The following is a 257,771-nucleotide window of genomic DNA, read 5'->3' as shown; positions in this document are numbered from 1 at the left end:
TTGATTTTAGTTGTGTTTAGTTTTTATCATTGAGGATATTGTGCAAATATACTCTTGTCCAACAAATTTTTCTGTAAGAAGCAACATGCAGAGGAAGGTAGTATTCATCTCTAAATAGATGGGGATATAAATTTCTTATTGCAGACTCATCTTGCATTTTTTGAATCACAATTTCCAAATATACATTCCATTGAACACTATTTCCATGAATCACTAAATGTTTGTGGGGGAAAGTCATATGGACAAAAAGCAAAACAAAACTGAACAACAAAAACCATAGGAAATAATAAAAAGTTTCTTCAATTGTTAAATCCTTTATTATGGACTAAGTAACTCTAAGATGGAGATACATTTTGCAACAACTCCCAGTTATTTGACTAGAAGAAATGTTTTTACAATATGTATGATGAAGCATTATATGTTGGGAAATGCTGTTTTAGGTTCTAAAGCAATGTATTATACTGTTGAGATTTTTATTACACTTTACATTATTGTGCAAAGAGGGTTCTCAAGCCACTTATCCATAGCATACTTAGATAAGTTAACAAAAACAAAAACTCTTTAATTTACTCTAAGAATTTTCTATTTGTTACATGTAGTCTATCATCATTTCAAACTACAATTTTCCTATCTTTGCTACCTTTGATTCTCATGGACAGTTCTCAACTTTCCCATAAATATTTGACAGAAATGTTATCTGTGACAAGTATATAGAATTAGATGCTACACAGAAATTACTTCAGCCCTGGATCATTTTCTGTTTTACAAGAGTTCAGAGGTCATTGGCGCTCAAGATACAGAAATGAAGAATCTGGAAACATAATTTAACAATATATAGAACCAACAGTGGTATAATTCCATAGTAGATAGTCCCTACTTATGTGGGTACATTCAGAGACCTCCAGTATATGCCTCAATACACAAACAGGGCTAAATGCTATATATGCTATACTGTTTTCTGTACCTACATACCTATTAATCCAATGACCTAAGAGCGAGCTAAGGCACATTTTCAACATATGTGAATGTGTTAGTATATATGTTCATAGGAAACTAAGGCAACTTATATGAGAAAAGGTTAAATACCTGTGTTATAATATGTACCCCAAATTAGAACCATATCATGGATTGATTTAAAGTTAAAGACATTCAAGTTCTTAAACATATGTTGGGCAGACATCACTTACTATTGCTACTGGAAATATTTCACTTGACAAAAATCAGACTGTGCATCTGATATTAAAAATTGTTTCCATGAGATTTAAAAATATGCAAATTTTTTTATCTTTGTGGAAATTATCCATTTAATACATAATCTTTAGTGCAGCTAAGTTCACCTTCTAGATATATAACAGTGTCTCTTTGGAGGAAAAATAACCTAAGTTTCTGGGGAAAAATGCCTTCTTTTTTTGTAGGTACTAACGTTACCTTCTTTTAGAACTCTCATTCAGTCTTCTCCCTTGGTCTTTCTTGCCAAATGATGTCCTAATTTTTGTGGTGGACTCAGTGGTAATTGAGTGTTTTGAAAATCACTACTTAAAATATCATTTAAGTTGCCATAATGATTGGTACTCAGGAAATGCATTTATTGAAAGTGAAAAGATGGTTTCTTCTTTTGCACTCATTTCTGCCCTGCTAATTGTTTCCACTGCATGGTTCACAGTTCTCCATGTTTGCAATTTCCCCTCCCTCATAGCTTACTGACCTTTATATCTGTATCACTGGATCCAAACACTAACATCCAGAAAAAAACAACCCAGCATTCTGCTTCTCTTTCACTTTAATACAATGTAGCTCTCATCAATAACATAAGTCAATCATAACATTGGTCAAGTGTGAAAACAGCATGATTTCCGGTAATTGTACACATTTAAGGCTGTTACCCACATAAGTCTTATACAGAACGTTATTGATTTAACCACACCCTACATAGCATCTCCTTAACCCCATAAATCCACACCAAGAAACACCCACGTACACATCAGAAAGCCATATTTACATTGTAAGGAAAAAAATACAAAATACAAAACATCCCTCTATTGGTGGCAGAAGCAGAGCTTTACAGAGGTCAACATTAATCCCCAATTGGAATAGTGTCTGGTGCCTATGCTATTCTTTCAGCATACTCACTAGCTTATATTTAAACACATATATAGCTCTCTCTCTCTCTCTCTCTCTCTCTCTCTCTCTCTCTCTCACACACACACACACACACACACACACACGCTCCACATACAAAGTTTTTCAAAAACTATTTCTATTTTTAATATCCAAGATTACATCATATCAACATACCTACTACTTTAAATGAAATGAATATAATAGCACAACTTGATCCTCATATATATAAATAATTCCAAAGTAATAGGATAGGTAGGGACAATCCAAATTCTTATCATATGGCATAGCAGTTTTGTTAGGTAGCATCAAGGACCATGTGAGAGGGGAAAGTATCCAATTATCTGCAACTTAGTTGTGATTTTTTTTGCTAGCAATATTCAGCAGCAGAATATTAGTATAGAAATGGCTGAGAGTTGGGTATATCTATGGGTGAAAGTGAGGAGGTCAAGCACCAGGAACAGACTGCATGTGGAGAACATTGAACTTTGATGGAATTCCTTGTCTCTTTCTGATTTTCTGAAAGGAGTTGGTTGAGGTCTGTATTCAATGCTGCATCTCAGAGCATCTTGAATGCAAGACAAGTCCTACAAAATGTAGTTACTTCTAGCTGTACCATCTGCAATCCTTGAATTTTCTGAGAGATGAAGCATGTGTGTGTGTGTGTGTGTGTGTGTGTGCGTGCGTGCGCGCGCGCGTGTGAGTGTGCGCTCCTGTGTGTTAAACATCACAGGGTTCTCTGGTTATGAATATGAAAGTGAGAGGATAAAGTATTATAGAAGCTGAGGGTGGAATCCAGAGTAGAATGGCTCTGCACAAAATAGTGTAGGTGAAAATTTAGCTTGTTCTATGTTTTATTTTTGTTTTCCTCATGAGAAATGAGGAAAGTAAGAAGGTGGGGAAATAAAAAGGCCAGTAGACATAAATGGAGTAACAAAGATTTTTCAGAAAATCGTTGTTCACATTGATTATTAAATAAACCTTGGCTACTTCTCCAATTTTATTAGGAAACTGGTAACAAAGCCCTTAGGGGAAAAGTCTCTTTCTTTATATTGTTTTTGTTTCTGCTTTCTTAAAAAATAATATACATATGTATATATTTACTTATATATACATATATAGTATACATGTATACACACATATCTACATGCTTTCTTAAAGATATATGTGTATGTATAACTACAGCTATACCTATAGATATGTATTTTACACATATATAGCCTGTCCCAACTTTTGGAGAAATTTCAGAAAGAGAAACATAAAACCCATTGAGTGTCAAGGAGCAGGTATTTGGGCCAGAAACATAAAGCAAGAGGTAATAACAAGATTAAAATTTCCTTGGTATATTTAAAATATCGAAGAAGGCATTGGACTTTGCTTACAATGAGGAAGAGAAAGTCTAAATCAACTTTCTGAGACAGTGGGACTTAGAGGAAATTTAGTCAAGGGAAATAGTCTTTTACTGTGGAGATAAACTATGAACAGAAGGAGACTGTGTGAGAAAATGTCGATATTACAGGTACTCACTGATCTTTTGTTATTGTTGTTGTTGTTAACCTGAAGAGTAAGATGAGCTAAGAATAAGGTAGCATTTAAGACAAACAGAATAAAAAACCAGGCACTACTTTACCAATTCCTATTGTCTGATAATGCCCATGGTATCATGTAAACATGATGTGTTTTTGTGTTTTTAGGAATTTGTCCTTTTTATCTAAGTCATACCAAATTTTAGTGTGCAATTGTCCATAATGCTCTTTTATAATCAGTTTTACTTGAGTGGAATTGATAATAGTTTCCCCAATTTCATTTCTAGTTTTAGTAATTTTTTAGTAATTTGAATCTCCTCCATTTTTCTTTCTTTCTTCTTCTTTTTTTGTTAGTCTATTTACTTAAAATATGTGGATTTTGATGATTTTTTAAATGTTAACTTCTTGTTTTGATATATTTTATTTTATTTTCTATATTTTATTTCATTTTACTTTTGTTCTAATATTATTTCTTTCCTTATGCTACCTTTAGGTTTATTTTTTCCTCTTTTTTTACCTAATTAAATTTGGACTGTTGATATGAGATCTTTCTTGTTTTCAACAAATGAATTCAGATCTATAAATTACCACCCTCAGTCCTACATTTGCTATATGCCATAAATATTAGTAGGCCGTGTTTTAATTTTTATTTATCTCTGTTTCCTAAGTTCCTTTTAGGTTTATTCTTTGGCAAATAGATGTGGAGAATGTGATGTTTATTTATTTATTTATATATAATAGCAGAATATATTACAACTCTTATTACATATATAGAGCACAATTTTTCATATCTCTGGCTGTGTACATGGTATATTCACACCAATTCTTGTCTTCATACCTGTACTTTAGATAATAATGATTATCACATTCCACCATCATTAATGTGATGTGTATTTATACAAATTTGTAAAATTTCCAGATTTTTTTCTGTTATTGATTTCTAACTTTATCATGTTGTGATCAGAGAAGACACTTTGTAGGAGGTTTAGTTGTTTAATCTGTAGGAATTTAATATATAGGCTAATATATGATCTTTCCTGGGAAATGTTCTATGAGTGCCCAAGAAAATTGTCTGTACTATTCTTATTTTACACAATATTCTACTGTATGGCATGTTTGGACAATAGAAAACTTCGATGCTATCCTTAATTTTTACACTCACTTTTGTGCATTTTAGCACTGCCAAAATATGATTTGCATGAATTATGCATACAATTGTTCAGGAAAATTTATATCTAAATTATATTATCTGCACTAACTGATCAAGACAAGTTTCTGAGTGAAACACAGTAAAACATCTTTGATGAATATGATTAAAGAATATTCTATACCAGAAAGCTGCTATAAGATCATTTCATGAGTGTATGATCTCTAGAAATTTTAGTTCTAAGACTTAAATAAGTGATATTTAATTGGCTTTAAAATCCCTTTTTACCCAAGTGCGTTATCCTCTTTCTAATCGTAAACTAAATGCTTCATAACTGAGATCCTATTGTTCAGGGAAAAGAAGGTTAACAGTTATTGCAAGGACAGCTTTGAATAAATACAGGAACAAAAGAACAGAGCAGTCCATAGCAAGGAAAATATTTATATGTTACACAATTCTCACAAAACAGAAGAGCAGAGTGCTTTATGACAAAAACAATATCTATTTTGCATGTACAGGGCTTCACAGAAAATTTTCTGTTTAGTTATCTACAGGAAAATTGTCGTTACTCTTTATCTTCATTAAATACAGAAGAATCATCAACACTCTCAGGAGAGATAATCGACCAGAAAACTTGTCACCCCTGTCCTCTTCATGTTAATGAAGCAATGCCAACAATGATACTAGTAATATTAATGATACTCAATTACTACTTCTTCTTTAATTCTACTACAAGTAGGTCATTTTAAAATCGTTTTCATAGAATATAAGCAGCAACCCTTCAAAATAGATAGTGTTTCTTCTATTTTACAGATAAAGAAAAATGAACTTTTGAGTACAGAGAACTATAAATACAACCTGGCTTTAATATTTAATCATTTTTCAATTTTATTTTTAAAAATCAGTTTTGAGACATAAACAGATTTTTGCAAAGAAGTCTAGAGATTAGTGCTAATAATATTGGCTTTTTCTAAATAAAAATTACTGCACTTTTACATTTGTACAAGGACTATGCATGATAATGGCCATTTATTATGTTTTCTGGCTCTTCAGCAGCTTTGAATACTCTTTCTACTTTGGAGATCTCCGTAACTTACAGTTCCTGGCGGTGACATAAATGTCATGGATCAAGCACACCCATGTAGATCTGCACTTTAAGAGAACTTCCATGAGTAATTCCATTTTTGGTCAAGTGCAATGAGGAACTCATCTTATGATAGGCTGTATCAACAATGCAACTCCAGGTGTCTCTGCCCAGGAGAAGTGAGGTTTTTATCCTGAAAAGCCGAGAGGTGACAAATATTCTTTAATAAATTCTATCATAAATTAAAGTGGATGATGATTTTGTTATTTGCTTGCTTCATTTTTGTTTTTAAATTTGGAGCCTTTATTAACTTAGTTTTTACTTAGAAACATTAAGAAATACAGGAATAGGTTAAAAAAAACTAATAAAATCTCCTAAAATTTGATCACCTAGAGATTTATACTGTTAATATTTGAATGGTCATATTTTTAAATATCTCTATATGCACAAAAATGTTACATATGCATCTCTGCGTGTAGACTCCTCATAATTGCCTATTAAACAAGACTGTTTCTGTCATTTAATAAATATGTGCTCAAGTCCCAAGGATGCTGAGAACATACACTAAGTACCTCCATATTTAGATAAAGGTGTTAAGTATATTGACATATGATTAATTAAAAGATAGCTGTACTGTATTTTATGGAGCTCTGCTCAGATACCTCCTCCAAGACCAAACACTAATTGCCCTAATTTCTGATTTTGGAAAGTGTCTCTCTACAGCCTTTACTTGAATAAAGAAAGCTGAAGCTTGCAAGGTCACACACCCTGCTCAGAGATAGTACATATTGAGTGACTATTTGATGGAGGATTTAAAATGCAGAGCCTTTTTGAGTCAAATTTCAGAATCTTCCACATGACCTGTTGAGGTCTTTGCTATAACCACATTGTGATTAAACCTCTCTATCAAATCCTGCTTCTTTCAGGATTGTCAAAAGCAATCTCAATAAACTTGCACACTATTCTTCATATCAGACCCTATTTTCAAGGGAATTCCATCTCCAGCAATAGCGTACTGTTCTGAAAACGAAAAGGAAGACTAAGTAATTGGGTCAGGTGGGAATGATTATAGAATTTCTCAGGTATAAACAATACTGCAGTGTTTCAGCTTTGCTTGTCATGGGAGAAGGTAAAATCATCATTCTCCTAATTTCCTTAAGCCAATCAAGAAGGGCCTGAGGGGCAAAACCACAGAGCTTGGTAAATTATGCCTTCTAGAAAAGCAAAGCTTCCCCCTTGGACAAAGATTATTAGAAGTTATTTTGAACTCATAATAATAATAATAATAATAATAATAATAATAAAAGAGTGGGAGTCAGCTGCATTTCTGTATTTCGTTGGGTCAAGGGTGCTTCAGTTATCATGACCCAGAAGGAGCCATCAGTAAAGGACATTAACCACAAAGGATTACTGCTAGAGCAAGAAGATACTAGAAGTAAGGCTTGATCTGCACTGTAGAGCTATTGAGATGTTGTGGACACTTTGGAAGGCTGGGACTAGTGGGAGGCCCTTGGTTCACTGAGGGTATACCCTTACTAGATAGTTCTTTTGGGACCCAGGGTAGTTGTGTGACTCCTTGAGTTCCCATGAGATGGTTCTCATGAAAGAAGCAAGTCTGGCCCTGTCAATTCTCTTTCTCTTTCACTTCCTGTTTGAGATGTGATTGCTTGCTCTAACATTTGTTCCTGCCACTATGTTCCACCATGTGGTCCTCACTGGAAATAAGCAAACGCAGGCACCATGTCCTTGAACTTCCAGAATATCAGTTCAATAACCTGTTTCTATTTATAAGTTAGCTCCTTCAATATTTCATTGTAGTAACATAAAATCAACTCATAAAATGCTACCATAACAGAAAAATATGGTCTTAGGGAACCTAAAAAGAAAAGAAATTTATTTCCCCTCAGTTGAAAACTGAGAAGATTAAAAGACCAGCATCTGACAAAGGCCGTGTTGACTGTGTTTTCACTTGGTGATGGACATCACATTGAAGAGCAAAGAGAGTAAGAAAAAAGAAGTTTGACTTGTTCTTTTATAGTGATGTTCATCCCACCTCTAAGGGCTGATCCTCCTGGTTGTACAATACTGTCACAAGGACAGCAACTAATTAATTACTATTAATTAATACTGTTGCAACGACAATTCATTTCAACATGAGTTTTTGAAGAGACAGATATTTAAACCATAGCAAAGTGTAAAATCATGACTCTATAAAATAAACAGGCACTCAAAGAATTCATTTCATCTACTAATGAGAGATTCAGTAAGAGGTTACAATTGGTTTACAGAAGAATCCAGTAAACAGACAAATATGTAAGCCCATCAGGAATGTTGCAATTAGTTTTCCTAATGCATGCAAAAGAGGCAAAAATCCACAGGGCAATAATCAATTGCATTTCACTGCTTGAAATTTGCATTTCTATGGACATGAATCATTTGCATTGCTATCTGTTTTCTACAATTTACAAAGCTAAAAAAATAGAAGGCAAGATAACTCAGTTAGGTGACTTACTCAGTCACTACTATCCTGATATTAACAAAGGACAGAAGCTGAGGAAATTTTCAAAACAGCTGCAGAAGAGTGCATGGTCTTCATCAAGGCATAATTCACCCCATAAAGTTCCCAAAATATCTCACTAAGAAGCACATTAATGGAAAATCATTTTGGATGCTTGTCAGGAAACAACACTGAGTAAGAAGTTCTATGTCCACCTAATGTCCAGTAATCTTCCCTATTCCTGGAGAAATGAGAGGCATACTAATAGGTAGAAAGAGGAAAAGGCTACTCCACAGGAAGTCCAATGAAGGCCTATGAGAGTAGAAAGGAAACATCTTTAAATTAAAAAGTGAAGTTCAAGTTTTTGTGTAGATCAGATGGATGTTTTAACTTAAACGTGAGATTACATCGAGAAAAGCTTCAAAAAAGATCAATTATACTGATTATTCTATATTTAAACATTCTTATCCATTTGGTTTTTCTCTTTTGTAACTCATTCCTTGACCATAATACTACCTAGAGCCCACAGCATTGCCCAGAATCTAATGTACTCTGCATCTGCTTCTGATTATATCCAACCAAATGGGACAGCAGCAAATCATCAGAAAGAGGGAAGAGAGGAACTTCAAGGTATTTTTTTTCACTTATGCATACCATGCTGGGTATAGATGGTTTTAATATGTATATATCTTACCCATGAAGACAATATTTGTGGAGTATGAAATTCAGTTTCTTGCTTCTAGGACTCAGGCAACAGTTCTCTAACCTAACCTCTGAAAACTTACAGCTTATTACCCACCATTGTTCTAAGACCCTGGGTACTTCTCTGTTTCTTTTTGGTCCCTTTGATCTTACTACTATCACTGTAAATACAATCTTATTAAACTTCTTTTTATTTCAATGTTCAGGATGCCATCTGCTTCCTAAAGTGACCCAGACGGATGCATATTGGATCTGTCAAAAATATCATCCAAAGCCACTAAAGTTCTGATGGAATGTGATTAAAGCACTGGTCTGAGAAAAGCAAAGCAGTGCTCTTCTTTAGTTTTACTAGGTCAAGTCTGTTTGATGAAAAAAAATATATATATATATTTTTTTTTTTCCTGTGTGTGTGTGTGTGTGTGTGTGTTTGACTATTACCAAGATACTCCATGAGACCAACTTAGAAAAGGAAAAGTTTATTTGGGGCTCATGTTTTCAGATTTCAGTTATTGGTCAGCCAACTCCAGAACTTTGGACCCGAGGTGAGGCAGAATGTCATGATAGAATTTTACAGCAAAGGAATTAGCTTCAGTCATGTCAGCCATGAAGCAGAGAGAGAAGGGAAGGGATCTCAGGAAGATGAAATCTTCCAAGGCATAAGCCCAGTGACCCATGATCTCCATCCATGCCCAACCCGCCTATAGTGACCACCCAGTTAGTTTATTCAAACTAGATTGACTGATTAGGATTCATCTGTCATAATCCATTCATTTCACCTCTGAATATTCTCACATTAACACAGGAGCTTTCAGAGGACACTTCATATCCAAACAATAACAAATATATTTACAAGTCATCTATTTAATAATTTGTTACTAACATTAACATATTTAAATTATCTATTAACATTAATATATTTAAATGCTTTTTAAGTATAATAGATTATATTATAAATTGCAAGTTACAGCCAAGCAGTATTCTTCAGTCAAAAATATATCAGGTAAATTTTTAATATATGATATCACTTATTATGTCTCATATTATTCCATTTCTCTAGATGTGCAATAATTCATTTAACCAAATTCTCTTATTATAACTATTTAAGTTCTTCACAATTTGGGGATAGGATAAACATTGGTTTGATGTAAGTTCTTAACACATTTAATTATGCATATAATTCTACCAATCCATTTTGCATTGCAGTCAGAAAATATTTTTTAAAACACAGATTATATCAATTTAAATCCTCAAGAACTTCAAATATGAATAATATTTACCATTAACTAAAATTTAATATACACTGTACATTGTATTTGAACATTATAGAACCATATTATTATTCTATCTTAATCTTTTCAATTCTTATTTTTGCAATCAGGTAGACAGAACATAACCATCTCAGCATTTATTTGTAATTGATAATTTTATAATAGCTTTCATTTGATTTATAAATATCTTCATATTAAAAAAAATATTGACTTGTATGGCATATTTTCTTTAGAAATATTTTTCACCTTTGCTTTGTTTGTATCTACTTTTATTTTGTGAATTAATACAGTTCTTTGATGTATGAATATAAAAGTTTTTTATGAATTCAAATCTAATCATATTTAATTATGATCTCTGTTACCTATGAAATTTAGTAAAGAATTCTGAACCCTAGAGATTATGAAAATATTCACTTACATTTTCTTCTTGCATCTTTATGATAGAAACTTCTCACTTAAATCTTTGATTCATTAGCAATTTATATATTTTTTTGCTGGCATGTGTAATTTTATTACCTGTGGCTTGACAGACATTTTATCACTATTGATGCAATTGCTCTAAAACAGAAATGATTACCACGTATATGTATATGATGTTTATTTTATATCAACTTAACATCATCATAAAACCTTCATGTGCTCAACTCAATTTTAATGAGAGTCTAGAAAGTAGAATTTGGTGTCTATCTTGAGACAATCACTTTTGGTAAATGTCTCTCCTAGGTATATTCCCAGAATCATTATATTCTCCAGTCAGAAAATGATTAAGGCTGAAAGACTATATAACAAGCCTAAGTCATAAACTTAGTTCTATTAAGTATGTCTATGTCAAAATTTAAAACTTCTACATAGGTTAAAAAAAGGACTCATTAAAAAAAGGAAAACATAAGACAAACTCTTGGCATATGCACAAGCACATTTTTATCTGCAAAGTGTCTTGAAATTGTTTATGTTATGTTAACAGCAATATTCCTTTCCACATTCCATCTAACATATCAAAAGAGACAATACACGACAATACAAATTTTGGAAAGAATGTGGGGAAACCCTACTAAGGAGAATGTAGTTGATACCAACCAGTTAAAATTTTTTGTTAATGCCAAGTGCAGTTGTAGATGTACATTCTCAATGAACAGGTGACTGTATTTCTGGGATCTTTCAGAGCCATCAAATTGTGCCCAGACTATGAGTATTTAGCTAGTGGTTAAGTAGGAGTTGGAGGTAGCTCATCTTTGGCTCTGTGCCCAAAGTCATGTACTTTGATGTGGGATTCCATTAAAACAATATAGACCCTATTTGATTCCACAAAAGTGCCTCAGGATATAGCTCCAGCCCTGTGTTTTGTAGTAGAACTACCTCATGTGTGCCCAAGAAAGTCAGAGACAACATAGCCATTGCAGTACTATCACTAATAAAGAAATATATAAACTACACAGTGTCCATCACTAGGGGAAAGAATGTCAAGCTAAGTTATACCTAGAGTTTTATACACACACACACACACAATGTGTATATATGTAAAAACAATCTAAATTAATGATGCATCCAAAATATAATGCAAAAATCAAAATGTGGCAGATTAAAATAGTGTTTGTCATATATAAACATAAAACATATATAAAAATAATAAGTTTGTCAGGATAGTGCATGTTTTAGATACTGTATTAGATATTAATACATATTGTAAAAAAGCACACATGGAGAATGCCTAACAGAGATACATATTAACTTAATGGGGCATGGAGGGGTAGGGAGGGAAAACTAAGGTTGAGGCTTTAGCTATATCAGTAATTACCATTACCATTTGCGAAAGAAGCCAAAACAAAGGACTTAAAAAGGGGAAGAGAAGAAACAGAGGGGATTGCAGGGGAAGGTGGAGAGAGAATGAGAAAGAAAGGAATAACTAAATGATGTTAGAAGGTTTTGAAATGACAAGTGAATGGAAGGGAGCTTCATTCCTTTCTTTTCAATGTTTGTAAACTATTCCAGCTAAAAACTAGAATATTATAATTTCTATTCCTTGTATGTATCTTTAAAATATTATCAGTCACCTTGTAATATGATTTATTTTCTTGTCTCTTCTTAAAATATAACAATACAAACTTACTTGGGGATAAATGTTAAATTGAATTTAACCCAAAGTTGCCTTTGTAAATAGTAAACTACATCTTAATTTAGTGTGTGTGTTTATACTAAATATATATGAATTTTATATATACAGACATATAAACTACAAGCTAATTTAAGATTGTCTTCTTCTAACAGATAGTTGAGTCTCAGCCAATCAAAGTAGCCAACTACCAACTGATCAGACCATGCCTCTATAAGGCAATGCCTCATCACACCATGACCAAATGGGGCAAAGGTCAGCCTGCAACCAGCAAATTCCTGTCTGTTTCTCATTTCCTTCTTCTGTCTAAAAAGCGTCCATCCTCATTGCTGAGTGGAGCTTTCTGCTCCTCTCCTAGTATGGAGTGTACATGATGCATGAACCATGCTTTGCTGAGATAAACTCTGCTAAACTTAATTTCTCTAAAATTATTCTTTTAACATGATTCTTGAGCAGAATGCCTTAATGTTGGCTTAATATTTTACTTCACAAATTACTTATAAATATGGGCCTAAGCAATTTTTTTGTGTATTAGAATTCATGGAATTAATGCAGCATCCATGTCTTCAATAATATTATATTTCTTTAATAGAAACTACTCTGGAATTTGTGATTTAAAAGTTGTTACTGTTGAGAGGCATCTAAAAGTAACAGACTCATGAAGAAAATTCACAGGTGTCTCCTAATAGCACAGTCAAATGAGATGGCTAGTCTACAGAGTATATTCATGGCTGATTTTCTACACTCCAGTCAGGAACAGCTGCCACTTGGAACAGATGTATTTTCTGTCTGTTTTCCGCTTCTACCAAGTTGACAAGCTCTTTCTGAGCAGCTGAACAGACAGTATGGTTTTTGGCACAGACTATCTGCTTAGCAAAGTGATACCTAAAACCATTTCAGGTATACCAAAATACATAAACCTATATACTTACAAATCCGATACTTGATATAAGTACCTTATTAAACTATTTGCTGTTATCTTCGAAATGGAAAAGTCCAGGGAAAAATCCTTGTATTCAATACCACTGTGAACTTATCTAAGGAAATAAATTCTAGCACCTATACTTTGTTTAAGCACTTAAAATGGGGGTTTAAGAACCACTTCCCAGAACTCTGTGTGCCAAATTGTCCTTCTTTTTAAAAAAGAAAAGGAGAGCTTGTATATGTTGTATTCTTAAAATACATCCAGATTTTATAAAGGAATGTTAAGGATGGGAAATTAAATTCAATGTCCTTATAGTCATATTTCTACCAAATATGTATATAAGTTAATATGTAACTTATACATAAATAATGTGGTTGTTTAAATATAGCTCTCACATATTAAAAAAATATATAAGAAACTTACTTTGCCAAAGTTCAGTGAAGGTTTCTGACATCTTTAGCTGTCAGACATAGAGAACAATCACTTTATTTTAAACAGAACTTCTCTATTTCCCTACAATCACTGTTTAGAAACTAAAACAGCTCCCGTTGGCCCATATTCCCCTGCCAACCTTTCCAAACAAATGTCTAGTTATGGTTTTTGTATGAATGCAATTCAAATTGCTCTTAGTGTCTTGAACACAAGCATTCACACAAATCATACAAATCAGTTCTGTTATCATCAGTTAATAATAGAACCATACATGATATAGAAAAACAGACATAAAATTGCATGATGTTTTTATACATGCATATGTTATTTCCAGAAACATAAACACATTTGTGTTAGTGTGAATATTCTTATAAGATATGAGACAGATGCACAATATTCACTTTAAAAATCAACAGTTTAAAAAAAGATATGTAAGGAAAGGAGAGATGATAAGAACTGATATGTTTTGAATCAGATAAAGGCAAAATTGATCCTTCTAAAGTAATATCCTTATAAAATAATCTAGCCGGCAAAAATTCAATTTCACAATTGAAATAAATCGTTACCATTATAGAAATTAAGAAAATGGATTAAAGAGATCTCCATCTGTTTCATCATTACTCCAGAACATGAAAAGGCCACAATGGAGACTCAGGCATACACTCTGCAGTCCAAAATAAACGAATTATCAAGTAGCAAACGGATATTTCTTCCTAGGATTAGTGTGTATTTTTGAGCGAAATAAATTGAATATAAAATCTGCAAATGGAGGATACAATCTCATACATAACATTTTAGTAGGCTTATAGGACATTTATGAATATCTGCCCTCACAAATAAATATACAACAAATTAGAAAAACTCTGATAGAAAGGTCACTGATGTGAATTGAAAGGTCAGAAGGCACATCCTGCGAAATACATTCCAGAAAATGAAAGAGAAATAGGGTATATTAATAAACAAAAATATTCTAAAACTCTTATTTGAGGCTTAAAAAGCAATTTTTAAAAAATGATACAGAGTTAAGTTGTCTTATGCATAAACAAAAAAATCTTATTGAGTTCAAAGGGCTTTTCATTATCATTTATCTCTAAAGAGATTTTAAAATTTACAAAAGAAATAAGAGAAAATATTTTTTCCCTAATTTTAATATTCTGTGAAGCACATCACTTTCTCCTAATTTTTCTTAAAGAAAACCAGGTAATGTTATCGTGGTACATATTGCCTGCTGGATTCAGTGCTATTTTCCTTATCTGCTATTTGTCTTTGTGTGATGACTCTGGTTCATTCTTGCCATATTCCCCTTCACTGAAACCACTGTCTGACCCACTTTCAACCACGGCAGACTGCTGTCATGGGAAGAACTTTCACGAGCTTTGTCTATGAGAACACCCCCTTTCCTTTAGAGTAAGATAGTGAAAAAAGGCTTCTTGCCAGTCTCTTGTTTCCGGGATCTTCCAGAACAATTTCAAATACATTTTTTTTTAACTGCCAAAACTTTCAATTATAAATTTTCGCAAAATTTCCAGGGGGAGTGGTACACGATCAGTTCCCTAATCTGATGCTTGTTTATATGTGAATCTCTTGTGATGGTTGTGATCTACTAATCCTCCAATCACATATGCCTTTGATTCATCTAATTCCTTTCTTATACTACCAAAGCTGATGTAAGATAAATCCAATCTTCTTTTCTTATGAGTTCATTATAGTGTTCCAGCTTGATGTGGATATCTTTCCAGACGATGCATCCTTTGCCATTTTCATCCATGTTCTTCTCCAGTCCACCTCCTCAGCTGGTGAAATAAAACTGCACAGAATGCAGTGCTTGTTAGTTATCTGCATAACATCTTCAGATCAAAGTAGTCTCTACCCTCCACCCTGTAACTCCCTGCTCTGCCCCTGGGAGTTGAAGTTTTCAAAGGAGAACTCACTGGAGGTATAGAGAACATACCAGAGAGGCTTTCTGAACCAAGTACCACTTTCCCCATCAACTCAGATTGAGATACCAAATAATGTCATCTGGAAGGTCACCAGCATTTACTGAGACTTTCAATGTTGAAAGGAAGCAAGACTTAAGTGAAGATCGGGAAAGAGAGAAACCAAGATTAGATGAAGGGATTGAGCCTCATCTAAACAACAATTGAAGAAGCTAATAAAATGGAAACAATGAGAAGAACAACAAGAACTTTGCAAACAAAAGTGGCAAGAAAAATGCAAGAGAAAGAAATTTGAGTGATGGTGTCAACTGGAATCAAACTCAGATGGAAATGACAGAAAACAGGTTTGAAGACATGTTGTTCATAGTACACTCTGCCTTATCCTTGACTATAATTTTGATGATTTGATGGTATTAAAGGACATTAAAAATGTCATAGGCAGATCCAAAAATGTTATGTAGGTATCACTTCTGAGAAGGCTTTCTGATCACAAAAGCCATGCCTGTTTTATGTTCCCATATCTCTATGATAGTAGTTTTCCTTTAATTATCCTACTTGTCTATTAAATTTTTGAGGTCTGAGCTGTCTCATGGTTTGGTATCCTTGATGCCTAATACAGCTTCATAAGGCATAGCAGTCACTCAATAAATAGCCTTGGAAGGGAGGAAGAAAGGAAGAAAGCAAGGAAGGAAGATGATGTCATGCAATTCCTTTAAAGCAATGAATATTATAGTGATTTTGAAAACTAAGATTTACATTTCATCTTATTTTACTAATATTTACAGCTACTGCTCTTTTTGAGTAGGAGTGAGTAGGTTTAAGATTGTTCCTCAGAGGCTAGAGTGGTGGCACCTGCTTATAGTCCCAAAAGCACAGGAGGCTGAAGCAGGAGGAATGCAAGTTTGAGGTCAGCCTCCTCAATTTAGCAAGGCTTTAAGCAATTTAGTGAGACCCTGTCACAAAATAAAAAATAAAAAACTCAATGGTAAAGCACTCCTGAGTCCTCAGTACAAAAACTGAAAATAAAAATTGTTTTTAGACACAAAATTAGTTTATATTAGTTTTGTTCATATGTGACATGTTACATTATAAAAAAGAAAAAGAAAAAGAAGAGAAAAATACCCCTAAGATAAGCTCCTTTTTTGCCATTATAAATGATATTATTTGTAAAGAAAATATGACTTTATCAAATGTCTGAAACAAAACATTATTTCTTAGCATTATATTTCACCCATTTTCAGACTGTGAAGTATTAATGACAACATGGTAGAAAGGGGGTGGTGACCAAGTGAAAGAAACTTGAGAAGACACATGAGAATCCCAATATGCTATCAACATATCAAAAGCACATAACTATTATAATTTATTCTCTTCAAATGTAGAAATCTTTAGCATAATTTATGTTTTTCAAACACCAGTACCCAAGTATTAAATTCTGCCAGAAAATGTATTATCTTTCATTCATATGATGAAAAGACATGTTTATGGTTCTATAAAATGAGGAACATGTTCCTGCTAAAAAAAGGATCATTAATGAGGTATGCAAATAGGACTCTCATTTACTTTTGGAATATTCATAAAAACAAGTTATTTATCTAGGGAAAATACAGCCACCATAAAGCATAACAAGCACATCTTCAATCTTCCCTACATTTTAGAAAATATGGGGATGTTAGAGAATGTCAATGAGAAATATTTTGGGTAATTTATGTTGTTGGTTCATTTTATTTTCCATAGATAAAAAGTTGCTCAATCGCAGATGGAAATCTTTCTGTAACAGTTGTTAATTACTGCGATTCAGAATTCAAGCTGAAATATCATAAGGTGTAAGCATTTCTGATTTAACCACTCCACTTGTTTAGTCATTTTATATTAATTTCACTCTGTGACCAAGTACATACTGCTTTGAACCGCTTCCTCAGGGCTGGGTATGCAATGTGACCCTGCAAAAGAAAAGAAGCTACTTATTCTTCTATTCGGTTATTTTATTTTAGAAGAGAGAAAAGATTCTCATTTCTAGGAGCCACCATTTCTCAGTTGGGTGCCTCTCACAACAGGAAACAGTACTTCCTCCCTAAAAATCCTCTGAGCAACCTTCCTTGAGCATAGAAGTGTCTCCTGGCACTTTGGTAAGGAATCCTCACAGGGTAGGTATTAATGGTGTCAGCGTTAGTCCTCAGGACAAGGCTGGAATCCACCTCCTGGGAAATTAGTTATGAATCATTGATGCACAGTGACTTCCCTTTTTCATGAAGACTAGATCAAAAGGAGATAAGATCAGGTTTCAGTGAGGATGAAATAGGATGGAATAAATAAGAAACAGGTAGAAAGGAGACACAAAGGAAGGACAAGAAAATAGGAATTTAATTCAGAAGTTCCCTATACTTGTGCAGGTCTGTCTCTCCATAAGCCTGTCTCCCTTCCAGGACTATTACTCCCTAATCCTGTCTCATTTCAAGGTGTATTACTCCAAAATTCCTGAAAAATCTATAAATCTACCAGTACTAGACTAAGCAAAGAGAGAAATGATCTCTTGAGAAACCTATAATTTGGGTGACTTTCCAGTGCTACTGATTGATGAGATAATGAAGACTGTGTTAGCCTGAGGATCCAAAGCTTGGCCAGACCACCAGAACCTGTCTTGAGATCACCAGACTTGTTTTATTCCTACGTAGATTTCCCATTTTTCTTCCAGAAAAGAACCAAGACCCCCAAAATACACATCTCTAATGCTCAAGATGGCTGGAATTCTCCTTTGAAGGCATACTCCTTGCTTTATCCCCAAAGGCATCTCTCTATTGAGATTGTACTCGGACTCCCTTGATTGTACATCTGCTTTCCCAAATAAACCTCTATCTATGTTTCTGACTCATTCATGCTGAAATTCTTTTCCATTTAATATTCCAAGAACATCACAGCTCCTGGTAAAGTTTCCTCTTTTCTCCAGGAACAACCCAAATCCCTCTCACTAGATACCTCTTCTTTCAATGACACGGGGACAGAAGTGAAAGGGATCATTAGCCATTTTAAGTAAAAGCTAGTTTATTTTGGCAAAGACTCTGATCCTTTCCAGTTGGGCAACTAAACATGGGAACCGCACCTAGTGGGCAGACTTATCTGATACTAGGTCTGTTTTAGTCAACTTTTTCACTGCTGCAACTAAAAGATCTGATCAGAACAAGTGTAGAGAAGGAAAAGCTTACTTTGGGGCTCATGGTTTCAGAAGCCTTAGTCCATAGAAAGCCAGTTCCATTCCTTGGGGCTTGAGGTGAGGCAGACCATCATGGCGGAAGAGTGTGGCAGAGGAAAGCAGCTCATATGATGATCAGAAGGCAGGGAGAAAACCACTTGCCAAATACAAATACATACCCCCAAGCCACACCCCAATTGCCATCTCCAACCACTTCAATTATCACTCAGTTAATCCCTATCAGGGGATTAACTCACTGATTGGGTTAAAACTCTCACAATCCAATCATTTCTCCTCTGAAACTTCTTTCCTTGCTTGTCATGTGAGCTTTTGGGGGACTACTCACATTTAAACCATAACAAGGTCATAAAGGTCAATAAAGCAAATATCTAAAAAAAGTACATTGGATCAGGTTCAAAGCTGGAGTGTGGGTGTGGCATCTAGTAGCAAACCTCTTCTTTCCTATGAACCCAGTTATCCAAGCTTGGAACTTAGCATAACATGGAATTGATCACAGTGACCTATGAAACTTAGAAGCTCATCATTAATAAGAGAAAAAATAAGTAAAAAAATAAAATAAAATAAACCAAAGTCTGAAAAGGGAAGGTTCACTCTCTTTTCCCTGCATCACTTTAAAGTAGATTTCTCTTCTTCCTGATTATGTTTTTTGCTTACATATTTACAAAGGTTCAAGGGGATTGCCAAGAGTTGAATTGCCACACAAAACCCAGTTGAAAATCTGAACATTTGTTTTATTTCAATAGATGACAATTATTTAGAACTTTCGATGGGCCTAGCAATTTATTCTTGGTAGTAACCTTATGGAATAGCTACCATTATTACAAGCTCTGTTGTAAATCCACAATGACCCATAGGTATAGATGATGAATAAACAGAAACTCAGTGAGCACCAGTGACTTGTCCAACACTATAGATTTTATAAATGGTAGTACCTGGACTCAGTTTATCCCTATTTGAATATAAAATCGCTACAGTTATCCACTTAGCAAACTGTAGTTTAGATTTTTATATTGCTCTAAAGCAGAAATGAGTATACTGGACTGTACATATTTAAAGCTAGGGAGCCAAGATAAAAGAAATGCAGATCATGATGTGTATTTGTCTAACAAGAAATAAACCAGTTTTCACAATTTATATTGATGACTTTAAAATGCAATCCTAATAATGGAGAAAAAATACATATATACACATACATATATGTGTGTATATGTATTTATATTTATATATTTGATGGTGGTTATATAGGTCTACTGGTAAGAACAATTGACATAATTTGTTGGGGGTCTAAAATTTCACTAAATTGAGGTTAACAATTAATGTTCTTTGTTATCAAATTTACTATAAACATTTATCTATAAAAATTTCTTTGTCATAAGTCTGAAATAGTTAACACCAGATTTGTCTTATGGGTAAAGGTGCGTTTGTTCAAGGAAACTACAAATCTCTTCATTTTTCAAATTTTAAGTGCACCAAGAAAGCTTTTCTAGTAGCTTCACATGGAGGCTAGACTTTTTCTTAGTAAAGTAGGAATATTTCTTACATATACACTTTCTTCGGCACCAACTCAGCACATGGAGAACTGCTCTTTGGAGATTAAATTGCAATTTTAGAGGATTTCCAGTAAGTTTTTGAACCTCTGTATTATTTATCATACAAAAATTTAAACATGTAAGCAAAAATTACACTACATACAAAGCAAAGTACTTTTTATTACCTTATAAAACTATGTGGAAAATTAAAGGAAATATAAGGAATTTTAACACATACAAACTACTGATTAAACATAATCCTCTTAAAGTGAGGGTAGCTCACATATTTGTTGAACTAGGGCAGCAAAAATCATCTGACTCAATAAGATTCTTAATCGAAAACTTTTAAATATGTTGTTCATTTTGAAGGTCCAGAACTTTTGACACCCATAAGTAATGCATGCTAAATAATAATATTGTAATCCTAAAGTTATGCACCTTATATTAATGTGTTTAAATCCCAGATATATTTTATGTTCAATTTATGGATGAAATTAATTATATTTCATTTGAAAATTATTCAAACCCAAGAGAGGTCTGTCATTCATTTTTTAAGATTTATTTTTTGTCAGGAAAATGTAATTCTCAGGTTTCTGATTCATTATCCTTAATGTATTCCAATTGTTTTAAAAGAGTGGTATGATATTGTCTGTGCAATTAGAGATTCTTAACAAGCCTTTTAACACTATTTTCTTAACCCCAGGATCTGGCTTTGATTTGCTTCTCATGTAGCACGCTGTTAGGGGTAATTTTTTAAAAGAATGTTTAATAATTTTGGGTTTGTGTGACAATAGCCAAGATAAAAATAAGCACACGAGTAAACTTGATGAATAAATACTCTTGTCATGCTGATATTTCTTAAATATCAAGAATTTGCCTTGTCTGAGCTTCTAAGATCTCAAGTGCATTTCTCATCTTCCAAAATGTATTGGAGTAGACAATGCACAGATAGAGTTTAGAAACTGTATTCTGCTTCTTTCTAAGCATCTGGATTATGCCCTAGGTCATAAATCTGGCTGTCAACTATTTAAAAGCTTATTGGGAAATCCAAGGATCAGGCACTAAGTCAATTGTATCAATTTAGCTTTCAAATTAAAAAAGAAAAAACGAAGAAAGGATGACATGACTAACATTATTTTTAAGACAACCATGAAATTAAGTTCTTGCCCTTGTGACTAGTCTCAGAAAGCCAGATCTAATGGAAATCTGTTAGCAGTCTAATAAAGTACTGGGTGATATCAATAATTGGTTTACAATGGGCAAAGGAGACATAAAACCTGGTCAAAGAGCTTCTGTAGAAGTCAGTGATGCTGAATTGTGCAGAGATGGACTGAAGAAAAGTTATAGAAGAAGTTACAGTTACTTGTCATGTATTTCTTTCTTCTAGCATTAAAACTGTCAAAAATCTTGTTCCCCTTGAAAAAGCATGTTACCATATATCACTTGGAAACTGTTGGGAGAATTCAGTGAGACAGTTGAAAAGTCCCTTTTGGTTGGTGAAATAGATCTTCTGGAAAGACTGCATCAGCATCAATTACCCCAGGTTTCTCTTGAATGGTAGGAAGGCAACTGAGTAGGGAATGATTTATAGAACTACTTAACACATGTCATGCTGGGTGGGTAGTATCTATGGGATATGTCCATGGAGGAGAAAATAAAATCCATTCTGTAATGAAATATTTGGCTGTAGATGGCAAAAGATAAATTCTAGAAATGGAGCTCCCCTGAAGAAATTCACTAAGAAGTAGGGAAAATTGTGTATTGTAGGCAATGGTGTCAGGGGAGGGGCACAATCTCTACTCGAATCTCTAGAAAGCTAGCTCAAAAGCTCAATTGTTCAAAGCTGAACAAAATAAAAATAAGAAACCAAAGCTACTGCTATTCTGAGCCTCTAAGACCTGAAACACCTTTTTATCTTTTCTTATTGTAACATAAAAATTCACTCTAAGTTCTTCTGATCAGTTTACTGCTGTGAGCAAATTATATAAATAAATTAATTCTCCAGTCAGTATGTTTTTCTGAGTGTGTGTGTTTGTATGTGTGTGTGCCCACATTTAGAGGCAACAATAGAGTTCATTTTTCATTTGAAATATATATTTCTTATTGCTCTTTTATGTACTCTAATTACATCCGAAAGACCCTTCCATTGATCCCAAATGGAAAACCATACTTAGCAGTTAACATTTTTGGTGAATTTACACTTCGCTAGTGTAAATTTGTTTTAGATAAGTTTGAAGGCTTTATTCTACATTATTTTCAAACTTCACGCAGAAAAGAAATTTGTTATTATAAGAAGTGCAGTTGTGGGATGGACTAATGAAAATAGTGAACAAGAAGTTCTGGAGGACCTTTAGTTAATTAAGTTAATTAAACTTTGAGAACAAAGCAGTCATGTTTCAGTAGCCAGAGGGACTTCAATATCATCACACTTGCAAGCAAGATTTAAAATTTTAGCTAAAAAATATATTCTTCATGTTTCTTCTGTCAATATTATTATTCCTTCTGTCATTTAAAAAAAATACTGTTCTGATTTAATCAAAATAATCTCTGAAGATATTTTCATTAACTTTTATTTATCACCAACTCTCCCTGTTTTCAAAATATATACAAATATTGCTTTTGAACACTTATTGTCAACCTATTGTAGTTGAAGGGTCTTGTTTCCCTTCGGGATCTTAAAGCTATTTATTAAAATTAAAGGGAGGGGAAATCGTGAAATTGCATAAAAGTAAAGCTGTGAAAACAGCTTTGTAAGGAATAAGGTATAAACGCTGACTAATTTCCTTTACTTCTACAGGCATACATGCAGATCTTAGGTGAATGATTCTAAAGTTTTTTTATGTTCTTGAAACAAGGACTTAGATTCTTCACTTTTGCCTGCAAATATCCCATGGGTGATTAATAGAAAGATTGAGGATATGACGGCTCTACCTTCATTTTGAGTTACCTTGGAGTTCAGGAATGAGATCTGATCCAATGAATCTCTTCTGATGCGTTGAAGCTACCAACCAAGCAATACCTTTTTTTTTTTTTTTTTTTTTTTTTTTCCTGGACAAGGCCCTGCCTGATCTATCCTGAGAAAATGATGGAGCAGAACAAACCTGATCAAGGTCTCCTGCTTTGGCTGCTATGAAAACTCTTCAGCTATGCAAAATTCCCAAATCTTTCTATAAAACCTCAAAGTCACTGTCAGTCCCTTGAAGACAGGGATAAGATCCCTTTGTTTTCCCAGTGTAGTGACACTGATTAAGGTTATTTCATGCTTTTCACAATTACCCTTTCTGTTTGGACTTTGAGTTGAGTGGCTAAACCCGATTGTTGGATACCTAGAGTCAGGCCTCTCTACCCTAGGATTCCAATAACATTCTTCTATCCACAAAAAAGGAATCAATCTCTAGCATTCCAACTAAGAATATATTCATATAATCCAAAAAGTTTGATTTTTTTAGTTACTGATAAGATTTACCTTTAAGTAGAGAAATCTGATATCCCTTACATCAACATTGTAAGTCAGGTTATAATATTTTATGATGAAAATATCTTTACTGAATAAAATTATGATATTCTAATCAAGATTTCTCTGCAAAATTGCCAAAAGAGTATATTAACCAGTTATTTCATATTATTTTAAATAAAGCTTATTTTATTTTCTTGAACAAAATAAAGGATTATTTTAAAAATCATTTACTAATTTAATAAGGTATAAAATACAGTAAACTAGCTATGTCTATATTTTCTGGTAAGAATCTCACTAAAAATTTTAGAGACTACAGAAATATAATCTGTAATATAAAAGAAGAAAATGAAAACTACCATGAATTTTCCTCCCAGAGAGTAAAAACTTCTAAGATTCTGGAATGCTATGTTGTTCTCTATTAATTTTTCTGCACATTTAACAAGTGAGTATGTTTAATCCTGGATAGAAATGGTATATGTGTAAAATTGATGACTGGGTGGTAGACACTATCATTATCTTGTTGTCTTAATCAAATAAAAAACAGAGTTCGATATACTCAATATATTTTATTATTCATTTTCTTTCCTAGGTAACTATATTTTGTCTCTTACGCTGGCTAAGTGTATCACTTTTCCCCTTCTTTTTTTCAAAATGAACAATATGAAATAATTGCTTATTTTTCTCCATGCACTTGTAATCATGCATAGATATAATAATACATTTACATCATTAAATATAAAGTTTTTTCTCTTTATTTTATAATTGTGGAATTCCACATACGTTTGCATTTTGTATTTATCATTCAACAATATTTTCTCAGAAAGCATTAGCCTTTTCTGTGTTGCTGCTGACATTCAATTTTTGCCCCAATTACTGCTCTCTTGTGTCTATTTTTTTGTGACATTTTATATGTAAAATTATACTGTATTGTTATTTGGATTTGAATTTCTCTATGCAGTGAACATCCTTTAATTTACTCTTCTGACAGTTGCCTCACATTTTTATACATTGTTTGACTTATCCCATTCTTATCAATTTGAGAATTTTTAGATATAGTCAATATTAATTCTCTACTTATGTACATTAAGTGTATCCCCAAATGCGGTTTGCTTATTGATTTTACTTTTGACATCTGGTAGCTATTCATCTCTAATTTTTTCCTAAGCTTGCATATGTCTGCATCCTTGGAAGGATGCTTCCCCCTGGAGTTCATTTCATAAGCCCCTTGTTGATTTTTTTTTTTTTAGTTATTGATGTTTAAATGACAGAAAATCATTTCCTTCCTACTATTTACTAAAATGCAGGCATGAGAATTGTCCTTGACCCCATTCTCCAGGCACTCGAGTCCTGATTGGCTGCTCTTCACAGTGGCAGTTTGCTCTGCGGGAATTCTGAAACACGCAAAGCCCTGCTGGCCTCACATGTAATTTCTACCCCAATATCATATTTTATAGTTTTCTATTCTTCAACCTCTAGTTGCTGAGAGCTACCTCAGTCACAACCAGAAGCCAGAGAACAAAACCGTAGAAAAGAGGGATGTCAGTTCTAAAACCTTAAAGAAAATTCCAGATGTCAACAACAGAATGAAATGAGAAGAGTTCTGCTGACATCTACAGTGCAGCTTTGCAACCCTGTGCAAAGGACCCAGCAAAGCCATGCCCAGACTCCTGACCAAGTACACTGCAAGAAAATGTGGTAATTTAAGCCACCAAGTTTGTGGTTATTTTTTTTTTTTATGTAGCAATACACAATGAATATGTTGATGCTTTTTAATCAATGAGCAAAAATCTGAAAAGCTGTTTAGCACAGATATGGGGGCAGAGGAGCTAGTTATTAAATAATTGCTCTTATATTCTTACTATATATCCCTTTTCCATGCAGTGTTCAATAAACATGAAAGAATACTCTTCAGTACCAGCAAGAAAAAATATATGATAATTTCTGAAGCAATTTGCCAGTGTTCACCACTGTCATGTGGTCTTTGTAATGTTGCCTGCATTGCTGTTATAAATGAAAAAAATGACCTCATTTTTCCAGCTCAGTACAAGAAGAAGGGACATGGTTATCAACAAGAGGGGGAAGTCTTCATGGTAATGCTCACTAATGACCATAAACTAATGAACTAGTTTTTTCTGGTTCCTCTATTTTCTGCTTTAATAAGTCAAGGACTTTGGTATTTTCTTCTATACTGTATTAGTTTTCTAGGACTGCAATAACTCATGACCACAAATGGGATGACTTAAAACAACAGAAATTTATTGTCTCCATAATTCAGATGTCAGAAAAGTTGGTTCCCTCTAGAAGCTCAAAGGTGGAAACCATCCCACCTCTTCTAGTGTCCTATAATTGCTGTTATTCTTTGAGGTTTAGATTCACCCCCTACTCTTGTAGAGTTCCTTTTGGGGACTCATAAGGATACACTCAATGGCTGCAAGGCTCACTCTAATCCAGTGTGAACTTCTCTTGATCTTTACCTTAATTTCATTTGTAAAGAGCTTTTCTACATAAATCTATAAGAATGACATTCAATTCACCACTTGTGGTAACATAACGCAAAACAAAGCACTCACTAAACATGTATTTGTTGCTTAATTAATATGCAAACAATTTTATGATTGAAATTACATGAGCAATGTATAATTGCTTAATAATAATCTGTCATGTAATTAAAGAAGTAAATAAAAGATGTGGAAAAGAAATTAAAGTTGTAAAAGATAGTGATGGGGAAGGGCACCATGTTAATTGTAAAGCAATCTTCATTTAAGTCCATCAGCATGTTTAAGATTTGTAGCAAATTTCTTAACTCTGGATTTCAGTTTTACCAATTATGAATCAAATGAATTATGCTCAATAATTTCAAAGATGCTTTCCAGTTCCAGTATTCTATGGTTTCATTAATCTTGGCTATCAACCATTCAATTATTTTGTGACAGTAAAAAACTACACAATCCAGTTAGGAGATATTAGCATCATCTAATCTTCCTGTTTATATTAAAGGAAGATAGAGAGCTTTTCCCAAGAAACAAACTGTATGAATTCATAAATGTTAAATTGAAGGAATCTTTCACAGCTAACACATTTATGTAAAGAAAAGGCTCATACAAGAAGGACTTGGGATTTGGATCAATGCCTAGAGATTAAAATTCCCTAGAATTTTACTCATTTGTGTATATATGCTATCAATAAAGAGTTAGAAATGAAAAGTAACTGGTTTAAATAAGTGTATGGTGCTCATGATTCTTTTGAGATATTTAGAAAGAATAAACAACCTAACCAAAATCATGATGTGATTATTTACCCTGAATTTTTTGAAATATGAATACGTATTAAGAAAATGGTATACGAACAAAACAACCTTGGCTAGAAGTATTTTCTCTCTTCTCTCTCCATCTCCTGCCAAAAATATAAAAAATAAAATAAAACAAAATTCTATTCTTGGTAAATATCACAGGATTCATTCACGATTGCCTAGCATTCCTGTTTTTCACTTTTCTTTGTAAGCCTTTAACAACTTCCTCTACTTCCTCAGTTATCTTTTTTCTATTTCAGGGAGGAAATAGAAATGATGAAAGGTAGCTCCAGGTATGTTCAGAAAACATCCCTGTAGCTGCACCCCTGGTTCTGCCAGCCCTCCTATCACCATGACCCTGTTACCTAAGCGCACCTGAGGCAGCCCTCCCCAGATCGTGGGTCTTAAAAAGTCCTCAAGGACACACCATCCATTCTCCCTTCTCCCTCCTGAATCATTCATTTGCTTTTCTCTTTATCAGTCAAACATGTTCTTTCTTCCATCTTCAAAAAAAAGAAAATTTCTAAATAACAAGTATCTTGACCCCCACAGCCTCCTCCAATGATGGCCCTGTTTCTCTGCTTCCCTCACCAGCAAAATTTGAAAGTTATTCCATTCCTCTTCTCTCATTCAATCTTGAACAAACTGCCATCACACTTTTCTTCCAAATCCTTCCCTGTAATATTTTTCAAGTCCCCTGTGATCTGAGTCTTGTTAAATCCAGCCATCAGTTTTCAGTTCTGGCTTGACCTCTCGGATCCTCTGAGATAGTGTCTCAGCCCCTTCTCAAAACTTTTTCTTCCGCATGGGCTTCCAGGTAAAGTACTTCCTTACTTTTCCACCATCTTCAGATGCTCATTCTACTTCCATTCCTGAATCCTTCCATATCCCCAACTTCTTAGGTCATTGTCTTTGTCTTCACCTTCCTGTTTATTATTTCTACGTCTTTCCCCCATCTGTCTCCTTTTTCTCTGTAGGGAAACTTGTTTAGCTTCCTAGCATAAATTTTTAAATGTCTATCTCCTCTGAAGCCCGGACTGAAATAACCGAGCCTCTTTTCAATCAGATGACTAGTGTGGTCCAGCAATTTAAAATATCCAAACCTGAACCGCTGATCTCCTCCTCTGCAGTCACTGAGAAGTGCCTTGCTCAGATGATTCCAGTAACTACCAACAAGTGTGTCTGTCTTCTCCAAATCTCAGGCTCTTCCACATAGCACCCCAAAGAGCCTTTTATACAGTGAGTCAGATCACCCCAAACTTTTGAGAATAAGAGGAAAGACAAAGTTCTATGCATCACAGCCTGACCCCAAATAGGCTGCATGTCCTATGTTATTCCCTGGTCACTTTCCTGCTCTTTGTACTGTGGCCGCTGACAGTTCCTTGACCATGGCTTGCTTTCCTCTGCTCCTAGACCTTTAAAATTCCAGTTCATTCTTCCAAAATGTTCTTACTTGATTCCCTTACTGTCTGCCCAATTGTTCCTTGATTCTGGAGGCCTTTCCTGAATACTCTAATAAACACCTGGACAAGTCTCCCAAGCCCCTCACTCTAGTTTTCCTTAACTTTGATATGTTCTTCACAGCACTTTCCCACTCTGATGTCCAGTTAATATATTTGTTGACTTGAAAATTAAATTGATTTCTCCACAATTGAACTGGAATTTCATGGTGACAGTTGTTTTGTCTCTTATCTTGCTGGTGCTTTGTAGGTGCTCAGTAAATTCTTGATAAATAGATTGCACAGGTACCATCCAATAAATGTTATAAACTCTGCAATCTGATCTCAAAATGTATCTGGGTTTATAATAAATATCACTCTAATTTGCATTTTATATTGCTTTGGCTAACTTAATATATGATGGTAGAGATGGAATTCCTTGTATTAGAGTGAAGAGATTTTATAGCCAAACAGAAACAACCTTTTCTTCATCCCAGTACTTGGAGGGTAAAGCAAGCAGTATCTTGTTAACTTCTGCCCAGTTAGTTTCTAAAATATACCTTCCAGATGAAACAGCCAGCAAAGACAAGAGATAAATACAATAGATTTAGCCAAATTTAGCAAAGTACCTTGAGAGAAAAGAATGATCAACAAACAAGCTAATACCTGTGGCCTGGATAATGCAGCTTGATATGCTGGAGGGAGAATTAGCTTTGATGACAGATCTGGATTCAAATCTCATCACTGCCACCTACTAACAAAAGGTGTTAAAACTATCCTTTAGTCTTTCTAAATCCCATTGTCTTCATTTGTAGGGATCTTTCCTGATATAAATGAGTTGGTTAAAACATGCTAGCTTGTCTGTGTGTTTTTAATAATATCTGGTGCCAGTCTTTCACTTAATCAAAAAAGGAAAATATGTCTGACCTCTAACTGCACTAGATGGCTCATTTCAATATCTGACCAGAATACAATGCTCTGGTGTGGAATTATTTTCTTTCAAGGGGTCTTTCAAAATCTCTATCTTTTAAAATGTAGATGACATTGTCCTACTCTGTATAATTCATGTAAATGTTATTTTAAAAACTAAAACTTGGTTAATTTTCAAGGGAATGTTTTAATTATAAATTATGAAACATAAGGTCATTTTAAAAATGTCTAGTTCTTTTTCATGGGTAATAAATATGTACCAATATATGTGTCAAGAAATGGAAATACCAAGACATTTATTATAATGAAATACTTTCCAGGATAACATACAGTAAGATAATAAATCACTAACGGCTTGGAGTTGTACTGAAATTGTTAATCTTCTTTAACGTTTCCTTCAGCAATATAGGCAGTCTTCATTTTGCAGAATATAGTACTAATAGAGCCTCAGATTTGCAGCTTACTTAGGTAGTTCTGATATGCAGAGAGACTGCCAGCATGGTTCTGTGTAAACAGTGGATTGCCTGCTATAGAGTGTAGTGGAGAAGAGCACAGAATCTGTGGCCAAACTGAGTCAGTTTCAGTACATCTTGTCATTACTTGCCACATGCCCCCGCACAACACAGACCCTTTCTCTCAGTTCATTCAATGTAAATTGAGAGTGATAATAATAGTATCTACTTCATATCAGTTGTAAAATTTAAAGGAATTAATAAAGTAAATCTATTAGAACAGAGTCTGGCATTCAGCAACAATAAATGTTAGTGATTTCTTTCAACTTTATTACTAGTGGCACCAATTCTCTGTTGAAAAGTCTGGATTGATATAAAGATTTAATACTAAAAAATAGTACCATGGTCTTTGCTTTAAAAAAATACCAGCATCTGTCTTCTTGTAATATAAGAAGTGAATAAAATAGAATATTTAGGTAGAAAACAAACTATCTTGATTTCAGTTCATTCAGGTTACCTCAACATCTACATAAAAACCTCTGGGCCCAAGGTGAGGAAGAACCATCATGGCGGAAGGACAGCACAGAGAGAGCTTTGCTCACCAAGGACAAAATATAAACCACAAAGTCATACCCCTAGTGACCTGCTCCTCAAGTCACACCCTACCTGTCTACAGTTACCATCCAGTTAATCCATCACAATGGATCAATTGATTGATTAAGTTACCTCCTCATCATCTAATCATTTCACCTTTGAAAATTCTTGCATTATCTCTCACATGGCCATTCGGGAACACCTCATAACTAAGCCATAATATATGCCTATGGTTAATTTTTCAAGGAATATTTTCACTATACATTGTGAAAGATAACGTCATTTTAAAGATATCTTTAAATACCACTGTATTGCTGATAAAAGCATGTTTGACATTGTAAGAAACTGCCAAACTGCTTCTTACTTTGGGGTATTTTTAATTTGGTGAAATACAGACTTATTTCACCTTTAATCTACGAATTTGATCATTGAGACAAAGCAAGCTGCTGAAAAGTTTTGGGTTTCATTATTATTAACAAAAATAGATCTCCCGACAAATTCCAAAAGAAAATTCTACATTAGTGATGCCATAAAGTCATTTTTTTCAAAATAAAAATTATTTTCCTTCCAAATTTCATACATTTAGAAAGAATCTTTTTCCATGCTTTTGAATTTTTCATGTTTTTCAGTAGATTATTTTTCCCACCTTATAGTGACATGGATGTAGAGATTACATTCAGTAATCAAAAAATACTTTCTGTGAATAGACAAATAACAGAATTTGTCTTTCACTTTTCCAGTTTGCTAACTCAGAATCTTGACATAAAGGGTACACATATGTTATTAAAGTTTTAGACAGAATAATTTTTTATGGAACTATGTCTCTAGTGAAGGTTTCTGCAGTATAGGGGGATACTGAGTTATTGTAAATCAGGAGCTCATTCTATACAAATGAATTATATTACAGAGGCTTAAATACGTTTATTCAAGCTGTCACATTCTCCAGTGTTGACTGGACCCTGCCCCACAACAGATGAGAAACCACTTTCAGAATTTCAGAACATAGAAAAAAAATAAGCCCATGTCATTAAATAAATGATCAAAACAGAAGCTAATTATTTTTTTCACAGAAGAATATACTTGGCATGGGCTTTTATAGCAGATGTTTTCTAGTTACACTATGTAACTATCATGTTTTTTTCGTCGAATTAATCATTGTAAGTCTTATATAGTCCCCTGAAGTAGCAGTGCCTAACAGGAGTAAATATATACATATCATTTCACAGTTGATAATTGATTGATATAAACAGAAATAATGATTACATTTATGTACCATTTTATTTAATTCTTATTCTTAAAATATGGACAGGTGCTAACTGTAAGTTACATGAGGCAAGCTAAGTACATGAGGTAAGCTCCATTATAGCATTGAGGGAGAATAATTTGTCAGGGAAATAGAGGGGTCCAATAACTCTCAATAACAGTTTAGGAAATTTGAGCTATATAAATTTGTTCTTATTGAAAATTTCTTTAGTTTTCTCCAATAATGGATCTTTCCATAAAATTTAAGTAAATAATTTATAACTAAATATAGTTCCAAAATTCCAATTTTTGCATATCTTACAATGATTTTTCAAATTTATAATTTACCTTGAAAAAGTCTTTATTCATTATTTTGTGCTAACATCATGAGTTGCTTTACAGAGGTGATATTTCACCATTTCCAAACCATAATTTTTTATGTAAATGTATTTTAGAATTCAGACCTTTTTCTTGTTTCTTAGACTTTAGAATAGTGTTGAATGCACACATAATACCTCTAACAGATTTTTTAGCAGAACCTGCAACAATCACATTAAAACACCTGCCAAAAATGTTTAAGTACTCCAAGTAGCATGAACAGAGACTATAAATAAATACATTTGCTTCATTTTCTTGCTAAATTATTTCTGATTAGGTATTGTCATATAAACTTTGGCAATGCTTTTGATTTTCAGAGCTTTTACAGCTTTGAAATTTCAGATAAGGAATTATGAATCTGCATTAACTTCTGTGATTGAAGTTTTCTTATTGAAATAGTTGCCCATGGGGATTGCAGGGGAGAGAACTACTAACTACCTTGTCATTATTTTTGCCTTGATACCCCTCAGTGTAAATCAGATGAATCACACATTAATCATGTAGTGCAAGAACCTGTCCCCATTCTCTCACCTCTTTCCCTAACTCCTATACTATCTTTCCATAGGAAGTAATAACTGACCTCAGTTATGGTTTTATTGAACAGTGACTGTAACCATACCATGCCCCTTTCAGTATAGTATAGTGGGGTGCAGTTTTGTATTTCACTGTGAATGTCCACTTACCTTCAGGGCTGTCCCAGCAATAGTAACATGCACAGAAACATATTATTAAATACTAGAAATAATAATATATTCAGTTAATATGTAAGATAATTAATAAATTATATAATATTTCAGGGAAGAGAAGCATTAATGTCCAGGGAAATTATTCCATAAGTTTTAGCTAAAGAAATAAAGCTTTCACATGGTTTTACTAACTATTCAGGAAAAGAAGCAGAGAGGACACCAAAGAAGTTAATGAACATGAAAGGAGGAAGAAAAGCAATATATTTTGAGAAATCATTCTTTTTTAAATTTTCGGTGGACACAACATCTTTATTTTATTTTTATGTGGTGCTGAGGATCGAACCCAACACCCCGTGCATGCCAGGCGAGCGCACTATCGCTTGAGCCACATCCCCAGCCCGAGAAATCATTCTTTATCAGGCAATATGTTGGATTTGTAAATGCGTTATCACTTTAGAAATGATTTATGTGTAATAGAAAGAGAAGGATAAAATATGTGCTGGTGAAAATTTACATGTTAGAATTGCTAGACAATGAAGTTCATAGAATGTACCAGAAGCTGGTCTAACATAATGAAGATGAAACTAGGGATGAGCCCTTCTGGTACTTCCAATTTTTATGTAAACGATTTAACATTAGTTTAAAACAAAATTCCTTGATGGGTTAAGTCAAGTGTAGACAGCTTTTAGCAAAATTCCAAAACAAAATAAAAGTTAAATATAGGCATGCCCCTGAAAACATCTATGCATGTGTTGAAACCTCCACTACCGAGATGTCCTAATTCTAAGACCTGTAGACATGTCATGCTGAATGGCAAAAGGAACTCAACAAATATATTTAAGGTTATACATCTTAAAATAAGTTAAAATATGTTGTTTTTTTTTTTCCCCACAAGTGGGTCCAATTGAATCAAAACAGCCTTTAAAATCAAAGGACTTTCTCCCACTAAAGTCAGAGATCCTTGGCAGAAAAACAAGTCAGAGAGAAGATCAGAGAAAGGAGGAAAAAAATTTGACTTGCTGTTCCTGGTTTTGAAGACTACAGAGATGGTGAAATAGGGAATATAGAAGGTCTCCAAAAAATTTTAACCAAAATTAGAAGGACATAGAAACCTCATTTCTTCTACTCCCAGGCTCTCAATTCTGCCACTACCAGAATGAGTAGATTTCCCCCATCTGATGGACAGAAATCTTGGTTTATATCTTCCAAATCTCAGAGTAGATTAATCAACCAAACCCCATCACACTGATGAGACAAGCATAGAAACTTACAGAATGCTGAGATGATAACTTTATGTTGTTTTGAACATTCCAGAGCATGATACTTTGTTATGGCAGCAGTAGAAAATTAACATAACACTGGAGTGAGCAAACAGACACATGAGCAGGTGTATGAATTCACTTACTTTAGTCACTTTTTTATATGCTGTGTGATGTTTTTCACATTTTGAAAATTGCCCACATCAAAACTCTTTTCCTACAGAAACGTATGTGATTTTCAGGTAAGGCAATTTTTTATCACCTTGACAAAAAAGTTTAAAATTCTGCCATAAAGTCAGTTAATTTTCTATTTCATGAATTAAAAAGTAAGAGACTTTCAAAGAACTCCATTCATTTTCAAAATCATGTTTTCCTTTTTCCTCTGAGACAAACAGTTATTTACTTTAATTAGAAAAATCTCCAGATTTTGACATTGGATGACACAATATATCACAAGCTTCTCATTGTGCTTAGAACACTTTTTCATTAAAGATCTAATAATGCTCCTACCTTCATTAACTCTAGTTAGCAACATTAGTCATTATGGATGTTAATCTCACATATTTTAATTTTTTGATGTCTTCTCATCAAACCATTAGGACTCATGGCTAAAATAAAATAAATATATAATAGAGATATATTTATTCAGCAAAATCTTGTTGCAAGTACCAAGTTCACAAGTGAAGGATCCATAGCTAATTCATCAGAATCCCCAGTGCCTGACAGTACATCCTCAGCATTAAATTGCATAGTGTAGAACATTTGCATTCAAAAATGTCTATAAAAAGTCTATTTTTTTAAAAAAAAAATATTCATAATGCAGCACTCTCCACTTATCTGCAGTTTTGCTTTCTATGGTTTCAGTTAACCATGGTCAATTATGGTCTGAAAATATTAGATGGAAAATTCCAGAAATAGTCTTATATTTTAAATTATGTTCTCACCATTCTACTCCATGCATCCCAGGGTATGAACTCAGGATGATTTATTACTTACTTTTCCTACTGGATCTTTAGTCAGTACCCTTGGGAATTATTAGACTGCCCTGATTGTGTTCAGGTAATCCTTACATTACCCAATATTGGCCCCAAAGCACAACAGTAATGTTGCTTGCAATTTGTATATGCCAAAGAGAAATTGCACAGTGTTTCCTTCCTAAAATATAGAAGTTCTTGACTTTATAATTTTTTTTTTGTTTTTTGTTGATGTCATAAAAATCTATGGTAAGATCAAATCTATCCATGGAATTATGAAGAAAGTAAAAGATAATTGTACTAGTTTTGCTCGTATACCTCAAAGTATGGAAATTTACAGTCAGAAGACATGATAAATACTTGGTTAAGATACAAAAAACATTAGAATATAGGGTTTAGTACACAATCACAGGCACCCACTGGCAGTCCAAGAACACATTTAGGCAAATGAGAGGAATTCAATATCAAAGGAGTTTGTTTAATATCTTCTTAATATCAATAAATTCCACATGGTTTTTAGCAGAGCCATAAAGAAAATGGTAGACTATTATTTGTCACTTTTTTTCTAAAAGTACTCAATATTACTCTATATAGAAAAAGGCTAAATGGCAGCTATGATAACATATTTGCATTCTAGAAGAAATTAAGGGATCTGATATTTAATTCTGACCAAACTAGCAAATGGTTGTGTTAGGGGACAGACAGATGTGAATGGTGGGAACATGAAGCTAAGAGAATATCTATAAAATGGGCCCACTGTGCTGACCCACACACGTTTTCTTTTCTAAGAAGCAATTTACCTGAAGTCCTGCCTGGCCTCAGTGGACAAGATATGTCACATTCCTTAGCAAACCACCTTTAAACTGCATGAAAAATTTAGGCCCAAGACAATGTCAATGAGAAGCACTCAGCGGACTTTTATGACCAGATCCTGAAACTCTGGGAGATAAGGATAGTTCCTCCTACCATTAAAATTTGTAAGAATGTGTGTTTAATTATCCAATTAGAGCCAGTTAGCATAGGTCAAGGTGACCTAGAGTTGCCATGACAGTGGGGACTTGAAAGTCTGATGTCACCCTGCTGTCAATCAAAAGTCAAGAGGTAAACCTGGGCAGAACTCTCTGGAAACTTCTCTGGGGTCCCCAATAAAACTGGAGTTCAGGAGAGGTACATTGTCCCTCTCCTCTCTAAGAGGACCCACTCTCTCCCTTAAGACTGTCCCCTTTTCCTTTTCCCTATCTCTTCAATAAACTCATTCCTGTTACTCTGAGGGACATGTCTGAAATCTTTCTGATGTGATAACAATTGGGGTTTGAAGAGGGGTCTTCATGTGGCCTCAGTTTCTTGTAAGGCCCCAGCTCCATAACAGTTGTACTGCACTAGGAAAGCCATAAAGTATTTCCAAGTAGCAATCTGTCCATCCTTGTCAATAAGAATGTACAGTAGGCTGGGCATGGTGGCACATGCCTATAATCCCAGAAGCTCAGGAGTCTGAGGCACGAGGATCAAGAGTTCAAGGCCAGCCTCAGCAAAAGCAAGGCACTAAGCCACACAGCAAGACTCTGCTCTAAATAAAATACAAAATAGGGCTGGGGATGTTGCTTAGTGGTAGAGTGTCCCTGGGTTCAACCCCCGGTACCCGCCGCCAAAAAAGAATGTACAATAGGTTGTCTCTTTGAGATCATTCATATTTAGGACTCGATATGAATAAAGTAGCATGTTAAAATAGTTTTAGGAATCAGGATTTTGTCTGTTAAATGTCTGTTCTAGATAAATGGGTAACTGACCTTGGGAAAAAAAAAAATGGTCCTATACAAATGCAAACATGTATTTAAGTGTTGTCTTTTACCATCCTTATCATTTTAGCATAATGTCCCAAGTGGAAGGGTTTGGATGTGGCCAACCTTGCAGCAAAAACTCTCCTAAAAAATAAACAAATTCATATGTGCAAAAATAGAATGGAATTTTTTTTACTTGACCTATTTTCTTATATAAATTGTATTGTGGAGTTTAGTCTGTCCTTAAAATAGTCAATTTAATAAAAAAAAATTATTAAATTGTTTATTTCCCTGAGATGATTTGAAGTAACATAAGGAATCAGTTCTTTCTTTATAATTCTATAAAAATCTTTTGAGACTTCTATATTTCAAATTTTTGTTTATCAATACTTCAAAACTAATTTGGATATGTTTTGACTTTTTAACCAATACTATTTTTTTTTACTTTTAACTAGCATTTTTAAATTGTCAAAATTTTAATTGAGTCCATTTTAAAACTGCTAATGAGAAGATGAAGATTTCTGGAAAACATTTTACATTTTCAAAAATATTTTTATTGAGACTGAATCTATACACTAAAGTGTGTATGTGTTTAAATTCTACAACTGATAAGAATTCACTTATCTATATATTGGTCACAATGATCAAGATAATGATCAAATCCCTTAAATCTCATTTTTTTCATGCTCCCTTATAAATCTATCCCTCCGAGCCTATTTTTCTGCATACCCCTATGCTTCTCTTCATCTACTGATATATGTTTATCTTCGGTCTCCATAGACTAAAATACAAAAATTTGCATTTTGTAGAATTTTATGTAGATAGAATCATACAGCATGTATTTCTCTTTTGCTGGTTTCCCTCCTTAGTATACTTATTTTAAGATTCAAATGTTATTTTGCAACTATTGTTAGCTTATTACCACTTTTAATCACTAGGTGTCACTTTATTTTATTATATTGTCCCTTTATCTGCTGATACATATTGGAACAATTTCTAGTTTTGTTGTATGCTATGGATTAAATTGTGTTCTCCTGAATTGATACACCAGAATCCTAAACCCCAGAACTTCAGAATGTGATCTTATTTGGAAATAGAGTCATTGTGGATGTAATTAATTAAGTTAAATGAAGTCATCCTGCAGTAGATGGTCCCTTGACCCAATATAATTGGTATTCTTATAAAAGGGGACATGTAAGGAGGGAAGACTGTGTGAAGATGAAGGAATAACTACTGGTCAAGGAATGCCACCTTTTCATTCTGTCCATAGATAAAGACTGTTTTCTTTCTTCCTGATCTGGATGCTATTTATCAGCTTGATCATCTATCTACCATTCATTATCTATTTCCACTGATCATCTATAAAACTATGTATTTGTTGTTGCCTTAATTTAACATGCTGGAATCTCTAAGTCAGAGTTTATTAAAAGTGCTAAGAATGGAAATTCTTGATTTGTTCCTGATCTTAAGGGGTGAATACTTTCAACATTAAGTGTGATTTTGCTAATAGTTGTTTTTATAGATCTTCTCGACCAAGTTGAGAAAGTCTGATAGTCCTAGATTTGCTGAAAATATTTTGTCAAAAGTGTATGTTAAACATTGTCAGTCAAAGTTTTAACTATGACTGTAGAGATGATTGTGTGCTTTCTCATTTTTTTTTTAATTTTTAAATATGGCGCATTTCATTGATTTATTTAAGAATGATAAATCAATTTTGCATTTTTGGGATAAATTCTCTTTAGTCATCATGTTAGCTTTTTATATATTAGTGGATTCAACTTATTCAAATGTTTAAGTATGTTTTTAATCTGTGTGCATGAAGAGCATATTAGTCTGTAATTTTCTTTTTTTAATTTTTTTTTAGATATACATGACAGTAGAGTGTATTTTGATATATACATATCTGTACTGTATCTTATTCTCCTTAGGATTCCATTCTTGTAGATGTATAAGAATTGGAGTTTCAGTGGTGGTGTATTCATATATGAACATGGGAAAGTTATGTCCAATTAATTCTACTGTCTTTCCTATTGTGATCCCTGCTTACTTCTTTTCATTCCCCCTTGTCTAATATACTGAATTACTCTCTTTTCTTGCATATCTATGATTTTGATATTAGAGTGATAATACTAATATTATCAAGTTGGAATATATTTCCTTCTATTTTGAAAGATATTATGTAGGATTGACTTTGTTTTCTCCTTAATGTTTTTTTTTATAGAGCTCTACTAAAAAACAATAAAAAAAAACCAAAGAGTTGAATTTTTTTGTGGAAAGAATTTAAAATCATATTTTAATTATTTTTATTAATAAAGGGATATCATTTAATCTGTTTCACCCTGGATAAGTTTTGGTAGTTTATATTTTTCAAGAAACTTGTTCTTTTTCTATAAGTGGTAAAATTATTTCTTCTAATGCTTTTCATATGACTTTATTATATTTTAAATATCTGTTTGATTTCCGGTGATATCAATGCTATCACTCGATGTTGGTAATTTTTATCTTTTGTCATTTCTTTTTTGATCTTTGCAACTAGAGGTTTATCAATTTCATTGATTTATTCAATTAGCTGTTGGCTTAATTGATTTACCCTATTTTTTCTGTGTTTTTTTAAATTTCTACTGTGATCTTTATAGTGTTTCTTTTAAATTGATCAGATTTTACTCCTTTTCTTTGTCTTGTTTCTTAAAGTTTAATTTTTTTTTAATCTGAAACTGTTCTTTTCTGATATAGGCTCCCTCATTGCACAATTTTTGACTCGTGGAGTTCCTTTCAATTAAAAAACCTAAGCTTCACTTACATTTCTTTGCACCTTGTACTGTTTAAAGGTGTTTAAATTCATTTCGAAATATTAAAGATGTTTCTGAATACCAACTTTGTTTGATTTTTAATTTAATTTAATTTAATTGTGTTCTCTAATCAAACAAGGTAGATAAATATTCTATTACAAAATATAGCTCTTCTGCAACTTAAATTTTTAATGTTACCTATTCTCTTGTTCTGCCAGAAGATCCTTAATAATTAAAAAGCTACAGGGAAATGTCTGAGGAAATGTTTAACATATAAAAAATTAGCATTTATTACATTCAGTGAACTCCATTTTTTTTAAATTTACATCTCTGTGTCAAAATCAACAAGCAAATTATTATTGAAACCAGTAGTGCTCAGCTGGGCAATTTTATCCCTGAGGCCACATTTGAAATGCCTGGCATATTTTTTGGTTGCTGTATTATGAACATTTATACCCATTCCTAACTCTATAACTAAGGTATTGTCTAGTGCCTAAAATCATTGTTTTGTATAGATGATTCCATGAATGAATTTATTTGTCCTCTGTTAAGACTTTTTTAAAAATCTGTATTTAGTAACCAGAAACATTTAAGTAAAAGAAAAATACTTAGATTGTTAGGAGCATGAAGTTAAGTGAATTGGATATGAAATGAGAAATCTAGGTTACACACTCATCACAAAAAAAATGGTTTCTACATTATTTTGTTTCATTAATGATTTCTGTCTGTTCAGTCAAAACATATATAATAGCACCCTCACCTCTAGATCATACACCAGAGTAGGCGCTTACACTTAATTTTTCTCTTTCCCTTGTCAAAATAATTATATAGAAAATTCTATGAGGTAGATTGATGAGATGGCAATAACTCTTGCCTCAAAAATCATAGTTTATTAATATCCAGTAAAACAAATACGTGAAACTATCTTAAATTATTAAACGTTTTTACTAGTGTGCTTTTTCTTCATGCACTTGTGTTAAACATGTAAGTAACACAACTGCATGTGATAATATTGGTAGCTATCAAAATCTCTGGTTTATACATATACTTATTTAAATAGTATTAATAATACCTCAACTAGCCAAGGTAAATTAAAGCATTAGAAATTTAAACAGATGGCAGTTCTAATCTGACCTCTGTAAAACTATTAATATAATAAGAAATAGGTAAGTAAAAAGATTGATTAAAAAGTAAAGATTGGGCTGAGGATGTGGGTCAAGCGGTAAAGTGCTCGCCTGGCATGCGCAGGGGGCTGGGTTCGATCCTCAGCACCACATCAAAATAAACATGTTGTGTCCACCAAAAACTGAAAAATAAATATTAAAAAAATTCTCTCTCTCTCTCTCTCTCCTCCCTCTCTGTCTGTCTAAAATAATAAATAAATAAATAAAGATATATAAACGTCTATTGTATATCCCCATATGTCCAGATATATCATTTATGCTGTTTGAGTTTATTCTGAAATATTGCATATTTCTTTATGATTGTGAAAAGACTTGTGTCTGCCTACTTAATTGAGATATCAGAAATCATCCATTATAAAATATGTAACCCTACTGTTGGAGTTTCTTTTATTTATAGGTATTCTTTCTATACCCTAAAAGCTATATACCATAAATGAAATTAGTAAAATATTCACTCCTATAAAATTTTTACTCTTTTAGAATATTATTGAGTTAAAATACAATCAAATGTACCTATTTGTAAAATTATTACAGGGTTAACACCCTTATAGTTTATTTACAACATTCTATTTTAAGTCCCTTGTCAGACCCAATCTATGAATTATGGTTCAGGAATTTCAGCTGTTTCTTAAATTAATTATGAACACAGAACAAATATTAAAATTATAATGAATATATTTCTTAACCTTTAGAATTTTGACAAGGATTTATTGCCTCAAGTCAATGTAATAAACCAAATTCATATATATATAATGGTTAATTCAGGAAACTTGAGAAATGAAATGGGAGATTAGAAAAAAATTAACAGACACACAACAAGAAATAAAGCTGGGAGCTGGTGGGCACCACACTCTGATGGAGTGCAATGAAGAAAATTCAGCTCAGCATGTTTATTATATAGGTTTCAACATCAAAGGATTCATTGTGAGAAAGTTACTTTAAAACAGAACTAAGGTCAAAAGTTTAAACAGCCCAATTACACTTACTAGCTTGTAAGCACAACCCCCCCCACCATGACCCCATACCGCTAGGCTGCTGGCCTTTGAACCTTAGGTCATAAACTGATAAACTGCATAATAACCATGGAATTTCCCATTGCATAGGGTGTCACCATACCACTGGGCAGTTTTCTCAATGCCTTTGCACTGATCCCAAGAGTGGCATCAGCTCTGTCTCTGGGCAGTTTGAAGACCACCATTCATTCACATATATATTATGTACATATAATACATATACATATATAATAAGTGTGTGTGTGTGTGTGTGTGTGTGTGTGTGTGTGTACTTCACGGTTAGGAAGATTTCATGATGCACACAGATCCTTTTACGCTTAATTTCTCAGTGTACATCTTCCATACTTGGAGCTCTTATCTGCATTTTTGACGCACGTGCGTGTGTGTGTGTGTGTGTGTGTGTGTGTGTGTGTGTATGTGTCTGGACTCAAAGGTCCTAGCAGGACAGTTGGGTAAGGGTGTGCAAGCCTTCCAGTGTTAACTCTCAGTCAATAAACACAATGTAGTTCCTTCATCTTTGTGTGGGATAACTCTTGGCTAGGAGCCACACTTTTCTCAGAATTTCCATGATACATTAAGCTTCAGTTTCCTCAGTGGAACCTTGTGACAACTAACCATTGAATTTCCTGTTTCTGTTTTAATACTGGGGAGATGCATATCTTTCTGTCCATTGTGCAAGGACACAGTTATTGTTTTAGAAAATGTTTATACTTAACGTAGATGATTATGTTTTGTGCATTTGGTTAAATCTCTAGAGTAAATTTTTTTTTATTTGACTTAGTTATGCCAAAAAATATCTGGAATTATATGGTCATTTTAAGAAATGTTTGCTATGAATAAATATTTTAATTGAAGAAAATTAAAAAAAGAAAAATGAAGAAGAGAAATAAATCCTAATTATGTAATTTCTTTGTTTTTCTTTTCAAGTCTATTCTGATCATCTCTTTGAATTTGCATGCCATATATTAATATAATTTGGGGATCTGATTATTATTTTTACAGGATGTTATCTTTCTGCTTTCTTCTATTCTTTCTGCTTCTTTATTTGTTGAAATAATATTTTAGAATTCCATCCTAATCATCTATTGAATTTTCAGCTAGTTACATTATTATTTTGTTGATTGGTCCAAAGATTATAATATATATTCTTAGCTTTATGTAGTCTAGTTATATAACCCATGAAATTATGATATTTAAAAAATTTTATTGAATAATATAATCTTTAATTTTAATCCAAATATTCACTATTTCTAACTTCATTACCTTTCTCCCCCCGCCTTTTTTTTTTTTTGGTACTGAGACTTAACTCAGAGGTACTTTACCACTGAACTACTTCCCTAGCTATTGTTATTTTCATTTTTGAGACAGGGCATCAGCAAGTTTCTTAGCATCTTATTAAGCTGCCCAGAGTGTCCTTGAACTTGTAATTCTCCTTCTTCAGGCTCTAGGATCTGGGTTTATGGGCATGCACCACCAGACCCGGGTCCTTTACACTTCCTTATATATTCACATTTTACTCTAATTTATTTCTCTTCAATATGAAGAAATTCTTTTATGACTTATAGTATGCCTAGGCAGGGAATAAACATTTTAATACTCTTCTATTTGATAATTTTCATCCCTAAATGATATTTTTATTGGAGACATAATTTTAGGTTAACACTTTTCCCATGTGAAACTACATCAACTGTTGTACACCTGGGATGTGCAGTTTATTCTGGTTACTTTTAAGAATGCCTTTAACCTCCAGTTTTTCATGGAGTTACTAGCATGTGCTGAGGCAGAGTTAGCTATCCAAGTTCCATGTTCTCTTAACATGTAGAATTTATGTTGTTCAGCAAGTTTGGAATGTTTTCAATCAGTGATCTTTTTTTTTTTTTCTCCTCTTTTTTTTATTTTTTATTTTATTTTTTTTTATTGGTCGTTCATAACATTACATAGTTCTTAATACATCATATTACACGGTTTGATTCAAGTGGATTATGAACTCCCGCTTTTACCCCGTATACAGATTGCTGTATCACATCAGTTTCCCTTCCATTGATTGACATATTGCCTTTCTAGATTCTGATGTATTCTGCTGTCTGTCCTATTCTCTACTATCCCCCCTCCCCTCCCCTCCCCTCCCCTTTTCTCTCTCTACCCCTTCTACTGTAAATCATTTCTTCCATTTGTATTAACTTGTCTTACCCCTCCTTTCCTCTTATATGACATTTTGTATAACCCTGAGGATCGCCTTCCATTTCCATGCAATTTCCCTTCTCACTCCCTTTCCCTCCCACCTCTCATCCCTGTTTAATGTAAATCTTCTTCTCAAGCTCTTCGTCCCTACCCTGTCCTTGTTTACTCCCCTTATATCAAAGGAGTCATTTGGTATTTGTTTTTTAAAGATTGACTAGCTTCACTTAGCATAATCTGCTCTAATGCCATCCATTTCCCTCCAAATTCTATGATTTTGTCATTTTTAATGCAGAATAATACTCCATAGTATATAAATGCCACATTTTTTTTTATCCATTCATCTATTGAAGGGCATCTAGGCTGGTTCCACAGTCTTGCTGTCTTGAATTGAGCTGCTATGAACATCGATGTAGCAGTGTCCCTGTAGCATGCTCTTGTTAGGGCTTTAGGGAATAGACCCAGAAGGGGAATAGCTGAGTCAAATGGTGGTTCCATTCCCAGGTTTCCGAGAAATCTCCATACTGCTTTCCAGATTGGCTGCACCAATTTGCAGTCCCACCAGCAATGAACAAGAGTGCCCTTTTCCCCGCATCCTCTCCAGCACTTATTGTTGTTTGACTTCCTAATGGCTGCCAGTCTTACTGGAGTGAGATGGTATCTTAGGGTAGTTTTGATTTGCATTTCTCTGACTGCTAGCGATGGTGAGCATTTTTTCATGTACTTGTTGATTGATTGTATGTCCTCCTCTGAGAAGTGTCTGTTCAGGTCCTTGGCCCATTTATTGATTGGGTTATTTGTTATCTTATTGTCTAATTTTTTGAGTTCTTTGTATATTCTGGTTATTAGGGCTCTATCTGAAGTGTGTGGAGTAAAGATTTGTTCCCAGGATGTAGGCTCCCTATTTATCTCTCTTATTGTTTCTTTTGCTGAGAAAAAACTTTTTAGTTTGAGTAAGTCCCATTTGTTGATTCTATTTGTTAATTCTAGCGCTATGGGTGTCCTATTGAGGAATTTGGAGCCCGATCCCACAGCGTGTAGATCATAACCAACTTTTTCTTCTATCAGATGCCATGTCTCTGATTTAATATCAAGCTCCTTGATCCATTTTGAGTTAACTTTTGTGCACGGCGAGAGATATGGATTCAGATTCATTTTGGTGCAAATGGATTTCCAGTTTTCCCAGCACCATTTGTTGAAGATGCTATCCTTCCTCCATTGCATGCTTTTAGCCCCTTTATCAAAAATAAGATAGTTGTAGTTTTGTGGATTGGTTACTGTGTCCTCTATTCTGTACCATTGGTCCACCCTCCTGTTTGGTACCAGTACCATGCTGTTTTTGTTACTATTGCTCTGTAGTATAGTTTGAAGTCTGGTATCGCTATACCACCTGATTCACACTTCCTGCTTAGTATTGTTTTTGCTATTCTGGGTCTTTTATTATTCCATATGAATTTCATGATTCTTTTATCAATTTCTACAAGATATGCTGTTGGGATTTTGATTGGCATTGCATTGAACTTATATAGGACTTTTGGTAATATCGCCATTTTGATGATGTTAGTTCTGCCTATCCATGAGCAGGGTATATTTTTCCATCTTCTAAGGTCTTCTTCTATGTCTTTCTTTAGGGTTCTGTAATTTTCATTGTATAAGTCTTTCACCTCTTTTGTTAGGTTGATTCCCAAGTATTTTATTTTTTGGGGGGATATTGTGAATGGAGTAGTTGTCCTCATTTCCGTTTCAGAGGATTTGTCGCTGATATACAGGAATGCCTTTGATTTATGCGAGTTGATCTTATATCCTGCCACTTTGCTGAATTCATTTATTAGCTCTAATAGCATCTTTGTAGACCCTCTTGGATCTGCTAGGTATAGAATCATATCATCTGCAAATAGTGATAATTTAAGTTCTTCTTTTCCTATTTTTATGCCTTTAATTTCTTTCGTCTGCCTAATTGCTCTGGCCAGTGTTTCGAGGACTATGTTGAACAGAAGTGGTGAGAGAGGGCATCCCTGTCTTGTACCAGATCTTAGAGGGAATGCCTTCAATTTTTCTCCATTCAGAATGATGCTGGCCTGTGGCTTATCATAGATTGCTTTTACAATGTTGAGGTATGATCCCGTTATCCCTAATTTTTCTAGAGTTTTGAACATAAAGGGATGCTGTACTTTGTCAAATGCTTTTTCTGCATCTATCGAGATGATCATATGGTTCTTATTTTTAAGTCTATTGATGTGGTGGATAACATTTATTGATTTCCGTATATTGAACCAACCTTGCATACCAGGGATGAATCCTACTTGATCATGGTGTATAATTTTTTTGATATGTATTTGAATCCGATTCGCCAGAATTTTATTGAGGATTTTTGCATCAAGGTTCATTAGAGATATTGGTCTGTAGTTTTCTTTCTTTGAGGTGTCTTTGTCTGGTTTCGGAATCAGGGTGATGTTGGCCTCGTAGAATGAATTTGGAAGTTATCCCTCTTTTTCTATTTCCTGAAATAGCTTGAAAAGTATTGGTGTTAGTTCCTCTTTAAAGGTTTTGTAAAACTCTGCTGTATACCCGTCAGGTCCTGGGCTTTTCTTAGTTGGTAATCTTTTGATGGTTTCTTCTATTTCCTCTATTGTTATTGGTCTGTTTAGGTTGTCTATATCCTCCTGACTCAATCTGGGCAGTTCATAAGACTTAAGGAATTTATCTATGCCTTCACTATCTTCTATTTTATTGGAGTATAAGGATTCAAAATAATTTCTGATTATCTTCTGTATTTCTGAAGTGTCTGTTGTGATATTGCCTTTTTCATCCCGTATGCTAGTAATTTGGGTACTCTCTCTTTTTCTCTTTGTTAGCATGGCCAAGGGTCTGTCAATTTTATTTATTTTTTCAAAGAACCAACTTTTAGTTTTGTCAATTTTTTCAATTGTTTCTTTTGTTTCAATTTCATTAATTTCAGCTCTGATTTTAATAATTTCTTGCCTTCTACTTCTTTTGCTGTTGTTTTGCTCTTCTTTTTCTAGGATTTTGAGTTGAAGTATGAGATCATTTATTTGTTGGTTTTTTTCTTTTTTTTTGAGGAATGAACTCCAAGCAATGAATTTTCCTCTTAGAACTGCTTTCAATGTGTCCCATAGGTTCCGATATGTTGTGTCTGTGTTTTCATTTAACTCTAGGAAGTTTTTAATTTCCTCCTTGATGTCTTCTAAAACCCATTGATCATTCAGCAACCTATTGTTCATTCTCCAAGTGATGCTTGATTTTTCCTTCCTACTTTTATCATTGAATTTCAGTTTCATTCCATTGTGATCAGATAAGATGCATGGTGTTATCTCTACCCCTTTGTATTGTCTAAGAGTTGCCCTGTGACATAGTATATGGTCTATTTTTGAGAAGGTTCCATGTGCTGCTGAGAAAAAAGTGTAACTACTTGATGTTGGGTGGTATAGTCTATATATGTCAATTAAGTCTAGATTGTTAATTGTGTTATTGAGTTCTATAGTTTCCTTATTTAACTTTTGTTTGGAAGATCTGTCCAGTGGTGAGAGAGGTGTGTTGAAGTCTCCCATGATTATTGTATGGTGGTCTATTAGACTCTTAAACTTGAGAAGAGTTTGCTTGATGAACACAGCTGCACCATTATTCGGGGCATATATATTTATGATTGTTATGTCTTGTTGGTGTATGGTTCCCTTGAGCAGTATGACGTGTCCTTCTTTATCCCTTTTGATTAACTTTGGTTTGAAATCTATTTTATTAGATATGAGTATGGCCACTCCTGCTTGTTTCCGCAGTCCATATAGGTGGTATGATTTTTCCCAACCTTTCACTTTCATTCTATGAATATCTTTTCCTATCAGATGCGTCTCCTGTAGGCAGCATATTGTTGGGTCTTGTTTTGTGATCCATTCTGCTAGCCTGTGTCTCTTGATTGGTGAGTTTAAGCCATTAACATTTAGGGTTATTATTGAGATATGGTTTGTTCTTCTAGCCATATTTATTTATTGATGTTACTAAACCTGATTTGTTATCCTCTTTGCCTACTTTCCCCCCTTTACTGTCCTACCTCCCAATGTTGGTTTTCAATGTTATTTTCCATTTCCTCTTCCTGTAATATTTTGCCAAGGATTTTTTGAAGAGATGGTTTTCTAGCTGCGAATTCTTTTAACTTTTGTTTATCGTGGAAGGTTTTAATTTCATCTTCTATCCTGAAGCTTAATTTCGCCGGATACACGATTCTTGGTTGGAACCCATTGTCTTTCAGTGTTTGAAATATGTTATTCCAGGATCTTCTAGCTTTCAGAGTCTGTGTTGAGAGATCAGCTGTTATCCTGATTGGTTTACCCCTAAATGTAATCTGCTTTCTTTCTCTTGCAGCTTTTAAAATTCTCTCCTTATTCTGTATGTTGGACATCTTCATTATAATGTGTCTAGGTGTGGATCTCTTATGATTTTGCATATTTGGCGTCCTGTAGGCTTCTAGGATTTGGGATTCTGTCTCATTCTTCAATTCTGGGAAGTTTTCTCATATTATTTCACTGAATAGACTGTTTATTCCTTTGGTTTGGAGCTCTGTGCCTTCTTGTATCCCAATGACTCTTAAATTTGGTCTTTTGATATTGTCCCATATTTCTTGGATGTTCTGCTCATGGTTTCTTAGCAGACTTGCTGAGCTGTCTATGTTCTTTTCCAGTTGAAATACTTTGTCTTCATTGTCTGATGTTCTCTCTTCTAAGTGATCTACTCTGCTGGTAGTATTCTCAATTGAGTTTTTAAGTTGGTTTATTGTTTCCTGCATTTCTAGGATTTCTATTTGTTTGTTTTTTATTACCTCTATCTCCCTGTGAAATTGATCTTTTACTTCCTGGATTTGTTTGTCAATGTGATCTTTCATTGTCTGATTTTGCTGTCTCATGTCTTCCTTGAGACTCCAGATAATCTGAAGCATGTATATCCTGAACTCTTTATCTGACATTCCATCAGTTGCAGCTATTACCTCTTCTAATGTTGAGTTGACCTGCATAGCTTGTAGTCCTTTCTTTCCTTGTCTTTTCATACTGCTCGCGTTTCTTTCTGCTTGGTGCAACTGTTGTGTTTTTGAAATTTACCCCCTGGCCTGTCTTTCCAGTGGGCCGCAGGTATCTTTGCTCCCCCCGCTCCGGCACCTTGTAGCTCCCCAGTGCGCACCACAGACTCCAGTCGCAGGGCGATTGCCTATCAGGCTATGCGCCCCTCCGTGCGGAGAAAAGGAGCTCCCGCAGTTGAACTTTGCACGATGGAAATCTGTCTGGAGCCCCTCGATTTCGCTGGAAATTGGCGGCGGCCTACTACGGGTTCGGGCGGGGCGGCCCAAGCCGCTCAGGGTGACCGCCGCTTGCAAAAGCGGTTGCTGGCTCCGGGACTTGACTTCTGCTCCCGCCGCGGTGCCACCTGTGGAGCCGGTTAGCTGTGGCCGCGTGGTTAGGGACCCGGAGGGAGAAGCAGCTGCTCCCAGAGCGAGCGCTATGCCTTCCGGGGAAGCCCGGATGGCGGAGGCCCACTGTGGGTTCGGGCGGGGCGGTCCAAGCCGCTCAGGGTAACCGCCGCTGCAAAAACGATTGCTGGCTCCATGTCTTGACTTCTGCACCCGCCGCGTTGCCACCTGTGGAGCCGGTTATCTGTGGCCGCGTGGTTAGGGACCGGGATGGAGAAACAGCTGCTCCCAGAGCGAGCGCTATGCCTTCCGGGGAAGCCCGGATGGCGGAGGACCACTGCGGGTTCGGGCGGGGCGGCCCAAGCCGCTCAGGGTAACCGCCGCTGCAAAAATGATTGCTGGCTCCGGGACTTGACTTCTGCACCCGCCGCGTTGCCACCTGTGGAGCCAGTTAGCTGTGGCCGCGTGGTTAGGGACCGGGATGGAGAAACAGCTGCTCCCAGAGCGAGCGCTATGCCTTCCGGGGAAGCCCGGATGGCGGAGGCCCACTGTGGGTTCGGGCGGGGCGGCCCAAGCCGCTCAGGGTAACCGCCGCTTTCAAAAGCGATTACTGGCTCCGGGACTCGACTTCAGCACCCGCCGCAGAGCCACCTGTGGAGCCGGTTATCTATGGCCGAGTGTTTAGGGACCCGGAGGGAGAAGCAGCTGCTCCCAGAGTGAGCGCTATGCCTTCCGGGAGAGCCCGGATGGCGGAGGCCCACTGCGGGTTCGGGCGGGGCGGCCCAAGCCGCTCAGGGTAACCGCCGCTGCAAAAACGATTGCTGGCTCCGTGACTTGACTTCTGCACCCGCCGCTTTGCCACCTGTGAAGCCGGTTATCTGTGGCCGCGTGGTTAGGAACCGGATAGGTGGGGTGGCTGCTTGCAAAGCGAGAGCTAGGCCTCCCGGGGGAGCCCCTTGCCGGAGTGGCTAATGTCTGCGGACTAGACCTCTGTGCCCGAGTGGCCGCCCAAGATCCACTTCTCTTGGACAAACTGTCACTTCCAATAAACCTACCAGATCACGGCTGCTCTCCTCTAAAGGGAATTATGCTAGGAGTTCCTCCGTATGTAGGCTGCAGCTGTCCATGTGGGTCTTTCTTATCCCGTTAAAGTGGAGATGTTGGAGTTGCTGCTTCCTCGCCGGCCGCCATCTTCTTCTGTCTCAATCAGTGATCTTTTACTGATCCATCATCCCTCTCTTCTTTCTTTCTAGGACTATAATTACCCTCCCTGTTTTGAAATTGTTCCAGAGATCCCTGGAGCTATCTTCATTTATTTTTTTTAAATCACTTTTCTCTACTTTAGACTAAATAATGCCTATTGATCCATCTCCAAGCTCACTGAATTTCTCTTCTGTCATATCTATTGCTTGGATATGTTTCTCAGTTCTAAGATCTCTATTTGATCCTTTATATATGTTGTCCTTTTCTTTTTTGGGTGAGAATTGTTTTTAAAATTATTTTGAACATGTGTTCATTATTTAATATAAAATATGTACCTTCAAGTCTTTGACCATTCAAACATCAGGAAGATTTTGTGGCTACACTCTGTTCATTGTCTTTCTATTCTTATTTTCTTATCTCTTAATATGTTAAACAATTGTAAATTGTATCCAGGACACTCTAAATCTGTGATGAAGAGGTGCAGGGTTCTGCCATTTTCTTTCAGAATGTGTTCTATTGTTTTAGCAGGCGATTCATCGGGTGAGACTCAGACTGGAAACTTGTCAGCCCTTGGCAGATGAAGTCTCTCTTCAGAAAGTTTTTGGCATAACCTGCCTGTGTGGCTCAGGGACCAACCAGTAATTTGGGTAGAGTTTATTCTAGACTTTGAACTCCATGCTCTGTCTCTCTTTTCTCATCTTTCATATCACTCTTGGTGGCTCTGGTTACTGTGACTCCTACACTAGTTCTTCTGGCATAAAAAAGTAAACTGCTTTTATATCGAAATTTTAGCTGACCAGTGGCATGCCATGTATGACTTCAGCTATCCCAGGAAATACAGAACTCATTGTGTTCTGATCTTTTTCTCCAAATTTTTGCTTTCTGGCAAAAAAAAAAAAATATCCATTGGCTCTTGTGTATTTTATAGAGCCTTTGGGAGGATATTTATTTATTGCTTATATTTTGTCAAAGGTTATTTCTACTTATCAACAGTGGATAGCTCAAGAAAATTTTTGATGTAAAATTTTAAGTTCAAACTACTTCTTTCTTATACCTATAAAATAAATGCTTTCATTTTAAAAAAGAATTGTGAATCCAAAAGATGTAAAGGTGAATCTCATTGTATTAGAAGTGTTCTCCTACTTTACTTTAGAAGTTTCTACATACTGAGGGATAGCCCAAAGCCAGAATAGAAGTTAGTCATGACTTTTGTTGAGTCTGACGAAAGATAAGTATGTCAAAAAGCAAAGGGATGCAAAATTATTGTCTACCATGGCTACCAGGCAAGTATTATAGTCATAGTTTTACATTTTATACTTTAGGGATCAGTTTTTAGAGGTTGCACTTGCTGGACATCAACACTGTTAACTTGGAAGGTAAATGATAAAGGAGCAAATATCTGAATTCCCAGCAAAGGAGCCAGTTGCTTGCCCTAGCACACCTTTCTCACTTCCCTAATATTAGCTACATGGAGCTGTCCCTGGCAAACAAGGCTTCTGAAGTTGATTTCTATAACAAGGTAGCAGCAGTGATTGCCCCAAGGAGGTACCATGTTCACGGATATCAAACTGTCCCTGTACTTCACATTCAGACAGCAAGAAACCTCAGATGTTCATTGTTATACTCGTATATTTTCTGCTGTCTGTTGTTTACCCTCTGCCACCCTCCAAAAACTGCAGTGGAAAAAACAACAGTGTTGAACTACATCTTCTTCTTCTTGCCACGGGCAACTTTTCCATCATTAAATGTTTATTTAAAAAAAAAAACACCTTTGCTTGCTTATTTTGATTTAATTCATTAAATATCTTCAACATACCACTTTACAATTCACTCTCTAAACAGTTGTTCCATGTAGCTATCTATTGATGTATACTTGTGTAGTGTCGTAATTGTGCTTTCAAGTCTAGGGTATTTTCATGTTTTTACTTATCCCATGAATAAAAAATTTATTCTGTTTATATTATGAAGTAAAATTTAAAGAGGAAGAGTAGATACTAAATTTAAAAAAAAATCACACTGCTACTAAATGCATTGTGATCTAAGTCCGGTTGTTTTAAAAGGTGCTAAAATTAAATCTACTTTTCTTAAGCTTTTAAGAACTATAAGAGTTTTAGTTCCTCACACAAAGTATTCATGAAAATTAAATTAGAAAATATCTCAACTACATCTATATGAATGCTTTTTTTTGTCCCCACAGATATAGGTTATTCAATGGGTTAGATTATTGCCCTGAGGTATTAGTCATTTATAATTATGTCTTGCTTATAGAATTAAAAAATGGAAAGTTGTTTTTTTAATAATCCAGTGATGCAGTAATCTTTTCTTTTTTAATTAAAAATTAATTTGCCTCCTAATGAAGACAAATAAAACATCAAATCTAATTAAGATTGTGCAAAAGGTGGTGTTAGCCTCGGTTAAGAACACTACAGACAACACACTTCATAAACACTGAAGCTGAAGCTCATCTTGTTCTTTCTCCTAGGCGGTCCTAAGGGTAAAAACAGCTGCAGAACATTATTCCTCCTTTTGTTTTAATTGCCTTTAATAGATGAGCTAGAAAAAGCGTTATACATAATGCATCATAATGCTTTGCATAAAGGTAAACAGAACAATATTCCAGGTGACGAGTTTATGACAGTATATTTAAATAATTTTTAATCATATCTTATTTCTCTCTATGTCACTCAGCTGGGAGAAAGGGCATTACAAAACTGACCCGGAAAAATGAACTGCAGAGAATTAAGAAGATACTAATAGTAATTAGGAAACAATAACAAAGAAAGCCAAGACATGTTCAAGGGAAGGCAGTCTAATTGTATTAAATATTACATGTGGCTGGGATTGCAAGTGTCGATACAGTAGGACCCCCTTATCCACAATTTTACTTTCTGTCATTTTTGTTACCCACAGTCAACTGTGGTGTGAAAATATTAAATGGAAAATTCTCCAAATTGGCATTCACAAATTTTAAATATGGCATAATTCTGAGTAGCATGAAGAAAACTTTCACCATCCCAGTGTCTTTCATCTGGAATGTGAATCGCTATTTGTCTACAGCATCCATGCCACATATATTACCTGCCCATCTGTTAATACCAATCATCAGGCCAACTGTCACAATATCAAGTAGCCTCATTTTACTTAATAATGGTCCCGAAGCACAAAAGTAGTGATGCATACGAAGTTCCAGGGCATAAAACTCACACAGCCAGGTTAACTCTGGTACTATAGGCAATGATGAGGTACACACAAAACCAAACCAAAGGAAACAAAAAACTGGAATCATATAGGATTCAATATTCTCCATGGTTTCAGGCCTTCCCTGGGGGTCGTAGAACACACCCTATAGAAAAGTGGGGACTACTCTGTTAGAAGATGTTATTTCTTCCTATTTTCATCAAAAGCACCCACTAAATTTCAGGCACTGTTTAGTTGGTATAAATGATTAATAATGGAGCCCTTCCCTTAAGAATGTTTAGTAGACAAAATAGAAATTTTGAACAATTACCTTCTCATTATCAAAATGTCATGGTATAAAATTGTTCCAAGTGATGTTGGAACCCAGAGGATATGTGGCTCATTCTGTCTTGGGCAATCAGAAAATGTTTTAACAACAAAAACAGAAGCAAGTTCCTGAAAAATAAGGATTTCAAGCAGAACAGATTAGGCAGAGTACACATATATGAAGATCCTGTGATGTTGTGTGATTATAGGAACAATATCCACAAGACAGTATGGTGTATGGTTGGATTTGAAGGCCATTTCTTTTATCAGATTTCAAAGAGACACCTATGCCATGAGGTTGCAACAATGTAACAATGGATAGCTTTTAACATTTTCAGAGCTATAACAGTTGATTAGATTAAATGGTTTTTAAAAAATTATGAAAACATAAAAATGTACACAAAATATCTTGACAAATGTATGTAATGGGGTTTTTTATTCTCCGAAGTTCTCTAAAATCCTCTCTGATTTTGTTATTTGACCTTACTTCAGAAGAAAGGTGTGGACTTTGCTTGTTACAAGAATAGATAATTTGTGTGGTGATAGCTGGTGTCTTGCACAGAAATAAAGTCACCATAATCATTAAGATTTTCACAAATTTTATGTGTATCATATAATTAAAACATTGTGAATTTTGAAACATTGCATCACATCAGAAAAAATATCATATTGAGATACCTAAAATATAAAATATATCTAAATCAACTTTTTTCCAGGTAAGAGTTTTACTTATGTATATATTTTTATTAGAACTTTGTAGTTATACATAGTAGTTGGGTTCATCTTGACAAACTTGTACATGCATGGAAATCAATTTCAGTATGAAATCCCAAGAGTGAGTGATTCATATCTCTATGATATCTTCACTGGTATAAAGATCACCACATAGCTAAGAAATTATAGTTGCCTTGGAAATAGGTTATAAAAATTAAACCAAATTCAAACAAACTTGATTCTTATATTTGTTATCATGCTTATTTGGGCATAACATAAGATTAAAGGTATGTGATTGAATCTGGCCAAATTTTAAAGAGCTTTGGAATTATGCATTGTGATAGAATAAATCAGAATGGAATATAGGTCTACTTTATCCATTTCTTCATGCTGATGTTCAACTGGCTTGTTGATGGTCTATTGGTTGTTAAAGTGTGGAAACACTCCTGTGCTAGCTAGATACCTTCCCTATTGAACCTCATGAGTTCCCTGTCCACACCATGCCAGCTACACTGGTCAGTCTCTCTGGACCTCTCAAACTTCTTTCCATTTCATCAACCAAGAGTCAATGTCTGACAACAAGAGGCCTCCAGCACCTGTCTTCATTGGTAGGTACAGATGCTATACCAGTTTATAAATGTCCAAATCTGCTTTATTCGACATATTCCAACATACATGCTATTACTCAGACTACCTTAGGCATTTGGTACAGGTCAAATTAGCAAAAAAGAAACAGAATTTAGTTTCGTGCATGGTGAGAGATAAGGGTTTAATTTCATTGTGTTGCATATGGATTTCCAGTTTTCTCAGCACCATTTGTTGAAGACACTATCTTTTCTCCAATGCATGTTCTTGGCACCTTTGTCTAATATAAGAATTGTGATTTTGTGGGTTAGTCTCTGTGTCCGCTATTCTGTATCATTGGTCTATCAGTCTGTTTTGGTGCCAATACCATGCTGTTTTTGTTACTAGTGCTCTGTAGTATAGTTTAAGTTATGGTATAGTGATGCCACCTGCTTCACTCTTCCTGCTAAGGATTGCTTTAGCTCTTCTGGGTCCCTTATTTTTCCAGATGTATTTCATGACTTATTTTTCTATTTCTATGAGGAACGCCGTTAGGATTTTGATCAGAATTGCATTAAATCTGTATAGTGCTTTTGGTAGTATGGTCATTTTGATAATATAAATTTTGCCTAACCAGAAGCAAGATATATCTTTCCATCTAAGAGACTCTGTGTCTAATAGAAGAAAAAGTAGGCCCTAATCATCATGTGGGATTAGGCCCCAACTTCCTTAATAAGACTCCTATAGCACAGAATTAAAACCAAGAATCAATAAATGGGATGGAATCAAACTAAAAAAGTTTCTTCTCAGAAAAAGAAACAATCTGTGAGGTGAATAGAGAGCCTACATTTTGGGAGCAAAGTTTTACCCCTCACACATCAGATAGAGCACCAATCTCTAGGGTATATAAAGAACTCACAAAGGTAAGCACCAACAAAACAAATAACCTAATCAACAAATGGGCCTAGGACCTGAACAGACACTTCTCAAAAGAGGTTATACAATCAATCAACAAATATATGAAAAAAGGATCATCATATCTAGCAATTAGAGAAAGTCAAATCAAAACTACTCTAAGATATCACCTCACTCCAGTCAGAATGGCATCCATTTGCCGCAGTCCGGCTGCAGCAAAATAATCGGGGGGTGACGAATAACTTCTGTAGATTGATGCAGCAGGAATGGGAGCCGCTTATTGTAGGGCAACAGAGCTATTTATACATTTTGCACAGCTTATCTTAATTAGCATAAACTAGATACATCAATCAACCAATAAGGAATCTCCACACTTAATGGCTCAATTTTGTTACTTCTCAAACCACTCCCTCTGACATTTTGCCAGGCACCATCCAGACTTGTTTACGAACTCTAACATTTCTCTGGCAAAATACCAGGTGTTATTTTTTACTTATTTGCAGACCTTAACATCCATTAAGAAGACAAACAACAATAAGTGTTGGCGAGGATGTGGGGAAAAAGGTACACTCATACATTGCTGGTGGGACTGCACATTGGTGTAGCCAATTTGAAAAGCAGTATGGAGATTCCTTGGAAATCTGGGAATGGAACCACCATTTCACCCAGCTATCCCTCCCCTCTGACTATACCCAAAGTATTTTAAAACAGCCTACTACAAGGACACAGCCACATCAATGTTTATGGCAACACAATTCACAATAGCTAAACTTTGGAGCCAACCTAGATGCCCTGCAGTGGATGAATGGATAAAAAAGTGTGGCATATATAAACAATAGAATTTTATTCAGCAATAAAAGAGAACAAAATCATGGCATTTGCAGGTAAACGGATGGCATTGGAGAAGATAATGTTAAGTGATATTAGACAATCCCCCCAAAAAAACAAATGCTGAATGTTTTCTCTGATATAAGGAGGCTGACTCATAGGGAGGGGGAGCATGGGAGGAACAGATGAACTCTAGATAGGGTAGAGGGGTGGGAGAGAAAGGGAGGGGGCAGGGGGTTAGCAAGGATGGTGAAATGTGATACACATCATTATCCAAAGTACATGTATGAAGACACAAATTGATGTCAACATACATTATATACAACCAGAGATATGAAAAATTGTGCTGTATATGTGTGATAAGAATTGTAATGCATTCCGCTGTCATTTATTTTTTGGAAATCAATAAAGCAAAAGAAAGAAAAGAAACAGAAATTGCCCCAGTCTCCATAAAAATCCAAGAGGAGGATCAAACACTAAGTCAGCCACCACACTAAAGTACACAATTAAGTCATGCCAACTACTAAAGAATAAAAGGGCAGGCTACTGTTTAAGAATAAACAGTGGTTGGATTTATGTTGAGAGGTGAGATAAGCCATCACTGTTGTGTGTGCTAAGACCTGAAAATCAAGAGGCTGCCAGCAAAGCAAATATGCTTGGGAAAGGCGAGCACAGTCCAAATTAGAGAGGCTTCTTCAGCTACTGAGTCAAGAATGGATAGGAGAGAAAAGCCAAATGAAAGAAAGTAGTGTTAAAATTAAAGTTGCCCTTTGAGGAATGAAAACGTCTTGACTTTGTAGACTGGATTCTTATCACTGAACTTAGTCATTCATGGATTCTCCTAGATCTCCGTTTCCTCCTCTGCAAATCTTATAGTATCTTCATCAAGGTAACTCCTATGTATTTCCTATTCATTGAACAAGCTTGGAACATAGTAGGTGGTTAACAAATGTTTGTCTTTGGAAGGATAAATCCATAAAGTAAGAAAGAAAATACTGAGAGTAATTTTCAGTGGTGATATGAAGTTCTTCATTGTGTATATGTGATTGTGTGTGTGTGTGTGTGTGTGTATCCACAAGCATGTATACCTAGCTTTGTAGATTACCTAACTCAAAGCAGATGCTATTAGTTATCACTTACCTCTACATGTCATTTTAAACATGTTTTCAAGGAGAGTTTATTGATTAACTCTTAAAAATATGAAGGAAGAACAAGTTGCCCATTTGATATCTTGAAAAACTTCCAAAATATAGCAAAATATACAAGTTTTTTTTTTTAAAACACAAAGACTAAGTAGAAGAAGAGGGCTGTTGAAAACGAGGGTGGCCTGGACAGTGTTAACACTAATTGTTGTACCAACGCATGGTAATTGTTGTACAAAAGCATGGTAATTATTGTACCATGTTTTGGTACAGCAATTACTTTATTCAATCCACAGCTTGGTTTTGGTAGCAACTAAAACCAGCTAAAGGGAACATGGATCAATAAAACAGAGTAAGCTAATTCTCCATTTTCTTTCTCATCATTTTCCTTTACTATGATAATTCTAAGAAATTAGAATTGCCTTGGGAAAAAAGTTGCAAATATCAACCCAAATTTAACTGGACAAGGTTGCATAGCTATGGATTCATTTTATCAGATTTTTTTTTCTTATTATTTTAAAGGTAAATGTGTCTAGGAGAAGATTCTGAATCAGGAGTATTTGTTATATTCTTCTGACATAATCAGCTATCTGGAGTATTGATCTGTTTCTCTAATCCAGTTTGATAAAAATCCAAACTAAGTTGCTGTCACAAAAAGACTCCAAAATACTGCAAATTACATTTCTTTTCTGTGAAGTCATTCAGTGTAAGAAGTCTTCAGTTGACTGGTTGGCTGTGCTGCAATGATCATTCATTGAGTTCATTGTTAACCCTGATTCTTCTTCTTTTTGCTATTTCTCTCTCCTCTTCCCACCCTCTTCTCCTTTCTTTCCCTTTCTCTCTCTTCTTCTCTGTGTCTCTTTCTCTCTTTTCCTCCCAGACCTAAAAATTAATTATACATCTATCATGAGACTCTCTTGAGTCTTAATCCATCTCTAGAATTCCATGAAGACTATTTTTTGTTCACTTCCAGATCTGCTTTCTTGCCTGTAAGAAGAGAACAGAAGTCAAAAAAACACACCCAAAAGTGAGGATTAATATCGTAAGTAGGAATCAGTAACTATATTCAAACAGATAAAAGGATTTTACATGTATACAAACAAATCTTCAGGATGTGATAGGCCTTAAAAACTTCATCACATAATCTATGGCCTGATTAACAAAAGAGACATCATTGAAAAAAGGAGCTAGGAAGTTAGAAAATCAACTTGAGGAACTTCTTCAGGATTCAGCATATGAGATCATGAAAATTATGAAAGAATATTAAAAGAGTTGGAAGATAGAGTTTTAAAATCCATCTAACAGGAGTTATAACAGGAAAATTAGGATGATGGAAAGACAATGTTTGGATACAATATTGAGGCAGAGACAAATAAAGCCAAATGTTCTTAAATGGAATACAGTTGAAAGAATTAATTAGGCAAATATGTGACATTTTTGTTAGTGCTTCACAAACAGTAACATTGCTATTATTGTCACTAAGCTGGGAGAAGTCACCATCAAATTGAAAGGCAGCACTCTGTAAATATATCAAGCTCAGGATTTTGAAATAATTATTTTCCTATGTTTGTGATTGGAAAAAAAAATCTATTAATTATATAACTGAGTTTGATTATAATTAATGATTTAATTTGACAAAAATCATGCTTATATGATTGTAATTATATTTTAACAATAAAAAACATATTTTGAAATGGATAATTGTTGGTCTCCTGTTGCTGATTCTTGGCTTGATTTATATGCTGACATTGCTAAATGACAACTATACTATAGCATGTGTCTCATATATTCACAAAGGTAATTATTGCTAAGATGACAGACTTTTTTGAGATGAATTTCTCCTTGAGTTAAATGAGCTTTTGGCCAGAGTAAGATTTGCACAATTAAAACCTTTATACAGAAAAAATATAAAATTGTCCTTGTACATAAGCAACTGTTCTGCTTTCTCATAACGTTTCAAAAATTTTCTTTTCAGTTCTTCTTTCCCCATGGGCTTTGTACTTGTAAAAGGAAAGTGAAGTTTGATATATTATTATTGTTGGTTTTATCATTAAAACAACCAATTTACATAGAAGATACTTTTCATTTAGTGTTGTTCCCACACTAAAAGAAAAAATAGAATACATCTGGGTAGGCAATGTGCAATTATAATAAACAAAAGGCTAGGGGAAGAACAATCTGGATTTTTGTCGCAGGTGTAAGCTTTATTCTGTCAAATACCATCTCTGGGTTTCCTTATTTGTACATATATTATAGGATCCTCATACCACAGACTATGTGTGCAAGTATGTGTTTTCGTATTTACACGTAAATATAGTGTATCATTTTTTATTCTACTTGCTTTATATTGCTTTAAAAGCTGTCCTCAAAACCCCAAAACACACCAATAAAAATAGTTATATGTGAATTATGTTATGTAGGCATTGTTTTTTTCTTTCTGGAAATATGATGTGCTTTCCATGTTTCTGTATATTGGCATTTAAAAAAAACATCCCTAGAAATAAAAATCTAAGCATCTATTTTATCTTCCAGCAGGCAAGTTGTTAATTTATCTGATTGACCTGTGAATTTCCATCATTTTCAGAAGCTTTTCTCTTGAAACATACATGAAATACAGTGTGTCTCTACTATTAAGCAAAATTTACTGACTGCTCATAGAACAACCTTTGTGCTTTTTATAACTAAACTTAAAAATAAATTTTAATTTTTGGTAGGTGGGGGAGATGATTTTGAGAAAAAATTTACAGGGAAAAGTTTACTAATGATTAGCCAAATTCAACAGACGTACCCCGTACCGTCTCATAAGTGAGGCAGATCTGTTGGTTCAAAGTTGCATAAACCAAATCACTTATGCTGCAGAATAGCCATGAGCTTGTTCAACTAATCTGCCTATTTGGAAAAGAAGACCCTAGAGGAGATAACTTCACAAAACTTTCTGGAGCTTCAAAGATCTAAGGGACACAGAACATTTTTCACTGTACTGCAGGAAGAAATCTTCTGATACTTGGACGTAATGTGGAGTGCTTTCAAATGTCACTTTGCTTCATCCACTCCAGAACAAAGTAAATGTTAGAACATAAATTCAACACTAAATGTATTGAAGAATCGTGGTTTTATTTGACATGAGCCTATCATTATATAGCAAAGTCAGCAACAAAAGCCCATTTTCTGTCATATACCTTTGTGAGTCAGAGATTTCAGCACTATATTGCCGTGGAAACTAAGAGTCAAAACTGGTTGGGTTTAAAAAAACAACTGACCAGTGTCATATCACAGATATTGATAAAATTTCAAAATTATCATTTTCAAGTCAAATATATAAATTTCAAGCCACATATTAATAATCTAATTTCTTTAGATTAGATTTAAAATGAACTGTTCTTTTATATTTGCTCAATTCAATGTGGGGTTTTTTTTGGTAAAAACAAATTTTACATTTAAAAACTCAGAAATTTACTTTATAAATGTATTGTATAAATACAAGATATAGATTTCCACTTCAGTCAAATATATTGCAAAAATACAATGCTTTAAATACACTATGTCATTTTCCATAAAGATTTTTCAGTTCTTATAGGCTCATTAGCATCCATAGTCCCAACATACTTAAAAATTATTTTAAGAAATATTTCAATGCATATATTTTCTAAACTTATTTACTATGAATATGCAAATATTTATTGAAATTTAAAATATTTATATTATATATATCCTCACATTTTTGTATATTAGCAGAGTGCAACTACCTAAAGTCCACATTTATTGGAAATAAGATCTATCAAAGTCTGTGTGGTCCTAATCTACCATGAATTTTTATGCCTTTTCCTAGCCCATTTTTTCTATTGAATAATTAAGTTCTTAATATCCCTGATTGATTATTTTGTTATAAAACCATAGACAATATCTAAAAAGAAAAGGAATGGGAAATGATGAAAAATAGAGTTTAAGTGAAGCTATTTAAATTCTGTAACTTGAGGAAAGATAAGATAGAATAGAAGAGAGAGACAAGTAAGAAAGGGGCAGAGAGATGGAATTAGAAAGTGTTTGGGTTGAAGAGTTAGATAATTTAACACACATAAGGCACTTAACTATCTGTGATAGAGTGAGCAACTCATAAACGTTCCTTCATTATGCTCTTTCTTATTATTTACACGTGCATGATCATGGTCATCATCATTGAGAATTGGGGTTTGAGATGTGAGAGACTCTAGGGAAGATGCAAGATGTCAGAGGATGAGAGAGAATGTTGTGGACAGGAGCATCTTAAAGCTACTTTCTGTAGTATATATTTTGGATCCCCTTTCACATTCTTTGAGACATTAAAATAAAGTGTAAATTTCCTCTAACTATTGACTGCAGGTCTTTGCATACTTTTCTGAGCAGGTGTCATGCCCTGGAAATTTCCCATTTGTTATTAGATTATATATTTGAAAGCAATTGAACTAGATTTGAGATATGAGCCTCAAAATGGAGGAGTTGCAGTGCACACTGAAGTCATTACCATGTCCTGAAGGCAAAATTGCAGGTTAGAGAAAAGTCACACGTAAGAACCATTATGATTCCCAGAAGTCTAGATTCAAGTTAAAGCAATATAATGGAGACAGAGTTTAGAAAGTTATATTTTTTTTCAGCAGTATAAAAGTTTACGAAAATTGGCTCATGAAATTACACACTGGAATTCAAGGTTTCTTCTTTCTTTCATGGAAATTTAGTTGCTAAAAATTTAGTATACTTTCCATATTCAGGAAGGTGTATTCATTTGGGCTCCTATAACAAAATGCTGAGACTGAGTCACTTGTGCAGGAATGTACTACTAACTCAATATTCTGGAGGCTGGAAGTTTAAAATAAAGGCATTGGCAGTTTTGGTGTTTGATGAAGACCAGTCTTTGCTTCCAAGATGGCATTTTATTGCTGCTTTCTCAGAAGGACAATAAAGAAATCCCTTCAAAATTGTATAAGCATTCATTAATCCCATTCATTTTACCTTCATGATATCTTCACCACCTGAAGGTCCCACCACTTACTCTTATCAGTTGTGTCAGTTTTCTAAGTATAAATTTTGGGGGACTCTTTTGTACCATAACAAAGGCAATATCATTTCTTTTTCTTTTTTATTAGTTCTAATCAATTATACATGACATTAGAAAATTCTTCAGTTGATTGTACTTTGAATGGAACCACCATTTTGACCCAGCTATCCCACTCCTTTGTTTATACCCAAAGAAAATGGGAGTTCATAACCCACTTGAATCTAATGTATGAAATATGATATGTCAAGAGCTTTGTAATGTTTTGAACAACCAATAAAAAAAAAGAAAAAAAACAGCATACTACGGTGACGCAGCCACTTCAATATTTACATAGCAGCACAATTCACAATTGCTAAACTGTGGAACCAATGAGGGCAATATCATTTCAGTACTCAAAGTCCATAGCTTTGGAGACTGCTAGAGTAGACTCTCACTTGAAATGCTTTATAACTACTGTGTGAAGCTATTCCCATTAAGAAATTAAACTGTCAAGTCAGGGACAACAGTAGAGAATTTTGAATTTTGGTGACTTCAGTGATACAAGAATGGAGCTTCACTATATGAAAAAAAAGAAGAAGCCAAGAATTACAGAATCCCTAAGCTACCAATATTTGGTTTCTATGAAAGAATATCTCCTTTCTCTAGATCCTGTACAGAACTCTGCAGATGTTTGGAAAATACACATCACATCCATAAGCCTGTGCCACCCAATGTGTATAGACGCTTAATGACTGTTGATTCTGAAAGAAAAGCAAGTCACCTGTTTAGATTGGAACATAAAAGATGGCGAGATGTATTTTTTTAATCCAAATGACTTAGAATGAAGGTTTAGTAAATATTAGAAAGATGATTTACTCAAGAATCTTCACTGATGAGATGGCTATCCTGAATACACACTTGAAAATTATAGACATGAGCAGTTGGAAGTGAGGAAAATGGAACTTTCCTTCTTGAAATCTGACCTGTTTGATGAGAATCTTTTGTTTGAGACAAAAATGTTGCCCACGTCTGACCTCTCTCCCCAGGGCAATCAGGGACTGAAGTTGGAGACCACAGCAACTGATTTCTTTGGTGGTCTGAGTTACAGGTAAAAATCAGCAAAAAGCAGTTGCCCATATATACCTAGAAGTTTATGTACTTCAGCTTAAATGGGACAGATTGTGTTTGCCCTCAGTCAGTCTAGTGTTTTGATGGTTGTGTCTTTTGTTTTAACAAGAGACAGGATGTAGTTGAACAGCTCTCATATAAGAAAGAATCTGCGGAGCACATAGAAATCCTTATTCAGCATTTTAACACTCCCAATAAATTATATACTGATTTCCCATCCAAGTTCTAAATCAGTTTAGAAATAAGAAAAAAATAAAAACATGTAGGAGCCGAAATATCACTTTAAATAATGGAAAAACAAATAGTAGATAAAAAAGCATATGTTCTCAGGAAGCTGGGCTTCCTAATACCAATAAAATGGCACCAGAGTCAGCTCAGCCTTCCAACAGCACAGCCCAACCTTGGAGAGTCTAGCTGCATGAATCTTCTAAGTGGACAGCTCACTCTTGTGACAAAGGGAAGAATTAAAGACTGATATGTAGGAAAGGGCTTTTCAAACCCAGCAGTCAGAATTTGCAATGGTTCCTCCCTAGAAAAGTAAAGAAGGAGAAATGAAAAGAGGGCAGTATAATTAACAGAACCAAATATACCATAATATTAGGTCACTCTCATGCCATGGGCATCCCTTCCCTCTCAGAGAAACGGGTCTTGAAAAGGGAGTGAAATAAAATGCAGAACATTTATTCCTTTTGCAGGAAATAATCCATTTACAAGATTCAAAGCCTTTGGAGATAGGCTATTGACAGGCATGACAGAGTTGAGCTTAGCTACAAAGATCTCTTGATTTCATCCCTTTGCAGGGGTGTGGACAATTGAACCATGAAGAGAATGTGACAGGAGTACGATACTTTAACATAGGAGCTGTCCAGCCCTCCCACCCGAAATGAAGTGCCGAGACAATTGACTTATTTTCCAGCCACTCACACCCAGTACACAGCAAGAAGAATATTAATATGCATATCTTTTGCTCACAATTATTTTTTCACTAAAATGATAGGTTTATCTATTTGATTTAATTGTTTATTTGACTTGCCAAATTTTTCTGAGACAGGCAGTATAGTAGCACAAGACATGTAGATACGTCATCACATATGTCTGATTCAAGAATTGATTTTGGATATGAGAAATGAAGAGCAAATTAAATACCATTTGCAGTGATGCTTTTTTCCTGAGACCAAGGGAAGAGAGTTCTTTGTACTAAAATGAGTGTTCTGGACTCCATATTAGATGAGGAATAGAAATAAGCCTGTCAAAATCTGAGATGTATGGTTCATACCTCCACTAGGGGATCAGAGAGCCTCACTTGGGTGGTGCCAATTCAATGTACCATCTGTCAAATGCACACAACTCCCAACTTCTTTTATTAAAAGATAATGATCTCTCCTTCACTCATTTAATATTCAACATTCACATAACAGCCAGGACAATTTTTCATATGTTTATTTGGGAAAACTCTGACAAAGGCCACTCCTTTCCTCCTTCCTTTATTGCTCTTGAAAGTCTAATTTCCCCTGATGAAAATCAGTTTTTCCAATGGCAGAAAAAAAAGTAATTAAATATGTTCAGTTCACAGCTAACTTATCTCATTGCTAGCCATCTAAATAGCTGAATAATTGTGTGAGTACAGCAGCAATAATATAGTGATATGAGTAACAGGAAATTAGGGGCATAGGATTTATCCTTCTGGACACAGCCTGGTATTGACATTTATGTGACTAGAATGGGTATAATGATTCATAATTATGGCCCTGGGAGGGCAGGGGTATTTCTTTTCCCTGTCACAAACTGATGCAAGAAGAGTTGAAATAATCCAAAGCATGTGAAAGCACCATGTCCATCTGTTTGAACTGAAAAACCACAGAGTCCAAAGCATTCAGCAAATATGGCCCTGCTGTGGTTGGGACAAGTGTCCCATGATGACCATGTGGTAAGGACCTTGGTCACCAGTCTATGTTGCTAGTGGGAAGTGGTAGAACCTTTAAGAGGTAGTCTAGAAGAATGAAGATAGGTCACTGAAGGTACTGCAGACACTGGGACCCCAGCCCATTCTCTCTCTGCTTCCCAACCACCCTGAGGTGAGGTGAGGAGATTTGTTTTATCATGTGTTCCCCACCCACCATGATGTACTGGACTAACACAGGCCCCAAAGCAGGTCAGCAGAATATGGACCAACCCTCCACAACTATGAGCCAAATTTAGCCTTTCCTCTATTTAAATTGATTTATCTCAGGTATCTGTTGCAGTAACAGAAAGCCAATATAGGACCTAACCACGATTTTTGTACTTTGCTTCCAAACTTTCATTTTTACTGAAATTTTTCCATGGAAGGTTTTTGTTTAAAATGAAATGAGTGTTTACTTGTAAAGTTTAATGAAAAGCTAAAGAAAAAAATGAGACTTCAAATCATTGTAAAGAAAATTGGCTAATTATACTCAGGTCTTTCAATCACTGGGTTTCATAATTGGATGGAGAACACTCAGAATTGGTAAATGGCTAAACAGATCCTATTATCTTGACTCTTCACCATGTAGATAACACAATAGTACTCTATCATCCAGCAATGACCTTCAAATAAGGTGGAGTGCTTGTACACACTGGTTTTCTTTCATATTTGGATCACTATCACTTGAAGAATCAGATAAAATGATGCATTCTCTCTTCTCATATTATCTGAGATCTCAACACCATACCATTTGCATGGAATTACATGTACTTTACCCTTCTTTGGGGGCTATATGAATTTTTCCTGCTGAGAAAAAGCAATATATCTGAATTTTTTTGTTACAAAGATGTCTCTTTAGTGTAATTATTGACAAATATTTGGAATTGTTGAATACCCCACAGGGGTCATGCAATCCCGATAAGCTTTTCTCAAGAAGTATGTTCTTAATTGGGATGACTTTTGTAATGGCTTCTTTTTTTTCTGGAAAGCATGTGAGAGTCAGTATAAGGAGAATAATTTGAAGTATGAGAGTGAACTATAATTTGTTTTTAAGCTTTTAAAAAGTATTAGCATATAAAATATAATCAGAAAGGATTCTTGGCTGCATATCTCACATCTCTTAAAACATAATGTATTAAGGCTATCAAGGATATCATTATCTTTTTTTCTGGGAAGCATTAGATATATTTTTTTCTCTCCTTTGGTAATTCTGCTTCAAAAAATATGTAAAACCTAATAGAATATTTCTACTCAATTTATTCAAGTTCACTCTTACTCCTCAGTTAAAAAATGACACTCCTGGGAATTCAAAAATTCATACCTCTAACTAATCCTCTTTATGAGTTTTTCTACCATTGTTAAGGCTAATCACAACAGATACATGGTAATGATGTATTCAGTTTAGATAAGGCAGAGAAACTGAGCTAGCAGTGGGGAGAAATTCATATCCAAACCAGGTCATGTTTCAGAGTGAATGGGTCACTATGCTAATTATACTGGGAGGTGTATTTGTGGCAGGAGGAATCCAGTGATGTCCTGGCCCCACTCTGTGACCTAGCTATTAGCGTTCTCAAAATCCAAGGTCTTTGGAGTTAATCTTCTATGAATGGCTTTATTAAGGTGTGCTCTCTCTCTCTCCTTCTCTCCCTTTGTTCTGCTATTTTATGGCTTGACTTCCTCCGTGGCTAGATTCATGGACTCACAGCCTGTGTTTGGGCTTTATCTTACATCTCTGGCAATCACCTCTGCTTGTTACTGCTTGGTTTCATTTCTCAGACAAAGTTACTACCAACATCAAATCTTCCAGCCTCACAAAGAAGAAAGACAACTTCTCTCTCCTTATGGCCCAATAGCAATCCCAGACAGGACTAATTGGCACTGCTTGGGTCACTTTCATCTGTCTGAATTGATCAAGGAGGTAGGGGTTGCGTTCCCTGCGTCATCACCATTATATCAGAAGGGTGGGATGCATGGCCAATTGTCACAGGAGGACCAAGGAGGAGGCAAGGGGGGGAGGGCAGGAGTGAAATCAGATATTCCCTTCTTAAATTGGCATTAGTAACTTCCATGGATGGGATTTAAACCCAGTTTCTGCCCATAAGAGCCTTGTACTTTTTAATATACCATGCTTCCTGTTCTACACATAAACATAATAAATGGTGACAAGTTTTAGGCAACATATTTTTTTTAATAGATTTCAATTTGTTCTGATTTTAGTGGCCTTATTTCTGTGCTTCTCCATATGCTGTCTGACAGTGATGTATTGGTTTATTAAAACACTTTTTTGTTCTTTTTTTCTCTTCTGTGTTAATAGCTGGACTGTTGTCAAATCACTGGCTGCAAAGGCTTTGGCAGCACTAAGCTCTTCAAGTGAAGTGTAGTCATTTCCAACTATGGACGATGAAACCGGAGTTTCTTCAGTCTTCTCAGTACTGGGTGGTAGTGGAGGCTATAAAAAGTAAACAAAATAAAAACCACTGTGCTGCAGTGACTGCTATGTGGTTCTTACTAACGTGAGATGGGGGTGATGACACATTAACACATTAAATGTTGAATCAGGGGAAAAAGTGAGAAGTCTAAAGTTCAGCAATAATAATAAGTATAACACCAGCTTGTTTGGGATTCTTAATCTAATGCAAAGATATGTGAAACACCCGAAGTACCAATATTATACTTAATTTTCTAAACTATACAATAGTTGCATTTTATACATGAGGAAGCAAAAGAAATTAAAACACATCCAGACTTACACAGCTGAAAGTGGCAGAGGCAATATGCAAACCCACAACTTTTGATTTAAGAGCCACAGAGTTTTAGCCTGAGTCCTACCTACACCAGAGCCCACTTGCTCCACAAAAGACCCAGACTATCCCATGTTATTATTAGCTGATTACCCTCATCGCTCTTTTTTTACTTTCTAATGGCAAGATTTGTGCCTTCATCTCTATATCCCCATTCCGCCCTATTACCTACAAATAAATGACCTACAGAATAAAAATTATTAAAATGTTCAAACATCCTGAATACTCACACATATATTACTTTGAATGAAGGATTGCATAGTACATACTTAACATGCCCTAAGATTAATTTGCAATAGCAGATATTGATCTGATATTTTATTAAAAAGGTACAGTTTAAGAATAATATTTAACTATGCATCTCATTAAATTTAAAATAGGAAACAACCCAGCATATAGATGTTTTTTATTAATCATTTTTGTTAATGGTCAGATCTGTCATGGAATTGTATCATAACTTTTCAAAATGATCATTATTTAAGTGTTCAGTAAATCGGTGGGTTCTCTTGAGTAAAACGAGAAGTTAATTAGAGAGTCTGGGAAAGGTGGTCCTTAATTTGAGAATCTGAACTAGAAGGCAATTCATTCAGTGCAAAGGATAAAAATAGATGCATGCCTTTTTTTTTTAATTGCTTAGATCTCCATTTCCTCTAAAGTAGACCCAGACCAGAGCAAGGGTGATAGTCTCCAACAAGGGTCAGCAAACATTTTCTGTAAAGATGCAAACATTCAATATCTTTGTTTCCATGAGTCACAGGATCTCCATCCCAAGTATTCACCTCTCCCGTTGGCGGTACAAAAGCACAATGTGTACATGCATTACTGTTGCTTCGTTGCAATAAAACTGAAATTACATGAAATCCATGGTGGAGTGCATTTGGTCTGCAGGCTATCATTAGCCAAAGTAGCAAAAGGGTAGATTGTTTTGGGGACTCTTTTGTCCCCCCTCCTACTTTTGGTACATAGAACTGCTTTCCCACATTCTAGAATCATCAAGCAGCCACAGAGCTGCTCAGCTTTCTTCTCACATCCCATACCAATTACTTCATCCTCAGCTAGATTTCTTTGCCTTATACACTGGTCTTTTCTGTTTCTCAGATCTCTGGACGTCATTATGTGCAAAAGTGACTCAGTAGAAATTGCCTTTCAAATTTTAAGTTTGGACCTTTTCTTGGATTATCAATATGCAGTACAATCCTCCATAATGATGGAGGCAGAAGCAGGAGCTGCATCCCCTAGTCGGTCCGGAGATCATGAGAGCAAATAACCAGCAGCCATCAGTGTACTGTGTTGCTGTGCCGTGACATTTGGAAGGTTAATTGCATTAAATGTATTTTCAACGTGTTGAGACATAACCCAATCATGAATCAAAAATACATCTGTCCTAACAGGAAAAGGCGATACTAATATAGAAGATGGTCTATGTCATTGTTTGAAATTTTCAAGTGGTTTTCCTTGCCTATCCTAATTTCTGCTCATATAAAGATAGCCATTAATTTCAAACATTAAAGTTTAGCACATTTCAAGTTCTTGGATGATTATTAATTTATCTATATGACATCAAACATACTGGACATGTACTACCTGTTCTCCACTTAATTGCTGTAATTACATCATTTAAATTTAACTATAGTTCATGGAGCTCTGAACACTATAATAAAAACTTCAACTTCCTCTGTGATTCTAATTTTTTTTTAATTTTCTTTTTAAATGTAGATTTAAGGTGGGAAAATCAACTGTTGTTTTCAAAGAGGAATTTAGACGTCACCCACTCCAACTTTTTCAAATGATCACAACATAAGTATAATTATGCCAGCTGGAAAGCAGGAGGCTTTCAGTACCCAGTTTCTATTTTTGGACTTCAGTCAATTCTAACTTTGCAAAATTCAATGTGGGCCCTTCTCGAGTATTCTCCAGAACTCTACTTAGACCTTTAATATGTAAGCATTTCTTTTCAGAATCATCAAACCTCTAGCTATCCCCTGAAAAGCCTGATTTACCTTTGTGCCGCAGTCTGGCTGGGCACAAATCACGAGCCACTGAAGCAGGAACAAACTTTATTTTTTTACTGCAAGAAAAAACTTCACACACGCTCCTGGGGAATCCTCCCGAAAGCCACGAGGCTCCTGCAGGAACCCTCAGCCGGAAATATCTCCCCGCGAAATCCCTCCTCCTGCACTTCGCCAACCAATGGGAACTCCCGGGGAATACCCGTGAGAACTAAAAATAGCGTGAGAACTCAAAAATAGCGCTAGAACTCAAAAGTAGCGGCAGAGGCAGATATTAACACCTTGCCTGTCAATCAATACTGTTGGCAAAATGCCAGGGGCCATACAGACTCGGCTGTGGCTCTCAGCATCTCCCCCCTTCTGTTTAATTAAACAACAAGTAATGTGGCTTAGGGACCGTGCCTGTTAGGTAGTCCAATTCAACATATGGTCCTTACCCGTCATCGGATGAACTGACCTCTAGGCGTCAGCCTCCTGTCTTAGGTTGGTACCACTGCAATCGGATCATACCCGTCACTGACTACCGGTCCAGCATACAGCCATACTTGTGGATAGGCCTTTGCACCAGTGGGGGGGTGAGGTTCTTTGCCTCACCTCTGTTGGCCCCCAAATTTGGCCTTGGTGCCAGTGGGGGGGTGAGGTTCTTTGCCTCACCTCTGTTGGCCCCCAAATTTTAGACCATCACTAGTAGAAGGGAGGAGGATGAAAAATGCCATGACACCAAGCCAATTGAGGGCTCCTTTGAAAAATTGTACCACCGGTGACACCATCAGCAAAGATGCAAGCATTACCACAATTCTCTGCACCAACAGATAGTTCACAATGCATACAAGTGATACATAGTCCAGGCAAGTTCTGCAAGCAGTTCAAAGTAGAGGAATCTGTCAATATGTCCATTTCCTCCCAAAGTAAATCATCTCCTTGATTGAGCATTACTTGTTGAGTTATTATTCACTGATGCATCAGTTTATACAGTTTGTTGTGATAGCTACCAAAGAAGCTGTAGTTTGGTTTTATCTTTGTCTTCACCGGCACTGGGATGAAGATAGGAATTCTGGCAATGATGCTAGGAAAAAAATTATGTAACATTCCAACAGGCATTAAGAAAACAATTTTTTGAACAATTTACATTATCCTGAACAGAATTATTAAATATAATGAAAAGGAAAAGTGAAAGTAAACAAACAGATCTGTTAATCACTTTTAAAAACAATAGTAAGCAAACAGATCTGTTAACCACCTTTGAAAACAATCATTAACAGCTGTTTACCTAATTTAGATTAAACCACTTAAATCACGTGAGTAAAAAAAATTCGGATCCATTTTTTCATGAGCGCTCCTCATATAAAAATATGGACATACACACATACAGACATACAACACAAAACAGTGCACACATAACATACAACATATAAGACAATAATAACGGCCTTGTAACTTTACCTAGGTAAATCTCCATTGCAATGTTTAAAAACTCAACAGTCAAAAAATAAAACACAGTCAAAAAACAAAACTGATCAGAAAAACATTAACCTAGGTTTGTATGAGCTCAAAAAATAAAACAGAACTTTATGATGTGGGAAAAATGCAATAATAAAATAGATATTGAAAAAAGGCACCGTGGTTAATCACTGTCACAGATGTAAGAATAGCCAAGCTGGAGCTCTGGATATCAGCTGTTATGGATTTCAGTCAAATCATCTTCTTTTTCTGTAGAAATTGTTTTGGTTAACCTCTCTGGAATCCAAATTGGCTGCTGTTCTCCCTGTGGGAACACACAAACGGAACCCCGACTCCAGACAATAACTGGGTAGGGACCTTTCCATTGTCCTGTTAGAATATCTTTCCAAAGTACCTTAGGCTTATGTACATTTTTCGGATACATATGTCTTTCCGCAGCACTAAGTCCTGATGAATCCAAATTTAGAAAGTTTAGAGTAAAAAGGGTTATTTTAAGTTTATCTTTGGGGGATATATACCCCTTTCCAATTCCCTCTTTTTGCTTTAATAAGTATGTTTTAATAGTTTGATGAGCTCTTTCAACTATGCCTTGTCCCTGTGGATTGTATGGGATTCCTGTTATATGAGTAATACCAAAAGATGAGCAAAATTGTTTAAAAGAGTTAGAAGTGTAACCAGGACCATTATCAGTTTTTAACTGTTTAGGAACACCCACAGTGGCAAAATTTTGTAAGCAATGAGCTATAACATCTTTAGTTTTTTCTCCAGCATGAAGAGAGCCCATCAAGAATCCGGAAGAAGTATCAACTGTAACATGTAAATATTTTAATTTTCCAAATTCTGGCAAGTGTGTGACATCCATCTGCCAAATATGGTTAGGTATCAGTCCTCTAGGATTGACTCCAAGATTAACTTGTGGTAAAAAGGTCACACAATTTTGACATTGTTTTATTATTTGTCTAGCTTGTTCCTTAGTTATTTTAAAACACATTTGTAAAGTATTAACATTGACATGGAACCTTTTATGAAAATGTGTAGCTTCTTCTAGTGTAGAGAAAATATGTATGTCATGTGTAGTTTTATCTGCTAAATCATTGCCCAAACTAAGGGCTCCAGGCAATCCTGTATGTGCTCTGATGTGTCCTATAAAGAATGAATCTTTTCTGTCCCAGATTAGACTTTGTATAGCAGAAAACAAAGAGAAAACAGTAGAGGAAGGGGAAATCCTACCAGCATCTTCAAGGGATACTATAGCATTAACTATATACTGACTATCAGAAAATAAATTAAATACAGAATCTTTAAACATCACAAAAGCTTGTAAAACTGCATTAAGCTCTACCTTTTGAGCTGATTGTTTGGGTACTAAAAATGTAAAAGTTTGATCAGGGGTAACTACTGCAGCTGGACCATTATTTGACCCATCAGTGAATATATTTGGAGCATTCATGATAGGGGTTTTTCTTGTCATTTTTGGAAAAACTACAGGATGCTTAGACCAAAAAGACAACAAAGGATTAGATGGTAAGTGATTATCAAATGAAACATTAGATTTACACATGATTATTGCCCAAGTATTTAACTCATTAGCTAACTCATCAATTTGATCCATAGTATATGGAGTAATAATTTTATTGGGAGAAATTCCAAACACTCCCTTTGCTGCTTTTATTCCTTTGAGTATTAATTGTCCTACAGCCTCAGGATACCTAGTAAGAATAGTGTTAGGACAATAAGATAAATGTATCCACAATAACGGACCATCTTGCCAAAATACTCCTGTAGGAATATTTTTTGTTGGTATTACAATAAATAATAAAGGCAAACTTATATCAATTCTATCCAAATGCATATTTTCCATATATGTTTCAATAATTTTTAATGCCTTTCTTGCTTCAGGAGTTAATATGCGGGGTGAATTTGGATCTGATGGACCTTTTAGGATATCAAATAAAGGTCCCAACTCTCCTGTTGGTATGCCTAGATAAGGCCTTATCCAATTTATGTCTCCTAATAACTTTTGAAAGTCATTAAGTGATCTGAGTTGATCTACTCGTATTTGAATTTTTGGTGGACGGACCATGGTTGAGGATAATAGAACTCCTAAATAATTAATTGGAAAATTTAATTGTACCTTATCTATTCCTATCTCTAGATTATAATTTTTTAACAAGTTTGTAAGTGTGGCATAACATTCCAGCAATGTGTTTTTATCTTTATCTGCTAATAATACATCATCCATATAGTGAAATATTTGTAGTTCAGGATTTTGATTTCTAAGTGGCTGGATTGCTTTATTAACATATATTTGACACATAGTCGGACTGTTAGCCATACCTTGAGGGAGTACTTTCCACTCATATCTCTCATCAGGACCTTCATGATTTAATGCAGGGATAGTAAATGCAAAACGTGGACTATCCTCGGGATGAATTGGAATCGAAAAAAAGCAATCTTTAATGTCTATAGCTAAAACATGCCACGTTTTTGGTAAAGCAGACAATTGAGGAATCCCTGATTGAGCAGGTCCCATAATAACCATCTCATTATTAATTGCTCTTAAATCTTGTAATAATCTCCATTTACCCGATTTCTTTTTAATGACAAAAATGGGAGTATTATAAGGAGATACAGAAGGTTGTATATGTCCCTCCGCTAATTGTTGTTTGACCAGGTCATGGGCTGCTTGTATCTTTTCTTTAGTCAGGGGCCACTGAGAAACCCATACCGGTCTATCTGATTTCCAAGTGATTTTTATTGCCTCAGTGACCCCTTCTGAAAACCCAGTCCATGTCTATTTATTCTTTGATCTATTTGTATTGGTGCTGCTATACCTTGTTCTTGTTTTTCTAATCTTTTTCCTTTCCTAAAACCTTGTCTAGCCATAATAGTGGGTGCATTTTGATTGATATTATTTGTTAATGTCAAACCTAATTGATCTAAGACATCTCGTCCCCATAAATTTACGGGAAGATGATCCAATACATATGGCTGTATAGTTCCTTCACATCCTTCAGGATCCTTCCAATCTAAGACCATTGCACTTCTATGGGGATTAGTTGCCACTCCTAGGCCTCGAAGCGTTTGAGTGGCTTGTTGTAATGGCCAATGTTTTGGCCATTCTTGACGAGATATGATGCTAAGGTCTGCACCTGTATCCAGTAGCCCATTAAATTCATGTCCTTGAATATTTAGTTTTAGCATTGGGCGAGAATCTAAATTCAAAGACAGCATAGCCCAATCTACACCTGTGGAGCCTAAACCCCTGGAACCTCTTTCCATAGTACTACTGGAAAATTTATCATGTAGGCTGGATATTATTAATAACTGTGCTATTCTATCTCCTGGTGAAATTACTGATATACCCTTTGGAGAACTAGCTATAATTTTTATTTCACCTTCATAATCGGGATCAATTACCCCGGGACTTAGCATAAGTCCTTTTAGCGTAGAAGAACTGCGTCCTAACAATAAGCCTACTGTTCCTTGGGGAAGAGGTCCTTTTACTCCTGTGGGAATGATTTGGACTCCCATCTCTGGAGTTAGTACTGCTCTGGCGGAGGCGCAGATGTCCAACCCTGCGCTCCCTCTGGTTCGTCTGATGAGAGATCTGATGGATAATGTGTCCTGGGTACTACCCTGATGGTGTTGCTGGGTTCCTCCATGGTGTTTCTGGGTTCCTCCAGTGCCCCGTAAATTTTGGTCGTGGGCCCCGGAGCATTGGGCCCCCCTGTCCGTTTTTTGGCAATGGAGCCCGATGCCTTTCTCTATGATATCATGGGTAACCACCTGGTCCTTGTCCATTTTTTGATAATGGAGTACCCTCTATGGTGGTTTGAGAATGGCATTCATTAGCCCAGTGTCTCCCTCTATGGCATCGTGGGCAAATATCAGGTGTTCTATTCCTTTGATACCTAACTTTGTTAAACCTTCCTCCTATGGGGCAACTCCTTTTAAAATGTCCTGTTTGTTCACAATTGTAGCATGTTTTTGGCCTGGCATCTAAAGCCTGTTGTACTGCTGCCAAGACTTGTCCTTGTTCATTAATGTCTCTACATAATTTAATATATGTGTTTAAATCTTCATGTCTCCATGGTCTAATGACCTCTCTGCAGCAACGATTTGATTGGTCATAAGCCAGTTGTTTTATAAATGGCATTGCTTGTTCTGTATCCCCAAAAATTCTGGAAGCTGCTTGAATAAGCCTATCTACAAATTCAGCATAAGGTTCATTAGTTCCTTGTATTACCTTAGATAATTGACCTTGTAAATCTCCATGCCCCTGTAAAGTTTTCCATGCCCTAACTGCATCTACAGCAATTTGTGCGTATACGCCAGGATCATATTCAATTTGTTGCTGTTGACCCTCATAAGGTCCTTTTCCTAACAACATACCTAGATTTCTTTGAGGGTAACCAGCTGCTGCATTTTGCCTAGCTGTCTCCCTGCAAAATTCCTCATTGGCAACCTTCCATAACAAATTAAATGGATGGTTTTGCTGGCTGCAAATTTGGACCAGCAAACTTCATTATCAAAATATGTCTTATATTGAATCAAATGCATCCTAGAGCAGGCACAGTGGCCCATGCATGTAATCCCAGTGGTTCATTAGGCTAAGGCAGGAGAATTGCATGTTCAAAGCCGACCTCAGCCAAAGCAAGGCACTAAGTAACTCTAAATAAAATACAAAATAGGGCTGGGGATGTGTCTTAGTGGTCAAGTGCCCTTGAGTTTAATCCCCAGTACCCCCCCCCCAAAAAAAAAGCATCCTTAGGTTGCTAGAAAATGTCTATAAAATAGAGTTTTAAAGATTTATGTATGCAAAATATTTTGTAAACTGTGAAGCATCTTATAAATATTATTAAATATTATAATTTAATGTTATTAAATATTATCTCTTGTGAAACTGGGAAACATTGTCACATAGATGTCATTTGAAATTTAAATACACACTTTTATGTATCTCATTTTTCTACTTCGAAATGGGATATTAAATAATATTTGATTTGTTAAACTTCATTCTATGAAAATGGAAACAAGAAAAAACTTAGGATCTGAAAATATTATCATTGGTCTGCTTTAGCAATGCTTTGAAATATGTTGAATGCAATCATCATTGAAATAATATTTTAGTAGTTTCCTAGGATGAGGCTCACACATTTTGTCATTGAGCTATCAAAAATACAAATACTTATCTAATGACCCAATATTCCGCTAGACATTGTAGAAGAGAAAGCAGAGTAGATGGCATGCTATCTGCACAAAGCCATACTCTTTGGGGGAGGACATGATGAATATAAAACAGCTTGCAAAGGACACATGGCAATAGATCACAAATCTTGTTATTTTTTCTAAAAATTGTTTGAGGTTATGTCATATGGACTTTCTAATCAGTTATGGTCCTTTTATCAAGAGAAGAAACTGTTTCCTGGATGCAGGTTATTTCGATCAGGGAAGAAGACACTCCCAGAAATTCATCTCTCCTGTGGCAAGGACTGCCATTTGGGGATGGTACTCATTTTAGAATTTTAACATTCTTTGACCCACAGCTCAAACTTAGCCAATAAGACCCTTTTCTAACGGGAGAGCCTTACTGAATAAATATCTTCATGCTAACTTGTGAAAATTCACCCTGTAAAACTACTTTAGTAGTTTGTAATTAGATTGCAGCAATGGTTGTTATTTTTTGTTAAGAGAGAGAGAGAGAGAATTTTTTAATACTTATTTTTTAGTGTTCGGTGGACACACATCTTTATTTTTTTTAATTTTTTATGTGGTGCTGAGGATCAAAGCCAGCGCCCTGCGCATGTCAGGCGAACATGCTACCACTTGAGCCACATCCCCAGCCCAATGGTTGTTATTAACACTACCCCAGAAAGCCCCCTATTTCTGGTAATTTAATCTTCATAATAAAATGTAGAAACTATGGGCCAGGCACAGCGTTGCATGCCAGTAATCCAAGCAGCTCAGAAGGCTGAGGCAGGAGGATCTCAAGTTCAAAACCAGCCTCAGCAACTTAGAGAGATCCTAAGCAATTTAAGAGACCCTATCTCTAAAAAAATATAAAAAGGGTTGGGGATGTGGCTCAGTGATTGAGTGTCTCTGGGTTCAATCGCTGGTTTAAAAAAATGTAGAAACTGTGATCTGAAGACATCTCAACTTTACAATTGTAAAAAACTACAATTTATTATTTAGAAGGTATCCTAATTTTATACTCTGTATTTTTCAACAAACTTCAAGTTTCTTGGTATTTTATTTTAAATATTAAAATGAGAATATTTTGAATTTAGCTGGCTTATTTTGAGTAAACTTTTATTTTAGATGATTTATTTCTGAAGTGGGGACAATTGAGTCGATAATGATTCAATATGGGAAATTCAGATAATTGATTTACCCTATCTGATATAACTGAACAATAAATACATACATGTATAGACCAGACAAAAAAAGAGAAAACAAATTATAAAAAATTAACTTTATTATAACATTGAAATAGTCTGTTTTTATTCTAACATTTTGAAATTTCTACAAAATTTTGAGAATCAACCATAACGCTTTTACTAAACACCCATTTGAATATACACATCTCAATTATGCTTGTTTCTGAGACCCTTCCAATGGATTATTTTTTAAAAATCCTAGTATTGCTACTTCTGTCATGCATATCAATTTTCACATTCAATATTAATTTTAGAGAAAATGATGATAAATATTAAACCACTATATATATATATATATATATATATATATATATATATATATATATATAAAGCTGTGCTTCTCAGGTCATTCCAACAATGGCAAAAATTTGAAAATTTGTGGTCCCATTTTTGTGCCTCTGCTATTAACACATGATGGCAGTAAAATACTCATTGCTCTCTTAAAATGGTCTCTTCCCCTGTCTATCTACTACAACATTCTCTTCTAGTTCATGCCCAGTTTTTTTTCTTATTTTGTTTTGTTTTTTTGTTTTTTGTTTTTAAAGGGTTTCCCCAAAAATCGTAAGTTGAGTATTATTCTTACACCTACCTCTTACCCCTTATACCCTGGATTTTCTTAGGGTTGTGTTCTTACACCACTGGTGTTTTCATTTTATATACTTTCCTAGGTAGTCTCATCTACCTACTCTCCTGATTTGTACTGTTCCATGACAATAAAATCCAACATTTTCTCCAAATAATTTCCTCATATTTCAATACAGGAAACACAGAGATGGCCATTGCATTTCTAAGTCACAAATTCCTACTCCAGGCAGGAAGTAGAAGGAAAAATGCACCTATATAATTTCTGCTCATGTTTTAAGACAGGAATTGCATCACATGACCTTTCCTTTGGCAAATGGGATGTGAACCCGTAGTTCTTGGCTGGGAAGGTATGACTTTGCAATCACACTAGCCAAAGGAAGGGGGAGCCACAATTTTGGTAATAGCAGCTTCTGCCATAATTACAGTGTACTCATTCTGAAGTTTTAAAGCCAGGAATTTGCATGCACCCAAATTTCTTATTTTCTGAGGAAACCCGATACCTAAAATTTTACTTAGTAAGACTAATTTTAAAACTCAGATTTGACTATGGGCTAGCTAAGCTTTCATAAAACATACCTTTAGTAAAAATCCCCTATAATGAATTTTGCCCAGATACCGTATTTTTTAAGTATGATCCATATTTCTTTCTTTTGGCCCCAGAAAATACAAATCCCCAATTTTTTTTCTGTATTTTATCCTATAAAAATGTTCTAGTTCTTACCCCATATTTCTTCTAACTCTAACACCTTAAGGCCATCATAAGGAAGTTGAAATATTCTTTTGTGCCTTTATGGGTCAATGCAGAGAATAGTTGGTCTGATTTTCAACTGTCAGCAATTCTCCTTACAGGTGGCCCAAGGCACTTGAAAGATGTTCCACAGAAGCTTGACAAAAAGAAAGACATTCTGCATTATTTCAAAGGTGTCACGGTCAACTTACAGGTCCTGATGAGAAAAGTATTTGAGTCTGTGACATTAGTGTGAAAATCAAGCTGGAGATCTGATCAGAATTACAGTACAGCCCAAACTCACTTCAGTTATGCAATGTGGATGGCATGGAGATTTGCATAATCCTGGAAAGTCTATGAATGCCTTTCATGACACTCTTTCAAACAAAATTAAAAGAAATAATTTTAAAATTGACTTTCACTCTTAAGAAAAACTATTGCACATTTTGCAAGTTATTATTTTTCATTAATTAATTGATTTATTTTAATTTAGGTATATGACAGCAGAATGCATTTTGATTCATTGTAGACAATTGCAGCACAAATTTTCATTTCTCTAGTTGTACACAATGTAGTATCGCACAATATGTACAGTCACACATACACCTAGGGTAATGATGTCCATCTCATTCCACCATCTTTCCTGCTCCCATGAAACCTCCCCACATTTCCCTCCCCTTTGCCAAATCAAAGTTTCACCATTTTCCCCATTCCCCAACCCCTGCCCCATTTTGGATTAGCATCCACTTATCAGACAGAATATTTGGACTTTGGTTTTGGGGGATTGGCTTACTTCACTTAACTTGATATTCTCCAACTCCATCCATTTATTTGCAATTGCCATAGTTTTATTCTCTTTTAATGCTGAGTAATATTCCATTGTGTATATGTACCACAGTTTCTTAATACATTGTTCCACTGAAGGGCATCTAGGTTGATTCCACAGTGTAGCTATTGTAAATTGAGCTGCTATGAATATTTATGTGGCTGCGTTACTATAGTATGCTGATTTTATATCTTTTGGGTATACCAAGGATTGGGATAGCTGGGTCAAATGATGGTTCCACTCCATGTTTTCTAAGGAATCTCCATACTGCTTTTCAGACTGGTTGCACAATTTTGCAGTTCTACCAGCAATGTATGAGTGTGCCTTTTCCCCAACTTCCTCACCAACATTTATTGTTGTCTGTATTCTTAATAACTGCCATTCTGACTGAAGTGAGATGAAATCATATAGTAATTTTGGTTTGCATTTCTCTAATTACTAGAGATGTTCAACATTTTTTCATATATTTGTTGATAGAATCTCCTGATAAATGTCTGTTCAGCTCCTTAGCCTGTTTGTTGATTTGATTGTTTTGGTTTTTGTTGTTGTTGTTGTTGTTGTTTGTTTTTTGTTTTTTTTTTTTTTGGTTGTTGTTTTTTGTTTTCTGTTTTTTTGTTTTGTTTTGTTTTGTTTTTTTGGTTTTAAGTTTTTTTGAGTTCTTTATATATCCTGGAGATTGGTGCTCTATCTGATGTGCGTTTGGCAAAAATTTTCTCCCAAAATGTACTTTCTCTTTTCACCTTATTGATTGTTTCTTTTGCTGATAAGAAGGTTTTTAGTTTGAGGTCATTTAATTTATTAATTCTTCATTTTATTTCTTGCACTTTAAGAGTCTGGTTAAGGAAGTAGGAGCCTAATTTGACATGATTGAGATTTGGGCCTACTTTTTCCTCTGTTAGGCACAGGGCCCCTGGACTAATTCCAAGGTCCTTGATCCACTTTGAGTTGAGTTTTGTGCATGGTGAGAGATAGGGGTTTATTTTTATTTTGCTGCATGTGGATTTTCATTTCTCCCAGCACCATTTGTTGAAGAGGCTATCTTTTCTCCACTGTATTTTTTTGGTGACTTTGTCTAGTATGAGATAACTGTATTTATGTGGGTTTGTTTATGTGTCTTCTATTCTGTACTATTGATCTACATGTCTATTTTGGTGCCAATACCATGCTGTTATTGTTACTGTAGCTTTTGTAGTATAGTTTAAGATTTGATATTGCGATGCCTCCTGCTTCACTCTTCTTGCTAAGAACTGATTTGGCTATTTGAGTCTTTTCCACAATGCTGGAAAGTCTCTGAGTGCCTTTCATAACACTCTTCCAAATAAAATGAAAATAAACTCATTTTAAAATTTACTTTCACTCTTAAGCAAAACTATTGCATATGTTGCAAGTTATTACTTAAAAAAGAATAATTGTTAGTTTCCCTTGTGAGTCTTTAGGTGAGAAATTATTTTCACACTCACTGAGGACAAGCTCTGTCTAAATCCTTTCATTTTTCAACCAAGTTCCTTGATAATATTGTACATTTATAATTTTATGCTATAAGTTTCTCAGCTGTTATCCTCAGAACTGACTTTTCATCAAAAGTTTAATTACAAAATGATTTCCCAGAGTTCCATCACAGATGGATTCCTCTCTTAACCAGATCCAATCTTTCTCACCTGCTTGTTTCTCCCAGTGGCCACATCCCTAGTTCTTTTTTATTTTATTTTGAGACAGGGTCTCACTCAGTTGCTTAGGGCCTCACTAAATTGCTAAGGCTGGGATCAAACTTGTGTCCACCTGACTGAGGCTCCCCAATCAATGGGATTACAGGAGTGCACCATCAGGCCTGGTTTTGAGTACTGATTTTTTTGATCACCCAAACTACTTCATCTCTTGGGCATACTCTTGGAATAAATTTCCTTCTTAATGGTGCAAATTTGAGGCTCAGGTGTCTTGTTAGAAAATTGGGACACAGTAACATAGGAAGAACTTTTTTCACTTTCTCACATAGGTAGTTGAGTACGTAAGTCTTCTGGTCTTGTGAAAGATGAAAGACAGGTAAACCGATTCTTACAGAATTTATCTCCTCTAGGAGTCATTTTTAATATAATGCCCACTTAACTGCACTTTTAATTCTGCACCTGTCTGTTCTTCTGCTTGGAATGTAAAAGTCCAATGTATGGAGTGATTCAGCCCCTTTATTACATATGCTGATGTCTAGTCATACTAATATTAAGTCCTTTCCTAATTTCTAGTCACATGCTCCCTTTTTGTGAGTTGCACTGTTGGAATGTGTTTTCATTGGTTATTCTCTGAACCAAATTTACAGTAATAATTATAGTGACATTAACTTACAAGGGCACTAATCTCTGGGAATAGTGTAACTACATTTTAGTCCCAATAGAGGTAGGTGAAATTATAAATAATCCCTAATTTAACATTCTATTATACTTAGTATCAAGTTTGGGAATCATTTGTCTATCTGAGTTGCAAATTATCATGACATACTAAGCTTATTTATAAGATAATGCTCTGTTTGAAGACAAATGTCAGTGTCTTATAAAATAAATTTTAAAAGTTTTAGATACAAGCTGTGCATGGTGGCACATGATGTCCATCCCAAAGGCTTGAGAACCTGAGGCAGGTAGATCACCATTTTAAACCCAATCTTAGAAGTTTACCAAGACTGAAGTTACTTGTCAAGACCCTGTGTCAAAATAAAAAATTAAAAAAAAATTAAAAAGGAGCTGGGAAAGTGGCTCAGTGGTTAAGCACCCCTGAGTTCAATCTCTGGTATCAAATTTTAAAAATAAATAAATAAAATTTAAATACAATGAAAAAAATTCCAATAAATATCTATGGATAGTTTGATAGATTTCTGAACTACAATTAGGATGTAGATTAGTAATATCATATAGAAAATAAAAATTTGACTGGCAATTCCTTAATAACAGATTTATTGACGATCACTAAGTTTAATGAACACCAAACTGAAATGAATTCTGAAACTTATGTTGACATTCTACCAACCTTTATTTTTCTCCAAAACCATGAAAAAAAAATATTTAATCTCCCTGAATTTGTCTCACTACTATTTCAATGTTCAATATTGATCTTTAACACATTTACAGCAATTCTAAACATTTGACAACACTCTTTGAATTTGTTATATGAAAGTGTAGAGGAAAAAGAATTATAGAGATACATTTAGTAGTAAGTTATACACTATGTGCTATTTGTCAAAAATCATGATATTAGGTTGTTTAATAAAGGAGAGCAATTTGGGCCTTTTAGGAAAATAATCATACAGTCCTTGTCAATCTGACTTTAGTCAAATTTTGCTGAAGAATTGTGGAAATAGAACAGAACATTTAAGATAAGACTGTTTTCTTTAAAAACACCTCTAGGGGAAACAACTGTGCCATAACCTTAAATAATGTATTTTTATAAGAAGCAGAAAGAGTAAGAGACCCGACTTGTAGTTTTCTTTCCAATTTTCTACAAGGTGCAAGGGAATATCATTCTCTCCAGAACACTCTGTGTGTTTGTGTGTGTGTTCTTGTGTGTGAGAGAGTGTGTGTGTTCTTGTGTGTGCACTAATTCAACACCGAGGAAGCAGCATATTGGATAGAACTTCTTCAAATTCTGAACCATATTATTTATCACATGTTGGGCGTTAATCTACTTAAACAGTACACTGCATTTATAGGCTGCTTCTTAATATGGTGCATTGTTATAAGAATCTTACATGGATGATAATGTATAATTAATAAGATAACCATACTCAGTATGAAGTACAGCAGCAGAAAGCAACTTTTGAAGATGCTCTTGAACATTGCTGATGTGAAGCACAATCTTTACTAATAAGAAGGCAGAATCATCTTGATGCTTCACTCTCCTGTAGTTCTATTCTATATTTTCAGATTGTTATCCAATTTATTCCTTTTTATTTCTCTCCCATTTCATATTGTCTTGTATATTCTATTCAAATCTCCTCATCTTTCATGAAAGCTTGTTGTATGTTGGGCAGAGGAAACAGGAAAGAACCCTTAGCCAGAACTCCTTTCCCTTGGGGTGGTAGCTGGTCCACCAGGTTGCACCTGGCACCTATTGCAGTTTCTGCACCTCTTGACTACATTGTTCCTTCTGATTCCTAAACAGAAATGACTCAAGTTCTTTCTTGATTCAGAATTATTTTGAAGACCTAATATTCCAGACAGAGAGATAGAACTCAGCAGGAATCTCACTTTGTTCTGTTTGCCTAGCTTCATAACATAGATCTTAAATTCATACCATCATCTTCTAGAATTTTTAAAAATGATAAGTCAACATATGACAAACTATCTATCTGCAAACCAATTATCACCATTGGTAGTAAGATAACATGCTTAGGTAGAGATGCTACAAATTTATCAATTCAATTATAGTAATAGGACAATATTATTGTTAGTTATACATGCCAACACACCAGGTATACTACATTTTGCTATCTTTATTCTATAGGAATAATTGTTCTCACAGAGAATTCTTTGAACAAAGGGATATAAGACCAAGTAGAAAAAGTTCTCCTTTTTTGGATGGCTTTCCACATACTTATAACACCAATCCAAGGATTGCAGGCAGGCATTGCAGTATAGCAAAGGAGTCACAGCATGGGTTAGAAGCATGTAGATTTGCAGGAATACTCAATGAAAGATCCCTTAGCAGGTTGGATCTTCTGCTGCAGATAAAAGTGTGGGTTCACTTTGAAATTTCTACAAAGTGCATATATTATCTATCCAAATAACTACCCTCCCATGTACCTGTGTAATGAACCAACTAAATACATGTAGCAATTAAATAATTAATAAAACCAGGTTAAGTGCATAAGTTGTAGAGCTGAATAAAATAAAAGCAAAAGGAAGGAAAGGGCACAGAAAGAGTTTATTTCATACATTCATCAAAACATAGCAAAAATAGAAAAATAAAATAGTAGATAACTTTGTGTAGGTTATGAAGTGGTTTAGAGCAAGAAATAATTACAAATAGAGCTATTATCCCCTAAATTCATATTTTGAGATCCTAAGGCCTAAGGTGATGGTATTCAGAAATGGGAGATGGGAAAATGTATAGCACCACCGACCTTGAATTTAGTGTGCTTATCTATGAACCAGAAAGTGAGCCTTACAAGGTGTCACAAGAACCAGTACTTGATCTTGGATATTCATGACTCAGAAAAATACATGTCTTTTTTTTTTTTAATCAACCCTGTTTGTGTTATTCTGTTATAGCTGTCCCAATGGACTAAAGCATAAAGAAATGTCTTGATGGGGCTGGGGATGTGGCTCAAGCGGTAGCGCGCTCACCTGGCATACATGCGGCCCGGGTTCGATCCTCAGCACCACATACAAACAAAGATGTTGTGTCCGCCGATAACTAAAAAATAAAATATATATATATATATATATATATATATATATATATATATATATATATGAAAAAGAAAAGAAATGTCTTGATGAAATCTGTGAAGGTCATGGTGCAAAGTCTAGTGTTGATCTCAACTATGGTGGACAGTAATTGATAGGCCAAGAATATTTTTGTAATATTTCAAGCATTTCAACTGTTGTGAGCAAAAAGAGGAGTTGAAAATCTTGAGGTTGGCACACTGGCCCCAAGATCTTCTTGTTTTGTACATACCAATTAATTGTCCATTTTTATTAATATTTTTCTCTTTTTTAATGTTCCCAAAGGAAATCCACTACTTTCCTATTAACATCTGAATATGCCCAGCATTGGAAATATTTCCAAGATCTAAGTCACAGTTCATTTCAATTCAAATGTTTGGACGACTCTTGTAAATACATGACATCCTATGCTCTTTTAATAAATTCTAATTCTCAAGGGGAAAATGTTATAACAATTTTGTTACATGAAGTATTTTTATTTAAAAATGTTGCTGATCAATAGCATAAATTAAAACGGTATTAATTCAACCTCATTTAGCTTCTGATAAGTATAAGAAGTTATTTATTTCTCAAGATGAACAATTTTGCATAAAACTCAAATAATTATGACAGGAGCACCATTTTTCAATGACACTGAACAAGTAGCTTCAGAAAATTACTGACTGAATTTACACAGAGTAATCATCTGCATAATTTTTGCATTTTTTTGGACAGTCACAAATAGAATTAAACTGACAAACTTTAAAGCATCAAATTTAAACAAAGTATTGACTTTTTATATTGCATGAGACATTTAGGAAAATTTTTCCCTGCTACTGAAGGTTGATGGACACTCTGACAATTATAATTGTCAAGAAAATGACGGTAGCATTTGTACCCAGAATTGTTACATCTTTGTTTATGATGATCATGGATATTGGCTGGTGCTCATATGAATAGAAACCCTTGAGTTTCTCCAGGAATAGAAGCCATTGAGCATTGTTGTAGCTTTTTAAAAGATTCTGAGCTGCCAAAGAAATTCCCTGTAGCTTGCTTCCTCCGCTGTCTGCCTTAGACCTCTAAACAAGAACATATAAAATGAAAGACCAGATAGCTGGGAGGAAGATAAGAAAATAATGACGAAGGGAATATCAACTAAAGTTTTGAGGGAAAAATTGTATTTAAGTGTATTAAAGGATACCAAGAAAATTTAGCCCTCATAACAAATACACATGCTAATGTGTATAAGTCATACCAGTTGTGCATTAATGATATCTACAGAGAGTGCAACTTTTTAAAGCCTATGAATTGTCATTTTAATCAGGGAAATTATGATCATGGATTTAAAAAATATTTTAATAATTATTGTTCTTTAGACATTAGCACTAGTGAAATTCCATACTGTATATCTATGCAAATGATTCTATATTATGCAAGAATAAGGTGCAGTTAGGAGTAATATGTTCCAGTGTAATATTGCACAAAAGGGTGGCTATAGTTAATAATTATATACTGCATATCCCAAAAAGCTAGAAGAAAGAATTTTTTTGTCCTAAAGTGATAAAAAAGGAGATATAAGCATCAAAACATCACATGGTGCCCCATTAATTTGTGCATCTTTTGTGGGTTTTCATGTATCTGTTTAAAAAAGTAAATAAGAGCAATAGAAAAGGAAATCTTAAAAAAGAATTGTTCTTTTAAAAAGAAGTTTGAATAATATAACAACACCTATAGTAAAAGAAAAATATGAAAAAGTTAAAATTAGTCCAATAAGGCATAAGTATCCCTTCATTTGGCATTAACTCTAAAATTACAGAGGCTTGGCAACATGTATACCTAAAAAAAGAATTCATGCCCTTGGAAGAAAGAATATAGAGAATATGACTGTCACATCAGGTTTGTCTTCTGCCACAAGTCTCTGGTAAACTGAGCATAACCAAAACAAAACAAAATTGTGTATTGTCTTCCTTATATAGGACTTCTCTATTGCCCTACTTAGGTGCCAATTTCACCTGCATAGTACTCACCGTGGGAACATACAATAAAAATAAATCACCCTTGTGCCCAATTCAAGAGTTTTCTGTTTTTCTTTGTTGTGTTGGGTTTTTGGAAATATGAAGTTCAATAATTTATTGCTATATTTTGAAACCATTGGTTAGACAGCTGCTACTCCCATTTTCCAATTACTTCTATTTTTCCAGAGTTTAAAAAGAAAACTGAACAGTTTTGCCTATTCCGGAATGTCCAACAGTTGTAATCACATAGTCATAGCCTTTCACACTGACTTCTTTTATTTAGTATTATGCATTTAGGTTTTCTTTATGTCTTTTCATGGCTCATTTCTTTTCAGCACTGAAGAATATTTTGCTTTGGATAGAATACAATTTGTTTATCCGTTTTCCCACTGAACGACATCTTGCTTGCTTCTGTTTTGGCAAGATGAAAGAAGCTGCTGTCTACATGCTTGTGCAGGTTTCTTTTTTGTGGACATGTTCTCAGCCCTTTTGGGTAGATACCAGGAGTGCGATGACTGGGCCATATGGTAAGAGAACGTTTAGTTTTTATAAGAATCCATAAAACTGTCTTTCAAGTGGGTTTTACTGTATCCCAATGGCAATAAATAAAAGGTGCTTCCATATCCACTGAGGATCTGATGTTTTCCGTGTTCTGGATTTTGGACATTCTTAGGTCCATAGCGGTATCAGTTGTTTTAATTTAAATGGATCTGATGGCATGTAATGTGGAGCATCTTCTTATATGTTTATTTGCCATCTGTACATCTTCTTTGGTGAAGTGTCTGTTAAGATATTTGGCTCATTTTTTATTCTTTTTTCTTTCCTAAGAGCTCTGAGTAGGAAAACTTGAGTGTGTATGTCTGTTGTAAATGCTTTCTCCCAGTCTCTAGCTTTTCTTTTTATTCTGTTGGCAATCTTTCACAGAGCAGACATTTCTCATTATAATGATGTCTGGCTTGTAAATTCTTTCATAGATGTCGTTGATGTTGTAGCTAAAAAGTCATCACCACACCAAATCCCAGATCATCTGGATATTGTATGTTATCTTCTAGTAAATTTATAGATTTGCATTTTATAGTTAGGTCTGTGGTGTATGTTGAATTTCTTCCTGTAAAGATTGTAAGCTGTATGTCTAGATTCATTTATGCATGTACATGTCCAGTGGTTCCAGCATTATTGGTTGAAAACAGAATGTCTTTGCTCCATTGTGATTTTCTTTACTCCTTTGTAAAAGGTTGACTCTATTTATGTGGGTCTATTTCTGAGCTCTCTCTTCGATTTTATTGATTTACTTTTGTATTCTTTTGCCAAGTCACACTGTCTCATGATTACTGTGCCTTTATTGTAAGCAACCAAGTCAGGTAGCATCAGCCCTCCAATGTTGTTCTTTCTAGTTACCCAGGACCTTTTGCCGCTTCATGTAACTTTCAGAATACATTTGTTGGTACATACAAAGTAACTTTCTGAGCTTTAGGTTAGGACCACATTGTCAAATCCAGGTTAGAAACACTATAGTTTGTTCCTTTTTCCTTCCTAATACTTCTCTTCGATCACTCACCTATATTACTGATTTATCTTTTCACAGCTGAATTCATTCTGTGCTATTTCAATATTATTTCCCTATCTCTACATCAACACATACTCAAATTCAACTCACTCCATCTCAGATAGTAGATTCAGCACTAGTTCACAGCACTGGTTTCCCATGCTAAACATTTTCATTTCCTGTATGATATACATTAAGTGCATACAGGCTTGTAAGAAAAAAATGTAGAATGTTCAGTGTATGAGAAAAGGTGGGTATTTAGGACAGTTGAGTAATTTATAATTTCAATGTCCAGAAAAATCATTACTCTTTTGTCATTTAATAGCATTTTAATTTTAATATTTATTAATGCATTATGGTTATTCCTAACTGTGGGGTTCATTTTGACATTCATGAATATATATATATATATATATATATATACACACACACACATATATGTATATATATATATTAGAGTTTATTTTTTATGACTTTCTATTTTTTTATTAATTTCAGTAGAAATTTTTCTAATTTGCAAACGATTTCTGTGGCAAGTAAATTGTAATTCACTAAGCTAACCTAGTGAATTCTTTATTAAAAATCTTGTCAGAGTAATTTTGACATCATTAGGAAACTCTACATAGTGTTTCTATTCTTGTGTCAAAACTCCACTCTGTTTTTGTTATTGTTTAGTTTGGGGTCTGAGTTTTTATTTTTAGTGTCTTGTAGAATTAGAAACATTAATTTATTTTAGAACTAATATTTTAGGATGTCGTAAGAATTGTCATTGTAAGAGTGCCTACTACATAGTAGTAACCCATCAGGAAATTCTGGAACTTATAAAGAAATATGCAAAAATTAGATGAAAGCAATTTTTTTGTACTTAATGATATTTTTTTCTGACACAAGAAAGACTAACTATTAAGAAAATGTTTTGATAGCACAATTTCAAAAGTTGGCAAAAGATGGCACAGCTTCAAAATTTTCAAAATTCCATTGTAAAATTAAAGTAAATTCAAAGGTATGCTGAAGAGAATGAATTCCTATGATTTCTTTCTTGTATGTATTTTTTAAGTTCTTAGGAAGGAAACAATGTCACTCAATTTGTTTGTATTTCATTTAATTTCACTGGAATAAAAATAAAATAAAATTTGTTCCCCAGTACAAAAATTTTAAAAATGTGCTCTTAATTTATAATGGTAATAAATTCTTTCCACTCTTCAAAGTAATTGTAAATTATCATGAATAATTTTATAATGAACTTAAATGTATTTTCTTCAAATTAAATCTGCAGTACAAACTTTATAAAACTTCTTTTACTATATCTAGTGTTTATAAAGTATATAACACCTATTCCATATTATATCTGTTTTGTGCTATATGAACACAATAAAATCTATCAAGTGTTGTAATACATCCGAATTTTAAAATGCTTAGTATAATTTTTCAATCAATAATAACTAATGACTATCCAAGAAAAATAGGAGACTGAAAGAAAGATCATCTCATGTTCTTTAGTTTTATATTGTCTTATGAAATTCATTGAAAAGCTGAATTTTCAACAAGTATAGTGAAATATAGTCCTACCAAAGCAATAAAGTTGTGCTTAATGAAAAAAATATTTTACACTGCTGAAGGTTTTGACTCTTTTTATTGGCATGATATATACATATAGTTTTATGTAATTTAACTAGTGACATAAGGACGTTTATATAACCAAACCACTGCAATAATGATACAGACAACTTATCACCACTATGTTGCCCCAAACTCTACCCCTCTACACTCTCACTCGCCTCCCCTGACCACCTCAATGCCTGGCAGTCACTAATTCATTTTCTATTTTTATAACTTCATCATTTCACAAATTTTATGTCAATGGAATTATGCCATAGGAGACATTTTGAGAATGGCTTTTTTTTTCATTCAAACTCACATCCTGGAGATTACATGCATCATTGATCTGTTTGTTTTCATTGGTTAGTAATAGTCCATGGCATGGATTCAAGATTCAACACAGTTCATTTGTGAAATTAGGGACATTTTGGCTGTTTTCAGTTTTTGCTTGTTACAAATAAACAGGCTGCACTGGTTTCCATGTGGTCATAATTTTTCCTTTCTTTTAAATAAATATTAAGAATGTAATTTCTGGGTTGTAGGGTAAATACGTATTTTGATTTTAAAGACACAATTATGTTATTATCCAGAGTTGTTGTGCCATCTTACATTGTCCCTCTGCAATGCATGAAATATTCAGTTTATCTGCACTTTGCTAGGAATTGATATTGCCACTTATCAGCTCTGGTAACTTTGCAATAGTAACATTACATATTTGGCTATTTGGTTGTTGGGTTTTTAAGTTTTATATAAATATATATATATATATATATATATATATATATTTGTGTCTACTCTGTAAATCCCTGTCTTTTACTTTACACATTTAGACCAATTTTAATTAATGTAATTATTGATATGTTATAATTTGTGTGCCATTTATTTTTTAAAATTTTATTTCTCTATATCTTTCCTATTTTCTCTAGATTATTTAGACTGTTTTTTGAATTCTAGTCTGATGAATTGTAATGTTTATAAGTATATCTCTTAGTATTTTTTATTATTGGTTGCTCTATTATTTTACCACTTTACCAGTTTGAGAGGAAAATTAGGAACCTCACCTCCCTTTCTTTTCCTTTCTTGTTTTATGACTATCTTAAATATTCTCTCTGCATACATTGAAACCATATTACAGGGTGTTCCAAATTTTGTTTCAATCATGAAATGTAATTTAGAAAACTCAAGATGAAAATAAAAATTTATTGTATCTATCAATATTATTATTCTTATTACTTTCTTTTATTATTTCCATATGTTCCAAGATTTCATTTTTGAGCATTTTCCCCCCTGTTTTAGGAACTCCTACTAGCTGGGCACAGTGGTATGTTCCTGTAATCCCATAACTCAGGAGACTGAGGGAAGAGGATTTCCAGTTCAAAACCAGGCTCAGCAACTTCATGAGACCCTGTCTCAACATAAGAAAATAAAAAGAGATGGGGATGTGGCTCAGTGGTTAAGCACCACCAGACTAAATCCCTGCTACCAAAAAAAAAACAAAAACAAAACAAAAAAAAAAACTCTATGAGCTATTCATTTAGAATAGGATTCATGGCACTAATTGCCTTATTTTTCTACTTGGGAATGTCATACATTTCCCTCATTGATGAGTTATTTTTCTATGGGGATATAGCATTCTGGATTGGCAGTTCTTTGCTGGCAGATGTGGAAGTAGGACCACCCCTTATTTGGCACATGTCTAGATGAGAGTGCTGATAGGCCAACATTTCCTCTTTCTAGGTTGCTGCCATTCCTGTTGTGTTTTTTCATTTTGTCAGAGCAAGAAGACTTTTTCAAGAGTCACTTTCTTGTTGCTCTTTTTTTTTTCTGCTTGTGTTTTTCTTTTTTTGTCGGTATTTGTTGGTGTTTAGGGTCTGGCTTCTCCAACATATGAAGCAAAGGAAAAGTGGAGTCTCTGTCTTCCTTGCTCCATCCATAACAGATTTCTTATGCTTTTTTGATTCATAAAGCCCAGGCTATTGAATTGTCCTTAGCAAGAGCAATATGAAAAAGTAGAGCGTGCTTTCCGAGAAATAGAAGTCTCTCATTGAGTTATGTTTGAAATTATAGAAATTATCTTTGTTTATCTTTATCATAATTGGGTACATCTGATTTAGTTATATTAGAGATGGACATGGCTTTTCACAATTTGACTTTCCTATTTGGTTAATTCCACATCATCTCTGATATATGTGTAGCAATTTTAAAAAGACTATTTATTTACTTGGGTCCTATCTTATTTTCTAATATTAATCTCTAAATTTATCTCTTTTTTCCCTTTATACTTATTTTTTACCTTCATTATTTTTATCAGTTTGTCTCTTAATTGTACCAACAGAAATAACTTCTCAGAATTATCTTCTCTTTCACCAATTTAGATAAAATATTGTGTACAGCGATTGTTTGAATCTACATATGGTGCTATATCTTAATCTTACTTGTAATTCTTCCTTATTTCATCTACCTCTTCATTTTCTCATATCTTATTGCTCTCATTCTTCTGTTTTCATTGAAATTGTTTTTGAAACATTCTGCTCAGAAATCTGTGGGTGTTAGTAACATTTTCTTCTAGTTGTGGTTGCACGCTCAGGTAAGGGGAACAGGCTAACTTTGGTGTGATTGATTGATTGATTGATTGGTTCTGGGATTTGAACCCAGGAGTGTTTAAACACTGGTTCTTCTCTAAAAAGAAGATGTCTTCTCTCACCCTCTCTCTGTCAACCTGCCATAACAAAATACCATATGAAGGGTTTAAACAACAGAGGTTTATTTTCTCACTGTTCGGGCACTGGACATCCATGTACGTGCCATCAGGGTTCACTTCTATTGAGGTTTCTCTTTCTGAATTGTGACAAGTGTGATAAGTGTGGTTTTTGTCACCTTCCAATTGTGTTCTCTTCTCCATGCACGGATGGAAAGGGAGAGTTCTCTAGGATCTCTTCCTATTTGTTGAAGGACATCAGTCTATCAGATTAGGGGTTCTCTCCTTATGACTGTACTTAACCTAATTACCGCCTTGAAGGTGCTATCACCAAATTCACCTAGGAGATTAGGGGTTCCATATATGAATTATGGAAGGGCACATTTCAGTCCATAACATTTTTTGAACCTGGTTTGTTGATACTCTCATTTTATAGATCACATGAAAATGAATCGTTCCTGACATAAACTGCTTTCAGGTTTCTTTTTAACATGTGAAGGGGTTAAAGTTGCTGTGAAGAAAAGAGCCCCTTCTATCCAACTCTGTACCCCACACCACACACATACCTGCACAGAGCTTCCTTCCTAAGTATTGGCTGGCAATTTTACAAAGATGGTGGGCGAGGGAAAAAAAAAAAAAAGATCCCTGTTTTGGTCAACTTGAAAACCAAATTACCCAGGTGAAAGCTTTCTAATGTTGTGTCAGTTTCTAAGGCAGAAGATAGAATAAGTCCCTTCCATTTTTACTTACTGTATTTTTTCTAGGAGTTTCTCTTTCAGGAGGAAGTTCTGGATGTCCTAAGAGAAAACTGTATCATTTTCCTTCAGCTGCATGCTGTTTCCCAAGTAATTATTTGAGCTTTCTCTCCCAATTGCTTCTTCAATTTTTCTTCTGTATTGTACTGTGTTTTCATCCTGGAAGTCTGGAGAGATTTTTTGTTAGGTGTACTTAGACATATGCCATTCAAAGAAAAAAAATGTTGGGAGAGAAAGAGAGGATTTTGACTACAGAATAATTAAACCATACACAACTTTCGAATTTCACTAGACCACCAAAATATTCACTCTATATTGCACCAAAATTTTGCTCTAGTAGACAGAAAATAAGACTGAATTTTCTTCCCTGAGTTTAAAAATCTTAGTTTAGAAATGAGATAGATAGGCAAGAAGCAATTAAGAAGTGGCCAATGCACAGGGAATAGCTGTGTCTTGTACATGATGCAAGGCTGAGGAGACAAATCAGAGTACATTCAGGCTTAATCTATGGAATCCTTTGGCAGAAGATGTGCCTGAAGCTATTTGGTTTTTCTCTGCACAGGCACAGTGTTTTTCCAGCCAGGTAGTAGCAATTTAATTGGGTTGGTTAAGAAAAAAAAAAAGGAGAAGAAAGAAAGAAAGAAGGAAGGAAAGGAAAAGAAAAAAAAGTTTCTGTCCTTCTTCAAACTCTAGCAGCAATTCTTTTCATTTCCAGAGGACTGAAGAAAATACTGCACAATGCGGGGCAGGCCTTCGCTGTACAACGACAGAAAACAGCTGAGCATGTCCTATTAGTTCCATATATTATCATTTTGTAGTCTCTTATATAAATGTCACAGGATATAGAAATTTTTGGCTGACACAAATAATTATGCTCAGTGACCAATCTGCCATACCCATGGTGACCTCAAAAAAAGAGTAATTCCTATTTCAAAATTATAAGAGAATATATTTTAAATGTTATCACTACTTAAAAAATGGTGAGCCTATGAGGTAATGTATATCTTAAATAGTTTGATATAATCTTTCTAATATATATATAAAGGGTGACTTTTTAAAGTCAAAGCCTCACAAGATTATCTAAATTGTCCTTGAAAATTCAAAATGATTGAAAACATTTTCTTTGTAGATTTCCTAACACAAATTATTTGAATTTAAGTCCACTGAGTCAGTAATATCAAGAATGTTTAAGGTGAGGGGGTAAATGTGAAAGTAGAAGGGTATAACTTCGAGCATACGTAATTTGACAATGTTATATGTCAGCATTGGAAAGAGGTAACCCACTTTCATATCCTTCAAGTATGATACTCCTTTGAAAGTTTAAAAGAATGAAGAGTATTCACAGATATTTATCTGCTGGTTATATTTGAATTTTTAATGAAGAATGTTGTTTTGATATCTTCCAATTAATAATGTAATACGACACATTATCCTTTAAGTTAATAAGGTATTTAAAATATTAAATAATCAAACAGTTCAAAGTTGGTACTGAGTTTAAAAATGTTAAATGTGGATAAATACACATAATTATCTTCATCTATTGAGTTAAACTTAAGTGATGTAACCACAAAACTTAGGTAAATGACTTCAAATAGCAGAAACTACTAAATTGTTTATTTAAAGTAGAGAAAATTATTTATTTAAAGTAGAGAAAATATATTGCTCCAAAATTAGAACAACTACTGACCTTGGGATTTTGAATAAAGCTTGAAGGGATTTGCCTACTTAAATAAAAAGAAGTTAAACATCAAGAACCAATGTTCTCAATGTTACTGATCTATGAGCTCTCCTTGGCATTCATAAACCATGATGGAAAATTCATTTCATGCTTGTCTACTCTGATAAAACTCAGGACTAAATTGTTTGAAAATGCTAAAAACAGGAAATGATTATGGGATTAACCCCAAAGTATAAGGCACACTGAAATAAATGTAGACCTCCAATCAACTATAATACTAGAGTACTTTCATATGTCAACCTGGAGAGAATATAGTGTAACTTGGAGATAGCACAGAGTTTGCCAACTGGAATTACTAACAAATTAGATAAGAAACATGAACGTTAAATTATTAATAAAATGCAGTGATAAAATATTTAGAAATACACACATGACAAATTACTTTTGAAAAAAAATATCCAATTTTAGACATCACTGATCCTAATTCACTCCTATGTGTTCCCAAATGACTGGTAATAGAATACTACATGATTCATGTTCCTATCTATGTATGATTTTAAGAATGAAAGAATGCTCCAGGTTATTCATATTCTTTGTGTGTGTGTGTGATATTTTTAAAAATTAATTTATTTATATATTCTAATTAGGTATATATGACAGAAGAATGCATGTTGATTCATTTTACACAATTGTAGCATGACTTTTCATTTCTCTGATTGTACTAGATGTAGCATTGCACCATATATGCAGACGTACATGTACCAAGTGTGGTAATGTCCATCTCATTCCACCATCTTTCCTGCCCCCATACTCCCTCCCCTCTCCTCCCTCCACTTTGCCAAACAAAGTTCCTCCATTTTTCCCATGTCCTGTCCCCCCATTATGGATCAGCACCCATTTATCAGAGAGAACATCTGCCTTTGTTTTTTGGGAATTGGCTTACTTTGCTTAGCATGCTATTCTCCAGTTCCATCCACTTACCTGAAAATGCCATAATTTTATTCTCTTTTCATACTGAGTAAGATTCCATTGTGTATATATGCCACTGTTTCTTAATCCATTCATGTGTTGAAGGACATCTAGGTTGGTTCCACAATTTAGCTATTGTGAATTGAGATGCAATGAACATTAATGTGGCTGTGTCACTGTAGTAGGTCGATTTTAAGTCCTTTGGGTATAGACTGAGTGTGGGCATGATTTTTGAGGATTATTGGTTTGAATCCTGAGGGAATTTGGGAATGCATTAATAACAAATAACCTATGGTTTAAAAAGTGGCAGGCTCTTCAGTAGACTGGTATTCATGCTATCACTCTGAATTTTTCCTTTATATTTCTCTAACCACTTTTTGACAAACCCTCTTGAACTCTTCTTCCTCTCATCCTATAAACATGAATATGCTTCATTGTTCTATTATTAAACTTTTATACTTCCTGTTTCCCATTTTTATCTTTATTTCAAGCTATGAACTGCCCACTCTGTCTTTTCTACATATGGCATATTTTTCTTCAATAAGTTACATGTTGCAAACTGGTTATTGAACATTCTCGCTCTTGACTCAGAAAGTTAAGCTCATTTATTTATTTTTTTATCCACAATCCAACTCCCTAGTTTATTTATTTCTTCTTTTTTTATTTTTATCCTTTGCATTCTTAATTATAATAGTTGTAAACATATCCTCATAATCTCATACAAACTAAAATAATTAGAAGTTTATATTTAAACAAACAAATACAATTTTTCTCCCTCATAGCTTTCATCAAATTAGATGAGAAGACTGTTCCTATACCCTATTAAAAATATTTGGATCATTTGACAATTTTTTCATTACCATTGCCTATATCTTAGTTAATAATTTCATTACAATAAATTTCTACAATCACATACCAACTGGTTTCCCCAATGTTAAGCATTGCCCTCCTCAACTCCATTCTTCAACTTGTACTTGAAATGGATTTTGCAAAATGAAATTAATTAATTAATTCCTTTGTTTAAAGAGATTAATTACTATTCCCCGGTTTCTTTAAAAATTAAGTCCAAATATATTAAGATAGTGTCTAATATCTTGCATTATCTAGTTCAAACCTTTCTTCCAAGCATCATCGCCAAAGCTTTGAGCCTCCCTTTCCTCCATCTTTGATGGTCTTCAAAATACCATTTACCTTCTCATATAGAACTATGGGCTCTTCTTTGGTTCCTTCTCCTTTATAAACCAAAATATGGCTGTTTCTACTGATTGCTATTTTGTATAGAGTACATAGTATTGAAAATTTACATTTTTATGTCTGTATTACGGAGATGAAAGTGTGTCTTCAGAGTGGTCAGATGCTTCCTTATCTCTGAATCTTTTAGCGTTACCTGGCACAGTGAAATTTTTAAATACTTGTCTGCCAAATCAATTAGTTAAAATGGTATAATATCCAGTGAGTTAGGCACTTGAGAAAAAATTTCTTCACTTACAGGGTTTGCCTTTGCTGCTATTTGGAGACCTCACAATTCGGAGATATTTGGCTCAGAATTGACTGACTCGATGTTGTGAGTCCCCTTTACGATCTGATATTGGTCAGACATTTCAGTGGTAATAGGCACTCCTGGTCACTTTAAGAATAAATGTGTGGCCTTGCAAATTATAGTGGAGAAAGCAACCTAAAAGGTCCTGGGGGGGTACATTCTTAGAAAAGATTTGAGGGTCAGACACTAAGTAGAAAAAAATAAAAATTAATATTATTAGCTACAATACTGTTTTTCTTGTAGGTATTAGAGTTTGAACCCAGGGCCTTGTGCACATGCTCTACTACTGATCTATATCCCTATACCCTACACTTATGTTTTCCTTACACATTCTACACTGTGGCTTCAGAATCAATTGTAGTTAATAATCTTTATTATGTTTTAGTTTCTTGGGAAAGGTCTTAATAAGAAAAAAGTTATGTTACAATTCTAGATGTTGAAAAAGCTAAAATGCTACTTGTAGAAATTCAATTGACACTTTGAGTAGCTTAGATCAATCGCCTATGAAAATGTTCACTGCTACTAACTTCTATTCATCCCAAGCTGGTAAATACACACAAGCATTCACATATATAACATTAACAAATTTTTCAAAAGTATACTTAATAATTTTATAGAATTATTTAAGAAAATACTGATGATTAACAATAAAATGGATTTCAGGAGCCATTGACGAAATGTAAATTGTAGCACATAAAGATAACCTTCTATAATCTGATTGATAATACTAAAGGCTAAATATTTATTTTCTCATCATTTTCCACATGAAAAGTAGGATGGCTTATGAAGCTCTGTTGAAATATGTACCATTCTGTTGCCAATTTTGTGTAATCAGAATGTTTTGTCCCAAGAACTAAGCTGTCTTTTGATGCTTCAGTTAGAGTCAGTCACTTTGGAGTAGGGAGCCAGTAATAGTGGCTGTATGGACACACAGCATTTTTTCCTTCCCAAGAGCAGGCCCATCTGTCTCCTGTCTAAAGAACCTTAGCATTTTGTCTGTGTATTTATTTCTTTGTTTCTGCCATAACCTCATCCATAAGCATGCTGCTACTAGGAAATATATAAACAAAGAAATTCTCAGCAATTCCATTTTTACCGCACATTTGTAGTTGTATATGCCACCTTATTTAGTATATGCTGTCCAGAGACAACTTCTGTTTTGATTAGGTATCTGTCTGATTAGGTCTCAACAAAAACTGAATTTCCAAAGACCACTTTTCAGGTCTATGTATTATTTCCCCTCCACTATTCACATACTTCTGGTGGTGCACACCTTCGAACACATTCAAGTTACAAAATAATCTATAATCCAAGCCATTTTTGTCACAATCCCAGTTGAGGTGGCAGAGTGGGAGGTAGAAGATACCCTGGTAGCCATTTCTACCCTGGAACAGCTATAAATAACTTAACTGTACATGGAAATGACTGAAGCACAACATCACCATGTCCCAGGCAAACCAAAGCAAACACATCTCCAATTAACCTCCTCCTACCTAGATATCAGAAAATGTCTGTGATTACTCCAAACGTCCTAGACAAAGGGGGGAGTTGCCTTTTATTAACAAGTTAATGCCTTTTGTTAACTGCAGTAAATTATTTTGATTTTGCCATTTTTTAGAATTCCATAACCTTAAAGACACATGGAAGGGCACTTCCAATACAGGAAGGAGAATACACATGTCAAGACCTCTGAAGCTCAAGGTTTCTTGTTTCATATAAAATGTGTCATTACAATGTATTAAAATAACAAAACAAGTTTTGTATGTGATTACTGATGCTAACACATAAGCACATAAGGAGTAACACATAAGGAGTAAGAAAATTTACATTTCCTCAAGTATCTACAGATTCATATTTATGTGGGCAGACTTGAACATGTTGCAAAGAACACACAAAGTTTACAAATCTTTATCATTTAATGCCCTTTATTAATTTGTCACCAAAATTATTTGCCCCCACAAAAGGTCATAACCTGCATCTACGTTAGAGCATGAAATACAATATCTGAAATAATGTTTAATTATTGATCACAAATTATTATTTACTATTAGAGAAAACATACCTTGCTATTAGCCTGTCTCCTATTCAAAAGAAACTTTTATTTTGTAAAGATTCTTATATTTAGAGAATGCTCCAGACAATTTTATATTCTAGGTCCTGTGAGGACATGAAGGATATAGAGGAAGAAAAATAATCAATAATCCCTGGATCACTACCAAACCCCTTTAGAGCAAAGTAAAGAGAGGTATGGCCATGTCATCTACCAAAGTCTTTTCTCTATCAAGCAAAAAGGCTTAACAGCTACCAGGAAATCTAAGGTCTTAGGTGAAATGAGGCACAGTATATTACAAAGTTTATGGGCAATGTCTGGAGCAATTTCGTTCTTTAGGAAACATCTTGAATCTTGGTGAACAACACTTTAAATTGTGAAATCAAAGCATGAACTGCAGCAAAAGTCTCAGTAAGAGGCTTTCCTAGGATCTCACCATGTAAACAGAACATATTGATTTGAGGTATTCATCAAATACTGTGTGATTTATTTATTTTAGCTTTATTTCCTCCAAGTAAATTAATATCATGGTTGATAACATGAATCATGAAGTCATAGAGCCTTTGGAATAAATATTGACTTCATTATCTATTGTGGAGAAAACTTCAGCAAAATTACTTCAGCCCATTTTTGAAAGGATGATATTAAAACTTACACGAAGACCACAGACATTGACCTAAAACAGCTACAGTTCCTGGCCCACAGTTAAAACATCATTACTGAAAACTTAGCTTACACAAAGGTAGAAATAAAACCGGGCACAGTCACTCACACCTGTAAACCTAGCAACTTGGGAGACTGAGGTAGGAGCATCAGAAGTTCAAAGCCAGCCTCAGCAAAAGCTAGGCACTAAGCAACTCAGTGAGACCCTGTCTCTAAATAAAATACAAAATAAAGCTGGGGATGTGGCTCAGTGGTTGAGTGCCCCCGAGTTCAATTCCTGGTATCCCCCCAAGAAAGCAAAGGCTTATAATTTTTTAAAAGCACTTGAGTTTGTTCCAAGGGGAGAAAAATGTCCTATTAATATTTCTTATGTAATCCGTAGCTATTCTGATTGTGACTTTTGGGAATTCAATAATTCCAAAAAACCCTATGAGACAGGTAAATCCAGAGGCCCAGAAATAACTGGATGAGTAGAATATGGTCAGGGAATTTCTCATTCAGGACTCTTTCTTAAACTTTATAATTAACCACCATAAAAGTATGCATTTGGGCATTCAAGAAGAAATTAAGGAGCTCTGCAGTGCACGGTGGAGTATGCATCCATCAGGATATATATGCAGCACAGTGACTACCTTGTTAGTCTACCAGCATGCTCTCTGGGGCATCACAATCCAGCGAAAGTGTCCTCTCATGACATTAGTGTCCTCTCATTTATTGCAAAGTTGAGATTTAAGAAAAAGCAAAGAACATCCATGAATCAGGCCAATGATTCAACAGCCAGGATGGAAATCTTGAATATGTTATATAATAAAATGCAATGACTAAGATTTAATAAATTTAAAGAAATGAAATATGTTTTGATTTTATTTACTTTCTACCTACCTAAAGAAAAGGGAAAAAAGGTATTTGGCTTATAAATGTTTCGATTCATGTATGTCTGAAAATTTCTTGCCATCAAACTTGAATGTAGATTGGCTTAGTTTAAATGAAAAATTAAAGCATATTCTCCCCAGTACTTTGTTTGACTGATACTTATTTCCCCATTGTATTTATCTGAGTTCTCCAGAGAACAGAGAATAAGAAATATAGAGAAGGACAGGAATATTTACTATAATAAACTGGCTCACATGGTAGTAGAGGCTGAGAAATCCCAGCTGAAGACTTGAAAACTCAATAGAATTACAGCCAGAGCCCAAGACCCCAAACATAAGAATATTAATGTCTCAGCTTAATGACAGGCAAAGAAAGTGTATCCCCATTTTAACTTTTGATGTGTTTATGCCTCCAGTGGATTAAATGAGGCCCCCCACACAGACTAAGATCAGCAAAGTGCTTTACACAGTTTCCACTGATTCAATATTATCTCATTCAGAAACTCCTCTCGCAGACACATACAGAGTAATGTTTAACCAAATAACTGGGTACTTCATAGCTTAATCAAGTTGGCATATAAAATGGACTGTCACAAATCCACCTCTTCTCAACCTGGCTTCCATATGCATTTCACTAAATCACACTTAGTCTCCAAACAAAAACAGGAACAGCTCACAATTCTATATAATATAATACAACTATCCTGCATACAATAAAAAATGTACAAACCCCTTCCACAGAAGAGGAGATAAATTCCTTGAATATTCCTTACTCTTCTCCTGGATATCCTGTAACTAGAATACTGTGATATAAAATGTATAATATTTAAGTAATGTTTTATAAAATAAACACATCTATACTGGAACAAGAAATAAAAAGACTATATATATACATATATATGTATATATACATACACACATACACACACACACACACACACACGTGTGTGTATTTTCATTCTTTCATATGCACAACACACACACATATCCATAACAAAATAAGGAGGATATACCCATAACAATCATATTCCTCATCTCTGTAACTGTTCAAAGCTGATATTTATAACTACCTATTCCACTATTCATTTCACATATCCTTTGTGCTCAGTTGAGTACCAAGGCTGATTGTGATGCTGTAACTTCTGAGGTAAACTAAACCTTCCTTTCTGATGGGTCTAGGCCATTAGTAAGCTTGCCTATATAGGACTGGCATAGTTTTCTGTTGACCTTCATCATAGGGCACATGATAGTACTAAGAGATGCCCTAGGGTTCTGCTTTTTTCCAAATATAGTCTTCCTTACATCCACTGTAGGTAGCAATCCAAAGTCCTCTTGGTAGCCAACATTAATCACTCTCGTTAGCATATTAACTCTCTTCTTTGTCAATTGATTCATAGGCACCAGGAGTCTAAAGTGGCCATATGGCATTCTTAATTTCCAGTTTAATAGAATCACTGATGTGTCTCCTGGTGGAAGCATTTCTTACTTTGATACTAAGACCTCTAGGCCAGCATAGCATAAGGTCATGGAAAAGGAAGCAAATATTTTCTAGTGAGTCAGGAGAGTTAATAGAAAGCAGTGCAGCTCCCATTTTAACCCTTTGACTCTTATACCCATGAATCGTGATTATGGGGAGAAATAGCACCATATTTTATATGCTGACTCAGAATATAAGAGCTGAATGTAAATCTTTGTCTCAAACTTACAATGTACTCCCATCCACCCATCATAGCAAATGATTCTTCAAAGGGTAGTTCTATCATTCTGTCAAGTCAACTACCTCAAGGTGGACAGAAACCTGGAAAATCCAGTATATTCTATGAGCATGGGACCATTGCCATACTTCTCTTTCAGTGAAATTAGCCTCTTGATTGGAAGCAACGCTAATATTATGGAACATTGCAATGGTGTATAATGCATTCTGTGACTTCATAGGTGATAATTTGGGCAGAAGTATTGTTTCAGGAAAAGTAAATTTGTATGCAGAGGAAGTGACACTTCCAGTAAGAACAAAACCCTACCCCCTCTGGGGTAGAAGCAGCCAGCATAATCAACCTACCAAGTAGCTGGCACCGATATCAGTCTCTGCTGCTGGCAGATGGGGCACTCAGCAATGACCAAAGCCAAAAGGAGTGTGGTAAGTGTAATGCCATGTTATTCAGCCCATGAATAACGCTCATCCCTGTCATGATGATCAGTGTTTTCATGACCTTATTGGATGAAGACAGGTGGGCTAGGAAAAGAGGACAATTGATATCCACCAAACAGGTAGATTATCTACTTTATTATTAAAATCCTCCATTGCTGAGAGAAGATTCAGGTGGAACACAAACATCTTTAGAAATTTTGCCAACATAATCTTATCCACATATTATTTTACTCAAATGTCCTTGTTGGTAATTTTCCAGAAATGTACCTTCCAAGTCTTTGACCACTTGCTATTCTTTGATGGATGTGTTTTCTCCAAAAAGTATGTGTTTTCAAAAGGATTGTATTAAAAACTGAGGCCTCCATCAACGATTAACCCACGAGGACTCCTTTTGTGAATGGGATTGGGTACTCCTATGAAAGGGTACTACAGAGAGAATTGATTTCCTTTCCCTTCTGCCTTCTGTCATGTGAGGAAAAAGTGTTTCTCCCCTCTTGAGGATGCAGCATTAAGGCACCATATTGGAAGCAGAGAGTAGTCCTTACCAGACAACAAAACCTGTGAGAGACTAGAGCTTGAACTTTCTAGACTTCAGAACTGTGAGGATAAACAAACAAAAGAACAAACAAACCTTATTTTCTTTATAAATTACCCAGTCTCAGGTATTCTGCTACAGCAGCTCAAAGGAACTAAGTCAGTATCAAACCAAATCATTGGCCATAGCCTGTATACAATCACACATATGATCACTCTTTCCAAATGAAGTGAACAACCAAGGGCACTGCTCAAAGTTCTGTCTTCAAGCAAAACTTTTTTCATCACTTTCCCTTAGAGATGTCTCAGAAAGAGTGATCAGTGCTGTATTTGTCCAGTTTTGGAGTGTTGCCTATTTAGCATGAAGGACTATATATAAACCAGGCCTGAGTCTTCCTCTTCCTTTGTCAGCTGATCATAGAGAATACTTCATGAGGTTATAGTACTGTAGCAGGAACAGTGACATTAGCATTTGATTCACTTCTTCATTTAACTTGTGCCTTCAGGGATTTCATAGTCTGTATCAAATATGTACCTCTTCTATATATGGAGTGTTGTACTGCTGTGTATGCCCAAAATTATGGCATGGTAAGTAAGCTTGTGATGGACAGCTGAGATCACATGATAACTTAATGCCCATGGTGAAGCTATTTACTCTATCCTAAGTCTCAGCAGCAAGCCAAAACATATTTCTCTAGAAGGGTAGGAGGACCTGAACAATGATTCACCTTATAGGAACCTGTCAGCATTTCCAAACAGCAACTACCTGCCATTCACACTTTGAGCACCCTTGGATCTGCTTACTCGAGTTACCCAAGCAACATGGCAGCTTGCATACCAGCCTGGACCTATTTGAAGAGTCTTACCTTATTCTTGGCTCTACTTGAACCTAGAAGTATTTTTGGTTCACTTGGTAAATAGGCCAGAGAAACACTTTCAAATGATAAATATGTTGCCCTCAAAATCCAAAGTGCCTACTAGGTGTAGGGCTTATTTTTGGTTGTAGGATGGATACAACATACCCTTAATCTCAGATAGGATATCTTAACATGTCCCACAGTGCACTTGTACCCTACAAATTTCACTGAGTCAAAGGAGCCAGAATTTTCACTGTATTTGTTTCCCACTTTTTAACATGCAAATGTTTTTCCAACAACTCTAGAGTAATTTCTATTTCTTACTTACTACATCCAGTTGGCATAATATCATCAATGTAATGGGCCAGTGTGATATCTTATGGAAGGGTAGAGAAAGAACCATGTGAACTAAATTATGACATAGAATTAGGCAGTTGCCATAACTCTGAGGCAAGACACTAAGAATATATTGCTGGTCTTTCCAGCTGAAAGAAAATTGCTTTTGGTGATCTTATAGGTATTGAGAAAAAAATTATTTGCCAAACAAATAGTTGCATATCAGGTGTAAGAGGATTTTTTCATTTGTTCAAGCAATGAAATCACATCTGGCACAGCAGCTGTAATTAAAGACACCAGCTGGTTGGGCTTACCATAGTATGTAGCCATCATCCAAGATCCATTTGTCTTTTGCATAGGCCAAGTAGGGGAGTTGAATGAGGATACTATATTTTTTCAAGTCCTACATGGTGAAATTAAACTCAGAAATCCCTCCAGGAGTGTGTTATCACTTTTGGTTTACTATTTTCTTAAGTACAAAGAGTTCTAATAGCTTTAACTTGGCCTTTTCTACCATAATGGCCCTCACCCCAGGTCAAGAAACCAATGTGAGGATTCTGCCATCTGATGAGTGTGTGTATTCCAAGTTTGCATTCTAGAACTAGGGAAGGGACCACAGGTTGTGTTTTGAGACACATTGGACCCACCCTGACATCTATAAGCTTGTACTTTGTTGGACCACAGTGAGGTTTTGAGTCTCCTAGAATCATGTCCATTCAGAGCCAGTGTCTAGTAGTCTGCAAAAGTACTTTACTTTTCCCCAATCTGCACATAATTATTCTTGTAAAAGACACATTGTGGAAGGTTGGGAGAAAGACTAATGTTGTAAATGTTTTATTGTGTACCACAAACCTGTGTGACGTTTACTCAGTTTCTCTGAACTCCAGATGATGAGGGGATTAGAAATTTTAAAAAATACAAGAAATAAAGACAAAGACTCAATTAATAAATTAATAGCAGGTCTCAGTAGGTGAATCAGCCCTGGTGGAGTCTGATCTCTAACAAAGAGTGAAGTTCCCCATGGTCTATTTTATATGCAAACACATCAAAGGGATTTGTTGGGAGAGAGAAACTTACTATAAAACAAACAAAAGTGAGACTGTGGGAAACACAGCATAACTGGGAGCATTCTTCCTCTCCAGGCAGCTGGTGCCTCAAGGATACTTGGACACACTGATATCTCTTCCACCCCTGGGCAGCTGCATTTGAACCTAGGATGGTTTGAAGCAAAAATTCCAAGAGAGAGAGAATTCTCTCTGCACCAGGTGTCAGCATAAACTGAGCAGTTTTGAATCATTGAGATAGCACCCAGAGTTCTCAGAAGAGCAATATCCCTGTCTTAAGGTGACTTGAACAAATCCATAATTCATTCACGGCTCCTAACTATGTGCACTGGGGTCTTTCCTCAAAGGTACCTGGCCTCTCTTCACTCAAAGGGTAGTGGGTCTATAAACTACCCCAAATTTGGGAACTGATGGAGGGGCTGTGGCTTTTTGTCTTTATGATTCAGATTAGACTTGTTTTTACTTAAGCTAGAGCTTTTCTCTTTATACAGATGAAGAAAGACCTTAATAGACTTTCTATTTTGTTTCTAGGAATACTGTTAGAGTCTGTAAACAAGTCAGGATGGCGCCTGGCATTTTGCCAGAGGGAGTGGTTTGTGAAGTAACTCCAGCAAGCCATTAAGTGTGGAGATTCCTTATTGGTTGACTGCTGTATCTAGTTTATGTTAATTAGATAAGCTGTGTGAAATGTATAAATACCTCTGTTGTCCTACAATAAATGGCTCCCACTCCTGCTGTATCAATCTACACAAGTTGTTCCTCACCCCCTGGTTATTTTGCTGCAGCCAGACTGCGGCAGATGGTGGCCCGTTTTGGGGAGCCCCGGGACAATTGGGGGTAAGTGACGAAAAAAAACTGCCCGTCCATAGATAGGATGGGAGCAAATCTGCTCGTCCCTAGGCAGATAAGGCGAGAGGAAAAAATGGCCATTTTGAGAAAATGGAGAAGATTGATGCAGTATGTTTGTGTCTTGTTTTGTCTTGAAATGTTGTATTGTCTTCGTGATGAAAAAATGGAAGGTGTGAGAAGTAAATTACTAAGAGAAGAAGGCACCCCAATGGAACCAAGAATAGTTAGGGCATGTGTTGATAAGAGCCCAGGAACTCTAGTCAGAAAGAAAAAGAAAGTTCATAAGAAGAAGGATTATCAGGAAAAAAGTTGCAGCAAAAGGCTGTTACTAAATACTTTTCCTTACTGGAGGGTGCATAAATTGGAGCAGCAGCTGCCACGTGCGCAAGCCAGTCATGGCACAGCAAGGGCTTTCCAAGCAGCGGCAGCTGGCTCTTCCCTGCCCCCCCCACCCAGGGAGTGGGATGCCACTTTGAGAGCCCAAATCCAAACCTGACCTGGAGGCACAGTCTGGCAGGCTCTTGCTCCCTGTGCCCGAAAGCAGTTTGAGTCCTGAACACTTCCTGGACTCTCCCCTGGGCCTTCTGGGGCTGCCTGGGACGCTGCAGGCCAAAGACAGTCTGTGTCCCTGAAGTTTGATCATTTCCAAGGCCAGGAACTACAATGGTTCTCCCACACCTGGAGGCTAATGAGTAATGAGCGCCAGTAAGGCCTATTTCAAATGAGATAATGTACTAAATTGTTCAGAAGGTTGTTTTCTTAGTGCCTGCTGGAATACGACAGGATTTTCTTTAGCCATCCGGAGTTCCTGCCTTAGTCCCAGTGGCGGTGAAGAATAAGGTGGAAGAATTTCCAGTGTTGCTGAGAACCAGATGAGACTTCAGATCAAGCTAGCTGCCTGCAGAAATTACCTAGACTGTGATTTACCTGGACTGTGAGTTAATCTATTGAGACACTGCTTTACCTGGACTGAGACAACAAACTGTAATCTACAACAAATTGTAACTCGGTATCTTTGCTAATGGTGTCATTGCTGTTATAATTTTTCCAAGGGCTTCTTGCATGGAGCCATCAATTGGCTTGGTATTGTGGCATTTTGTATCTTCCCCTTCTGCTTGTAGCAGGTTATTTATGGTGTTTGTGTAAAAACCACTATGATCGTTATTTAAATTAAACAAAAGGGGGAATTGTTAGAGTCTGTAAACAAGTCTGGATGGCGCCTGGCATTTTGCCAGAGGGAGTGGTTTGTGAAGTAACACCAGCGAGCCATTAAGTGTGGAGATTCCTTATTGGTTGACTGCTGTATCTAGTTTATGTTAATAAGATAAGCTGTGTGTAATGTATATATACCCCTCCTGTCCTACAATAAATGGCTCCCACTCCTGCTGTATCAATCTGCACAAGTTGTTCCTCACTCCCTGGTTATTTTGCTGAAGCTGGACTGCGGCAGAATACCATGATTGACTGGCTAGCATTATAGTTTTATATGAATCATAATATTCTGATTTGATCCATGATGGTAACCATGCCCATCCTATTGTTGGCAACTGAGTGGTGCTACTTGACCTCTATGGCTCTGAGTTCCAATTACTCTCATGGCACTTCACGTTTCCCAATGCAATGTCTTTAGCCACTATTACTGTAGTACTATGTGCTACTATACATAGCAGAGTGATTGCAGGATTCTTTAGGATTCTGGAGCTCCTCTCACATTTATTTCTCACAAAAGTGGTAATGGGCATATCTCCTAGACCCTTACCCATGAGGGTAAGGATGTCTCAAATAACAAATCCAATCTAATATTCTAATAGCCTGAAGTTTTTGAATCTTATTATCTGCATTAAATCCAAAAAAGTTCTGGAGTTTGTAATTTAGTCACTGTGAGATACCTTTTAAAACATGTTTCAGCCAGCCATGCAAATAAAAAATTGTGAGAGCCCTTCCTAATTCCTGCTGCAAAATTACTGAATGTAGAACTTCTACTTAGTGAGGCCATATCAATAAAAAAGGACTGGCTCAATTTTATGTTCCTTCCACTATCATCCCACTTTCCAAATATCCATTCCTACACATACTACCAAAATTTCCATTTGGGTAAATTAGAAAACTCAGGGTAGTTCATTTGGAGTACTGCATGCTTCCTAATGAATTATGTTTTGTAACCCATCTTTAGGGGCTTGCTACAACTTGTGTTCAGTTGTGAATCTAGAAGTAATAAAGAAGGATGGTGGCACTAAGTCCAGGGGAAAATTGTCATTTTCTTGCAAAACAAGTGCATGTGGGAAGGTCTAGGGACTTTGCTTAGGCAACATAGGAATATTCCCCTCAGATAGTGAGGGAGACATTACTTCTGAGGGCAAAAATCCACCTGCACTGGAAATGGGGAGGCCACTTTGATTGTAGGGAAACCTCCTCTATTGACAAAGAAGACATAAAATTTAGGAGTTTTATAGTCATTGCTTCATCAAGGTCTTCCCATATGTCCCATTCCAACTTACATGGTTCCCTTCTTCCAAACCAATATCCTAGTTTTAACAAGAGACCGCCCATGATTCCGGATGTTTAACTTTGTAGTTCAGCCAGTTGCAGGATGAGATTCCGAATTTGGTTTTCAGCACTTTCAGTCCTGCAGATAAAAGAGATAAGGATCTTCTTCAGAGTGTACATAGAAGCCTTTAGGTCCTTTACACGATATCTGAGCCAAGAATTCTGATTCGAATTCCTGTACACCACTTTTCTTTTTCCACAAATTTTTCCAAAAGACTTAGGACTGAAAAACTAATTTCAAAATATTTGTTAGTCTTCCAAAAATGTTTATAAGCATCATAAAAACAATTACCCCCAAATCTTTGCTTCTTATAATCCTTTGTTTCTCTATTATCTTATATCTACTGGAGATATTTTGCATATCTCTACTGCCATATCATACTATGGAATATCAGTGTTCCCTTTTGTACTCCAAAGAAATCTTTAGCGTCTTAAACCTAATCAAATTACAAATTGAATTATGGAAATTCTAGAAACAATTTAAAAAAAACTCATCTTTATAATTCTGTTCCTCTAGAACAAATCTCAGTGCCAAATTATTAGTCTAGGTTTTCCAAATAAACAGAATCAATAGTATATCTATAATATCAATATATTGATGTCTATATCTTTCTATATCTGTCTATATTGTAGACATATATAGACAGATATTTGTCTGCATCTATTTAGCTACGTGTATACATATGTAGATATAGATATATAAAGGGAGAGAGATTTAGTATAAAGAAATGGCCCAGGGAGTTATGGAGGCTAAGTCCTAGAAACCACAGTCAGCAAACTGCAGACCCAGGAGAGGCAACATATAATTCTAGTTCACGTCTAAAGGCTGCGAATCAGGAGAACTTGGTGGCGTAAGTTCTAGTCACTCTGAGTCTAAAGACAGGGGAAGATAAGCAGAGAGAGAATTCTATCTTACTAAGACATTTGTTCTGCTTAGGTTTAAAATGAAGTGGAGGAGGCCCAATGATCTTCAGGGAGATCATTCTGTATTTCTCAGTATACTGATTCAAATGTTGATCTTATTAAGAAACATTTTCTCATTCACACCCATAATATGAATGTTGCAGAACAAAAGCTTACCATGAGCTTATTTTTTTTTCTTAAGAGCTATCCTTTTTTTTTTTCATATTTTTTTCTGATGTTATCAGGCCACAGTAGTGCAGGTCTGTTTTCAGTGTTCTTCTAAGGCAGTTGGTGGGAGATTTCATGACTGTTGATTGAAGCCCTGCTTCAACTCTAGAAAATTTTATTCCTTGTGGTTTTCTTCTCTTCTTTCCTTGGAGCTCTTATTTTGAAACTCCTATTACAGGTAAAAGCTAGAGTTATGGTTCCCCACAATCTTATCACCATGTCTTTTTATTTCACGCCTGTTAATATCATCTTAGTTAATATCAATCCTTTATATAAGATTCCAAGAATTTTTCCAGCTAAATGGTTAGTGTATTTTCATATCATTCTGCTCTTCTGATTTTCTATTTCATACTATTTCTTTTCATTTCTTCATAAGTCATTTGCTCCTATTTCCATATTCATTCTTGGTTTGTATAATCTTGTCATTCCTCAGAGAATAATATTTACATTTATGTTAAGTTTTGAAATCTTTTTGTTTCCTCAGGATTTTTCAGTCTAGTGGTTCTTTTTCATGCTACTGGTTTTACTCAAATGTGCAGTGAATTTGTTTTTGGTTGCCTGCTTAATTTTCATGAAACAAAATCTTAAATTGTAAAATGTTTATAGTTGAAGTATTTCCTAAATAATCTGTTGTCTAACTATAAATAAATATTCTCAATGCAAGGCAGTGTCTGGGCTGATTGAACTGAAAGGGGAAGATAAGGATTAAGAACTGGGGTTTATGTAAGTAAACAGGCAGACTTGCTTTAAATAAGTAGGAAACATATTTTGTAAGGATGTGAATTTTTTTGCCTTTTGAATTAGCCATACAAAAAGTAGGCCCTCCTTTGCCTGATACAAATAACCGTTTTATGAATCCTTATGGAAAAATCTCATTTGTACTTAAGTTTTTTTATTGACTTAAAAATAAATAAATGACAGCATAATGCATTACAATTCTTAATACATGTATACAGCACAATTTTTTGTGTCTCTGGTTGTACATAAAGTATGTTGACACCAATTCATGTCTTTATACATGAACTTTGGATGATGATGTCTATCACATTGCTAACCCCCTGCCGTCTTCCTTTCCCTCCCACCCCTCTGCCCTATCTAGAATTCAGTTATTCCTCCCATGTTCTCCCTCCCTACCCCATATGAGTCAGCCTCTTTATATCAGAGAAAACATTCAGCATTTGTTTTTTTGGGTTTGGCTAACTTCACTTAGCATTATCTTCTCCAGTGCCATCCATTTTACTTTGTAAGTTTTTAATGTGCCTTTATCTTTAAGGAAAGTGCTAGACCTCACAGCTAAGATGCCAAGATAATGGCACAGTTTCTCTAGACAATAAATTATTTTGAAGACTGCCACTCTACCAGGAAAGCTATCTTATTTCCACATATCTTGTGTTCTCATTTGTGCACAATTTTGGAGGGAAAACTCATTTTGCGTAGTATTGTCTTTCCTATGTTATTGCTTTTTCTGCACTGTAAAGAGCATCTGTCATAGACATGCTGGGACATGCTGGGACTCACTATGTTGCTGGCCATAAGGAACAGCAGCCATGGAACTGCTCAGTCATGTCTGTTTGCAATTGATAATGAGCTGTAAGGGACACTAGCCATAGGCATGCTTAGCAATGAGTGGTTAGAACTGATAGGGAGCACAGGTCCATGGACATGTGCAAAGAACATGCCCAGTTGCAATTACATCACCTCACTGGGCATGACTAATGGACATTGACTTTCACTAGGTGTAACCACTCACCAACATACACCACCAACTTGGAACTGTATTTAAATTGCTTGTCCTGCCACATTGAAGAAGTTTGCTCCAAGGATATCAGTGCTGACCACCTTGATGTCTGTCCCTGGATTGACTCCACCATTCCCTGATGTCCAGCCATTGGTTGGAGAAAACCACCAGACAAGGACAATGTCTGCTCTTTGGCTAAGAGAAGGCACCTAACATCAGAGATATTTGGGGGCTTGTGGTTGTCCTAGGATTGTGTGACTTGCTTATAGTGTTTAATTAGTGTGCATTGAATGCTAGTTGGGGTGCTCCTGCATACTTAACACTTTTTGCATTAAGTGCTTATATTTGATGATAGTTGTGATCAAATATATGCTTTCATTTAAAGACAATCTGCCTGCTAGTAATTATTAATAGCCTGTTCATAACATGAATCAATTTGATTTTGTGATTTGCATCTCTATCTGCTACAGGATGCTTTATAGGTTCTTCATAGTACCTATACCTTGATATGTTTGTTATTCCTTCTCAATGTATATTCCTTGCAAAGACATTCATTCAAGTGTTCTTCTACCTAATATGAGGGTTTTTAGCTCTTCAGGGTATTTAAAAATAAAAATCTACCTCATTTTACTATTTATATTAATTATATTTCTTTTGCTATAACTGTTGTTACGTAAGATTTCTTCAGTGTTCCTCATATTGTTTTTCAAGTTTACATTGTAAATGGGACCTCTATTCCCACTGTATCTTCTAACTTGGTGCTATTTGTATTTATAAAGGATACTAACTTATGTATCTCCCACTGGCTTATTTTTCTATATCAATTTTTCATTTTATCTCCTGGGTTTTCAAAGTGTACAAACGAATATCTGTAAGTGGCAATAATTTTACATTACATTTTCCAATTTTTATATTATTATATTTTTCACTAAGTGCAACAGCTACTATATTTTGTAATTGAGATGTATAGTGCTAAATTTTGGATTATTTGTGAATTTTACAATTATATCTCTGTTATTTTAATTATTTTTATTGTTTTCAGAGTGTATATTTTGTATGATTTGTTATATGGTCAAAAATGTGAACTATCTTTGTGAATTTTCCATGTGTTCTGATAAATAATATATATTCCATATTTGTTGCATAGATTAATTCTGCATATTTTTGCAACAGAGATGAGTTGCATCAATTTTATTTTTCTATATCTATAAAAATAATCATGTTTTATTTTTCTCCTTATCTTTTAATGTGATCAGTTATATTATTTACTGAGTAAACATATCATTTAAATTCACACAGTATTTCTGGGATGAACCCTAATTGTAGGATCACACATAACAATAAATAAAAAGTCCCTTCATGTTGATTGAAAATAAGCAAGGTATTTATTTACTTAAGATCTAAGTAATCATTGAAACATCTATTTAACAGCACAAAAATCTAAGAAACATATTTCTCATTTGTGTTTGATGACAGCATATAATAATTCTAAATTTTAGTCTATAAAAACAAATACACATGCAAATAATTTTTAGTTCATTTCAGGCTAAAAAAAATTGTATTTGAATTTATGCTCCAGTTTTCAGAAAAAAAAACTATTACCTTTTTTTCTAAGTTTCAAAAGCTACTTGCAATAAAAATAAAATAAAATAAACATAAAAAAATAAAAAAATAAAAAGGGCTAGGGGTGTGACTCAATGGCAAAGCACCACCCCCTTCAATCCTTCAATCCCCAGCAAAATAAATAAATAAGCCAAAAAAAAAAAAAGCTACTTGCAATACCTTTTTGGCTTAGGGCTTAATTGCTTGGCATTTTCTATTTCATGAGTGGGGGTAATGTAGGTTTTTGTGAGCTATTTATGTGAAAATTTTGAGAAACAGAAACTTATATATGATGCCCTGCTTTTACAGTAGACTCAGTGATTAAGTAAACATATTTGCTGTCATCTGCTCCTAGAAATTCAACATTATGAATATACATATAGAATCACATTAGAATGGATGCCCAAAAAGGCAGCAAAGTTACCTTGACATTTTTCATTAAGTTTGCTATGGTTGAAGAGGTACTCAGTAAAATCGAGTTAATTCTACTGACTGCCAATTTATTTTTTTTTTTTTAAGATTAAGGAGTTCACTATGGAACCTGAGCTAAAATAACAAATATAGCTGTCAAATTATGCAATAGATTATTTGGACATAATACATACAGCTTTTTTTGTATGTTGCAAATTCTACATTTTAATATATTAAAAAGAGCATTAGATATTAGAGACATATCTATGTTCAAATCCTTCATCAAGACTAAACAGCACTATGAACTTGGATAAATTAGAAAGTTTTCTTGTATATAAAATGTTAAAAAATAATTTCTGTATCACTGAAGTCATCTTTTGCTACAATACATTGTTGTGAAAATTAGATTCCTTCACGTGTGCTGCCCCTGAAGAATCTTCATTTTCCATTGAAGTGCTAAGTTAGGGTTATATTTCTTATTAAGAAGACACATTTACTCTATTATTTCACTTAAGTGTATAGTAGTTTTAAAATGTTTAAAAATTTAGTTCATTATGACTGTTACTGCCAGAATACTCTTGACTAAACATTCTTGTATTTCCACAGACACAATCCACAAAGTATAGGTTTAGTATGAAGTGGGAAAATAAATTGAATATAGCAGTTACTTGGCTATTTCCAGACACCTCAACAAAAATGAGGCAGCAGATTAATTTTCAGATCACCTTAATTCCCGTTTTGAGGTCTTGGTCATCCTGTTGAAGTCACTACCTTACACAGCCCTGAGACCAAAGGCCACACCCTTATCTGTTAAAAAACGCTTCCTCTCCTTAAAACAAACTGTAGTTTCAACACATGGTCCTCTGCTATCTGATTAGATTTTTGGGTTTTGTTGTCTGTTTTGATAATGGTTAAACATGATTTTACTGAACTAAAAGATCGCCAGAGAAATCTAATTTTAAAGGGTGACCAATAAGATTAATGACTATAAATAAATTGATAGATGGTATTGATAGTCACTCTAAATAGATGAAACCTTCATTCACTCTGAAATCAAATTCTTTGGTTGTCAGAGAGTGATCTCGTTTTCCTTACAGATATGAAAGAAATATCAAAACATTCCCTGATTATTTCATATCAAATTTATCATCTTAACTCATGAAAATTATAATTTGATTCTCTGTATCTATAATGTCCTGAAAAAATAATTGTTATATAATTGCTTAATGTATAAACAACCATATCATTAAAGATGGTTCATTTATATATTTTTTCAGTTTCAAGCTCAATGTGACTAAAGTCCCAGTATTTATTTAACCCTATTTATATCTATATTTGTAAACAAACTTATGAATCATTTGAACATTTGAACATCTTTCAAAATTCTCCATTTAAAAATATTAAAATTTCTAGCGATTAAGCAATGCATTTCCTCCACTATGTAATAGTACCACTTTAACCTTGACCACTGAGATTGTCCCAATACTGTGGAATTAATTTGAATTAATTAATTTCATGCTGATAAATATTTACACAGATGTCTTTTAACTTTCTGCCCTAACACATTTAGATTTTAGATTCTGTCTCTTTTACCTTAAATTGTTCATAGTCTATTTTTATTCTTTCTTACTCCAGCATGTAACTAATCAAGTCTCATTTAAGTATTAACATTTGGGGTATTCAATCACTTTGGCAGACTTTATGGATTTTTCATCAAAATTGTCTATCATTATTAACTTTTGGGGGTCAGATATTGGGAATTAATCCCATGAGACTATTTTACTTCTGAGCTGTATCTCCAGTCCTTTTAACTATTTAGGCCATCATACTTAGCTTGTTAATTATTTTTTAAATTTCACCATCCCTAATACTATTATGGCACATATTTTCTCATTTAGCATATTTCTGGAGAATGCATTACTATCAGCAGAATATTTTGTAATGGTCCATTCATCATCTTAAACATCACTATGCAGAAAATAGATTATAAACTAATATATATGGATAATTAATAATCATTTTGATAACAATTGCATATTCAAATATAACAATATAAAATTATTTCAGTAGTTTACTCTCATTATAAACTTCAGTACCTTAAGGATGTATCATTAAATATAAAATTTTTGAAATATAACCAATGTCCTAGACAACTCAGAGACAGTGGCATTTTTATCCAGGATTTTAGATGTTTTTACAACAGTTTCTCTGCTTTGGTTGATCTTGTATGTTTGCAGTTGTATATTTGAAATGATGAAGTCAAGCTATAAAAACAAGCAATGTGGGACACTGTAAATCTCTACTGGCTTACGTCCCCACTCCCCAACAGAGTTAAACTTCATTTTGCATCAAACTTTGGCAATTCAGCTATCTTAATCATTCACCTTTTGTACAAATAAAATTGACTCATAAAATGACAGAACAGTTTGTTTCCCAGCGAGCAGATGTGGGCATACATTACACGACATCCCATCTGTGACCATCATATATCTTCATGACTCATAAAAAATCATTGGTTCTCCTAAAGAACTATTCACCCGTTGAAAAGTTTTCATTAAGAATCCAGGACTGAGCTGCTATGTTACATCAGTGCCCTTAACACAATGCATATCCTGCCAAGCTTCTGTGGGAGGATCACTGAGTGCTCCTTGCTAGATACTAGGGGTCTTACAGAAGTCCAAAAGAACTCTCACAAGTATGCTACTGTATTTTAATCAATACAAAAATAAATATTACAACATGGTATATGTATACATGTACACATGTGGGTGCACATATAAATGAAGTAAAAATCTCCCAGATGGAAATTTGAAAAGAACGCTGTAAAACGAAACATAAAGTAAAATACAAATTGTAATGAATAAAAATAAAAGGTTAAAAGGAGCTTGAGGTGATGTCACATGGCCTCTAATCCCAGGGACTAGGGAACTTGAGGCAGGAGTATCTTGAGTTCAAAGCCAGCTTCAGCAACTTAGCAAGGCCCTAACAACTTGGCAAGACTCTGTCTCAAAATAAAAAAATAAAAAGGGCTGGGGATGTGGTTCAGTGGTTTAACGCCTCTAGGTTCAATCCTCAGTCTAAAAATTAAAGGTTAAAAAGAGAGTAATGAAATGTCGAAACAAGACTTATTTTCTTCAAATGAGTCTCCATACTTGAGAAAAATTCCCATATTGAGAAATGTCTGATGGACTCAAAAAGTAAAGAAAATACGGAGTTAAAGGTTAGCTCATCTGAGGTAGCTTGGCTAAAAAAATCATCTGACATCTTTAGTAAGTATAAATGCCTACTTGTGCATATAGTAGGTGCATTATTTCTCCATTTATATGTGCCATATTATCTAAAAATAAAAATCACACATTTGCTTAAAATGTTAGGACTGTAGTTATTAACATTGTACCCCTCTAAATGTTTAGGAAAAAATAAGGCCACAGATATTTGCATTCCATATATTTAATTCCACAAATGAACACTTTCTTCAAAGGTACAAAAGAGAGAATGTTCTAGAAAACAAAGAGTGAAAATATGGTGAAAAAAATCACACACTGGTTATTTCATTTTCTGTGGGCCAGAGATCCACAAATGATGTAGTTGGATCTCTCTATATAGCTCATGGCAACTCATGAGGCTGAAATCAGGGTGTTGGCCAGGGCTAAGGCTGAGGGCTCAACTCAGAGAAAAGTCAGGCTCAACTCAGAGAAAAGTCAACTGAGGAAGGACATCTCCAAGCTCAGTCAAGTTTATGTGATTGATAGCAGTGGCTAACTCCTCATGGACCATTTCACTGAAGTCCTTGGTTACTTACTGCAGGTGGGTAGAGACTTTCTTCAGTTTCTTGACATCTGATCTTCTTCTCCAATATGGAAACTTACTCATCAAAGCCCGTACACACAGACAAGTCTGTCTGTTATCAACAGAGAAACAAGATTATTTTGTACCTAATCATGGAAGTGACATCTCAACAGTGTCACATGCTGCTTAAAAGTAAGGTCCCCTATGGAAAGGAGTCACACAAGGCAGGGAACACCCAGAGGTTGGGATTGTATGAGGTCATCTTAGAGATTGCCTGCCACAAAGCAAAAATAATATTATAGGAAGTCAGAGGCTGGTTGTTGATATTTTATTAAATATTTTCTGTGATCTATGTTTGCTGCATGCTGCCCTCTTTTTTTATGTTTCTGCTTATTATTAATGTACCACAATTTGGGAGATAATTCAGGACAAAATTCAACTTAATCAAAGATTATCCCTGTTAGAATGTTTAGGGAAAAATATGAATTTTACTTATAGAATATAAAATTCATTAAGGAAAAAGATCCTGACTTTTCTCTAACTTTATGATTTGTTTAATAACTTATAGTAATGTTGGTTGTTAATATTATGCACCTAACTGAATGGTCAATGTTTGTATATTACATGAAGATTTGATTTTTTCTTTTTAATTATTTTTTCACGAATGCATTAGAAAAGCCAAAATCAACTGTAGTCATATAGTTTTATTTTCTTCTTTTAGAACAGTGTAAAAAAAATTCTCTTTTTCTCATAGGAAATTTAATTATAAACTTAATCACATTTTACCCTCAAATTTTTTCTAATTGGTAAGAAGTAGCCAGAATGGGTTGAAGCCTGATCTACGTTTCCCTGAAAGAGAACTGTGCATAATTTTTCAAATTTCATTTTTTTCTTAAAGTCACAGAATTATGCACTAGTACATTTAAAATGTAGTGATGCAACTCTTAATATGCAAACCAAACACTTTAACAAACTACAAAAAGGAATGATGTTTCTTGGCACTTGTGTCACAGTATAAGACAAGTAAAAATCTGAAGAGTTAAATGGGAATAAATTTTCTTTATCAACATTTTTTTCTCACAGAAAGATTGCTGGATCATGAAGTAGCCACTGAACAGCCTCCCTATATGCTCACGTGTGTTCCCATTCTGTTCAAGGTCCATTATGCCATATTTAGAGAGAAAAATATTAAGATAATAAGGCTTAAAGAGATAGCCTATTGATTTAAGTGCACACTAAAATATTTATATTAAAAGAAGGTTAGATAATAGATTGATAGGTTGATAGATTGATAGGTTGATAGATATGATACAGATGATATAGAAAGGAAAGAAGATGGCTTTGTGAGCTCTAAGTGATTGCAAGAGATGGGATGTGATGAGGGGAAGGAGGGGGAGGTGTAGAAAGACTGTTTCTCAATCCAGGTGCAACAGGTCATCTGATAGGCTCCATCTTTTCATCTCTGGCAATACTCCTCCAGGTGTTGGGCCCTGCAAGTTCAGTTTCTCTGGTTGTAGGCCTTCAATATTAGTTAACAGAGGATCACATATGAGAAGAACATCATACCTGAGAGAAAAATCATGTCTTTGAAAGAGGAGTAAACCCATTATCTCCAGAGCACACAAAAAATATAGAGTTGTCCAAATATTGAGACTAGTGTAAAGATGATAAAAAATTGAAAGATAATCAGGGGACACATTATATATACCAGTGAAGTGGCCTTAGATTTTTTTTTCTTTCTTTTTTTTTTTTTTTTGTATCAGAAATTGAACTCAGGGGCACTCAGCCACTGAGCCACATCCCCAATCCAATTTTGTATTTTATTTAGAAACAGGGTCTCACTGAGTTGCTTCGTGCCTCACAGTTGCTGAGGCTGGCTTTGAACTCAGGATCCTTCTCAGCCTCCCAAGCCACTGGGATTACAGGCCTGTACCACTGTGCCTGCTGGGCTTAGATTTTTATCTTACTTCTCAGAGAAAACACTGGAAGTTTCTAAACAACAACAGAACAACTTGTATATTTAGAATTTAAAACTTGAGACTGGGGTCTGGGAACTGGGAAGGAAAACTTTAAGGTCAGGCACCTGTAACTAAAAGGATGAAGATTAAAAGCTACTGAACGAGGTTTTATCAAGATTTGCTCCCAGACAAGATCTTCCAGTCAAGTCCAACAGAACAGTCTGGGGAATTGGGGGGGGGGGGGCTCAACTAGAATGGAATTTTTATTGGGTTTAGGGCAGGAATGGAGAGATTAGGACAGGAGAGGGAGAATTTTAGAGTCCCTTGTCCTGTTGTGGTTGGTCAGGGGAGCTTGCTGAGATCCTGGATTGGTCAGGAGACCCTGCTGATTGACAGGTGGTTCTGTTGGATGATTGGTGGTTCTTTCCAGCAAGGGTTGCTTGGTGCTTTGTTCCTCAGCAACCTCAAAGTGACCTAACAAAACCCCTCTTAGGAACTGCCGGAGGAAGCAGTATACAGGAAGTCACATAAGAAGAGGCAATGACCTCAACAATGAAGATTGTCCCCACAGAGATGGAAGATGTTAAAATATGGAGAGTATTTTGGAAGCAGAGTGACAAAAGTCACTGAGATTTGTCTGTGATTAGATATACATGTGATAGAAATCTTGAGCAACCCTAAAGGATTTATTTAGCCTGAGCAAGTGTAATGCTATTAACTAATGCACTGTTTTATCTGCTGAGATGTAAAGATGAGGGAGAATCAGCTTTGGAAAAGGGAATGAAATCTAAAATTCTGTTTTACACAGTAACATTTGAGACTCTCGTGAGGCATTAACTATAGACCATTTTGCAAAAAGTACATCATACTAAGGAATTAGGATTGAAGTCAGCCTGCAAAGTAAAGATTGTATATTTTTGAAAGTCTCATAAAAATACCAATATTGAACACAAAAATAGTTTTCTTAGCTACATGAAGCACGACTTTCTTCAAAGTATAAAAATAGTTCACAATTTATTTTTGTGGGCTCCAGATAAAATATTTGGCTTTTCATTTTTATGCTTTTCACATAACATGTATATTTTTCAAACACTAGAATCACACTCAGAAGAGCAAGGTATTTATGTTTGAAAAGGCACAGAGGACCTGAGAGCAACTGGGGAACAGCTCCCGCACAATTCTTCATTCATATTCACTCAGGACATATGTTCATTAAGAGGAAAGACTGGTGGTACCGTCATCTCCCTTAACTGTCAGTTCATTTTCTGATATTTTAGTTATCCAGGGTCAACCATGGTCCATACAGTAAATGGGAAATACCAGAAGTAAACCATCCATAAATCCTCTTCTGAGGAGTGTGGTGCTGTTTTGTGCCACCCAGCTCCCTTCTCCTCAGAGCAGGAATGGTCCCTCTGTCCAGCAGACCCACACGGTAGAAGAGCCATCCTCCCTGACACCTCATGAGGCTGTGAGAACTGGGCTCCAGAGCAAAGGGAAAAACTGAGACTCTCCCAGGACTTTTGTTCAGAAAGAGTCAGGATGTGCTGCATATTGCAAGGAAGATTCTGACTGGCCTAAGGATCCAAAGACCAGGCAGTTGGGAGGACAATGTGGGAAGGTTGATGGAGGGAAGATGGCAGCAGAACTCCAAGGAAAATATAAGCTATGTTTGACTTTTGAGATAATTAGTTAAGGATACTATGAAAGTTACCCCTGAACTCAACACATTAAGCAATGAACTAGGTACAGTTATAACAAAAGGTGAAGCTGGGCAGTATGTATGAATAAACTAGAAAAATCAAAAAGGCTTTTATATTCCCTCTCTCTCTCTCTCTCTCTCTCTCTCTCTCTCTCTCTATATATATATATATATATATATATATATATATATATATATAACCTAACTCAATGCTTTTTTAATATATATACATATGGAGAGAAATAGATAGATGTAAATGTATATCATTACCTGAAAAGTTATAGAAAGCATTTTTAAAAGATTATAAGGACATAATTTTAGTTTAAGGATTAAATATAATCCTTATTCCAGAAAATTCTTCCTGAAAATAACTCAGCATGTCTTAAAATGTAATATCTTGAAAATTTTGCATTAAAAAATGCAAAAAAAGTAAAGATATTGCTTGTTAACATGTGTACGAGTACCTTCTGCGGGATGCAGAACACAGCTGGCCATGCTCTGAAGCTTATCAGCATTCATGGACCAACAGCCTTCATTCACAGGGACCTCCATGGAGCCATCTTCTTTAGGCACCTTTGCCAAGCCCAACTTAGCAGAGGGCCCAGGGAGTGGGGAATACCGCTTCCCCTAATAAAGGAGCCTTTGAAGAATAGATTTTCTCTACTCTGACTCAATGCCCAGTGTTTTTCATTTCTTACCTCTCCAACTTCCCCCAACCCTACCAAATCCATAAAATGGCAGGAGTCTTTTGTTCAGGCTCCCTTGACATGGAGCCACATTTTGTCTGTGCTGGATGTATTTGTCCTAAGAATGCAGGGTTAACTTAGTATTTTTTTAAAAAAATCAATGTAAACCATTATATTAACAATGTAAAAAAGAAAAAAAAATGATCGATCTTAATAGAAGGAGAAGAATCATTTAACAAAATCACAACCATTCCTGAGGAGGAAAAAATAAAATTTGCAAACTATGTAGAGAAGAAAAAATTTTCGCCTATCAAGAAGCATCTATAAAACAAACCCACAGCTCACCTAACTCAATGTTTTGCCCCTAAGCAAGTGAGTGGAACAAGATAAAGATGCCCATACCTACCATGTGATCACTGCTAGAAAACTTTAGAATGGAAACATACACAACATGTACTACTTCTTTTTCAAAACATTTACCAGTGATCTAAACTAAGAAAAAGAAATAAAAATAAAGAAGTAAATCTCTCTTTATTCAGAGATGACATGATGTATATGTAGAAATTTATTTGTAAAATGCAGAAAGCTACTAAAATGTATATTAAGAAAAGTTACAGAATATATTATGAACATACAAAAACCAGTTTCTATATACTGAAGAAAATTAACCCAGAATTGAAATGTATTTTAAGAAAACATCAAGTATGAAATAGTAAATATAAACATGACAAGAGGCACAGGAATGAAATTCCTCACATTGCCCTGTGGCTGTTATGCGATCCTAATCAAAAGTCTCTTTAGACATTCTTGTAACATTAAATGATCTGATTCAACTCCTCATATGATATTGCTAAAGGACCCAGAACAGTCAAAACAGTCTTATAAAAGAATGGCAAGTTTGGAAACTTCACTTGCTTCAAGACTTATTATAATGCTAAGTGTGGTATTTTTTTCAATAAGGACAAATGCACCCAAGAAAAAGACTAAGGATCCCAGAAATATGCACATATATAGGCAATTAATTTTGACAGAGATGGAAAGGAATTTTAGTGGACAATATTCTTTTTCAACAAATTTTGTTGGAACACTTAGATATGTACACGCAAAGAAACCAACTATAAATGCTTACCTCATCATATAAAATTTTATCAAAGTAGATTATAGACCTAAAGGTATATAAGTAATACTAAAACACTTCATTCTATAAGTAAACATGGTAAAAAGCTCTTTGGCCATGTGATTGTACCAATATTTCTTAGATATATTACTGAAAGCATATTCCATAAAAATGATAAGTTTGATCTCATCAAAATTCATAACTTTTGCTCCTTGAAACATGGGGCTAAAAAGACAAAAAGAGAATTCACATAATAATAATAATAATAATAATAATATTAATAATCTTAAAAACCAAAAAAGTTCAATTAAAATAGAATGGATGAAAAATTTGAATAAAACTTTCACCAAAGAAGCTACACAGGTGGCAGATAAGCACATAGAAAGATGTTCACCACCGTTAGTCATTCAGGAGAGAAAAAGTAAAACTTCTGTTTGAGAGCACTATAAATTATTGGCAGGTCTAAATGAAACTGTAAGACAATACCAAGTCTTGGCTTGCATGTAGGGCAACTGGAACTCTCTCAGATGCTGCCATTGGGAATATAAAATGTTGCAACCAAGGTAGAAAGTATGTTGGCATATTTTTCATTGTTTTTGTTTCTTGTTCCTTTCTTTTCTTTTTTCATTCCATTTATTTATTTATTTATTTATTTATTTATGAGACAAGGTCTCAATATGTTGCTCCAGCTGACCTCAGACTAATTCTCTTGCCTCAGCCTCCTAAGTAGCTGAGATTCCAGGCACACATAATTAAGCCTGACTGACAGTTTTATAATATATTTAATGTGCATGTATCATATCACTCTGCCCTTAATTCTATGGAATTTCATGAAAAAATATATCCACAAAGACTTAGAAACTTTATGTGTGATATCCAAATACTGGGAACAAATATAATGTCCACCAAGAGATAAACAGATAAAGATATCATGCTACATCCTTATAATGGAATGCTACTCAACAACAAAAAGCAATGAATCTTGATACACAGAACAACATGGAGGATCTCAAAATAAGTATTATGAATGAAAGAAGGCAGAAAAAGAAGTACGTGTTGTGTGTTTCCATTCTACAGTTGTCTAGAATGTAAACTCATCAAAAGAAAATGAGTCACTATTTCACTGCTGATGGGAAGATTATTAATGGGGAGGGCAAGAATTATCAAATATTATGAGAAAAGATTTAGGAATAAAATTATGTCTATTATATCTATTTGGGCTTTGGTTTTATGAATGTGAACATGTTGTCTTTTACCAAATTGCATACTATAAATACATTTAGTTCAACATGTGATAATTATAAAGTAATTGGTCCCAAAGACAATATAACCAAAATAATTTTCTCCATGATTAAAAATCCAAAAATATTAAATTTAAAATACTACCTGCATCTAACTTTTAAGTATTTTTCATTGACACATTAAAAATTATACATATCTATCTCCTTTAACATTTATCATATTTTTTGTGGTGAAAACATTCAGAATCCTTTCTCCCAGATTTTTTTAAATACACACTGCATTAGTTTTATCAATAATTTTCCTGCGTGCAACTGTACAGCAAAACTTTTTCACATCTCTGACTATAATTTAATACAATTGACTTCTCCAACTCTACCTTTCCCCTACTTTCTCTAGCCTCTGGTAACTACTATTCTTCTGTTTCATGAAATTAATTGTTTTTAGATTCTGCATAGGAATGAGATCATGTAGTGATTGTCTTTCTCCTCTCACTTAACACAATGACCTCTAGTTATATTCCTGTTTTCATAAATGGCAACATTTTGTCTTTTTCATGGATGAATAGTGTTCTATTTTGTATTTATAAACTTACTTTATCCAGTATTCTGTTGATGGACATTCAGATGTTTTCTTAGTTACTGTGGCTAGTGACTACAATAAACATGGGAGTCCAGATGTCTCTTCAACATACTGGTTTCATTTCCTTTGGATATATCCCAGTAGTGGGATTACTGGATCAGATGGTACTTCTATTTTTTTTTTGAGCAAACTCTATACTACTTTCCAGAACAGTTGTATTAATTTATATTCTCATTCCTCGTGTGTAAAGAGTTCTTTTTACATGGTCTCACTAGTACTTGTAATTTCTTTCTTTCTGAAAATAGTCATTCTTACTAGAGTGAGGTGATAGCTCACTATGGTTTTGATTTACTTTCCCTGATGACTGGTGATGTTGAAATTTTTTTCATACAACACTCAGACACTTCTGTCCTTCATAACTTTTATAATGCTTACAAATAAGCATTACTAAATAATATGGGGTTTAAGGATGCATACAAATTTGACCAAGTTATAAAAATATTACAAAGAGAATGAGGAAAAGGAAAATACAAAAGCAAAGCAAAGAGTTAATTAATAAAGTTCTGAATTGTTTCTCCTTGGCCATATTATAAGGCAGTAGAGATGGATTAAGAAGTAATATATACACAGAGATATAACTATTAATAATATTATTTTTTACATTGCATTATGGTTATTTATAAATAAAAAATAAAGGCCACCATAAATTGTGTCATGAACTAAAGACCATGATGAATTCAATTATGTTTACTTGGGTTCCTCTTAATCAAAATTTTGAATATGGCAGACAGTAAGCAAGTTACACACAAGAAAAATCACATTTCTACTTCTCAAAGTTCAATAACAGGCAAAATTAAGCTATATCATTTATAATTTCCTACAAGGCTAGAACTAGATAAGCAAAAAAAAAGGATGAGTTGTCATTACAATTAGGGGAACTAATTAGGTAGGGGATGTTTTGGGGAAAAACAATTACACAAAAAAAGATTTTCCCTTTTTTTCCAGAAAAGTTATGAATAAAAATAGATAGTCTTTGTTCTGGTGGTCAGCACCCATCCAAGTCTTTTTCAAACATAAAGACCATAAATGAGACTAACCAGTGGGAACATTCCTGCCAACTCTTTTGTCCCAGAGCTGAGGGAAAAGTGGAAGATGATGGATGAACCCAGATAGAAGTTACAGGAAGCATTTAAAAGTCCTTTAGGACACAGCCAATAGCTTGAGATATTTTTTTTTTTTAATATCTGTTTAACATAAATTTTGACGAATAGCTTTGGTACATTTTCAATAGCTGTTTTGCGTGGATTTTGATGAATACCCCTACCCAGAAGCAACATTGACCCTAGACTAGTCCATTAAGGTGGAAACACTTGCTCGAAGTTCTCTTCTTGCCTTGTGAGAGTTCTGTCTCTTCTCACTTGAATAAATCCTGCTTCGTTCACTCTTGCCTGCTGTTATTATCAATGGGTATTATTCTTCAAATTTGGGAGACAAGAACCCACAAAGAAATTGGTGAAGGAGAGAATCTACTTTTATCACACAGCTCCAGTTTCAGTTAAATAAGTCAAATCTGTCAATTGTGTTGTTCAAATTTTCTGTAAGTTCATTTATCTTTGCTTTACCCATTAGTAAAGAGAATGAACTTGAAATAACCTCATTATGATGGAGAACCAGTCAGTTTCTCTCTGAGGCTTTTACCATTTTTTGTTTAAGAATCAGATGAATCAGAACTTTCATCATTATTAAGTGAGTTTCTTTATCCTTAAGAAAATAATTTATTTTTTAAAAATTTTATGTAGATATACCAGCTCTCTTATGTTAGGACTTAACTAGTATGTATTTTAACATCCTTTTCCTTTCGAACTTCTGTGAAGAAGTCTTAGGTGCCTATATTAATTGGCTTGAGCTGCTATGACAAAATACCACAGGCTGGATGGGTGGCATAAAAACCAGAAATTTATTTTCTCAAAGATCTGAAGTTCAAGATCAAGGTGCTTGCAAGGTTAGTGTCTGGCAAGGTCTCAGATCCTATCCTGCAATTGGCCCCTTCTTGATACCATCTTCATGTGGCCTCTCTCTGTGTGTCACATGGAGAAAAGGAGCTTCTTTAAAAAAAAAATCAGTCCCATTGGGTTAGGATCTCACCCTTCTCACCTCAATTTACCTCAGTTACCTCTTTGAAAAATGCTATTTCCAAATATAGTCACATTAGGATTAGGGCTCCAATATATGAATTTTGGGAAGACAGAGCCCAATCCATAACAGTATCCTTCTTATATACAGGATCAGGAGTCATTTTACTTCATACGTAAATTATTTCAATCTTTAACTGATGAGCGTAGTTTATTTACATTTATTGTAATTATTTTTATGTTTGGACCAATTTCTGTTTATGCATCATTGTTCCATTCATCTGCTTTAAATATACTTGCAGTTTTGAGCTCATTTTTTTTCTATGCATTTTTTTTTCTGTATTGGATTAGTAGTAATACACTCGGTTATTATGCTTTTCTTGAATCATTACTGCTAACTTAGCATTAAAAGTCTAAAGTTGAAGCTGGGAATATAGCTCAGTGATACCCACTGCATGTGTACAAAGCCCTGGGTTCCACCCTGCATCCACCATAAATAAATAAATAATTAAGTCTGTAGTTCAAAATACATCTCCATTACTCTATAAATAGCATACAATCAGATATATTCATTTCCAAACAGATTTTATTTAAATGGTAGTTGTAAAATATGTCATGTGGAAAATTAATAAGTGAGATCATAAAAATGAAATAAGAGAGATCATTACCAAATTAACAATTAGTTTTAAAGGGCACAGATACTAGTACCAGACCATGGTTAAATATCTGTGTTTAAATCCTGGGTTGCTACTAGTGGCTATGTGAACTTAGGTAAAGTGTATAAATGTCTTCTGTGCCTCAGTTTCACCATTTGTAAAGTGGACATAATTTTACCCTCTATCCCATATAAATGGAAGATTAAATTATAAGTATATGTAAAATCCTTAAAACGGTGCTTACAATGAAGTAATTTTTACTTTAAGTCTGAATTTGGGAATCCATGAAAGCTTTACTCTCTTTGGAGTATCATCAATGGGATGCTGGCTCTCTACTATTTTTAAAAAATGATTTCCTACATGGAATCTGAATTCAAAGCAGAGCCCTATTAAGTGTACAGCTAGGTATAATGACACATCCCACATTAGGACAATACTGGCTCAGAATTGCATCTCCCACTAGAAGTAAGAAAGGGTCAGTTATTACTTATGAAAAGGTTACCATAGTCAAGCACAGTTAGTCAATCCTCTAAGCAAAAAATTCTTTAAGTCATTTTATTATATAGAACTTGAATACCTAAAGTTCAATTCTGACACACCATGGTTCTCAAACGACTTTAAGCAGAGAACTCCATTTTACAGAATATTGTTAACTGTGGAAGGAATAGTCTAGGATTCTAACAATGCTTTAAGAAGTGCTGGTCCAGGACATCAATTTAGCAAAGGCTCACCAAGTTCCTGACTTGTACCAGGACTCCAGTTCTAGGCCCTAGGGATACACTAGTGAGCAGAAAAATCTTCCACCTCTAAGCTGGGCACACTATAACTCGCCTGCAATTCCAGAGGCTCAGGAGGCTGAGGGAGGAGGATCACGAGTTCAAGTCCAGTCTCAGCAATTTATCAAGGCCCTAAGCAACTGAGTGAGACCTTGTCTCTAAATAAAATATAAAGAAGGGCTTGGGATGTGGCTCAGTGGTTAAGGACTCCTGTGTTCAATCCTTGATACCAAAACAACAACAACAATAACAAAAAGCTTCCAACTCCAAATAAGATTTTGTTCTTGGAAAGATAATATTATTTCACTCCTGAGGCAATTTAAATACTTAATAATGGAAAATGAATAGTCAATTCAATGTTCTGCAATTTAGGTTAACTTTATCATTTTTAATTGAAACCAAAGAATAAATTTTACTCTGGGGATTTTTTTTTTTAAGATTACCATAATCCGTCCTGAGAGGTAATGAACTTCATTTCTGTGCCCTTTTTTATTTATACACCCATATTTTCTTATGTTTACTTTTTTTTTCTTTTCATTGATAAATTCAACTATTTTCTGCAAACATATGTCCTCCTGCTCTCTCTCAAGGTATTTGAGACGATTGAGAATCATTCTGAGCCCCTTGGACTTGTTTCTTGTGCAGATTTTCTAGTGTTTAATGTTAAACAGGGTCATTTTTTTTTAAATCAGAGACAGGTATCTTATGGAGGGAAGAGAAAGTACAAAATGAACCTTCAGCCTTATAAACCTTAGAAAGGTAGTTCTCAAAACGTACAACTTGCTAACAAGCATAAAAATGAAGAATCTGCTGAAAGGTCAATTCCCCTCTAAGCTTTTATCTGTTCAAGGAGTAGCCCTGTGGGAACACAGGGATCTTAAAAGACAGTAATATCTTTATGACTCCAGGAATTAGGATGGAAAGCAAAAGAGAAAAAAAAAAACTAAGAAACTCTATAATGACATTAAATTCACACTAAAGCTGGATATAAAAACAGCAATATACTTAGAACTTACAGAGAATCCTTAAAGTATGAAGATATAGGGAATTAATTCATAATATTCTTCATCTTTATTTATGATACGGAGAGGCTGGTACTTTCAGTGGGGAGAAAGAATCTTCATTTAGATGACAGGAATGATGAAGAATGTTATGAATTAATTCCCTATATAATTTCAGATCTATTTGATCAAGAAAGCATTTTTCATAGAACTGGCCAAAATGTGTGTGTGTGTGTGTGTGTGTGTGTGTGTGTGTGGTTTCATTAGTTTGAATCAAATTCAAGAAAAAAAAAGATACTGGATTTTCTGTGATTGTTTTGTTTTGTAGTTGTGACATTTAGGAATATATATCTCATCTTAGCCCCCATTTTCTGACATACAATTCTTAAAGTCCTTGAAATTTCCTAGGTAGTAAGTACAGTTTTTGTATGGGGACCCCTAGGTAGCTTCTGGATGATGCCTGGTCACAAGAAAGACCCAGGCAGGGTTAGGAGGTTATAACTTTCAGCCCTATTTACTGATCTCTTGGAAGAAGGGGGCAGGACTGAAAGTTAAGTTACCCCCCATTGGCCAGTCCCTTAATCAATCAAACCTATGTGTTGAAGCCTCCCTAAAAACCCTGAAGGGTAAGGTTGGGAAACATCTAGACTGCAGAGCACATGGATGTCCCTGGGGGGCAGCATACCCAGAGAGGTTATGGAAATGTCCACCCCCTTCTCCTATATGTCCCCCTATGCATCTCTTCTTTTGTTATAAATACCCTTTATATTAATCAATAAACATGAGTGTTTCCATGAATTCTTTGAGCTACTTTACCTGACCAAGGATAGGGTGGTGGGAGCCTCAGTGTGTAGCAGGTTGGTCAGAATCACAGGTAAACAATTTAAGAAAATGTTCAGTGGAAGTGTCCTTTATCTATAACCTTAATGCTGGCTGCCATGGGTAGGAGAATAGAAAGAACTACAGGCCACTGATGTCTGTCTTTCTCACTTGGTGTCCTCAGTGCTTCAGGCAGACAAGCAGCCTACCCCTGCATAGAGTTCCTCTCAGTTCTTAAGACTCATTTCAGCAGCCATTTATTCTTTCCATTAAGCCAGCTTCTAGTGGATTGTATGGCAAGTGGAAAATTCATAATATGCCCTGGTCTTATGCCCACTGTTGTATGTCATGACCTATGGAACGGGTTACCTAGTCATTTTCAATTACCCATGGTGTGGCATACATGGCACTCAGCTGGATCAGTCTATTAATAGTTGCCTTCTTATTGGCTCTTTTGCTGGGAAAGCCTCGCATCAATTCTATAACTGTTAATGCACAGTTGGTCACTTCTGATAAGGGGAGAGGAGACCAATGTAGTTTATCTGCCATTATAAAAGATGGATATCACCCATTTGGTATGTCCCTTGATGACATTAAGTCATTGTGGGTAGTGCTGAGAGCAGGCAAGAGAGTTGTGGCATGCAGCAAAAACATCAGACATCTTTATGAGCAGTCCCCAGCAGGCCACAGCTGCCTACGGGCTTTAATATACAATATAGCCAAGTGGCAATTTCTTCTGCTGAATCTTTCTCCAGCCATCTCATCTTTACAACTTGGTCAACCTCATCGTTGCCTGGAAATTGAAGAAGGCAATGAGCAGCCACGTGGTACATTGAAACAACTTTGGTTTAGACACAACATCAAATATCTTTCCATAACTGGTTTCCCCAAAGAGGCCTGCCATTAACCATTCCCTGTTGTTGCCATTGAGGCAGCCACATTGTCAGTCCTCTGAACACAGCCCAGCTGGTACTTACTGGCACTCTTTTGTGAATAATAGCCATTCATACTGCTTACAATTTGGCCCACTGGCTGCTGTGTCCCTGTCATCAACCCATAGAATGACAGCCTTCAGTTCTCCACTGTGTGTTGGGGGGGTTGTGGGTACTTCAGTGTTCCAGGATGACTCTGGTATTGGAAGTTGTCCTTCATTTACAGGAAAAGGGAGAAAGGTATGTCTTCTTGAATTTTGCCCTTTTCTGCTATCTATATGATGGGGTCCCAGGAACAAAGTTCTAAGATGAGTGTTAAAGTGCTGTTTATGCCTTGTTGTTGAAGCTATTCACTCCATTTCATTGTGGTTGTCACCTGAGCTACCCCTAATTATGGGACTTTGGCTATTTGTTGTAACCATCCACTGTGGGTTAGGTACTCATGACCTCTACTAGTTTCTCTCTGGTGAGGGGTTTGGGGGCAAAAAGGATAACATCAGTATCACACAATTGACAGTAATTTTTTTTTGAAAGAGGGGTTGTTTTGTTTTGTTTTAGTACCAGGTATTGAACCCCAGGGCACTTTACCACTGAGTTACAACTCCATTTCTTTTTACTTGTATTTATTTATTTATTTTTTTAATTTTGAGACAAGGTCTTGGTAAGTTGCTTAGGCCCTCAGTAAATTGATGAGGGTGAATTTGAACTTGCAGTCCTTCTGCCTCATCCTTTCAGTCTCTGAAATTATAGGCACATGTGCCACCATGCCCCAGATCACACAATTGTTTTTCCAACAAGCTATAGTGTTTCTCTTCTCTCTTCCTAACTGTGAGCAATAGCTAATTGGGATCTTATGTCTCTTAATACACTTCCATAAGCCCCATCCAAAGTCATCTGGAGTGACACAAATGGAAAACTCAACAGGTTTCCATGAATCTAGTGCTTCAAGGGCTTGTGCCTGTTTCACTATTTCTTTAGCTTGATTAAATGCCTTAGTATATAGATCAATTCAGTCCCTTATTCTACTCCTCCTACACAAATTATAGAGGTGTTGTGACAACTAAATGAGAGTCCTCCAATAACCCAGTACCCTTACAAATTCTTATATTTGCCTTGCTGTGTTAGGAAGTGAAAACACCTGAACTTTATATATCACAGCCTGAGGTTCAATCTTTGCTTTATTAGAACAAACAACACCCAATATTTTCACCACTAAGCCAGGCCCCTGAACCTTGTTGGGGTTCAAGGCCCCTGTAAATGAGTCAAAATATGGGTGTAGCCTCAGCAAGTGTGGGAAAAGATTGAGAATAAGGAGAATGTCACCAACATAATGAAACATTATCAACGGAGGTTGAGACCATGTTTCTAAATATTGTGCTACCATACACAGTGGGGCTATGGAGATACACTTGCAGTAACAGCGGAACCACCCATTGTCAGCTTTGCCACGAGAAGGCAAACAGCTCTCAGGACTGTATCTTTATTAAGAAAGGCATTAGCAAGGTATAATACACAATTATATGCTTCCAATTGAGTGCTGGATTCTTCTAGAATGGTGGCTTAGTTGGGAATTGCTGTGTAAAGTGAAAGCTTCACCTTATTTAATTCTCTGGAATACATCATGCTTCAAGTTCCATCTGGCTTTATTTCCAGTTACAGAGGTAAATTCAAAGGAGTGTGGATTTGGTAGATTATGATGTTAGTATGTTCTCTGTTATCTCTTCATGGCTACAGGGGAGTCAATATTCTTTGGTGGCAACAGCTTGGCAGGGTGTAGGCAAAACAACAGAGTTTGTATGCCCTCTTAATATTTGGCTTTATAGCTAATTCAGATTTAATCTCCAAGCAGTGGATCTGGAGATCCTCTACAACAGTTTGAGGGCATCCACCCCACAATATATCAACACCTATAACATATTCAGGAATGGGAGTTGTGAATGCCAGGTATGGGATGGGTGACAGGTGCCCAAGCCAAGGCATCAACATTACAGTTTGAAGTCTCACTGTTTTTTCACACATATCCATCATTAGCAGTTAACCTGCCTAAGAACTTGTCAGGATTATAACATATAAATGTCCAATTAGCTCCTGTGTCCACCAATGCTATTACTCTGAATATTTTTGAAGACCAATGCATTGCCAATTCTATTTATAGTCTCTAGTCCAGAGACACAACTTGGACTCCTGAACCTTGATCTTCTCCCTAGTTATCCCACAACCAAGGACTCAAAGAATTCTCAGAGGAAGCCATGAACTCTGCTTTCATTAAATTTAATAGGAGAAACTTGTCATTATCTCCTTTTGGAGTTGGAAGCCAGTCTACCTTCATAACCATCTTCCTTTTGTTTTCCTTATTGAGAGATAACGGCTAAAACCTTTCGTTCTTTTATAATTGTTTTCATAATTGTGCCAGGATGGCATTAAATTGTTTATCTATATTCCTTTCATCTATTCCTGCTGCCACTAAGTCCACTCACATCTGTTTATAGGAGACTCAAAGAGTTCCCTCCAGTTTTGGTTGGGTTTTATGGACTCCTGTTTTCTGCCAATATCTCTCCATCTCACCTAGACCCAGTATCAGTTGCTTTCTGGAGGGATTTCCCTTCAAATGTGGATAATATTGATACCAGGACACCATAAATGGATACAAGGGTCAAGCGTAAACCCATATCTCTCATTTCTGCAGTGAAACTCATAACCTCAGGTCATGGGAAAGGCTGCACATAAATAGTACATTTCATTCTCAGATCCTGAAATAACCTGAAGGCCTCCGTAGAGAACAAGGTGCCTCTGGGCATAGGAATATCACTTGAATTTGACCACATATTGCAAGGGGCAAAAAGCAGCCAACTTGGTAATGACCCCACACTTTAATCAGTGGCACTGGCGTAAAGTTGTGGATGTAACACAGTGGGGGAAAGTGATTACTGAAGGCATTTAAATAACTCTATGGCATTTAACATCATCCCATATACTCCAGTGTCCCACAGGTGGAGCATCCCCACCAATATTCTGTATTTTGTTTTGTGCCTGAACTTGTACTCTAGTTCCACCAGCTCTGTTGGGTTTATGGTCTCATGGTGGTATGTGGATACCTCTAGAAAGGGGAGCAGATCTGGATTGGCCTCCTCAGGTTGCTCTGGCTGGTTCTCTAACTTCTGGACCATTACCATTCTAGTTTCCATTATGTCTTCAAACTTCATTTCAATTCAGATTTACCAGAAATCATTTTAATTTGAGTGGATCCTACATTTCATGGTCTCAGTTTTCATTAGTCACCAATGTCCTAATATAGGCTTTTGGCCTTTGATGTCCCAACAGTTAAGCATAATCATGTGTCATGACGTACAGTAGTAGCAGTATATTTGAGCTGAGTAGCTAACTCCTGGTCTGTGGCTAATTTTAATTGCTCATAGCAGGGGTCATGCCACTGCTGCGATGACCTTCTTTCCTTTTTTTTTTTCCTATGACTGTGTTGAATGCTGCTTCCAATACCCTCTGTTGTTTTCAGGATGTCACCATACTTATGTGGTGGTCCCTACCCCTCCTATAGGAAAGTCACCCCAAATCACACTGAGATTTGTGACCACCTCAGAATTTTCTCTATAAACTCTGTCTTTTTTCAATCCAGAATCAACTGAACACATGTCTCTTTGGTGTCCTGTCAACCATGCCAATTGTTCGACTCCAGAGCTTCAAACACCCAGCATACTATTTTCCAATTCCAAAGAAATAACTTGAAGGACTCACTGGAAAAGTCTTGGACACTGTATGACTTATGCACTTCTCAAAGTTTTGGATATTTCATCACTCACACACTCCTTGGTGGTGACAGGCAAGGGTACAATTGAAGGCCATACGGTTCCCACAAGCAGGGAAATACATGGGAAAAGGGCATGCCCATTGCAGACACAGATGGATTTCTTCTGATGTTTCATGAGTACATCCTTTTTCCATACAATTAAGGTCACTCTGCCTTGATCCTCACCTAAAAATTGGAGATAAGGAAAAGTGCTCATCTTCCCCTTTCCATTTTCTCTATTATCAGGTTCTTTAGAGTTCTTTTTATCTCACTGCAAGATTTCCTGGGCACTGATTAATGTTTGCCTCATCACAGTGACAATTAAATTTCAACATCAGTTTTGGAGGGTAATGTGAACCTCTCACAATGTAAACCATTGCAATACACACTTTCAGTACTATTTGTCTGGGTAATTCTGTTTTATATATATCTTTTGAAACTGGTATTCTTGGGTATTTGGTGTTCTGGTTCAATTTTTTAACAAAGGTTATCATGTATGAAAAATTCAATGAATAATTAACTTGTCAAAAGGCAGTTGAGACATCATTATCTATCTGTATCTTAGATTCTGTCCTATGTTCACTTTCAGCATTGTCTTTAAAGGCCCAGGACACTTTTAAGTTTAGAATGATAATCAATGAAGGAAATAGTCTCCTTCCCTCTGGTTCTGTGAAGCATGGGATTGCCATCCTTGTGTGAGATGAAGGGAGATGTTGCTGGCTCAGAAACCAAGACACAAAAGGTATTCCTTCAGGAAAGGTCTCCCTTCTTGACCTTTTCATTTTGGAAAATGAATTATTTGGTTTCAATGCTCATCTGTCATCTGTAAAGTAACATAAGGATCCCTGCTTGTACCTAGAGAGGTACTGAGGATGTTTTTTATACTGAAAGCTTGGTCCATGTCCTCAGTACTGGTCCAATAATGAGGACAAGGTTTTGAGAAAAAGGAAAAAAGTTTTATTGATTTGCTAGAAAATGAGAAAAGGAGCAGACTAGGGTTACAAACGCTGCATTTCTAACTGCCAGGAGGAACAGAAAGCTCTGAAAAGGAGAATACAAGGCTGGGCTTCAAGTAGAATTATCATCAGTAGATTAATGTGCAGCTAGTGTCTTTTAGAGAGCCACGGCTCCAGTTTCCAGGTCTGGAATATTTTTTTTTAACTTCTGTGGGTAATAAATTTAAGAATTAGGTAACTGAACCCAGGACTGTAAGAATATTGATCTTGCTTCCCCCATAGTTAGCAAGGTGGAGAAAGAAAGGAGGAATGAGAAAGAGAGAGAGAGAAAGAGAGAGAGAGAAGAAGAAGAAGAAGAAGAAGAAGAAGAAGAAGAAGAAGAAGAAGAGGAGAAAAGAGGAGAGGAGAGGAGAACAGGTCAGTTTTTTTTCAATATTTTAAAGTTGTAAATGGACCTTTATTTTATTTATTTATATGTGGTGTTGAGAATCGAATCCAGGGCCTCACATGTGCTAAACAAGCACTCTACCACGGAGCCATAACCCCAGCTCAAAAATTAAGCCATCAGTGATTGAACAGTGAGGTTTGCATCTAAAGCACAAAGTGGACCCTCAATTACAATTTGGAATTTTCAAATAGGCACCTCTTCCATTGTGAACTGGGTTTCCTCTGTCAAGGGTGCAATCTGTTTATACCAGAGTGAATGTGTAGTGGAAGAGTTGGAATAAGGACCTGTAATTCACCTCTACAAATTCTTACTAAAAAAGAAACAAAAACAAAAACAAAAACCTTGGCTTAAACCTACTGCTGTTTATTCCCATATAAATTTATATTGGCTGAGTTTAGGCTAATGAAAAGTCCTATGTAAAAAGGAACATCGAAGAAGTATATGTTAATTAAGTATTTTTAAATTTTAGTTCATCTACTATATACTCCTAACTATGCCATAATTTGCATCAATCCAAATTAAAACTGTGATGCTTAATTATCCTTGTTGAAAATAAAGGAAGAAATATCTTCTGTTTTCTTAAATCATTTGCTTTAGAAAACTTAGCAAGGTAAATTCTGCCCCTTCTCTTTGAAATGTACACATAAATTGAAAACTAAGTAGGCATTTTATGACACAGGAATAACTTTCTTAAAGACCTTAATGCTGTCTCTTTGAAATGTAAACATCAAGGGAGATAACACCACTCATATCAAGTTTTTGATGAAACATAAATTTTGTTCCAAGTCCTAAAATTATTTTCTATTCCTAAAGATATGAACAGTTTATTTTTTTTCTCTGGATAAATTCAACTATACAGATAGTTAACCCACTATTTAGATGAATTTAGGATTAATTACATGTGATAAATACTCTTTCAAGAGGACTAGTTACTACTCTTCAGTCTTCCTACAAACAGGTACGCCATGATTATACTTGTTTGGCTCCATTATAGGGTCATACTTCTTTCTGTCTTTGCAATCTCTTAGCTGACTGTCCATGATTCACATCATATTCTGGTTTGATTCTAACTGAATAAAAAAAAAAACTTTTAATTTTCTATTACCTTTGTTCAGAAGTTTTCTGGTGATGGTTCAAAGAACATGCCCAAAATATGTCATCCTCACTAAAGGAAGGATGAGAAAAGTAAAGCTGAAGAGAATTGAGGAAGGTTTCTCCCAGATCGCCCATCTTTTCACTGTGAAGCCTACCAACAAAAGAATTCTCTGACTTTCCCCTAAATAAATGATTTTCCAGGAAGAAAGAATCCACAAACCCAGAGATCATAAACAGAATGTAAATACACAAGCCTTACCAAGTTCCCCTCAGTTTGTACCATTAGGTCATGACTTTTGCTCTCCAGTTACACTGCTGCATGACTACCCACAAAAAATACACTATTCTCCTTGTTCCTTCAGGTCTTTATTTCTGAAGGTTCACATGTCATGTAAACTGTATATTAAATATATTTGTATGTTTTCTTCTTACTAATCTGTCTTATGTTATAAGGGTCTTGGTCATGAACCCTGCAATGCATAAGGAAAAGGTATTACTTTTTCTCCTCTACACTGGGTTGGGAGATTTTGTTTTTAGTTTTATTTCCTCACCAACAGCAGTTTGCCATTGAAGACAACGGAAGGAGCAATCATGTGTTTCTCACTGACTGGAGAAGTTAGGTTCTTGGAATATAGTAGCACTACTACCTGTCAGGATTTCTCACATTTAATTTCTTGCTAACATATTTAAGTTAGAATGTTGCAGGATTCTCCCACAGAGAGACAAGACACTTTCAGCAGGAAGCAGTGTTTATTAGTGGCAGCCCTGGCTCTGCAAATTAATATCCAAAGACTGAGCTCCAAGTGCAGCAAGGCATTACCTTATATACTCTGTGTTAGTGTCCCCATTACATGTTAGTCCCTTTGTCTCCCCTATATGGTAACACATATTCTGATTAAGTATTTTATATTATAAAGTTGCAACACAGTTGCCACAGTCACAACAGACTTGCGCTGGTGCACATAGGTACTAAGTGTGCCACTCGTCTTTGTCCTGGGGTAGCCCTTACAATAATAATTAAAATGAATCTTTCACTCACATACTGAAGTTTATTGAACAATCTGTAGACATGGTCAACTGAAGTTGGGCTAATAATTGCGTCAAAGAATCATTGACATTTAAGGCCTACTTCTGAAACATAAATATAACAAACGCTAAAGGTAAATGCAATTCATTTAATAACTGCTAATTAGTCTGTCATACTCTTTAAAAAATTAATTACTGGAACTATATCCTAAATTCCAACTAATTTTGTAACCAATTGTTTTGTAATTCTCAGTAAATAGTGATTCTTTATGATTACTTATGATTTATAAAATTAAAGCGATCTGTTTCAAGTGAAAAATAAAATAATAGGAAGAAATCATGAAATCTTTCATGACTATTCCATTAAACAACAATCTTATTTTAAAAACTGTTAAATTTAATCATAATTAGAATTAATTTTCATATCCATAGTATGCAGCTTTGTACTACTTTAACTTTATGTCTTCAGTAAATCTGTTTTACTAATGGTACTTTAAAAATTTACTCTTCTCACTTTGATTCTTTAGGGAGCCTAAATATATTTGTCCCAGAGATGCTGACCACATTTAGAAGAGTTTCATAATTCCAGAGAATTCAACGCAAATTCCCTTTTTGCATTTTTTTAACCTGTTGACACTCTGGAGTGAACTGTTTACCTACTGAAGAAGAATTAGAATTTGGGAAACAAATTTAATGAGCACTATATTGGGTGTGTCAAGAGAAGCAAGATGGATAACAAAGCTTTTCATATAAAAATTTTAAAGTATGACTAAATAATAAAACAGTTTCTTCAAATCATATGTATACATATATATATATATGTGTGTGTGTGTGTGTGTGTGTGTGTGTGTGTGTGTGTTACATATATACATATGTATTCTATTTTATTCTATGATATCAAATCATACCATATCATATCATATTGGCTATAAAGCTGGTAATGTTGGTGAGGACCATGGAGTAAATAATTATTTACTACTCATAGGAGTAGAGAGAAGGAATAATAAAAGTAAAATTTCAACAACTGCTAAAAATGATAGGGTAATTTAGATATAATGTTTGAATGCTTGAGTAATTTCATATTCAAACATTTGGAAACTATATTCACTCATTTATAAAATAGCAACAACTAAAACATCATATTTGAGACTTCTAATTTCTAATCCAGCATATAAGGAGTTGGAGAGTTGTCATTCTGTCCTTACAACAAGTAAAAATCTGAACAATTGAAGAACAACAACTTTTTTCATATCCATCAGAGAAGACAGAATTATAGGGAATTGCACTACCTCCACAATTGGAGAGACAGAAGGGGAGATTCAAGGAGTCAAAACTCACTAAAGTAGAAACATGCAGCCAACACTGGGATAAAATCCTAAACTGCAATCGGTGAACCCCTGGAAGCTGAGTGTGAACAAATCTGAAAGCTAAAATCTTCAGGGGAAGTCCAGTCAAGCCTTCCACATTGTGAGTTTTACTGACAGAACCTCTACCAGGTTTTCACCATGAAGATCATAGAAAAATCAACTCAGCCTTCCAGCAGGGGCAGAAAAAGTGGCTATTTTGAAATACTAGAGAGCATTCGGTTCTTTTGAACAGAGACTGTTCTCTAAAGCAACTATTTTATTAGCACCTAACCTTCTGGAGTTTTCTAGGAGTCTAACCAAACTGAGGAAGAGAAATATCTAAATCCAGGTCCACTAGCCATCTTGTCCCACCAACAGAGGGTGAAAACCTGAGAAGCATTTGTGAAGTTCATAGCCCAGAGACAGAGGCTTAATAAAAGACTGAGACCTAATCACAGGATTGGATAATGCTTCCCTTCCCCCTACACTTTACCATTGCATCTGAAAAATCACGCTTAGGGGAGATCCTATGACACATTAAATCACATCTGACTTTCAACAAATTGCAAATCAAACTACAGAACAATAAAATCCCAGAAACTTAGATATGGCAAGGAAATTAGAATGATCAGTCTAGGACTTTAAAACAAATATAATTAATAGGCTTAGGAATCTCATACAAATTTATACCATACAAGGACTGGGCCGGTAATGTTAGCAGAGAAGTGGAAATTCTAAGAAAGAATAAAAAAGAAATGTTAGAGATTTAAAACAAAACAAACAAAAACTAACAACCTCCATCATAATGGCCAAACATAAAAGTTTTGGCAACACCAAAATGGATGTTAATAAACAGGAAATCCTTGGGCTGGGATTGTGGCTCAGCAATAGAGCACTCGCCTCCTATGTGTGAGACCCTGGGTTTGATCCTCATCACCACATAAAAATAAGTGAAATAAAGGTATTGTGTCCAAGTACAAGTAAAAAATAAGTATTTATAAAAAAAAGAAAAAACTGAAATTCAATAAGAAAGACAATTGAGAAGAAAATTAAGCAGTGTCTTACAAAGCTACACATTTACCATACAATCCGTCAATGGCTCTGATTGATATGGGCACAAAGAAGTTGAAAACATATCCACATAGACATTGGAAAATAGATTTTAAGGCAGTTTAATTCTGAATTTCTCCAGACTTAAAAGCAACCAATGTCACTCTCAGTAAGAGAATGGGTGAATAAATTATGGTGCATCCTGTCAAGGCTAAAATGTGTGTGTGTGTGTGTGTGTGTGTGTGTGTGTTTATATCCACTATAAAACCATAAAAGGACACAGGAAAAAATACATGCAATATTTCTAAGTGAAAGAAGAAAGTCTAAAAATCATATTGCAGGATTCCAAATGTAACATTCTTGAAATGACAAAATCATAGAGACACTAGAAAGATCAGAGGTAGTAAGAGGTTTGGGGGAGAAGGGGAAAATGAATAGGTAGACCAGGGAGGATTTGAGACAGGGACTCTATGTGTATGATTTGTGATGGTGGACACATGCTATTCTGCTGATTTGAGAGAAAGAGATGAAATTGTTTACAGTTGACAATGATTGTCATTGAATAAAATCATAATCATCACGACCAACAACAATAAAGATTCTGAAACCAATAAACAATTAAAGTAATGTTGGAGATTGCAAGGATTATATACAAAAGTCAATCACTTTCCTATATAATAATGAACAATGGAATTTAAAATTAAATCTCAATACCATTTGCATTACTATCACCAAAACTTGAAATATATAGGCAAGAATCTAACAGAAACATCTACAATATTTATGATCAAAACTGCAAATCTCTGATGAAGGAATCAAGGACAGACATTTCATGTTCATGGATAAGGAGACCCTATATTGTCAAGATGTCAATTTTTCCCAAATTGACTTACACTTGAAATACAATCCCACTCAAAATCTCAAAAACCTGTCTTGCAGCTATTAACACACTGCTCCTAAAGTTTTAATGAGGAGGCAAAAGACCTAGAATAGCAAACACAATATTGAAGAAGAATAAAATCAAATGACTGATACTGCTTAAGTTCAAGTTTTTCTATGAAGCTGAAGTATTCAAGACACTGTAGAATTGGACAAAAAATATACAAATTTATTAATGGGACAGAATAGAAAGCCCAGAAATAGACCTGAAGAAACATAGTAACTTATCTTTGACAAAGAAGCAATGAAAATAGCAATGGATTAAAGATATTCCTTTCAAAAAATTAATGCTGGAACAACGGGACATGTCCATGCAGAAAAATTAAAAATGAAACAAAGAATACAGACACAAACCTTATACTCTTTCCAAATGCTAACTCAAAGTTGATCATAGAACTAAATATATAGAATTATTATAATGTGCCTAGAAGATAACATGGAAAAATATCTACATGATCTTGGATCTTGTATGTTATTTTAGATATAACATTGAATACATAACCCATGCAGGAAAAAAAAAACAGTAAGCCAGATTTTATTAAAATTTAAAACTTCTGTTTTGTAAAAGACAGTATCAAGAAAAAGAAGACAGACAGACCAAAGACTGGTAGAAAACATTTGCAAAATATATGTTTTTGTAAGAGGCCCCTGTATAAAATATGAAATGAACTATTAAAATTCAACAATAAATAGCTGTACAGCCCTAATAAAATATAGGAAGAGAACCTGAGAAGATCCCTCACCAGGAAGGATATACAAATGGAGGATCAGTATAATAAAATGTATTTCAAATGATGTATCATTGGAAAATTGCAAATTGAGACAGTGGTAAAATGCCACTGCAGACTTATGGAAATGACCGTGGTCTAGAACACTTCAGGTACCAGATGCTGATGGAGATGGATAGTGGCAGGAACTGTTATTCATTACACAGGGGAATGCAAAAAGATGCAGTCAGTTTGGAAGACATCTTGGCAGTTTCTTCAAAAACTAAACACGCTTTTGTAATATGCTACAGTACTTGTGATGTTTGCTATTTAACCAAAGGGAATGAAGATATATCTCCACACAAAACATACTCACAAGTTTTTGGTAGCAACTTTGTTTATGATTAACAACCTTGGAGGTGTCTAAGGTGTCCTTTAGCATGTGAAAGTATGGTGATACTGTCATATATCCGGACAATGGAATATTGTTTAGCCCTAGTGAGAGATAAGCTATCAAGCCACAAAAACATGGAAGAAATGGGATTATGTTGCTGAGTGGAAGAGGCCAATCTAAGAGAGATGTATACTATATGTTTTCAACCATCTGACATTCTGGAGGGAGCAGAACCTTAGAGAGAGTGAAGGGATTGTTGGGTAACTGGGAATGAGGTAGCAGAAGAAGAGAGGAACACACAGGATAAGCACACAGGATTTGGGTAACAATTACACTATTTGTATGTGCCTTGATGGTGAATGAAGTTCATTTTTTGTTTGTTGAGATCTATAGAATGTATGCACCAAGACTAAGATCTTTAGTGTGAAGTGTTAAATTTTGGGTGATACTGATGTGTGAATGTAGGTTCATCAATTCTAATAGTTTCAGTACTCTTTGGGATTTTCATGGTGGGACAAGGGCTGTGTTGAAAAGTCTCTGTGCCTTCTGCTTGATTTTTCTCTGTGCCTAGAATTGCTCTAAAAATCATACAATTTTTCAAAAAATCATATTTCAATGTACATAGCTTTCTAAAAGTTCCAGTGTTCCTTCCGAATAAAGTAGTAAAGGGTTTTAATCAAGGAATATATATTACCATACATAAATAAATTATTTAAGGTCACTAAGATAGTGTTTGTAAATAATAAATGAGACATGAAAGCAAATAATTACAAAAAAATATTGTTTTGAGTTAGTATGTTTTAGAGGAAGTGAAATTTTAAACCATTACCTTCTAATATTATGACTTTTACTCATGCCATTAAAATATTATTGCCAATATTCAGAAATTATTCTATATAAGTATGTTTTCTGAAATGTTTGAACAGAATTTGCTTAAAGGATTTGATTTCAGTCATGCTGCAGGATAAAATCTTTGATTTCCAAAATGGAATATTAGAATTCTTTGATCCTCAGAGAAAGGAATTTAATCAGATTGACACAAGATAGCTCTGACGGACAGTTATTTATATAAGAGCAATATCACTTTTTAGTGTTGATAAAGCAAAGTGCCCTCTTTTAATATTAAAGTTGACAACTGAAGTGAACTTACTTTTAAGTTCAGAAGGTAAGATAATGCATTTTTATAAAACCCTAGGAAGGTTTTTATGCTTCACACTGGAAAAAAAAAAAAAAAAGGAGTTAGGCCACCTGGATAACAATCAGACTCTCTCACAGAGTCATTTTCTGAGCATTTTAAAACCACTGCACTAAGCACCTCGAGCCCTGCCAACAAGTCCTTATCCTCATATTATGTTCCTCAGGCAGGCCTAACACAATACCTGGCTCACACAACAAATTCAACAATATTGGGGGAAAAAAACACCAGAAAAGCAAGAAGATATGCATTTTCATGGGAATAGACTTTTTTTCTCTAGAGGTGGTATCTTTTTTTTTCTTTCCCATTAAATGCTGTTGAAATGAATCATAACAAGATTCACAGCTTTTTTATAAAATTGCTGAGTAATTGCCATCAGCCAACCAATATGTACTGCTTTGAAATCAAACATTTTGATTCCATAGACTAGCTTCTACCCACCACATCAGATTGCCCCTCAATTTAATCAAGTCCTTCAATATAGATAAGGATGGTTTGCATATTGATCCCTTTAAGATTTGTCCATCAGATAGATTAGTGATTTTTAAGAGTGTGACAGAAACCCATGTTCACATGATATGCCTAAGGTAGGAAGTTACAAAGAGAGCCATAATTAGGATAAAAATTTGGTCTGATTTTCATTCAAATATTAGGCATATCACTCTAAATAAAGCTGAAGAGAAAAATATGGGTAAATAATAAAACTACATAGTTTTTAAAGATTTCTTATGACTCTCACTGAAGATTATGCTATTCCTAAGGTCTCTCTCAACTAATAATATTGTGCAACCAATTTCTTTACAAAAAGAATAATTGATGACAATTTTTATTTTCCACGTGTGATCCTCATAGCAAAGTAGTTAAAATGAAGTGATAATGTGCCCTATTTTGCTTCCACCTCTCCGCAAAATGGTACCTGGAAGTACATTAAGAAACTTTAGAGGAAAACAACATTATGATTCTGGCAGAGACAGATCTTAGGCTGAGATGAAAGGTAGGCATCTCTCTCGTCCTCGCATACTTTCATTATCACCTGCAGGGTGGAGTTTTAAAAGAAGTGTAAAGAAAAACCAAATGCCAAATATTTTCTTTGATATAAGGAGGCTGATTCATAGTGGGATAGGGAGAGGGAGCTTGGGAGGAGTAGATGAACTCTAGGTAGGGCAGAGGGTTGGGAGGGGAAAGGAGGGGGGATGGGGTTATTAATGATGGTGGAATGTGATGATCATTACTATCCAAAGTACAGGTATGAAGACACATATTGGTGTGAATATACTGTGTATACAAGCAGAGATGTGAAAAATTGTGCTCTACATATATAATAAGAATTATAGAGTGCCTGCAAGCTAGGCAAACCTGCACGGGTGGGCGGGTCAGGCCCAGCAACCAGCCAAGTGACAGAGCAGCTACACGCGCCTGCGGGGAACGTGGACCGGACCCACTAGGACAGGTCCGGCGGCCGGCTGAGGGGCAGGCCCGTCCCCTCCCCCAGTGTCTGCAAGGTAGGCGGGACTGTGAACACCGGCAGATCGGGCCCAGCGGCCTGCTGAGGGACGGAACCGGCCCCTCCCTCAGTACCTGCAAGCTAGGGGAACCTGCGACTCATCGGGAGGTTAGGCCCAGCAACCTACGGAGTGACACAGGTGCCCCTGGCGCCTGCTGGGTAGGCGGACCTTTGACCAACCAGCAGAGCAGAACTAGGGCCTGCCAGCATGGTAGACGGATCACACTAATTGGAGGAGGATCACAGCCACTACCTGCCCTGCAAGGGTGATTTTTCAACTATACAAGAGCAATATAAATAAATAGAGGGAAAATATCAAAGACACAACAATTTCACCAAGCAGAAAGGAACGCCAGCACTATGAAACGACAAGGAAAGAAAGGACCACAGGCAATGCAGGTCAACTCAACTTTAGAAGAGGTAATAGCTGCAACAGATGGAATGTCAGATAGAGAGCTCAGGACATACATGCTTCAGATGATCTGGAGTCTCAAGGAAGACATGAGACAGCAAAATCAGACAATGATAGATCACATTGACAAACAAATCCAGGAAGTAAAAGATCAATTTCACAGGGAGATAGAGGTAATAAAAAACAAACAAATAGAAATCCTAGAAATGCAGGAAACAATAAACCAACTTAAAAACTCAATTGAGAATAAATACTACCAGCAGAGTGGATCACTTAGAAGATAGAACATCAGACAATGAAGACAGAGTATTTCAACTTGAAAAGAACATAGACAGCTCAGCAAGTCTACTAAGAAACCATGAGCAGAACATTCAAGAACTATGGGATAATATCAAAAGACCAAACTTAAGAGTCATTGGGATACAAGAAGGCACAGAGCTCCAAACCAAAGGATTAAGCAATCTATTCAGTGAAATAATACAAGAAAACTTCCCAGACTTGAAGAATGAGACAGAATCCCAAATCCTAGAAGCCTACAGGACGCCGAATGTGCAAAATCATAAGAGATCCACACCTAGACACATTATAATGAAGATGTCCAACATACAGAATAAGGAGAGAATTTTAAAAGCTACAAGAGAAAGGAAACAGATTACATTTAGGGGTAAACCAATCAGGATAACAGCTGATCTCTCAACACAGACTCTAAAAGCTAGAAGATCCTGGAATAACATATTTCAAACGCTAAAAGAAAATGGGTTCCAACCAAGAATCATGTATCCCACGAAATTAAGCTTCAGGATGGAAGATGAAATTAAAACATTCCACGACAAACAAAAGTTAAAAGAATTTGCAGCTAGAAAACCATCTCTTCACAAAATCCTTGGCAAAACACTACAGGAAGAGGAAATGGAAAACAACAATGAAAACCAACAGTGGGAGGTAGGACAGTAAAGGGGGGAAAATAATCAAAGAGGAAACCAAATCAGGTTTAATAGCATTAATAAACAAACTATGGCTGGAAGAACAAACCATATCTCAATAATAACCCTAAATGTTAATGGCTTAAACTCACCAATAAAGAGACACAGGCTAGTTGAATGGATCACAAAACAAGACCCAACAATATGCTGACTGCAAGAGACGCATTTGATAGGAAAAGATATACATAGACTGAAAGTGAAAGGTTGGGAAAAATCATATCACTCATATGGACTGCGGAAACAAGCAGGAGTGTCCATACTCATATCAAATAAAATAGATTTCAAGCCAAAGTTAATCAAAAGGGATAAAGAGGGACAAACAACGGGGCTGCTATGTTCATCAAGCAAACTCTTCTCAAGTTCAAGAGTCTAATAGACCACCATACAATAATCATGGGAGACTTTAACACACCTCTCTCACCACTGGACAGATCTTCCAAACAAAAGTTGAATAAGGAAACTATAGAACTCAATAATACAATTAACAACCTAGACTTAATTGACATATATAGAATATACCACCCAACATCAAGCAGCTACACTTTTTTCTCAGCAGCACATGGTTCCTTCTCAAAAATAGATCATATATTATGTCACAGGGAAACTCTTAGTCAATATAAAGGAGTAGAGATAATACCATGCATCTTATCTGATCACAATGGAATGAAACTGAAAATCAATGATAAAAGAAGGAAGGAAAAATCATGCATCACTTGGAGAATGAACAATAGGTTACTGAATGATCAACGGGTTTTAGAAGACATCAAGGAGTAAATTAAAAAATTCTTAGAGTTAAATGAAAACACAGACACAACATATCGGAATCTATGGGACATATTGAAAGCAGGTCTAAGAGGAAAATTCATTGCTTGGAGTGCATTCCTTAAAAAAAGAAAAAACCAACAAATAAATGATCTCATACTTCATCTCAAAATCCTAGAAAAAGAAGAACAAAACAACAGCAAAAGAAGTAGAAGGCAAGAAATAATTAAAATCAGAGCTGAAATTAATGAAATCGAAACAAAAGAAACAATTGAAAAAATTGATAAAACTAAAAGTTGGTTCTTTGAAAAAATAAATAAAATTGACAGAGCCTTAGCCATGCTAACAAAGAGAAGAAGAGAGAGAACTCAAATTACCAGCATACGGGATGAAAGAGGCAATATCACAACAGACACTTCAGAAATATAGAAGATAATCAGAAATTATTTTGAATCCTTATACTCCAATAAAATAGAAGATAGTGAAGGCATCGATCAATTTCTTAAGTCATATAATCTGCCCAGATTGAGTCAGGAGGATATAGACAACCTAAACAGACCAATATCAATTGAGGAAATAGAAGAAACCATCAAAAGATTACCATCTAAGAAAAGCCCAGGACCGGACGGGTATACAGCAGAGTTTTACAAAACCTTTAAAGAGGAACTAATACCAATACTTTTCAAGCTATTTCAGGAAATAGAAAAAGAGGGAGAACTACCAAATTCATTCTACGAGGCTAACATCACCCTGATTCTGAAACCAGACAAAGACACTTCAAAGAAAGAAAACTACAGACCAATATCTCTAATGAACCTAGATGCAAAAATCCTCAATAAAATTCTGGCGAATCGGATACAAAAACATATCAAAAAAATTGTGCACCATGATCAAGTAGGATTCATCCCTGGTATGCAAGGTTGGTTCAATATACGGAAATCAATTAATGTTATTCACCACATCAATAGACTTAAAAATAAGAACCATATGATCATCTCGATAGATGTGGAAAAAGCATTCAACAAGGTACAGCATCCCTTTATGTTCAAAACTCTTGAAAAACTAGGGATAACAGGAACATACCTCAACATTGTAAAATCAATTTATGCTAAGCCTCAGGCTAGCATCATTCTGAATGGAGAAAAATTGAAGGCATTCCCTCTAAGATCTGGAACAAGACAGGGATGCCCTCTTTCACCACTTCTGTTCAACATAGTTCTCAAAACACTGGCCAGAGCAATTAGACAGACGAAAGAAATTAAAGGCATAAAAATAGGAAAAGAAGAACTTAAATTATCACTATTTGCAGATGACATGATTCTATACCTAGCAGACCCAAAAGGGTCTACAAAGAAACTATTAGAGATAATAAATGAATTCAGCAAAGTGGCAGGTTATAAAATCAACACGCATAAATCAACGGCATTCCTGTATATCAGGGACAAATCCTCTGAAATGGAAACGAGGACAACCACTCCGTTCACAATATCCTCAAAAAGAATAAAATACTTGGGAATCAACCTAACAAAAGAGGTGAAAGACTTATACAATGAAAACTACAGAACCCTAAAAAGAGAAATTGAAGAAGACCTTAGAAGATGGAAAAACATACCCTGTTCATGGATAGGCAGAACTAACATCATCAAAATGGCAATATTACCAAAAGTTCTCTATAGGTTTAATGCAATGCCAATCAAAATCCCAATGACATTTCTTGTAGAAATAGAGAAAGCAATCATGAAATTCATATGGAAGAATAAAAGACCCAGAATAGCAAAAACAATACTAAGCAGGAAGTGTGAATCAGGTGGTATAGCGATTCCAGATCTCAAACTATACTACAGAGCAATAGTAACAAAAACAGCATGGTACTGGTACCAAAACAGGTGGGTGGACCAATGGTACAGAATAGAGGACACAGAAACCAACCCACAAAACTACAACTTTCTTATATTTGATAAAGGGACTAAAAGCATGCAATGGAGGAAGGATAGCATCTTCAACAAATGGTGCTGGGAAAACTGGAAATCCATATGCAACAAAATGAATCTGAATCCCTTTCTCTCGCCAAGCACAAAAGTTATCTCAAAATGGATCAAGGAGCTTGATATCAAATCAGAGACACGGCATCTGATAGAAGAAAAAGTTGGCTACGACCTACATGCTGTGGGGTCGGGCTCCAAATTCCTCAATAGGACACCCATAGCACAAGAGTTAACATCTAGAATCAACAAATGGGACTTACTCAAACTAAAAAGTTTTTTCTCAGCAAAAGAAACAATAAGAGAGGTAAATAGGGAGCCTACATCATGGGAACAAATCTTTACTCCTCACACTTCAGATAGAGCCCTAATATCCAGAATATATAAAGAACTCAAAAAATTAAACAATAAGAAAACAAATAACCCAATCAACAAATGGGCCAAGGACTTGAATAGACACTTCTCAGAGGAGGACATACAATCAATCAATAAGTACATGAAAAAATGCTCACCATCTCTAGCAGTCAGAGAAATGCAAATCAAAACCACCCTAGGATACCATCTCACTCCAGTAAGATTGGCAGCCATTATGAAGTCAAACAACAATAAGTGCTGGCGAGGTTGTGGGGAAAAGGGTACACTTGTACATTGTTGGTGGGACTGCAAATTGGTGCAGCCAATTTGGAAAGTGGTATGGAGATTTCTTGGAAAGCTGGGAATGGAACCACCATTTGACCCAGCCATTCCCCTTCTCGGTCTATTCCCTAAAGACCTAAAAAGAGCATGCTACAGGGACACTGCTACATCGATGTTCATAGCAGCACAATTCACAATAGCAAGATTGTGGAACCAACCTAGATGCCCTTCAATAGATGAATGGATAAAAAAAATGTGGCATTTATACACAATGGAGTATTACTCTGCAGTAAAAAATGACAAAATCATAGAATTTGGTGGGAAATGGATGGCATTAGAGCAGATTATGCTAAGCGAAGCTAGCCAAGCCCTAAAAAACAAATGCCAAATGTCTTCTTTGATATAAGGAGAGTAACTAAGAACAGACTAGGGAAGAAGAGCATGAGAAGAAGACCAACATTAAACAAGGATGAGAAGTGGGAGGGAAAGGGAGAGAGAAGGGAAATTGCATGGAAATGGAAGGAGACCCTCAGGGTTATACAAAATTACACACAAGAGGAAGTGAGGGGAAAGGGAAAAACAGTACAAGGGGGAGGAATGAATTACAGTAGTGGGGGTAGAGAGAGAAGAGGGGAGGGGAGGGGAGGGGAGGGGGGATAGTAGAGGATAGGAAAGGCAGCAGAATACAACAGACATGAGTATATCAATATGTAAAGCAATGAAGTGTAACTGATGTGATTCTGCAAGCTGTATACGGGGTAAAATGGGAGTTCATAACCCGCTTGAATCAAAATGTGAAATATGATATATCAAGAACTATGTAATGTTTTGAACAACCAACATTAAAAAAATAAATAAATAAATAAAAAGAAATAAGTAAAAAAAAAAATAAAAAAATAAAAAAACACCAGAGAGTTTAAAAAAAAAAGAATTATAATGCATTTCGCTGTCATATATAAATAAAAAAGGAAGAAAGAAACCCACTTTGTAAAAATCTATGGTTTTGCTCACTCCTGATTGTGTTTTTCAGAATAATAGGCATGAGTTTATTAGAAGAGATGGGAAAAGGGGAAAGAGGATACTGTCAAGGGAGAGAGTTGAGGCCTCCCAGAGAGGAGAGGGACCACATTCCTGATTGTGGAAGAAATGTTAGTAAATGAGAGATGAGACTCCAAAAGGAAAAGAGTATCATACCCAGCTATACATACCTGAGGTTTTATGTTCTAATGGGGTTGGCTCTAGGCAAGAGGCAAGGGTTTTCAATCCTGAAAACTGTCATAGACATTTAGTAAGACACAATTCAGCTTGATTCTTCCAACTAGACTTTTCAGTTAGACTCCTCCCTCTGAAACTCTTCCCCCGCAAAAGACAGCCGGTGGCCTAGATAAAGGTCTCAGATCTCCCATGACATTAAATCCTTTGGCTCCTGGTATTCAGCCAGAGGATCTTGAGTGTCTGTTCTTATACTCAAATCTTATCTGCCCCACATCTTTGCTTCATAAGCTTCTCTCTGAGCCTCACATTATAATCTACACTTCTCTCCAAATTGGATACATATCAAAGGCCATATTAGACAGTCTGTAAGGAAAATATAAGTTTACTTTTTAGACATTTATGTTTAATTTCTGTTTCAATGTTCACATAAATAAGACTTTTCTGTTTATATGAATCTGAAGTGCAATAAATGTAAATCAAATTACTTTTTCTTGGAAGGATATATATTATTTCTCAAGATTTAAGAGACTTTGTTTAAGATTAAAATATCTGAAAATATATTAGTTGTAATTTTGCTGTGCAGACTTTAAATACATTCATATTTATATCAAAATTAGTGATTTTGGTGTTTTCTCTTTTCATGTTCCTTCAAAAACAATTAGGTAGCCCTTAATCTCTTTTAGAATGCTTTGGACTTATTTCTCAGAAATCATAAGCTCACAATTACATGCAGATGCTTAGAGCATATTCTATATCAAAACTAATGTATATGTTTATTTCACTAGTTCATTCATTCATTAGTTCACTCATCCTCTTGATTATCAGAATTTGGGATCAGGTGGACAGTTGTTTTGTATCACTTCAAATCTGCCAATAGCATACATTATCTCTAAATATCCCAGTTTACCAGAAATGTAATAGTGATTTTACAATTAGAGGACTAAGGACTGGGGATGTAGTTCAGTGTTTTTTTTTATAAAGTACGTGCCTAGTAAGTGCAAGACCCTGGGTTCAATTAAATACTCAATATCAGGAAAAAAAATTAGAAAACCTGTTTCATGGACATTTTCTTTCAAAATTAAAGAAAAAAAAGATGTACACCTCTTTCAATAATTTTGGCATCTCTAAATTAACTAATTATACAAGCCTGCTTTATTTACTAGCAAATTTCCCAGAAAAGAAATATTGGCAAGTCAGTTGAACCCCTGATGAACATAAATTCTAAAAACAAATGTACATACTTCTATTAAAATAATTAAGTTAATGGATATTATTTTTAATTTAATATATATTTGAATATTGTGTAAGAAATGATATTCATAGATAAATAAAATTTACATGCATTTAGAAAAATTGGTCCTTGTTTTATAGCAAATAAACATTTTGATTCATGGATAAGCTGTTACAAATGGCAATAAAATTTTAAATAATTGCTGTAAAAGTATAATGCTTTATTTTTAATTTTATAAAATTAGTTGATTTATGAAACCAGTGCAATGGGCTGGTAATCTACATGGTATATAAACATCATTTGTAATGCATTTAACTATGCTTGTTGCTTTTATTATAACTTTTATAATAAAGGAAGTCAAAGCTATGACTGCTACTAGAAACATTGCACTGCAATAAATTAAGAAATACAAAAAGATTGACAAAATGAAAAAATATTCAAATAGCAAAAAAGTCATTACTTCCAGAAAATACTATTATGCACATAGAAAACCTAAAGGAATCTACAAATATAAATTGAAATGAATAAGTACATTTACCATTATATATCAAATGTAACATATTTAGCAATATATCATATACAGCATGTGTATCATATGGCATTTAAATTATATCACATAGCATATAAATGAACAATACATATCATATGATATAAATATATATAAATGACAATGAATTTTTAAAATTTCCAATTACAACAGAAAAAAATTTTAAAAATACTTTGGAATTAATTTAGTGACATATAGTCAAGACTTCTACATAGAAAACTACAAAAATTATTGACTTGACTTATACAAGTTCTAACCTAATGCACAAAAGAAAATGATATAATTAGAAATTGTAAACACGAGGTGTATGAAGATGCTGCTGTAGTAACAAGTCACACTTTTTATAAGCAGGAGTACCCTCTAAATTAGTCATATAAAATATAGCTCTGTAAATAAATTAACCAGTGACATGGCAATTTATTATCATTATCAAGTGTTCTGTACTGCACATAATTATATGTGCTGTACTTTTATAGGACTGACAGCTCAGTAAGTTCATTTACAAGAGCATCTCTACAAACAGGTGTGTAAGCTATTGCACTATAATGATAAGATGGCTATTATATCACTGGATGATAGGAATTTTTCATCTCCATTATGATCTTATTAGACCATGTCATATACATAGTCCATCTTTGATCAAAACATCATTATGGTTCATTTGGTGTGTTGAAATCTCTATCTACCAAATCTGTTTCTTATAAGAGGGTTCAAGTTCAACTAGTTTTACCTACCAAGTTTTAAATTCATGGTCTGATAACTTTTCCTAGTGTTATACTAAACTCAAGTGATCCAACATTACTATAAAATGTTGCCAGCCAGTCATGGGCTGTGTCTGTGAGCTATATGCATTTGAGTACATGAGGGGACTGGATTGGCGCTGCTGCTCTTACTGGCCTATGTGACCCATGTGTCCTTTTCTTTTCGCTCGCTCTGCCTGTGTTCCCCACACAGCACCTGAGATGGGTGTGGCTTTCCAAGATGTCAATCAATCTGATGACCACAAGACATCAGAAAGCCAATCCCATGCCTTATTTGGGTAGAAATTTCTTGAATGTCTTCCCCCCAATAAATAGGAGGGTTTCAGCCATGATCTCTATTTTGCCTGCCTCTCTGGCCTCTGTTGTGGGAACTGAGGTCGAGGAGCCATTACTGAACCCCCCAAAAAGGTATTTGCTGTCTCTGTATGATTATTTAGTAGCCAGTCCAATTCACCTGGAGTGACCCTGACTGATTCAGTCATATGTCATGGCCTCAAAACACATCCAACTAGTGTAATACTATAGTCAGTTGTGTCATTATAAAGATAAGAAATTCACATCTTCATAAGTTGAAGTTAATTTAAATTTAACTTCATATTAGCAATGATATGCTAGGTGTTCAAAATATAAAAAGAATCGAATAGTCTCTTAGACAATTCTCTTTATTCTCCTTGATGAAAATTCCCAACAATGCTGGGCAACTGTGGTGTCATTTTTTGTTATAACTAGAAAACAACTTCTATGTCATTTTATTTTATTTTATTATTTTAGTTTAGGATTTATTTACATACCTTATATTCTAAGCCAAGTGATGGAAAGAAAACCTAGAATAAAGCCACCCTTGATTTTGAGCTAGGCATGGGCTATAGGAGAAAACTGCATTATCATGCTTATACATTAGATTAGTTTGTTTCCCCTTGAAGAGGCCAATTTAGAATGTACCATCTCTGTATCAGAGGATTGAGGCATTGCTGACTCTTCAATTGCTCCCTAACATGAAACGCATAATCTCTTAAAACTGTTCTGAAGTGCTTTTGTCACCCACCAAACTGCTGAGGAGGCTCAAGTGCAGGTTTTAATTAACATATTTTATTGAAGTCTTTCAGAGCAATCAACTTTCCTGTGGTTATTTGACACAGGTCCCTTGTTGTTTCAAATACATTTCTCATCTCAGAGTTCTTTGATCTGTGAGCAACTCCTGCAATTCAAATTCAGTGATAGACAATGCTAAAATTATAATTCACTTTTCACTTGTAACAATGGATCTCCCTGCTAAATTTCTGCTTAGGAAGAAGAGATATAAAATAAAGACATAGTATTGCATGTGGGTAAAATCAGATATTTGAAATAGTTGTCTTTTATAGGAATATTTAATACTAGTAGTTACTGAAATTTCAATTAAATGTGTTGCTGTAAGGTTTAATTTGAATAATGACGTTATCTCAGGAGGTAAACGAGAAGGAAAATTAAGCTTAATCATATGAGGGAGCCTAATGAGAAAACATTGAGGGAAGTTAAAAGGAAATATGGTATAATGATAAACTCAACTCTGTGACAGTTAGATAGTTAGGCTGCAGTGCAAATACTCCAGTGGCATAAGATCCAGAATTAGGGATATTACAGCACTGGATTAATAGGAAAGAACTACATAAGAGGTTACCTGAAAAGACAAGGTAGGGAACTCTTTGCTTTTATTACCTCCTAAACTCGTATAAACATTTTTCCTAGTTGTTTGAGGATTGGCCTGGATTGGAAATAAAATAAACATTGATATGTCCATAACTATAGAAGACTTAGGAGTATTTAGAATAAAAATATCTTCCATTGAATGATCCAAATCATGGATCACAGTCAAACAGTGTCCTGGATGTTTTCCATGTTTTGTTGCATTTAATTTTCACAATCAATGCATTTGAACTTGTTAATTTCCCCCAAGAAGATAAAGGTACCTAGGCACAATGATGACCTAGGAAACCCCAATACTAGACCAAGACTTGTTAAAGAGTCTAGTGTGATGAAGACAATAATTATTAAGATAGTACAGCATAATGGTAAAATTCATCATTGCATAACCTCAAGTCAGCATATTATTCAGAACATTTACAATTTTCTTTGAATATATTTTAACAGCTTTTCCAGGAGATTGGGAATGGACATGAATACATTTTCACAATCACATATCAGCACCACCACCTTCACATCTCCCTCCCTTAATTCTGTATCTCCCTTTCACACTGAGTTTTTTTTTTTTATTAGAACTAATAAGTTATACATGACAGTAGAAAGTTCTTTAGTTCATTGTATGCAAATAGAACAGAATTTTTCACTTCTCTGGTTGTGCATGAAGTAGAGTAACACCATTTGTGCAATCATACATGTGCCTAGGATAATGATGTTGTGTTGAGAGCCACAGCCGAAGGGGCCCCAGCAAACTTCCAGCTGCCAGCAAACTTCCAGCTGCCAGCTGATGATTGGCTCACAGCGGCCCCAGCAACTTCTAGCTGCCAACTGATTGGCTCCTCTGCGGTGATGCTCATTGGGCTGTTTCCCTGCCCTTTCAGACCACAGAGATGCTCATTGGGGGACGTTTTTGGCTCTGCCCACGTGACTCAGCCAATCGGCCTCAAGAGCAGGAGGAGTGTGGGAGGTGGAGAGGCTTGTGGGAAGCCGGTGGTGGCAGTTGGGCTCTGAAGGTTTTTCCTGAGGAGCTGTTTTGTTTGGCATGTGTGGTTCTAAAAATAAAGTTCGTTTCTTTTGACAAGTGGCTCCTGAATTGTGCCCAGCCAGACTGCAGCAATGTTGTCTCATTCCACCATCTTTCTTACCCCTTGGCACCTCCTCTGCTCCCCTTTGCCCCATCCAAAGTTTATCCACTCATTCCATGTCCCCCAGCCCAGTATGGATTACCTGATATTCTCCAACTCCATCCATTTATTTGCAAATGCCATAATTTTATTCTCTTAATACTCAGTAATATTCCATGGTGTACATGTACCACAGTTTTTTTTTTTTTTTTATCCATTCATCTATTGAAGTGCATCTAGGTTGCTTCCAAAGTTTAGCAATTGTGAATTTTGCTGCTATAAACATTGATGTGGCTGTGTCCCTGTAGTATGCTGTTTTTAAGTCCTTTGGGTATGGACCGAGGAGTGGGATAGCTGGGTCAAATGGTAGTTCCGTTCCAAGTTTTCTAAGGAATCTCCATACTGCTTTCCAGATTGGTGGCACCAATTTGCAGTCCCACCAGCAATGTGTAGTGTGCCTTTCCCCCCACATCCTTACCACCATTTGTTGTTCTTTATATTCTTGATAACTGCCATACTTATTGGCATGAGATGAAATCTTAGAGTAGTTTTTATTTGCATTTCTCTAATTACTAGAGATGTTGAGCATTTTTTTTATATATTTGTTGAACAATTGTATATCTTCTTCTGAGAAGTGTCTTTTCAGCTCCTTAGCCCATTTACTTATTAGGTTATTTGTTTTCTTGGTGTTAAGTTCTTTGAATACTTAACACCAAAGATTACTACTCTATCTGATGTAAGTGTGGCAAAAATTTGTTCCCAAAATATAGGCTCTCTGTTACCTCATTGATTGTTTCTTTTGCTGAGAAGAAGCTTTTTAGTTGAATCCAAACCATTTATTGATTCTTGATTTTATTTCTTGTGCTTTAGGAGTTTTGTTAAGGAATCCAGGGCCTTATCCAACATGATGAAAATTTGGGCCTATTTTTTTTATTTGTTATGTGTAGGTTCTCTGATCTAATTCCTATGTCTTTGATCCACTTTGAGTTCTTGTGCATGGTGAGAGATAGGGGTTTAGTTTTATTTTGCTGCATATGGATTTCCACTTTTTCCCAGCACCATTTGTTGAAGAGGCTATCTTTTCTCCAATGTGCATTTTTGGCACCTTTGTCTAGTATAAAATAACTGTTTATATGGGTTTGTCTTGTGTCTTCTAATCTGTACCATTTGTCCACATATCTATTTTAGTACCAATACCATGGCCATTTTTGTTATTATAGCTTTGTATAGTTTAAGGTCTGGTATTGTGAGGCCTCTTGGTTTATTCATCTTGCTAAGGATAACTTTAGCTATTCTAGGTGTCCATTTTTCATTATTTTTCCAAATGAATTTCATGATTGCTTTTTCTATTTCTATAAGGAATGACATTGGGACTTTAATTGGGATCACATTGAATCTGTATAATATTTTCGGTAGTATGGCCTTTTTGACAATATTGATTCTGCCTACCCAAGAACATGGGAGGTCTTTCCATCTTCTAAAGTCTTCTTTAATTTCTTTGTTTAGTGTTCTATAGTTTTCATTGGACAGGTCTTTCACCTCTTGGTAAATTGATTTCCAAGGGTTGTTTTTTGTTTATTTGTTTGTTTTTGAGGTGATTGTGAATTGGGTAGTTTTCCTAATTTCTCTTTCAGAGGATTCATCACTGATGTATAGAAAAGCATTTGATTTGTGAGTATTGATTTTATATCCTGCTTCTTTGTTGAATTCATTTATTAATTCTGGAAGTTTTCTGGTGTAATTTTTTTGGATCCTCTAAGTATAGAATCATGTTTTCAGCAAATAATGATAGTTTGAGTTCTTCTTTTCCAATTCATAACCCTTTAATTTCTTTTATCTAATTGTTCTGGCTAGAATTTCAAGAACTATGTTTAATAGAAGTGGTGAAAGAGGGCATCCTTGTCTTGTTCCCATTTTTAGAGGAAATGCTTTCAATTTTTCTCCATTTAGGATGATGTTGGCCTTTGGATTAGCATAGATAGCTTTTACAATGTTGAAATAAGTTCCTATGTTTCCTAGTTTTTCTCATGTTTTGAACATGAAAAGATGCTGTATTTTGTCAAAAGCTTTCTCTGCATTATTCCTTATCTTTAACTCTTTTGATGTGATAAATTATATTTATTGATTTCCATATGTAGAACCAACCTGTATCCCTGGAATGAACCACACTTGATCATGGCACACTATTTTTTTAAATATGTTTTATTTTTATTTTTTTTAATTTTTTTATTGGTTGTTCAAAACATTACAAAGCTCTTGACATATCATATTTTTGTGTGTGATTTGACAACATTTTATTGAATACTTTTGCATCCATGTTCACTGGGGATATTGGTCTGAAATTTTTTTGCTGTGATATATCTCTGTCTGGTTTTGGAATCAGAGTGATACTAGCCTTGTAGAATGAGTTTGAAAAGGTTCCTTCCTTTTCTATTTCATGGAATAATTTGAGGAGTGTTTGTACTAATTTTTCTTTGGAGGTCTTGTAGAACGCAGCTGAGAATTCATCCGGTCCTGATCTTTCCTTGGTTGGTAGATTTTTAATGGTGTCTTCTAATTTCTTGCTTGAAATTTATCTGATTAAATGGTGTCCGTCCTCTTGGTTCAGTTTGGGTAGGTCAGATGCTTCTAGAAATTTTTCAGTGTCTATTGGAGGTGTTCTATTTTACTAGAGTATAAATTTTCAAGATAGTTTCTAATTATCTTCTGTATTTCAATAGTGTCTGTTATGATAGTTCATTTTGAGCACAAATTTTAGTAATTTTAGTTTTTACTCTCCTTTTCATTAGGGTGGCTAAGTATTTTTCAATTTTATTTATTTTTTCTAAGAACCAGCTTTTTGTATTGCTATATTTTTGAATTGTTTCTTTTGTTTCAATTTCATTTATTTCAGCCCTGATTTTAATTATTTCCTTCTTCTACTTCTTTTGGTGTTGGTTTGTTCCTCTTTTTCTCAGGTTTTGACACGTAATGACAGGTAATTTATTTGTTGACTTTTTCTTCTTTTAATGAATAAGCTTATTGCAATTAACTTTCCTCTTAGCACTGTCTTCATAGTGTCCTAGATTTTTTTTTAAATTGACAATGATTTTTATTTTTCTTTCTTTTTTTTACTTTTTTAATTTTAATTTTTATTTGTTCTAATTAGTTATTTATGACAGCAGAATGTATTTTGACACACTGCACACAAATGGAGCACAACTTCTCATTCCTCTGGCTGTACACGATGCAGAGTGACACTGATCATGCAATTATGCATGGATATATGGTAATAATGTCCATTTCATTCCACCATCCTTCCCACCCCCACAACTGCTTCCCTCCTCTCACTCCCTCTGTCTAATCCAAAGTTTGTTCATTCTTCCCTACCCACCCCCATTAGGGATCAGCATCCACTTATCAGAGAAAACATTTGGCCTTTGGATTTTGGTGTTTGGCTTATTTCACTTATCATGATATTCTCTAGCTCTATCCATTTATCTGCAAATGCCGTCATTTCATTGTTTAAGGCTAAGTCATATTCCACTGTGTATGTACACCACATTTTATTTATCCATTCATCTGCTGAAGGACATCTAGGTTGGTTCCATAGTTAAGCTATTGTGAATTGAGCTGCTATAAACATTGATGTGGCTGCATAAAGTGATGTTTTAATATGCAACTACATTATGGATTGATTACCACATTCAACATAAAGTACATATCTATCAACTCATATAATAACCCCCAAATCTTTATAAGCATGAGGAAGAAAGGAATTGTAACAGCTTAGTATGACGTCTTAAAGTATTCTTTTTTGGTCACAGTCCTCAACATTTATCTTTGCTGCCATTTTTTATGTTAGAACTGGAGCTCATCTCTTTTTATAATTTTTTTTAATTTGAATTTGTTATATATGAAACAGAATGCATTACAATTCACATTAAACATATAGAGCACAATTTTTCATATCTCTGGTTGTACACAAAGCAGAGTCACATCCTTCATGTCTTCATACATGTACTTAGGGTAATGATGACCATCACATTCCACTGTCTCTCCTACCCCTATTCTCCATCCCTTCCCCACCCTCCCCTTTTCCACTTTACCCTATCTAGAGCTCATTTAATCCTCCCATCATACCCCCTGCCCCTGCAGCATATTATGAATCAGCATAATATCAGAGAAATCATTTCTCTTAAATCAGAGAAATCATTCATCTTTTTTTCCCTTTGAGTTAAGGGGGATTGGCTAATTTCACTTAGCATTATATTCTCCAGCTCTATCCATTCACCTTCAAATGCCATGATTTTATTCTCTTTGGATAGTGAATAATTTCCATTGTGTATATATACCACATTTTTTATTCATTCATCTACTGAAGGACATCTAGATTGGTTCCACAGTTGAGCTCTTGTGAATTGTGCTGCTATAAACATTGATGTGGCTGTGTCCCTGTAGTATGCTGTTTTTCAGACCTTAGCTGGATCAAATGGTGGTTCAATTTCCAGTTTTCTAAGGATTTTCCATACTGGCTGCACCAATTTGCAGTGCCACCAGCAGTGTATGAGTGTGCCTTTTCCCCCACATCCTCGCCAACACTTATTATTGTCTGTCTTCATAATGGCTGCCATTCTGACTTGAGTGAGGTGAAATATTATAGTAGTTTTGATTTTCATTTCTCTAATTGCTAGAGATGTTGAACATTTTTTCATATAATTGTTGATTGATTGTATATCCTCTTCTGAGAAGTGTTTGTTCAGGTCCTTGGCTCATTTATTGATTGGGTTATTTGTTAATTTGATGTTAAGACTTTTGAGTTCTTATATATTTTAGAGATTAGTGCTCTATCTGACATGTGTATGGTATGAATTTGTTCCCAAGTAGTCGGTTCTCTATTCACCTCACTGATTATTTCTTTTATGAGAAGAAGCTTTTTAGTTTTAATCCATCTCATTTATTAATTCTTGACATTAATTCTTGCATTAAAATAGTTGGGGCCTAAACTGATATGATAGAGATTTGGGTCTACTTTTTCTTTTAATAAACACAGTGTCTCTGGTTTAATTCCTAAATCATTGATCCATTTTGAGTTGAGTTTTGTGCATGGTGAGAGATAGGGGTTTAATTTCATTTTGTTGCATATGGATTTCCAGTTTTCCCAGCACCATTTGTTGAAGAGGCTATCTTTTCTCCAATGTACCTTTTTGGCACCTTTGTCAAATATAAGATAACTGTAATTTTGTGGGTTAGTCTCCGTGTCTTCTATTCTTTACCATTGGTCTGCCAGTCTATTTTGGTGCCAATACCATGCTGATTTTTTGCTATTGCTATGTATCATAGTTTAAGTTCTGGTATAGCGATGCCACCTGCTTCACTCTTCTTGATAAGGATTGCTTTAGCTATTCTGGGTCTCTTGTTTTTCTTGATAAATTTCATGACTGATTTTTCTATTTTTATGAGGAATGTCATAGGAGTTTTTATTGGAATTTTATTAAATCTGTATAGTGCTTTGGGTAGTATGGTCATTTTGACAATAAGAATTCTGTCTAGCCAAGAACAGTTAGATCTTTTCATCTTCTAAGGTCTTATTTACTTTCTTTCTTTAATGTTCTATGGTTTTCACTGTAGATGTCTTTTACCTCTTTTGTTAAGTTGATTCCCAAGGGTTTTGTTTGTTTGTTTGTTTGTTTTGTTTTTTGACTCTATTGTAAATGAGGTAGTTTTTCTCCTTTCCCTTTCAGAGGATTTGTCACTGATACACGGAAATGCCTTTGATTTATGAGTGTTGATTTTATATCCTGCTACTTAGCTGAATTTATTTACTAGTTCTAGAAGTTTTCTGGTGGATTTTTTGGGGCCTTCATATCATCGGCAAATAGTGCTAATTTAAGTTCTTCTTTACCTATCCATATTCATTTAATTTCTTCCATGTGTCTAATTGCTCTGGCCAGTGTTTTAAGAACTATGTTAAATAGAAGTGGTGAAAGAGTGCATCCCAGTCAGGTTCCAGTTTTCAGAGGGAATGCCCTCAATTTTTCTCCATTTACCATGATGTTAGCCTGGGTCTTAGCATAAATAGTTTTTACAATGTTGAGATATATTCCTATTATCCCTAGTTTTTCTAGTGTTTTGAACATGAAGGGATGCTGTATTTTGTCAAATACATTTTCTGCATCTATTGAGATGATCATATGGTTCTTATCTTTAAGTCTATTGATGTGATAAATTACATTTATTGATTTCCATATATTGAACCAAACTTGCATCCCTAGAATGATCCCCACTTGATTGTGGTGCATGATCTTTTGATATGTATTTGATTTACCAGAATTTTATTGAGAATTTTTGCATCTATATTCATGGGAGAAACTTGTCTGAAGCTTTTTTTTTTTTTTTTTTTTGCCTGGTTTTGGAATCAGGGTTATATTGAACTCATAGAATGAGTTTGGAAGTGCTGCCTCTTTTTCTATTTCCTGAAATAGATTGAAAAAATGGTATTAGTTCTTCTTTAAAGGTCTTGTAGAACTCAGCTATGTATCCATCCAGTCTTGGGCTTTTTTTTTTTTTTTGCAGGGGTGGGGGGGTGTTTGCTAAGCTTCTGGTGGCATCTTCTATTTCATCCCTTGATATTGATCTGTTTAAATTTTGTTTACCATTTGATTCAAATTGGGCAAATAATATGACTCTAGAAATTTGTTGATGCCTTTAACATTTTCTATTTTATTGGAGTATAAGTTTTCAAAGTAATTTCTAATTATCGTCTGTATTTCTGCAGTGTCTGTTGTGATATTTCCTTTTTCATCACATATGTTAGTAATTTGAATGTTCTCTCTCCTTCTCTTCATTAACATGGCTAAGGATCTGTCACTTTTATTTATTTTTTCAAAGAACCAACTTTTTGTTTTGTCATTTTTTTTCAGTTGTTTCTTTTGTTTCAATTTCATTGATTTCAGCTCTGATTTTAAGTATTTTCTGTTTTCTACTGCTTTTAGTGTTGATTTGTTCTTCTTTTTCTAGGGCTTTGAGATGTAATGTTGAGTCATTTATTTATTGACTTTTTTTCTTTTAAAGAATGAAGTCCATGCAATGAACATTCCTCTTAGAATTGCTTTCATGGTGTCCCAGAGATTTCAGTATGTTGTATCTGTGTTCTCATTCACCTCTAAAAACTTTTAAATATCCAATTTGATCAAGTCTTCTGCAATCCATTGTTCATTCAATAGTATACTATTTAGTCTCCAGGCGTTAAAGTAGATTTTATTTCTTATTTTATCATTGATTTCTAATCTCCTTCCATTATGATCTTATAGAATTCAGGATAGTATCTCTACTTTTTTATATTTGTTAAGAGTTGCTATGTGGCATAATATATGGTCTGTAAGGATCCACGTACTGCTGAGAAGAAAGTGTCATAGGATGAAATATTCTATGTGTTAGTTAAGTCCAAGTTATTGATTGTATTATTGAGTTCTATAATTTCTTTTTTCAGTTTTTGTTTGGAAGATCTATCCAGTGGTGAAATAATTGTATTAAAGTCACTCAAAATTATTGTGCTGTGGTCTATTTGATTTGACTCTTGAACTTGAGAAGAGTTTGTTTGATGAATGTAGATTCTCCATTCTTTGGGGAATATATATTTATAATTGTTAAGTCTTATTGGTGTATGGTTCCCTTGAGCAGTATGTAGTGTCCTTCATTATCCCTTTTGATTAACTTTAGCTTGATATCTACTTTATTTGATATGAGGATGAAAACCCGCCTGCTCACTTCCAAAGTCCATGTGAGTGGTATGATTTCTTCCAACCTTTCACCTTCAGTCTGTGGATCTCTTTTCTTATGAGTCTTTTGAAGGCAGCATATTGTTTTTTTTTTTCCCCAATCTGCTACTTCTATGTCTTTTGATTGGTGAGTTTAGGCCATTAATATTTAGGGTTATTATGAAGATATGGTTTGCACTCTCAGCCATTTCTTTTTATTTTTGGTATTTAACTTGACTTGGTTTTTTTCTTTGATTAGCCTTTCCTTTAGTGTAGTTCCTGCCTTTGCAGATTTTCATTGTTGTTTTTCATTTCCTCCTCAGGGAATATTTGGCCAACAATGTTCTGTAGTGCAGGCTTTCTTGCTATAAATTCTTTTTTTTTTTTTTTTTTTTTTTTTTTTAGTGTTTGGTGGACACAACATCTTTATTTTATTTGTATGTGGTGCTGAGGATCGAACCCAGTGCCCGGCGCATGCCAGGCGAGAGCGCTACTACTTGAGCCACATCCCCAGCCCTATAAATTCTTTTAACTTTTGTTATAATGAGAGGTTTTTAGTTCCTCATCAAATCTAAAGCTTCATTTTGCTGGATATAAGATTCTTGATTGGATTTCTTTTTTTTTTTTTCAGAGCTTGCTATATGTTGTTCCAGAATCTCCTGTCTTTGAGGATCTGGATTGAAAAATCTGCTGAGATCCAAATTGGTCTCTCCCAAAATGTGATCTGATTCCTCTCTCTTGAGTTCTTTAAAATTTTATCCTTATTCTGTATGGCTAGGCATTTTCATTATAGCATGTCTTGGTGTAGATCTGTTTTAATTTTGTACATTTGGTGTCCTATAAGACTCTTGTATTTGATTTTAAAATTCATTCTTCATGGTTGGTAAATTTTCTGATATTATTTCATTGAAGAGATTGTGCATTCCTTTGGTTTGAATATCTGTGCCTTCCTGTATCCTGATAAATCTTAGATTTGGTTTTTTGATGTTATCCCATAACTCTTGGGTGTTCTGTTCATGGTTTCTTACCATCTTCACTGTGTGGTCAACTTTATTTTCAAGGTTGTATATTTTGTCTTCATTATATGAGGCTCTGTCTTCCAAGTGATCTAGTCTGTTGGTGATGCTTTCTACTGAGTTTTTTATTTGGTTTATTGTTTCCTTCATTTCAAGGATTTATGGGGTTTTTTGCTGTTGTTGTTTTGTTTTGTTTTGTTTTTTCACAATCTCTCTTTCTTGAAGTTGTCTTTTGCTATCTATATTTGCTCTCTTACCTCTTAGTTGAAGTGATAATTTTTTTGCCTGTATTTGCTCACTTAAGTCATTCTTTAATTTGCAGTTCATTTTAATTATGTACATTCTCCTTCTCTGACATTTCATCAATATCACTGTCCATGGGTTCTGTTATTGTAGTATCCTGGTTTGTTTAGCGCACTTTCCTTCCTTATTTTTTCATGTTATCTATGTGTCTTCCTCTCTTGCAGTGCAGATATGAGGTATTGTAGCTTCTACCCCATAATCTTGTAGTGTTCCTGCAGGTTACCAATATCTCACCTTTAAGGGGGTTATCAATGTTTACATCATCCATTGTGACCAATATGCAACCATAATTCAATTAGTTTTTATTCTGACATTTACAGTTTTTTCACTATAAACAGAAATGAGTTTGGTTATCTTCCACCATATAGCCAGTAGACTTGCAGTAGGATTTATAGCTTCTAATAGTGGATGGGTGGGTAAGATGTGTTGTTTTTGAGGTAGGCTATGAGAATATTAGATTATAGAACTAATGAAAGGGTAATCAAAAGAAGTTGGCTGTTAGCCTCAGTCAGTGCCCCAAGGTGGAAGCTTCACCAGCTAAAGATGGCAGAGGTGGCAGCAGAGGTAACCCAAGATGGCAGTGGATGTACCTCAAGGCAGAAGCAAATGCTTTCAGAGATGAGGCTGGAAGGACGGGCTGTGCAATGGTGTTGTGTGATCTATTTGGTGATGCCTCAGTGTGGCATTCAGTGCTGCAATAGGCAGCTGCCTCCTGGCCCTGTTTGATGTCCCACAGTGGAGAATACCATGTGGGGAGGGCTCTGGCAGTGGGTGCAGTGTCCCAAGATGGAGGCAGTTTGGGTGGATCCACATGGTGAATAGTGAACTGCAGTGGCGCTGTGTTCCTCCTCATGTGGGCTCACACTGAGTCTTTAGAAACAAATCGAATATATGTTTATAGTGGAAAATGTTTGAAGATTGATAATTTAAGTCCCGAATGATAGAGATTCTCCCACTATAGGTTGTGTATCAGTTTGGATCTCATCAGCAAAGAGAAAGAACACTCACTGGGAATTAAGACAATTTAGTGAAGGTGTGGAGAGTTTAAAGATGTTGCAGAATCCAGATACTAGCAACCTGGAGACCAACACTAGGTGTCCATGCAAAGGGAAGATAATGTCTACAGAACAGCTGGTAAGTAGAGGAAGGGATCATCAATAGAATATACATGGTCACAGAGGAGGCCGCCACTACCAGGCCTGAGGCAGGGTATGGAGAAGAAATACCCTGAACCCTGTCCCCACCTATACTTTGATTTACTGCTGCTGTCCTTCATTTGCTGAATCCAGCCTGAATCCAGAAAGCAAGAAGGCTCAGATCATGTAGTCCACAGATATTCACTCCTTAGAACTCAGAGCAAAAATAGTCATAGAAAATTGATCTAGGGGCAAGGGGGGAAATGGAAATTGGTGTTTAACCAAGAATCTACATACACTTTCCAATTCAGCATCCATTCTTGCGTAACAGAGAGGAATTCACAAAGCTCATCTATTACCAAATCATCACAAGGTGACATTAACATAATCATCCTCTCCATGGGTCCTAAATTGCAACATTAGCTATATAAGCTAAAAAACATTGGAGGGAAAATGAATCATTTGACATGAGACACAACTATTGTAATACCTGTCTTTAGCAAATCACAAGAGCAAATATCTCCCTTCCTCTACCTAATTCCCTTTATCTGGCCCAGAGACTTAGTTGTTCAGGATTCTTTACATTGTGGGGCTAGTTAAAAATTTATTTTCCCGAATGCACGTATCTGTTGGTCTTGACCTCAACAAGCTGTCCTAATTCTATTACTAGTATTATTGGACATGAAAATATAAATAAATTCCTCAGGAAGTCTCTAGGTACAAGGATGGTCGTCTTTTTCTGCTTTGTGTAAGGGTAACTCAATTTTGTATAGTAATTTGGATAAACCACCAAGGTATGAAAATTGATCCCCTTATTTTCTTTTCTGTACAGTAGGAAGTAAGTCCAAAGCAGCTAGCTGGAAGTCTCATGTTTCAGATTAACAGAATCATAATATGGTTGTTGGCTTAGGCGTATCTCACTTTTTCTCCCTACCACTCTCTCTTCTTCCCATACAGAGAGTGACAATCCAAGTTATTATAGCTGGGAAGAAAAATATTGTGAATGGATTATTGGACAATATAATGAGAAGGCAGACCTCTTCTCCATCCATTAAGGAAGAAACAGTACAATGTAGTCTGCTATATTAAGGCATATGTTATAACCTGTAGGACAGAACCCCACATTTTCTGGGTTTATCTTTTCCTCTCCAAGAAAGCACTGCAATTAAGTCATCAGTTGGCTATATATACCATTCTATCAAGCCAGCTGATTTTGAGTGATGGGTACATAATAATATCAGTGAATTCTGTGGTCTGTTCCCTACCATTCTTCATGAGTGGTAAAATGAATTCTTAAATTAGAAGTAATTAAGAACTTCTAATTAAAGAATTATTCCATAGAACAATGAATAAGGCACTTTACTAAGTGTCTGACAACACAGGCAGAAATGTCATATGAAAAAAAAATGGCAGAAGTATTGTAGGAAGGAGTGGTCAGTCTGTGTCCATAGTAGCTCTGTCTGTATCCAGCATAACTCCATCTCTTCATGCAGGAAGGATTTCTTTGTAATCAATCAGCCACTGAAAAATAATATTATATTGTTTCAGAATTAGCCTCTTCTTTTAGCATTGGGCACACAATCAGTATTGGTGAGTTCACACTTTTCTCCATCCTTGCCAAGACAACCACTTGGTATATGGTCCCATTGAACAAGAACCAGGAATCTGAAAATAAATATACTGAGAGCTCCCAATGGATCTTGTTTGTCTTATTATTGAGATACTCCTCTGTGGCAGATGATATGATTAAGGCATTTAAATGTGATACATATATCTTGGCACATTGTGCATATTTCAATAGACCAAACCATATAATTTCCCCCACTCCTGGCTTTCTTCTCAATAATCTTCTAATGTGGTCTTTTAAAAGTCTCTGATCAGTCAGTAATCCATGAGGAATCACTCAGAAATTAGTGGGGACATGAACTTTTCTAAATAAAATATATAGTCAAAATTATTGCTAATATATCTGTAAACTAGAGACATTTCACTTCTTTCTGTCAGGACTCTCCTGGTGTAGGACTATAAGGCAGTAGTGGCCTATATCTAGTTGGTCATTGCTACACACCAGGCAGACCCATTCTTATGTTAATTGGTGAATAGAGTCCTCTTCTGTTTTTGCAAAACAACTCATGATTTCACATTGGGGAAATGAGGAATAATAATAAAGCAGTTAAATGGAGTACAGTTGGTGATTCTTTCTGTGTGAGCTCCTTGTGCCTTCCAAACCAGTGTAGGCCTGATCTTGCAAATACTATTTCCATTAATAATGGGATACTTCTGTACCTGAGTAGCTTATGATTTTCTGGATCAAAAAATATTGGATAGGTAGCTGTTGTGGCCAGGTCACGTGGTATCCTGTAGTTGGGGGAAAAAGAAGCCAGGAGCTTCTTTTCAAATGGAATTGTTATAGGCAAAAGAGATCATATGGCTTTATTTCAAATTCTTTATGAGTCTGCTCTGTGATTTCCCTCCAGTGGCTCCATATTGCTACCTTATCTGTCACAGACACGTCAACTGTATGACAATCCAGACTTCAAAACAGCTGCACAAGAGAAGGAACCTTATGCTAAGGCCTCACTTTTCCTGAATTCTACCTAAATTTGTGGCTTTTTATTATTCAGTAAATGAACAGAAAAAGTCCATCCAAATCAGGTGTTTATTATCTTCAAATTCCAGATAGTCACACCAAACACACTGCTTCTTTTTTCATGCTAAGTGGTGTGAGCTGCAGCTGATAATATTCTTAACTTTAGAGGGTACTTCCTCACATACCTTAAACCACTGGATTGCTAGAATCTTCCTGATAGGACAGTTTTCTGTTTGGTAGAGTTCATCTCTCAGCCTCTGGAATTCTTTTTATTATTATTATTTTTAATGTATCTAGGGTAATGGTTCCTTTCTAGTCAAATCTAACAAGAAAAATATCATTATGCTGACAGTGTGGCAATAGTTTCAGAGTCACATGATTTTTAAGAAAACTCAGCACTACTATATATTAAAGAGCAAGTTATAGATATAAACAAGATTTTGAAAATGTACTGCTATATGAGGTGAATAGCTTCTGAATACATCCATATTCAGAATATATATATTTTTGCTCAATATATATGGGAATATATATATTGCTCATATATATTGAGCAAAATACAGAATAAATATATATTAGATATTAGGACATTTGATTTATTTTCTCCAGTAAAAATACCACACAAGTACTAAAAAGAGTTAAATTTCATAATAACACACAATAATCCCTATGATCCATCTGATTTTTACATCAGTCAAATAATAGTAATAAACAGAGAGATGAAATGAACCATGTCCTCTGTATCTCTCTTGTTTTTAATGGTGACTGTAGTTTCTTTATGGGGTTAAATTCTGCTCTTCATTCAGTAACTGGAAAATAACTACAATTTATTTTAACCCAAACCATAAAAAAATGTTGTATCTCCATTTATCACTAGACCTCCATGGCCTAATTCCAAGTGTGACCCAAGGGCGATAGTAAAATTGTGAATTTTTAAGATTTACTGTCAATTTAGAGCCACTATTTAATAATCACTGGAATGTATAGGTATTCTTTGCTCTGGACACATTTAACCTAATATTCAACAGAAAGTTTCCTGAAAAAGGCTTGGAAGAAAATATACATCATTCACTGTAGTCTTATCTTCAAGTTTCTTCCTCATAAGGACCTTTATCCTCAATAAAGAAGTGACAGGTCTTTGAAGCGACTTCCAAGTCCATGAACTAGGTAAATAGTCATGTAGGCCTGGTTTTTTGAGAAGAATCATGCTTCCTACCTCTGAACAAAGGATTGTTTGTATTTTATAGATCAAGTAATTCTTTTGCATCCCTCTGTGTGTTGTGAATAAGACTGTTATCAACTATATGGCTATAACAACAGATTCCTGTGAGTGAAAACATTGTTTTACACTCTCGTCCTCAAATTCTTATTTTGGTAATTGCATTCACTCTGTCTTTGAGGGCCAAACACCGGTATTCCAGAATCCAATTATTTCCACTGAACTCTGAAGCCTAGTTCCATGAACATGTTCCAGGGCCTTTTCTAGGAAGATAGCCTCTCTTTATCAAGGTGTTTTTCTTACTCCTAGGTGAAAAGAATACCTTCAAAGAGGGCTGTCTTGAAGGGAATACTTGGCATATAGTTAGCAGGTTGCATATAATTGATGCACTGAAACATTTGTATATTCCACTGTCTTTAGGCTCTTCTTCTATTGGATATCCAGGAAATGCAAATATATCAAGTTAATTGACTTTAGCAAAGTACAGATCTCAATTAATCAGCCTTCCAAATTATTAACATTGCTTTGGTTGCTTAAAAATATATTTACAAAAAATTCTTATTGAGAGCATCTAAATTGATAAGTTCCTCTGGGCCAGTATTTATATTTAGCTCCTTATGATATAAAATGCTTGGAATACATTTAAATACGTGTTCCTCAGCCATCTATTTCATGGTCAATTTTGACAAGATCTTTCCATTTTATTGGCTTTTATCATGTCTGCTCTAAAAATAGACACTGCAATTCTTTCTCTGGTCCATGGAGAATAACAGGGAAAATAGAGTAAAAAAAAAATAACTGTTGGAACCACTTAGTTTGTTGAGATGGTCATATTGACTTTTGACCTCAGGAGATTCAGCAGAGAAATTGACAACCAGTTAATCTTGCAGATGATTTTAACTGGTCACCTATTTTCTTACTCTGACAGGATTTCCTCCACCAATAAAATCAATGCTGTCAAGTTTTAGAGAGAATCCAATATTTCTGATCTGTGGAAATAATGTGACGTAGACAATGCCCTAATCATTGTTTAGTAGTATGCTGTCTATTGGGTATGACTCATATCTTTATTCCTTTGTACAACCTATGCTTACTTCAGCTAATGCTTTAAGTTTTCTCTCACTTTTTACAGATACACATGCAGTGACCTTATCAAAAGCACTTACATCTCTGAATCATAGCTTTGCCCAAAAGCTGCATTTTTTTCCTAAAACATAAAAAAGTTCATAACTATAATCTTCAATTTTATTCATTTCTACTTAACAGTCTGCTATGCATGTAGCAGTAAGATTAAATTGTCTGCCCTTACATGCAAAGAAAAGAAAAACCCATCCAACACAGCAAGTACTGAAGAGTCCCATCATATTTATTAACATTAGTATAAAGAACAAATTATAAATTCAAGATTGTAGAAGTTGTCATAGTTACAGAAGAAATTGCACCAGGAATGGAAATAAGGGTATATCTTGTTCTAAATCTGAGTGATAGTTCCAAAATATATTCAGTGCATAAAAAATCAACAAGTTGTGCACATACATAAGTACTCCATGCATTACCACTGATTTTTTCCTTTGCTGCTAGTGTTGCTGGGTTTTTTCCTAACATTTTTCCTACATTTTAAATGTAAGATGCTCTGCCTTGTTGCCCAGGGCACTGCCTCTTTATATCATCCTATAATATGCTTGGGACCCATTACTCTAAGTTTCACAGCATGTTACGAGGAAATAAAGCAGGAGTGCCTATATTTTCAGTGCAGGGTTTTTAAAGTTTTACAAAGATTTTAGAGAAAAGTGGTTTTTAAACTTTTTTTATATATTTAGACCCTTTACCTTCCATCTCTCTCTAAATTCTCTCAGAAGAAGACATAGCACTATACCCAGTTCTTCTTCCTTTCTAGTCTTAGGCCAGGAGGTGTGTTCTATATCGTTGTGTCAAGACACTATCCCCACTTTTCTCTCATTCTCAGAACTCTTTCTTCATTATTTACATACATGTCTAAATGCAAAGCCAAAAAGAAGAATTTTTCAAAATGTGTTTCCACTACTTCCATTATACATAAAATCTGGATACATCGAATTATAATTTAAGATATACCCCCAGGTCTAAAAGTCTAGGAAGTACTATCTATATAGCTAATAAATTATTTCCTATTACTTATTTCCCCAAAGCTTCCTTGACCCTTAGCTGCTTTATCCAAGCTTGATAAGCTCCCAGTAAGTACCTTGTAAATAATTATTCAAATGACATTAGTTGAGTAATTAATTTTGAAAGGCTTCTTCAAAGATTTACAATGGTACCAACTTTCTGCATACTGTCAACTATCTTTTTTATTACATTTAAGCTAGTTGTGCAAGTCAGGGTTCTGAAAGTTTGTATGTGTGTTGTGTGTATATAATCCATACTTTAACAGCAGTTAATTCAATGTTGACAAGAAAGCCACATGTGGTTATTAGAATAAAATATTTTTGACAATTCATACCCTTTGAGTCCCAGTAACATTTGGTTCTTTTTCATTGTAAAGAAAGAATATATTTTAAATAGAGAGTGAACAGCTACCTTATAGACTTTAAAATATTTTAGTAAACATTGGAGTAAGCCAATTGAATCAGATTCATTGCATGATCATTATAAAAAGAAAAAAAAATCCTGAAAACTGAATGAAAAGTAACTGATTCATTTCACTCAAAACTACAATAACATCAATAAAGAAAATTAAAGAATATATAAAGAAATAGTGTTCCTGTGTTCATTTTTGGAAGAGTTGTTATTGTTAACTACCCAAAGAATTCCATAATGTTGTGCTATTTATATTAAAATATTAATGTTCTTTTCTCTTCATAAATAAAAAAAATCCCAGCATTCATATGGAATCATAAAAGACTTTGAATAATCAAAGCTGTCTTGATAAAAAAGAAAAAAGCTAAAGCATCACATTTTCTATTTTAAGTATACTGTAAACCTACAGTAGTTAAAACATTATAATACTGGCATCAAGGAAGTCATTAGATAAAAGGAGAAGAAAAGAGTCCAGAAATCAGACTACACTCATGATAAACTGATCTTCAACAAGGGTTCCAAGAATACACAATTGGATTAAGATAGTCTTTTCAATAAATGGTGCTGGGAAAACCAAATATTCACATACAGAAGAAAGAATTTGGATCCTTACCTTATATAATACACAAAAATAAACTTAAATAGATTACAATGAAGCAGAAGACCTTAAACTGTAAAAGTACTAGGAGAAACTATAGATATAGGAGAAACTCTTCTTAAAGTTGGTCTTGGCAATGATTTCTTCAATACAATACCAAAAGCACAGACAAAAAAATTAAAAGTGTGCAAGTGATACCATATAGAATTAAAAAACTTTTGGAAAACAAAGAAAATAATTTCCAAATTTAAAAAAATAGTTGTAGATGGACACAATACCTTTATTTCACTTTTTGTTTGTTTGTTTTTATTATTGTTTATTACTTTTTATTTTTTAATTTGGTGCTGGGGATTTACCCCAGTGCCTCACATGTACTAGGCAAGCTCTCTACCACTGAGTACAACCCCATCCCATAATTTACAAAATTAAGGAGTAATCTACATAATGTAGGAAAATATTTGCAAGCTATATATCTGATAAGGGTTAACATCCAAAATATATAAAGAAATCCTACAATTAAAAAGTAAAAAGAAAGAAAATGTAGCCCAGTTAAAACTTGAGCAAAGGACTTAAATACATCTTTTCCAAAATGGATGTACAAATGACTAGTAGGCATACAAAAATATGTTTGACAGCACTAATCACTAGAGAAATAGAAGTTAAAAGCACAACAATATATTGCTTCACACCACTTCAAATGACTATTACAAAACTAAAAAATAGTAAGTATTGGCAAAAAAAAAAAACATGAAGAAATTGGGAGCCTACACACTGCAAAAATGTGAAATACAGCAATGACCATGTAAGTGAATATGGAGGTTCTGCAAAAATTCAAAAATAGAACTACAATATTATCTGGAAGTCCCACTTCTGAGTATATGCCAAAAAGAATTAAACCAAGGTTTCAAATAAATATCTATGATTCTAGGTTCATTGCAGCACTATTCCCAATGATGACATTATGGATCCAGCACAGACATCTCTTGACAGATGATTACATAAAGAAAATGTGGTACATTCACATACAATGGAATGTTACTCAGCTCACTGAAAAAAATCCTGCCATTAGAACCCTATACCCAATGTAATAAATCAATCACAAAAGGACAAATGCAAAAGTATTTAAGTTATTTATGTTATCCAAAATAGTCAAAGAATCATATCTGGAATGGTGGTTATTGGGAGACACAGGCTGGAAAATGGTATTTCATGTTTAATAGGAATAAAATTTCATTTATGCAAAGTGACTTAATTCTAGATTTATGCTACATAGCATAGCGCATTTTATGAGCAATACTATAGTGTGCACTCACAAATGTGTTAGGAAGGTAAAATTCAGGGTATGTGTTCTTACTAAAACCAAAAAGTAAATGTACAAAAGGAATGGTGTAGAGATGATGTGTGTGTTTATTATCTTCTATTGTGATGATGGCTTCATGGATGTATGCATGTGTCCAACTTCAGCAAACTGAATACACTGAATATGTGCAGTTTATTGTACATCAATTGTATCTCTATAAAACTTGTTTTTATTAAAACATGGTTGATGATATGATTTGGTATTTGATGAGCCTTATATATCAGTGAATATGAAGATATCATTAAAACCATGTATAATTTTTCTAGAAATCTTTTCTAGTTGAGATCAATTGAAATGTGATTTTTGGCAACTTGTAACTTGAAATTAGTGTTGGTCCTTTAGTTATGTACTTAACTTTTTTTAAAAAACCTGAGCCTGAGCCATTTAGATCATTTAATAGAATAGAACTATAAGTTTTGTGTCATTGTCAACCTTTAGCTGTTGTGTTTCAAAATTCATTTTTTGACCCTGGTATGTGAAGTTCTTGAGGAAAGGATCTATGCCTCCTTTGACTCTGGGACATGGTGCCCAGCCAATGGTGACACCATGATAAATGTTCAAAGGCTGTGTGTAGGAATCTCTGTAATGTTTGCTAAGGTCTAGTGAGGCCCTGATGTAGTGCACAGAGAAGAGATTTGTGACTTTTCTAGGACAACTTGGTTGTTTAACTTTTATCAAAGTTTTCAAGTTTTCTGCATGACAGGATTTCAAGTGTTTAAATTTTTGGCAAAGTGACATAAATCAAAAATATAAATTAAAAAAAAGCTCAACTTATCCCTTTTAAATGAAGGAGCTGACAATTTTGTGATTTATAAGTATTTAAGCTGTCACTGGCCACCCAGCGTCTTGCTAATGATTTTCCCCTTTAGATGACAAATCCCACTGATTAACTGTCCTAATTGCTACTGTGCACATCCTTCCTTAGCAGGAGTCTGAGTAATGTGCAAGATATTTTTTAACTAGAAATTTGTTTGAGACTTTAAATATACCCCCCAAAATAATTATAAATATATTCATAATACTTAAATATACTTTGTGGTTTGTTAAAAGGACAAGAAACTTAGATGTGTTCAGTGATTTTTATGGGCTAAACTTTAGGATAAGTGTCTAATACCTATGATAACACATGTAAAATAAACATTTTGAAGAAAGATTATAGACATAACCAAAAGGTTTAGCATTCCAAGGAAAATTTACTTTTGAATTATTTAAAAAATTAACTGTCTTATAAGACTTAAATTCTGTATACCATATCCATGACACTTATCAATTTATACAATAAAGTTTCCAAAAATAACACTAATTGATTAAGGGTTATACATAGAAAAGCAAAATTAATTGTTGAAACATCATTTGTTTTGTTTCTTTCCTTTTTATGTCAAAATAAAGGATTATTATATTTCTTCATTACCTCCTGTTAATGAAGATTCTAATAATTTATTTAGGGTAATTTATATAATTACGCTAACTTATAGTTTTTGATTAATTTAGAAGTGGTATTCAGCGAATCTACACATGATATACCAAATAGATAAATTGGGTTTTAGTCAATAATTAAAATTATGGAATTATAAATATATATTCCAATTTTGTTATTCTAATGGTGTTATTCATAGGAAGTCTGATTTGAGAAAATAGAAACTATCTAAAGAGTAAAGGCCCAAAACAGGAAGCTAAATTAAATGACTATTGTAATAATTCATGTGAACAGTGAGGGTCATCTGACCCACAGCAGCTTGTTTTCAAAACGAACAAACAACAAACATAATTTCAATGGAACTATAAAAGAGAATGAGAGCATTACTGCTTCTGGGAAGATGGCGTAGACATTTTTTTCTCTATTTCAAAATTTAAAAAAATGTAAAACTTAAAATCCTGAATATTATATATAAAGCAGACATAAGAAGACTCAGAAAGTTGGAAGGAAAAATAGAGGGGCTAGTAAATGCCAGACCTGAGAAATGATAAGATGGTGCGCTCTCAGAATTTTCTTTTTGTATCATCTATATCAGAATGTCTTCAGGGGAAGATGACAATTCTTTATCACCAATGGAGCAGACAATAAAAAAAAAAACACCAAGGAAAATTTTTCTTATCTAAATAAAGGGAAAAGGTGGCCAAGATGGATGGGAAAGACGGAAAACTTGTGGACAGGAGCTACTCTACTCTAATATAACACTACAACAAAACAAACATGGCCCGATCCACACCATCAGGAACAAAGTTCCAATAGAAGGAATAGATGTCCACTCTTGCTACTCAACAATCCACACTCAAATTCTTTTTCTTTCAGGTGTCATCAGAAATAGCTGAATGGGAAACCAGAACTTTCATACCTGCCAAAAAGTACCTTTACCCCATCGTGTCAATGGAGACAAGAAGGGGCACCTGCACATTCATCCCACCCAGTAATTACAAGGGAACCCTCCAATCACTCACTAAGGTCATCTCAAGGAAGAACTAGTGCAGAATCAAAGTAGGCACCACTACTTGTGATAAAAAGGTCACCCCTCCCTTGTATTATCAGTGAAGGCTTCATGTGAGGAATGGAAATGAAGAAATTCTCCTGCTCTCAGCCAAGTTGGTCTCAGTGGAAGTCTAATAGAGAGCTTGAGGTTTTACCCTCATTATTAATAAGGAGCCCCTCCCCATCTCAGAAGTCAGTGAAGAGTGAGTGATGAGCCTTAACTTCACACTTGCCTGGTAGAAATAGGAGAGCAAACACACTCATCCTGCATTCACTATAGAGTCGTCAGAGGAAGCCTGTTAAACACAAGGATTGAATAATTCCTGAGTTTTGTAAACTTCAAATATACAAGTTCAATTGAAAAATCGCTTGCTATACAGTGAATTAGGAAAGACCCATCATTGTACTTCAACCCTAGAATTAGATGGATGTTATTTTCTGACAAATGGCCTCAAATAGCTCACAGTGCTTCAACAACTGATCCCATTGACACCACAGTAGAGAAAATGTCAGAGAAAAATATTTAGAAAGCTTAAATGTTCAGTAAGCTAAAAAAAAAAAAAAGATGTAAGGAATGAAACTTAGAGAAAATGTAGGAAGTAAAAGATCAATTAAATGAGGAGAGATTCTGAAAAAGAATCACACACGGACTTAGAAGTGTAATTCAGCTGTAAGAGCAACTGCCAAGTATGTGTGAGGCTCTGGGTTCCATTTTCAGCACCACTTTTACGCTCCCCCCCCCCAAAAAAAAGAAAGAAAAAAAACTACATATAAATCCTGGAAACAGACATTTTGATAAATCAAATTAAAAATTCAGTTGAAAGCATTACCAATAGATTAGAACACATACAAGACAGATTCTCAGACCCTAAAGACAAAGTATACAATGTTAGACCACGACGCAAGAAAAGACCACTGACTCCAGTTAAAATCAAATTAAAGCAAGCTTATTATTTTGACCGGCCAGGCTGCCTTGCCCATCAAAATCGTGGGAGCCAAGGACAGCGGCGAGGCTTCTTTGTGGCCCAGTTTTATAGCCCAAAAAATTACACAAAAGGGGGGGGGTTACAGATAACAACACTCTGAGGAGCATAACACAAGTTTACATTTTTGCTGGCCCCAGCATCAGAACTTATGGAGATCTTAGAGACTCAGAGAGGGTCGTTATCCGGCCAGGGAAGGCCAGAATTTATGAGACGTCACTAAGGTTTAGGAAACGGTTGTTATATGGTCAGGGAAAACCGGACATGGGTGAGTTCAGAGCATGGGCAGGCATTCCAATCAGCTTTACAACATCAACTAATGGCCAGGCCATACAGACATCCTGATATTTTTACAGAAAACAGAAATGAATCCTTCATAACTTGTGACAAGCTGGCTTCTGATCTAATGAGATAACTAGGCTAGGTATATCACAATCTTCCAAATAAAGTAAAAAATAAAATGTGAAGACACCATGACCTGAATAATTAAAAAATCTGGAATAACATTATGACCAGAATAATAAAGAAATTAAGTATAATATTAAGAGATCAATTCTAAAATATCATTTGCATAGATAAAGGCACTTCAAATCAAATTAAAGACATGTGCAAACTTTTCAATGAAATAATATCAGAAAATTTCCCAAACCTTAGGAATGAGATAGAAATCCAAATATAAAATGCATTTGGAACCCCAGATGGGCAAGACCAAAAAAGACCCTACCAAGATACTTAAATTAAAAATCCTAATATATAGAACAAGGATAGAATTTCCAAAGCCACAAAAATGACAGGTCACATTTAGACACAAATTAACTGGGATTTCATCTGATTTCTCAACCCAGCCTCTAAAACCCAGATGGCCAGAAATAATATATAAAAAGCCACGAAAGAAAGGAGAAGGCAACAAAGATTAATATATATCCAGCAAAATTATAATTCAGAATTAAAGATCAAATAACAACTTCCATGATGTAGCTCAAAGAACTCATAACCATTAAGTCTGTCTGTAGTGCAAAACATATTTAATGAAGTATACCATGCAGAAAAAATCAAAAACAAAAATCAGAGTCAGCATAGGGATGAATCTTACTAGAAGAATAGTCAAAGGATAATCAAGTCTGAATAAAGCATTAGAAATAAATCAAATGTCACAAAATAAAAATCATCTCTTTACAATTAACACTGAATGTAAATAGACTACATTATCCACACAAAAGACACAGACTGAAAAAACTGATTAAAAATAAGATCCAATATTTGTTGTTTACAAAAGACTTACCTTGCAGATAAATACAAATGCAAGTTGAGGTTGAAAGGACAAAAGAAGATGTACCACACAAATGGAAGCTAAAAGCCAGCAGAATTATGTACTCTCATCTCATATAAGACAAAGTAGACTTCCAACCAAAATTAATCAGGAAAGAGAAAGAAGGTCACTTCATAGTGGTTAAGGGAATCATCCAACAACAAGAAGAAATTATTGGGAATATTTATGCTTCAAACATCAGCGCACCTATATATGTAAAACAAATGCTTCTTAATACAAGGAATCAAATAGACCACAATACAATAAATCTGGGTGATACAATTACATTGGGTGATTTAACACATCTCTTTCACCATTAGATAGATCATCCAAACATGAACTAAGACTCTTCACAGCTAAAAATTTCTGTTAACCAAATTGACCTAACAAACATTCATGATCAATTTAATCCATTGACAGCTGAATTGACTTTCTTCTCAGCAGAATATAGAACTTTTTTTTAAAATAGACCATACTTTTGAATACAAAGGGAGTCTTAGCAAATAAAAAATAGAGATAATCCTTGAATCCTATCATATCAAAATGGAATAAAATTAGAAATCACTGTGACAAGTCAAGTTTAATATACTTTAGAATGAAGAATGGATAATAGAAGAAATTAGAGGAAAAAATTTCAAAAATTTTTAGATACAAATGAGGATAGAGTTACAACATATCAAAATTTCTGGTACACTATGAAAGCAGTTCTAAGAGCAAAGTTTATAGCATTGGTTTCCTACATTTAAAAAAAATAAAAAGATACAACAGAAATAATCCAATGTTACACCTCAAGATCCTAGGAAAAGAAGTAAAAACTAATTATAAAATCAGTAAGATACAGGAAATAATTAAAACCATAACCAAAATTAATGAAATTGAGAATTAAAAAAAATCAATGCTACAAAATGCTGGTTCTTTGAAAAAAAAATAAACAAGATTGATTAATCCTTAACCAAACCAAAGTAAGCAGAGAGAAGTTGCCAATTAATGAAATTCCAGATGAAAAAGATATATCACCACAGACACTTCTAAAATGCAGAGGGTCATGAGAAACTATTTTGAAAATTTATACTCCAGCAGAAGGTATTTACAAATTTCTAGACACATATTACCTACCCAAATTAAATCATGAAGACACAGAAAACCGAAACAGACCAATAATAAGCAATGACATAAAGGCAGCAATAAAAGCCTTCCAATAAAGAAAGCACAGAAGCAGATAGATTCTCACCTGAGTTCTACCTTTTAAAAAAGAATTCATGCCATTCTCCTCAAATTATTCTATGAAGTAGACCAGGAAATTTCATTGCAGAATTCAATCTATGAAGATAATGTAAAGCTGATATCAACACCAGAAAAAGAGCTGGGATCATAATAGCTCATTGGTAGAGCGCTTGCCTAGCATGTGTTAGGCACAGGGTTTGATTCTCAGCACCACATATAAATAAATAAACATCCATTGACAACTGAAAAAATATTAAAGAAACAAAACAGAAAAAGACAAATCAAGAAAAGAAAAACCACACATCAACATCCCTCATGAACACAAACACAAACATTCTTAACAAAGTATTAGCAAACTACATTCAAAAACATACCAAGAAGATGGTACACAAGTGGCGTTTATGCCAGCAGTACAAGGTTGGTTCAACCTATGTGAATTATAAATGTAATTCACCACAAGAATCACATGATCAACTCAACAGATACAGAAAAGGCATTCGATAAAACCCAGCAACCACTCATGATAAAAACACTGGAGAAATTAGGAATAAAAGGGACTTACTGGGGATGTGGCTCAAGCGGTTGCGCGCTCGCCTGACATGCTTGCGGCCCGGGTTTGATCCTCAGCACCACATACCAACGAAGATGTTGTGTCCGCCAAAAACTAAAAAAAATAAATAAATATTAAAAAAATTCTCTCTCGTGCACTCTCTCTCTCTCTCTCTCTCTCTCTCTCTCTCTCTCTCTCTCTCTTCCCCCCCCTCCATCTCTCACTCTCTCTTTAAAAAAAAAAAGGGGGACTTACTTCAACATGCATAACAAACCCAAAGCCAAAGTCATACTGAATGGAGAAAAATATTTCCTCAAAAATGAGGAAGAAGACAAGAATGTACATTCTCACCACTCCATTTCTGCTTGAAACTCTAGCTATACCAATCAGGAAAGAAAAAGAAATTAAAAACATACAAGTAGGAAAAGAAGAAGTCAAATAATCTCTATTTGCTGATAACTTATCCTATACCTATAAGACCCCAAATATACCAGTAGCATCGTAGAGATGATGAACAAATTGAGAAAAGTAGCCAGATATGAGATCAGCATACAGAAATAATTGTGTTCCTATATTCCAATAATGAATCTACTGAGGGAGAGAGAGAGAGAGAGAGAGAGAGAGAGAGAGAAAGAGAGAGAGAGAGAGAAAGAGAGACTGTGTGGGGTCTTCAAACCTGGGGCGTCTTGCATGCAAGCTGTTTCCCACTGAGCTACATACTAGTCCAGAAACCTGTCTTGATCAACTGCCATCATTCAGTGCCAGCCCAATGACTACTATTCTGGCTCATAGCCTGACACCTGTGTTGCCCACAGTGCCACTTGTGTAAACCCTGGCATGACCACTGTTTATTTGGACATAAAAATTCAAGAATATTATTTGCCCACAGTGTATAAGATTTAAACAATTCATTATCCTAAACTCTCCGAAACATTCTTAAAGCTACTTGATCCAGTCAAAAGAATCACGTAAAAAATATTTCACATTTCACTTAGTTGAGTACATCTATATTAACCTTGTCTGGTTTTGTATATGCAATAGTAATACACAAAAGAGAGAAAGTCAAGTTAAAAAGTTCAGCCAAACAAGTGTTTCCTTTTCGGTTTTTGGTTGTTCAGAGAGTAAGTTATTTACCAGCTATAACTTCTGGGAAAATTAATTCTGTGGCCCTATTTCAAGTTTTAGGCTGTCTTTTCCTGGAGAAGTAGGGGAATTTATAATATATAAATTCTATGACTCAAATAGTTATAGGTGTTTCTGTGAAATATTAACAAAAAGTTAATAGTATTATAATTACTATGCCAAGTGTTGCTGAAGATAATTTTTATTTTTATAGCCATGTCATAATACGAGAAATACAAAAAAATGGGTTATTGCATGAATTACAAGTAAATTTTAAATTGTGGATATGTTTTACCAATTCCCTTTAACTATTTAGTGACAAATGATAAAGTTAAAAATTTAAGTGCTATAAAAAATCTGCATAAATTTATTTCCCCAAATGCAAAGAAATGTAAATTAACTTAAATAATTTTCAAAATACATATTAAAGTGTTATTTCTACATATACACATGCATCAAACATTTCTCACATTTTTGTTTGTTATGTGGCAACATGTTAACAAAAATACTCATTTTGAAATTTTAACTAAGATGCAGACATAGATCTAAATAAAACACAGATGTTTCTCTACAAAAACTCTGAAACTGGAAAAAGTTCTATTTAAATTCCACATACACATTAAAAGGATTGCAAGATTCTCTAAGCAATTGCAATGATACATCATTCCTGGATGAAAATGTTGATTGAATAAATAGAAAAAAAAGGGGGGGGTGTGCCCTAAAATAGGAAAATATTTTATTAATAAGAAATTTCTCCAATTGCAAGTAATACACCTAAACACTGAAAGTCTATACATATTCTAATGTATGCCAAAAAAATAATGGCAATTTGTAGTACATATGCCTGAGATTGGAACATGTCCAGAAGTTGGGAGTACTTCAGTTAAAATTGAATACTTTCAAAGACTGCGAATTATTTTATTTCAATCCTTTGTCTTCTCTTGTGTCTGTTTCCTTCTTAGTTAGAAAACCCTCAGAGTAACAGAATGGCTGCCAGCCAGCTTCCAAAGCTACAGCCTTCTCCACTCAATTCCAGAAGATAAAATAATTGTCTTCAAATAAATTTTATTTGAAAATCAAGAATGTTTGCTTCTAAGAAGTCTCTATGAAAAAAAGTATATTCCCTAGTCATATTCCACTGACTTTAATGGAATCATGAGCCAATCTTTGAACAAGAAACCATGGATAACTTGGAGATCTAGGCTAACTACTGTGGAAGACAGACGTGCAGTTAGTTTTAGCTTCCACAGCATTACAAGCGCTGCATGGAGAAGGGGTGAATATGTGAAGAAAAATCTAAGAACTTTACCACAAAGAAAGGAAAAAGGGTGATGGTTAACCCAAATCAGTAAATGACATTTCCCACACATATTTTTAAAAATATTAATACACCCTATAGTTTCTCAAGGTGTCAACAGTACTAAGTGAATTAGACTTCTAAAAGTTTTATGATAAAAGTAATTAAAAAATACCATATCTATACCTTTTTAAAATATTTTATCAGAAACAGAAGGAATGGGTTTTACCCATTAAGTAACTAGTCCTTCACCTCAAAATTCTGAGCATTTGTGAAAATAAAATCAGTTATACCAGTAGGGGGAAAATGCACTAGAAAATTGATAGTATAAGTTAGAAGGATCAAATCCACCATAAAAGACTTTAATGAGGCACTAGAAGAGGAGCTAAGTGGAAAGTAACCTGTCTAGTATGTACAAGACCCAAGATTCCATCACCAGCAACATAAGAAAAAAAAAAGATTTTAACATAACTACAGTTTTTCTTAAACCAATCAGCACTGAACAAGGGATCCTCATGAAACCTGAAATTCATGGTGTTCAGCAGAACTGTTTACAACCAGAAATCAAGCTTATTTTAGTGTAAGGAGCTTTGCATATAAGCTGATTTGGGGAGATGCTGAAATGTGAAATGTAAATGGCTTTAATTTAATGGTTTCCCTCCTTTGTAATACATGCTGCCCAGCCTCTTAGCTTCACTTCCCATTAATCATCGATGTTTTCAATTCACTTTGTTAAGCCCCAAAGCAGCCAATATATTGGACTACACACATTTCTCAACATAAATCCCTTCATGGCTGCCGCAGTCTGGCTGGGCACAAATCACGAGCCACTAAAGCAGGAACAAATTTTATTTTTTCTACTGCAAGAAAAAACCTCACACACGCTCCTGGGGAATCCTCCCGAAAAGCCACGAGGCTCCTCCAGCAACCCCCAGCCGGAAATAACTATCCGGGAAAACCCTCCTCCTGCACTTCGACAACCAATGGGAACTCCCGGGGAATCCCCGTGAGAACTAAAAATAGCTCGAGAACTCAAAATTAGCGCTAGAACTCAAAAGTAGCGGCAGAGGCGGATATTAACGCCTTGCCTGTCAATCAATACTATTGGCAAAATGCCAGGGGCCATACAGACTCGGCTGTGGCTCTCAGCATCTCCCCCCTTCTGTTTAATTAAACAACAAGTAATGTGGCTTAGGGACCGTGCCTGTTAGGTAGTCCAATTCAACATATGGTCCTTACCCGTCATCGGATGAACTGACCTCTAGGCGTCAGCCTCCTGTCTTAGGTTGGTACCACTGCAATCGGATCATACCCGTCACTGACTACCGGTCCAGCATACAGCCATACTTGTGGATAGGCCTTTGCACCAGTGGGGGGGTGAGGTTCTTTGCCTCACCTCTGTTGGCCCCCAAACTTGTCCTTGGTGCCAGTGGGGGGGTGAGGTTCTTTGCCTCACCTCTGTTGGCCCCCAAATTTTAGACCATCACTAGTAGAAGGGAGGAGGATGAAAAATGCCATGACACCAAGCCAATTGAGGGCTCCTTTGAAAAATTGTACCACCAGTGACACCATCAGCAAAGATGCCAGCATTACCACAATTCGCTGCACCAACAGATAGTTCACAATGCATACAAGTGATACATAGTCCAGGCAAGTTGTGCAAGCAGTTCAAAGTAGAGGAATCTGTCAATATGTCCATTTCCTCCCAAAGTAAATCTACTCCTTGATTGAGCATTACTTGTTGAGTTATTATTCACTGATGCATCAGTTTATACAGTTTGTTGATAGCTACCGAAGAAGCTGTAGTTTGGTTTTATCTTTGTCTTCACCGGCACTGGGATGAAGATAGGAATTCTGGCAATGATGCTAGGAAAAAAATTATGTAACATTCCAACAGGCATTAAGAAAACAATTTTTTGAACAATTTACATTATCCTGAACAGAATTATTAAATATAATGAGAAGGAAAGGTGAAAGCAAACAAACAGATCTGTTAACCTCCTTATTTGTTTACATATTAAAACAATTTTCAACAGCTGTTTACCCAATCTAAATTAAACCATTAAAATCACGTGAATAAAAAAAAATTCGGATCCATTTATTCATGAGCGCTCCTCATATAAGATATATGGACATACACACATACAGACATACAACACAAAACAGAAGTGTGCGCACATAACATACAACATATAAGACAATAATAAAGGCCTTGTAGCTTTACCTAGGTGAAATCTCCATTGCAATGTTTAAAAACTCCACAGTCAAAAAATAAAACACAGTCAAAAAACAAAACTGATCAGAAAAACATTAACCTAGGTTTGTATGAGCTCAAAAAATAAAATAGAACTTTATGATGTGGGAAAAATGCAATAATAAAATAGATATTGAAAAAAGGCACCGTGGTTAATCACTGTTGCAGATGTAAGAATAGCCAAGCTGGAGCTCTGGATATCAGCTGTTATGGATTTCAGTCAAATCATCTTCTTTTTCTGTAGAAATTGTTTTGGTTAACCTCTCTGGAATCCAAATCGGCTGCTGTTCTCCCTGTGGGAACACACAAACGGAACCCCGACTCCAGACAATAACTGGGTCGGGACCTTTCCATTGTCCTGTTAGAATATCTTTCCAAAGTACCTTAGGCTTATGTACATTTTTCGGATACATATGTCTTTCCGCAGCACTAAGTCCTGATGAATCCAAATTTAGAAAGTTTAGAGTAAAAAGGGTTATTTTAAGTTTATCTTTGGGGGATATATACCCCTTTCCAATTCCCTCTTTTTGCTTTAATAAGTACGTTTTAATAGTTTGATGAGCTCTTTCAACTATGCCTTGTCCCTGTGGATTGTATGGGATTCCTGTTATATGAGTAATACCAAAAGATGAGCAAAATTGTTTAAAAGAGTTAGAAGTGTAACCAGGACCATTATCAGTTTTTAACTGTTTAGGAACACCCACAGTGGCAAAATTTTGTAAGCAATGAGCTATAACATCTTTAGTTTTTTCTCCGGCATGAAGGGAGCCCATCAAAAATCCGGAAGAAGTATCAACTGTAACATGTAAATATTTTAATTTTCCAAATTCTGGCAAGTGTGTGACGTCCATCTGCCAAATATGGTTAGGTATCAGTCCTCTAGGATTGACTCCAAGATTAACTTGTGGTAAAAAGGTCACACAATTTTGGCATTGTTTTATTATATGCCTGGCTTGTTCCTTAGTTATTTTAAAACGTTTTTGTAAAGTATTAGCATTAACATGAAACCTTTTATGAAAATTTGTAGCTTCTTCTACAGTAGAAAAAATATGTATATCATGTGTAGTTTTATCTGCTAAATCATTGCCCAAACTAAGGGCTCCAGGCAATCCTGTATGTGCCCTGATATGTCCTATAAAGAATGGATCTTTTCTATCCCAGATTAGACTTTGTATAGTGGAAAACAAAGAGAAAACAGTAGAGGAAGGGGAAATCCTACCAGCATCTTCAAGGGATATTATAGCATTAACTATATACTGACTATCAGAAAATAAATTAAATACAGAATCTTTAAACATCACAAAAGCTTGTAAAACTGCATTAAGCTCTACCTTTTGAGCTGATTGTTTGGGAACTAAAAATGTAAAAGTTTGATCAGGGGTAACTACTGCAGCTGTACCATTATTAGACCCATCAGTGAATATATTTGGAGCATTCACGATAGGTGTTTTTCTTGTCATTTTAGGAAAAACTACAGGATGCTTAGACCAAAAAGACAACAAAGGATTAGATGGTAAATGATTATCAAATGAAACATTTGATTTACACATGATTATTGCCCATGTATTTAACTCATTAGCTAACTCATCAATTTGCTCCATAGTATATGGAGTAATAATTTTATTGGGAGAAATTCCAAACACTCCCTTTGCTGCTTTTATTCCTTTCAGTATTAATTGTCCTACAGCCTCAGGATACCTAGTAAGAATAGTGTTAGGAGAGTAAGATAAATGTATCCACAATAATGGACCTTCTTGCCAAAATACTCCTGTAGGAATATTTTTTGTTGGTATTACAATGAATAATAAAGGCAAACTTATATCAATTCTGTCCAAATGCATATTTTCCATATATGTTTCAATAATTTTTAATGCCTTTCTTGCTTCAGGAGTTAATATGCGGGGTGAATTTGGATCTGATGGACCTTTTAGGATATCAAATAAAGGTCCCAACTCTCCTGTTGGTATGCCTAGATAAGGCCTTATCCAATTTATATCTCCCAACAACTTTTGAAAGTCATTAAGCGATTTGAGTTGATCTACTCGTATTTGAATTTTAGGTGGACGGACCATGGTTGAGGATAATAGAACTCCTAAATAATTAATTGGAAAATTTAATTGTACTTTATCTATTGCTATCTCTAGATTATAATTTTTTAACAAATTTGTAAGTGTGGCATAACATTCCAACAATGTGTTTTTATCTTTGTGTGCTAACAATACATCATCCATATAGTGAAATATTTGTAGTTCAGGATTTTGATTTCTAAGTGGCTGGATTGCTTTATTAACATAAATTTGACACATAGTTGGGCTGTTAGCCATCCCTTGAGGGAGCACTTTCCATTCATATCTCTGATCAGGACCTTCATGATTCAGTGCAGGGATAGTAAATGCAAAATGTGGACTATCCTCAGGATGAATTGGAATTGAAAAGAAACAATCTTTAATATCTATAGCTAAAACATACCAGGTTTTTGGTAAAGCAGACAATTGAGGAATCCCTGATTGAGCAGGTCCCATAATAACCATCTCATTATTAATGGCTCTTAAATCTTGTAATAATCTCCATTTACCAGATTTCTTTTTAATGACAAAAATGGGAGTATTATAGGGAGATACAGAAGGTTGTATATGTCCCTCCGCTAATTGTTGTTTGACCAGGTCATGGGCTGCTTGTATCTTTTCTTTAGTCAGGGGCCACTGAGAAACCCATACTGGTCTATCTGATTTCCAAGTGATTTTTATTGCCTCAGTGACCCCTTCTGAAAACCCAGTCCATGTCTATTTATTCTTTGATCTATTTGTATTGGTGCTGCTATACCTTGTTCTTGTTTTTCTAATCTTTTTCCTTTCCTAAAACCTTGTCTAGCCATAATAGTGGGTGCATTTTGATTGATATTATTTGTTAATGTCAAACCTAATTGATCTAAGACATCTCGTCCCCATAAATTTACGGGAAGATGATCCAATACATATGGCTGTATAGTTCCTTCACATCCTTCAGGATCCTTCCAATCTAAGACCATTGCACTTCTATGGGGATTAGTTGCCACTCCTAGGCCTCGAAGCGTTTGAGTGGCTTGTTGTAATGGCCAATGTTTTGGCCATTCTTGACGAGATATGATGCTAAGGTCTGCACCTGTATCCAGTAGCCCATTAAATTCATGTCCTTGAATATTTAGTTTTAGCATTGGGCGAGAATCTAAATTCAAAGACAGCATAGCCCAATCTACACCTGTGGAGCCTAAACCCCTGGAACCTCTTTCCATAGTAGTACTGGAAAATTTATCATGTAGGCTGGATATTATTAATAACTGTGCTATTCTATCTCCTGGTGAAATTACTGATATACCCTTTGGAGAACTAGCTATAATTTTTATTTCACCTTCATAATCGGGATCAATTACCCCGGGACTTATCATAAGTCCTTTTAGCGTAGAAGAACTACGTCCTAACAATAAGCCTACTGTTCCTTGGGGAAGAGGTCCTTTTACTCCTGTGGGAATGATTTGAACTCCCATCTCTGGAGTTAGTACTGCTCTGGCGGAGGCGCAGATGTCCAACCCTGCGCTCCCTCTGGTTCGTCTGATGAGAGATCGGATGGATAATGTGTCCTGGGTACTACCCTGATGGGGTTGCTGGGTTCCTCCATGGTTTTTCTGGGTTCCTCCAGTGCCCCGTACATTTGTGGTCGTGGGCCCCGGAGCATTGGGCCCCCCTGTCCGTTTTTTGGCAATGGAGCCTGATGCCTTTCTCCACGATATCGTGGGTAACCACCTGGTCCTTGTCCATTTTTTGATAATGGAGTACCCTCTATGGTGGTTTGAGAACGGCATTCATTAGCCCAGTGTCTCCCTCTACGGCATCGTGGGCAAATATCTGGTGTTCTATTCCTTTGATACCTAACTTTGTTATACCTTCCTCCTATGGGGCAACTCCTTTTAAAATGTCCTGTTTGTTCACAATTGTAGCATGTTTTTGGCCTGGCATCTAAAGCCTGTTGTACTGCTGCCAAGACTTGTCCTTGTTCATTAATGTCTCTACATAATTTAATATATGTGTTTAAATCTTCATGTTTCCATGGTCTAATGACCTCTCTGCAGCAACGATTTGCTTGGTCATAAGCCAGTTGTTTTATAAATGGCATTGCTTGTTCTGTGTCACCAAAAATTTTGGAGGCTGTTTGAATAAGCCTATCTACAAAGTCAGCGTAAGGTTCATTAGGTCTCTGTATTACCTTAGATAGCTGACCTTGTAAATCTCCATGTCCTTGTAAAGTCTTCCATGCCCTAACTGCGTCTGCAGCAATCTGTGCATATACAGCAGGATCATATTGAATTTGTTGCCGCTGACCCTCATAAGGTCCTTTTCCTAGCAACATCTCTAGACTTCTTTGAGGGTAACCGGCTGCTGCATTTCGTCTAGCTGTCTCCCTGCAAAATTCCTCATTGGCAACCTTCCATAACAAATATTGTCCTCCATTTAGCACAGATCTACACATACTAGCCCAATCTGCTGGAGTCATGTCCAAGTTAGTAATGGATTCGACCATGCTTACAGTGAAGGGTGCATGAGGACCATAGGTTGTTACAGCCTCCTTTAATTGCTTCACTGTTTTGAACTCTAACTCACGGTGAATTCGCTGCCCTCCTGCCTGCTCAAGTACAGGGCATGCTAATCTTTGAGGTCCTGTCTCAGGATCCCATCTATCAACTACGGGGGTTGAGGGGGTTGAGGGCCACTCAGCTATCTCCATAGGTGGAGCTGTTGGCTGAATTACGCCCTCTGGTGATAGATCGGTGTTAGTAGCAGCCTCCTGTTGTTGCTTCCCCCCTGATAGCTGTTTCTCCTCTAAGCTTTCTTCCTTTAAATTTTCTTCCTCTGTCTGACTAGCTTGAGAGACCTTCTCTTTTGCTTGATCTAAATTGTCTTTCTCCATGGTTTGAACCTCTAACAATTTATTTAACACTCTTTCAGTTTGTTTTTTACTAATTTCTAATCTGTTACAAAGATAACGCAACCCAAAAAGATAACACAAAACAAGACCGAAACAGAATGAAACAAAAATGGAACAAAAAATCGTTGTATCAATTTTCCTATTTTCTGGACATGTGCATTTGTGGTCTATTTCTATCTCTTCCTCAGGGGCAAACAACTTCAAACCTTGAGCCAACCATTTTTCCCAGTCTGCCTGAGAAAATTCTAGGGATAGGCAGCTTGAAACAAAACCAAAACAAATCAAAGCAAGAACATATTGTTTTTTAAAATGGTCACCCATTCTCTTGCCTTCCCTTAGGGGTAAGCAATTTCACTTACCCCGAAGCTTCAGACGTTCCCCGTCCGGGCCGCCAAATGCCGCAGTCTGGCTGGGCACAAATCACGAGCCACTAAAGCAGGAACAAATTTTATTTTTTCTACTGCAAGAAAAAACCTCACACACGCTCCTGGGGAATCCTCCCGAAAAGCCACGAGGCTCCTCCAGCAACCCCCAGCCGGAAATAACTATCCGGGAAAACCCTCCTCCTGCACTTCGACAACCAATGGGAACTCCCGGGGAATCCCCGTGAGAACTAAAAATAGCTCGAGAACTCAAAATTAGCGCTAGAACTCAAAAGTAGCGGCAGAGGCGGATATTAACGCCTTGCCTGTCAATCAATACTATTGGCAAAATGCCAGGGGCCATACAGACTCGGCTGTGGCTCTCAGCACATGGCAAGAGAAATGCATGTGGTTGTGACTAGAGTGCTACCACTAAAAAAGGAAAAGAAAAAAAGAAGAAAGAGTATGAGACCCAGGCTACTGGTGACATATTTTCAACCACATCTCAGGCATATAAAGCAATGAATGTATTTTGCTAGGTTTCTAAAATTATTAAAGATGATTTGAGAATTAATTCCTAGATTTCTTCACTAATCTTATCTTCATTCCCATTTAAGATAACTAAATCAATTATTTTCTCCTGTGTTGCTTCTTTGTGCTATTAATAATCCTTGCCATTGAATACCTAAAATATAACAGAAATGGTGTCAGGAGCATTATCCAGATTATATCTAATAATAACAGGTTTTGTTCAAGCTATCTATTAGAGTCCCTGTTTTAATGACAGGGAAACAGACTCAGAGAAATATTTTTTAAGTTATGCAAAAATCAATAAAGCTAAGAAGAAGTAAAATCTTGATTTGACCTCAGGAATATAAAATTATTTGCTGAACAGAAAATGCCACCATAACCTTTCTATGAGATTACCTGCTTTCCTTTTTCTTCCTCACACATTCAGGTTAAAAAAAATGATATATTTATGTTAAGAAAGAAATATGTGCTTTATATTAATATTATTTTAGAAGTAAAGTCCTCCAAGTATCTTAACTGGTAAGAAAGAGGCAAATGTTTATTCCTAAATTTCAAAAACCATCAGCTTTCTGATTTGGAAAACCAAAATATTTACAGGAGAAAAAATAACTGATTTTCTTGAGAAACAAAGTTTACAACTAGTGTTCAACAACAGCAGGTCCAGAAAAAGAAGAAATCCATTAGGGACTGTGTTAGTCAACTTTTCATCGCTATAACAAATACCTGAAAAAAAAATCACTTTATAAAGAAGAAAGGTTTATTTTGGCTCACAGCTTTTCGAAGTTTCAGTTTAAGGTAGGTTGGCTTCTTGGTTGCTTTGGGGCCTGTGGTGAGTTAGGGCAGGAAGTATGTGAGAGAGTATAGCTGCTTACCTTAAAGTAGCCAAGAAGTGAAAAAGAAGAAGAAGAGTATGGGGTCCTACAAGCCCCTTCAAGGACAAGCTTCCTGTAAGCTGACAACCTCCCATTAGGTCTCAACCCCTAAACATTCCATAACCTCCCGCAGGCCGAGAAATGAAGCCTCTAATAGATGGTCCTTTCGGGTCCATTCCAGATCTAAAATATAATAGGAATTTAGAAGAAAACATCAAGATGTTAGAATTGGCTTTAAATGGTCCCCTCCTGGACTGATTACCTACCCTTGTTATTTGTATTTGTCTTGCCAAACCCACCCTCCAGACTTTTCCTACTGCACCATTGGATGCTGACCACCCTATTGAGTGTGTGTGTCTCTCTGCTCTCACATTCTTGGTCTTCTGTTTGGTTCAGCTGATAAAGTTCCGGCAGGAGGAGAAGTCAATGGAGACTGAGGTTTGATTTTTAGCTCATAGACACGGTTCTTGCAGAGGTTGATGTCGGATGGCTACATCCCTCTAATAATTCAGTTCTGGGCAGAGAGTACTCTCAATGCACACATGCACCCACCCCAGGCCTAGATCACTGCTTCCCCTGCTTGCCATGTTAGATAAAGAGTGAGAAGTCAGTGGTCTTACATTTGCTGGTTTCAGGGTACTCCTACTCCCATGTTCCGTGGTTTATTTCTGCCCTGCCCACAGCTTTGCAAAACATCCATCTATCAAACTTTCCTCACAGCAAGTGTTTCTTTCCTTTCCTTTCCCCCCCCCCCCCAAGCTGGGACATTGACTAATACAGTAATTGACTTTTGAGTAGCTCTAGGAAACAGGGTTTTTCACCTCTCAAGGTTTTAGAATCATATCAAAATAGGATTCCATGATTGAGCTGCTCATATATTTGAGAAGAAAAGAAATGGCCTCTTTGCTGGGGGTGATGGGCTACTGGTAATTCTGTGGCATGTGGTAGCATCATGATAACTCAAATTACCCCTACCGGCAGCCTGAGATGAGTGATGTTGTGCAAATGGAGGTCAAGTGGCTGAAGCACTTGGTAACCATGGTAACAATCAAGATAATAAAGACTGGAGTCAGTGGCTTTTTCTGACTAGACTAGAAAGCATAGAGAGAGAAAAGGACAAACTGAAGTCCTTGAGTGCCCAACTAAGAACATTATGAGGGAAAAAAATATCTTCTGATTTTTTTTTGTAAAGCCTTTTTGAAGAGATTTTCTTCTGCTATTGTTGGAGTGGATGTGTGCTAAGAGCTGTTAGTGTATAGTAACAATTAAATATCAAAACTTGAAAACATTTTATGCTAAATTAAGGTCACTAATGAGAAAGAAAATAAACCCTGAGACATGGGGTGGGGACATTTGAAAAGAGGCAGGCAATCCTGAAATATTAAAACAGCAAAATCTTCCTGAATCCTGTAAAGATATCCTCCATCATGCCCAAGCTACCTGATGCACACACTCATACATGTGCTCACATACACACACACACACACACACACACAAACACACAAACACACACACGCTAAAGGAACCATACACCCCTTGCATAAAAAAAACTTTGATGGTTTACTGTTTGATTTTGTATTAATCGAGTTTTTTACTTTATATATTTTGATACTTGGACACTTAGGGCTTTGCTGACCCTGGAAGGAAATTCCCTTACAGAGTGAGCCAATTTCCAGAGATAGAAAACAACTCAATTAAGAGAATATTTTTCAAGTATGGACCAAATAATCGAGATCCCACCCTCAACTAACCACTTCCTCTTTGGGCCAAGCATACTCCAGTCAATATTGACCTGCCCTAGTCATCCCAGAGCCAGGTACCGGATAACTAGAGACAACCCCTACACCCCACAGCCCATGAAGGTGTTCATATGAGCCAATCATAAACCTGCCGACCCCACTTCACCTGTTTCTGCTTATGGAAACTTCAATAAAGGCTCTTTCCCAGACTTTCTCCTTCGCCCTCTACCTCCGGATCAACCCTGATGCTCCCTCATGTGGGCCTCCGTGGCATGGAGTGCCCCTTTCTTTTGGGAGCTGTGAGTTATACATTATCTTTTCAGTGGCAGCACTTTTCTGATCTGTGGGCCTTTTGATACCTGAAATTTTCTACCTTTTTTTGGGGGGGGGGCGTACTGGGGATTGAATTCAGGGGTACCCAACCTCTGAGCCCAATTTTTTGTATTTTATTGAGAGACAGGGTCTCACTGAGTTGCTTAGAGCCTCGCTATTGCTGAGGCTGACTTTGAACTCACCACCCTCTTGTCTCAGCCTCCCCCACCACTACGCCCAGCAACACCATGTTTTTTAATAGCCCTGGGTTGTTTTCTCGGAAGCAATGGCCGAATCATTTCAGGACATCTCTCCCCCTTGATATTTTGCCTTCAAGTCCTTAAAAAGTTAGATATTCATAAACTAGACTGAAAATTCATGGAAGAACTCAAGGAAAGGGAAGAGAGTCAATAACCCAAATACCCCAAAGGTATTATAGAACTTTATTAATTTCTTTCAGCAGTGGTTTAGGAGTGTTTTTAAAGTGTATTCTAGATATACTAAACCAAAAAAGATAAAATAAAATATCAATTTGAGTTAATGTATTAATATGTATGTACTCACCCGGGAATTATGATTTATTATATTGAATTAAGTGCCTGTGGATAGCATTAGTAGGACAACTTCAAACTTCCAAATTCCTCTTATCTTCCTTTGCAATATCCCTAACCATCTTGGCTGATTGAAACTTAATAATAACCGTCATTGAAAATCAACACCAAAATTTCATTGGCTGAGTGTCTGAAAGCTCAAGTTGCCATGAATGTTGGATTAATTCTGTTGTATACAAATCGTTCACTCACCTATTAAAAAAAAAAAAACAAAAAACTGCTATTCCAGAACAGAGGTATGAGCCTATAATCCCAGCTACTGGGGAGGCTTATGGTGAAGGACTTCAAGCTCAAAGCCAGTCTGGGCAACACTATTTCCTAATAGAAGAAACAAAGAGCTGGGGGTATAGTTCAGTGCTCACCTCACATGTGAGTTGTGGCTTCAATGCCCAGTACTGCAAAAACAAACAAACCAAAACAACAAGAAACCCTACTCTACAATGGCTCAAAAGAGACTCCATTTATTAAATGGATAAGAAAAATATCGGTCAGAAGGACATCACCATGCACATCTCTGTAAGCCAGGGGTAATAATCAGGCATACTGCAACATATTGAGTTCCATTATCTCAACAGGAATCTATACATACGCAGGTCAGTTGACAATGAGGATGTGTCAGAGATGATGCAAGTGCATTTAGAATCATAAGCTACTGAACTGGTTGATATAACCATGTTTAAAAGACAGAGATCTAAAGCAATCTTTGATCATGAAATGACCAGGAATAAAACAGCTTAACACCCTAGTTATGTTTAAGGCATTCAGGTGGAAAAATTTTAAGGCATCAGAGAAGAAATTAAGTTAAGTTGCAGAAGAAGACTTTTAACGAGAGACATATTTTGTGGTTATTTTCTCAGTATCTGAGAATGTAGTGGAAAAAGATATAATTAATTACTGGCAGAATTCCTACATACATTCTATGTTCTGCAAAGTAAAGTCAGTTATGGTTGAAAAGGCCACATGGAAGCCTTTGGATCTGCCTGCTTTTGTTAAAAGAGGGATTAAAAAGAAACCAAATCTAGAACAGGCATAAAGCTTAGTACCAACAACAAATATTTTAAAGATACAGATTGTGATATTTTAAAAATATAGTGATTTCTATCACATCCTAATTAAATGTCTTTTAGCCAATGCAAAAGAGAACCAGGTCATGGAGAAAGACAATAGATTACCACTGAATTAATCCAGTGATGGTGACTATCATAGTCAGGTTGCTGAAGATGGTGTCTTTTTGTAGAGTCAATCAACATATGGTCTCTTGTTTGCAGGAGTTTTCTTTGTCGCATTTGTATCAGTAAAATTAACATTTTAAGCATTTTTGCCTTCATTATAGTGATATCTATATGCCCTATTCTCTGACTTAGAGTTAAGTCATAATAAAGTTAAAAGGTCTCTTCATCATTCTGATGTCTCACTACAGATATTTTATATTGATGACATGGTTGTAATTGAATCTCATTATTATAAATTAAAAACCCTTCAAAGTGCTATAGTAAAATAAATGAATACAAATGAATGGATTATAAACTCTGGAAATTTTCAGGGAAATTTTTAGGGTTCAGTAGAGTGGAGAATACCTCAGAATATCCTCCTTAAATAAAGTAAATATGCTGCATCTTTCACTGCTTCTAGGAAGAAAGAGACACAACGCTTACTGGGATTTTTTTTTTTTGGATTTTCAGATAACACGTATCATATTTATGTGTGCTTCTCTGGATAACTCAAAAATCTGACAGTTGTTAAAGGTGCACAGAATAAGAAAATATTCTGTAGTGGGAGAAAAATATTTTGAAACAATAAAATTTGGGTACTCTCAGCATACCCAATAGTATCAAAAGTGTTTATAATAGACAGAGGCAATCCTTTGTAGAAGAAGCAGAGACCCCTATAGATTTTAAAAGTAAGGCCTGGCCATTTCTATCCCTAACTTCTCATTTGAAAAGCACCCTATAACCTAATACTGGTCCTCAGTAAAAAATAGAGTAGCTGACCATGGGGTAACAAGTAATCAAATATCCTCTAACTGCATATACTCAACAGGGTTAACTGATCTGAATCAAAAAATTGGATGATTCTAGTAATATATAATAAAAATTCAATCTATGAGACTGGATCAGAGCAGTCCAAAACGCACAGATAAACTGCAGAAGAATTAGACTCAGGTGCACACATTTTCACTGCTTTTCCACCTCTCTCTCTCACCCTCATCTCGGATGAGTGTAACCATATGGTTAACATCCAAATCAGGACACTTGCAAGAGTGAAAAACAGCACTCATCATAATTAAGATGGAGTAATGGATGTAAATCAGGAGTGTTCTGGCCAAATCGGAATCTACCATGCCCTACTTATAATCACTTGACAGAAGAAGAAATGGAAGATAATACATGAGTTTGATTTATAGAAAAATGTGCGTAATATTCAAACAATAGTATAAATTGAATCATTGCTACATTGCAGCCCATCAGGAAGACTAACTCTTTAATTGGCAGACTTTGGGGAAGTAGGAACGTGATATTTCATATGAAAGAGATGTCATGAGATATAGATCCTTGTGATTTGTGTGTAGTAGCCAATGGATTGATGGTCTAATCAGAAAAATGGAAAGATAAAAATGAAAGATTGGTAATAGAATTTGAGATTGGATCCTACAAAGAAAGAGTGCAAAATTATTTTTGATTACTACAAATGCTGATTACTACAATGCTGAGCAGAGATTTGTCACTATGGATGGAGGTCTCCAAAATTAAATGAAACATATGGAATACTGTAGATATAAGCCACCAAGTACTTTCTCAGTAGGCGTGTTTCAAATGTGTGACCATGACAGTAGGAATGGGGGCTACAGATAAGTCATACAAGAGGTATTTTCCCATTCACCTAATTCAGCTACTGTTGTGGTGCTCAATATGTCAAAAGTAAATGTTGATGCTTTACTCCTCATTTGGTTTTATTTTCTAAGGTTATTAGTGGGCCACCTGATAACAGGTTAATTTGCTTATGTCCTTTATATCATGGATTATTCATTAGCTAGATTTTGTTAAGTAAAAACCAGTTCACAAAGACCACTGGCTGAAAACAATATAACAGCAACAAGAACTATTTCTTGTTCATATTACAGGGGCTTACCACCTGCTTCTTATTCTAATCTTGGCCCAAAATGAAGGAACGATTCCAATTTGAGTCATCCTGCTATTGTGGGAAAGTGGGGACGTTGAGCAGAAAAGATTGAGCCAAATCAAATAATACCTTAAAAATAGCATCAATCACATCTTCTTATTTTCTTTTGGCCAAAACAATCATACAGTAAGTCCAGAAGCAAAGATGAGAAACTATACTACATATATCACTCACCAGGACTTTGGGCAAATCACAAGTGCTAAGTGCTGGGATATGATCCTCTTATAAAGAAAGGAGCTGATAACTTTGACAATATAATTTTTCACAGAAGTAGTGGAAATCCCCTCTTCCATGCACACTCACATGGGAAAAGACATAAATTCTAGAAATAAATTGATCATATCTACCCGCTAGAACTAAGTATATGAAACTTCAGAAAGCCTTATCGATGGCAGTGGAATTGATTACATACAAAGTTTCTTTGCTCAAGGGACATCTGTTGTAGCAATATAAAGATTGTAACGGGTTTTGGGCATACAGAATTCATTCTTACTACAACTTTGATTACCGCAACATGTTACATAGACTATTCAATAATCTACATTATTGGTGTATCAATGAAAATATATATATTATATACCTTAAATCAGTGTGTTCAGTACATGGTAAAATATGCCATCAATTGTATACCTATTTAAGAGCCAAAAAATAGAATTAGCAGTGATTTTTCTCACTATGAAAATATATACCTTATTGGAAAGATTTTTGTTCCCCATCACCTTACTAAAGGTATTTAGATTTCTGTGTCAGGGAAAGAATGCTCACACCAGGTAACACCAGCATGATTCCATTTAATTGAAAGCTGAGAGTGCACTGTGACCAGTTGCACTTGCTCTTTTTTCTTTTGATCCACAGGCAGAGAAGAGTTTATTGTATTGTCAGAAGTGGATAGGCCTGGTTTCCAAGAGAAAAATATCCTGCAGCAATACAATGGAGAGAAGAAGGGCAATGTCAGGAACCAAAGGGATCCAGGACTCACAGAGGTTCCCCTTACTTCTGCCCTGACCAATAGCTCATTTCTGTGGAAAAATGCAATAGGATAATCAAAGACTTAGATAGTATAAGAGTAGATATTTGGGTTACTCTACCAGATAAATAATGTCATTTAAACAGGGTTCAACTAGGGGTTAGGAGCACCAATGATGGTGGAAGAAGGCACCTGTGATTATCATGCTTGGCTTCACGTCTGAAGTGAGACAAAGTAAGAATTAAAGCAATTTTATTTTTTTTTTCATGTTTAGGTTTGCCAGATTATATCAAGAGGTATCAAGGATTTTAGATTGCATGGTTGTAGCTAGTATTTCACATTCCTTGTAGCTTCTAAGAACTTTGTGTGTGTTTTGCATTAGGAACACATTTTTCACCTGAAGAAGTGATAAGACTGGATGACAAGTGAAAAAGGATACATCATGCTATATATTTTTCATTGGCTACTTCCAATATCCTTTCCTTTTAGCCCTATTTGTGAAAAGATAGAACTACATCAATCAACATAAAAATAGATTTATGGGAGAAGCACAAAATGGGATCTGTGTGTGTGTGTGTGTCTGTGTCTGTGTGTGTGTGTGTGTTACCACTCACCAATAAACATTCAACACAAAAGAGGCATGAGATAGCCAGTAGAAAACAATGATTGGCAAATTGATACCAGCCAGCCTCTGTCATTTCTATTGTTGGCAAGTTGCCCTTGAATAGAGTAGCTGTGATGGAAACTGGGCATGGGATCAAGATTTGTGCTCACTCTCCAAGCCAAGTCAGTCACTGCCACTTGCTAAATGTCCAAACTTTTAGCAAGTTGGACCAATGTTGGGCCTCCAATAAGACCCATCCTTAAAGAGACCAATGGGAGCAGTGGGTGTTGAAGTTTGTCTTCCTCACCTTTATATTTTTTTTCCAGTTTCCCCAGAAGAACTAGACCTATCAGAATTCAGAATGGTTGATTCCAGATGAAGTGAAATCATAACCTGCTTAGCACCAGAGTAGAAAAGAGTGGAAGCTGTGGTACTAACCCAGTTATCACCTTTAGGAGTGAACCAATCATTTCCCCAGGTGCTGAGTTATTAGCTACTGATAGCTAACAGTTAATTAATCCAAAAGAAGTTGACACATCATTTTTGATTGGTAAAGGTGGAGGTACAAAAGCCAAATAGACCTCTTGCTTCAATTCTGAATGGCCATCCCACTTCCAGACTGTGACAGATCCTGCAATTGAACATCCATCTGCCTGTGCCCAGTCTTGATCCCTCTACTTAATCATGAATACTTGCATTGAAATTATTCCCAAAATCTGCTCACTAATCTGCTACTCAAGAGTTTGTTTCCTGGAGAACCCATCTTAAATCAAATGTTAAAATTAAAACTTTTCATCATTTACTAAGGCAGGTGGTTTTTCAACCTAAATGAATTATATTATGGTCTTAATAAGTTATAGTTTTACTATAATTTATTAGAGTTTTAAGCATTCTTGAATTCTGTGATGAATTGCTCTTAGGTAGATTTCTGAAACTCTTACATTACATTCAATTTGCTATAATTTTTATGAATGTGCACATTCACAAATATAAGATGCCTATAACACATTTTTCTTACATCTTTTTCCTCTCTGAAAGGTTTTATTATATTTCTATATTTCTTTTTCTTTATTCTGAGAAAACTTTAATGGTATATGGCTTAATATGGGCCATTCTTCACCCTTGGTTTAGAAGCTTCATTGAATCATTTTAATATAAACACTAACATTATTCTATTCTGGGGAAGTTTTTCATATCATTTCTTAGTAATTTATTCTTACCATTTTCACCTTTTCTTCCTAGAATGCTTAATAGTTGAATATTTGATAGTTTATATTGTTTCTTTATTTTGCTTTTCTTATTATTTCTCTTCATTTTCCCAACTCTTTGTCTTTACCTATTTTTTTGCAATGTCAACTTTGTAGTGATAAAGCAACAGAGCCAAGGAACAGAAATTAACTCAGCAAAATTTAATATATAGTTGGACTTTGGAAGTAAAAATTGTCAACATTCCTAATGTTAATATGCTAGTGTTTATGAATTATGTAGGTAATTTTTGATGCATTGGTTAGCACTGCATAGAACAAAGTGATTAAAAATAATGATGCTGAACACTAATAAAATAACTTATTGCAGTTTCTCATTTTTTAATTTCCAGTTTATATAAGTTTATCCTATATTTCATTATTACTTTTGATTGTGATAATGGAAGAAAATGTATGTGTATATCTACAGAACAGTAACAAAGAGCACATGCATAAATACCAACTGCAACAAAACGAACTTCATTGTGCCTTAGAAGCCTTCTTACTTCATCACCATTTTACCTCTTCCTCACATGAAAAGAAAACCTAGAAAATCACAAGTTTAGTCCACAAAATATTTTAGATTCTTCTCTAAGCAGATGGTAGAATTAAAATTAGGTGTGACTATAAGGTTTTCTCAGCTGGATGAAATATCTGCAGAAGTTAGATATGCTTTTCAGGTAGAAGCTTTAAGCATCAATGCACAATTTGGTCTACAATTTGGTGTTAGCTTGACTGGTCTAAAGGATGTCCAGATAGCTATTAAAACATTATGACTGTCTAGGTTTGAGTATATTTCCAGATTGTTTAACATTTGAATCTGTAGACTGAGTAAAGAAGTCTGCCTTCACCAATATGAGCAGGCATCATCTATTACACTGAGGGCCCAAATAGAATAAAAAGACAGAGGAATGGAGAATTCACTCTCTCTTTTGAAATTGGAAAATCCAATATCCATCCCCTGCCCTTGGACCTCAAAATGCCAGATTCCTTGACTCCGGGTCTTACACCAATGACTCTCCCAGATCCTCAGGCCTTTGGCCTTAAACTGAGTATTATACCTTGGTTCCCTCCAAGGTACTCCAGTTTACATATGGCAGATGATGGGTTTTTTTAGCTTTCATAGTAACATGAGCCAATTCCCATAATAAATCCCCTATTATATATCAATATATCTATACTTACTTGTCCTATGTGTCTGGAAAACTTTAATATGTGCTTTATCTCCTCTTTCACATTAACTACCAATGTTCAAGATTTTATTGGAGGTTTATTGTTTTGCTTAGATTAAGGGTAATAGGAAACAGAATTTCCTATGTGCCATTAACATGGACATAAATGAGAAATAGATCTTTGTTCTTTGATGACCTTGAATTGATAAAGTCGCTATATTAATGATGTTCTGATAAAGATGACTCATAATAACCATAGGTAAATGAAGTTGGAGGTTATTGCACTCATTGCAACAAGAGAAACCACACACACACACACACACACACACACAGAGAAATTAAGAAATATGGAGGTTTCAAAACAAAGGTTTAGGAGAGTTGTGTTTAAAGATTTATGCTCAGGTAATTTCAGAAAGATTTCAAGTAAGCACTCCGGTTTCGCTCTGAATTGGGCATTTTCAGTAAACAGGAACCAGTTTATGATTTGCTATCTCAATAGTTTTTATTGAGGAGGCAGGAAGAGCAGATTGGAGCTCTAATTGATGAACAAGCAGCAATTACATATGCTAGCCCTAAAAAGGAAATGTTTGGACATGGCTACAGTTTGCAAAGAGTTCTTATTTTTGTCTGTATTCAGACATAATTATGGGGTGGTCTTGTTTTTGCCTCGCTTTATCATGATTAGAATAACCTTGCCAAATGATGGCGTTCTATAAAATTGTTTATGTGCTGTAAGAGAACATCACATTTTAGCAGTTCGGAGTCTAGCTAGTACCCCATGAGGAGCAGTCATGAGCTATTTTTAATTTTTGTTTTCATTTCCAGTTCCTCTTTCTGTTTGAGGCCAAGGTCAGAAGATAGGACTTCAATCCAAGACATCCACATTTTTACCATTGACGAACTTTTGTTGAGCAGGAGGATGCATGCACAACACATCTGTTGTCAGCCTATACTTTGTCCCTTCTGTCCCTATGTTGTAGGATAAGTTGTCTAATCATCAGATGTGACAATGACTGTGTAGTGCATTTAAGGTCAAGTTAGATTATATAGGCTACCTATATAATCTAACTTGACCTTAAATGCAGAAATAAAATGATCATTAGGCCTTGGAAAAGCCTTCAAGGTGAGAGAACTTGATTATTTAGCTAGGAAATGAAAACATGCCTGGGGGTCCAGTTGAGTTTCTTCTAGAGGTGATTTTTTTCCTTTGGACCTGGTTATGAACTCTTCTGTTTGTCCCATTGTAATTAAACAGAGAAATTGTTTTCTAAAGCACAACACTGTTATTCCCTTCTGCTAAGTTGAGAAGCAATCGAGGGTTATGGGATGTCCATGAAAACATCATCCAATAAATCTACACTGTGTTTTGGGGGAGTTCTGGAGAAGAAATACACTGTAAAGCTATACTTTCAGTTGGGGAAGGGGAACGAATCTGTTGGTGAACTATGCTTGTTTTCTCAATAAGAGTAAATAACTCATGATCAAAGAAAAGAGATTCCTTGAGTGAAGCTGGACAATGCCTGGAAACCATACTGCAGTGTCCTCTACAACAAACTGAAAAGTATATATCCTTAACATAACATGTGGGTTCCCATTCCTTGGGACTATGCCTTGTTCGTAGGCTGGTATTGACCTCAGCAGAAGCAATTTTACATGTGGGATTAAGATCCAATGTTTGCAAGATTAATACTTGCTACTAATTATATGAGGTGAGCTTAAGTAACAGAAGGAACTTAAAGAAGGAAGTCAACCTTCTGAAATATTTAAAGAACATCTATTCTACTCTGTTCAAATAGTTGATGAATAACATACATAGCCCTTAATTAAATTCAGAGCAGTAGCTATGGTCTGGGAAAATACAAGTGAGATTAAATTTTTCTTAAGCAGCAAAAGAAGGCCACAGTATATCTAAAGTAACAGGAGGCAGATCAGAAAGAACATAGAAAACTTCTCATCGGTTATTAGTTTGTCAGAGTACAATAATAGGCAAGATTCATAGGAGAACAAAGGGAAACAAAAATAGCATCAGGCAATTTGACAGTTAATTACATTTGCTGTGTTCGATCGTCAGTCACCAGCATCATGTGAGGATGGGGGGTGGAAGTTTTCTACCTCTGAGGTCTCTGGAATATTCCTAACAATTCTTAGTTTAAAGGAAGAATATAGTTAATATCCAATTGGCCTGTCCACTAATTTTTTGTTTTGGGTTTTTTTTTAGATCAGGAAATACACAAGTAGATGGCAAATGGTTAATTGGCATAACATGGAAAAAGATCTAAAAATCTTATGAACCATATGACAAAGATTTCTTCTTGACCAAATTCTAGCCAACTAGACTTCAATGTTGTTCTATAGACATTATACACTCTTGGACAGAAGGTATATGAAAAACTGTTCAACATCACTAATCATCAGGAAAATGCACAGCAAAACCATAATGAGATGGAGATATTGATCCCTCACTCTGGTAAGAATGGCTATTTTCAAAAGGACTAAAGATAACAGCTGCTAGCAGGATATGGAGAAAAATGAACTCCTGTGAATGACTGGTGGGAATGTAAACTAGTGCAGCCATTATAGAAAATAATATAGAGATTCCTCAAAATATTAAAAATAGAACTACCATATGAACCAGCAATCCCACTACTAGGTATATGTCTAAAGGAAATGAAACCAGCAGGTGTTATGATTTAGATGTGGTGTCCTCGAATGCTCACATGTGAGACAATGCAAGAAGGTTTGGAGGATAAATGATTGGGTTATAGCCTTAACCTAATTAGTGAGTTAATCCTGATGGGATTGACTGAAGTGGTAGGGTGTGGCTGGAGGAGATGGAAATTGGGGTATGGCTTTGGGGTATATATTTTTATCTGGCTTTTATCTCTCTCTCTCTCTCTCTCTCTCTCTCTCTCTCTCTCTCTCTCACACACACACACACACACACACACACACACACACTCCTGGTCACGTGATGTGAGATGCTTCCCTCCACCACCCTCCCCTGCCATAACCTCAAGCCTCAAGGAATGGAGTTGGCTTCCTATGGACACCTCTGAACCTGTGAGCCCTCAAATAAAATTTACCTCCTCTATAATTATGCTGGTTGGCTCCTTGACTCACAGAAACAAAAGAGCTGACTAAAACAGCATGTCAAAGAGACATCTGTATTCTCGTGATTATTGTAACACTATTCACCATAGCCAAGATATGGAAACAATCCGAGTGTCCATCCATTGATAATTGTATTAAGAAAATGCAGTGTACGTACACAATAGAATACTAGGTAAATCTAAAAACAATGACATCTTATCTTTGTGCATGCCGGATGGGACTGAAGATCATTATGTTAAGTAAAATAAGCCAGGTAAACAAAAACAAATACTGCTGCCTGATCTTATGTGGAATCTAAAACAGTTGATCTAGAGTAGAATGGTGGTTACAGGGAGCTTGGGAGAATAGGGAGGAAAAGAGCCTGGAAAGAGATTGATTGATGGGCATTCAGAGTATAGTGACTATAGACAATGATAAAATTGTCTGTGTATTTCAAAAAGTTAGATGAAAGGAGTTTGGAAGTTTTCACTATAAGAGTAATCATAAATGAGGAGAGAGATATACTTAGCTTGACTTAAACATTAAATACAACGCATTTCGAAACATCACATGGTAACTCATAAATATGTATGACTTTATTGTTCTTATTGGTTAAAAACAAATTTAATTTTAAAAAATGATATGAGAAATGGATGTTGAACACGTAAGGCTTCTAGCATGAAATAACTACCGTGGTACTTCAAATGATCATCAAAAGTCATAAACGTATCAAAAACAGGGTAAATTTGTAGTGCAGTATGCAATTATTTTTGGACATGATCCACTAGTCAAATAAAAAAAGTAATCTAAAAGAGAAACATATGATAAACAAATTATTCTGTGGCTATTAATTAGACAACCCAGGAAACAAAGTTTCTCCTGCCTCTTCCTCTCTGGACCAATTAGCACACAGGCATCAGGCAGAGGTCAAGTACAACAACACTGGCAGAAGCACACACCCGCTTTTTCTCAGACACATTTCTGCAGCATACGATCAAAGATGCCAAATAATTCACTTCCTTCTCTGCAAAGGAGATGACATTTTTCTTTCACACTGATGAAATATTTGTTAATATTTTATATTGTTTGGCACATCAAAAACTAAAACCATGGCAGCTCAATGCAGATGATTTCATCCGCTTCCCTCCCCATCTCAATAAAAGACTTAATCAACCACCAAAAGGCTTGTAACTGAATCTTCTTTCTGTCCATTTGATATGTATTTGAATCTCTTACAAATCAGAAGTGTCTTTTCTCAGTGACAGGAAAGTCATTTCTTTGACCACGAAGCAGGATAAGGCATCTGTCTCTCAACCTCATCTGAGGAGAGAAATCTAACTCCCATTATTCCTGTAGAACACACTCCCTTGAAATAACTGCACTAACGTTGACCCTACTCTAACTTTTTTCATTGCACTGACTGAGCTTCACTCGCCACCCTGTCTGCTCCCTCATTACCTCATTCCCATTTAAAACACCTAGTCACGCCTGTACAAATCAAAGTGAAGTTCTGTTCACACTGGATCTGCCTCCATTTTGTAATAATATATTGCTGATTAAAAATGTACCCTCACCACATTAACTAGTGACCAGATTTTTTTTTTCTCTGACAGGGAACAATACGATCCATTTCAACAAGGACTCATGGATCCCTGACAAATCAATTATCCCATCCTAACTAAAAAGAAAAGGTAAAAAAAGGAATGAATGTTCCATTCTGTCACTTTCTGGTAGTACCTCACATATTGTGATTACCTGTTTTTTTTAGTATTTTCCAATCTAATGGAAGTAATATGCATTTAATAATAGTTTTATTTCAAATTTCCTTTTTTATTACTGATATTACTATAATTTGTATTTTTATTTTATAAAACTCCCATTTCTTTATTTTTCCCATTTTATATTAGTTTGTTTTTCATACCATTTCAAAACTTTTTCTTATGTGTATTCATAAATAAATTCTCTTCACCATATGCATTGTACATAGCTTTTAAAATACTTTTTATAGTATTATTAGATAAACAGATGGTGTTAGTTTTAACAGTCAAACTCATCAATCATTTGTTTTTGATTCATGCTTTGTGTTTTGCTAAAGAAGTCCTCTCCTAACTTGGATAAAATATATGTAAATACAGGTAATTCTATATATGTGTGATTGTGTTTGTGTTCAGTCTTAGCCCGTGGCTAGGATGAAAGGTAGGGTCTGCCATTAAAATGTCTGCTAATACTCTAAATTAATTAGGATCTCAACCAATAAATACTTTAAGTTGGACAAGATAGATGGATGATTTAGGGGAAAAAATATAAGACCATGAATCTTCCACAAAAGACTTATAAACTCGGATCATTCATTAATACTTCTACAAAAATAAAACTAATAACTTTCAAGTAGGGAAATAATGGAATAAATAATCATTTTTACTTCATCTGACAAAAGGAGGTATCAGAATTATTTGAGTTGCCATCATACAAAATCCAACTCAAACGGAAGAATGACTTAATCTCATTATCCTACCTTCCTTCAATGTTCAGCATAAGTCAACAATGTAATAAAAGAACCATTTGTTTCATTTTTTCCTGTGTCTCTCTTCTGCCTGCCAAGTGTTACTCTCCCTCCCTCCCTCCCTCCCTCCCTTCTTTCCTTCCTTCCTTTCTTCCTTCCTTCCTTCCTTCCTTCCTTCCTTCCTTCCTTCCTTCCTTCCTTCCTTCTTTCCTTCCTTCCTTTCTTTTGTACCAGGGATTGAATTCAGTATCTGAGCCACATTCCCAGCCCCATTTTTTATTTTATTTAGAGACAGGGTCTAACTGAGTTCCTGAGCACCTCAAAGTTGCTGAGGCTGGCTTTGATCCTCCTGCCTCAGCCTCCCTAGCTGCTAGGATTACAAGCATGTGCCACTGTGCCTAGCAATATTTAAAAATAACAACAACAACAAAAAACTTACTCCATGATCTTCAAGTGGAAAATTCTTTCTCCCAAAATTATTATGTGAATTCAACAAAATTGCAGTCAGAATCAAAATAAGGGGCATATGAATGTGTGTGCACACATGTTTGTGTGTGTGTATACTTTAATGACCTAATTCTAAAAGTTATGTTAAATGCACAGTCTCTGATGAAAGATTAAATATTCCTATTATTAGTACCACCCTAGTCTCAGCTGTTTCCACTAAGGAAACATTAAAGATTTTGGAGATATTTCTTATATTCCCGATATTTTATATTTTCTTTAGTACATTATATAAAATATGTATGGAAAAAGAGAAAAGGGGAGAAAGAAAGAATCAGTTTTAATATTTTAAATACTATAGAAAGATTTTTTTCCAGTTTATCTATGAATATTTTCTCTATGATATCTAAGAATGTAAATTTACATGAAATTTTCCAAGCAGACTAGATAACAATTATGATTGGATTTCTATGACTATTCCAAAAGAAAAGATCAAGAATTTTTGTATTTGAAAAATGTTTCATGAGGTTGGGGTTGTAGCTCAGTGATAATGCACTTGTCTAACATGTGTGAGACACTGGGTTCCAGTCTCAGCACCGCAAATAAATAGATAAATAAAATAAAGGTCTGTCAACAACTAAAACCATGTTTAAAAAATAAATAAATAATATTTCAGAATAGTTCAAAACATTTGTCATTCTAGCTTAGTCTTCTTTTGACCGTAATCTGCTTTAGCGCATCTCATGGGTCTCTATGTCTCTAACCCAGTGACAATGGTTCTAGTATCATCTGGGTGAGCATATGTCACAGACATGTCTACCAACAACATGTAAGTCTGCAGTATTCATGAAACAGTACATTCTATCTATTTCTTTAAACAGCAGAGGCCCCAATAATTTGAAATGAAATTGGCAGCCAACGCAGGAGTGTGAAATCAGTGTTGGCATCAACAGAAGAGGTTTACATATTGCTTCTTAGTCACACTCCCAGTTTTTCCTCTCACTGCCCAGGTGTAAAATATTCTTTTCTTTTTTCTCCTTAACAGGTGTTACAAAGAGTCAATTTTCATGCTATGCTCTTTGTTGAATTTTTGAAAAATGTTTAACCTTAACAGAGATTTTGAAAAAAGGCTTCTCCGTGGGAACTAAATGTTATTTTATCTCAGCCACATTAAGATTCTTATGGTTATTTTCCATTTTGTGCAATCTGTAGAGGTCTCAAGCATCAAAAATTGAAAGGGCATGCATTATAACAAAGTCACTGTTTAAGTTGCCATTTTTATGACATTTGAATTCTTCAACAGTATTGAAAATAACTTAGTACACCTTGGCATCAACACAGGGTGCTGTGTTCAAAGAAGAGTTTAATCAAACTGACTAGAACAGCTCAGCTATCCTTCATGCATTTATTCTGTTGTGTGAGAAATATTGACCTTGAAGGGTAAGGAAAATTTCCTGGAAGACTATACGTATCAAATTAAATGAGTATTTGAACAATTAGGTATATTAGTAAATTAAAAGCTCATTCAGGTCTGCCAGAACCTTAAGGAGAGAAAGAAATAACTTAAGAAGGAGGTGAGGGACAGAAACATGGATAGATTTTTAGTCTTTTAATCTCTAATGAGTGAGCAACCAAGAACACTAAAATTTCAGCCAAGGGGAATTAGATCCCCTAAAATCTGACATAATACATATAAAGGAATCAGGCAAAAAGTCTCAAAAGTTCTACACCCACCAATTGAAAACTCAAATGATTCTGTAAATTGTTAACTTAAGCCTGTGTGTTTGAGGGAATCTGGGATTCTCCAGATCTGTGGATTCTCCCTCTCATCCCTCGGGTAAAATCATCATGGGCTATAACTCATGTAAGTACATGACATGTTTTGACCAGGCTCAAGTTCTCCACAGAAAGAATCATAGATGGAGCAACTCAATACATCCTCCTGGGATGACCTGTGAAAGTCACTATGAAGTTGGAACATTTTGAGCAGGCTTCCATTTAAACTTTGATTTGAATTTCAACCAACTTCCAAGAAACTGGGAAATTCAACAGGGATTTGTGTATTTCACTCATTTATTTATTAATTCATTCAAAAAATATCCTCTATGTGACCAGAAGAGTAGTGAATCTAATTACTAATCATACCAGATATTTAAGTCTTACTATTTTTTGTATATCTATTATATTCAGTGAAAAAAATTAGGAAAAATATCCAGTGAAATCAGGAAATAATGTAATGATAATCACAAAAAAATTAAGTAGGTAAATTAAAATAAAGACCTGATAACTTTTTATTTTAAATTTTTTTTCTAATTTATATTTTAATTCATTTTAAAAATAAACAAAAAATCCAAAATAGTAAAGAAAGACATTTTTAAAGGAGTATATATAAAAGAACTCTCACGTCTATTTTACAAGCAACAGATGTAAGAGAATAAAATGTGTTTTAAGTTGACAAGAATTTTCAGCTCAGATAGTTCAATTTACTAGGTAATTACTTATCTTTAGGCTTTATCTTAAGTGCTTAAATTTTATTGATAAGAATAAAATCCTACAATAATTGTTTTAGGAAAATATTTAAAAAAAAACAGTTTGTGTGTCCTTATTCTTCACTTATACCACATAACAAGCAAAATATTCCATAGCAACATACACTGACATTTGAGAGGGAAAATATTGTTATTCAAAAGTAGTACACATAATATAAAAGTATATAACAAACATGAAGAAGTGCATATAAAATTTACACAGGATAAATTCATAATCCACTGTGGGTCTAATCACTTCTTAGTAATGTCACTGCTACATCCATGTATCAACTCATCATTCTCCTGCTCCTGGTTTATTTCACTAGCTTCCTAACTGCCCTCTCTACTTGTATCTTTATATTCATAGGAACTATCCTTAAAATGTATTCAGAGTGACATTGTTAAAATTTCAGTTAAGGGGAGTTTCAAGATGGCGGTCCAGAGGGAGGCAGCATTCTGTGTTGCTCTGTGATCCAGATCTCACCTAGTCAGAATACTGCTTCTCTGAGATTGTTAGAGGACCCCTATACAGCTACACTCTGCAGAAATCACCAGTGCTGTGACCTCACAGGGCTCCGGGCCTCAGTGTTCAAGCAGGACCCAAAGCCTGAAGTTCCAGTTCATGCAACACTCAGTGAGCGCCTTAGCAGAATCACTGATCAACACATCTGCAGACTACCAAGACTTCACTCTGCTCCCACGCAGGTCTCTCAGTTGCTACCTACCCACAGCACAACGCCATCACCTGGCTCCCCCACCTCACCAGACACCCCGGCACTGAAAGCAGACCACCGCCATCTTGGGTCAACATTTTCGCCATATTAGGCAGAGGAAGTTCCCAGATCAAATCTCCAGAGGCCAGTGGATTATCACAGAAATCACCAGCACTGTGACCACCCATGCAGAAATCAGAGCCTCTGAGCTCAAGTAAGTCTCTGGACTCTGGACCCAAAGCCCGCAGTTCTAGCTCATGCATGGCTCACAAGTGGCTTAGTAGAAACACTTACCAGCACCTCTGCAGAACTCCAGACTGCATGCTGCTCTCACACAGATCACTTGGCTGCTACCTACCCACAGCGCAAGGCCATTGCCCAGCTTCCCCCACATCACCAGACACCCTGGTGCTGGAAGCAGACCAACTGCATCTTGGAAAACCTTCCTTGCCATTTTGTGGTGTGCATGGCTATCAGATCAGATCACTATTTGAGCAGGTACCTGACTTTCATTTCTACCCCTCTCTGCAACAGCGCTAACTCAGCACAGTGGCCACCCAACATAAGAACAGTTCTCAGTTGGACAGGAATGCAATGCTAAAGGGTGCTGCCCACCATGTGTGAGCCTGGGGGTGAGAGGACCTGCAATTAGGACCTAATAAATAAGAGAGGGGAGGGGACTAAAGTCTGGAGCATAACATAGAGATCAGGATTGGGGAAATCATCAGGCAAGAGAGGGAGACGATGCCAGTGGTTCAAATCAGACAACTGGTGACAAAAAATGACCCATGAGGCGCTATTTCTCTCCTGGGACTGGTGGACAGCACTACTCACTTCCAGATGCTCCACACCAGGTCCAGTCTTCATACCCTGGTTACCTACACTATCCTGAGGGCAGAAACCCCCTACTGCATGAGACATCCCCACCTCCTGGAAGAGAAAGAAACGGATCACTAAGAGTATTTTTTTTTCCTCTTCTTATTTCTCTTCTACCCTTCTATCCTCTGGCCCTCACATCTCCAACATATGTAAAATCAAGAACTTTGCATAAAATAGGACTTTGAGGACTGAGTCACCTGAATAATATAATATAGAGGAATTGCATAAGCCCTTTTTTTCTTTTTCTCCTTTTTTCTCTTTTTTCTTCTTTTTCTTCTCTTTTTTCTTTCTTTCTTTCCCTTTTTTCTCTTTCTTCTTCTTTCACCCTACAAATTATACTATTTTAACATCCTATATTTTTCTAAAAACTTATGTATCTTTGTTTTATGTACTCTACTGTCTTCCCACATAATTGTCTATCCCAAATTACTTCCTATCTATTCTCTGGCTACTAACCCACTTCACTAGTTTCCTCCTTCACATTTACTAAGATATAATAACTATATACCCTCACATTTTCTCCCCTCAACATATCGTCCCACACCTTGACCCCAGTTTATTGTTCACTGCCAGAAACTATAAACCTTTTTATGAAACTACTGATTATATTTTAAATAATAATTGAATCCAACAATTCTGGACATTGAGACTAAACTGTAATGTCTTAATAACAACAATTTGTTTAGATTGTTGATTTTGGGATCTGTTAACATTTTACTTTCCCACAAAGGAGAGATCTTGGAACCCTACAAGAGCACTACAGATCTATAGGGTAAAAACAATAACACACCAGACCCACAGAGTTGGATAGGAAGACATATGAGCAACATGAAAAGACAAGGGAATAAAGTACCACAAACAAATCAAGACAATGAATCATTAAAAGAATTGACAGTGACAACAGATAAAATGACAGATAAAGATTTCAGGTTATACATGGTTAAAATGTTTTGAGATCTCAAAGAAGACATAAGAGAACAAATACAGGCAGTGAAAGATCACTTTGACAATGAGCTACATAAACAAATACAAGAAGCAAAAAAATTACCTCAACAGGGAGATAGAGATTATACAAAAAAATCCAAACAGAAATCCTTGAAATGAAAGAAATAATAAACCAAATTAAAAATTCAAATGAAAGCATCACCAACAGAGTAGACCACTTAAAAGATAGGACATCAGACAATGAAGATCAAATAAATCGTCTTGAAAAGAACATAGACCACACAGCGAAAATGATAAGAAACCATGAGCAGAATATTCAAGAAATATGAGATAGGATAAAAGACCAAACTTAAGAGTTATTGGGATAGAGGAAGGCATAGAGGTCCAAACCAAAGGAATGAACAATCTATACAATTAAATAGGATCAGAAAACTTTCCAAACGTGAAGAATGAATTGGAAATCCAAATTCAAGAAGTCTGCAGGATGCCAAATGTACAAAATCACAAAAGACCCACACCAAGACACATTATAATGAACATGCCCAATATACAGAATAAGGCGAGAATTTTAAAAGCCACAAGATAAAGGAATCAGATTACATATAAGGAAAAACCAATTAGGATAATGGCAGATTTTTCTACATAGACCCTGAAAGTGAGAAGATCCTGGAACAACATATATCAAGCTTTGAAAGATAATGGGTGCCAACCAAGAATCTTGTATCCAGCAAAATTAAGCTTTAGATTTGAAGATGAAATAATAATCTTCCACGATAAACAAAAGTTAAAGAATTTATAGTTAGAAAACCAGCATTAAAAAACATCCTTGGTAAAATATTTCATGAAGAGGAAAGGAAAAACAACAACGAAAATCGGCAGAGAGAGGTAGTACACTAAAGGAAAAACTATTCAAAAAGGAAAAACCAATTCCAGTAAAATAACAAAAATAAACAAATATGGCTGGAAATACAAACCATGTCTCAATAGTACCCCTAAATGTTAATGGCTTAAACTCACCAATCAAAAGACATAGGCTAGCAGATTAGATTGCAAAAAAGACCCAATAATATTCTGCCTCCAGGAGACTCATCTGATAGGTAAAGACATACACAGACTGAAAGAGAAAGGTTGGAACAAATTATACCACTCACATGGACTGCAGAAGCAAGCAGGGGTTTACATACTAATATCAAATAAAGTAGACTTTAAGCCAAGGTTAATCAAAATGGATAAAGATGGACATTATATACTGCTCAAGGGAATCATATACCAATAAGACATAACAATCGTAAATATATATGCCACAAACAGTGGTACAGCTATGTTCATCAAACAAACTCTTCTCAAGTTCAAGACTCAAATTGACCACAACACAATAATTTGGGGTGACTTCAACACACCTCTCTCACCACTGGATAGATCTTCCAAACACAAGTTGAATAAAGACACTATAGAATTCAATAACACAATCAATAACTTAGACTTAACTGACATATATAGAATATTTCAACCTGCATCAAGTGATACACTTTCATCTCAGCAGTACATGGATCCTCTCTAAAATAGACCATATACCATGCCACAAAGCAACACTTAGAAAATACAAAAAAGTAGAGATACTACCATGCATTTTATGAGAACATAATGGAATGAAATTGGTAATCAACAACAAAATAAAAAATAAAAATTTCTCCATCATATGGAGACTAAACAATATGCTACTGAATGAACAGTGGGTCACAGAAGACATCAAGGAGGAGATTTAAAAATTTCTAGAGGGAAATGAGAACATAGACACAACATATGAAAATCTCTGGGACACTATGAAAGCAGTACTAAGAGGAAAATTCATCGGATGGAGTTAATTCCTTAAAAGAAGAAAAAGTCAACAAATAAATGACCTCACACTATATCTCAAAGCCCTAAAAAAAAGAAGAAGAAGCCAATAGCAAAAATAGTAGGAGGCAAGATATAATTAAAATTAGAGCGGAAATCAATAAAATAAAAATGAAAGAAATAATTGGAAAAAAGACAAAACAAAAAGTTGGTTCTTTGAAAAAATAAATAAAATTTAAAGACCCTTAGCTACACTAACAAAGACAAGAATAGAGAGAACTCAAATTACCAGCATACATGATGAAAAGGGTAATATCACAACAGATACTAGAGAAATAGAGAGGATAATTAGAAATTATTTTAAAACCTTATGCTCAAATAAAATAGAAGACATTGAAGGCATTGGAAAAACTTCTTAAGTCATACTATTTGCCCAGATTGAGTCAGGAAGATATACACAATTTAAGCAGACCAACATCAAGTGAGGAATTAGAAGAAGCCATCAAAATCTTACCAACCAAAAAAAAAAAAAAATTGTCCAGGACCGGAGAGATACACAGACAAGTTCTACAAGACCTTTAAAGAAGAACTAACACCTGTACTCTTCAATTTATTTCAGGAAATAGAAAAAGAGTAGTAATTCCAAACTCATTCTCTGAGGCCAATATCGCCCTGATCCCAAAACCAGACAAAGACACATCAAAGAAAGAGAACTTCAGATCAATATCTCTAATGAACATAGATGCAAAAAATTCTCAGTACAATTCTGGCAACTCGAATACAAAAACATATCAAAAAGATTGTGCACCAGGATCAAGTGGGATTCATCCCAGGGATTCAAGGATGGTTCAACATATGAAAATCAATATATGTAATTCATCACATTAATAGACTTAAACATAAGAATTATATGATCATCTCAATAGATGCAGAAAAAGAATTTGACAAAATACAGCACCCCTTTATTTTCAAAATACTAGAAAAACGAGAGATAACAGGACTGTACCTCAACATCATAAAGGCTCTCTATGCTAAGCCTCAGACCAACATCATTCTACTGAGAAAAATTGAAGGCATTCCCTCTAAAAACTGGACCAAGACAGGGATGCCCTCTTTCACCACTCCTTTTTAACATAGTTCTTGAAACACTGGCCAGAGCAATTAGACAGATGAAAGAAATCAAAGGGATATGTATAGGAAAAGAAGATCTTAAATTAGCACTATTTGCTGACAATATGATTCTATAAGGAGAAGACCCAAAAAGCTTCACCAGAAAACATCTAAAACTAGTAAATAAATTCAGCACTGTAGCAGGATGTAAAATCAACACCCATAAATCAAAGTCATTTCTGTATATCTGTGACAAATCCTCTGAGAAGGAAATGAGGAAAACTACCCCATTCACAATAACCTCAAAAACATAAGATAGTTGGGAATCAACTTAACAAAAGAAGTGAAAGATATATACAATGAAAACTACAGAACCCTAAAGAGAGTAATCAAGAAGACCTTAGAAGATGGAAAGATCTACCTTGCTGTTCGATAGGCAGAATTAACATTATCAAAATGAACATACTACCAAAAGCATTATACAGATTTAATGCAATTCCAATCAAAATCCCAATGGCAATCCTATAGAAATAGAAAAGGCAGTCATGAAATTCATCTGGAAAAATAAGAGATCTAGAATAGTTAAAGCAATCCTTAACAGGAAGAGTGAAGCAGGTGACATCACTATACCAGTCCTTAAACTATACTACAAAGCAATAGTAACAAACACATGCTATTGACACCAAAACAGACTGGTAGACCAATGTGATACAGAATAGAGGACACAGAAATTAACCCACAAAATTACAATTATCTTATATTAGACAAAGGTGCCAAAAACATGCACTGGAGAAAAGATATCATTTCCAACAAGTGGTGCTGGGAAAACTGGAAATCCATATGCAACAAAATTAAATTAAACCCCTATCTCTCACCATGCACAAAACTCAACTCAAATATATTTCAGTTGAATGAGCTCATTATCTTTGCATCCAATGTTGTATGTTAAGCTTATAGAAAATTTCACTAGATTTAAAAAAATAAATATTTCTATGAAGCAAAAGATGACATTGTCTTTCCTCATAAATATGTTTATCTATCCTGAAAGCTCTAGGAAGATGAATCAGAAGAGAAAATTGTATCTACTAAATGATAGTTAAAAGGTTTAGATCCAGAATATAAATAAGAAATTCCCTGGGGATTCCAAATTTGGAGTTAATTTCTGGTAGGTTCAGTTTCTGCAAATGAGCTGGAAATGAACCTAGTATTCTGACTATTCACTTTTTTTTAACACTAGGGATTGAACTCAAGGGCACTTGAGCACTGAGCCACATCCTCAGCCCTATTTTGTATTGTATTTAGAGACAGGGTCTCACAGAGTTGCTTAATTCCTCACATTTGCTGTAACTGGCTTTGAACTTAGGATCTTCCTGCCTCAGCCTTCCAAGCCACTGGGCTTAAAGGCATGTGCCACCTAGCATGGCTATTCTGGTGGTGGTTCTCATCTACTTAAAATATTTTCCTTAGCTGAAGGTGCATTGACAATGTGGAGTATTATTCATGATTTCTGGCTTAGTAGTTTAACTTTTCCAATTTTGCTCACACAAAATTCTCTGTTTTGTTGGTTACTTTAGATATTTTTTTTTCTCCTTTATAATACCTAGGTTTTCTGTTTGTTATATAAAAGTCAGAATTGCAAACAGTGTTTTAAACAATACCAGGACAATTCTAGTTGCATAATGAATATAGCATGATGCACTATATTTAGCAACTTCCTCATCATAAGGTGATTTCTTCTAATTAAATTTAGTACAAAGGCTCATGGCTCAAAGTTGGGAGAATAAAGTATCTCTTAGAATAAAGTATCTTTTAGAATAAAGTATCTAAAGTATCTTAGAATAAAGTATCTTTTTTACCCCCATGCCCCCTCCTTTCCCTTCCCTCCCCTTTGCTCTATCTAGAGTCTGTCTAGAGTTCATCTAATTTTCCCATGCTCCACTCCCAACCCTACTATGACTCAGCCTCCTTATATCAGAGAAAACATTCAGCATTTGGTTTTTTGGGGATTGGCTAAGTTCACTTAGCATTATCTTCTCCAACACCATCCATTTACCTGCAAATGCCATAATTTTATTCTCTTTTAATGCTAAGTAATATTCCATTGTGTATATGTGACACATATTCTTTATCCATTCATCTACTGAAGGGCATCTAGGTTGGTTTCATAGTTTAGCTATTTTGAATTATGCCTGTAGCATGTTGTTTTTCAGTCCTTTGGGTATAGATAGATGGAGGAATGGGATAGCTGGGTCAAAATGTGGTTCCATTCCCAATTTACCAAGGAATCTCCATATTGCTTTCCAGATTGGTTGCACCATTTTTCAGTCCCACCAGCAATGTATGAGTGTGCCTTTTTCCTCACATCTTTGCCAACACTTACTGTTGTTCATATTCTTAATAGCTTCCATTCTGACTGGAGTGAATAGTTTTGATTAGCATTTCTCTAGTTGCTAGAGATGTTGAACATTTTTTTTAAATATATTCGTTGGTTGATTGTATATCACCTTCTAAAAGTATCTGTTCAGTTCCTTGGCCCATTTACTGATTGGGTTATTTATTTTGTTTTGTTTTGTTGTTGTTTAGTTTTTTGAGTTCTTTATATACCCTAGAGATTAGTGCTCTATCTGATGTGCAAGTGGTAAAAATTTGCTCCCACGATTTAGGCTCTCTATTCACCTCACTGATTGTTTCTTTTGCTGAGAAGAAGCTTTTTAGTTTGAATCCATCCCAATTATTAATACTTGATTTTAATTCTTGCGATTTAGGAGTCTTATTAAGGAAGTTGGGGCCTAATCCTACATGATGGAGATTTGGGCCTACTTTTTTCTTCTATTTGCAGGGTCTCTGGCTTCATTCTCTAGGTCCTTGATGCACTTTGAGTTGAGTTTAGTGCATTGTGAGAAATAGGGGTTTAATTTCATTTTGTTGCATATAAATTTCCACCATTTGTTGAAGAGATCATCTTTTCCCCACTGTATGCTTTTGGTGCCTTTGTCAAATATAAGATAACTTTAATTATGTGGGTTAGTCTCTGTGACCTGTATTCTGAATGATTGGTCTACCAGTGTGTTTTGGTGCCAATACCATGCTCTTTTTATTACTATTGCTCTATAGTATAGTTTAAAGTCTGGTATAGTGATGCCACCTACTTCACTCTTCTTACTAAGGATTACTTTAGCTATTTTTGATCCCTTATTTTCCCAGATGAATTTCATGACTGCTTTTTCTATTTCTGTGAAAAATATTATTGGGATTTTGATTGCAACTGCATTATATCTGTATAATGCTTTTTGGTGGTATGGTCATTTTGACAATATGAATTCTGCCTATCCAAGAACAAGGGAGATCTTTCCATTTTCTAAAGTCTCCTTTAATTTATTTCTTTAGTGTTCTATAGTTTTCACTCTAGAGGTCTTTCACCTCTTTCGTTGGGTTGATTCCCAAGTTGGTTTTTTTTTAACCTATTATAAATGGGGTAGTTTTTCCTTTTTTCCCTTTCAGATGATTTGTCACTTATATACAGAAATGCCTTTGATTTATGGGTGTTAATGTTGTATCCTGCTACTTTGCTGAATTCATATACTAGTTCTAGAATTTTTCTGGTGGAAATTTTTGGCTCTTCTAGGTATAGAATCATATCATTAGCAAACGGTGCTAATTTAAATTCTTCTTATCCTATCTGTATCCCTTTAGTTTCTTTTGTATAATTGCTCTGGCCAGTTTTTCAAGAACTATGTTAAATAGAAGTGGTGAAAGAGGGTATCCCTATCTTGTTCCAGTCTTTAGAAGGAATGCTTTCAGTTTTTCTCCATTTAGAATGATGTTGGCCTGGGGCTTAGCATAAATAGCCTTTACAATGTTGAGGTAAGTTCCTGTTATCCCTAGTTTTTCTAGTGTTTTGAGCATGAAGGAGTGCTGTATTTTGTTGAATGCTTTTTCTGCGTTTATTGAGATGATCATATTTTTTTATCTTTAAGTCAATTGATGTGATGAATTACATTTACTGATTTCCATATGTTGAACCAAACTTGCATCCCTGGAATCATCCGCACTTGATCATAGTGAATGATCGTTTTGTTATGTTTTTGTATTTCATTTGCCAGAATTTTATTGAGAATTTTTGCATCTACTGGTCTGAAGTTTTCTTTCTTTAATGTGTCTTTGCCTGGTTATGGAATCAGGGTGATATTGGTCTCATAGAGTTAGTTTGGAAGTGCTCCCTCTCTTACTATTTCTTGAAATAAATTGAAGATTATTGGTATTAGTCTTTCTTTAAAGGTCTCCTAGAACTTGATTATGTATCCATCAGGTCCTGGGCTTTTCTAGGTGGTAGGCTTCTGATGGCATCTTGTATTTCATCACTTGAAATTGATACATTTAGATTGTGTATATCATCCTGATTCAATGACGGCAAATCATATGACTCTAGAAATTTGTCAATGGCTTAGATATTTTCTATTTTATTTGGGTACATGTTTTCAAAATAATTTGTAATTATCTTCTGTATTTCTGTAGTGTCTGTTGTGATATTTCCTTTTTCATCATGTATGTTAGTAATTTGAGTTTTTTCTCTCCTTCTCTTCATCAGCATGGCTAAGGGTGTGTCAATTTTATTTATTTATTTCAACAAAACATTTTTTGTTTTGTGGATGCTGGGGAGAGAGGGGAGTTAGAAACTGGGAACCTGGCCAGCTGGAGTTCCAAACTGGAAGTTGCCCCCTACTGAAGATGGTGATAAAGGTGACCCAAGATGGAGGCACCTGCTTTTAGCTGTGAGGTGTCAGGTTGGGTAGGGGGAGCTGAGTGATGGTATTGTAGGATGAATTCAGAGAGGAGCTCTGTGGCTTGCAGTGTGTGACTTATGCCTGACTTCAGAGCCTGTGTGAAGTTCTTGTGTGCAGGTAGGCTATTGTGTGTAGGGGACTATCTCTGCTGCTGCAGAGTCCCAAGATATCAGCCACCAGGGGAGCCCCATGTTGTTAGATGGGAGTCCACATGGGAGTGATGGCCAGAAATCTTGGGTGTGGAAAGATGCCAGGTGTCCTGAGTAAGAGTGGCATTGGTGATTTCTGCTTTGGTGGGTGGCCAAAAGTTCTGCGTGTGTGCTGGTGGTCCCACTCAGGTACCCAGTAGTCCTTCCTGGGTGAGTAATTGGGAGACCTACTGTGACACTGAGGTCTGGAGCCCTGGATAGCACAGTGGCCGTGATTCCTGGGTGGGAGCAGGAATATCACTTGCAGAGAAGCAATATTCTTACTACTTGTGTCCCAGGTCATAGAGCGACACAGAATGCTGCCTCCCTCTGGCCTGCCATCTTGGATACCTTTGTCATATATTTTAACTAGAATTTTTAAACTATAAGTCAAATATTTACCTTGAACTAAAATTATATTGGGAAAATATTTAGTTTAAGTTCATGTTTTAAGTATTACAAAAAGAACAGTTGTATATTTTTGCCTAAGGAATTGGCTCTAAAATCTAAGTCATGATGAAGTCTAAAGTCTACAGTTTTGTCATAATAAAAGTTTTGAAACAGAAACACAAGGACCATAAGTAATGTTAAACACTTAAACTCCTTAATTGTGAGACATAAAATGGCAGATATAAACAATTAAGTAACCAATAAATTACTAAATTATCTGAAAAATATGTACAATATTTTCCTTTTAATGAGATATATTTTGAACATATCAGTATATACAAAATTAAAGTTGCAAAAGAAGAAGAAAAATTAAATCAATATACTGCAAAAGTTCAATATATTATAGTAATATCATCCATAAAACCAGATCAATATAGATTTCTCCCTTTGTAATTTTCTTTTCCCCAGTTCCCATAGCCTCCTTTTAGTCTTTCCGTCTATTCTTTCTACCTTTATCAGTTCTAGACTTTTAAGAAAAGAGGTAGTAGAGGCTTTGGTGTCAATTTTTGGTTCTGTATTAATATTAAATGTTCCTGTTTCATCATCTAAATATATATATATATATATATATATATATATATAAAATGAGAAATGTTGTTTAGAAAGAAAAATTCTGAAAGTCTAACTAGTGTGATAATCATAAAAAATTTTGCTGTCCTTATTGATTCTTTGTAAGGTATATAACTTATTACAGAATTATGATTGTTTGTTTGTTTGTTTGTTTGTTTCAGAATAAAGCAAAGGTTCTTTCTCAAAATATTCCAGTTAGCTTATATCAGTTTTTATGCATGCAAAACTAGACATAGTTCCTTAATAAATTCTGATGGGATTTCCTTAGACTAGAAGAGAACCAAATTATACAACACATCTTGGGTCACAGAAGTATTCTGTGTTGGGTGTTGTGAAAGTACAATATGAGACACTGAGTTTGTTTTTATTATATCCTTACCCCAATTGTCCCTCAAAGTTTGAATTTACATGTAAATATAGTTACACAATAGAATACTGCTAAGCAACATTAAGAAAAACATTTCTGAAATATTCACAATACACATAAATTGCCAAAACAGCCACAGATTCAAAAGCATATGATTATTACTTCATTCATTCACAGTTGGAAAGGAAACAAAACTAACTGTGGCAATAGACTTGAAAGCTGCAGTTTTCTCTGGAGTAGAAAAGACTGAATGGAAAAAATCAAATGGTATTCCTCCTCTGATGAAAACTTTTTATACATTATTGGAATTATGGGTAAATGGGTGATTAAATTTGTTGAAATTCTAAAACACATAATTAAAAATATGTGCATTTTATCACATATAAGTTAACAATTAATGAAGAATAATATGTAATGAAAAGAACAGAATGTGAACACTCACACATGAGTTTGCATCAGCATAATATAACACTTTGCCCAAGAATATGGTGAAAGGAAAATAAAAATTTAATAATTTTTGTAAGGAGTTGTGTTGCTCATACACTACTGATATTAGCATAAGTTAATAGGAACCATTTTGAAAAACTGACTGTTGAACTTACACATCTCCTATAAATAAGCAATGCTATTTGTAGATATATTCCCAACAGAAATATACATATTCATTTACCTAAAATTATTTCTTAGAGGTTGATAGTACCATTATTAGTACAAAAAAGGGGTAGAAAATAACCAAATAACACCAACAATACCATTCATAGGTGAATTGTTGTATATTTACAAAATAGTATTTTATACAACAATATGGATGAATTTCCTAAACTGATTTTGAGCAGAAGATAATGATAATGATAATTATGCAGACACAAAATTACATATCACACATAATATATAAAGCCTCATTTGTAATATATAAAAACAGATCAAGTTCATCTTCACTTTAAACAGTTAATTAGTACCTTGGGGGTGGATCAGAAGAAGCGATAATAACTGCAGGTGCTAGAGGTTTTAAAGTGGTGAACCTGAAAGTTTTGATCAAGTTACACTCAAGTATAGTTATTATGTAGAAATTTATTAAGTTATATCATATGTATGTGTGTATGTGTATATGTATATATACATAGACCACCAACATTTCAAATAAAACTTTAAATAAAGTCAAATGCTGGATAATGTAAAAAAAAGTATTCAATATCATAACCTATAAGACGCAAAAAACCTCATTGACAACTTTAACTTGTTGATTATTTGGTTCAATCATCTTTCACAGTGTTTTGGAAGCAAATGGTTTTATAAAAGAAATTCTAAGGCTAGGATTAAGCAACATAGATAATTATTTTGGTTCCTGTAGCTATAATTAAAATATAATTTTATCTAATTATTTGACACATGTCGGCCTTAGCATCTCTTACCTTCAAGGTAAGAGAATTATATTTGGTGATCAATATAAGTGTGTCCACCTCAAAACATTATTTGACTCCATTGTCCAAGATAGATATAACAGTTCAAAATATTTTTTTATCAGCTAATGATAAAAACATAGAATGGTACTATAATGTTAAATGTTTTGTTTCATTGTAAATGATCTCTTTAGTATTTACAAAAAAATGGAAAAACAGTTTGCCAAACTCTTCATCCCTTGGTGTTGGTGGTAGCTAACATTTGTATTTAAACATAGATTAACAAGGAAAGGAAACCTGAGTGTTGCTTAATGTCAGCAGCATTTATGTGGACCCAGGTTTCTCTAAATTTCAGTGTGATTTTATTGTATGAGGTTTAAAATATTTATGTAAGGATTCTGTTTAGGGGAACAATTATCCCATTTTCTTTTTATGATTTCTAAATGGCACATTAACTGCAGTGGTATTGATTCGGATAATAAAATGGCAATCAGTATTCAATGAATTGGATAATTTTCTTGGGAACGTGAGAGCCTAGTGTCTATCTGCTTTTATGTCCATGTTTTTATTTCAGCTCCCAGGACACCTTTCTTTCACAAACCATTAAGTTTCCTACTGTGAGGAAGCTTTGGATTATTTAGCTTATAATAAAACAGTCATTCAGTATAATCTCTAAAATGGTAGACCACATCTGAAACAATTTTTTATTTATTCCTCTTTGTTATAGTAATAAAAATCATGTCGATTAGCTCTACAACTGCATGAATAAACATTTTTAAGAAAAAATTTTCAGGCATCATGGCTTTTAATTTTGTTTTTAGTCCCAAATCCATAGATTTATGTAGTATGATTGTTCTCACTTCTGAAACAAAACAAAATAATAAAAGTCTCCATATTGAAAACAGTAAATTGTTAGGAAAACAATAAACTTCATGGAATAACATCTACTAACATTTATAGCATCCAATTCACCATGAATTTTTACATTTAAATAATACCCACCAATCTTTTTTCAGCACAGAATTGCTGCTTTCATTAAGTCACTTTCATGGCTGCTGTGTGCGTGGATTGGGTTGGAAAACAAAATTCCGGGGGAGACTTACTCTAACCTTTTCTTGTCATTTTTAAGGAAGATTTTAAAAAATTACTCAGAACTTTGGGTAGTATTCTGCAGACCCTTACATTTTGCTATCAACACCTCTACTTGGAGAGTTTAGTCACAAAACCCAATGTGCAAAAAATTGGTCTCATCTTCTTTCCTCATGTAAACAACTCAATATCCCAGGCCCCACATTTCCCGAAGGGTAACACTCTGCCTGTAAAATAGAAACCTAGTATACTTAACTTACCTCCTTCAGGGCTAAGAGAGGATGCCATCTAATCTGGTTTTTTCCATAATGCCTCTCTGAAGTTTACCAAGTAACATCTCTGCCTATGACTGGATGTAAATCTGTTTGACTCAGGAGTAAAGATAAAGAAGTTCACTGTTCCATATATGTAATGAACTCACTTCAATTAAGCTTTATTTATAATATAATGAATACATTGAAACCCATTCTTTCATATACATATATGCATCCATCTATACCTTATATATCATATATGTATATGTGTGTATATGTGTATATGTGTGTGTGTGTGTGTGTGTGTGTGTGTTTTATGTATATATTGGGAGGAAAAGGGAAGGGCATTAACCAAACATAGGCTCACCAAATCTGAGTGAATTTGTGTATATACAAGTACACATACACATAACACAGTTTTTTGAGATATAATTCACATAGAATATTTACTCTTTTAACGTGTACAATTCAGTGGGTTTTGATATATTCACAAAATAGTGCAAGGTATCAACACTAATTCCATAATATTTTTATTACTCCAAAAAAAGTATAGTATATCCATTAGTAATCATTCTCCCTCAGCCTCCTTCCCTACTTCCAGGCAACTACTAATCTATTTTCTGACTATGAATTTGCCTATTCTAGATATTTCATATAAATGGAAACAAACCATATGTAGCCTTTTGGAGATAGTTTTTTTTTTTTCACTTAGACTTTTGGAGATAGTTTTTTTCACTTAGCATGATGTTATCAAGAATCATCCATTTGTAGCACTAATTAATACATTCCTTTCTATGGCTGAATTCATTTTTATGAGTTTTTAGATAAACCTGTTTTGTTTATTCATTCAAGAGTTGAGGGATATTCGGTTAGTTATTTTGAATACTGCTATTACAAATATTTGCATTTAAGTTTTTTAATGACATATGTTATCTGTTATCTTGGAAATATATCTAGAAGTATAATCGCTAGGTCATATGAATTCTGTTTGAGTTTTTCAGAAAATTCCAAACTATTTTCCAAAACGACTGCACCAGTTCCTGATCCACTGTGTTGGAGTGTTGGGCCTACATTAATCAATTATCAGTAAATGGATGGATTCAAACTAAAATGCTTCTTTAAAAGAAAGGAAGCAATCAAGGGCATAATGACAAAGCACACAGAATGGGAGAAAATCTTTGCCACTTGCACCTCAGATAGAGCATGAATTTCGAGGATATATAAAGAACTCAAAGAACTTAAAACCAAATAAATAAATAAATGACAATCAATATTTGAACAAAGAATTTGAACAGGCATTCACAGAATAAGAAATACAAATGGTCAGTAAATATATTTTTGAAATGTTCAACATCTCTAGAAATTAAAGATATGCAAATTAAAACTACACTGAGATTCCATCTCATTCCAGCCAGAATGGCAATTATCAAGAATACAAGTAACAGTAAAAGTTGGTGAGAACATGGGGGAAAGTGTACATTCATTCATTGCTGGTGGGACTGCAAATTGGAGCAACCACTCTAGAAAGCAGTATGGAGATTCCTCAGAAAACTTGTAATGGAACCACCATTTGACCCAGTTATCCCACTTCTCAGTATATATCCAAATAATTTTAAATCAGCATACTATAGGGATGCAGCCACAGCAATGTTTATAGCAGTTCAGTTCACCATAGTTAGGTTGTGGAAACAATTTAGGTGCCCTTCAATAGACAAATGGATAAAGAATGATACACACACACACACACACATACACACACACACATACACACTCACACACACACACACACACGTATATATACAATGGAGTATTACTCAGCCATAAATAAAAATGAGTTTATGACATTTGCCAGAAAATGGATGGATCTGGAGTCTATCATGCCAGGCCCCCAAAAGCAAAGGTCAAATGTTTTCTCTGATATGTGGAAGTTAACCCATAATAAGCGGGGAAGGTAAGATGAAGAATATAAATGCAGGTGATGAGACAATGGTAAATGGAGACCAGGGAAGGAGAATAAACAAAAGAAAGACATTGGAATGAATCTGACATGATTTCCCGTGTTGTTTTTATGAAAACAACACAGTAAGTCCCACCAGCACCTACATCCATAAGAATCATACTCTATCTACTATAAGACATATTTGACATATTCCATGCTTGTATAATTATATCCAAATGAATTCTGTTGCCATTTATAACCAAAAAACAATATTTTTAAATGCACCATTTTATATTCCCACAAGAAATTTTTTAGAATTCCAATTTTTCCATATCCTCACCAATATTTGTCCATCTTGTGCAGAATCTTCAGTAAGTATGAAGTGGTATCTAATCAAGGTCTTAATGTGCATGATCTAATGAGTAATGGTGTAATTATGTGTTTTTTTTTAATGTGACTGTTGACAACTTTTGTATCTTCTTTAAAGAAACAGCTACTCAAATTCTCTGCCCATTTTTAGTGTGTTGTCTCTTTATTATTAAACTCTAACAACTTTCATGTTTTGAATACTACACTTTTATCACATGCAAATTTGCCAACAATTTTCTTCAATTCTTTGTGTCATCTTTGCATTTTTTAAATAGTGTCCTTTGAAATACATTTCTTTGTTTTTCGTGAAACACAGTTTATTTTTCTTGTTATTTTTGTAGCTGTTCTGTTCGGTTGGTAGTGTTTTTTGTGCTGTCTTTAGGAAACCATTGCTTCAACCAAGGTCATACAGAAATAAATTTGAGAATCTTATTTCTAATCTCTTAAGTATAGTTCTTTTTTACTCATTTTGAGTTAGTGTTTCCTATGTGAGGAATAGGTTGTAAGCCTATTTTAATCACTCTCAACTTGGAGGAGAACAGAGGTTTGTTATTCACTAGTCCTCTCTCTGTTTAACAATGAAATAAATAAATTAAATAAAAAGAAAACATTAGAGTCACTAGCACATGTAGAATGCCCTATTTGGACAAAGTACCTACTCTGAGCTTGTATTCATAAAAATAAGTGGGAGACCTACCTTTTCTGGCCACATTTTGTTTTTGTTTTTGTTTCTCTGGAGTTGGGGAATGGACTCCAGCCCTGTTTCATACAAGGCAAGCACTCTACCAACTGTCCTATATCCCCAGCCCCTTCTTAATGTTTGCTTTTTAATAAATTCAGTCTTGAACTCTCCCCTGAGCTCCAGAGTTTTCCATGCAACTTCATACTATCATCCTTAATTGATAATCATATGACCAAATTCAACAATGCCTTCAAACATAATGTGGTGAACAATCTTCATAATGTGCTATATTCTAGCCCACGACCCTCTCACATCTGGAGAACAGATGCAGATTGCCTCTGATTCTAATCTAATAGTTCATTTTCCATAAAGAAGCATGGTTAGTAAATTGCAAACACACAAACACATAACTGTACTGCTTGAATCACTTTAGTGACTTCCTGGGGAGTGTTTTTGCCTCTAAGAAGGAACGGGGTTAAGACTGTAAATATTTTTGGTCATCACATGGGAGCAGGGGAGGGGTGGAGCTATTCGTGTCTAGTGGTCAGAGGCTAAGTATGCTGCTAAACATTCAGCAATGCCCAGGACACCCAAAATGTCACTGATGCCAAGGCTAAGGTACCCCGTTTCACTTAGAACAAAACACAAATCCTTAACATGTGTTAGAGAACTCTGCCTAACTCTTGCCCAGCTATCCCAACTCACCTGGCCTTTTCCATCCTTCTCACTGCTCTCAAGCTTCTATTGATTTCTTTAATCTACTAAACTATTTCTTGAAACAAAGCCTTTAAAATATTTCTGTATCTTAACTGAAATGCTCTTCCCCAGTTTTGGGTGGTTGGCTACTTATTATTACCCTGGTATGGTCTTTTTAAAACATTACCTCCTTAGTGATTCAAATACTCATAACCTCAGGGAATAGAGAATGCCATGAGAAGATAGTGTTTTACAAGAGTTGTTGCAAGGAGAACACTGGGCAAAAATTGATGATAAAGAAAATAAAAGGTTATAGACCATCTTTATAAATAGCAGGTGTTGAATGCCTAGGATTGGAAGTGAATAAATGTTAATTCTTGGCTGGGAATTGATGGGTGGACATGGTGCAATATCAGTAAGAGAACTGAGGATTCCACCTGGATGCAAGGTGGATGGGGACAATGACAAGGGAGGTGAGGAAGGTGTTTAAACAGAATGGAAAATATGAAAAGAGACATTGAGAGGTATCTTGAAAGCACAAACTAGGCACAGTAACACATGAATGTAATGCCAGCCGTTCAAGAGGCTGAGGCAGGAGGATTTCAAGTTCAAAGCCCAGTCTCAGCAACTTAGTGAGGCCCTAAGTAACTTAGTAAAAACCTGTCTCAGAAATAAAATGGCTGAAGATATGGCTCAGTGGTTAAGCATCTCTGGGTTCAATTCTAGAATGGAAGGAAGGAAGAAAGGAAGGAAGGAATAGATGGATGGAAGGAAAGAGGGAGAGAAGGATGAAGGGAGGGAGGGAAGGAGGTATGGAAGAAAGGAAGGAGAAAGAAAGTATAGGGTGTAATCAGGCAACGTTATGTGAAAGAAAGTGAGGAGCAAAGAGAAGGTGGACTCTTTTTTCCCTAAATCTAGGCAACAGTGATGATAAGAGAAGATGACTGTATGTGAGAAAATTGACAGGGAATTGATCAAATTGGTGGTGAGCAATAGAAGTAAGACTTGGATTTAGTTAAGCAGCAAAGTAAAACTTTCAAGGAAATGGTCTATATAAACCAGACACCATGTTGAACTTGTAACTTGGAGCCTTTTATGGGAAGGGGTTCAGTGTTCAGAGCCAGGCCTCTTCCCTGCCTCAGTGTGGTGTGACTATGGGTCACAGCCTAGGTGACCTGCTCTGCTCCACACATTCTCCTCCAAGATAAAAACAGAATACTTTTGTTTAATTGCAATAAAACAACTCCCTCAGATATCCTTATTCTTTGAGTGTTAGATATCTTGTTTTCATTAAGTCCACTACTTTCCTTAAGCTGTTTTAAAGTTGTTCTTTGTTGATTCCCATTACACAAATACCATTTAAAAAAAGACATGAGATTTGATTAGCAGTTAAAATGTCAGCTAAACTGAAAAGACAGTGGGTGGAAAAACTTGAGAGCCACTGATGATTTTAAAAACAGAGCAAAGCCAGTTAATTAAATAAATGTTGCATTTAAACATCACATTAATTTTGCCATCTAAATAAGAGAAATGATATTATAGATGGTCCTTCCAAGGTTGAAATTACAATTGTTCATAATTCTGACATGTCCTCATGGAACACATGACCCACTGTAAAGAGAATCTGGACTAGATGTACTTAAGGTGTAGATCTCACATCAATGAAAAGGTCATGAGGAACTTCGGAATTCTTGTTCACAGATGTGTGGTGAGTTTTATATCAAGTAAAACATTAACGTTCAGTTGATATCTAGAGAACATAATATCAAGGCGTTTGGTAAAATTCACAAGTGATAGGAGTAGCATTACTTTTCTGGACATAAAGTTCTCATATAATGAGGTCATTCTTGACAGTACAGTCTTTCCTTTTAATATTAGTTGTTTGCAAGCTTTTCCTTAAGCTAGATTAGATTCACATATTTTTCAATCATACAGACAATTGCTTCTGAGCCCTTGGGACCCCTGTCAGTAAGTATTTTCTCCGATCTCCACATTCTGAGAGTTCTTAAGGAAGATCCATGCTTATTCAACTATAGAAGAAATATATTTGGCCATTTAAAAATTATATTTTAAACTCCCCAAAGGTAAACAAAGCAGATCTGTCCATTATTAGCAGCCTGCTCTTTCTTCTGCATATTACACAAATACATAGCATTATCAAGATATATGGATGTAATTTTCCAAGAAACAAGCCATTAAAGTAATGTGTATAGATGAAACACTCTAGAAAACAACACTAGCACCACAGGAGAGAATGAAATATGATTTATGTCAATAAATTCATAAAGGGCATTGCTTATCATTTTATTATTTAGTATCTATTCAATATGGACAGTATGCTAAATGCTATCTATCTAAACAAAATATTGCACATTATCACACATTTCCTCTAGGAACTTACATCACAAATGATCTGAAGAAAGAAATTTTGGAAATTCAAAGCCTATGGTGTTTAAAACACAATAAAAATAATAAAATGCAACTTTCAATATGGAAGATTCATCTACAATTTTATGAGATTTCATAAAACTGAAAAAAGCAAAAACTAATATATAAAGGAATAAAATTTCAAATCACATTATGATTCAGCTAAAAATCACACATTAGGAAAGAAATGTTTACTCAGAGTACTCGGTCTGAAGTGCACAATATCTACTTGTGCACATAAGTGGCAAACATAAATCCATTTCCTAGATATGTAGCTAGAGATGAGAATCAGGTAGCAAGCAAGATAGTTATGAAGTTTCTGAATTGTATTTTAAAGACCATTTCCAAAGTTAATTGAGGACTCTTTTCTGTTTTATTTATGATCGTAATTAATCATAAACAATGAGTGCAAATCCAGTTCATTAATAATGATATGTCAACAACTGACACCAGCATTTCAGTGTCATACAATAACGTATATGGATTTGTCACTCATACCAGGTGACCATTGAAAGTTTTCTCTGTCAGTGCCAGAGACCCAGGTGAAGGAGCAGCCCCCATCTGGGACAATATTGATCTTGTAGAAAAAAATAAGAGAGGATCAGTATGGAAACTGCTGAAAGGGCAAGATTTCAGAGAGGTGGGTAAGTAAAATTTTCACAAGGGAAAGGAAATCTCATAGGGAGGAGTACAAACTATATATCAAGCTTCTCCAATATACTAGTATAATCTTTAGTTGACACCATAATTTGAAGGAGGACACAGAGTATCTGGACATAGATATTAAAATAGAAACAGGTCAACTGTCTTCTTAATTACTTCTGGCAAATCTCCTAGATTAATAAATTGTTTAATTTTTACTGTCTCTGTTTTAATGAAACCCATCATCTCTGCAGTTATGTCCTTTCCTTATAATTCTGCTCTGCCTTCTGTTTATGTCTTCAGGGTAGAGTTTGACTTCACTGCTCTTTCCTGATAAATCTGGCTGGAAAATCTCAGAACAAGAGAATGTGTTTTTATACCACATGAAATGACGCTTTTCTTCAAATCTGTTTAAAGAATAAGTTTTCAAAGCAAATATCTCATAATCAATAGTGTATGGTTAAGAAGCATTCTTTCTGAATCTCTCTCACTTAATGTCTTCTGCTCATAATTTTACAGAGGTAGTCTGATTCTGGATTGAATCTGTTGAACTGTTCAGGCAAACTTATATCTACTTACCAAATTACTTAGAAGTAATTTTAATATAAAAGTGAATAAGGATTAATACATCTGGAAAAATGTTCCAAGGGCTCAGTGCCAGCAGAGAGGGCAAATTAAAGAATATAAAAAATAAAATGGAATAAGGTTTAAGTGGTTCCTTGTACATAACTTAAGTTTTGCATTTGGACTCCTTTTTTTAATGACAACATCTATAATAGTTTAAACAAAAAATTGTGATTTTGCCCATCACTACATAACCTTAGCATCAGTGTGGGACATTAAGCCCTGGTGGCAGGAAAGGCTTTCTGCAGAGCAGGTAACACTGTTCTTTGTCTCTAGCCATCCTGTCCTCAGAAATCAGAAAGCTCCAGTTTATTCTGTACTGTAGAGGTCCTGATCACAGCCTCAAAAACACAGTCTCTTTTAAAACCATTTGGATCATGTTAAAGGAGAGGAGGGAGTTTTGCATTTCACAGGGGGATGTGAACAATCATAGGTAAAATGATTAGACTATTAGAGCTGCACTCTAATCTGTCCATCCTGGTTTAAACGGACTGACTGGGTGGTAACTGTAGGCAGGGGAGCCGTGACTGGAGGAGGGTCACTGGCGCATGTGCTTGGACAGGGTTCACCTCTCTGCAGCCCCTTCCGTCTCTCTCCCTTTCTCTGCTTCCTGACACTGCCATGGGCTCAGCACTTTTGCTCTACTGGTCACACTGCACCCAGAGCAAAGGAGTCAGCCATCTATGGACTGAAACCTCTGAAACCATGAGTTCCAAATAAATTTTTTCTCCTCAGAGTTGTTCATCTTAGGTATTTTTGTCTCCCTGGTATCAGTTGGTTGCAGGTCAGGAACAGGTTCATGTTCTTGGGTGTCGAAGATTAAACATGCGGGAGACACCAAGGTAAGCTTCCAGAGCAAGTTTTATTTAAGAAAGTGATAGAGACAGACTTCTCCAAAAAGAAGGGGGCCTTGGAGCCAAGAGCTCATAGGAAGGAGTGAGACTGGCTTTTTTTTTTTTTAAGAGTGTGTGTGTGTGTGTGTGTGTGTGTGTGTGAGAGAGAGAGAGAGAGAGAGAGAGAGAGAGAGAGAGAGAGAGAGAATTTTTTTAATATTTATTTCTTAGTTCTCGGCGGACACAACATCTTTGTTGGTATGTGGTGCTGAGGATCGAACCTGGGCCGCACGCATGCCAGGAGAGCGCACTACCGCTTGAGCCACATCCCCAGCCTCTAGAGACTGGCTTTTTTAGACTCCAGAACATTCCTCTTAAATCCTTATCTTCTGTTTCTTCCCTGAATATGTGACCAAGGGCAGGAGCACAGAGGTTAGTTGTTAGTACCTCAGAGTGCTAAGGAATATAATAATGGGGGTTATCCCTTAACAACTCTTTGATAAACAGTCCATTCTCTCTACCGCCATCCATTCATTACCTACACTGACTGTCTAACCTCTGCTCCTGCCTCAGTTTGCTGAGGAATGTGACATATCCTATCCACTTAGACCTGGCAGAGCTTCAGACAAATTGCTTTTGGAAAAGAAGGCAAGTGAGCTCAGCACAGTGACCATTTATAGAATGGCTTTATAGAATTATTCTCTTATCTCTGTGTCCCCTCCATTCTCATCTATCTGTCCCTTAACATCAGTGATGAAAAGCTGACAAAAACAGAAATTGGTACTGAGAAGCAGGTTGTTACTGAGACTAATCTGACCATGAGGTTCAGAAACCCCTGGGAGTTATTTGTGGGAGGAGTGTGGAAAAGTTTTGGAAATGCAGGCTGGAAAAGCTTTAAAATGTGGTAAGCAGAGCTTAATACGTACTTCTAGTTGGAGCTCAGAGGACCAGAATACTGATAGAAATGCAGACTGTGCTCATGAGATTTCAGAGGAACATGAGGATTCAGGGGTGGAGGTGGAATTAGACTAAAGGTCATTTGTGTTGTGTTTTGGTAAACAACTTGTGTACATTTTTGTCCATGTCCTGGGACTTTGGGTCAGACTGAATTTAAACATTATCGACCCATCAATCTGGTGAAATTTTAAGATAGGACAGTATTTGGTATGTGGCATGGATTTTCCTGGTAACTTTTAGCCAAGTTTACTATATAAGAATCAGGAGAAGAAAGCTGTGTTGAAGGATTTAAAAAAAAAAAAAAAAACTTGCAGTTTAACCAGAAACGTGCTTATAAAACTGAGACCAAGGAAAAAGTGATTGTTAAAGATATTGTGACCATGAAAGAGATGGTAAGTATTTTGAACAGAGACAACAGAAAAGATGGCTTGAGGGTATCTTGGGAACCTATAAGACTAAACACACTGCAGGCTCATGAAGGTAAAAGATGAAATTCCTTTGAAGTCATGGGGGCACCCGAAGTAGGAGACACCTCTTTAGTCAAACTATAATGTTTAGCCTCTGCATTTAGTCCATCTCCAAGAGTCCTAGGAAGTTGTTTCATTTTTCTCAGGCACTCTAACACTTACAGGCTGCTCAGCCAGGATCCCCAGGAGCTCAGCTACTGCATGAGTTAGCAACAGTCCTTGGTGTCACCCACTTGGTGCTGGTCCTGCAGAAATGCAGGAAGCTGGAGTTAAGGGGTCATGGAGGCTTCTAAGAAGATTCCAAAGGAAGACCTGAGAGGCCCAGCTAAGTGTAGTGGGGTTGGAGTCCCTGTGGGCTGCCCCTGAGAGGGCACTACATAAAACTGTGAAGGTGAAGCAGGAAGGAGCTGGAATGGGGAGTCCAGGAATTAAGAGATGCCAGTAATATGGACTGTGTTCCAAGAACAGCTGCTAACTGCAGAGAAAGCCATGCTAAAATAGAGGACATGCACAATGCAACTGGCAAGGTCATAGAGACAGCGCTGCCCAAGCCCTTTGTAGAGCACATTGTACAGAATGTCTCAGGTGCTACCAAAGGGGTTATAGCACCTGTTTTCCCAGATGGGTTTCAGTCTTGCTTTGACCTCAACCCTCCTTTCTGTGCCCCTATTCCTCCCTTTTGGAATTGAAATGCTTATTCAGTGGCTACTCTATATTGGATATATATAACTGTCTTTTGATCTTACAGGGGCTCACAGTCAAGAGTTTGCCTTGAACCTCAGAGGAGATATGGACTTGGACTCTTGGAGATGGATTCAATGAAGAGGCAAAATATTATAGTTTGGCTAAAAGGTGTTCCCCAAAAGCTCCTGTGTTCAAAACAGAATTTTCTTAGGTGAAATAATGACATTGAAAAAGTACAGCTTCATCAGTCCATCCTCATTTAAATAGACTCACTGGGTGGTAACTGCAGGCAGGTAGGGCATAGCTAGAAGAGGCTGGTCACTGGAGCAAGTCCTGGAAGGGTTCCTCTCCCTGGAGCATCTTCCATCTCCCTCTCTCTCTCTCTCTCAGCTTCCTGACTCTCCCATGAACTCAGCAGCTTTCCTCCACTGAGCCTTTTTGCCATGTGCTGCCTCCACCTAGAGTTCCAGCCAACCATGGACTGAAACCATGAGTTCTAAATAAACTTTTCCTCCAAGTTGGTTCTTGTTGGATAATTTAATGACAGCAATGAAAAGGCAATTAAAACAGGATGATTGAGAGGAGTTATGATACTGACAAATGCTTTGTTTAAATTATCAGCATAATATTCCCCAACATTATCTACTAATGTTAGGAAAACATCAAAACAGGGAAACAAATCTGCTCTTCACAGGTCAGCTGCAGGCCATTGTGTGTGTGTGTGTGTGTGTGTGTGTGTGTGTGTGTGTGTGTGTTTCTGTTTGCATAACCAGGCTTTTATTAAGTTAAAAGAGCATCTGTCCTCATTACAACTTTGACTTTCAATATCAAATTTTTTTTTCATCACCCTGATTGTCCCATCTAAGTCTCCCTTCTTAAATCTTGGTCTTTGTTCAACAATTTCATTTTTAGTATATTTTGGACTGTGTTGTGCATCAGGATCACCTGTGCACTGGGAATAGAAAATAAACCAGGTCAACAATATCCTTGATCTTTATCCCATGTTTGGGAATAGCAGCAAAGTACAGGAATAGTCACGAATATTTGAAAGAGGAGTTCTACTGTAATTAGATTCAATTTTTTAGAACATTTGCTCCATTCAGGGAAAAAAAGAAAGGGGAGAAGTATAGGGAAGTAGATTACTAAAGAGAAAAAGGCCAAAATGGTTTTGATACACTTGCTTTTATACCAACCATTTTCATCCTGTCCATTGTGTTGAGTACAATAGCTTTTTGCTGGGATTTTTAACATGAATAAGGCTGATTTACTCATTAGCCTATAAAATAACTTTTCTCATTATCTCCTATCCACTTTCCATACCCCAGCTTATCCTCACCAGGTACTCTTTCTCCAAACATCAGTTCATATTCCCAATCACCTCATAAGCCTTCCTGAATCACTTCTATCTACATGTATCTCTTCCCATTCATTACAATGTAATCAAATACTACTTGGCATTTTTTTATAACTAACAGAGGCATGTTGCTTGCCAATATGTTTCCCATCCCCTATGGTATAAGAATGAGTCTCACACCTTGTTTTATTTCTATATCATATGGCTCTAGAAAACAAAATAATCACCACTCGGTGAATATTTTAGTATCACTGTGCAGATGAACTCTTACTTAGATAAAAGTACATCTCGGCAAAGTCTGCTTGGAAGCCCTGAGACATAAGGAGTCTTGGTTATATACAGCACCGGCCTACCACTGAGTGGGGGTGGTCTCTCTAAACTGGCTGCCTGGCTAGAACACGTGTATGAATGAAACAAACAAATCAATAAATTCAATATATATATATATATATATATATATATATATATATATATATATGCTGCTGAGCAGCAAATAAAAAGTCAACAGAAGTGAAGCGGCAATTGTTTTTCATACAATTCCTGGTCATAAATTATTCTTTGTAGTATCATAACCAAGATGACCAAGGTAAATTATTTTTATACAGACATTTCGGGTTGAGGTCATCTGTTATTTTTCTTAAAAGTGCTTAGAAGTGATAAAAGCAATAAATTTCAAAGACAGGCATGCCTTCATTAATAATGGGGACATTTCCTGAGGAATTCATCTTTAACTTAATTTGATGCTTGTGGGAACATCATATCACATATTAACACCAACTGAAATGACATAGTTCAATCACTCACAGTAGTCTTTTGATATAATCAAGACCTGTACTCATATTTGATCTATACGTTTGCTGCCAGTATAATAAAGCATAGTGTTTTGCAGTAAAGTTTTGATTTATAAGTAGAAGAGCACATTCTAATGATAGAAAGTATAACATAATGAATACATGAACTAGCTAGATATCTGCTTATTGTCATTATCAAGTATCACATACTACACATAATTGTATGAGTTATACTTTTATATGACTGGTGGCACAATAAATCTATGTAACACCAGCATCACCATGAACACATGAGTAACACATTGCATTATAACATAATAATATGGCTACAAAGTCATTAGGCAATAGGAGTTTTTCAGCTCCATTTAATCTTATGAAACCAATGTTTGTCTATATGATCCCTGCTCAACTGAAACATCATTACACAGCATATGTCTGTCCTGATGATTATGAGGAGGAGAAGGAGGAGGAGAAAGAAGAGGGTATGGTGCTGACTAGGTTTCAGGCTTTGTTCTAATGACTTTAGGTACCTTATGACATTTAATCCTTTCAACATTATTTCCACTTTACATATGAAGAAAATGTGTCACAACAAGTTTAAATAACTTGGCCAAGGCCACATACCCAAACATAAATATGGGATATGACTCAGATACCCAGACTTTAGGACCCAGGCCAATTATTCTCCAACACACTCATTACTTAAACCTCTCAATTATAAAAAGATATGTCTGTGCTCACTGTCATGTCAGAAATCAGCAAGAGCTATTATGAAAAGCATTTGTCATACCCCTCATTAGAAAAAGCCTTTTCCATTGATTATATACTTGCTGAGGGTATAATATTAAAGACTAAGGATGGTGATAAATTCACAGAGGCACATAAGTGAATTTAACTGTTCTCAGAAATTAAGTGAAATATTTTGCAAACAAAAATAATTTTACTTTCCTGAATATATTTTTACATAATGTAATGAAAATAAGACAAAAATATTGCTTACTGGATGCTAGCTATAATTTGATACTTTTTGGTAAAACCAACAAAAGAATCACATTTCCCAGGGATGGCTGTCAACATGGTTCTGAGACATTTGTAGACAGCTTTCAGGGTATTATGAGAAAGTTATAAATAAAAGTGTACTTAAATCAATAGACGTAAACACAAAAAGCATGCTTGCAGACCTTGGAATTTCAAAGAACTAAACATAATTGAATTTTATTTATTGTGTTTTTCAAATGAAATGGCCAAGTTACAGAGAGAAGTATTTGGTTATTGAAGACAAAACTAAAGATATCAATATAGCACAGAGTTCATTAGAACAGGCAATGGAAGAATGTTATTGGATCCACAAATCAATAGAAAAAGTAATACTATTCTGCTTCAGATACCAGAGGAACAGTCATTTTATTCCCCACCTTGGTAAAGTGTTTTTGTTTTATTATTGCTCTTCTTGCCATTAACTCAAAGATAACTTTCTTACCTGTACTTTTAATCTTCTTGAAGATTAATATTTTCCTAAATTTGTTTTTGCTTTTGGCCTTTTCTTGGACTTTATATTACTTAATTAATCAATCTCTCTCCCTCTCTGCACCCACAAACTGCCCCCCAATATGAGTTTTCATAGTGGAATCATCACTTTTATGAGTACTTTTATAAGTACTTCTCAAAACTTTTTCTCTTAACTTTTATAGTCATCCTGTTTTGTTTTGTTTCCAAAATATATGGCTTAGTTTTAACATAAGAATCTCTTCAAATGCTTAAAAATAAAATGCAGACTCATTAGGAGAGTTATAAGAAAATAGACTACTTTTTAAAAATCAAAGTACTAGGGAGGTAATACGTAGTACCACAGAGGGCTTTTAGCATTCCCACTAGAGCATCTCTGCAAGTCCACTATATTGGAAATAGCAGACGACATCTAAAAATTGAAGCTTTTGTGAAAATTCAGCCTGAAATCCAAGAGTTTGAGAAAAACCTTCATCCTCATCATGTTTTTAAGTGTCTTGTCTTGTACACTTTTACTCAGAAACAATATTTTTTCAATCTTGCCTTTCTAAACTATATAAAAATGGTATTCTATTGTGCACAATCTTCTGAGATTGGCTTTTTATCTCAACACCATGTTGAAGCACACAGTTACAACATATTCACTTTCATGGATATATCAGATTTCATCATGTGAATATATACCACAACTTATGTATGAATCTTTCTGTTGATGGGCTTAGAGCTGTTGCTCCTTTTTTCCTGTTATGAACAAGATCACTATGAAAATTCTTACACATGTCTTTCAAACACATGTAATTGCTTATATAAAGATTTTGTCTGAAAAGGGGATAATTGCTGATTTATAGGCTATGAGAATGTCTAATATTAAAAGACAATGCCAAATTGGTTTTCCAAAGTAGTTGTACAAGTTTCCACTCCAACTAGTAATCTGAAAACATTCCCATTGATTCCCAACCATACCAATATGGGATATTTCCAAAATCTTTTATGTGAATCATTTCTTTTGAGTGATATCTAGGTAAGGATTTGGTGACTCACACATTATTTGCATTTTTAAAAATTGTTTTTAAGTTGTAGTAGGACACAATGCCTTTATGTTATTTATTTATTTTTATGTGGTGTTAAGGATCGAACCCAGTACCTCACATGTGTTAGGAGAGCCCTCTACCACTAGCCAAAACCCCAGCCCCCAGTATTTGCATATTTAACAGATATCACCAAACTATTTTCCAAGTCAGTTTTTTGAGCTTATATTTTCACCATTAATTTACTTTAACATTGTTTACTCACCAGCATCTTAACATACAAGACCTCCTTTTATTCTATAATTATTTTCTGTACATTCTTTCTTGTTTAATGGATAAAATGTCATTCTTTATTTGAGAAAAGTTATTTTTTATAAACTATCTGGTTTTTATTGTTTCTCTTTAATTTTTTTTTATTTTTAGACAGCATCTCACTAAGTTGCCAAGGCCTGCCTAAAGTTTATGATTCCCCTGACTCAGGATCCAGAATAGATAGCATTATAGGAATGCACCACTACACACTGCTAAGATTCTGTTTTGTAAAATTAGACTATTACTCTTTTCTCTTATTTGTAGAGGGCTCCAACTACAACCTCCTGTTTAGAAGAACACCTCTTTCCATTTCTCAAGTCTTCTGGGGAAAGGATTGCATTGTTAATATGCTTCCTTCAGGACTCCTCTTGAATTCCAGAGTAGGTTTCAGATTTCTCTTGACAAGTCAATTAACGCTGTCCTTCCACTTACCACCTTTCAAATTTGCTGCCAAATTCTCTAGCATACCTCTCATCAAGGTGGGTTGATGTAAATTGATTTTCTTTTTCTGCCACTTTCACTTAGCTGCAGGAGAGAAAGTAGGAAAATCATTATATTTTTGTCATCAAGCTCCTTTCCCTGATCTTTCTAGTCAAACCTTTTGGTTTGGACTAAGCTTCTGACTGTTCCTCATTCTTTGACTTTCTGGAAGCTCTAAACCCACTTTGATCTCTTCCAAACAAATGTCTAACTCTCGCCAGATCCTACAATCACATTATTTAGAGTAATTTCTCAAAATTTTTAAACCGCTGGACGCTTTTGATGAGAATAAAAGAATTGTGTTTTTTAAATATGTTATACTCGAGGGTTGAGATTCTCATTAAGAATTACTACAAGATGGCAGAATACAGAAGGTTGCTTTCCTGGCTGCTCCAAGTTATGAAACCAAGAAAGTAGATAGGCAGCTTCTCAGCAAGGTGGGTGAAAGAAAAGAGATGGGGAATTTACTACAATTTAATAATGGACATTCAAAGCAGATTGGAGACTCAGATATTAAAAAAAATTAAGAAAGTAATCCCTAGTGCTACAGCTGCAGCCACAGCCAGAGGCACCAATTAGATCGGTCCCTAGCAATCAAAGTGGAAGTACAAGGGAATTAAAGGAACCCACATACAGAGAGTTTAGAGATCAAAGACACTGACCAACTAAACCAAAAGGCGTGCTGCACAATATCCTTGTGCAGGAAAGAAGCTACATCTCTTCTGGCTGTGTGTGGAGTAAACAGAAAAAAAACATTTTGCAGCCACAGTATGGGGAATGAAAGCTGGGGGACCCAATGCCTGGTAAACTGAGTTTGGCTCAAAATACTGGCTTTGCAAACCCACACTGTATGGCATAATGTGTGCCTAAGTGACCATGAGAAAATCTAACATGGAGAGAGGTTTACAAAAGGTACTACTCATCATGGAAACCACCTGCTTCTTCCCTTCTCCCTCCAATTCAGCTCTTTTCAGGACAAACTGGGAAAAACCACCCTAGTTGGTATTTTGAAAGGGTGGGGACAAGAGAGATTGAGTTTGGAGACTGAATCTGAAACCAGGAAACATGGGGTCAAGACATGATGGAGTGCATTAAGAATTGGCTCCTCCAATGATGAGTGAATTGTATCTCTGAGCCTTCATCTCTCCCAATAAATCTTAAATTTGGTCTTTTCAGATTATTCATATATCTTGGATATTCTGCTCCTGGTCTCTTAACATCTTTTCTCCATGGTCAACTTAATTTTCAAGATTATATATTTTTGTCTTCATTGCCTAAAACTCAGTCTTCTAGGTGTTCTAGTTTTTAGGTGATGCTTTCCATTCAATTTTTAATTTGGTTTATTGATTTCTTCATTTTAAGAATTTCCTCCAATGATGAGTGTAACCCAGGGGAAATCTCTGGGGTGCAGTCTTCCAGCATGGACCAGCAACTGCTGGGTCCTGGAGGTGTGCTGTTTTAAAGTCTCCAGACCAATTTGTATTCAGTAAAGAACCTGGAGCTTACCTAAGCCTGCAAGCCACCTCCAAGAGTTCTGCCTATGGAATTACCTCTCTTACTTCAGCAAACCCACCCTAAGGGTGGAGAATATCACACTCCACATGATCCCACCTACCACTGCTGAGAAAAGAAAATGAAAATATTTGAATGCAAATGGAAATAATTATTTAACTTTTCATTAAGATTCTTTTCCCTCTCTCTGTTTAATTGTAATCTTAATGATTCATGGACATTTTTAATTTAACTTTTCATTAAGATATTTTTTTCTCTCTCTGTTTAATTGTGACCTTAATGGTTCGTGGACATTTATACATATGTATATTTTTTAAAATTCTCATTTATAGCATTTTTGAAGCCAGTTATTTTTCATGGATCCGTATTTTGAGGATTAGAACATTTTATTAGTATATTTCAGTTTTGTTTTGTATTCTTTTACTTTTAGTTTATAAATTTTTGCTTTATCTATATTTTTTTCTTGCTTATCTGTTTCCCTTGATTCTCTTTCTCTTTTCTGCTAAAAGCCAATATCTATTGTTCTCTCCTTCACTCTTCCTTTAACATTTTCTGCTATCTTTTCTCCTCCTCCCTTATAATCATCACATCCCACATCACTTTTGTTCTCTCATTGTCTACCATTCAAAATTGTAAACCTTTTCACAAACTTACTGTTTTTACTCTAGGCGATAACTTATCATATCATATCTATTTATTGTGACAGTTAACAATGTAGATGTAATAGCAGGAATTAGTTGGTTTAATGTTGTATACTGTTTGTTGTTGGTTGGTTGTTGCAAATAACAGAATCCATCAACATCATAGTAGAAGAAATGTCAGAGAAGGTGTGTAGAATGTACATAGTTAAACTGACCTGAGAGTTAAGGGACAATGTAAGAAGTCAAATGAGAAGTAAAATACAGGAAGGGAAATATCACTTCAATAATGAGAGATTCTGGGGGAAAAAAATCAAGCAGAAATTTTTGAAATGAAGAAATCAATAAACCAAATTAAAAATTGAATGAAAAACATCACCAAAAGACTAGAACACTTAGGAGACAGAGTTTTAGGCAATGAAGACAAAATGTATAATCTTGAAAATAAAGTTGACCATGGAGAAAAGATGTTAAGAGACCGGGAGCAGAATATCCAAGATAAATGGATAACCTGAAAAGACCAAATTTAAGATTTATTGGGATAGATGAAGGCTCAGAGGTGCAATCCAAAGGAATGTACAATATTTTCAAGAAAATAATTTCAGAAATTTTTGGAGATTTTAAGAATGAAATGGAAAATCAAATACAGAAGGATTATAGGACTCCAAATATACAAAGTTACAATGTACTAACCACTATTCACATTATTATGAAAATGCCTAACATGGAGAATAAGGATAGAATTTAAAGGGTGGCGGAGAATAAGGCAGGTCACAATTAGAGGAAAACAACACACACCTCATCAGTTTTCTCAATCCAGATACTCAAAGCTAGAAAAACTTGGAATAATATATAACAAACTCTGAAAGAATGGATGCCAGCCACAAATACTATACCCAGCAAAATTAAGCTTCAAAATGGAAAATGAAATAGAAACCTTCCCTGATAAACAAAAGTTAATAGATTCACAACTAGAAAGCCTGCATTACAAAATATACTCAATAGTTATTTCATGAAGAATAAATGAAAAATGAAAGTGAAAACCATCAAAGGAAAAAATTACACTAGAGGCATAGTCAATCAAAGAATAAACTTATTCAAATTAAAAATGGGAGGGAATAAAATCATTTCTTAATAGTAACATTGAATGTAAATGGTCTAAGTTCATCAATCAAAAGATATATACAGGCAGATAGGATTTTAAAAAGACCCAACAACATGCTATCTTCTGACCTTTTAAATAGACATCCACACACTGAAAGTAAAAGGATGGGAGAAAAACATATCATTCACATTGATGTTATAAACAAGCAAGGGTTTCTATAGTCATATCAGATAAAGTGGAATTCAAGCCAAAGTTAGTCACAGGGGACAAAGAAGGACATTTCATACGGCTTAAGGGAATTATATACCAACAAGATATAATAATCATAAATATTATGTCCCAAACAATGGAACATGTACCTCAAACAAACCCTTCTCAGTTTCAAGAATCAAGTGGACCACAACACAATAGTTTTGGGTGACTTTAACATACCTCTGTCATCTCTGGATAGATGCTCCAAACAAAAACTAAATAAGGAAGCTCTAGAACTAAAAAATAAAATTAATAATTTAGACTTAACAGACATATATAGAATATTTCATCCATCAAACACTGAATACACTTTCTTCTCAGCAGCACATGGATCCTTTTCTCAAATAGATCATATCTTAAGCAATCCTTAGCAAATATAAAAAATAGAGATAATACTTTGCATTCTATCAGATCATAACTAAATGAAATTAGAAATTAACAAGAAAATAAAAGTAGAAGCTACTCTAACACCTGGAAACTAAATAATACACTATTAAATGAACAATGTATAGCTGAAGTAATCAGGGATGAAATTTAAAAAATCCTTAGATGTAAATGAGAATAGTGGTACAACATGTCAAAGTCACTGGGACACTATAAAAAAAAGTTCTAAGAAAAAAGTTCATTGCATTGAGCTCATTAATTAAAGGGTAGAAAGTCATCAAATAAGTAACCTATCTTTACCTCTCAAAGTCTTAGAAAAAGAAGAACAAATTAACACCCAATGCAATACAAAACAGGAAATAATTAAAATGAGAAGAAAAATTAAGGATAATAAAACAAACCAAAAAATTTAAAAATCAATGAAAAAATGATGATCCATTAAAAAAATAACTATAATTGATAAATCCTTATCCAAGTTAACTAATAGAAAGAGAAAAAACTCAATAAAATTCATGATGAAAAAGAAAACATCACAAAGAATACTACTGAAATACAGACAATTATCAGAAACTATTTTGAAAATTTATACTCTAATAAAATAGAAAATCTTGAAGCATCAACAAATTTCTAGAGATAAATGACCTTCCCAAATTGCATCAGGAAGACATAGAAAATTTAAACAGATCAATTTAAAGAATAAAATTGAAGACACCATCAGAAGCCTACCAACAAAGGAAAGCCCAGGACTATATGGATTCTCAACTGAGTTCTACCAGACCTTCAAATGATAACTAACACCAATGCTCCTCAAGTTATTCTATGACATAGAAAAGGAGGGAAACCTTCCAAACTCATTCTAACATGCTAGTATCACCCTGACACCCAAACCAGATAAAAACACATCAAGGAAAGAAAACTTCAGACCAATATCCCTGATGAATGTAGATGCAAAAATTTTTAACAAAATACTGGCAAATCACATACAAAAAACACATTAAAAAGATAGTGCACCATGATCAAGTGGGATTCATCCCAGGGATGCAAGATTGGTTTAACACAGAGAAATTAATAAACATAATTCCTCATATCAATAGATTTAAAGACTAGATTATCTCAATAGATGCAGAAAAAGCATCTGATAAATTACAGCATCCATTCATGTTTAAAACATTAGAAAAACTATGCATAGTAGGAATATACTTCAACATTGTAAAAGCTACATATGTTAAACCCAATACCAACATTATTATAAGTGGAGAAAAATATAAAGCATTCCCTCTAAAAACTGGAACAAGGCAAGGGTGCCCTCTTTCACCACTTCTAATAAACATAGCCTTTGAAACACAAGCCAAGCAATTAGATAGAACAAAGAAATTAAATGGATATGAGTAGGAAAAGAAGAGCTCAAATTATCCCTACTTGCTGACAATGTGATTCTATATTTAGAAGACCCAAAAAACTCTACCAGACAACTTATGGAAACAGCAAATGAATTCAGCAAAGTAGCAGATAAAATTAACACCCATAAATCAATTGTATTCCTATACATCCATGATGAATCAACTGATGAATTAGGAAAGCAATAGCATTCATGATAGCCCCAAAACAAACAAACAAACAAACAAAAAACAACCTTGGAAATCAATCTAACAAAAGAGGTAAAAGACCTCTACAATGAAAACTACAGAACACTAAAGAAAGAAATTGAAGAAGACTTCAGAAGATGGAAAGATCTCCCAAGTTTTTAGATATGAGGAATTAATATTGTCAAAATGGCCATATTATCAAAAGTGCTATAAGTTTTAATGTGATTCTTATTAAAATTTTTATGATGTTCTTCATGGAAATATAAAAAGCAGTCAAGAAAATCATTTGGAGGGCTGGGGATGTGGCTCAAGCGGTAGCGCGCCCATCTGGCATGCGTGCGGCCTGGGTTCGATCCTCAGCACCACATACAAACAAAGATGTTGTGTCTGCCAAAAACTAAGAAATAAAATATTAAAATTCTCTCTCTCTCTCTCTCTCTCTCTCTCTCTCTCTCTCTCTCTCTCTCTGTCTCTTCACTCTCTCTTTAAAAAAAAAAAAGAAAATCATTTGGAAAAATAAGACACCAAGAATAGCCAAAGCAATTCTTAGCAAGAAAAGTGATGCAGGAGGGATCACAACATCAAATCTTAAACTATACTACAAAAGCTACAGTAACAAAAACAGCATGGTATTAGCACAAAACAGACATGAAGATCAATGATACAGAACAGAAGACACAGAGACAAACTCACATAAACACAATTATCTCCTACTAGACAAAAAGGCACCATAAATTTACATTGAAGAAAAGAGCCTTTTCATCAAATGGTACTGGGAACACTAGAAATTCATGTGTCATGAATGAAATTAAACCCATCTCTCACCCTGGACAAAACTTAACTAAACATGGATCAACAACCTGAGTATTAGGCCTGAGACCCTGTGACTAGTAGAAGAAAATGTCGGCCCAACTCTCAATCAAATCAGTTTAGGAACCAAGACTCCTAAAACGAAAGAAGTAAAATCAAGAATCAATAAATGGGATGGTTTCAAACTAAAAAGCTTCTTCACAGCAAGGAAAATCAAGAACATGAACAGAGAGCCACAGAATGGGAGAAAAATTTTGCCACCTGCACCTCAGAGCATTAATTTCCAGTATATATAAAGAACTCAAAGAACTTAACACCAAAGCGTGGAGAAAAAGCACATATTACCCAATCAATAATTGTGCAAAGTCTCTGAACAGGCATTTCACAGAAGAAATATGAATGGTCAACAAATATATTTTTAAAATGTCCAACATCTCTAGCAATTAGAGAAATGTAAATTACAAATACACTGAGATTTCATCTCAGTCAGAATGGATCATTAGGAATACAAGTAACAATAAATGTTAGCAAGAATGTGGGGGGAAAGATACACTCATACATTGCTAGTGGGACTGCATATTGGTGCAACCACTCTGCAAAGCAGTATAGAGTTTCCTTAGAAAACTTGGAATAGAACCACGATTTAACCCACTCCTCTGTATATACCCAAAAGACTTAAATTAACATACTATAGTGATGCAGCCAAATCAATATTCATAGAAGCTCAATGCACATTAGACAAGATATGGTACTAACCCATGTTCCCTTCAACAGACAAATATATTAAGAAATTGGTACACTATATACAGTGGAATATTACTCAGCCAAAATGAAGAATGAGATTTTGGCATTTGCCAGCAAATGGATAGAACTGGAGACTATCATGCTAAGTGAAATAAGCCAAATATTCTCTCTGATATGCAGATACTAACACTATAAGGAGGAAGGGAGGGAAGAATACAAGTTTGTTGTATTAGACAAAGGTTAATAAAGGGAAAGAAGACAGGATGGAAACAGGAAAGACAGTAGAATATATCCAGCATAACTTTTTTATATTAATGTATGGATAAACAACTAGTGTAACTCCACATCATGTACAACTACAAGAATGGGAAGCTATACTCCATGTTTGTATAAATATCAAAGCACCCTCTACTCTCATATATATCTATAAAAAAGAAAAAGGGGAAAAAACTGACAAAAGAATTACTACATTACCTTTGAGCTTGAAAAATTATGATCTTTATTTTCTATATTGTGCATTTATAAATAAATGGAGTATTTATTTCCAAATATATTAAGTACAGGGGTGTGAGACCTGTTTTGAGTAAATAACTTAGAGATCTCCAGTTGTGTATGCAAATGGCAAATCAACAAACTAGGACATTTGGTTTCTAGCCAATTTTGTCATTTACTTTTACAAGTCACCAAGGCACTCTAGAAGTTAACTAGGCTAACAATAATTGGAAATGATTTGCTTTTGTGGTCTGGGAAGCATTTATTAGAGAAAATAAATCACTGTTTATATATATATATATATATATATATATATATATATATATATATATATTTATAAACAGTGATTTATTTTCTCTAATAAATGATGATTTTTTGCATTTTTATGAGCAAGTAGTTATTTATCATTAGCCCTTTTGAATGAAGAAAAACAAATCCTTTTCTTCTAGTTAGAAGTCTTTCGGCCATTTTTCTGGTCTCCTTTATGTTCATTTATGTGTTTAAAATAATTAATGATCAGTAACCTGACCTCTCAGTCTTTTCTTTAAGAGCTTATTCATATTTAATATTTTAATCTACTTCTCTGTCACCTCTAAATTTCTTTCTCTTCATATTTGACCTTGAATTTTAGATCTAATGACTTCCAGGAATTGTACACACTATCCCAGACACGGCACACCTGAGCTGTGTAAACCAGGCCTTCTGCTTCCCACTGGCATGCATTCTGACTCTTTCAAGGCCTATCACTTTGCAAAATTGTTTCTAGATAATTTCTCTCTAAGGGTGCCATATGTCTATAATAAACGTATGAGAAAGGAAGCCTGTTGTGGTGGTACCTAGATATTTTCCTCTTATATTTGAATATTTCTACAAAAAATTTATTTCAAGTTACTGTAACTTCCTACACTTTTAATTCTTTATCAACATGTGAGAAATCAGGTTCATTAAGGACCTATTCATGGGGACATAGTAATATTTGAATATCGCAATCTGGGCCAACTGCAGTTGATTTTCTGAGGGATTCCTCAGAAAAATTCAGAACCAGCAAGCAGGCTTCTTCTTGGGTAAGGGGCAGTCTGAGATCCCCCTACGCCTGCTAAATCTACAAATAAGCCAACTTATTGAGACTATTCATTGTACCTTATGGGAGAGCGGTCATCTTAATGTCATAAGGGTCTTGAGTCCTGTTCTGTACAGCACCAAAATGTGTATTTCATGATTTCACATTTATTAGTCAATTTATCGAAACCACACACCTACTTTCCTGTGAAGTTACAATTTCAGGAGATCAGAACTATTAGCTGTTTCATTGTTAAATCTGCAGGACCCAGGAAACACAAGTTGTTTAATATATACTTTTCAAATTATTAGTAAAACTATAGTAGAATAAGCAAGGAGGAAAGTCTTAATCTTTTCTGGCTGCTATATAAAACTACTAAAACCTGAATGGCTGGTAAACAACACTGATTTATTTTCTACAGTTTGGGAGTCTGGGGAATCATAGATCAAAATGGTATTAGATTTGGTGTCTTGTGAGGATCAGCCTTCTTATTCCTAAATGGCAGACTGTTCTCTCTGTGCTCACATCGTGGAAGGAAGAGGGAGCACTCCAGGTCTTCCTATATAAAGTCACTAATTCCAAATGCGAGAAATTCATTCACATGACCTAATTATCTCCCAAAGGCCCTAACTAGTGCCAAGACATTGAGTGTTAGCATTTCAAAATATGGTTTTTGATGGGTCACAAACTTTCAGTCTATAGCAAGAATATAGCATATATTCGTATCTTTCTTAGACTACCAAAACTGTAAATGTATTGTCTTAAAGTAACAAGAACTGTAATGATTTGCATTTCCAATGAAAGTATACAAGAGTTCCCTTTTCTTCAAATTCTTGCCAACACTTGTTATCATTTGTTACTAGATATTTTACCAGGCAAAAGAAATATATTGTGGTTTTAACTACATATTTAATGATCAGTGACGTGGAGCATTTTTTTTAAATGTATCTGTTGGCCATTGGTATATCTTCTATTGAAAAATGGCTAGTCAGGTCATTTGCCATTTTTAGATCAAGCTATTTATTTTCTAAGTTGTGAGTTCCTTATATATTATGGACACCAACTTCCTATGAGATGTATGGTTTGCAAGTATTTTCCCCCAATCTGTTAGTTGTTTCTTCACTCTTGATTATTTCCTTTGTTGTGCAGAAGGGTTTGGTTTAATGTCATATCATTGGTCTATTTTGGTTTTATTGCCAGTACTGGGGTCATATCAAGATATCATTGCTCAAACAAAAGTTATGAAGATTTTGTGCTATTTTCCAATTTCACTAGTTATTTTAGTAGTTTTAAAGTTGTAGGTCTTGCATTTAAATCTTTAAAGCTTTTTGAGTTGCTTTTGTATATGCAATGAGATAAGCATTCCATTTTTAACTTCTATTTGCTAATATCCAGTTTTCCCAATACCGTCTGTTAAGGAGATAACCCTTTTCCCATTATATTGTTTAATGTCTTTACTAAAAATTAATTCATCAAAATTGGTGAATTCATTTCTGGGTTCTCTGTCCTATTGCCTTGGTTGTTGTGGCTATATCAGGCTGATTTGATTACTAAAGTTTTATGCTTTAGTGTGATTTTCCTATGATGTGACCCAAAGACTTGATAAGAACAACATAGGAGGAAAAGTTTATTTGGTGCTCAAGGTTTCAGAGTTCTCTATTCATAGGTGGCTGACTCTAAAGGTCTGGGACTGAAGTAAGGCAGAACACCATGGCACAAGGGTATGGAGGAAGGGAGCAGCTCTGGGCATGGCAAACAGGGAACAGAGAGAGCTCTTCTCATCAGGAAAAAATATGTACACCAAAGGCACATCCCCATTGATCTACCTCCAACAGCCACACCCTACCTGCTTACAATTAACACCCAGCTGATGAATTCTAGCGGATTGATGCACTGATTAGATTAAAGCTCTCATAACCAATCATTTCACCTCTAAACTTTCTTCCATTGTCTCACACATGCTCACACATGAGTTTTGAAGGAAACCTCATATCTAAACCCTAACACTTTGTAATATATTTTGAAATCAGGTAGTGGGATGTATCCAGCTTTGTCTTGTTTTGTTTTTGTTTTTTGTTTTCATTAATGACTTTTTTTTACTCTTCTGGCTCTTTTGTGGTTCTATATAAATTTCAGAATTATATTTCTATTTCTGTAAAAATAACAGTTGTTATCAAAACTCGTGTTAAGTTTCCTCAAAGCATTAAAAATAGAATTACCATTTGATTCAGCAATGCCATTTGTGGTTATACAAACAAATTGAAATTGGTTTTGCAAGTAAATATTGATATCTTTATTCTTGTGTTCATTTCAGCACTGTTCACAATAGCCAAAATAAGGAAGCAATCTGTATCCATTACCATGTGAATGGATTTTAAAACTGGTATATATATATATATATATATATATATATATATATACACACACACACACACACACACACACACACACACACATACATACAATAGAATGCTATACAGTCTTTTAAAACAGGGAAATTCTGCCATTTGTGAAAACTTGGGTGAAGCTGGAAGATACTATATTAAGTGAAAGAGATGAAACATAGAAAGAAAAATACTATATCATCTCACTTTTTTTGGAAATTTTAAAAAGCAGAAGCCATAGAAATTTAACAGAATGACAGTTCCTAGAGGGTGGAAGTGGGAGTAAATGGGGTCAAGAAAGTGTTGATCAAAAGTTCAAAATTTCAATTAGATAGTGTAATAGTCAAGCCAAAGTGACTCCATTTTGTTTAGTAACTTCATTTCGTAAAACAACCATGCCAAATAGAAAGGTCATGACGGGGCAATTGTTCTTTTTCTTTTGCTATAGAATCCCTTAAGAACACAGAGCTACCTAATGGAACATTGTTTCTGTAACTAGGGTAAGGGCTGTGTTTCTATAATTGGCATCACTGGTTTAATTGTGATTGGCTAAGTGTCCTGCCACCTGACTATACTCTCCCGCTTCTGTAACTTGGCTTCTTGCATTGGCTAAACTCCCAAACATCCCTTTTGTAATTTTCAGCCTCAAAAGGGGTGCCCTTACAATTGTTCGGGGCTGATCAGGGGAACAGCTTTATGTTCTGGTCATTTGCCACCTGTGTGCTTCAATAAAGGTTTGATTTGATTATATGTGAGTGGTCTAGAAGTCAATTTATGAAACCCTGGGAGTTTGCTTTAACTGTAACAATAGCTTGAAAAATATCTATTGTATAGCATGGTGAATAAAGTTAATAATAATGCACTAGGTGATTCAAAATTTCTAAAAGAGTAGATTTTAAATGTCCTCATCACAAATGATAAGTATATAAAGGGATAGCTATCTTAATTAGCTTGACAAAATATTTCATATTTATAATATATATATATATATACACACACACACACACCTACACATATATATCACAACATCACATTGTATACCATGAGAAGGTATTATTTGTTAAACAAGTATAAAATCATATTAAATTTAAAATAATAAGAACTTTGCTTTTTTTAATCTGAAAAATTCAACATATACATCTATGGTGTCTTATACTCAGTTTGTTTTACCAGTGCTGGTTTAAATTAGTTAATTAATAAATTAAATTACACCTTCTGTGAGGGCTTCTACTATCATAGTTTGGAAGGGTTATGTATTTATTTGAATGTAAAAGTTATTAGGGATAATGATGACTGCTAAAAAACATTTTTAGGGGAGTTCTGAACTTGTATTAGTGGTTGAAATAGAGATGTTGGTAGAAATTAAAAATTCTAGGAATGGGGATGATAATGTTAAATTTGACCTTCAGAAATAGGATGATAAAAGTGGTAGACATGATTAGAACAACTTCTCATTGTAAGATGCACAGATGGCAACTGATTAAAAAAATAATAACAACATTAAGTGGATCAGATGAGTTGAATGAAAACAATTGCTTTTACATCTTGAAATTGTCATAGTCAATATTTTGAGCTAAATACCTCTGTAAAGTCAATGGTTTCTGCAGTTGCTCTCCCTGCTGTGCCTTTTCAGAAATCAGCATTTCAGTACTCAATATGAGGAGACATTAATCTCTTAGAAATACTATACTTACTTAGGTGTATACAGTCTTCTAAGGACATATAACAATTTTAAACTTGTCAGCTTTATAGTATATAAAATATTTTATTATAAATTATAAGTAATTCATTTCTCAACATATTTTTATTTTAATAACCTCAAGTGTCTTTGATTATCCATATATTTCTTGACAATTCCACACTATGCACATTTTGTTTATTTTTCCTTTAAAGACATTAGATAGCAAGCCTGTCAACTCAAGATTTTACATATCAAAAAAAGAGTAATACTTCAAAAACTCTATTCTATTCTTATGGAACCAAAAATGTTATTTCAACTTTCAAAGTGAGACATTTTGTATATTTAAGTTCAGTAGAAATCATTTTTGACTTGT

General features: G+C 35.2%; 1 pseudogene; it reads right to left on the bottom strand.

Annotated features, from left to right (window-relative positions):
- Positions 1 to 15,015: 15,015 nt before the first annotated feature.
- LOC113178676 (tRNA methyltransferase 10 homolog A pseudogene) lies at positions 15,016 to 169,444 on the bottom strand (annotated as a pseudogene).
- Between the last annotated feature and the right edge of the window lie 88,327 nt (positions 169,445 to 257,771).

The sequence above is a fragment of the Urocitellus parryii genome, chromosome 14, assembly GCF_045843805.1.
Source record: "Urocitellus parryii isolate mUroPar1 chromosome 14, mUroPar1.hap1, whole genome shotgun sequence".
Taxonomy (NCBI): Eukaryota; Metazoa; Chordata; class Mammalia; order Rodentia; family Sciuridae; genus Urocitellus; species Urocitellus parryii.
This window is presented reverse-complemented; position numbering and strand designations above follow the sequence as displayed.